At 38.7% G+C, this 284,167-nt stretch overlaps 5 protein-coding genes across 16 annotated transcripts; 4 read left to right on the top strand and 1 right to left on the bottom strand.

Annotated features, from left to right (window-relative positions):
- The first annotated feature begins 3,326 nt into the window (after positions 1-3,326).
- On the top strand, positions 3,327-20,910 carry DUSP11 (dual specificity phosphatase 11). 2 transcript variants are annotated; one of them, XM_053890834.1, is made up of 9 exons: positions 3,327-3,574; positions 5,247-5,322; positions 8,216-8,347; positions 11,986-12,109; positions 16,170-16,230; positions 18,722-18,768; positions 19,045-19,120; positions 19,352-19,534; positions 20,438-20,910. In XM_053890834.1, exons 1-9 carry the CDS (start codon positions 3,474-3,476, stop codon positions 20,631-20,633), a joined length of 996 nt encoding a protein of 331 aa, XP_053746809.1. In that variant the 5' UTR covers positions 3,327-3,473; the 3' UTR covers positions 20,634-20,910. The 2 variants fall into 2 exon arrangements, with proteins under 2 accessions (XP_053746809.1, XP_019297511.1); XM_019441966.2 differs by having other exon boundaries at positions 3,328-3,574; positions 19,349-19,534.
- A 10,396-nt stretch (positions 20,911-31,306) lies between these two features.
- Positions 31,307-44,722, top strand: TPRKB (TP53RK binding protein). Of its 7 annotated transcripts, XM_053890831.1 has the most exons (6): positions 31,455-31,604; positions 34,092-34,335; positions 34,491-34,650; positions 36,006-36,128; positions 37,455-37,631; positions 44,452-44,722. In XM_053890831.1, the coding sequence occupies exons 3-6, from the start codon at positions 34,510-34,512 to the stop codon at positions 44,569-44,571; spliced, it is 561 nt and encodes a 186-aa protein (XP_053746806.1). In that variant the 5' UTR covers positions 31,455-31,604; positions 34,092-34,335; positions 34,491-34,509; the 3' UTR covers positions 44,572-44,722. The 7 variants fall into 7 exon arrangements, with proteins under 7 accessions (XP_053746808.1, XP_019297463.1, XP_053746807.1 ...); XM_019441918.2 differs by lacking the exons at positions 31,455-31,604; positions 34,092-34,335 and adding an exon at positions 31,315-31,448; XM_053890832.1 differs by lacking the exons at positions 31,455-31,604; positions 34,092-34,335; positions 44,452-44,722 and adding exons at positions 31,315-31,448; positions 38,855-39,020.
- Positions 44,723-45,797: 1,075 nt separating this feature from the next.
- NAT8 (N-acetyltransferase 8 (putative)) lies at positions 45,798-48,510 on the top strand. Its single transcript, XM_053890830.1, has one exon. The coding sequence runs from the start codon at positions 47,418-47,420 to the stop codon at positions 48,273-48,275; it is 858 nt and encodes a 285-aa protein (XP_053746805.1). The 5' UTR covers positions 45,798-47,417; the 3' UTR covers positions 48,276-48,510.
- Positions 48,511-63,375: 14,865 nt separating this feature from the next.
- On the bottom strand, positions 63,376-280,254 carry ALMS1 (ALMS1 centrosome and basal body associated protein). 5 transcript variants are annotated; one of them, XM_053890827.1, is made up of 24 exons: positions 279,888-280,253; positions 261,818-261,943; positions 250,430-250,625; positions 244,540-244,657; positions 241,532-243,306; positions 241,152-241,270; positions 240,897-241,046; positions 235,899-236,058; positions 219,447-225,173; positions 217,849-217,982; positions 184,091-185,928; positions 156,790-157,034; positions 152,054-152,179; positions 139,898-140,068; positions 137,187-137,324; positions 133,650-133,820; positions 105,578-106,725; positions 71,219-71,339; positions 69,963-70,166; positions 69,433-69,662; positions 68,514-68,697; positions 67,541-67,604; positions 64,768-64,867; positions 63,723-64,158 (listed from the first exon to the last, which is right to left on the bottom strand). In XM_053890827.1, exons 1-24 carry the CDS (start codon positions 280,194-280,196, stop codon positions 63,964-63,966), a joined length of 13,749 nt encoding a protein of 4,582 aa, XP_053746802.1. In that variant the 5' UTR covers positions 280,197-280,253; the 3' UTR covers positions 63,723-63,963. The 5 variants fall into 5 exon arrangements, with proteins under 5 accessions (XP_053746800.1, XP_053746802.1, XP_053746803.1 ...); XM_053890828.1 differs by adding an exon at positions 271,780-271,835 and having other exon boundaries at positions 241,152-243,306; positions 279,888-279,966; XM_053890825.1 differs by lacking the exon at positions 63,723-64,158 and adding an exon at positions 63,376-63,714 and having other exon boundaries at positions 241,152-243,306.
- On the top strand, positions 118,085-120,768 carry LOC109262888 (trifunctional enzyme subunit beta, mitochondrial-like). The gene has a single exon (XM_053890829.1). The coding sequence runs from the start codon at positions 118,135-118,137 to the stop codon at positions 119,560-119,562; it is 1,428 nt and encodes a 475-aa protein (XP_053746804.1). The 5' UTR covers positions 118,085-118,134; the 3' UTR covers positions 119,563-120,768.
- Positions 280,255-284,167: the final 3,913 nt, after the last annotated feature.

Here is a 284,167-nt window from a genome sequence, read left to right as displayed (position 1 = left end):
CTGGGTTAGTACTTTTCTTACTAACCACTTTTGTCCCTGTAATGAAGTGAGTTAGTTCTGAACTGCTAATGCTTTTTATGTGAAGTAAGCTGGTTTGGGGGAGGAAATCTATGGATCAAGTCATTTTCCTCAGTGGTAAGCTTTTAGGAGTGCCCAGATCAGCCTACCTATGGACTTTTCTGGGCCAAAGAGTACCTGTGGCCAAAGAGTAGGAGGTACGTGATAGAAGATGCCAAGAGCCCACAAGAAGATAGCTCACAGGTGGTACCTCCAGAGACAATGTTTCATTTATAGGCCTACTTTTCCTATTATGAGATATGAGTTTGTTCAGTGATGGGGGATGATGCTTATCTGAGAAGAAATTGTGAGGGGTGTTGCAGCATAGAGATATGGCTTAAGCTTATAAATGTTTTCCAGCGTTTTTTTCTCTAAGACTCATACCTCAAATAGCCTACTTCTATGATATTAGTATATAATGTGAGGCTAACAATATATAGGAAATAATAGGCAAGCCAGACCAGTTTCTCTTTTCTCTATGTTCCTATGGAAATCAAGGGAATCTATAGCTACTGCAGGTTAGGGTGAGTGCTGTAAGGTTGGAGGAAGTGTAGTAACACAAATTGTGGTAGCAGTGAAATATTTACATATTAAAATATCTAGTTCCAACATTCAGTTCTACTTAAGCAGACCCTTAGTTAGGCCTTTCCTGGCTCCCAGCCTCTCTATCTTCTCTCCAGATTTTCAGCCATTTGACTTAACCTACAGAATCATCTTAATTTCTAAAATGGAGGAGGAATAACCTAAAAAGCTTTAGTCAAACACTCTGGAACTTAGCATCAAGCCCTATCCTGACCTAAAGTCTTATATTTGTGGTTAGAGTATGGTCTTATCCTATAGACCCTCTTCCTGCATTTTGCAGACATTGGGATAAATAGGACTTGTCTTGGTGTAACATATCCAGTCCATCTGCTACTGCTACTGCTCTCCTTTACTTCCCCTTTTGTTACTTTTTGACTGGGTTAAAGACTAGAATCCCTCAAACACCAAAGGTTTGGTACCTGGGGCCCTACCAGATACTAGTAGATTTTGTTAGTGTCAACTACTCAGCTGTTTGGTGTTCCAAATATCCCTTGCTCCTATATTTTCCATTCCAGTATACTACATATCTATTAAGGCATTCTTTTCTTTTCTTTTTTTTCTTTTTTTAGAGACAGAGAGTGAGTGGAGGAGAGGGGCAGAAGGAGAGGGAGAGAGAAAGAGAGACGGGGAGAGAGGGAGAGAGGGAGAGAGAGAGAGAGAGAGAGAGAGAGAGAGAGAGAGAGAGAGAGAGAATCTTAAGCAGCATCCATGCTCAGCACGGCCTGATGCAGGGCTACATCCCACGACCCTGGGATCATGACTCAAGCCAAAATCAAGAGTCAGATGCTCAACTGACTGAGCCACCCAGGCATCCCAAGGTACTCTTTTACCTCATGTTGGACCTACTCCCATCCAAAGGCCTACTCTTTTCTAGTTCCCATATTTTCTGGAAATCCTGTTATGCCTACATCTGGATTTTCTTGCGTGAACTATAACTGAGTTTGTGTCTTGTAGCAAATTAGAAGTGCAAGACCAGGGGTGCCTGGGTGGCTCAGTCGGTTGAGCAACTGACTCTTGGTTCTCTTTAGTTCATGATCTGACAGTTCGTGAGTGCAAGCCCCACATTGGGCTTCATGCTGACAGTGCATAGCCTGCTTGGGATTCTCTCTTTCCATATTTCTCTGCCCCTCTCCTGCTCACTCTCTCTGTCTCTCAAAATAAATAAATAAAATTTAAAAATTAAAAAAGAAGAAGTGCAAGACCAATATACCTTATGGTTTCTGATAGACTTGCGTCACATTTTATATATTCTCATGTCTGTAGATATATGTACCATTCATACTTTTTGGCCACTGAATGCCTATTGAATATTGTTTTTTTTAAAAAATAAATTCCAAAAGAATATTTTATGATTTAGCACCAAATTTGAATGTGTCTATTTGTAAGTTTGCAAATATGCTGTGCTAACTTACACCTTTTCTTTTTCCAAATAGCAATTTGCTAATATTGACCTGTTTTAAATTATGTGTAAGTTTTCCGAATTGTAAATGCTTGTGGATTGAAACTTGATTAGAATATGACTGTCCCAGAAACATTAAAGATAGTGATCTTTTTATCCATTCATTTGATCATTTATTCAATAACTCTGACCTTTCTGGCCCTCAGTTTACCCAGTACCAGACTACTAAGTGTATGTAAGACACTTTCACAAGTTAGAAACTAATGAATACAAATAAAAAATTAGCTATTATAATTATCTACAGTTTAACCTGGAATTAGTACTCTAGTCTGTCTCCATACCTACTGTAGGACATGCTGTCCTTTTCTGTTTAAATTATAGCAGAATTCAGACTTTTTCTAGTAGGTACAGTTCCCTATGCCTGACACTGTGTGGAAATCTTAGACTTGAGCTTCCACTCCTGTCTTTCAGTCTGTTTGTTTGTTGTATTTTCTAAAACCCTACAGACCTAAGGTCAACCTCTAATGTGATACCTGGTGCATGATAAGAACCCAATAAAAGTTTCACTGTGAGTGGGAGTGTAGGTTGATACAATATTTTTGGAGGGTAATGTGGAAGTATCCTTCCAAATTTTAATCCAACATATCATTCATTCCAGAAATTGTACTTCTAGGGATTTAGATATAGTTGTATACATATATAAGGGCATTCATACTGCAGCCTGTTACAGAGGACCAAAAAAAAAAAAAAAAAAAAAAAACAAACACCTGAAAACAATTATTGGACTGGTTATATACATTATGGCTCTTATAATCAATGAAATACTATGCAAAGCAGGCATTAAAAATAATAGAGTGGATGTATGCATAAACTGACTGGGAAAATCAGTACCCAAGATATACTGTAGGATATGTATACTATACTGCTTTTGTACAAAATGAAAGATATCCATATATTTACAAATAAACATATATATATATAATATATATATATATAATATATATTATATATATATATTATATATATATATATATATATATTATATATATATGTACAATAAGTATGAATGTAAGCAGTTGGAAAATACCTGGAAGAACCACACAAGGAACTGGGGCACTGGGACTTAACCCTCATTCCATGTCCTGTACTATTTGAATTCTGGTGTCTACATGCTCATCGAACCTGCGCTACCGACCCCCAGCTTAGGAGGGCACTGTCGCTCTCTGACTCCTGTTTACTACTCAAACTTCTCCGTCAGCCAGCGTGGTGACGTCATCACGACTGTCGGTGGCGCGTGCGCAGTTGCAAGGGGCCTGGGAACTGCGTGGGTTGCTGCCTAGGCGCTTCCGCTCCGGGATCTTGTTCTGGCACCGTAGGCGCTGGACTGGCGGCTTTGGCTCTCTTGCTGTTGGGTGGGAGGCATCTTGGGGCCTACATGAGCCAGTGGCATCATGCCCGCGGCGGCTGGGGCCAAGGACGCGCGTACTCTGGACGTCGCTCCACCAAGAAGAGGGGCGGAAACCACGTCCCGGAAAGGTAATCTGCCCTGGCCCCTGGGCGTGGCCCTCCACTTGGGCGCTCGGCGGCCTGGGCTCCATGTCTTGTGGTCTCTTACCTGTATCTGTCCCCGCGACGCGCTTGGCCCGTCCACCCAAGCTGGGAGGCATGGATCCTCACGCTGCTCCGCCCACAGCAACTGGGTTCTGATTTCTCCCCCCATTCCGTTAAAAGCGAGGCTCTGGCCATTGCTTCTCTGTTAAAATGCACAGGAATGGCTTTTCAAGATGGGACTGACTGCCAGTGTCGGGGACACCCCTTAATTACCAAATTGGAGTCTCCCTCAGTTCCTCGAGCTGTGTTGTTTTGACACAGCAAACGTGAGTAATGAGGACCAAGTTTGAGTGGAAAAAAAACCACCAGTACATCCAAACTTTCCTCCGAAAAAGTTGATTTATATTGTTTCCAGCAATCACAGAGGGCATAGGTTTGCTTCCTAACACGTTTCATTTGAAATAGCTTCTTCTGTGCAAATGATTAATTTTAAGACTTTGCTCATGTGTGCATTGAACTCTTTTATTCCTTGAAATCTTCCTTTCCTCCCATCTCCTACATCAAGTCCCCTTCATTTTATCTCCTGAATATCTTTACTCTGTCAGCATCCTAATACAGAACTTGCCTGATCTATTGCGGTTAGGTCCTAAGTGGTGTACGTATATCTAACTCTTGTCTCTTTCCAATCCATTCTTCACACAAGAAGTCTTGTTATTTATTTTTATTTTTTTAAATTTTAATGTTTTTTTTAATTTATTCTTGAAAGAGAGAGCATGAGCGAGGGAAGGGCAGAGAGAGAGAGGGACACAGAATCTGAAGCAGACTCCAGGCTCTGAGCTGTCAACACAGCGCCCGACGTGGGGCTCGAACTCATGAGCTGTGAGATCATGACCTGAGCCGAAGTTGGACGCTCAACCGACTGAGCCACCCAGGCACCCCACAGGAAGTCTTTTTAATAGACTAGTTGGACTATTGCCCATAAACATCAATCAAAAACATGGTTTTAAGAATAAAAAGAAACTCTTTACCATGGTCTTTAAGAGTCTGCAGAGACTAGACTCTTCCCTTGCTTTTCTAGCCCCATCTTGTGCCACTTCTGTCCTCGCTTTCTATGCTTCAGCTATACTGAATTCACCTTAGTTAACTAGCTCATCCTACAGAAGTCAGCTCAAATATGACTTCACTGTGACTCCTAACGTTATTAAGTGAAGTTCACAGTCCCTTTTCTATCAGGTTTTCTTTTAAAATGTGAACTTGAAGTTCCCTACTGACTGCATTTGATGGCACCAGTTGTGTAAGGACTGAAAATAAACTGTCAAGTCAAAGAATTGAATTTAAACTTTTAATCAACAGCTATACAGTAATGACACCAGAGTATTCAGGACTGGGCTAGGTTTTATCGGGGATACGAAAATACTGGACAAGTCTGGTTTTCGATGTTCCTTATTTGTTGAGACCTGTGCACTGTTTTGTTGCCTGTGTCTAGAAAAGTATAAGTTGTTACTAGGTGGGGTTGAGTCCATGGAACAGCAAAATTCAAAGCAGGGAGAAGAGGGGAACGTCTGTGTGGGCTATGGTGTCCATTTACAAGGAGCCATCATTCTATGCTGGGGTACAGGCTAACATAAAATTCGGCTAACAAAAAATGTATTAATAGGTGGAAAGACTATCTTCCAGTTGGACAACGGATGCCTGGGACTCGTTTCATTGCTTTCAAAGTTCCTTTGAAAAAGGTAAGCAAAAGTTAATTCAGTATTCTTTCACAAATCTGAATTCATGATATAGAATGCTGGTTCTCAACCCTGACATGCTCCATCTTCCCTTTTTTTTTTTTTTTTTTTAAGTTTTTATTCATTATTTTTTATTTTTATTTTTTTAGTAATCTACCCAGTGCAGGGGCCAAATGCATGACTCTGTGGTCAAGAGTCGCTTGCTCTTCTGAGTGAGCAGCCAGGCACCCCTCCATTTTCCCTTTTTAATAACAAGTACGTTGTGTATCCCCTTTAGTATCCTGAAATAGTTATAGTTAAATACTACTTCGCTACTTAATTTTAAAGAAAAAAAGTCAACCTATGCTCTAGTTATAATGTAAACACTAAATAAGATAAAGTAACTTACAGTAAAGTAATATGTAATTAATTTCAATATGTAAATGTTTGGGCATGACTATATTAGAAATAAAAAAGTAGTTGGTTACTTGCAGCATGAATACAAACACTGCAAATGCAGACCGATCTAGGTGGGTTTTACTGCCTGTCAGAAATTTCCATGATAGTGAACAGCTCTTAGTAGATTTTCAAATAAAACAAAGTGCAATTTTTACGTGACTGAAACGTGATTACTATCTTGGAAAATGCAATGTACTTTAAAACTCTGCAGAAAACCTCTTGTGTTTATTTGTGAAATGGAGTTAGGTTCTAAGGCTTAGACAACTATGCGCAGTTTTTCACCTATATGAGGTGTTGAATAGGACATTCAAAAGTCATTCAGGTGTGAGACACATTTGTAGGACTGTTCTGAATTTGGCAAGATTTCTAGCATCTGTGACCCCCATTTACTAAATGGTAGACTACTTCACTCCCATCATCATAACTAAAAAATAAAAAGCCCTTGATTAGCAAGGTCGCGATTTCAGCATGGAAACTCTGAAAACTGTGTCTTTGTTAGAACTGAGGAAGGAATAGGTGAGGAAAGCATTTGACCAATATAAAAAAGGTAAGAAGAGACTCATGAAACTGCCCGGCATAGCATGGATTGGTTTCTGGAAAAGCCACTTTGAATGTGTTGAGATTTTATTTAATTTGTGACTCATAGGTCAGGGTTCCTTTTTCATCTACTGTGTCAGTTCTTCTGCATCTCTGGACTTAAAAACTAGTCTTCTCATAAAGATAATCTTATGGCTCTTATTCACATCCATCAACACCAAGCATAATGTTTGGCATATAGTAAACGTTAACAAATATTTATTGAATGGACATTCCCAGCCCCCATTTGGAGCTGCTGCGAATTATCTCCTATATTCCTCCTTTTCTCTGTGCAGTTGTCCTGATTCCTCAACTCCTTACCCAATGGTCTCTAAAAGTGGATTCCCGAGCTTCCACAAGGGCCCCTGCTTAGCCCCTTGCCTGAAAGTACACCAGCAAGGTAGACAACAGGAAGACTCTTCTGTTTCCCTTCCTCCACACAGCCACAGATCTTTCCTGTATGATGTCATGACAAAAAGCCTCCTCCTAGCTCTGTATACTCAGGTTATCTGGCTCAGCATTGGGATTGTTTAGGCACTGTACAGGGGATTACAGAGCTGCATACCCCCCCCACCCCCCCCGAGTGCAGTTCCTTTTCATGCTGTAGAGTTAGGCAGCAAAACGTGACATTGAGTTCCTGTGTGTTTTATGGAAGTCACCCAAAGAAAAGCAGTCACTTGACAGTCACTTCTTATGCATACTGGAATATGAAATAGAGTATGTCAAGTGTCACATGAATGCCATGGCAAGAAATACCTAGGAATTCAAAGGAGGGGGAAATGGTAACAGACAGGAAGGCTTTCTAAAGTTAGTTGTTGTTCACATGACTGGACAGGATATTTGATTCATCAGCTCCAAGTCTGCAAGAAGCTTACTGGAGAGATTATATGCCTCATTGTAATTAATATACTCTTCAACACTTTTACAGTTTTACATGGAAGACTTAATATCATCAAACTGGCAAATCTTCCTAAGTTAACTTATTATAAATTTAACATCATCTCAAATAGATTGATTCTAAAACTCATAGAGAAAAATAAACCTAAATAGCCAGGAAAATTCTGAAAAAGAAGAATACTGGGAGAAGGGGATCATGGAGCCCTGTCAGATAGGAAGCTGTGTTAAAAGTGTTGAGCACAGGCAATTTTTAGGGCAGGGAAACTATTCTGTGTGATACTGTAAGTATAAACACGTGTCGTTATTCTTTGGTCAAAACCAGTAGACTGTACAACACAAAGTGATTTGTAATGTAAATTGTGGACTTTGAAAACGACATGTCCATGTTGGTTCATCGATTGTAACACATGGACCTTACAGGTATGGAATGTCGATGGTGGGAAAAGTTGTGTGGGGTAAAGGAGAGAGGGTGTAAGAAGAAACTCTACTTTCTGCTCAGTTTTGCTCTGAAGCTAAAACTGCTCTAAAAACTAGTCTATTAATTTAAAAAAAGTATGTGACTGACATTTGAATAACCAAACAGATCAATGAGCAGAGTAGGTGAATAAGCCAAATATGTAAAAGAATATTTAGCAATAGAAGCCACCCTTCATATAGAGAAGTATTCAGGAAGTATTTAGAAGTAGTTATAGATGCGCCAGGTGGAGCCGAAGATTTGCTGGACAGAATTGATGCAGTCTCTGCCTTCTGGCAGTTGCAGTCTGGTTAGGAGATCAACATGAGACAAGTAAACACAGAAATAAATACATAGAAATGAGCTTACTTTCTCCCGCCTCATCTCTGGAGGAAAAGATTGTAATCTAGCTTATAAATTCCAGCAGAGTGGAAACTTTTCTTTGAATCTCATTGTGTGTTAGCATCACAGGGCTTGAATAAATGGAAAAGGATTTTAAGCACATGTTTGCTTTTTCTTTCATTCTAACAGAGTTTTGAAAAGCACCTTGCTCCAGAAGAACGTTTTTCCCCCTTGGATCTTTTTAACAAACTCCAAAAACAGAATGAAGAACTTGGACTGATTATTGACTTAACATACACTCATCGCTATTATAAACCAGAGGTAAATGGAACCTTTAACTGAAAAGGACCGACTTTCCAATACGATAATAATTCTTAGTAATTCAGTAGTTATCATCTTACACTAAGGTGAATCCTGGCTTATTTTCACGGGTAATAGTTCAAAAAAAGGAAGTTAACGGTTTCCTTAAGTACATATTTCTAATTGGTGTCTCAAAATGAGATTAAAGACATGAATTGAACTGTAATGTTGGCTCTGTGTGTCTTAAGAAATTCTATAAGCTTCATGTTCCATATTTTGAAAATGAAATAAATTTTTAGTAAGAATAGCAGCCTAAAAGAAAAGAAGTAAATATCCACTAGCACTTATTTTAAGCAGTTGACTGAGCGTGTAAACATCATGGTAAAAGACCACTATTAGCTCTAAGTTTTATGCTTTCCTTTCCCTAATATCTCTGATAAAAAACAGAACCCCATATAATCTGTTGGCCCATGTGACATATCAGTGTGAGGGAATTATCCTTCTGACCAATTTCATGGCCTTGGACGACAGTAACACTAAACGTTTATTAATACTTGTAGGGGGCCTGGGTGGCTCAGTCGGTTAAGCATCTGACTCTTGGTTTTAGCTCAGTTCATGATCTCACGTTTTGTGAGTTCGAGTCCCGCATCGGGCTCTTTGCTGGCAGTGCGGAGCCTGCTTGGGATTCTCTGTCTCTGTCTCTCTGGCCCTCCTCCCCTGCTCATGCTCTTTCTCTCTCTCAAAATAAATTAAAAAATTTAGAAAATAGATTTGTAAAACAGTTTGCCATCTGAAAAGTACTTTTACATACCTTATCATAGTTAATCTTCACAACAGTCCTTTGCTGATGAAGTATAGTAGTTCTGGTATCTGCTGAGTGCTTGCTCTGCGCTAAGCTCAGAGGATAGATGATCACAACTGCTTATCTTACAGATGATGAATCTGAGGCTCAAAAAAGGAAGAATTGACACTTAAATTCAGTTATTCCTGTTTTTGTGTGTGTGTGTGGCCAGTTGTACGTAAATATCATTTTAACCATTCATAAGTGTCTAATTCTGTGGCATTAAATACATTCACAACATTGTGTCACCATCATCGCTGCCTATAACCAAAACTTTTTCATCATCCTAAACAAAAACTGCACTCATTAAACAATCATGTCATTTCCTCTTCCTGCGGAGGTAACCTGTATGCTACTCTCTGGAGTGGAACCATACAATATTTGTCCTTTTGTGTCTCACCTACTTCACTAAACATAATGTTTTCAAGTTTCACACATGTAACAAAATGTCATTCCTTGTCACGGCTGAGTAATATTCCATATTTTGTTTCTCTCTTTACATGTTGATGCACACTTGAGTTGTTTCCACCTTTTGGCTACTGTGAATAATACTGCTGTGAACATTGATGTACCAATAGTTGTTCAGATTCCTGCTTTCACCTCCTTTACATGTCTAGGTAGGAGTGCAGTTATTGGATCATATGGTAGTTCTATGTTTAGAAACCTTTGAGACCACCAAACTTTTCCAGTGTCGTTTTTTGCATGTTTGTTTCTTGGTTTTAATGTTTTATTATTTATCTTTGAGAGAGACAGAGAGAGAGAGAGACACAGAGACAGCATGAGCAGGGGAGGGGCAAAGAGAGAGGGAGACACAGAATCTGAAGCAGGCTCCAGGCTCTGAGCTGTCAGCACAGAGCCTGATGTGAGGCTTGAACTCAAGAACTGTGAGATCATGATCTGAGCTGAAGTCGGACGCTTAACCAACTGAGCCACCCAGGCACCCCTCCAGTGTCATTTTTTAAATAATTACCACAACTTTTAAACATACACAGAAGTAGGCATAATACTGTGGGCATTCATTGTACACCCATGAACTCATCCAGCTTTAATCTTTATTAATTGATGCTGTCGGGTTTCATCTGTACACCTTCTGGTTTCACCCCATTCCATATAATTTTGAAGTATATCCCATGTATTATATAGCATATAATTTCACCTGTACATTTTTTGTATATATATTTAAAATATACGACTTTTATTCCTTACTGTCATTATTTAACATCAAATATCCAGTCAGTGCTCAAATTTTCAGTTCTTCTAAATGTCATAAAAATGTTTTTTAAGAGTTTGAATTAAGGGGCGCCTGGGTGGCTCAGTCGGCTAAGTGTCTGACTTCGGCTCAGGTCATGATCTCATGGTTTGTGAGTTCAAGCCTTGCATCTGGCTCTGTGCTGACAGCTCAGAGCCTGGAGCCTGCTCTGGATTCTGTGTCTCCCTATCTCTCTCTCTGCCCTTCCCCTGCTTACACTCTGTCTCTCTCTCTCTCTCTCAAAAATAAATAAACATAAAAAAAGAAAAAAAAGTTTGAATTAAATCCAAATAAGATTCACCCTTTGCTTTTGATTATTAGGTCTCTGAAGTCTTATTTAATCTGTAAGTTCTCCTTCCATGTCTCTCTCACATACTTTTTTTCTCCCCCCTTGAGTTTTAATTTTTGAAGAAACCAGTTTGTTCTGTCTAGATTTGATGATTTCCTCCCCATGTGTTAACATATTCTTCAGTCTTTTATTTCCTGTAAATTGGTAGTTGGACCCAGAGGCTTGACCAGATTAGACTTATTTTTTATTTTTTTTTGCGAGACAGTTTCATAGGTTATGATGTGTTCTTCTGTGGAGACCGACCTGTAAGTGATTATCTTTTTCTGTGGTATTACAGTCACTGATGACTGATACCCACATGCATTAATTCATTTGGGGCTTCAAAAATAGTGAATTCTGTCCCTTGTTCATTTATTAGCTGGGCATATTTCTATTGAGAGAAGCTTCCCTCATCATCTGTATGGTTGCCTAGTTGTAGAGGCATGTGCTTCTTTCCTTTTATTTAACAGGTGTCAAAATAATGAGTTGATCCACTAATATCCTCTGATGGTGACCAGTGAGTTTTATTTATTTACTTTTTGTACCATTTTGGACTTCAATGAAGTTATTCTCCTTGAGGCACAAATTGAGGCCCGATCTTTGCCCAGTTGGAGCTTCTCTGAGTATGGCTCCTGAATATGACATCAGTTGTTTGTAGGCTTTTTCTGTGATCAGAACTAGGAAATATGTGTTTGTTTTTAATATAAAATAAATCATAGATTCATGCTGGTACTTCCCATTTAAAGTCAGAACCATAGGATTTTCACTTAACCTCTTCTTTTATTGGTATCTAATTTCTCCTGCCCCTGAGAATACCAGCTCTCAACAGTGCCTGAAATTTGCTCAGTCTCACAGTTCAAATCCAAGTTTTTCTGACTCTGTTCTACTATTCTACTTAAATCACAGCGGCTTTATGACTCTCAAAATACAAAATATTAAGTAGAACTATTCATATAATTTTTAGTTTTTATGCATTCATTTAAATGGACTTGGCTTTCAGTTTTGTATCCTATTGACTACCCATTCTGTAGGTTTCATTTCTTTTCCCCCCATTCTGTAGATTTACTAAAAATCAGATGATACTTCCTGGTTGAAGCAGCTTGGGAAAAAATGTCTTTTTTATCAGAATTACTGATAAACTATGTTTATTGTAACCTCTTGGTTTATATTCTGGCTTCTCTAATTTTTAATTCTTTACTTACAAATGAAATAATATGCATTTTCATGGTTTTGCCTTATAGGACTTACCAGAAACTATTCCTTACTTAAAAATTTATACAACTGGGCATCAGGTGCCTGATGATGACACTATTTTTAAATTCAAATGTGCTGTTAATGAGTTTTTGAAGGAAAATAAAGACAATGGTGAGTTTGTTGTTTTTTTTGTTTTTTTTTTTTCCCCTCTTACTTGAACATTGGTATGCATATTGAATGGGGTTGGAATTTTTAGTTTTAACGTTAGGCCTGTTGTGTTTGATAATGTTAAGGTAGAAACGTCAGATGGTGCTAATAGAGTGAGCTTTTCCTTGTATGGTCACAAATAAACAATTTAGTTTGAAAAGTAGTTTTAATGAAAAATGTGAACTAGCTTACTCATCTCTTTAAAACTTTTGAATGGGAAATACATAATAAACACATTCTTTTATTCATTGGTTCAGAGGTAAGAGTTGCGGGGGAAAGGTTAAGAACTGATGTATTGCGTCAAAGCGTATGGGAGTGTGGCTTGTGTGACCTTACACTGAAAACAAGGGGGAAAAAATCTCAACGTCTTAGGGTCTATAAAAGAGACACCAGGGGCGCCTGGGTGGCTCAGTCGGTTAAGCGTCCGACTTCGGCTCAGGTCATGATCTCACAGTTCGTGGGTTCGAGCCCCGCGTCGGGCTCTGTGCTGACAGCTCAGGGCCTGGAGCCTGTTTCAGATTCTGTGTCTCCCTCTCTCTCTGCCCCTCCCCCACTTGCACTCTGTCTCTCACTGTCTCAAAAATAAATAAACATTAAAAAAAAAAAAAAAAAAAAAAAAAGAGACACCAAAAGGAAAAGGTTTGGAATGAGACAGACCCCTACAGGCAAAGCAAAGTGCATCAGTGCAGTGGCATCCTCATCATGCATATTTAAGATGTTTCTGCTGTTTTTCCACTTTGGATACAACTGAGGAAGGACACTACCACCTCTTATTCAGACAGGAAGAACTTTAAAAGGCTGGTGTTTCGTATTTCTGCTTTAAGATCTACCTTACTCTGTTGAAAATAGATCTTATTAAGCTATTAGTGTCTTAATTTTAAGGATACACTTAACTATTTCCGGCACCTGGCCATCAGAAAGAATGTGGTATTTGCTATATTTTAAGACTGAGGAATCTTTTGTCTTTGAAAAGCCACCGACCTGCAGGAAAAAGTGTTCATTTTGTTCTCTTTCTAAATTTAGCTTGAGGAGTGTATGCTTTATTACATAAATATGACAGTAAATATTCCACATATGTACACATACACACACAAACAGGAAGTAGGGGAGAAAGAATAGAGATGCAGGTGAGAAGATAGGGGCTGGGAGATGACAGATAGAAAGAGACAAGAATTTTAAGATAATTTTTCACACTGTAACGTGGTTGCCTAATGCAGGCATTAGCACTTAAATATCTTAAGCCTTGTTCCCAGATCTTCCCTGTACTTTAACTTTAAAACTTCATGGGCTTGGCCTTGCTTCTGACAGCCACGTCATTTATGGAGGAGGTAAATAATCTGATTTATATTAACTTATGTCAGAAACATGACTGTGTAAGATGTTAGGGTGCAGCGGCCAGCCTACTCGCTGCTTCAGGGCTCCTCTGTGTGGAACTGTAGATAGTATTCCATCTGTTCTGCGAGGGTTAGAAGATCCGTATGAGTACACGTGAACACGTTTGTAAATCTTGTTTGTTCACGTGTTACACCATGTTGGTCTTCTGCCTGTATGGTGCTGACTTCACTCTGCTCTCTGCTCTAGCAGTCTTGGGACCTTGTTTATGATCCATTTTGTCTACCTCTGTTCTAAGCGTCCCCTCCCACAGATTCCAGGCTCCCTGAAGAAGAGGAGGACACTACACTGTCCACCCCCTAGAACTGGTAGAGACTCAGAAAATAAATGGAGTCAGTAAACACTGAGGTTTGTTGGTAGGGCATGGGATACAGAGGTGATAGCATTCTCTGTTCATTAGAAACTTCCCTAGGAAGATAAACATGTGGTAATTAAGACAATGGATTAATTATAACAAAAGAATTAAGTGCAACAGGAATATGGAGGAGAGGTTGAGGAAGGCCTGACCGAGGAGACAGGAGCATTTGAGTTGGGCTGTGGGGAAGAGGACTTTGCCAGAATGAGGAAAGGACAGCCCAGGTTTGGGGAACAAGTGCAAAAGGCACAGGGCGTGAACTTGTGCCGGGGAGCGGCAGCCTCTGGTGTGACTAGAGGGTCGTGTGAAAGGGTATAGAATTCATATGTTCATTTTCAACAGGTATTTACAGGACACCTTCGAAGTTGAAGGCACTGTTCTGGGAAGCAGGAACAGAAGAAAGCTCTTGCTCTTTTATGCTTTGCGTTCTAGTGGGGGAGAGGGATAAATAAGTAACTCTGAAATGTCAGATGGTGAGAAGTGCTTTGGAAAAAAACAGATAGGACACAGAAGTGAGGGAATGTGTTGGGTGATCAGGGGAGGCCTCTCTATTAAGATGTCATTTGAGTAGAGCCTTAAAAGGAGTGAGGAGCCATTGGATATTTGGGGGGTGGGGGAGACAGAGTATTCCAAAGCAGAGGGAATAGTAGGTGCAAAAGTCCCTGAGGCATGACTGTGCCCAGCATGTTTGAGGAATAGGAAGGAGGCCAGTGTAGCTGGAATGCGGAAGGTGTGAAGGCAGAGCAGTAGAAAATGGGATCTGGGAGGTTGGCAGGGGCAGGAAGAGGTGGGTCACGTAGGTCCTTGTAAGTCCTAGTTCAAATTCTTGTGGGCTTACGGTTCAGTTGGAGAGCCAGGTTGATGGTACTGTTTATGAAGAGTTCTAAATGCTGTGTTAAAAGTTTGGGCTTTATTCTGTGCTAAATGGAGGTTTTTCAGCAAGGGAGCAACCCTGCGAGTTTGTATTTTAAGTTAACATCTTCCATATGGAGAATCACTTGAAATAGATGAGATTTAGAGGTAGGGAGGTGGTCACCCAGGCAGGGGAGGCCATGTGCTTTCCTACCAGACACTTCCTAGTCACAGACATAAATTTTGCCGAGATCAACTACACGTGATTGTTTTTTATTTAACTTCTTACATAGTTTAAAAATTTTTTTTTTAACATTTATTTATTTTTGAGACAGAGAGAGACAGAGCATGAACGGGGGAGGGTCAGAGAGAGGGAGACAGAATCTGAAACAAGCTCCAGGCTCTGAGCTGTCAGCACAAAGCCCGACGCGGGGCTCGAACTCACAGACCGCGAGATCACGACCTGAGCCGAAGTCGGCCGCCCAACCGACTGAGCCACCCAGGCGCCCCCTTATATAATTTTTTAAATGATGGACTAAGAAATACTGTGGCACAGTTGGAAAAATCTTAGACTTGATCCTAGTCTTTGTTCTCTCTGCCTGCTGTGCAGCTTGGCCTTACATCTCCAGTTCTCACTTTTTCTTTCTTTTTTAATTTTTCTAATGTTTAGAGAGGGAGAGACAGACAGGGCACAAGCAGGGGAGGGGCAGAGAGAGAGAGGGAGACACAGAATTGGAATGAGGCTCCGGGCTCCGAGCTGTCAGCACAGATCCCCACGCAGGATCCCCATGAACCATGAGGTCATGACCTGAGCCAAAGTCAGTCACTTAACCGATTGAACCACCTAGGCACCCCCGTTCTTGCTTTTTTCATTGGAAAATACTGACAGTGCTGCTCAACCGGGGGCTTCACGGGCACATAGACTGTGGCATGTGTGGAGCAGCAAATGACAGAGGAATGGAAGCGCTTTGGGAACTCATGAGTCCCACCCAAACTATTCTTTTTAATATTCAGCATCGAAAGTAAAGCATTCCATTCATTTCACTCAGAAACAAATTTCATTTTTCTTGTGGCCTGTTTTCTTTTTCACTCCCGTTTTCTATATTTAATCAGTTACTGATAGGCATTCTAGATTAAGACAGCTGGGTTCGTCTTGGTGCCATTTTACCTGACCAGGCCATCTCCAGTTTACACGACTGCATGTAAGAGGGGTGAAGCAAAATTTCCCAGACCATGAATTTTGACTTTATGTTAGATGATTCTTTATTAGTGTGTTCCTAAAATTACTCACTCCTCATCAGTTATTCCTTTTCAGGGTAGTGGTAGTGCTATGGTAACTAATATATGGTACTCTAAAGAAAATTGTAGAACTTGTTTTTAGTGTATCTACATCACCTATTTAACTCTGTATTCCTTGTTTTGTAGACAAACTTATTGGTGTTCATTGTACTCATGGTTTAAACAGGACTGGCTATCTCATCTGCAGGTGAGTTGCCAACCCCAAGAGACAGACTGTGTTTAGGTTGCTTCGTGTACAATAGTAGGTGCAAGCCAGTTGCAAAAAATACAGTCAGCTTTGAAATGTATGAAATAGAAAGAAGTCTTGCTCCCCACCCAAAGATTACCACCAGTAATAAGTGAATATGTATTTTTTCAGACTTTAAAAATGCAGACAGATAATAAGCATATATGTGTAATTTAACGGTATAATATTTAGACATCCTGTTTTATAATATAACATGGTGAACATCTTCCTGTGAAAGTATTTGGGAACCTCATTCTTAAAATTTTTTTTAAAATGTTTATTTTTGAGAGAGAGAGCACAAGTGGGGGAGGGGGAGAGAGAGAAAGAGGGAGACACAGAATCCAAAGCAGCCTCCAGGCTCCGAGCTGTCAGCACAGAGCCCGATACCGGGCTGGAACCCATGAACCACGAGATCATGCCCTGAGCCAAAGTCGGAGGTTTAACTGACTGAGCCACCCAGGTGCCCCTCATTCTTTTTTAAAGGCTGTATTGCTTTGTTTACTGATGAACATAAAAGTCAGAAATTCTTGATATTTAAAACATTGAATTATTGAACATTCCTATACGAACAAATTTGAATATATATGCTATTTTTTGAGATAATTTTAGTCAGAATGGAATTTCTGAATCAGAAGTTGATGCTTTTATGCTTTTTGAGGACTGCTGCACTGGACTGACTTCTATTTGTTCATTCAGAAAGCACTTACTGAGCATCTGTTATGTGTAAGCACTGTGCTAGACGCTGGCAGAAAGACTTGAGAGACTTGACTTGGCCTTCGGGAACTCTAACAAGTCTAGAGAGAGAATAGACATGCAAGAATCACACAAATGCATGTGGAATTACAACTCTGACAAATGCCAAGAAGGAGAGGGACATGGTTCATGGAGGGCATATTAATAGGGAGGATTTGACTTTAGCATGGAGATTACAGAAAGTTTCTGTGGGGATGTTGGAGCTGATATCTGAAGGATGATGAGGTATTAACCTATTAGGGACTCTGGGGAGAGAATTCTGGGCATAAGGAACAGCAAGGACCGATAATAGGAAAGCGTATGCTGTGTTGGAGGAACAAGCCAGAGAGGCTGGGCCATGGGAAGTATGGTGTTAAAATGGAGCTGAAGTTCAAAAAAAAAAAGGTAGCGGGGAGCACCTGGCTGGCTAAGTCGGTAGAGCAAGTGACTCTTGATCTCGGGGTCATGAGTTTGAGCCGGAGGGGCACCTGGCTGGCTCATTCAGAGGCGCATGTGACTCTTGATCTTGGAGTCATGAACTTGAGGCTTACGTTGGGTGTAGAGAGATTACTTTCACTTTTTTTTTTTTTTTTTTTAATTTTAGAGTGTGCAAGCAGGGGGTGGGGGCAGAGAGACACGGAGAGAGAATCTTAAGCAGTCTCCACACTCTGGGGCGCTCAACGTGGGGCTTGATCTCGTGACCCTGAGCTGAAATTTGGATGCTTATCCGTCTGAGCCACGTCGGCACCCCGAGATTACTTTTTTTTTTTTTTTAAGTTTAAAATAGAGCTGTAGGGGCATCTGGCTGGTTCAGTCAGAAGGGCATACAACTCGATCTTGGGTTTGTGAGTTCAAGCCCCATATTGGATGTAGAGATTACTTAAAAAAAGGTTTAAAATGGAGTGTGGGGAGGAACTAGATCATGCAGGTCTGTGTTTAAGGTTTTAGACTTGATCTTCAGAGTAATCGAAAACCATTGAACTTTTTTTTGTTAAGGGTGTGGAGAATATAATCAAATTTGGATTTTCAAGTGATTATTTTGCCGAGTAGAGATTACACTGCAGGTGGAAACAAGAAGATAGGTTAGGCTTTTGTAGAAACCAGGGCATGATGGTAACTTGGACGAGGGTGTGGTGGTCATTTTGGTAGAAAGATGTGGACATATTCTAGAGATACTCAGGTAATATCATCTTTAGGATTTGTGGGTTGAAGATGAGGGTGAGGAAGAAATGGCTGACAGTGGTGGTGACTCCTAAGCTTCTGGCCCTTTACAGTTGGTTAGATAGCATTGTTTAGATACAATGTTAATATTTTTCCCAATATGTTTTTTCCTATTTGTTGGTTCCTAATAAATACTCTGTCACATTAAGTAAGTCTTCTGTTTCTAGTATATAAAACATTTTGATCAAAAAGGACTATTGTATTTTATCAGATGCCTTTTTAACAAGTACCAATTTGGTCCTGTATTTTCTTCTTTCACTTACTAACTAAATTGTTAATTACATTAATAGATTTTCTAAAGTTGGGTCATCCTTGCATCCTTGGAATGAAGTCTTTTTGTGGTCATAGTATATCATTCTTGAATAATTATTGGATTAGATGTGCTGATACTTTCTTAGGGTTTTTATATCTGTATTTGTAAATGAAATTGGACCTCTTTTGAATAAACTTGATTTCTTTCTTCTTACATATAAATGACTCAATTATGTTGTTTTGTTAGATATTTGATTGATGTAGAAGGCATGAGGCCAGATGATGCAATTGAATGTAAGTATGAGTGTTGTCACTATTTTTCCCTTTTTATAAAAGTTGAAGGTGGAAATGTAGATGTATTTCTCAAATTTTGGAAAAAAGAAATGTTTGTAATTCATTTGCTGTGACATAATACAGTCTTTTGCCAAAAGTTTATAAAGGGATGTATCTGGAAATAGTGAGGTATTAACAGCTTGAATAATTCGTCAGTGGATTTCAGCTTTGATCTACTTTCTCTGTAAAAGACTTGTTTTTTGTACAGTTATTTCTAACAGTTCATCCACTCCTCAGTATTCAATAGGTGCCGTGGACATTGCTTGGAAAGACAAAACTATATTGAAGACCTTCAGAAGGGCCCCATCAGAAGGTACGTTGCATTTTTTATGTGAGGTTTGTGGTTAGGGAGATATGTTTGTAGATTATTTCAGCTGTACATATCCACTCTCCCTGAGGCTTACTTACTTGCTTGGGGAATCTAAACAAGGAGAGAAGTGGGGGAGGATGGCATTGTTATTTTCATGGACCAAAATGTAGTTACTAAATTGGCTACTAAATTTGGAAACCAGTAATACCGTGTGGAAATGTTCTCTTTGAGGAGTTGGGATTCCAGTGTATCCAGATCAAGTGGTTTTGAAGCCGCAACACATATGATGGAACCAGTCCACACCACTATTAAGTCTGTTAACCAAGGACAGAGGTATAACCTACATCAGACCCAAGGCTATCCAGTACCTTCTTGGCATTTCCACAGCCAGACCCAAGATCTGCAGCAGTCAGTAAGGTATCTCTTCTGTCTACTTTTCTGGAATTGAAATAGAAATTTATATCATAATTTAGTGCAAACACATAGCAATGGTGAGGAATTGATGTTTTCTGGATGATCAGTGTCAACCAGGAGGTATCATTTGCTCCATATTTTGCATTTAGAGCTGAAAAATCAAGTACAAGATGGGGGAATATGTGACTTTTCAGAGGCAGTTGAAAAATGCCTTAGAAAATTTCATTGATTCTAAACTTCGTTTAAGCCAACAATTTGATGTGATTACCAAAAAGGATCTTGCATTCTTAGGCTGCATTAATAGTGGTAAAGTTTACAGAATAAGGAAGGGTGTTATTTAAGAGTAAATACAGATTATAGAGAAAGTAGTGAAACTCCAGTATGATATATTTACTGATCTTGCTTTTGAAACAATTAAACTTCAATCTTAATTTTCCACATTTGTTACATGTCCCATAATTAGAATTCTATACTTTATAACTAATTTACATATGTATTTAAAGTGAAAGCAGCTTCCTGTTTTTAAAAATAAATACCTTATTCTGTCTCATGTCAACTCTGCCAGACTTGGGGAGAAAGTATTTGATTAGAAAAGTGTGGGCATTTATCTGTGTAGGGAAAGTGGAATGGCTCCTGGAAACCTACCATGTGCCAAGGTGTTGTGGTAGGTAATTTAATTACGTTGTCTTAATTTACCTTGAAAACAACCCATGAAGATGGAAGGTATTGGCTCCATTTTATAAAGAACTAAGAAATCCAAAGATTAAGCAACTTATCTGCTAAGGTTATACAGGTAGAAAACAGTAGAGCCAGAATATCTATGTATTATTTTATAAAGCTTATTATATATTTTATTAAACTAATAATAATTAATTGCTTTTTTGTTTGTTTGTTTGTTTGTTTAAGAAAATTTTCACAGAATCAGAACGTTTCCCAGAGAGGCCATATCCCTCCTCCTGGGCCCCCTGGAGAGGACTATTCACAATTGAGGTACTCTTGGAATGTAATGCCAAATGCCAGTCAAGTAGCCCAGAATAAAAGGTGGTATCCTGGCACTTACTACGGACTATCCTATCCAGCCTATTGTGGATGGACCGAATGACACAAACCTATCCTGGAAATCTCTCTGTGGATAGAGCAAGACTGAAGACAGCTGGAGTGACTTTTTATAAGATCAGATCAAATGAGGTTTATAATCTGCTTCATTCCTCCCTCATGTGTTCAAACTTAAGGAAAAATTACATTGATACTTACCTCTTTGATGAGAAATTTGCAGTATTTACAACAGTAAAGGAAATAATCTGTCATTCAGTCTTAAGTTTTTTTAAAGAAGATGATATTTTAGAACTGATAAAGTAATAAAGAATTTCTCTCGTGAATTATTTTTCAAAAATTCTGTTTTCTTGGGGTGCCTGGGTGGTTCATTTAAATGTCTGACTCTTGATTTCAGCTCAGGTCATGATCTCACAGTTTGTGAGATCAAGCTGTGTGTTGGGCTCTGTGCTGACAGTGTGGAGCCTGCCTGGGATCCCCCCCCCCCCCCCCCCCCCCGCCTCTCACGCTCTCGCTCTCAAAATAAATAAGTAAAACTTAAAATTCTGTCTTCTTTATCCATGATTTCCTTCTGACCAATTTTGTGATAGGAGTGTATGTGCAGAAATTTTTAGTGTTCTTCTCATATTCTATTAATGACCCAATCATTAAGGGTATCTTTTTTTCCCCCTAACTGTTCAAGATTTCTGTTACCATCTACCTAAGAGTCCAACCATCTCCTTAGAACCTAATCACTACTTGAAATTAGTAATTGTATTTTTGTGATTAGACATTTCTTTCTTTGGAAGCCTGTTGTAGGATTTGACCAACTTCTTTCACTGAATTGTCAGATATGCCATCTAACACAGGAATGGGTAAACTTTTAGGAATTGACTATCAGTTGGGCAAGAAACTGATTGAGAAACCAGAATGCTGGGGAATTTGCCTGACAGGGTAATTGTTATCTACTGAGTAGAACTATTTGGAAAACTGGAAAACTTTTATAGACCATAAAAGTTCTTTAATGAACAGAAGAGGATACAACATTTAAAGCCTGAGATATAGGAAAATTTGTAGACGACAAGCATGGCTCCTTGTGTTATTGCTTCTCTGTTGAACATAAACCTACTGGGATCTTTTTCCACTGGCCTCACAGCAGAGTGGTGCCTTGATCTTGACTTCTAAGTTCTTTTCCGCTGGTATACCTCTGGAACATGCAGATGGATCACTTGGGAGGTGTTAAATATTCTGAGTTGCAAAGAAGCCAGAGACCTTAGTTTGCTCAAGAAAGTGCCTCACTAACATGACATCCAAGCCTCTGTAGATACTTGGTGAATACCTGGGCGACCTGGCTTCACTTTTTTAAAGCCTCTGACTTTGAAGATTTGTATCCTAGAATGTCTCGTGCTGCATGTGATAGGTATTTTCTTTATGCTCTTTTACATACCAACATGTGGAACCTGACTCTCAGGAAGTGCTCTTCTAGTTCAACCACTGCCCTGGCCCATGTCTAATTAGCTCAGTCGGGCTGCTAACCTTCATCTAAGTGATGGCTCATGACAGGTTCCTGTGCCTGACACATGTAGTTCTTCTTGCTAAAAGGTTATTCTTGCAGAATTGTTCCCCAGGATACATCATGAAGGCTCACTTGGACTGAAATTGGAGCAAGACAACTGGTGAGGCGTGAAAGAACAAGCAGGGGCAGGTATGGGAATCCAGCTTCGCTGATAGTTTTCCTTGGAAGCAGTTTCTAAGGAGGACATTGCCAGCACAAGTGCCATGATTATAAGCACTGCTACCTTCGAAACATGTGACCCTATCATGCCCTCTGTCCCCTTCCCTTTCAGTTGTCAACATGGTTTGTTAAAAAAATATATATATATATTAGTCTCCGTTTGCTATCTCATGTCTCATTCTGCACCACACTAGAGTTGTGGCTTCCACTCGCACCGCACCATCGTTAAGACCTCTGGCAAAAGGGACCAGCGACTCCCTTTTTTTTCAGAGGTCTTCAGGGGCCTTTTAAGCTTTTAGAGTTTTCATTTTTATTTTTAAAAAATGTATGAGTAGTTTAAAATTCAAATAGTTCTGGGGTACCTGGATGGCTCAGTCAGTTAAGCATCCAACTCTGGACTTTGGCTCAGGTCATGATCTCGCGATTCGTGAGTTGGAGATGGTTCGTGAGTTTGAGCCCTACATCAGGCTCTACGCTGACAGCACAGGGCCTGTTTGGGATTCTTTTTCTCCTTCCCTCTATGTTCCTCCCCCTCTTGTGCCCTCTCTCTCTCAAAATAAATAAATAAATTTAAAAATTAAAATAAAAAAATTCAAATAGTTCTACTGAGATTACCATGGAAAAGGATAGTTCCCTGTCTGCCCTACCCCTGGCTATCACTCCCCAAACACTGAGTAGTTTTGCATTATCTTCTAGTATTTGCCTCCATGTTTAAATACTATGCTTATTTAGCCACTTGTTGATTTTTCCATTTGTGATACTACCTGTTACCCTCCCGCTGTGGAAGATGAGGATTTAGTTCGTGCACATCACTTACCCACATGCACACTTCTAGTCCTTCATCTCTTCAGTATATTTCCCAATTTATGGTTCAGTCAATATTCCAGGTTCATGTTTACTAGGCAGCTGTTGTTCACCTCTGAGCCACAGCATGCCGGGATTCTGTTCCTCTCTTCTATAGCTTCTGTCCTCATTTTGCCTCGTTTGTTTGCTTCTTTTCCCTGCACCTCTTACTGGTTCATCCCCCAAATCCCAACACCACTGTAACGTTCTCATACGGATATGATAGATGCAGATCCTTTTTTGCTTGAAATCTTTCCTGGAGCCCTCTTGGTCTTTTCCAGGTTGGATGCTATATTCATGTGCTCGGGCTGCCTTAACAAAGTACCAGACTCGGCAGCTTCAACAACAGGAATTTATTTTCTCACGGCTCAAGGGGCTAGACATCTGAGCTCAAGGTGCCAGCAAGGTTGGTCTCTTCTGTGTTTACAGACAGCAGTCTTCTCCCTTTGTCCTGGCATGTTCCTCCATCTGTGACTGTCCAGATTCCCTCTTCTTATAAGTACACCAGTGGTATTGCATTAGTGCCCATGCTTATCACCTCATTTAAACGTATTACCTCTTTATTTATTTTTAAATATTTATTTATTTTGGGCAGAGCACAAGTAGGGGAGGAACAGAGGGAGACAGAGGATCATAAGTGGGTTCTGTGCTGACAGGCTGACAGCAGCGAGCCCAATGTGGGGCTCGAACCTACAAACTGTGAGATCGTGACCCGAGCTGAAGTCAGACACTGAACCAACTGAGCCACCTAGGTGCCCTGACATATTGCCTCTTTAAAGACCCTATCTCCAGGGGCACCTGGGTGGCTCAGTCAGTTAAGCATCTGACTCTTGATTTCAGTCAGGTCATGATTTCTTGGTTCATGAGTTCGAGCCCCATGTTGGGCTCTGCACTAACAGTGTGGAGTCTGCTTGGGATTCTCTCTCTCCCTCTCTTTCTGCCCTTCCCCTGCTATACTCTGTCTCTCTCAGAATAAATAAACATTAAAAATAATAATAAAGACCCTCCAAATCATATTCTGAGGTCCTGAAGGTTAGGGTGACTTCAACATTTGAATTTGTTGGGAATGGGGGGATGGCACAACTCAGCCCATGATGGGAAGTTTGATAGTTCTCTATATCTGGAGCATAGCTGTTGTCCCGGGATTTCTTTTCACTGTCATTCTGGTCATTTCTTATACCCCTCTTTTATTTCCTGGGTCCCATAGCTGAGACTTTCATGGTGCACTTCCCTGTTTGGGGGAATATATCCCTCTATAGCTTCCCAGGGAGAGTTAATGGGATGTAAATTTTTCAAGACTTTTGCATGTCTGAAATGGGTTTTATTTTATTCTTCAACCCCGTTGATAATTTGCTAGGCTATAGACTTGTATGTAGGCACTTTTAAATGCATTTACTCATTGTTTCCCACATTTTGTTGTTGCTCTTGAAACCCTGTGTTCTGATTCCTGAACTTTCATTTGTGACTTGTAATTTTTCTCTGTGAAAGCTTTAGGATCTTTACCTCAAATGTCCTGAAATTTCATGTTTAAAAATGTGGGTTATTTTAAAATTTGCAACACTATATACTTAGTGAGCCCTTTCAGCCTGGCAAGTTGTATATATCAGTCCTGGGAAATTTTCTTTCAGTTTTATCCTTTCTATTTCAGGAACTTCTATTAGTTGAACATTGGATTTTTTTTTTAATGTACCTCCAAATTAATTATTCTTTTCCTCTTATTTTCCATTTTTAACTTTTTGGATTTTTTTTTTTAATCAGGAGAATTTCTTCAGCTTTATCTTCTACCTTCCATATATTATGTTCTGAATGCCTTTTTTTCCAAGCACTTTTTTTTTAAATGAACGTATTCTCTCTCTTCAAAGTTATCAATTATTTTTAGGTTCCTTCTGTTTCCTGAATCACCTGTTTTCTTTTTGTTTGTCTGTTTGTTGATGCCTGTCTCTCATATTAGAGGTGTTATTGAAATATTTGGTGACCTTTGCCCATCTTTTTGTACTTAAGATTGAGGCCCTAGCACACCTGGGTGGCTCAGTTGGTTGAGCATCTGACCCTTGATTTCATCTCAGGTCTTGATCTCAGGGTCATGAGTTCAGGACCCCTGTTGGGGTCTGTGCTGAACATGCATCCTACTTAAAAAAAAAAAAAAAAAGATTGAAGCCCTCAAAACTGATGGCAGCTCTGGTTGTCTCATGGTGGAGTTGTAATAATGTCAATTTGCTTTTTGTTTACTTTCCCCTTGCCACACGCATTTAGATTTTATTTTTCTCCATTTGACAATAATTTTATTGCTCTCTCTCATCTACCATTTGGTATCTCTCCCATTCTCTTGTGAGTTTTTAATCAGTAAAAATTTCTTTACTTTCATTTTGGGTAGGAACTATAGATACAGATAGGAGTTCAGTCCAGCCAGTATAATGAGCCTCTGTTGCCAATAAAACTGGGTTTGGGGTTAATCCTCAGTCTGGTAAGCTTGATTTTTATGCATTATGTCCCAGGAGCATGGGCCATTGAGCGTCCTAAGTCATGATTTGGCCCTGTAATGTCAGCCACAAGCACTCTTGATGTGGAGGGAGACCCCATCTAGGAACCTGTCTGAACCACCTTTCTAACGTAGTTCTAACAACTGCCCCCAGAATTATGTCCTGAAAACAAGCTCATTGTGTTATTCCCCTTTTGGAAATTTTGGATGGTCCTGGCCTTTGGAGTCCACGTCCAACTCCCTGTCAAGGCCTTTTGTGATCTGACTCCGAGCTGATTTTAAAACCTCTGCTAGGGGCGCCTGGGTGACTCAATCGGTTAAGCGTCTGACTTTGGCTCAGGTCATGATCTCACAGTTTGTGAGTTCGAGCCGCACATCGGGCTCTGTGCTGACCACTCAGAGCCTGGAGCCTGCTTCAGATTCTGTCTCCCTTTCTCTCTGCCCCTCCCCCACTGGTGCTTTGTCTCTGTGTCTCTCAAAAATAAATACTAAAAAAAACACAACTCTGCTATATTCTACTCCATTCTTCAGTGTGCAATTTCCTGAGTACATTCTGTTGAACATTTATGGGTACCATGTCTTTGTCTTCCAGGTTGTTCCCTTGCCTGTAATGGCTTTGCAGCGTCTATAAGCAAATCATTCCCTTTCTTGAAGCCCATCTCAGTAAAGTCTTCTCTCCCAACTCTACCCACTATTGAATCATTCCTTTTCCTACAAGGTATCTTGTATCACTATTTAGCATTCATTTCATTTATATCTCTTGTTACATGACACACAGGTTCCAAGCAGTCTCAGATTCCCTCAATCCCCTCTTCCTTCATGAAGGTGCCATCTGGGGGCACTTGCATGGCTCAGTTGTTAAGTGTCTGACTCCTGATTTCAGCTGAGGTCGTGATCTCATGGTTCATGAGTTTAAGCTCCGTGTCAGCTCTGTGCTGTCGGTGCAGAGACTGCTTGGGATCCTCTCCCTCTGTCTGCCCCTCTCCTGCTTGTGTGCTTTCTCTCTCCCAAAATAAATAAATAAACTGAAAAAAAAAAAAAAAAAAAAAAAAGAAGGCGCCATCTCCCTCCTGGTCCACACTCTCCTTTTTTGCCTTGCCAGCAAACTTTATTGCATTCCCTAAGCTACAAGAGCCCAAGTTACACTGGGCCTGCACGGCCCTTACAGCCTCTACACCAGCCCTCTCTCTTATGTCATTTATCCACTTTAGAGTTGCAGGAGATGCTATACTGCAGGCCACAGGATCTGGCTTTCTGAGCTGCCACGAAGGGATCAGAAGAGTGGAGGAGTCAGCTCCCACTGTGGGGAGCCTTAATTAATGGAACACAGAGGACAGGAGGGAGCCTGGCAAGCAAATTTCCCCCTCCTTTGTCTCCTCTGTGGACTACCGTCAAGAAAAGTTTTCCTTTCAAGCCTTCCAGAGAAGTCTAGCCCACGGAGTGAACACATATGCCAACAACCTGTGTGTCTTCCGGCTCACCGTGAAGTCTGCCTATACGGCAGTCCATTACCTCACATTGCTTTGCCTCTTTCCTTGCTTCACTTCCCTTTTTTCCTAACCCTAACAGTCTGTTCGCGCATATCCCACATAAAACATCAGCACTTTAATCCTTGCCTCAGGTTTTGCTTTCCAGAGGACCTAGGTAAGATACTCAAGCATTTGTTAATAAATTTGGCAGTCACAGTTTCTGTAGTTTTTAATTTTTTTTTAACATTTATTCATTTTTGAGAGAGAGAAAGCATGCAAGTGGGGGAGGAGCAGAGGAGGAAGCTCTAGGCTCTGAGCTGTCAGCACAGAGCCTGATGCAGGACTCGAACCCACAAACTGTGAGGTCATGACCTGAGCCGAAGTTGGATGCTTAACCCACTGAGCCACCCAGGCTCCCCAGCAGTCACAGTTTTTAACCATTGTTCAACCATACATATGAGAATGGGAAGTACCAGAGCTCTTCCACTGATGTGACATTGAGATCCTATCTTTAGGAATATAGAAATGTCAATTATATTCAAGTTAACAATTTAGCAAGGATAGTCTACCGACTTATAGGTAGGCATTCATTTTGGAGGTAATTTTCACATGCCTTGGGAATAGTTTTTGAAGTCTTGGTGTCTTCAAAACCCATTTATTCACATAACACTTCCAAGATTAGAATCATTTTATCAGATGGAAACAGATATACCTATTTATACAAGATACAGATATGCATATTTATATACTGCAGAGGAGAACAAGGTTGATAATCTTGTGAAAGTTCTCATTTAACCAACACCAAATTAGATCTTTTGAACTAATTTCATGATAGTGATCTCTTCCCCTGCAACTGTAGTAAAGGGATCTTTATCTCTGAAATGACTTAACAGTAAAATTCATCCTTTTTTCATGTACAGTTCTATTAGTTTCTACAAATATACTGTTTTATAACTACTACCACAGTTGAGAACCTTGCCATCACGCCCAAAACTTCCCTCATATCATTTTGTAATTAACTTCTCCCACCAACCCTAGGCCCTGACAACTGCTGATTTGTTTTGTCTCTGTATTGTTTGCCTTTTTTTAGAACGTCATGTAAGTGAAATCAAACAGCATGTAGCCTTTTGGATGTGATTTCTTTCAAATAGCATGACGCCTTTGAGATCCGTCCATGTCATCGAGGGGGATCGATAGTTGATTCCCTTTTTGTTGCTGAGTTAGTTTTTTATTGTATGGATATACCACAGTTTGTTTATCCATCTACCAGTTGATAGACTTCCAGTTTTTTACTTTTGAACAAAGTTGCTATAAACATTTGTATAGAGGTTTTTGTGTGAACATCTGCATTTATTTCCCTTGGAGGGAGACTGCTGCTATGAGGTCAGCGCGTGTTTAATTTTAGAAGAAACTGCCAAATTTTTTCAAAATGGCTGTACTATTTTACATCCCCATCAGCAGGGTATAGGAGTTCCAGTTGCTCACATCCCTACGAGCACTTAGTATTTATTTATTTTTTTATTTTTTATTTTTTCCAATATATGAAATTTATTGTCAAATTGGTTTCCATACAACACCCAGTGCTCATCCCAAAAGGTGCCCTCCTCAACACCCATTCCCCCACCCTCCCGTCCCTCCCACCCCCCATCAACCCTCAGTTTGTTCTGTTTTTAACAGTCGAGCACTTAGTATTTAAAGTGTACAACTTGATACTTTTGATATGTATATAATCATGAAACCCTTTCCACAATTAATATAGAACATATCTATTACCCCAAAGTTTCCTTGTGCTGCTTTGTAATTTCCTTTTTCCTTTGATGGAAAGTCCCCCTATCCAAGCAGCCACTGATCTGCTTTCTATCACTGTAGTTTTATTTAAGTGGAATCATACAGTATGTACTATTTTTAAGTCTGACTTTTTTTATTCAGCATGATTATTTTGAGATCCATCCATGTTATTGTTATGGCACAATAGTTGGTTCCCTTTTATTGCCAAGTTGTAGTCCATTGTATGGATATATGATTTGTTTATCCATTCACTTGATGAACATTTGAGTTGTTTCCAGCTTTAGGTGGTTATAAATAAGCTGCTATAAACGGAGCGACTTTTCTTTAAATGTCTATTTTTAATCAACTTTATTGAGGCATAATGCATGATTTATTGTCCATAAAATGTATTTTCTAAGTGTATAGTTTGATGAATTTTGACAAAGTCATACTCCCCTTATAACTACCACTACATGAAGAAACAGAACATCGACAGGCTTCACAGCAAAGATTCCCTTGGCGTCCTTTCCAGTCCATCCAGGTCTCCCACTCCTCCATTCCCAACCACTATTTTGCTTTCCAGTCAGTCTAGAATAAGTTTGCAATTCCTACAGTGTTGTAGAAAAGGGATCATTCAGTAATATATTCTAGTTTCTTGCTTTTTTTTTCAGAGGTTTTTAGATTCATCCATGTTGCAAATATTGTTGCAAGTATCAGTAATTTATTCCTTTTTGTTACTATTTCATTGTATGAATTTACCAGTTTGTCCGCTGATCTGTTCTTGGGCATTGGGTTGTTTCCAGTTTTTTGCTATTAAGAGTAAAGTTGCAGGTCACCTGGGTGGCACAGTCTGTTAAGCATCCAACTTCGGCTCAGGTCATGATCTCATGGTTTGTGGGTTCGAGTCCCACATCTGGCTCTGTACTGTCAGCACAGAGCCTGGAGTCCACTTCAGATTCTGTGTCTCCCTCTCTTTGCCCCTCCCCCGCTTGCACTCTTTCTCTCTTAAAAACAAACATTAAAAAAAAAAAAGAGTAAAGTTGCTATGAACATTCACGTATTAAACTTTGTTAGGTACGTGTTTTCCTTTCTCCTGGAAAATGCAAAGGAATGAAATGCAAAGTAAATATACATTTAATTTTTTAAGAAACTACCACACTCTTTTCCAAAGTGGTTATACTATTTTATAAAATTCAGATCAGCAATATACGAGGATACCAATTATGTTTGACAACACTTATACTATCAGTCTTCTAAATTTTAGTTGTGTGGGTGTGTAGTAGTAGCTCATTATGTTTTAAATTTGTATTACTCTGATGACTAATGATGTTGAGCATCTTTTCATGTGTTTATTGGCCTGAATCACAGATCCTTTATAAAGTGTTCAAATTTGTCACCCATTCTTAATTAGGTTGTTTTCTCTTACTGAGTTGTAGGTGTTCTTTATGTACTCTGGATACCAGTCTTTTGTCAGAATATCTTTTAGAGGGCAGTTGGGTGGCTCAGTTGGTTAAGTCTAACTTCAGCTCAGGTCATGATCTCAGAGTTGGTTTGAGCTCCACCACGAGCTCTCTGCCTGGAGCCTCTCTACCTCAAAGCCTGGAGCCTGCTTTGGATTGTGTCTCCCTCTCTCTCTGCCCCATGCCACCCCCAGCTCATGCTCTCTCTCAAAAATAAATAAACATTAAAAAAAATTTTTTAATATCTTTTACACCTATATATATTCCCACTGTGTTCAAGCCCATGCTTCTCTTTACTATCCCTTAAGTGGGGGAAGGCCATAAGTGTCTCAGAGCCTTTGAACTCTCTTTATTGCCTGGAATGCTGTTCTCCCAGTTAAACAGACCTCCTCCAGTTACTGTTCAAAGGGCCCTTTCTGGTGAGCTCTTAACCATCCTATTTGAAATAGCAATACCCTCGGCCAGGCATTCCTCCCTTTCCTTTATTTTTTCTCCATAGCACATATCCACCCGACCGGTTTATTTGTTATTTACTTGCGTAAATTTACCTGTTTTCCTGTGTAAAGTATGGACCAAGATGAACCGGAACCATAAAAAACATGGAAAATAATTATTTGCAGCCTCTCTTAGAGGCTGATACACTTAGAGACGACAAATCTCTGAACCTGCTAGAAGCAGGAAGAGGTTGATTTCACCAACGTTCTGTCACCTCTTAAGTACCCAAAGCAAATCGCGGTCCACTCCAGAGCTTTCCTAAATGACCGCACCGTTGCAAGAAGGAAACAAGTTCCGTCCGTCCCCGAAAAGAACTGTAGCTGAGATGAATGTGGAGTTCATCCTGGCCAACACTGTTCTTTGCACAAGAAGAAACCGATGTCTCCCCCAACGCCAAAACGCGTTGGAGAAAGGCTGAGACGCGCCCTGAAACCTCAGCGTCCGGCCCGCGGATCCTTACCGTCCCCATAGCCGGAAGTGACAGATGGGGCCCTGGCTCCCATTTGCGTCCGCCGGCGTCTCTCAGGCTGGGGAAGGAGCTTCTGGGGAGGGACTTGCGCGGTTGCGGCCCAGCTTCCGGAAAGTGAGGGGTTTGTTTCCGAGGGGAAGGCCTTCCGGGAGGACCGAGAGTGCGCAGGTGAGTCCTCTCTGGCAGGGCGGGCGGAGGGCCAGCACCGGGGGCTCAGTACGGCAGTGACAAGCTCATGCTCTCTGAGTGCTACACAGCTGAATGAGGACTCATCAAACCGATGAAAAGGGCTGAGGAGCACGTGTAAGAGGGCCTGAGACCTTGGTAAATGGACTTTTTAAACGGAGTTGAAGGGAGGGAGGAAGAAGTCAGGGGCTGTACCTGTCGGAGGGGCAGAGTTGGGGAGCGAGCCTGGGCATTTGAAACTGGGGAGGCCACTGGGCTGTAGCGGAAAGACCGCGGTCTGGAGACAGGTGCGCTGGCAGCAGCACAAGGCGAGAGGGCTGCGACTGGAGGGTTTGAAACGCCCTGCCATTAAGTGGGAGCTTTATCACAAGAGCGGCGGAAGGACGAGATATGGTTTACGTTTTGAAAGGATCGGTCTTACTGCCAGGTGGAAGTTGGATGGTAGGAGGGCTGGAACTGCGAGGCCACCACCCCTAGGAGGCCACAGCTGTAGTTGAGACATGCGGCCTGGGCTGGGGGCAGTGGGTACTGGGGAGAAGTGGACGGGTCAAAATGGTACTTAAGAGGTAAAGTCGTCAAGACTAGAGAGTAACTATGGGAGCTAGGAGTAGGACTCTGGATTTGCTGTGATTGAGAGCAACGATGATTCTAAGTTTCTGGCCTAAGTGAGGGAATTATGTTTTGACTTTTGCTAGGCCGATGAGAGACCATAAGGCGGGCTGAGGGCAAAATATAAGCTAGCACACCCCCACCCCAGTGGGATCTGTGTGACATTCCATGGACACTCCTGTCTACCCAAGAACAAAGGAAAGGACAAAACAAATGGTTAAACTGATGAGTCTCTACCAGTTTACTAAAGAAACGTAATCCCATCAATAGCCTAAAGTCCTGGAACTCCCTGCTGTCTTAATGTTAATGATTTGCTAGAGGGGAAAAACAACAACAACAACTTAGTTTGACAATAGCTAGGCCTCCCGTAATCTGTGAGTCTTTAGCATAAGAAAGTGTCTGGAAACTTCCCTTCTGACTTTACCTCCCCTAAACTCATAGTATGTAACAAGCCACTCTTCACAACCCCTGTGCAGCTGTTTCTGCCCTGGGTTCCTGTTCCCATGCTTTAATAAAATCACTTTTGTACCAAAGACATCTTCATGAATTCTTTATTGACCATCAGCTGTGAACCCCACTATCACCCCAAAACCTCATCAAGGGGACCTTTTTTCCCTAGGAAAAAAACCAAACGGAAAGTTTTTTTCCTTGCTGATTATCTGTACTCTTATTTTGTGTGCTTACTGTAGAAAATTCAGTGCAATTTTTTTTTTTTTATAGAAGATGATAAACGTTACCAATAATCCTGCCACCCAAGATGGCCATATTTTGGTGTGTTTCATGTTTTTGTTTTCTGTGTGCATCTTTTTGTGTAATTGGGAATGTATTCATTATATTTTTCTGTATCTATCTTTTCCCCATTGGATGTTACTATGACAATAAAGATTGAACTGCTGTGTGCCAGGATATTATTCACACATATATTTTTTATCCTAACAAAAAGTCAGATGTAATTCCACCAAGTCTGAGATAACTTTTTGGTGTATCTTCCTTTCAATATTTTTTATGCTCCTTTTTGAAAAGCCCACAGTTTATGCCACATTTTATGTTTTGTCTTTCTTTTTTTATGTATTTTTTTACAATTTATTTTGAGATACAGTATGCATGCCAGTGGGGGAGAGGCAGAGAGAGAGGGAGAGAGAGAATCCCAAGCAGGCTCCATACTGCCAGGGAGGAGCCTGATGTGGGGCTTGAACTTAGGAACTGTAAGATCATGACCTGAACTGAAGTCAGATGTTTAACTGACTGAGCCACTCAGGTGCTCCTGTGTTTTGTTTTTCAATCAGATGTTTTTACTTAATGTTATTTATTGCTATTTCACACCAATTAACCGGTCTCCAAGATGACAGTTTTTAATGCTTGTTTAGTTGCAACAATCTGTTATTTGCTAGTTTGTTTTCAAATTTTTGCTATTAGGATGATGAGAGGAGCATCTTATTACGTAAATTTTCAGGTTTCTAATTATTCCTTGAAAAGAGTCCTAGAAATGGAAACTACCAAGGATAACATGAACTTACCAAATTGCCACCCCCAAATAACTTACTAACACTTTGAAATTGTTTTAAAGATACTTAGTTTTTCAGTTCAAGGATATGGTTGTCTTTCTAGTTAGTCAAGTTGTCCTTTATGTTTCTTTTATGTCTTTGTCCTTTCCTTATTAAACTTATGTCTAAGAAAAGGCCTGTATTGATTTTTTAATAATTGTACCCCCTCCTGGGGCACCTGGGTGGCTCAGTTGGTTAAGCATCCAACTTTGCCTCAGGTCATGATCTCATGGTTCGGGGATTTGAGCCCCACATCAGACTGTAAGCTGACGGCTCTGAGCCTGGAGCCCGCTTCAGATTGTGACTCCCTCTCTCTCTGCCCCTCCCCCACTTATGCTCATGCTCTCTCTCAAAAATAAATAAAACATTAAAAATAATTGTACCCCCTCTCTACTTAAATGTCATGTGTGAAATGAGTATCTTTGAGTCAAGTGTTGTACTTCAATAAAATTTTCTTAATATTTGTGTCTAGGTTCTGCTAAAATATACATAAAATGGGAAGATCAGAAAGCTAAAAAGGCTAAGTTGGAGTGAGGTTTCGTTCACACCATAAGTAATCCGTGGCCTAAAGAATTCCTGCCATTCTGCTTCTACTTGTCTGTTAGAGAAGCTGCTCCTCAGCCATGCATCAAAGCCTGCCTGCCTGCCTGCACAACCAGAGAAGCAGGCAGCAACCTTGGTCTTTCAGTAAAGGAAGCTAGGAACAACTCAGCAGGGTTGGTAGACATCTCATGGGGATGCCAAATGTGCTTTTGGGATGGATTCTTCTAGTGTAACAGTTCTGTCATCTTGTTATATTTGTTACTGAGGATGTTTATTAGTTGAATTATACCATTAGCTTTTAAACAGATGAAGTCTTTTGGTCTTTTAGAATCGTGCTTGTCTGTGAAATGCAGTTAACGCATCAGCTGGACCTATTTCCCGAATGCAGGGTGACCCTTCTGTTGTTTAAAGATGTAAAAAATGCTGGAGACTTGAGAAAAAAGGCCATGGAAGGTGCTATTGATGGTGCATTAATAAACCCTAAGGTGGTAAGTACAAGTAAGAACAAATGAGCTATAAAGGGGCATTTAAGAATATGTTAATTAAAAAAAATTTTTTACGCTTACTTATTTTTGAGAGACCGAGAGACAGAGCATGAGTGGGGGAGGGGGCGAGAAAGAGGGAGACACAGAATCCGAAGCAGGTTGCAGGCTACGAGCTGTCAGCACAGAGCCTACTGTGGGGCTCGAACCCACAAATCAAGAGATCATGACCTGAGCCGAAGTCGGATGCCAAACCAACTGAACCACCCAGGCACTCCAATAATATGTTAATTTTTCATGATGTTACAGGTTAGCCTAAAATTGTCATCTTTGGATAAATAGTTCTTGTCTAAACTGTGGAGTCAGATTGAGCCAACCTTGAATTTAATAGTGAATAGAAGCCAAAGTGCTAGGCCCTTCCCAGGAGATATGAAAGGTTGTATTCTGACTCTGATGTAATGGCAAATGCCTGGAGCTTCATTTACTCATTTAAACTAGAAAAATCTCTGCAGAGGAGGCATCCATAGTGGTTAAGAGCACACACTGTGGAACCATGTTACTAGGACTTAATCTCAGCTCTGCCACTTATTATGACTTTGAGCAAGTGGTAGGCAACCTTTGTACCATGTTTGCTCTGTTCCTGCCATTGTTCTAAGTGCTTTCCATATACTAACTCACTTAATCTTCACAACAACCCTATGAAGTAACTACTATGATTATCTGCATCTAACAGATAAAACTAAGGGATCTGCCCAAGGTCCCTCAGTAGGAAGTGACAGCTGGGATTCAAACCCAAACATTCTTTGCTTTGGCTTCCTCATCTACTGTGTGTGAATAATACTACTGATTTCATAGGGTAGTTTTAAGAATTAAAATAATACAGGTAAAGTGTTTAGACTATCGCCTTTCCCCATATTAGTGCTCAATGTTCTTTAAAAAATTTTTTTTTAAATATTTATTTATTTATTATTGAGAGGGACAGAGCATGAGCATGGGAGGGGTAGAGAGAGGGGGAGACACAGAATCTGAAGCAGGCTCCAGGCTCTGAGCTGTCAGCACAGAGCCCAACGCGGGGCTTGACCTCACAAACCACGAGATCATGACCTGAGCTGAAGTTGGACGCTTAACTGACTGAGCCACCCAGGCTCCCCCCAATGTTCTTTTTTAAATTTTTACTATTTAAGTTCCTTGCAGCTTTAACATTCTATGATTTACTGAACACCCAGCAATTTTGAAAACCTAGTCCATAGAAACTGTGATGAAGTCAAACAGCCTGACATTGGAGTTACCAAGAGAGAAGGCATGTGTCTTCCAAGTGCTCCAGATTCTCCGTGTGTAATTCTTTATGTTCTCTTTGGTAGATTGTTGATCCATTTCAGATACTTGTGGCCTCAAACAAAGCAGTTCATCTCTACAGACTGGGAAAAATGAAGACAAAAACTCTATCAACTGAAATTATTTTCAACCTTTCCCCAAATAACAATGTAATTAATATGGATTTTACTTTATTTATGTTGATTGTGTTGTGCTAATGTGTGTTCCCCAGTGTTGGGCTGTAATAGTGAAGAGTGTTCTGGAAAGATTGAGGTTTAGCACTGCCTCTTCCTAGACAAATAAGCTTTGGAGTCACTTCACATAGGAATAAACAAAAATTTAGCTACATTAGATGAGGATAGTTTTATCTGTCCTTCTTACCATATAGGGTCAGGAAGATCCCTCTAAATGATATATAAATTTAAATGGCAAAACATTAAGCATGGATATTTGTGTGTTACCATGCACATCTTTTACTCTCCCTATAACTCCTTAAGGATAGAATCCATGTCTTTTCCATATACCAGAAGCCTGCCTGGTACGTGGAACAGCCTTTAACACAGGCTCACTCATATACCCAGGGCTCAGGAAGAGTTTGTGGTTTGAAATACCGGTAGTAATCAAAGTTATTGAGCTAAAGATATTCTACCTGTGGCACATGAAAAAAATAAATTTTGCTGATGAAGTTTTAGTATTACTACTACTATTAAGAACACAACCAGGTACTAACATCATCCAAAGGACAATTAGGAAACCCGCAGCATGGTTTAAAATAATGTTTGAAATTTTATAAAGTTTATAGAATGCATGATAATAGAATTCCTCAGTACCTGGAGAAAAAATTACCAGATAATTATAATTTCTTTGACATCATTTGAAATAATTTGAGAAACTTCACTTCGGTAAACATCTGCTGGGCTTGTCCCTCTTACAGTTACGGTTCTAGGGCAGGAGAAACATGTTCCTGAGGAAGGCAGGTAAACAAGACAGAAATCCAAATGCGCTAAGATAAGTGACATAATGGGAATAATACTTCAAACCAATGGAAACAGCAAAGAAGCAACTCCTGTAAGGAGAAAGGATGACATTAGTGACATTAGTGTTGGACCTTGAGGGATGAGGACACTCCAGGCTGAGGACAAAGTTTGAGCATAGGAAAAAATGTATGAAATGGTGGACACCCATATGGTCCAGTCTGGGTAGAAGGTGGGTGTGCATGGCTAGAGGGTCACTTGGGGCCAGAGGGAGGGAGTGTTGATGTTAAGAAACGCCAAGAAGTAGGCTTGATTGCGCAGGAATAAGGTGCAGTTTTGAGCAGAGAGTACTCTAGAGGCAGATGTGGTGGGTGTCAAGAAGGGTTGTTGAAGAGAAACACTGTAGGTAGAATCATTAGGATATGAAAAATAAGAACCTGACCAAGGAAAAAGGAGGCCCATGGGGGGATGTTTCAGACACAGAAGCTACTGGTTATTGTTTGTTGTTGTTCTTTTCCTTAGATTTCAGAAGCTTTGAAAAAATTTGGTATCTCAGCAAATGACACTTCAATTCTAATTGTTTACATTGAAGAGGGAGAAAAACAAATAAATCAAGAAGACTTAATATCTCAGGTAGAAGGTCATCAAGTTTCTCTGAAAAATCTACCTGACATAACAAATATTACAGAAGTCAAAAAGGTTTGTAAATCTGTATTTTTACAAAGTGTGATAGATGAAGAATAATACTGATGTTGTTTGCTTGTTGATCACTGATCCTTCTGGTTTTTGTTTTTCTTTAAGAAAGGTTAATGTAATTAAAAATTACTTGAAAAATAGTTACAGATGCAAAGAATTAGAAGATGCTGGATTATAGGGGCGCCTGGGTGGCTCAGTCAGTTGAGTATCTGACGTCAGCGTCATGATCTCGCAGTTCGTTGAGTTCGAGCCCCGCATCAGGCTCTGTGCTGACAGCTCAGAGCCTGGAGTCTGCTTCCGATTCTGTGTCTCCCTCTCTCTCTGACCCAACCCCGTTCATGCTCTGTCTCTCTGTCTCAAAAATAAATAAACATTAAAAAAAAATAAAAAAAAGAAGATGCTGATTTATGTAAAATTTAGTTAGAAATTTAGTTGATAAAAGCATTCTTTAATTAAGAATAAATAACTTCAGGGATGCCTCGGTGGCTCAGTCAATTCAGCTTCTGACTTCAGCTCAGGTCATGTTCTCCTAGTTCCCAAGTTTGAGTCCTGTGTCAGGGTCTGTGCTGATAGTTCAGAGCCTGGAACCTGCTTCGGAATCTGTGTCTCCCTCTCTCTCCCTGCCCCTACTCTGCTCTGTCTCTCTCAAAAATAAACAAACATTAAAAAAAAAAAAAGAATAAATAACTTCAGAGGCACGTTAGTGGCTCAGTTGGTTGAGTGCCCTACTTTTGATTTCAGCTCAGGTCATGATCCCAGGGTCATGGGATCAAGCCCTGCATTGGGTTCTGTGCTGGGCATGGAGCCTGCTTGGGATTCTCTCTCCCACTCCCCTGCTTGTCGCTCGTGCTGTCTCCTCTCTGAAGAAAAAAAAAAAAAGTGCAGAATACATTTTATATTTATTTTACATTTCAAATATACTGTGTAAGCTTGATCTTTAATATCTTGACGTATGCTTTAAAAATTGGTACAGATTCAAAAAAAAAAAATAGATTCAGTTTCTATGTGTAGAGGGTTATTATCATAACTAATTTAAAGGGAACTTTTGACATAAATGATGAATTGCCATCTACTTTATATATTTTAATCACATTCGTGATTTGTGATTTCATGTCATTATCCCAGTAGTTGAATGATAAATAATTTCACTTATATATGTTTGTATAATGGAAACTAGTAGTGCATGAATATATTAGCATGTCATAATTCATCTTTTATTTTCACAGATATATAAACTGTCTTCACAAGAAGAAAGTATTGGAACATTGTTGGATGGTATCATTTGTAGAATGTCAACAAAAGATGTTTTGTAAAATGACAGAAATATTAAGATTTTTCATAAGAAAACATTGATTTTTCTTTCTTGATTATAAAATGTGTATGTTCAGGGAACCTGAGTGGCTCAGTTGGTTAAGTGTCTGACTTCGGCTAAAGTCATGATCTCGCAGTTTGTGGGTTTGGGCCCCACATCTAGCTGTATGCTGACAGCTCAGGACCTGGAGCCTGCTTCCAATTCTGTCTACCCCTCTGTCTCTGCCCCTCCGCCACTTGCACTCTGCCTCTCTCTCTCTCTTAAAAATAAATAAATATGCCGCTCTGGAAAGCAGTGTGGAGGTTCCTCATTAAATTAAAAATAGACCTACCCTATGACCCAGCAATAGCACTGCTAGGAATTTACCCAAGGGATACAGGAGTACTGATGCATAGGGGCACTTGTACCCCAATGTTTATAGCAGCGCTCTCAACAATAGCCAAATTATGGAAAGAGCCTAAATGTCCATCAACTGATGAATGGATAAAGAAATTGTGCTTTATATACACAATGGAATACTACGTGGCAATGAGAAAGAATGAAATATGGCCTTTTGTAGCAACATGGATGGAACTGGAGAGTGTGATGCTAAGTGAAATAAGCCATACAGAGAAAGACAGATACCATATGGTTTCACTCTTATGTGGATCCTGAGAAACTTAACAGAAACCCATGGGGGAGGGGAAGGAAAAAAAAAAAAAGAAGAGGTTAGAGTGGGAGAGAGCCAAAGCATAAGAGACTGTTAAAAACTGAGAACAAACTGAGGGTTGATGGGGGGTGGGAGGGAGGGGAGGGTGGGTGATGGGTATTGAGGAGGGCACCTTTTGGGATGAGCACTGGGTGTTGTATGGAAACCAATTTGACAATAAATTTCATATATTAAAAAAAATAAAAATAAAAATAAATAAACATTAAAAAATTAAAAGAAAAAAACAGGGGCACCTGGTTGGCTCAGTTGGTTAAGTGTCTGACTTTGGCTCAGGTCACGATCTTGCGGTTCGTGGGTTCAAGCCCCACGTCAGGTTCTGTGCTGACTGCTGACAGCTCCGAGCCTGGAGCCTGCTTCAGATTCTGTGTCTCCCTCTCTCTCTGCCCCTCCCCTGCTCATGCTCTGTCTCTCTCAAAAATAAATGTTAAAAAAATTTTTTTAATTTAAAAAAAAAAAAACGTGTTCAATTATGGAAAATTTTAAAACAGAATGGTATAACAAACCATTCCTAGTCCTCTCTCTTAATATCTTGAAAGATAACCACTGTTGCTATTATTTGTTGTTGTTGTCTAGTCTTCGGTTTCTATTCAGGTTTATTTTTATTTAATTGGAATAACTGGATTTTTACTAGGTTCTTGCCTTAGTGATTTTATATTCATCAGCTCATATTCCTGCCCTTACTTCTGGCTAATCTAGTATTTCCCTTCCAAGCCTCCCGGTTCCAAGTATTTTACATACAAGAATTTACTCATCATAATGTTATAAACACTTAATATTACCACCATTTTACACCCAGGAAACTAAAAGATTATAGAAACAATAACTTGCTCAAGGTCATAGAGCTAGTATAAAGCCATGTTTTATTTTATTTTTTTTTTTTCAACGTTTTTTTTTTTTTTTTTTTTTTAATTTTTGGGACAGAGAGAGACAGAGCATGAACGGGGGAGGGGCAGAGAGAGAGGGAGACACAGAATCGGAAACAGGCTCCAGGCTCCGAGCCATCAGCCCAGAGCCTGACGCGGGGCTCGAACTCACGGACCGCGAGATCGTGACCTGGCTGAAGTCGGACGCTTAACCGACTGCGCCACCCAGGCGCCCCTAAAGCCATGTTTTATAAATGCTTTGGGTTTTCTTTTTTCACTTTATATTTTGATCGTAGCAGTCAAGACAGGCTTGGTCAGGGGTGAGCAAACTTTTCTGTGAAGGGCCAGATAGTAAATATTTTCGGCTTTGCAGTCCATAACGTCTCCACTGTATCTACTCAACTCTTGCTATCATAGTGCAAAGGTATCCACAGACCATAAATGATGAGTACGGCTGTGTTTCAGTGAAACTTTATGGGCAAAAACAAGTGGTGGACAGGATTCGACCTGAGGGCCTTGCTTTGTGGATATCTGGGTTAGGCTAGGCTTTGATTACAGTCCCTAAAGCTCATTGGCTTCACACGACAAAAATTTGTGTCTTGTTCAGTCTACATAGCCAGATTGTGTGAATCTGTAAACAGTCAGGATAGTGACTCAGGAACCCAGTTTGCTTATCTCATGTTTCATTCTCCAAAGCCAGTTACATGGCCCTGCCAACCTCACAAGGAACGGAGAAGTGTGATCTTGCCCCATGCTGGAAAGCAGAGAGGTAGAAGTACTTAGTGATTTCTATCATGATCATAAATAATAAAGTACATATGTACATAGCTAACATTTCTCGTGTGCACTGTGCTTAGCATTGTATATGCACTACCTCATTTAGTCCTTACTACAATCCAAGAGATTTTTTACCAGCAAGAAAACAGATTTAGTCTCTGAACTCCATTTCTAACCTACAGAACAACTGACAATAATACAGTGAAAGTCCATGTACCTTTCAAGTGAATTCACTACTTGTTGTTAACATTTTGCTACATTTGCTTGCTAGTGCTCTCCTGAGCTCAGGTTTGTGTACACACACACACTTTTGCTGCAAGATTTGAAAGTGAGTTGCAGACATGTTTCTTCAGCCTATGGTGTTTATCTGTCATCTCAGTCTCTAATCTACAACAATCTTGTTAAGAATGATGTTGACATTTTTTGAAGAGTACCTACCCTAGATGTCTTTCAAAATTCCACACAGTTTGGATTTGTTCATGATTTAAGTCAACTTAAATATTTTAGATTATGTGTCCTTGCCATTGCATATCATCAGGAGGCAATGTCAGTTGGCCCTATTATTGGTGATACAAAGATTGGTCCCTCGGTTAAGGTGGTGCTCCCCCAGACATCTCCATTGCAAAGACCTCTCTTCCCCTGCCCGGGATTAAAACTCCAATCTATGTGACCCCAGATCCTAACACCTCAGTCCACTGTCCCTCCCTTGCCATCGTGCTCACATTCTTTTTATTGATGTGTAATACATCACATACATGCTTCCTCTATTTTTATGCACTTACGTTGCTTTCAATGTTTCACTTCACTTGCAAATAAACATTTGTACATGGTTCTCTTTAGCATAGCTTCTCTACAGTGGAATTATTGGGGATGAGGAGTTGAACTCATTAAAGGCTTCAGAGCAGAAAGGTGCCATTCTGCACCCCCCGTTGCAGCCACTTCCCTGCTCTTGGCTTTGCCGAAGGCAGCCACTCTGCAGTCACACCACAATAATGAGGAAAGCATAACCTAGTTTGGCCGGTCTTAGAATAAGCAGTCTGTAGTCATCGAATTTGCCTGTCATTGATGCTTTCACAGTCCTTTGTGCCGCTGATCTCCCATGTTCCCCTCCAGATCTCTCTTCACCTTTACCCCCTCTTCTCTGTGTTCCAGGTGGCTGACCTGTATGTCAGCAAGGGATCTCTTGGCTTCTGCTTGGGTGTGGCCACTGGGAGGCCAGGCCGAGATTGGAGAGGGGAAGAGAGTGAGGCCTGGGTATTTATTAACCTGACCCCTCCCTGTAAGGTCAGGTGCACTGGCTTTGTCCCTGAACCTTTCAACTCCTGGGTCAGGCTCCTGTCACCTCACCCTCCCACCTGGCTTCAGGCCTCTGGGCAATAACATACCTGGCTCCCACACCATCTCTCATCCCCCTCTACCCACCCACACCTTCAGAGTTAGTCCCTTTCATCATCTGCATAAAATTTGCTGGAGTTACCCTAATTTGAGTGTTGGGGCCTGAGACCTTCTCACTTTCTCAGAGAATTGAAAGGTTACAGAACATTTCTGTAGAGCTGGAATCACTGACCTAGGATTTCTGTGCATCTTACCAAGGATGCTCTTACCTACTTCTTTCCCCTTGAAATGATTTGCTACTATTTTCTTCCACTCGTCTCCTTTAAGTGATGAGTTCTCAGTAAAAGTTCAGGGCATTGGCCTGATGTTGGGTTACTGGGAGCCCCGACGAGAGGTTAGAGGAGATTCTGCCAACTCAATTAAAATGTAATTGAATTGATTTTCTCTTCTCCCTGAGACTTCCAAAATGTAATGCCACTCATTTACCATCATCCATCTCACTGGCCCATTTCTGGGCTGCGCTGGTATAGTAGGGAATGTGTGTCATAGATGTAAGTGTGGGGTTTTAGTGACATGTTCTCCAATCCACAACTCTTGGAATAACAGTGACTCTGTGAGGTCTTGGGTAGGACATCTCTCAGCTTTTCTGGCCTTGGTTTCCCATTTGCAAAATGGGAACATTAATAGCAACCTTTGTCCTTGGTTGTCATGAATATCAAATAGCAGAGCATAGGAAAATAGCTTCGTCACAGTGTCAGGCATCTGATTTCTCAGTGAATAACAACAATCTCTTCCCTTTATGTACCAGGCAGTATTGCTGAGGCAGGTAGTAAAATAAAATAGGGCTCACTACTGGTGGAAAAGTAAAACAGTGCAGCCACTTTGGACAACATGTTGGCAGTTCCTCAAAATGTTAAACATAAAATTACCATATGACTCAGAAATTCCACTATGGGTATACAACCAATAGAACTGAAAACAGGTGCTCAAACAAAAACGTGTACCCAAACGTTCCTAACAGCACTATTCACCACAGCCAAAAGGTGGAAACAACCCAAATGTCCATCACTGGATGAATGGATAAACAAATGTGGTCTATCCCTCCCATGGAATATTATTCAGCCATAGAAAAGCAATGATGTACTGATACATGCTACACCATGGGTGAACCTTGAAGACATAAAGTAAAAGAAGCTGAACACAGAAGTTCACATATCACATGATTTCATTTCAATGAAACATCCAGAAAGCAGGTTAGTTGTTGCCAGGGTCTGGAGAGAACAGGTGGAGAGAGTGACTGCACAGGGGCAAGGGAATTCCTTTTGGGATGTGAAAAGGCTTTGGAGTCAGAAGTGGTGGCCGTATGACACAGTGTGTGTACAAAATGCCACTGAATTATATACACTAAAAGTTAATTAAAACATGAACTAATAGAATAAGCACCTCTGCCTTACCTTTAGGAGTTCATGATCTTAGATAGGTCCCTCTAGGCTCTCAGATCCGGCTGAGGCAGAGCCAGGAAGATTCCCAAACCTCTGTTTCATCATCTGAAAGCAAGAGCCTGGAGCCTCAGCCCACTCCAGGCTTCATCTTTTACACAGAGAATGAGCCACAGGCCCTCCATCCAGAGACAGATGCTGCCAGCATCTGGTATGATCACTCAGACTTTTCTGTCTGCATGCTTGTGTCCGTACATTATTTTCAGGTTACATTTTCACCAAAATGAGTTAAAACCTACGGCTTTATAATCCTTTATTTCTTGCAGTTATATTTTGACTTTTTTTTTTTTCATGTCAATAAATCATGATCATTGTTCATGGCTGTGAGGATGAAAAGCCTGTATGTAAACCAAGGTCACTGGGTTTTGAGGATGCTACAGAGGACCAGAGAGAATACAGAGAAAGAGAATGTGGGGACAGACCACAGACCTTTGACCCTTCAGCTTGACTATGAGGTTTTTGACTGGTTAATAGCAGACTTGGTAGGAAAACTCAACTGTACTTTGGAGCTCTCTGTCCCCCGTTTTGATTCTTAGTTCAAATGTTACTTAACATTGAAATGTTTAAATATTAAATGTATGAAACAAATGTAGCAAATACGCATGGCTCACCACTCAGATTTCACGTTAAACTCTACCCTTCTGCCAAAGACCCAGAACCGTCAGCAGTCTCCATCCACTGGGCCTGGATCCCAGCCTGCCCGTCTTTGGTTTCTGATCAGAAGGCCTCAGGATGGTACCACCAGCCCCAGTTATGATCTTTCTCTCCAAGTCTGTCTCTCTCCAGCATGCTCTAGAGGCTCTTGCCAGAAATGTGACTATCATCTCTGACCCCTTCCTCATCCTCATTCCCATCTCGATCATTACAAACTCCTGCCGTTTCTGTCCCCAGATGCACCTACAGGTGGGCTGGTTCTCACCATCGCCTCACTCTGGTCCAAGTCACCACTTACTCTTGTAGGGCCTCTGCTAGCCCACGTGGCTTCCTGGTGAACACAGAACAAGGCACCCCTTTCATACAGATGCTGCCCGATGGATGTACAGTTCAGTGGGAGTCATGTCTTTGAGCAAGTAAGAAATAGGTACCTTCTCCTTTGGCCAGACTCAGCTCTGGGGGGGGGGGGGGGGGGGGGGCGCTGACGGCTTGGTGAGTGGAGCAGCGCTCTATTTTTGTTCCCACTAGCCCTCCTTGGTCAGAAGCTCTTGCTTGCATCCTGCATATCTCTACCCCGAGGCTCCTTTATCAGCTGCGGTGCCGCACTAGCCCGTGGGGGGCGGGGATTGCGCGCTTCCACGGTCTCTTCCCATTCACTCTCCACCTGTAGCCACAGCAACACGTGCACGCGCCTGCCTAGGTTACTCCCCAGCTAAAAGCAGACCAATGGCCTCCCGTCGCTTTCGGAGTAGAGTCCAAACTCCACAACTGGGGCACAGACCTCACACGCACCGGCCCTTGCCACCCTCACCGCTCCCTCCCTCTCTCCGTGGCCATGTTGGCCACCTTTCCCTGGAAACCTTGCCTTTGTTCTGCCTCAGTGTCTTCACGCCTCTGTTCCCTCAGCCCAAAACGCTCTCCTTCACTCAGCCCTGCTCAGGCCTACCTCTCCTTCTGGTCTCGATTTAAGGGTCCTTATTAATCCTCTCTTGCGGCCCGCCCCTCTCCGCCCAGCGCGCGTCACAAGTGTGAGAGGTGGCGCGCGCCGCGCAATCCCCGGAATCTGGCGAGGAGCTTCGAGGACGGGAAACCAGGGTCTGCCGGGCGCTGTGCCGTAGCCCAATCTCCCCCACGGCGCGTGGCCGGATCATCATTTGATGACACTACCGACAAATGCTTGAGTAGATAGATCTGTGGTCTCAGCTTCAGGAAGCGGTGAGAATATAGAGGGAGGGGCTTAGTTGGGCCGCAGGGTGAGGGCACGTGGGGAGAGGAGCAAACTCAGTTTGGGGAGGGAAGCAGCCCCCTCGACAGCATATCCGTTCCACGGAGAAGGGATTTTCTGTTTTTCCCTTTTTTAGTTCACCTCAGCGCAAACTATTTAACAGCTGTGATGGCACAGCCTCTAACGATCGAACACACACCAGCTGCACATGGTACTGGTGCCCATTGCCGTGTGTCACTGTTGCTCATAGCTGAAGAGGACGCTAGGCACCTAGTAGTTCCATCATACTTAATAGTACTGTGAATGAATAAATGAACAAACGAACGAAGATGGAGCCTAGTGAGATGAGTGCAGGGAACTGCCCATGGTCAGTCTTCCTCAGACCAGGTAACGCCTAGGCAGGGAGAGCGCCCCTTGTGTGCTCAGCCTGGACTCTAGCTCATGAAGACAGCACACGGTGAGGCCTGCAACCCCAGGCTTCTAGGAGCTGTGTGGAGGGGCTGAGAGTGGACACCAGAGCACATCAAGGTGCCTGCTGGGAGATACTCCAGGCCTTAACCACCACGGGAGGAAGAGTGAAGGCCATCTGCAAGGGCAAGGCCCCCTGAGCTGTTCCAGACCCCGCTCCCCCACTCCAGGCCGAGTCTCTGATGATCACAAGAGTGAGTGGAGAATGCGCTTCCTGCTCGGTCAGAGCCCAGCCTCTCAGGTGCAAGAACCAGCCAATGAGGTGGCCATCCAGGGAGGGCCTGGTCCCTGGTGGTGGAGCAGGCCCTGGGCAGTCTCTCCTGGATGCCAAGCAGAGGCTGAGAGCAGAGGCCACTCCGAGGCTGCTCTGGACATTCAAGGCCGTTGTGATAGCAGGTGAGAGGATGCGGGTAGAAAGGACAGTGTTTGGAGAGAGGCCTGGAGCCCCAGACTCTCCTCTGGATGTCCAGGCTGCCCCTTTTTTGGTGATTGACTCTTACACAACCCCAGCAGCCTAAAAATTTGCAATCAAGGGGGAAGGAGTCTTTGTTGAAACTTTTACTTGGGAACACAGGATTCCTACAATGTATGGTTCCTGGAGAGGGACCGAAGGTCTGGGGACACATGGTCTGGCTGCTGCATGGTGCCGCCCCAAAGTGCCAGCAAGCTAAGTGAGCCAGTAAAAGGGGAAAGAGGGTGGAGAGGAGGGTATTTTGTATATCAGAGCTTTGATGTTACTTTATTAAATCTTCAAAACAATCCCAGAAGCCAGGTTTTTACTTGATCCGGTTCTACAGATGAAAAAAACAGGTTCAGAGAAGTTAGGTGATATGTTAAGGTCACACAGCTAGAAAGGGACAGAGCCAGGATCGTATGCAAATCGTTCTGACCCTACACTTTCTCCCATTGGCTGTGGCCTACATCCTTTTGGGCAAAAGCAGAAAGAAATGCCCATGAGCAGGGGTCTCCCCCACTCCTGGGAGGTGGCAGAGATGGGACACTCATCTGACTTCCTCTCTTTTCCCCAGGGTGGCCCGGAAGGTGTGCAGGGACACTTAGCTCTCTCTCTTTCTCTCATGGACTTTGAGATTCAGGCTCAGCAGTCTTCCATGGCTCCTTATCACATCCGCAAATACCGGGAGAACGACCGCACACGGGTCCTGGATGTGTTCTCCCAGGGAATGAATGAGCACATCCCCACCACCTTCTGCCACATCCTGAAGCTGCCCCGAACCCTGGTGCTCTTGCTTGGGGTGCCCCTCACCCTTTTCCTGTTCTCTGGCTCCTGGGTCCTGGCCCTTGTAGCCAGCCTCATCCTCCTTGCTGCCCTGAGATTCCTCTCCAGATACCCCTGGACCAAGTTTATAGCCATGTCTTTGCGCACAGATATGTCTGACATCACCAAGACCTACTTGGGTAAACCTGGCTCCTGCTTCTGGGTGGTTGAAGCTGAGGGGCAGGTGGTGGGCATTATGGGCGTTCTGCCTGCCACCCTGCAGAAGGAGAAGTTGCAGCTGCTTCACCTGTGTGTGGCCCCAGAGCACCGAGGCCAGGGGATAGCGAAGGCCCTGGTCAGGACTGCCCTCCAGTTCGCACGGGACCAGGGGTACAGCCAAGTCATCCTCATCACCTCCCTGGTGCAGCACTCGGCCAGGGCCCTCTACCAGCACATGGGCTTCCAGAAAACGCACCAATTCTTCTCCTCCATGATCTGGAGGCTAGTCGCTATTCCTACAGTTGGCTTTGTCTACCACCTCCCCTCTGCTGGGGCCTCTGAGGCACAGGGTCTGGGAGGGGGCCTGTGATCTGGTTCCTTGTGGCTCAGCCCGGAGAGGGCCAGCTCTGCTGAGGTAGCAAGCAAACCCCAGAGTCTCAATGTGACAGCACAGTGAAAACTTACTGCTCGGTCATGTGGGAACCCAGTGGAGTTGGCGGTGGGTGGTCCCCTCATTCAGTCTTTTGGGGTTGCTGCTGTTTCATTTACCTAGTGCCATGAGATGTTGCATTAAAACAAACTAATGAAATAAACTAACGCCAACGCATATTTCTTTAGTTCATGCGTCTGTGGTCAGCAATTTAGGCTGGACTTGACTGGCAGCTCTTTTGGTCTCAGATAGCCTAATGCACATGTCATGGGGTGGGCTGGAGTGACAGGGCCACTGGGTCCTCTCATTTTCCAACAGGCGAGCTCAGCCATGGTTTTAAGGTAATTGCAGAGGGGCAAAAAGTAAGGCAAATGCTTCTTCAAGCTTCCTGGGTGTCACATCTATGACATCCCAGACCCGGGGAGAGAAATGGGCCCTGCCTCTTTAGTGAGAGGAGCTGCCGGCACACAGCAAAGGGCCGAGGAAGACGGAGAGGATAATTCTGTGAGAGGGACTGGGGCCGACGGTGCCATCAGCCTGCTTTGGCCCCCATCCACTGTCTACACTGAAAGGGAAGAAGACAGCCTGGGACAGAGAGTGGGATTTTAAAACGGGCCAGCCCACTGGCCAGGCCCCAGTCACATGTCCTGAACAGGCCTGAAGAGAAACTGAGAATGTGTGTGTCTGGCCAAGAGGAAATGGGATTGCTGAGTTTCCCAGACCTACTACACCTGGGACCCTGCCTCCTGTCCCCAAGTGCTCAGAGACTCAAGATTTTCACAGAAGCCCCAGGTATGACCCTTTTGTCCCCAAGCCTGTGATATAGTGGGGCTTAGGCCCCATGCTGGTGTATGCAGCCCTATGCACTTTGCCCAGCTAGCCTATCATTGGCACCGGTCTTCCCCAACCCAGAGGCTGAGTCCAGGGAGCCAGTGAGTCCCCTGATGACCCAGGAAGTCCAGGCACCCTTTCAGTCTGGGTCTTGTGACACAGCGGTATTTGGGGGCATCTCCCATTCTGGCAAGGTGCCTGCTCATAGCTTATCTCCTGTGAAGGGTCAGTCAGGCCACAAATCAGGCCTGAACCTGCCAACTGGCATTGTTACAGGCACATTTTACCTAACTGGGGACCTTCCATCAAATGAATGGGGTGACTGCAAATACTCATGTTTTATTGCCCAAGACCGTGGGCCTCAACTGTGTTGCCCTCCATTCAGTCTCTTTCCTCTCTGGCCTTGGGTCACGCTCAGTCCCTTCTGCCAGGCATTCTACCTCCTCCAGGCCTGCTGCCTTTGTACCTTCCCTGTGTATTTCTCAGAAGACTGGACCGTCAGAATCTCCTGTTACACTGTGCCCCCCACCCCGTTTTAAATCAAGCTTCTGTTTCCTCTCAGTTGTGTTCCAGCTTCTAGTTAATGGCAGGGCCTTGGGCCCAGCCTCTCTGAGGGGTAGGAAGAGGAGGGCACCAGCCCTCACCAGCTGTCCTAGGCTCAGCCATGTAGCCCTTCAGGAGGAGTTCCCAAGTGGGCACCAGCTGGTGCTGGAGATGGGGGAGGTCCACAGTGGTCCCAATGCCTTGAAAGTTTTCTTAAGTGACAATTAAATGGTTTTGCTCATCCCAGGTAGACATGGTCCATGCCCTCCAGGGGCTTACAGGCCAGGGGATGGATGCTGAGAGACCAAGGAAGGAGCAAGTGCAGTGATGTTGTCATAAGTGTGGGGATGGTGGAAATACTGGACAAAGAATATCAAAAGGACACCTACCCCAGAGACTGGGGGAGGGTCTCCCAGAGGGGGCAGGGCTTGTGCCCCTGAAAATTTGGAACCAGGAATGGAGCTTGCCCATCACTTGCTCCAATTCCCTGCACTCACTATCTCAATCACCCTGAGGTTCTTTCAGTTCTTTCAATAAACCAAAGCTGTCTTTCTGCTTAAGGCCTCCACACATGCTTCCTCTGCCTTCCACCTCTCCCACCTATCCTTTGTTTGAAAAGTGCTTCTCCACTTTTCAGCCGAGTGGCAGGGGTAATTGGGTTGGAAAGATAACTTCTGAGCAGGTAAGAAGCAGTTCATCCTACTTTTATTCTGGCAGTTATTGCTGTCTAGTCCCTGTTACTCAAAGGGTGGTCCCCAGATCGGCAGGACATTGCCTGGAAGCCTGTTAAAAGAAAGTGTGAATACAAAGCTTATTACGCACACTAGATTGGTATTAGCACATCAGTATTAATGCAACATGGTGGTCACCCTCCCATGAGCCTCTGGCTCCACCTCAGGCGGAGGAAGTCAGGAGACCCCTCTGCTCCCTATTGCCTGTTTCACAGAGGGTGCTCTAACAGCCAGGAACAGAATCCAGGCCCTCCCTGGATAATAACGCCTTTGCTCATCTTCCCCAGACAGGATCCACACTCACGGTCAGTGGAGTTTTAAGCAGTGCTTTTCTGCAGAGTTCAGGAAAGGGCCTCAAAGCCGTAGAAGTGAATGTGTCTGCATTTGTGAATTGCAGGGAGGGTATTTAGGTCAAGATAGTGGGCTAAGGATAATGGGAAGTTAAACTGGAGCTTCAGACCAAGCACCAGATATGACAGATAAGAAATAAGATCTGGGACCCAAATGTGGAAATTCCAAAGGGGTTACCAAGACAGTTTAGGGGGTTAGCAGGAGTTGGGGGGAAGGCGAAATGGAGAGTGATGGCTTAATGGCTGCCAATTTTCTTTTGGGGCAATGAAAATGTTTTGAGTCTCGATATAGGTGGTTGTTGGGCAACATTGTGAATGTACTAAATGCCACTGACTTGTACACTTTAAAATGATTAATTTTGTTATGTGAAATTCACTTGTAAAGAAGTTTGAGAGATTAAAAAAAAAGGAAGAGTTTAGATGGCTCTAAAACCCAAAGGGAAGATACAAAAGATTGGAGAGAGCAGAGATGCTGAGAGGTCATTATGGAAGTTATGGCTAGCCAGCAGTGAGTCTGCCCCAACCAAGCCAAGGGTGGGCAAGGAGCCACCTGCGACCCCAAGCCCACTGACGGAGAAGGCTTGACACCTATGTGCCCTTCTGCTGGAGAAAGAGCTGATGGTTGACACTTTCCTGAGGAATCTAAAAGTCACAGTCAGTGCCTATGGGCCTGGAACTCTGGTGGAGATATGATGTTGCTGACTCTGTCGGTGAGACAGAGGAGGAGGGAGGAGGAGGTCAAGGGGAGCGGGAGAAGGAGGAGGGGAAAGAGGAAGAGGAGGGAGAGTGGAGAAGAAGGGGCAGAAAGAGGAGGAGGAAGGGAAAGTGCTTTTCCTGAACTGGGCCAATGGGAATGCAGGCAGAGTTGAGGCCATGGCTTACAGGGAATTGCAAAGTACAGATTTGTGACTTGTGCAAGGACCCCTTTGGGCAAGTGTGGGTTTGTAGAAAGTAGGAAGGAGGGAGCATGTGGTCCAAGATAGTTTTACAGGTCAGTGACTTGGACCCAGCAGCAAAAAAAACCCCTAGAATGCTGACTCTAAACGTCCCTTCACCTTTTTTCAGCTAATAAGTTATTTGTTCAATCTGAAGGATGAGGTTTTATTCTGAACTCAGTAAAATTTTAAGGACATCAAGGTTTCCTTTTATGTAACAGTGGAGCTACTGACATGAGTTTGGTCAAAGTAGGTAAATTTGTTTTTTGGTTTTGCCTGCCATACACATGCCTCTGCCTGGCACATGCACATGTGCACATGTGAGTTGAGAACATGCGGGAAGGTCTGCCGGCCTGTGTTCCTTCCCCCTCTTCTTCCGCCTCTTCTTCTCGTATTTTTAATACTGTGATAGAATATACATTACATAAAATTTACCATTTTAACCATTTTTAAATGTGTAGTTCAGTAGCATTAACTATATTCAAAATGTCATGCAATTATCATCACTATTTGCAGACTTTTTTCAATACCCAGGAGAGAAACCCTGTACCCATTGAGCAGTAATTCCCCACCCCCCTCCCAATCCCTAGCAACCACTATTCCACTTTCTGTCCCTAGGAATTTGTCTATTCTAGGTGCCTCATTTAAGTGAAATTGTACACTATTTGTCCTCTTGTGTGTGGCTTATTTCACTTATCATGTTTTTAAGATTCATCCATGTTGTAGCATGTATGAGATTTTCACTACCTTTTGAAGGCTGAGTAATATGTGTGTGTGTGTGTGTGTGTACACACACACACATTTTATTCAACCATTCATCTGTTGATGGGCATTAGGGTTGTTTCCACCTTTTGACCAGAGTTAATTTGTTTTTAAAACCACGCAGGAAAAAACAACATTTAATCTACGGGGGGTGGGGGGGCGGCAGCATTGTGAGCATCAGGGAGGTTCACAAATAAATTTTACATGTATTACAAGCCATGTGGTTACCATCTGAACAAAATCGGTATGAAAATGCTCAGCTCTGTATACTGGGGATAACCTAATTTAGATTTTTGATGTGAGTCTTGTTATATGAAGTTTTATTTTATTTTAGTTTTTTAAATGTTTATTTTTGAGCAAGAGAACACAAGTAAGGCAGACAGAGAGAGGGAGACAGAGGATCTGAAGCGGGTTCTGGGCTGACAGCAGCTAGCCCAATGCGGGGCTCCAACTCATGAACCGTGAGATCATGACCTGAACGGAAGTCAGACGTCTGCTCAAATGACTGAGCCACCCAGACACCCCTACAAAGTTTATTTTAGAACAACTATGCAGGAAATACATACTTGTGATCAGGTGGCAGACTGGGGTTTTAAAGCCAGCAGCTGACTGGACAAAATGGCATCGACTTTGAGCATTAGAGGAAATTAAACAGGGGCACTACCACTGCAGGCCAAGTCACCTAGAGCTATGGTTAGAGAAGGCCCATAGGGGAGAGCAGAACCTGAAGCTTCCTCTCTCCAGCCAACACCTCCCCTATGGGGCCATCTTAACTCACTGGGGTGGAAAGCAGAGCAGAGACGCACCAGCTGCTTGAAGTAGATGCTCAGTGAGGTAGAAAAGTGCCCACGGGAAAAAGTGAGCACCCTCATGGCTTTGTGGGTCTAGGAAACAGGAGGGAAGAGCAAGCACCCTCATGGGGGGCTGGAGCTCTGATCCTACGAGAAGCCTGGGGGTTCAGGGGAGTGATGTTTGGCAGGACAGTGGGTCCCCAGCAGAACTCTCTCCATGGGGCATTTTGAGAGGTGGGAGGGGAAGAGGAAGGGGTCTGTTGTCTGTTGGGTGCAACAAGGGGGTGGGTCCCTTTCCCCAAACCACTGAAGGCACGAGTAGCTTCTCCCTGGAAGCATCAAGAGGCAGTCTGGATCCTTAATGATGCTGCATAACCTTGCTATCTTTGAACCTGAACTTCAGTTGGATATGAGGGACTCCGTGGGCGTGGGAAGCTGAACGGCAGCACATACCTGCCTGATGAGAGGCTGACCAGAGAAGGGTGAACAGGACCAGGTCACTGGGGGCTTGGTGCTGCCCACCACACACATTCCTATCTGGGAGGTCACATAGGCCGCCCCTTCTCTCTGACTGCTCCCCTATCAGCATGCCCTTCATTTTCTTTCTGTCATGTATTTTCAAACTGCTACCTTGTTTTCCTTTCAAATGATTTCAAGTGTATTTTGTCCTCACTGCTGACAGTTTGTGGTTTGTCTATTGAATTATTTTAGCTTAATTTTCCTTCTTTTAGGCTTTGTGACCATTCTTATTTTCCCTCTTCTAAAAAGTCTGTTCTATGTACACTATCTTAATTTATAAACTCCTGGCTTCATCACATATTTTGAAAATTATTTTATTTCTTTAAAAAAAATCATGCCTTTAAAAATTTCTCTTCTGTTGACATTTATTTATTATCTTTTGTTTGTTTGTTTCACACCCAGTGCAGAGCCCAATGTGGGGCCTGAACCCATGACCCTGAGATCAATACCTGAGCTGAGATCAAGAGTCAGATGCTTAACCTAGTGAGCCTCTTGGCCCACCAAGGACCAACACTCTGTTCCCCCTCCCCCAGTCCCTAGTAACCACTATGCTACTGTCTCTATGATTCACCTGTTCTACGTACTGCTTATAAATGGATCATACAATAGTTGATTTTTGTTTATTTCTTTTTTCCCTTAACTCTCAATTACTGCTTGTAAACTTCTATCTTTTTGGATTTTTATCTATTTTCGTTGCATCCTTAATTTAATCAAAATTTGTTTTTGTAACAATGACTTTTACTTTGTTGTGCCGAGAGGGTCACTTCATACAGAAGAAGGCTGGTCTTGTCCTCCCCTCCACTTCTCTTTCAAGTTGTCTCCTTGGTGCCCTTTAGTAGATCTTCTATTCTTTTCAAGGCTAGCTTTCCAAAGTCTCTCTGGATGACTTGAGACAGATTCAGAATTCTTCCAGTGCATTTAGCACCCTTGGGTTTCCCTGATGTGACTTCCTGATATAAGTGGAGGCTCTCTTGGTCTCATCTCCCCCTTTCCCTGGTTTCAGGTTAGGCTGCCCCAGACCTCCTATTTTATTTTAAAATAAAATCTTTAAAAAAATAAAATTAAGGAAACAATGGCTTTGAATGACACACTGGACCAGATGGACTTAACAGATATATTCAGAACATTTCATCCTAAAGCAGCAGAATATACATTCTTCTCCAGTTCACATGGAACATTCTCCAGAATAGACCACATACTGGGACACAAATCAGCCCTCAGCAAGTACAAAAAGATCATACCATGCATATTTTCAGACCACAATGCTATGAAACTCAAAATCAATCACAAGAAAAAATTTGGAAAGATAACAAATACCTGGAGACTAAAGAACATCCTACTAAATAATGAATGGGCCAACCAAGAAGTTAAAGAGGAAGTTAAAAAGTATATGGAAGCCAATGAAAATGATAACATCACAACCCAAAACCTCTGGGACGCAGCAAAGGCAGTCATAAGAGGAAAGTATATAGCAATCCAGGCTTTCCTAAAGAAGGAAGAAAGATCTCAGATACACAACCTAACCTTACACCTTAAAGAGCTGGAAAAAGAACAGCAAATAAAACCCCAAACCAGCAGAAAACAGGAAATAATAAAGATTAGAGCAGAAATTAATGCTATCGAAACCAAAAAAAACAGTAGAACAGATCAATGAAACCAGAAGCTGGTTCTTTGCAAGAATTAACAAAATTGATAAACCACTAGCCAGTTTGATCAAAATGAAAAAGGAAAGGATCCAAATAAATAAAATCAAGAATGAAAGAGGAGAGATCACAATCAACACAGCAGAAATAAAAATAATAAGAGAACATTATGAGCAATTATACGCAAAAAAAAAATGGGCAATATGGAAGAAATGGACAAATTCCTAGAAGCATATACAACTACCAAAACTGAAACAGGAAGTAACAGAAAATTTGAACAGACCATAACCAGTAAAGAAATCGAATTAGTAATCAAAAATCTCCCAAAAAACAAGAGCCCAGGGCCAGATGGCTTTCCAGGGGAATTCTACTAAACATTTAAAGAAGAGTTAACACCTATTCTCTTGAAGCTGTTCCAAAAAATAGAAATGGAAGGAACACTTCCAAACTCTTTCTATGAGGACAGCATCACCTTGATTCCAAAAACAGACAGAAACCCCACTAAAAAGGAGAACTATAGACCAATTTCCCTGATGAACATGGATGCAAAAGTCCTCAACAAGATATTAGCCAACTGGATCCAACACTACATTAAAAAAATCATTCACCACGACCAAGTGGGATTTATACCTGGGATGCAAGCCTGACTCAGTATCTGCAAAACAATTAATGTGATGCATCACATCAATAAAAGAAAGGATAAGAACCTTATGATCCTCTCAATAGATACAAAGAAAGCATTTGACAAAATACAGCATCCTTTCTTGATAAAAACCCTCAAGAAATTAGGGATAGGAGGATCATTCCTCGAGATCACAAAAGCCAGATATGAGCGACCCAACACTAATATCATCCTCAATGGGGAAAAACTGAGAGCTTTCCCCCTAAGGTCAGGAACTAGACACAGATGTCCACTCTCGCCACTGTCATTCAACATAGTATTGGAAGTCTTAGCCTCTGCAATCAGACAACACAAAGAAATAAAAGGCATCCAAATCGGCCAGGAGGAGGTCAAACTTTCACTCTTAGCAGATGACATGATACTCTAGGCGGAAAACCCAAAAGATTCCATCAAAAAACTGCTAGAACTGATTCATGAATTCAGCAAAGTTGCAGAATATAAAATCAATGCACAGAAATCAGTTGCATTCCTATTCACCAACAATGAAGCAACAGAAAGAGAAATCAAGGAATCGATCCCATTTACAATTGCACCCCAAACCATAAAATACCTAGGAATAAATCAAACCAAAGAGGTGAAAAATCTATACACTGAAAACTATAGAAAGCTTATGAAAAAAATTGAAGAAGACACAAAAAAATGGAAAAAGATTCCATGCTCCTGGATAGGAAGAACAAATACTGTTAAAATGTTGATACCACCCAGAGCAATCTACATATTCAATGCAATCCCTAACAAAATGACACCAGCATTCTTCACAGAGCTAGAACAAATAATCCTAAAATTTGTATGGAACCAGAAAAGACCCCGATAGCCAAAGCAATCTTGAAAAAGAAAACCAAAGCAGGAGGCATCACAATCCTGGACTTGAAGCTATACTACAAATCTGTAATCATCAAGACAGTATGGTACTAGCACAAGAACAGACACTCAGATCAATGGAACAGAATAGAGAACCCAGAAATGGACTCACAAACATATGGCCAACTAATCTTTGACAAAGCAGGAAAGAATATCCAATGGAATAACGACAGTGTCTTCAGCAAGTGGTGCTGGGAAAACTGGACAGCGACATGCAGAAAAATGAACCTGGACCACCTTCTTACACCATACACAAAAATAAACTCAAAGTGGAGGAAAGACCTAAATGTGAGACAGGAAGCCATCAAAATCCTTGAGAAGAAAGCAGGCAAAAACCTCTTTGACCTTGGCCACAGCAACTTCTTACTCAACACGTTTCCGGAGGCAAGGGGAACAAAAGCAACTACTGGACCTCATCAAAATAAAAAGCTTCTGCACAGTGAAGGAAACAATCAGCAAAACTAAAAGGCAGCTGACACAATGGGAGAAGATATTTGCAAATGACATATCCAATAAAGGGTTAGTATCCAAAATCTATAAAGAACTTATCAAACTCAAGACCCAAAAAACAAATAATCCAAGTGAAGAAATGGGCAAAAGACATGAATAGACACTTCTCCAAAGAAGACATCCATATGGCCAACTACACATGAAAAAATGCTCAACATCACTCATCATCAGGGAAATACAAATCAAAACTACAATGAGACACCACCTCACCCCTGTCAGAATGGCTAACATTAACAACTCAGGCAACAACAGATGTTGGCGAGGACACGGAGAGAGAGGATCTCTTTTGCACTGCTGGTGGGAATGCAAGCTGGTGCAGCCACTCTGGAAAACACTATGGAGGTTCCTCAAGAAATTAAAAATAGAACTACCCTATGACCCAGCAACTGCACTACTAGGTATTTATCCAAGGGATACAGGTGTGCTGTTTCGAAGGGACACATGCACCCCCATGTTCACAGCAGCACTATCAACAATAGCCAAAGTACGGAAAGAGCCCAAATGTCCATTGATGGATGAATGGATAAAGAGGAAGTGGTGTATACACACACACACACACACACACACACACACACACACACACAATGGCATATTATTTGGCAATCAAAAAGAATGAAATCTTGCCATTCACAACTATGTGGATGAAACTAGAGAGTATTATGTTAAGCGAAATTAGAGAAAGACCAATATCATATGACTTCACTCATATGAGGACTTTAAGATACAAAACAGATGAACATAAGGGAAGGGAAGCAAAAATAATATAAAAACAGGGAGGGGGACAAAACATAATATGGAGAACAAACAGAGGGTTACTGGAGGGGTTTTGGGAGGGGGGATGGGCTAAATGGGCAAGGGGAATTGAATCTACTCCTGAAATCATTGTTGCACTATATGTATGTACACACAATGGAATTATTAGCCATAAAAAAGAATGAAATCTTGTCACTTGCATGTATATATATGTATATGTATGTACATATACATACCACCTCTTCTTTATCCATTCATCTATTGATGGACCCTTGGGTTGCTTCCGTATCTTGGCTACTGTAAATAATGCTGTAATAAACATAGGGGTGCATAGACCTTTTCGAATTAGAGTAATTACTGGATCATATGGTAATTCTATTTTTAACTTTCTTGAGGAATCTCCATACTGTTTTCCACAGTGGCTGTACCAGTTTGCATTCCCACCAACAGTGGGGAAAAAGGTTCCTTTTTCTCCACATCTTTGACACTTGTTTCTTGTGTTTTTGATTTTAGCCATTCTGACAGGTGTGAGGTGATACCTCATTGTTGTTTTGATTTACCTAATGATGAGCAATGTTGAGCATCTTTTCATGTATCTGTTTACCATCTGAATGTCTTCTTTGGAGAAATGTCTGTTCATGTCTTCTGCCCATTTTTAATTGGAGTTTTTGGTGTTTTTTGTTTTGTTTTTTGGGGAGTATGTGCATGTGCGCATGTGTGAGGGCGGGTGGTGTGGGTAGAGGGAGAGGGAGAGAGAGACCTTAAGCAGGCTCCACTCCAGTGCAGAGCCTGACTTGGGGCTCCATTTCACAACTCTGAGATCATGGCCTAAGTTAAAATCAAGAATTGGACGTTTAACCAACTGAGTCACTCAGGTGCCCTGGATTATTTGTGAGGTTTTTTGATGTTGAGTTGCATAAGTTCTTTATATATTTGTATACTAACCCCTTATGGGATATGTCATTTGCAAATATCTTCTCCCACTCTGTAGGTTTTTTTGTTTTGTCAATTGTTTCCTTTGCTGTGCAGAAGCTTTTAATTTTGATGTAGTCCCAATAGTTTACTTTTGCTTTTGTTTCCTTTGCCTCAGGAGACATATCTAGAAAAATGTTATGGCTGATGTCAGAAAAATCACTGCCTGTGCTCTCTTCCAGGATTTTTGTGGTTTCAGGTCTCACTCACTTCCATGGTTTTAACAGACTTGCGTGGCTCCTTCTCCATTGCTCAGTTTTAGGCTTGTCTGTGGACTAGTTATAGGGAATTGAGGTCATGTTGACACCATGCATATGCAATTTTCCCCTTCCCAGCCCCCCAAAGTGGTTAGACCACCAGTCGGGGAACATCAATATTCTGTTTATTTTAAGCTAAGCTACATAGTAAAACTATGATTGCTTGACCTTTTATATAGATTTTTTTCTTTTCTTTTCCTTGGAATTAATATTTTTTTGTTGTTTCGTTTTCTATATAGCATCACCTATTCAGCCAGCCCCAAACTCTATCAGATGTTCAAACAGATCCCTATGACATCAAGGTGCCTCAGGTAACCTATCAGTTAGATCTTCCTGAAGCCTTTCCGAGAGGCTCTGGCCTCAAATCTGGACTGATGACCTGATGTGCCATTCAACAAACCTTTATTGAGTCAAACACATGCTACGCATTGCTTTAGGCCTGGCAAAATAAATTGATCAGGCAGTGCTGATTCCTGCCTTCCCAGAGCTTACTATTTAGTAGATGATTCAGGAAACAAACTCTGTGCCCATTGTTTTCTATTCCTGGTTATTTTCTGGGGTCTGGAGCTAAAGCCTGCCTGTCAAAACATAGCACCAGGCGTGTGTCTCCTGAGTATGTCTCTTGCTCACCAGTTTCCTCCCTCCCAAAGCTCTCAGCTTCTAAGTTAGGGATCAACAGTGGGAACTATATGAACACTTTCCCACCTTTTCTCAACTGGTCCCTGTCTCATTAAATGAAGCCAGAGTGGGCATTTAAAAAAAAAAAAAAAAAAAAGTTTGTTTATTTTGAGAGAGAGACAGAGTGTGAGCAGGGGAGAGGCAGAGAGAGAAAAGAGAGAGAATCCCAAGCAGGCTCCATGTTGTCAGCACAGAGACCAACGTGGTGCTAATTCTCATGAACCGTGAGATCATGACCTGAGCCGAAATCAAGAGTCAGACACTCGGGGCACCTGGGTGGCTCAGTTGGTTAAGCATCCAACTTCGGCTCAGGTCATCATCTCACGGTTCGTGGGTTCAAGCCCTGTGTCGGGCTCTGTGCTGACAGCTCAGAGCCTGGAGCCTGCTTCAGATTCTGTGTCTCCCTCTCTCTCTGCCCCTCCCCCATTCATGCTCTGTTTCTGTCTCAAAAATAAATAAACATAAAAAATTTTTTAAAAAAAGAGTCAGACACTTAACGACTGAGCCACCCAGGTGTTCCATAGAGTGGGCATTTTTTAGTCTAGCTCCATCTGCCCCATGGCTAGTTGAGGTTCTGGACTTAGATCCTATTGTTAAACTGTCTTGTGTGGGGAGCAGTGGATTAGGCTGGATGAACTGTGGTTCACAGAGATGAGAATGGGTCAGGGATCCTAGGAATATGTGAATCTAACCATGCCTCCCTGGAGATATGCTGGACCCCAAACCCCATGCATAGCAATAATAAGACTACCCGGAGTAAAGGCACCAACATCAAAGCCTCAGAGCCAACAAGTCCAGGGACAGAGAGTGAGAAATACACCACACACACAGGGAAGGAGACAGGGGGGAATTTACTCCAGTGTTTAAGGAGGAGTTGGCTTGGGTTATCTGGTATTTTCTTGCCAACTATGGCTCCCCGAAAAATGCAGAAGAGAGGTGATAGGGCTAGGGCCAAGGACCAAGAAAATGAAGCGCCCACACCTATGTACCTTGTGACTGTAATACCCTTAACATGTAGCCCAGTCATATTTGGAAAATGACCCTGCCTTGGGGGTGGTAGTAAGTTTTCTTAGACCAGGAACTTCATCGGGGCAGTTGCCAAGGGGCAAGACTTATGGAGATAAGAGTGCCCCCTAGAGGCCAATAATGTTAGCTTTAATTTTTGATAGTATTCAGAACCACTCTGCAACTCCAGAATACCACCAGTATTCATGAGTATTTAGCGAGAAATTTGGAAACTGTTATAAGTGAGGCTTCACAGCCAGTAAAAATAAAACTAACACTGTAGATTAAAATCACCCAAACACCCCAACAGGTAAAGATGAAGATCACATTAACAGTTCAGGGTGGCCTAACTCTTTAATGACTGGCCAGAACAATCATTTGGGACACAAAAATGCATTGTGATTTATAGGTAAAACATTCTGCCTTCTTCATACACTCTGTCACCCCACACTGCATGTGCTGATGGTCATGGGAGGCCTCTGCTTGGGGAGGGCAGCAACAGAAGGTGCCCTCAGAGAAGAGAAGTGGCTGAGGAGGCTTACCCTCTAGGAGGAAGGAGGGCAAGTGGGTTCTCAGGTTAGGTGTGAACCAGATCTAGGAAGAAGCAATTCAAGAATGAATCCCCATGACAGGTCAGAGCTGGGGCATAGGTTCAACCTGGGCCTTGCCTTCTTGTACCTATGCAAGAAGAAAAAACAAAACAAGAGGTTCAATGTCCTCCCAGGCATGGGAAAAAAAGCACTTTCAGAACAAGTTCCTGGTATGGGGAGTGGGGTATGGGTAGCTGGCAGAGGGTAGGAGCAGAGCATAGCCATAGTGTGGCAGCACCAAGTAGTGACTCTGGCCTCTACCAGTGACTGTGGCCTCTACCAGGTGCTCAGCCTGTACTGATGAAGGCAGAATGGCGGGGGTGGGGGGAAACCACCCTGAGCTCTGGGGGCAGAACAGATGCTGGGAGAGGCACCAGGATTACCTATGAGGCCAATGCTTGGGTTCTGCAGGCAGCACTCAGCCAAGGAAAACTGCAGCTGGGAGAACTCTCAGCACCCCTGCCCCATGCAGGGCTTTGATTCTGCACCCTGACCATGTAGGGCCTGGTGGCCTGGGAACTACTGTTCTAATGTGAAAGCAAGTCTGTGGAATCTAGTGGAGATGCTAACAGGCTCTCCCCAGGGCACTTGTAGTAGCATTTCCAAGCAGGTGTGTTCTGGGGCTGGGGCTGGTGGCAGGGGGTGAGGAGCTGGTGGCCAGCTGCCACCAGTGGCTTCCCAGGCCCTGAACCTAAATACTTTGGGAAGGTACCTAGATGACACAGCTTGAGGCCGTAAGAGAATCCCACTCATTATTTCTAAGCAGGCTCCATCCTGCCCGGTTTCCCTGCAGACCCAGGTTTCTAGGCAACGATCACTTTCTGTTTATATTCTGAATAATAACTTCCAACAAGACATAAAACAGTCATAATATTTGAGAGCTGAAAGGGGGCTTGGAGGTTATTAACCGTCTCATTTTACAGGTAAACTGGCCCAGAGAGCTTAATTACCTTGAGCCTTCTTCATCGCCTCCTTCTGGGTTAGGAAGGGAGCCTTGGAGGCACCAGTTGAGCTATGCTCGGTGGCAGGGTCTGCTCTTTACCTCGGCTTTGGCGGCAGCTGGCTCCTTACTGCCCTTCTGGGACTTCCCTGAACTTAGAATGAGGCCAATTAGTACCTTCTCCCCCTCAACTCTGGGCCTTAGCTGTAATTCCAGGCCATAGGATTAATTAAATGCTTTATGTACATTACCACACTTATTAACTCATGCTTTTCATAAGTGGTGATCCAGGTTATAAACGTTGGTTCCACGTGTGATGATAAATGATCTGAGGCTTCAATCCTGAAAAGAGGGTGGCTGGAGCTGGAGGGAAAATCCACCAAAGGCTAGAGGCCCCTGGGAAGCCGGAGTGAGGCTACGAGGTGGCTTTGGACCTGAGGTGCCTGGTCTGCTGGGAGTGTCTGGGCATGTCCAACAGGTACCCTAACCAGACACCCTCTCCACAAAGCCCACGGCAGAGTCTTGTCACATCCTGCTGTGTTTGTAAAGAAAGGCCACATTTCATTCCCGCAGTCTATCTCCCTTGACTGATGCTTTTAGATCGAGACCCCCATCTACCCCAGGAGAGACACTGCATAGCTCCCTGCACATCTCTAGATGGTAAAGAAATGACTCTTCGCTGCTTGCTTTACTATGACTCAATCAGAAGTTATTTATTTTCTAAAAGTACAAAAACACATACAAAAGGGGACTCATTCCTGGCTAGAATTCAGAAATGATACCATTGTGACAAACATCCCTGTGGCAAGCTCACAGCGGACAAAGTATTGCTCCCAAACCATTCATAATCCTACTCACCATTGTTACTACTTCTAAATTACACATGGAAAAAGAGTTAAGTTTTATTAAACCAGACTCATAAAAGTAAGGATTGTGCTTCTCCAGGTTGACAAAATATAATTCCAGGAAAATATTCTTATGTCAGTTCCAGGGAACTTTTCTCCCCAAGAGCTGATTGGTCACTTTCTGTGGAAGAAAAGAAAGAGAAGTTAGATACTCTTGCTATCAGAGGCAGACAGCCACCCCAGACATGTTGCTGAGAGACCAGTGAGGTTCTACCCAAATCTCATTTATTTTCCCCAGCTACAGAAACTATGGTAATTATGCAAAAAAAATTTTTCCTGAAGTGTTAAGGAAACATGATGTATATAATCAGTACCTATTATGTCTATATAGATACAGATCATTTATGATCTGGATAGACTCATCCATCCATCAGTTCAAACATACAAGTACAATGAGAGGCCTGGCCTGTGACGCTGACACACTGGCCGGGCCATGCGGTGCCTGGGGCCCCCCTCCTCGAGGGGCCCTGCCCAGCCCAGCTCCAGGTATGCTCCAGAAGCAGTTCTCCAATCCCACATCGGTCTGGCATAAACTCGTCTTTTGGATTCTGACTTTCAGAGTCCTCTGGCGGTGAAGTGAAGGGGTTGGGAAGGAAACGAGAACAGTGAAGGATACAGACCTTCGGGCACGGTAGCTCCCTAGCTTCTCAAGGAATATATTGGTAGCAAGTCCCCCCGCCTCTGAGGGTCTGGGATTTGCATTACCACTGATTCCACTGGGGCCATGGGCAGGAAATGGTGGTGGCTTCCAGGCTCCGACTCCCCAAGTTGTCAACTCTTATGCCACACTTGGACATTTTCCAGTTTATTTTACAAGCTTTAGAGGTATCTGATTTACCAATAAGGGGCACAAAACTACCACTGGGGACTCTAAAATGAAAATTCAACAATACTGATAGATTTGGACATTTCCACCATTAGTCCTAAGTATGGAATTTAGTTTCATTCCAAATGTATGCCTGGAAGGTGCCTCTTTTAGATTTGCCTTTTTAGATTTTTAGATTTGAAATCTAGTCACAGATGCCTTTACCTTCCAAACCTCAGCAGTGGTACAATACATTACAAGCTTAAGGCTACTCCCCAGATGTAGTTAATTCAAACAGGTCAGATGTGTTTCCCTCAATTTCTCTTTCCCCTGATAAATCTGATGGATGCTGCTCAAGGACTAGCTGACCTTCTTGAATAGCTGAGCTCGTAGCCGGTATGACTTATATTCCAATCTTCTCTTCTCTTCTTCTCTCTTTCTCTGCACTTCTGGAAGCTGCTCATAAATCCTTAGGAATGGTGCCAGTGGGAAGATAAAAAGCAGTGAGGTTACCCGACCATGGAGGGACATGATCTCTTCTCCCCCATCTCCCTAAGTTCTGCTGCTTTCAGGGCATTCGGCTTTGTAGGCCTGCTTCCTGTTAGACACCTGGACACGAAGAACCTTAGCTAGGGGTGTTCATGATCTGGGAGGGGAAAAGATGAATAAAAACATTAAGACATCCTGCTTATAGGGACTACGTGGAAGGGAATACTGGTGCAAACAGGCTACATGTGGAGCAGTGGGTAACACAGCTAGCGGTGACTGCTAGCCAGCTTTCTAGTTGGATGAGTGGCTGGCCCAAGCAAATGTGGGAGTGGAGAATGGGGAGGTCTGTTTTGGATGTGGTGGAGATGATCACTAACTGCAAACACAGTAGTGGAGGGCAGGAATGAGACCAAAGAGGAACAAACGTACATTTTTAAAAGTCACTGTTGATGAAAACCACAATGTGGTATCACCTCACACCTGTTAGAATAGTTATTATATTAAAAAAAAAAAACAAAAACCAACAACAAGAGATAACACATGTTGGTGAGGATGCAGAGAAAAGGGAACCCTTGTGCACTGCTGTGGGAATGTAAATTGGTACAGCCAGTATGGGAAACAGTATGGTGGTTCCTTAAACAATTAAAAATACGGGGCGCCTGGGTGGCGCAGTCGGTTAAGCGTCCGACTTCAGCCAGGTCACGATCTGGCGGTCTGTGAGTTCGAGCCCCGCGTCAGGCTCTGGGCTGATGGCTCGGAGCCTGGAGCCTGTTTCCGATTCTGTGTCTCCCTCTCTCTCTGCCCCTCCCCCGTTCATGCTCTGTCTCTCTCTGTCCCAAAAATAAATAAAAAACGTTGAAAAAAAAAAAATTAAAAAAAAAAAAAAACAATTAAAAATACAACGACCATAAGCAACCTAAGTGTCCATCAACAGATGAATGGATAAAGAAAATGTAATATATTATTATATTATTCAGTCATAAAAAAAAAGGAAATTTTTCCATCTGCAACATAGATGGACCTTGAGGACATTATGTTAAGTGAAATAAGTCAGAGAAAGACAAAACTGTATGATCTCATTTAACATGTGGAATCTAAAAACATCAAACTCATTGAAATAGAGACTAGGATGATGGTTGCCAGGGGCTGGGGGCCAGGGAATGAGGAGATGTTAGTTAAAGGGTAAAAACTTCCAGTTATAAGAGGAATAAGTTCTGGGGATCTAAGGTACAGCAGGGGGGCTCTAGTCAGCAACACTGTATTGGATACTTCAACGCTGCTCTGAGAGAAGACCTTTAATGTTCTCACCAGAACAATAAGAACACTGCCACCACCACCACCACCAAAATAGAAATAATATGAGGTGGAGGATGTGTTAACCAACCTTAGCGTAGTGAACATACTGCCGTATATACATGTGTCAAATCATCACATTATATACCTTAAACTTATACAATGCTATATGTCAATTAAATCCATGGCATTCTCATGATCAGTATAAGCACATCTCTGATTAACTAATTGCTAATGCATGCAGTGGCCCAAAATTCAACAAGTATAAAAAGGCAAAAAAGTTAGTCTTTGTCTTACCTTTGTACTCCAGTGACTCAGCTCTTTTTCCTAAAGGCAACTGCTATTACCAGTTTTTTTGAGTATCCTTCCAGAGATATTCTATGCATATAAAAGTATATGCATCTATACAGACACTAATACTTTTTAAACACTGCAAATGGGAGCAGTGTACACATGCTTCTGAAACTTGACTTAAAAAAATTTTTTTTAATGTTTATTTATTTTTGAGAGAAAAAGAGAGAGAGAGAGACAGACAGACAGACAAAGCATGAGCAGGGGAGGGGCAGAGAGAGAGGAAGACAGAATCTGAAGCAGGCTCCAGGCTCTGAGCTGTCAACACAGAGACTGATGCGGGGCTCAAACTCACCAACTGTGAGATCATGACCTGAGCTGAAGTCAGACGCTTAACCAACTGAGCCACCCAGGCGCCCCTGAAACTTGACTTTTCTTTAAGCTTAACTTAATATATCTTGGAGAGTTTTCCATCATTTCTCACTGTATTGCATAAATTCCTAGAGATGGGATTTCATGGATAAAGGGTAATGCCCCAAATAAATATTTTATTTCAAATATTCATATCTTAGATTTTAGATATCTTTATTTATATTTAGGTTTCTATCAAGGACAAGCCTGATTAAGCCATGCAAATTAGTGGGGGTTCTTTGTATCTTTTGTATCTGACTCATCCATACCAATCTGCCATTTTTCTTTCCTTTTTTAGTGCCATTGGTGAGAAACTACTTTCACAACTAATTTTCTTTCTTTTTTTTTTTTGTTTTTGAGGAGAGGAAGAGTGTACATGCACATGCAAGTGGCGAAGGGGCAGAGGGAGAGGCAGAGAGAAAGAGAATCTTAAGCAAGCTCCACACTCAGTGTAGAGACTGACTTGGGGCTCGATCTCACGACCACGAGATCATGACCTGAGCCAGAATCAAAAGCTGGACACTTAACTGCCTGAGCCTCCCAGGTGCCCCTCGTAATGTTTGAGCATAATGCCCTTATTCTGGGGGCAAGCCACAGCTCCTGATCATTTGGCCGGATTTGTACTTTTATATAATTACTCTTATTCTTTTGGCCTTACCGTTTAGACCTCTGAATCATTTCCTTCTTTCCAATAGGCCTGTTCTTTTGGGCATCCAGGAAGCCTAAGCAAGAGAAGAAGGGGTTTTCAGTGGGTAGTGTCTTAATAAGGAAGAGTGTGTTGCTCAAGAACTGGGAGAAGTTGCTGCTAGGACTCTGTGCCTCTACCTTGAGCTTGACAGCAATGGGTGGGGAGCAAGGGCCAAGGCCAAGGCCAGGGTTAGACTACAGGGACTGTGACAGCAGCCAGAGGCTCCTGAAGACACAACACTGTGGCACAGACTAGACACTGGCTGGTTTATAGGTAAGGCTGTGATGAAAGCATTAGATAGCACTTTGTAGTTTTCCCAGCTTTCATGTATTATATTCCTGAGGTCTTACACCTAGCAGAATTGTCAGAGCACACAGTTGGGAGCCAGCCCATTTGGGTTCAAATCCCAGTATCAGGTATATCATCTTGGGCAAGGGACTTAGGCTCTCTTTGTCTGTTTTCTCATCTGTAAAATAGGGATATTAATAGCATGTACCTCAGAGAGGTGTTATAAGCTTAAAGAAGAACAGTGCCTGGGCAAAACACATAAAGTTTACATGGCATCATCATCACCACCACCACCACTACCCCGCCACGAGGTAGGCAATCCTGGAATCAGCGCCATCGCTGAAGAAACCAACATTATACTTTTGGAACTAACTTGCTCCCAGAAACACAGCTGGCTTACAAAAACCCCATTCTCATGGCACTCTTTGGTTTCCAAGCTGCAGTGGCAGGGCAAGAGTACTTGGGTTTCTCTGGATCACGAGAGTGCTGACAGCTAAACCGGGCAGGTTCTGCTACCTAAGGAGAGTTGAGTCTCAGCAAACAAAAAGTCCATTTCTGTCCCTGTAACTGGGCTGGCCTTGAGCCGTGTTCCCTGGCGTCAAGTGGACTTTACCCTCTCCAGCCAGTAACAGGAAAGTGAACAGGCAGAGTGTACCTCTCTTCAGGAGCCGGCGTGTTGGGTCCTGGCAGCCTTGCCATTCTCTGACAGTGTTGAACAGTGCCTCCCGCTCACTCTGTAACATGTTCTGTAGTTTCCTCTCCTGCACTATTAACTTCAGACGCTTTATTCTCTCCCCAGAGCGGGAGATGAAGTCGGGTCTGTGAAGCTGAAGAGATTCCTGAGGAGGAGAAAAGGCCCCCAAACCTCACATTAATGATGCAGTTTGTTCTCTAAGGGCCTAGAAAACAGTACCTGCCCAACAGTGGTTTGAAGAGCCTGTTTCTAAAGTGCAGAAAATATCTAGAGTTGAAGAATAATCTAACAACTTTCTGCAGGGGAGAGCTCCAGCAGGTAAATCAGAGGGATCAAAGGATGCCTTTGGAATAAACCAAGAACTAAGACTGTGGCAGTTATAACTCTTCCAAATGTTGACAGGCTAGAGCCCGGCCCATTGTGCTATTTTAAATTTTCCCTTCAAACAAATATATTATTAAGTAACATTTCGTTCAGCTCCCAAGGTACATATAAAGAAGGGACTTCCTGCCTTTTAAATCCTGTGCTAAGCAGGAATGGGAGTTACGTAAATGGAGGAACAAACATCAGGCCTCCAGAGCGCTCCACATGCAGATGTCTATGAGCCCAGTGGGCAGCATCACAGCCCCCTCCCTTCTATTGCCTCGTCCCAGGTTCAGAGGGCAATACACAGTTTAGAATGGTTAACAGTAAGTCAGCCTTTGTTTAATGATGACAGTGGGAACAGATGAAATTCTAGAAGTGCCAGAAATGAGGGTTAGGAGACTTTTCTTCAGAAGGCCAAATCACACATTTAACTTCTTTGTATCTCCCCTCCAGCACCCGCCCCCCCCGAATCCCCACCTTAAACATGGCTAAAATGAACTCAGTGTCGCTGCACCTGTAGGGTTGCTTTCACAAATGGCCTTGGGGGATCTCTGCCTGGGCCTGCTAGTGACCCGTGGCTGTCCATGTGCTGCCCCTGCCAGTTCTGTTCCCGCAGTGGCTCTCTCCACGGTTTGGTGTTGGTTATTGGTGCAAACCAGCAGATACCAGGGCCATAAAGTTTGGGCAGGTTTTCCTTCTTAGGACCACACTTCACATTTTCCACAGGAACAAACCATGAAACTCCTATGGGAAATATTTTTAAGAAAGAAAAAAGATTTTTCGTTCTTCTCACCAAAGACATGTGCATAGCATAGGCTCTCAGGGGACTCAGCCGTCAGAGACCACCGCGATGCCCTGGAGTTTGCATAACTACAGGTATGACTGTAATTATAGTGCTAGATACTTTGAAAATTTGCCAAGGTGGTGCTGGGGGTGTGGGGAGATGGGGTCAACACAGAGTCATTAGAAATAAAGAATCTTAGCATCGCAAGAGACTTGAAATTCACTAGTTCTTTTGCTACAACACTGGAATTAAAAACTGACCTTCACTGCAACTCTGCTTGTTCTTCCTTAACTTTTTATCCCCAAGATAACTGGTGAGACGACTTTTCTCTTCTATTTTTTCTTCTGACCAAGAAGTCACATCGCTGTACTCTTCTACTCTAGCCTCGCTAGAGCTTGGAGTTGGGAAAGTCATCCCAACATCTCGAGTGTGTTTTTTGACACCATTCACGATCTCCAAGTTACCTGAGGGGAAAGATCCACAGATATCCTGGGAGCAGCCTTGAGACTTAGTTGGCATGTGTATTCAATTCAGTAAACAAATACTTTTTAAGTCTTCAAAAATGCAAGCTACTGCCTCCTCTGGGTGGTGTAGAGGGGTGTGAGGGACAGAGACAGACAGGAGGGGAGGGAGGGAAAGTGGAAGAAGAAAGGAAGGTTTTTATTTCTTAGTCAGTTTAGATATTAGAGGGAAAAAAATCACTCACATGGATTCAATGGGTAAAGGATTTTAGTTCTGATCCAAAGTGAGAAAGACACTAAATGCTTATAGTCCTCCTGGCAGTCACCCAGGTAAGAAAGAGGTTGACAGATACAAAGACAAGACTGGAGGAGGAAAAAAATCAAGGGAGTTTACTTCTCTTATATAAAATCAAAAGATATAGAAAAACATAAGTGAAAAGCCTCCTTCCCACTCCTGTTCTCCATTCATTCAATTTGCAACCCCCTGGTTCCAGAGAATTTTTTGCACACATTCAAGCAATTTTCTTCCTTTATTTTTAAAGCACTTTGTGTTTTCTTTTTAATTATCTCTGTTGGAGATCTTGCCATATTAGCAGAGAGAGAGTTTCCTCATCCTATGTCTTGTTATATGGATGTATGATAATTTATTTAAACATTTGGCTATTGATGGACATCTAAGTCAATTTAAATTTTCTGTTATAATAAACAATACTTCAATGATTAATTCTGTCCACTTGTCATTTTGCACACATGCACAATATATCTATAGGCTAAATTCCAAAAGTAAAAGTGCTAGATCAAAGTAATTTGAATAGAAACTGCCAAATTGCCTCATGGGGGTTGTACTACCAACTTACATGTATGAGTACCTATTCCTTTACACTTGTGCCCAGAAACTTACTACCAAACTTAGATTTTTGCCAGTCTGATAGGTGGCAAATGGCATTTGAGTATAGTTTTAATCTTCACTTATTTTATTGTGAGGTTGAGTATCTTAATATATGTTTAAGGTCTACTTGTATTTCAATGGAAATGTTTAAATTCAAGTAATTTACCTGCTTGTACACCCTTGTTTAACATATGTACATTTTGCTTGTTGCAAAGGGTGGGGCTTGAGCTCCAGAAACTACTGGTAGAAGATGAAATAGAATCAGAAGAAATCACATGGTTTGCCACCTGGAAAAACAAAAGAGACCCTGTTAGCATTACCTGCAGTCAATGGCATAGTCACCTAAAGGATAAAGAACACATACAAGCTACCAAGAGCCCTTTCTAATTCAGTTCTACTTGTTGGGATAAAGTTGCTCTCCAGAAAGCTTGTGACAATGTGAACATGTTACCATATAATTTATGATAGGGAGGTGAATGCTGCTATGGTTGGATAAGGGTCTGAGCTGTCTTAACAAGGTAAGCCATAAAGAGTGGGTATGTTCAGGAAATACGAATCAAAACCACAACGAGATACCACCTTACACCTGTCAGAATGGCTAACATTAACAACTCAGGCAACAACAGATGCTGGTGAAGATGCGGAGAAAGAGGATCTCTTTTGCCCTGCTGGTGGGAATGCAAACTGGAGCAGTCACTTTGGAAAACAGTATGGACGTTCCTCAAAAAATTAAAAATGCAACTACCCTACAACCCAGAAATTGCACCACTAGGTATTTATCCAAGGGATACAGGTGTGCTGTTTTGAAGGGGCACACGCACCCCAGTGTTTATAGCAGCGCTATCGACAATAGCCAAAGTATGGAACGAGCCCAAATGTCCATCAATGGATGAATGGATAAAGAAGAAGTGGTGTATACACACACACACACACACATATATATATATATATATACATACATACACACACACACATATAGACAATGGAGTATTAGTCAGCAATCAAAAAGAATGAAATCTTGCCATTTGCAACTATGTGGCTGGAACTAGAGGGTATTATGTTAAGTGAAATCAGCCAGTCAGGGAAAGACAAATATCATTTGACTTCACTCATATGAGGGCTTTAAGACACAGATATATGAACATAAGGGAAGGGAAGCAAAAATAATATAAAAACAGGGAAGCGGACAAAACATAAGAGACTTAAATGTGGAGAACAAACAGGGTTACTGGTGGGGTTGTGGGAGGAGGGATGGGCTAAATGGGCAAGGGGCATTAAGAAATCTACTCCTGAAATCATTGTTGCACTATATGGTAACTAATTTGGATGTGAATTGAAAAAATAAAATTAAAAATAAAAAAGAGTGGATATGTTCACAAGACTTGAAGAAACTCCAAAGAGGATGCTAGCCAAAGATTAGCCTGGTGGGTTTTCAGAATGAAATTCTAACTTGACACGTGCAAAACAATTTTGATGAGAGATAAAGAGGGCCAGGAATGACTAAAGAGGTGCTGTCCAGTAAGATCAGACTCAGATACTTATACATGGGTAAATATACAAAGAGCTGAAAGGCCCCATGAGAAGTCCTGAATAACTGGAGTATTGCAAAAATTATTAAAGAGCCCAAAAGGCTTTTAAGTTAGGTTCAGAGCAAATAGAGCAAAGAAGGGTAACTTCATGGATTAAAGTGGATGGTGGAATGCTACTGAATGACAAAAAGATTATCAAAATGTAGTATAAAACAGTATTTCTTAAGCTTGCTCGTCACAACAATCTCCTGGAGGATGGGTCCAAACTCAGAACAATGAATTGGAGTCTCGAGGGGAGGGGTCTGGGCATCTATATTTTGAATAAATGCCAGATGCTTGTCTACTTAAGCAATTTTGGTAAAGGTGAATTGACAGCCAACTCAGGAAAGGAAACAGGGTGTCTACTCCTCTGAACTAAATAAACTATATCCCAGGGCCTTCAGGAGACTTGAAACAGTTTCTTTCAGAAACTTGATACAGAGCACGTTAAGTTAAATGACCCGGGACAGGAAATGTTTTGATTTTCAAAAAGATAAGCATTGCAAACTGGTGGGTTTAAGAATGATGACATATAAAGTGCTAGAATGGATCACCAATCTAATCATTTACAAGCATTTAGAGGTCAAAGAAGAGATAAGCACATTTCAGGCAGTGCTCAAGAGCAGGAAGAACAAGCCTTGCCAGATTAGCCTGGTTTTTCTAGTAGATATGGTCACTGATGGGTAGACCAAAAGAATGTGTGGTCAAGGACAGCTAGAGTTGATTAAAATGACGAGACTTCTCCTGACATCTTTGAGGGCAAGATGGAGTTATGGGGGTTAAATGATAAAATAAGTTGGTAGAACCACAGGTGGTTGAAGCATTCTTACCCAAATATTATGAAAACAGAGAGAGGCCTTTATTAATGAGTGGTATGTCTTGCATTCAACAGCAAATATTTACTAAGCACCTATTGTGTCCAGTTACTTGATTTGCTCTGGCTATTCCTTCTTAACATTTTATATATCAGTGTCTTAGAGATATGGGAAGCAGGAGATTTCTTGTACAATGCATATCTGGGAGGGCCTAAATGACTGTCAAGATCCAAAATAATAAACAGGAATGATGGGCCAAATCCAACAAGGGATCATTGTAAAGCCCTATACATCAGGCAGGAGGAATGGCAGCAACTTTGATACAGTAGGAAAAGCTGTGCATCTGAAGTCCAAAGGCCTAAGCCAGTCTCAGATCTTCCCTTTATTAGCTGTCTCTACTTGCATAATCACTGCACTCTCTGTGCCAGTTTACCCAGCTCAAAAAGGGAGCACTTGCATTTCTGAAATTACAGAAGTGTTAGAAAGAACAAATGATTTAGAATATAAGTTGTAAAAAAAATATAAAAGTCATATAAAACTGAGACTATTGTGATGTTAAAAAAAACCAAAACGTATGAATATGTGGTGAGGAAGGTATGACTGACTGGCAATATACTACACCTTCTCTGCAGCTGTAGGAGGTACTGAAATGGACTGACTTTCAGGAAAGATTAAGTATAAAAAGCAAAGTATGCTGCCAGGTCTGTGGGGAAAAAAAAAAAAAAAAGGTCAAAAACATATGCAGGTATTTGCTTTCTTATTGATAAAATACCCGTGAAAGAAAAGAACCTACATTGGAAAGGAAGAAGTACAACTGTTTTTATTTGCAAATGACATGATTCTGTCCAAATAAAATACCAAGGAATCCATAAAGAAGTATTAGAACTAATAAGTTTAGCCAGATTATAGATGTAAGACAAGATAAAAAATCAATTGTATTTCTATATTCTAGCAATATGCAATCTGAAAATAAAAATTAAGGAAACAACCCCATTCACAACAACATCAAAAAGAACGAAATATTTAGGAATAAATTTAACAACAGAAGTGCAAGGCTTACATGCTGAAAACACTGGCGGAAGAAATTAAAGATCTAAATAAATAGACATTCCATATATGTAATTTAAAAATGGGCTAAAGACTTGAATAGATATTTCACCAAAGAAGACAGAGAAGTATACTTTTCATCAGTATATGAAAAGATGTTCAACATCATCAGTCATAAGGAAAATACAAATTAAAATCATAATAAGATACACTTCACACCCACTACTATGGCTATAATAAAAAAGATGGCTAATACTAAGTGTAGACAAGGAAGTGGAAAGATAAACTTTATATACTGCAGGTGGGAATGTAAAAACATACAGCCACTTTGGAAAACACTTTGGCATTTTCTTAAACATAAACTTCACACATGACCTGGTAATTCTAATTTTCTAATTCCAAAAGAAAACATATGTCCATACAATAACTTTTACACAAACATTCATAGCAGCATTATTCTTATCCAAAATAAGAAACAATCCAAGTGTCCAACTGGGAACTGGGTAAACAAAATGTGGTATATCCATACAATGGAATACTAATCAGCAATAAAAAGGAACTACTGATACATGCTACAACATGAATGAACCTTGAAAACATCGTGCTAAGCCAAAGAAGGCAGATGCAAAAGACTACATATTATATGATTCTATTTACATGAAATGTCCAGAAAAGGCAGAAGGCATATTAGAGGTTGTCTGGGGCTGGGAATGTGGATTGATAACAAGCAGGTACAAAGGACCTTTTTGGAGTGACAGAAATGTTCTAAAACTGGGTTATGGTGATGACTACACAATTCTGTAACTTCACTAAAAATAACCGTACACTTAAAATGGATGAATTCTATGGTATGTAAATTATACTTCAACCAAGCTGTTTTATTTTTATTTTATTTGAAAAAAAATTTTTTTAATGTTTCTTCATTTTTGAGAGAGCGAGAGAGCGAGCGAGCGAGCACGAGCAGGGATGGGCACAGAATCTGAAGCAGACTAGGCTCTGAGCTCTCAGCACAGAGCCCTATGTGGGACTTGAACTCACAATCCGTGAGATCATGACCTGAGCCGAAGTTGGATGCTTAACCTTCTGAGCCATGCAGGTTCAACTAAGCTGCTTAAAAAAAAAATCTCTGTGAAGATACGCAAGAACTAGTAACACTGAGTAGCTCTGGAAAGGAGAGCTAGGTGTCCAAGGAACAGGAGTGGGAAGGACACTATCAAATACTCTTTTATACATTTAAAATTTTGTATCATGTGATTGTATTATCAGTTTAAAAAGTGAAAATAAAACAAAAATAGTGAAAATAAAACCGAGAAGAGTGTGGCAATAGAAGTTTCATGGCTCTGGTGAGCTCAACAGAAGTAAAACATATGTTAGGACATAGAAATGTTCTAGCCACAGAAAGGAAGGTGATAAATCTGCTCTGTCAACATGCTCTCACCATCTGAAGCACAACACGCTTAGTTCAAAGAGACATGTTTAAAAACAAGATATCAGCAAACTTAGTAGACCCAGGAAAGCTGACAATTTATAGGAAGTGAGGTGGGGTAAGGAAGCATGACCTGTGAAAAATGGTTCAGAGTGAAGACCTGAGAGAAAACACTTTTGGGAAGGAAGCAGGAACCTGAGAGGAAGAAAATTAGACCTATTTTCTGTGCCTTCTGAAAACAGAGCCAGGGAGTGCAATGATCGCAGGTTTTGGGTCTCTAGAAGTTAAGACCTTCAATAATAGAGTCTCATACACATGGACAAGCTGCTCATGCGCAGTCAGGGAGCGGTGGAGCTGTCCGCAAGCAGAGGCTGGAGTGCCCTATGGTGCAAATGCAGCAGAAATGACGGTCCCTTCAAGCCCCAGTCTCTTCAACATCCATAGTATACAACCAGTCATGGTATGCACCAATGGGTGTAAAAAACACATCTACATCGGGTTCAATGGCGAGCCTTGGTGTGTGTGTGTTTCTAGTTCAAATCTCTTTCATGATAATTCCTATATCATTCCCTATAAAAAGTAAAATATTTAAAAATAGAAAATAGTCTAAAAAATATTCCCTCTCAACAAAACAGATTTAGTTAGACCTCTAGGATGGTGAAAATCAAAAGGACAGAAAAAGGCAAGTGTTTTCAAGGATGTGGAGAAATTGGAACCCTCATACACTGCTGGTGGGAACGCAAAATGGTGACAATACTTTAGGTAACACCCTGGCAGTTCCTCAAATGGTTAAATGTGGAGTTACCATATGCTCCAGCATATATCCGCTCCCAGGCACATGCCCAAAAGAAATGAGAACATACGTCCACACAAAAACTTGTACATGAATGTTCACAGCAGCCTTGTTAATAATACCCCCCAAAATAGAAGAAAGCCAAGTATTTTTTTACTAAGTGGATGAATAAAACATGTAATGGAATATTCATACAATGGAATATTATTTGGCAATAAAAAGTAATGAATACACTGCTACAATGTAGATGAACCTTAAAAACATTAAGCGAAAGAAACCAGTCACAAAATACATACACATACAATACATACAAGCCAGTCATACATACAATACATACACGTGTTGTATGATTCTATTATATGCAATGTCCAGAATAATCTAGAGAAAGTAGATTAGTAACCACAGCCAGGGGCTGGGGCAGGGGTAAGAGGTTGGGAGAAATGCAGGGTGACTTTGCTAATGAGTACAGGGTGTTTTTAGAGGGTGTTGAAAATGTTTTAATATTAGATTGGGGTGATGGTTGCACAACTCCATGAATAATACTAAAACCCACTAAACTGTACACTTTACATAAGTGAATTTTATGGTATGTGAAAAATCTCAAAAAAAGCTGTAAAATGTTTATTCACTATGCAAACTGAAATAATGTAGATTATGAAGCCTTACTTGGAGGAAAAAGCTTCTCATATTTTATGGTCCCACATCTTGTTACTAAAGCAGTGATACAAGAGCAATGAAAGGGGAGCAACAGTGTCATTATCATACAACAAAGCATGAACAAACCCAACAAAAATGTGGGCACTGGATGTTGTAGGCATGATGTAGCACTACACACGCTAGGGCGAGGGCCAGTGCAAACCGTCAGAATCATGCAATCATGCCATGTTGACTTCCACACTGAGTCACAACAATCATCTCATGCACAGGTCTCACTGTGTCTCACAATCTGTGATGACCTACCAAGGGACTGAACATCATTTTTGCTGAATTCATTTACAGATGCTGTTGGTAAACCACAACAGTTATTCTCCTTAGTCCACGGGAGAGTCTCAGGCATCTCCTCAGATGATTCTGTCATCCCTCAGTGCCTGCGTGTGAATCAGCCCACTCAGTCCTCTACAGTGAGGCTTACAATGAAAAGATTTAAGTGACTACAAATCAACTGACATTATCAACCACCATGGTTTATGCTTTCTGTCGCAGAGTCTCAGAAGGAGATACATGCTGTCTGGCTGCCTGCTTCTGTTTTACTTTCTATTATTATGATAGCAAACTCACCTGCTGATGTCTTATTCCACAACAGGAACTGCTACCATCTCAGAGATGTGTCAGGCTTTTTGTAATACTTTTTAGTTTAATTAAAATCTAGGTGGGATTCGTTCCCACATTTATTGATCAGAGACATCTTCAGATAGACCGTCTTCAAAAAAGCTTTTCAATTAAAAATTGACCATTTTTTTAGAGGGGGGAGAGGCAGAGGGAGAGCAAGAGAATCATGGCTTGACCCCATGACTGTGAGATCACCACCTAGGCTGAAATCGAGTCAGACGCTTAACCCAACTGAACCACCCAGGCACCCACCAAAATTACTTTTTTTAGGTGGAAATTGAGCTTGGCAAAACATATCCAATATTGGAGGAAGGCCATGTCTTCTTTCATGACCCTATATGGCTATTCTTCATATAGGCAATTTGTTCCTGTTGACATTCTGCCCGTCAGATGACTGCTAGGAGATGTTTTTCTTTCAGAGGAATGGGTTTATGCTAGTTAATTTATAACCACTGAAGTTTAGAACCAGAGGTACACACTGATAAGACAGAGTCAAAGTCATAACTACAGTCTATGGTACCAAAGGACAGTCTCTTCTTGTGAAGTGTTTTTTAGATATATGCAGATCAAACTGTCAACTGTTGTTTCAATAATAAAATTTACCAACCAGGATAGGGTGATACAATCACAAAGTGTCTGTGTAAAACACAACATTTTGATATAGATTTAATTTCTAGAGACAAGATTCAAGTGTACAAAAACAGGAATTCAGGTGGTAACTGTCTGTTAGTCACCTTTAGAGAATCAGAACAGGTCATTTATTTCTGCAAGTCTGGCAGATGGTAACTATGAAAAATCCTCCTTAGAAAATTAAAAAGGCACTGTGCCTGGCTAATAGATCCCCAGAAAGTTTTTTTTTTGGTACATGAGTGAGTAAAGATTGCAGAGCCAGAATGATTCTGCATTATGCCCAAATTCAAAAAATGGCCATGAGACTTGATGGTTAAAATATAATGGAAGTACCATCATTAGAACTGAGGTCAAGAAACTCTAACAGCATAGTAAAGTTCCCCAGATAATGGCAAGACTTGGGCTAGAAAGAAAGAAAACAAACAGATCTAAAGTCCTCAATTAATGTAGGGGAAAACCTAGAAGGTTAACAAATGATTATGAAAGTCTTGTGCAGGGCCGTAGAGCAAGAGGACAGGGGTCCCAAAGAATTTTCTATTAGGTTTGAAAACTTACAGTCTGGAAGTGGCCCCCTTTTTCTTCTCTGCATTCTCTCAAGTATCTTTCCTCTTGGATTTAATACTCATGAGGATTATAATCACCTTTACATAAATGATTCTAAAATCTTTATTTCACTCATGACATACTCATGAGGTCAGATATATCTATATTTTTTATTTTCACTTGGATGTTCTGATCTAACTTCAAGTTTAATAAATGAAATTCCTTCATATTTTGATCAGAATTAGTTTCCTTTTCAGAGCTCTCCATTTTGATAGAGTGTTCACATATTATTTCAGTTGTTCTGGGTAAAAATTTCAGAAGAAACATGGCTATTAATTACCAAGTCCAACTGATTAGAGTCCAGCTTAATAAAAGAATGTTAGATTTTTATAATAAATTGTGACTATCACTTACTTATTTAAAAATATCTGACAATTGGCTAAACATCTGGAAATAAAATTATACTCACAGAATAAATTCCATGTAGATTAAAGATTTAAATGCATTAAAAAATATTTAAAAAAACCAGAAGAATTATTTTTTTTAAATAATCTTGAGGTTGGGAAGATCTTTCATAGAATGGAACAAAGAAATAAGTTGAATACATAATACTATTACAATATTAATAAAATATAATCTTGAGAATAGGAAAAAAATCTTCGAAGAAAAATGGACAAGGGATATAAAAAAGTAACCCTCAAAATAAGAAATGTAAATGGCAATCCCTGAAACCTAATGTTAAAAAAATGCATTTTAAAGCAATGAGTTTTTCCACACATCAGATTAGCAAATATTAAAAAGACTGATACTACCCGTAGTTGGCAAGAGAGTGAAGAGACACATATGCTTATACTTTTTGGTGGGAACATATATTGTGACAAATTTCTAGAGGGCATGCAGAGGGCTTTAGATTACAGAGAGTCTTCACGGGGCTCTATCTCACGAACCATGAGATCATGACCTGAGCCAAATCTTAATTGACTGAGCCACCCAGGCTTCCTGATTTAAAACTTCTTGATCAATTTTCTTAATTTATAGTCTCCTAGAAAATCATCCATCTAAATTTAGATATATATCAGCCTAAAGTTACATACAGTAGTCTTTTTGAAGGAAACCACTTCAGTCTGTGGTTACACCCTTCCATCTTGCTTATGTTTTCCATGGCCAGGATAACCAGAGATTTGGTCTACTGGTTTTTTCCAAAGAATCAGATCTTGGTTATATTGATTAGTTTTGGGGATTGACATTAATTTATATATTTTCTCTTTTTTTGTTCTCATTTTTATATTTATTTTATTATTATTATTTTTAAATGTTTTATTTATTTTTAAGACAGAGAGAGACAGAGCATGAGCAGAGGAGGAGGCAGAGAGAGAGAGGGAGACACAGAATCCAAAGCAGGCTCCAGGCTCCAAGCTGTCAACACAGAGCCAGGAGTGGGGCCTGAACCCATGAATTGCGAGATCATGACCTGAGCTGAAGTCAGACACTTAACCAACTGAGCCACCCAGGCACCCCTATTTTATTATTTTTTAAAGTTTATTTATTTTGAGAGAGAGAGAGAGAGAGAGAGAGTGCAAGTGGGGAGGGACAGAGAGAGAGGGAGAGAGAGAGTCCTAAGCAGGCTCTGCGCTGCCAGCACAGAGCCAAACATGGAGCCCAAATCCACAAACTGCAAGATAATGACCTGAGCCAAAACCAAGAGTCAGATGCTTAACTGACTGAGCCATCCAGGCACCCCATATTTATTATAATTATTAAAACTTTTTCAAAATTTTCATTTACTTACATATTTTTATTTAGATTTTTTGTTTGTTTCAAGTTTTTATTTAAATTCCAATTAGTTAACATACAGCATAATATTAATTTCAGGAGAATTTAGGGATTCATCATTGACATATAACATCCAGTGCTCATCACAAGTGCCCTCCTTAAAATATAGTTCCCACTTAAATTACTTCTTGAATTCCTTGTTTGTTAGTCTTCTTCCATACTAGAAGACTTATTTCAATTATTTCCTAATTGAACTTGTTTAGAATGTTTTAAAATTATCTATTTAATGAAAAAAATATATAGTTGTTAAATTCCAACTTTATTACCTTGTGGTTAGAAAATATAAGCATAGTTATTAGTCTTCTACTTTGGGGCTTTATCAACATTTTGCCTAAGTAAAATTAATTTTTGGAAATATTCCATGGGCATTTGGAACAAGTGTGGAGGCTGTGTTTTGGGAATGAAGTTTTATATAGATATTCTAAATCACACTTGTTAATATTGCTAGTAAAATCTTTCATATCTTTTTTTATCTGTTACATGTCAATAGCTGAAAAAATCAATTAAAGTATCCCACTTTTGTACTTGTCACATTCTATCTTATAACTGCATCTGGCTGAATGAACAAATGTATTCTGGTTGAAAGTACGGCAGTAATTCTGGAAGTCTCTAAAAGACTCTCTCCTCCTTTGACATTTATAGAGGGGATAGGGTAGATTCTCAAGACAAGTAACATTTAATTAAAAATGGGGGGGAAAGATCCTTGGTATAGAAATTTATATATATACTTTTTATTAAATTTTTTTAACGTTTTGAGACAGAGAGAGACAGAGCTTGAGTGGGGGAGGGGCAGAGAAAGAGAGGGAGACACAGAATCCAAAGCAGGCTCCAGGTTCTGAGCTGTCAGCACAGAACCAGATGCAGGGCTCAAACTCGTAAACTGCGAGATCATGACCTGAGATGAAGTCGGCCGCTTAACCGACTGAGCCACCCAGGTGCCCCTAGAAATTTGTATTTCTAAATCTTCTGGCCAAACTAGAAATTACTGGCAGAGAAGTGGAAATATAGGGATTTCCATGCATTGCAGTTAGGATATGAACTGGAAGGCAGTTTGGTACTAATGTAGGAAACTTATATAGCTTATGATCCAAGAATTCCACTTCTGGGTATATATTCCAAAGACAGTCTCACACAGATCCAATGGCGGGGGGTATGGACAAGGGTGTGCACTCCCATTTTTCTGTGGTGCTGGGAGTCAGCAGCAACCTGGGTGCCCATCACAGGGAAAATGCATCAGTAAAGTGGTAGATGCACTCAATGGAGTATTATGCAATGATCGGAAACCTGATTAGATGTACATATAGCAATGTAGATAAATGTTAAAAACATAAAAAATATAATGCTTATTGAAAATAAGAAAAAAATGATATGGCTTTTATATAAAATGAAGACACATACGCACATAAAGAATACACATTTTGTAAGAGCTCTTGTAAGCCAAAATATATTTATATAACAAGTTGCCTATGGAAAAATAGGAATGAGGATGCAATGTGGGGATAAAATTTTAAAAGTGAAGCCATGACCCTAGGAGCATATTCAACTCAACCCTCAGAACCTAAGGTTAAAAATTTGTTTTACTTTATCTTGCCATATTATGGTATATAATACTTTTCTGATCCTATTCTTCTACTCTGCTTCTAGAAAGATTTATTATGACTAGATTGGAGGTACAGATAGGTATTTCAGGCAGACACTAGAACAAAATGAAAAGCTTGAAAATCCTCCTTTCCAGCTCGTAGCTAACATTCTGTGTTCGTTTGATTAGATTGGCTTACCCCACTTTTTTATTAATGTCAAACAAAAACAATTTTTATGGTGCCTTATTAGAAAATATGTTTCTTGTAAAGTTATATCAAAAGACACAGAACATTATAAAGGAAAACATTTATAATGCCACAATTTTAAATAGTTTGTTAATATTTTGTTCCAGTCACACACATACATGTATATATTAAATATATGGCTTTATATCTTGCTTTTGATCTCTTAATGTATAATGACACTTATTTTTGGGTTCCAAGAATCTGCTTTTGACTTTTGTTTCTTTCCATATATGAGTGTGATTGTAAAGACTGGTGTAAAATCAGCCTGTTATATAAAAGTCTATTAATCACTGGTAAACATTTACTAAATATTATAAAAGCTCTCATTTGATTCTCTCATGGAGGCCTCTTTGGTAGTTTGTGTTGTTCATCTGCCCAACTGCTGGAAACATGGGCAACTGGAGGTAATGAGAGGTCAAAAACAGAGAAATAATTCATATTCACTTGATAATTGACTTTTCTTTTTTTGTATGGGCAGTAGTAAACTACCCTTCTTCTTGGACTCAAGTGCACAACCAGATATTGAGAAAAATAGATGGGGAAAGAAGGGAGAAAGGAAAAAGAGAGGAGAGAGGGAGAGGAAGAGCATGTATGTGCACACAGACATAGCAGGAACATGACAGAGAGGGAGGAGGAGGGGAGTAACCACAGAAACAAGAGACACACAGCAGAGACAATAGGACAACAGACAGCATGGGGGTGGGGAGAACAAGTGTATGGAGCGTGGGTGCACAGAGGCAGAAAGAAAGAAGAGAGAAGCAGACAGAGCACAAAGATACAGTAGTGAGAGGGAAACATGAACTTCAGAGACTGAGACAGATTGCACACAGTGGAGAGAGGCACAAAGGAAGTGAGTCACAGAAAGGAGATGACGGGTCATCAAAGGAAGAGGGGAAGGATGGGCAGGCAGCTGCTGTTATCCCCTTATATTGACTCCTAAACCCTTATCTGTACAAAGAATTAAAAAATATCCTGGGTACACATGTTTAAGAGAAAAAATTACCCCTAAGGAAACCTGGGTTAAAGACATGGTAGGTAGCTCATAAAATAAGAAGTATAAATGGTCAATAAACACACACACACACACAAATAAAAACTTAGTGGATGTAAAGAAATGTAAACAAGAACAGGCCTGATTGGCAGACATTAATAAGAATGTTACTTGTAGGTATTGACCAAGCTATAATTATTCACTACTGGTGAACGAATAATTGATTCAATATTTAAGGAGGACAATTTAGTAGTGTGGATTAAACACTTTTAATGCCCAGAAACTCCAAATTTAGAAATGTATCTTGAGGAAATAGAAAAATTCATAAAGATATAAGAGGACTACTCATCAAAGTGCAGGTTATGATAAAGAAAAATTCAAAGCAATTTAAATACCTGCCATTAGGGAACTAATTAGACAAATACTATACTTCTACAATGGAACTCATAAAGTCATTAAAATGACTACATGTCTTTTTATTAAAATAATTAAAAAATAAAATGATGTCTATGATATATTAAGTGTACAGCTTCAAAACAACATATATACTGTGATTTCAGTTTTTTGACTCATTTCTATATATAAGCATGATTGTAAAAACTATAAAATATAAGAAATATTGGTTAATATGTAATCAAACATTAATAAAGCTCTTGTTTCATTCTCTCATGGAGGCCTCTTCTTTTGGTATTTAGCTACAGTAGAGCATGGGCCTAATGAAATATATCCAGGATCAGCAGTGGGTGTGTGAATCATAAAATATAAACCTGGAAGCTCATTTGTGAAAATGTTAAACATGACTCTTTCAGAATGATGAGACTTATGATTTCCAAGGTCTTTATATTATCTGAATTCTTCATATTTAGTTACCTTTTTACCTTTATATTCAAATGAAATAAAGAGATATCCTTTTGACAAGATATTTGGTAATAAGAGCAAGATATAAAGTGGTAGAAGCATCCACAGAAACTATCCTGACTGGCAAGTCCTCCACAGTCCATAATGAGGAAAAACATAAGCATGGTTCTAGTTGAGAGGAAGGAGTCTACAGAAAAGGAAGAAATTGAATATAGGAGACACAGAGAAACACTGAGAAAACAGATGAATGGATTTTAGAAAATATGATAGCACACTGACAGGCTTAATGAACCTCTTCTTCCATAAATGAAACACAAAAGCAAAAAATGAAAAGAATATTCAGACCTAGGGAAAGGACTCAACTCATACCACAAAATTGCAGAAGTAATGTCTATAGAAAAAACTGGGACTAAAATTAAGAAGCCATCACAAAGCTCTTCCTACACAAAGGATCATGCAAAAGGGTAAAAGGAAAGTCCATTAAATTCAAAATACTGCACTGATCTCTCAGGGAAGGAACTGAGGCAGTAAGTTGCTCAGAAGAAAGAGAAAAAAGAGAAATATCCCAATTGGAGACACGCTTCTAGTGGAAAAAAAAAAAAAAAAATAGCACCTTCTGCCATAGCCAGAATGATTTACCAAATACCTTCTTCTGGCCAAGAAGTCAGAAAAAGGTATGGGAAATAATCTCCTCAGTCTAAATATCTTAGTTGCATTACTAACATTTACTAGAAAAAAATAAGGCCCAGCCATTTCACTGACCACATGACAATGCCATGAAACCAGTCATCAGCTGACTCTAAAACAGTACAATAAAACCCCAAGGGCATGTCCTATAGAGCTAGATACTTTCCTTACTTCCATACTTGGTAAAGTGGCCACCAGTTTCCAACTTTTTTAACAATGGCAAAGAAAAATGTCACCTACTATAGCTTTCCAGAGTCCTAGAATTATCTACTATCCCCTTGCTTTCCCAAACTCTGAGAGGCAAAAGAAACAAAAGCCATACACAATTAGTCTTCAGGTTCGTGTCCTGGGAAGAGGATTTGAAGCAGTATCTTGCAAACCGGTAATAAAACAGTACAGAGATTTCAACCACATTCTTTGTGGGTACATTAATGGTTCCCACAGAACTGCTGACAAAGACAAGTAATAGGAAAACAAAAGACAAAGATATATGTAAATATTTTATAGCATGAAAGCAGAAGAAAGGGGAAAAAAAGAGAAAGAAGTAATTCTGCAAGGTTTACCCATTTCAGCCAATAAATAATTTGTGCTCTCACTCTAAACAAAATTAAAAAGAATATGGACCTAATGAAATAGACCCAAGATAAACTAAAATAATAGAAGGAGATTAAGAGGCAGCTGACAAAATTAACACAATTTGTCAATTAATGAGTATCTCCTTTGTGTTGGAGAACAAAAGACAGTCACTAAAGAAGAAAACTGAGGACAAAAATAATAGCATTAAACTACAATAGAAAACAGAAATTTTATAAAAAATTAAGAGAACTTAGCCAGTAGATTACAGATTGAAGAAGTCTTTTGAAATGAAAAACAGAAGACATGAATAGACATGAGCGATCACCTCACATCTGTCAGAATGGCTGAAGTCAACAACACAAGAAACAACAGGTATTGTCCAGGATGTGGAGAAAAATAAACCTCTTGCACTGCTGGTGAGAATGCAAACTGGCACAGCCACTGTGGAAAACAGTAAAGAAGTTCCTCAGAAAGTTAAAAACAGAAATACCCTAGTAATTGTGCTACTGGGTTTTTACCCCCCAAATTATAAAAACACGAATTCAAAGGGATACATGCACCCCAATGTTTACAGCAGCATTATCTACAATAGCCAAATTATGGAAACAGCCCAGTGTCCATCAAATGATGAAAGGATAAAGATGTGGTGTATATATAAACACACAATGGAATATTACTCGGGCGCCTGGGTACCTCAGTTGGTTAAGTGTTCGACTCTTGATTTCAGGTTATGATCTCACGGTTCGTGAGATCGAGCCCTGCACTGGGCTCTGTGTGAAGTCTGCTTGGGATTCTTTCTACCTCTCTCTCTGCCCCTCCCCCACTTGCACTCTCTCTCTCTCTCTCTCTCTCTCTCTCTCTCTCTCTGTTTCTCAAATAATAAACTTTTAAAGGGAATATTACTCAACCATAAAAAGAATGCAATCTTGCCATTTGCAATGATGTACATGGAGCTAGTAAGTATTATGCTAAATAAAATAAGTCAGTCAGAGAAAGACAAATGCCATACGGTATCACTCATACGTGGAAGTTAATTAACAAAACAAACGAGCAAAGGGAAAAAGAGAGGCAAACCAAGAAACGGACCCTTAACTATAGAGAACAAACTGATGGTTACCAGAGGGGAGGTGAGTGGGGGGATGGGTTAAATAGGTGATGGGGATTAAGGAGTGTACTGTGATGAGTACCAGGTGATGTACAGAAGTGCTGAGTCACAGGGTGCCTGGGTGGCTCAGTCAGGTAAGTGTCCCAACTCTGGGTTTTGGCTCAGGTCATGATCTCATGGTTCGTGAGTTTGAGGTCCGCACCAGGCTCGGCACTGCTGGTGTGGAGCCTGCTTGGGATTCTCTCTCTCCCTTTCTCTCTGTCCCTCCCCTGCTCACACCACCCCCCTCCAATAAATAAATAAACTTAAAAAAAAAGTGTTGAATCATTATACTGTACACCTGCAACTAATATTATATTGTATGTTAACTAACTAGAATTTAAATAAAAACTTAAAAAAAAATATATATATAAAGAAATATAACTCGGTACTAAAATGACAACCCAATTTAAAAATCTAATAGTCCTTTTAAAGATCTGAATAGACATATCTCTGAAGAAGATATACAAATGGCCAAAAGGTATATGAAAAGATGTTAATCAATAGTTATTAGGGAAATGCAAATTAAAACTACAATGGGATACCATTTCATATCCATCAGGATGATTATAATCAAAAGACAGACAATACCAAGTGTTGACAAGAATATAGAGAAATTGGAATATGATCCTGGTGGGAATGTAAAATGGTGCAGCCACTCAAAAGGTTAAACATGGTCCAGCAATTCTATTAGGTATATACCTAAGAAAACCGAAAACACAGTTCCACACAAACACTTGTATATTAATGCTTATAGCAGCATTTTTCATAATGGTCAAAAAGCAGAAACAACCTAAATGTCCATCAATTCATGAATAAACAAAATGTTTTATATGTTTGTGGAATATTATTCACCTGTAAGAAGCAAGGGGTATTGATTCATGCTACAAAATGATGAACCATGAAAATACTATGTTAAGTGAAAGCCAGACACAAAAGGCCACATATTACATGATTCATTTGTATGAAATGTCCTGAAAAGGCAAATCCACAGAGACAGAAAGTAGATTAATGGCTGGAGAGCGGAAAGAGGTAAGAGAGGCTGAAAAATGACTGTTAATGGACATAGGGTTTCTTTTTGGTGTGACAAATATGTTCTGGATTTAGTGGCGATGGTTGTACAACCTTCTCTGAATATACCAAACACCGATGAATTATATATTTGAAAGAGTAAACTGCATGGGATGTGAATTTGATTTAAAAAAACTTTCAACAAAGCAGGAAAGAGTATTCAATGGAAAAAATACAGTCTCTTTAGCAAATGGAGCTGGGAGAACTGGACAGCAACACGCAGAAGAATGAAACTGGGCCAACTTCTTAACACCGAACACAAAAATATATTCAAAATGCATGAAAGACCTAAATGTGAGACAGGAAACCATCAAAATCCTACAGAAGACAAGCAGTAACCTACCTCTTTGACTTCAGCTGCGGCAACTTCCTACTTGACATGTCTCCCAAGGAAAAGGAACAAAAGCAAATATGAACTATTGGGACCTCATCAAGATAAAAAGCTTCTGTACAGCAAAGGAAACAATCAACCAAACTAAAAGGCAACCGACAGAATGGGAGAAGATATTTGCAAATGACATATCAGATAAAGGGTTAGTATCCAAAATCTATAAAGAACTTACCAAACTCAACACCCGAAAAACATAATCCAGTGAAGAAATGGGCAGAAGACATGCACAGACACTTTTCCAAAGAAGATATCCAGATGGCAAACAGACACATGAAAAGATGCTCAACATCACTCATCATCAGGGAAATACAAATCAAAACTGCAATGAAATACCACCTCACACCTGTGAGAATGGCTAAAATTAACAATTCAGGGAACAACAGATGTTGGCCAGGATGTGGGAAAAGGGGAACCCTCATGCACTGTTGGTGGGAATGCAAACTGGTACAGCCACTCTGGAAAACAGTGTGGAGGTTCCTAAAAAAATTAAAAGTAGAACTACCTTACAACCCAGCAACTGTACTACTAGCTATTTATTCAAAGGAGTGCTGATTTGAAGGGGCACATACACCCCAATGTTTACAGCAGTGCTATCAACAATAGCCAAATTATGGAAAGAGCCCAAATGTCCATCAACTGATGAATGGATTAAGAATATGTAATATACACACAATGTATACATATACATACAATGGAATACTACTTGGTGACAAAAAAGAATGAAATCTTGCCATATGCAACAATGTGGATGGAACTGGAGGGTATTATGCTAAGCAAAGTAAGTCAGAGAAAGACAGGTATCAGATGATTTTACTCATAGGTGGAATATGAGAAATTCAACAGATGAACACAGGGGAAGGGAAGGAAAAATAAGATAAAAACAGACAGGGAGGCAAACTATAAGAGGCTCTTAAATACAGCGAATGAACTGAGGGTTGCTGGAGGTGGGTGAGGGAGTGGGTTAAATGAGTAATAGGCAGTAAGGAGGGAACTTTTTGGGATGAGCACAGGGTGTCCTATGTGAGAGATGAATCACTGGGTTTTACTCCTATATATTATAACTTGAATACAAATAAAAAAATAAAATAAAAACATCAGGAGACACTAACCAATACTGAGACATACCCTGGGAAAGTAAACTAAATTCAAAAAAAATGATAGGAATCCAGGACCCCACAGGAAAAATATATCAGGGTTGCCTCTGACACAGAAACATTAAATGCTTGTGCCCCGAAAAAGGGGAGTAAAATTGACAGATTTTGAGTTAAGGATTACTATCCAAAAGTTTTATATCCAACCAAGTTGTCTGTTCTTACATAAAGAGATAGTCTCAAATTTGTAAGAACTGAAGAGATGCTCAGTCCTGAACAACTGTTTAAAAATCTAGCCTAACAACAGAACAATTTAAACTAACAAACTCATAAACAGTTCTATGAAAAGATTCATGGTAAATGCTGATCCTGTGTTTAAAAACATAACTAATATAACATGGTGATTTTGCTTACAATATGGAAGTTGTATGTTATAATTCTTAAAAATAAAGCTGGTCAACAGAGTAGTTAATACTACGATAATGAACTGAGACAAAATTCACAAAATACAATATTGGCAAGTTGGGGGAAGTATGTGTGTGTGTGTGTGTGAGTGCAGGTGGGGAGAAACTGGACAAGTACAACCAATTGTTTAATTTTTCATATGATGGAGTCAACAGATACTATTTCATATCCGAGAGTGATGAGAGAGTGGTTTTAGCAGAGTATTTAATGAGATTACATGGCTGCTAAGTTGTCAGAAAAACAATTCAACTCAAAGAAAATCATACAGCAATGAACAAAAAGACTGGAAACAGCAGGAAATCCTTAAAAATGATAAAATACCCTGAAAAACCAAAATAATTTTGAAAAAGAAGAACAAAGCTGAAGGACTCACACTTCTTGATTTCAAAACATACTACAGTACTACAGTTAGTACTGGCAAAAAAGCAGACAACTAGATCAGTGGACTAGAATAGAGGGCCTAGAAATAAACCCTTGATCTATCCTCAAAGGATCTTTGACTCTTGATAACATGCCAAGACTACTCAAAGGGGAAATTTCTCTTCAACAAATGGTGCTGGCACAACTAGATATTTACTTGCAAAGAATGAAGTTGAGCCTTACTTTACACCATCCAAATTAACTCAAAATGGAGTGAAGGCCTAAACATAAGACCTAAAACCATAAATCTCTTACAAGAACACATAGGGGAAAAGTTTCATGCCACTGGACTTGGTAATGATTTCTTGGATATGTCAGCCAAAAAAAAAGACAAAAAAAAAAAAAAAAGACAACAGGGACTGCATCAATATTAGATACATCTGTGCATCAAAGGACACAATCAATAGAGTGAAAAGGCAACCCACTGACTGGTAGAAAAACTTATAAATTATATATTTGATAAGGGGTTAATGTCCAGAATACATAAAGAACTACAACTCAATGACAACATTTTTTTAACCTGTTTCAAGAATGGGCAAAGGACTTGAATAGACATTTCTCCAACAATGATATAATAATGGCCAATAAGCATATGAAAAGATGCCCAATATCACTAATCGTCACAGAAATGCAAATCAAAACCACAATGAAATACCACTACATACTTACTTGGATGGCTACTAAACAACAACAAAAACATAAGTGTTGGCAAGGATATGGAGAAACTGAAACTACTGCACATTGTTGGTGGGACTATAAAATGGTACAGCTGCTACAAAAAAGTATGGGGGTTCCTCAAAAAATTAAAAATAGAATTACCATATAATCCAGCCATTCCACTTGCAGACATATATCCAAAAGAATTGGAAGCAAGGTCTTGAAGGCCTATTTGCACAACCATGTTCACAGTAGCATTATTCACAATAATCAAGAAGTGGAAGCAATGTAAAGGTCCATTGAGGGATGAATGGATAAACCAAAAGTGGAATATTATTGGAATGGAATATTATTCAGCCTTAAAAAGAAAATCATGTCATACAGTACAACATAGATGACCCTTGAAGACATTATGCTGAGTAAAATAAGCCTGTTACTAAAAGATGAATAATGTATGATTCCACTTATATGAAACTATCTAAAATCAAGTAGAACAAGGGGCTCAGGGAAACAGGGAATTGTTGGGTTTAATGGGTACAGAGTTTCTGTATCATAAGATGAAAAGTTCTGGAAACTATTTCACAAGAATGCGAATATACTTAACAGTACAGAACCTTACATTTAAAAATGGTTAAGATGATAACATTTTGGTCATGTTTCTTTTTTTTTCACCACATAAAAAGTTCACTTGCCTCAGTCTGAAATGGAATTTTGTATAATAAACTTTTACTTAATAAATTTATCAGAACAAGAAAAAATAATAATAAAATTTAAACCAAACATATTTGTTATAACTTCAGAGTTAGGTAGAATAAATTCACCCCAAAAGAAAAACGCTCAAATTCAGTGGGGAGAAAAAAGTTAAATGCAACTAGATGCTACTTACACTTGAGCAAAGTGACCCAGTAAAGCTAAAAGTAGAAGGATGGGCAAAGAGAAACTGTGCAAATATAAAGTTCTAAAAATTGCATTGGATGAAGTAGAATCAAAGACAAACATATTAAAAATGGAAAATAAAACTTACTTTGAATGCTGTATGGTACAATTCACAGTGAATAAAAACGTATCATGAATGCTTATGTGCCAGACATAAGATAAACATCTACATATAAACCTTTAATTACCACAAAGATAAATCAACCTTCGAATATGTTCTTTTAACTTATTTTCCATTTCCCATTTATTTGCCATCAATATTTTAACCTTATGTGTCTATGCAACTCTTGTGCATGACAATACCATAGTTTTTTTTTTAAAAGTAAGCTCTACACCCAATGTGGGCCTTGAACTCAAGATCCCAAGATCAAGATCGTGTTGTACCAGGTGTCAGCTAGGCACCTCTATATACTCTTTGAAGTGCTTAACAGACCAAGGAAACCAACATTTGGAAAGAATATAATCAATAAAGGTGAATTACTAGATATAATTAAAATGTCATAATCTATATGGAGACTCCACCTCCTTTATAACACCCTTGGAGTACTTGTTCATACATTAAGCCACAAAGAAAATCTGTATATATCCTTAAAACAGAAATAGAACTGAGTACAATCTCTGATCATAATACATTAAAATTATAAGTTCATATGTAGTGATAATAAAGTCAATCTTACAAAAATACCAAAAAAAAAAATTATCCCCTAAACTTTTCTCTTGGTTGAAACAGCAAATCCAAAGGTATAATTACAGAACATCTAGAAAGTACTACAAAAAAAATACCACAAATCTACTGGATGTGTATACCTCATTTCCACTTGGGGATCTAAAGAGTTGAATAAAGCAGCCCTCCCATCCTTATAACACCACCACCAAAAGTATATCAAGTTTAAGTTCATGACTTTTCTTCAAGCCATTAGAAAGTTGAGGTCAGGTCAATGTTAGTCCAAAATCTAAAGAGCAAATGTTGTCATGAAACATGAGCACCAGATCATCTGGAGGAGATACCACTGGAAACCCTCAAGAAGGATGATTAAGTGGTAGAGGCCAAGTATAAACTGGTAAGAGTGTGAAGCCCTTGAGGGCTACAGAAATTGGAGAACTCCACACCTTCTTGCTGCTATTTCTCCACAAACTCCACCAGAAAAAAGATTGAAGAGTTTTATGTAAGTGTCTATTACAGTGCAGACCCAGGAAAAAGGAACAGTAGCTGTTGTGGGAAGGGTACAAAACTCTACCTTGGAGGGATGTCAGCAAATTGGTAGAAAAAGGACCTCCAGGGACCTGTCCCTTCCCTAGAAACACCAAAACAAACAAACACAAACAAACAAAAACCTGGCAAGAACTGTCAAAAAATCAACCTCATCAAGTGTGGAAGAGAGTCAAAGGTTTAAGGCAACTAAGTGAAAACTTAAGTAGGAGCAAAGCCACCTAAACAAGGTAGGAGAGCTTTGAGGTTTTTAATTTACCCTTCTCGGGCAGTTGCCTGCATTCACATTGTAGGTATTTGCTTCCACAGGAAGCACAGAGTAGTATCTTGTTCCCAAGGAATTGTTTCATTGAACCTCCCTAAGTATTCTCTGAAGAACTGACACAAGGGGCCTATCTTGTTTCACTAAACATGGAACTCTCTTACGGCATTTCAGAGGATGGAATTTCCTTGAAAACATTGAAAGCTAGATGCAAAAACAAAAACAAAGAAAACAGCTGGTTGAAACACTAGGCAAATGGAAAGCTAGGGAAAAAAGCAGTGAGAATTTTGGGGAAATGGGGCTTTGAAAATCTCCAATGTACCTCAGGGGAACTGGAAAGCTCATGCACAGGGCAGGACGCATGTTCAGAAAAGACCCAAGAAGACCATAATGTTTCATAACTGGCTGATCTGTAGGTTCAGTGCAAGCTAGAAATTTGCTAAGGTAGAGTTGTAAATAGCCTACCTAAGCACTGGCTTCCCTAATACACAAAAAAATCTACAAGGAATTGGGCAATTTTTTCCCCTTTCCTTTCCTTCTTTCTTTCTTTTTTGCTTTCTCTTTTTGGGTACCAGGCACTTAAGGCAATCAAACAACTAGCTGACTAATGAGCTAAAGAAAGAGAGACATCAGAGACCAGAAACACAGTCTGTACAAAAATAGTTTAGAAAAATCACTAAACATACCAACAATTTTAAACCACAATAAGCAGTAACAACAAAATCCTAGGGAGGGGGGAGAATAATCTGATTTCCAAAGTCAACATATTATGATATTCAAAATGTCTAACTTCCAAGAAGAAATTACAAGGCATCAAAACAAACAATAAAGTATGGGGCACTTAAAAGAAAAAGAAAATGGAGACTTTAAATCAACTGTCCTATATATGCTTGAAGGGCATATGGACAAATAAACAATGAGAATGATGTCTCACCAAATACAGACTATCAATAAATAAAGAAAAATAAAAAGGAAACAAATAGAAAATTATGAAGCTGAAAAGTAAAGTAACTAAAAAATTCACAGCAGATTTGATGAAATCTGTGAACCTGAAGACAGCATAAATGAAATTATCCAGTCTGAGGGACAAAAAGGAAACAGAACAAAGAAAATGGACAGAGTCTCAGAGACTTATAGGACACCATCAAGCTTACAACATATGCATGGTGGGAGTGTCAAAAGAAGAGAGAAAGAGTCAGAAAAACTATTTGAAGAAATAATGGTTGGAAACTTCTCAAACCTGATTAAAGACACGAATCTAAAATTGAAGAAGTTCAATGAACTCCTAGTAAAACAAGTTCCACACCAAGACACACAATAACCAAACTGTTAACTGACAAAGATAAAGACAGAATCTTGAAGCAGTAAGAATGAAGAGACTCAGAACGTACAAAGGATCATCAGTAAGATTAACTGCCAATTTCTCATAAGAAATGATGGAGGCCAACAGGCAGTAGGATGGTATTTAAAGTGATGTGAAAAACTGAAAAAAAGAAATCTGTATCTGGCAAAATTATCTTTCAAGAATGAAGGTGAAATTAAGACATTCCCAGATAAACAAAAGTTGAAAGAATTCATAACTGGATGTCTTTCCCTACAAGAAATGCTACAGGGACTCCTTCAGCATGAAAGAACACTAGGCAACAAGTGAAGCCATGTGAAGAAATAAATAAAACCATACGAGGCCATATGAAGAAATAACACTGGTAAATGTAAATATATAGGTAAATATAAAAGTCAGTAATATATTTCTGGTTTTAACTTCTCTTTCTCTTCCTGTAAAATTTAAAAGACATGCATAAAGATCATTAAAAATCTATGTTAATGGTCACAGAAAGTATAAAGATGTAATATGTGACTATAAACAAAAGATGAGAGGCAGAGAGGTACAGAAGCAGAGCTTTGTATATTACTGGGGCTAGATTGGCATCATTTCATATGTGTTGTTATATGTGTAAGAGTTAACTGTAATCCCCCCAAAATAACTAAAAAATATAAAAGAGAGGAAATGAGATGGGAATCAAAATGGTTCATTATAGATTCATTATAGGAAATCAATTAAATACAAAAGAAGGCAGTGATAGAGGAATTGAAAAAGAAAAACTGTTAGACATAAAGAAATGGCAAAATTGTCTGAGTTAAGCCCTTTCCTTTCAGTAATTCCTTTAAATGTAAATAGATTAAACACTCGAATTCAAAGGTAGAGATGGCAGAATGAATTTTAAAAAATCATAATCCACTTATATGTTGTCTAAAAAAGACTTCATTCATTCATTTTTAAATCTAAGGCTAATTTAATTTTTTAAAAATGTTTATTTATTTTTGAGGGGGGGTCAAGTACAGGCAGAGAGAGAGGGAGACACAGAATCCAAAGCAGGCTCCAGGCTCTGAGCTGTCAGCACAGAGCCCGACACGAGGCTCGAACTCACAAACTGCGAGATCATGACCTGAACCGAAGTTGGATGCTTAACCGACTGAGCCATACAAGGCACCCCAATCTAAGGCAAATTTAATAAGATCATACAAACACCTGCACTGAGGCTGTTTTCTTATACAGTTGACCCCTGAACACAGGAAAAAGGGGTGCTGACCCCTAAAGGTGGTAGAAAATCCATGTGTAACTTTGACTCCCCCCAAAATTAACTGCTGACCCAGAAGCCTTATAACATAAATAGTTGATTAACACATATTTTGTATGTTATACATATTACACACTACCTTCTTATAATAAAGTAAGCTAGAGAAAAGAAAATATTTTGTTAAAGAAGCTTTCCCTTTTCATAAATTTTTCTTAATGTTTATTTATTTTTGAGAGAGGGAGAGTATGAGCAGGGGAAGGGCAGAGAGAAAGGGGGACCAGAGGATCCAAAGCAGGCTGCTGACAGCAGACAGCTCAATGTGGGGCTCAAACTCACGAACTGCGAGATCATGACTTGAGCTGAAGCCAGACACTTAACTGACTGAGCCACCCAGGTGCCCAGAGAAGAAAATATTATTAAGAAAATCATAAGAGGGGCACCTCAGTGGCTCAGTTGGTTAAGCATCTGACTCTTGATTTAGCTCAGGTCAGGATCTCACAGTTGTGAGATTGAGCCCCACATCAGGCTCTGTTCTGGCCCTGAGCCTGCTTGAGATTCACTCCCCCACCCCCCATTCTGTCCCTTCCCAGTGCGTGTGCATACACATGCTTGCTCTCTCTAAAACAAACAAACAAATGTTAAAAAATAAAAATATTTCTTAAAAAATCATTAAGAGAAAATATAGTACTGTATTCATCAAATCTGCATATAAGTAGATATTTCACACCTATGTTGCTCACATTCTTATTGTTCAAGGCTCAACTGTAATTTAAAATAACATGAAGACACAGAGTGGGATTGATGCTTTGGCCCATTTCAATTAGATTCAGTGTCATATATTCAAGAACAGGATTTGTTGTTGCTGCCACTCTAGTTCCTTTCATCAGAAGGGGTCAGATATGCACATTGTTCTGGTAATACACCCTACAATTCCAGACCATTGCTTCCAGAACTCATGTAGACAGGGCTTTTATCTGAGAAAGAAATCCATGCTCAGGAAAGGCTGACCCCAATCCTATCCTTATTACAAAGTCTATCCTGGCAAATGTCCACTTATTATTTTCAGTGTGTGGCAGCTGGTATTGGAAATGTTATTGGTGCCATACTGTTTTTACCAGATGTTATTAATGGAATGAAATCATTCTGCTCTGGTCTCCTCCACAGCACTCACCAGAGAAGGACAGGGTCTTCAACCAACCCCACAGAAAGATATAGAGCCCAAACTGCCATCCCCTCACTGTCCCCCATTCCGCACTCCATTTTGAAAGACACTGACTTTAGATCCAAAAACACAGTAAAAGGATGAAAAAAGAAAGAAAGAAAGAAAGAAAGAAAGAAAGAAAGAAAGAAAGAAAGAAAGAGAAAGAAAGAGAGAGAGAGAAAGAAAGAGAGAAAGAAAGAGAGAAAGAAAGGAAGAAAAAGGATGGGAAAGATATTCCACACAAACCGTAGCAATGAAAAGAAAGCTGGGTAGCTCTACTAATATCAAACAAAAGAGAAATTGAATTAAAAATTATTATAAGACATAAAGAAGGGGATTATTTATTGATAAGACGGTCAACTCATGAAGAAGTATAACAATTAGGAACATATGCATACCCGATAACAGAGCTTCAAAATATATGAAGCAAAAATGGACAGAACTGAATGGAGAAACAGTTCCACATTAATAGTTGCAGACTTCAATATGATAGAAATACTAGATAAAAGACCAGTAAGAAAACAGAGAACTTGAATAACACTATAAACCAAATAGACTTAATAGACATAAACAGAACACTCTAAACAACAGCATAATTCTCAAGTGCACATGAAAATTCTTCACAAGAGATTATATAACACGGTAAAAAAACAAGTCATTATAAATTTAAAAGGACTCAAATACTTTGAATTATATATCCAAATATATTCTTTGACCACAATGGAATGAAACTAGAAATAATAAAAGAAATTTGGAAAATAAACAAAAATGTGGCAATTAAACAAACTATTAATAGTTAAAAAAGAAATTACAAGGAAAATTAGAAAATACTTTAAGATGAATGAAAATGAAAACACATACAAAAACTTTGGAATGCAGCAAAGGCAGAGTTTAGAAAAAAATTTATATCTGCAAAAGCAGGGCTCAGAGGAAATTTATAGTGGTAAATACCTATATTAAAAAAGTATAAGAGGGCACCTGGGTGGCTCACTCGGTTAAATGTCCGACCTCAGCCCAGGTCATGATCTCACGGTTTGTGAGTTAGAGCCCCACGTCGGGCTCTGTGCTGACAGCTCAGAGCCTGGAGCCTGCTTCCAATTCTGTGTCTCCCTCTCTCTCTGCCCCTCCCCTGTGCCCTCTCTCTCTCTCTCTCTCAAAAATAAATAAACATTAAAAAAAAAAGAATAATAGGGGCACCTGGGTAGCTCAGTTGGTTAAGTGTCCAATTTCAGCTCAGGTCATGATCTCGCAGTTCATGAGATCCAGCCCCAAGTTGGGCTCTGTGCTGACAGCTTGGAGTCTGGAGCCTGCTTCAGATTCTGTGTCTCCTTCTCTCTCTCTGCCCCTCCCACCTCGTGCTCTGTCTCTCTCTGTCTCTGTCTCTCAAAAATGAATAAGCATAAAAAATTTTTTCATTTTTTTCCTTCCCAGTTTTTAAAAAATTTTTAAATTAAAAAAAATTTTTGTTTATTTTTCAGAGAGAGAGAGTGCAAGTGAGTGGGGAAGGGGCAGAGAGCAAGGGAGACACAGAATCGGAAGCAGGCTCCAGGCTCTGAGCTGTCAGCACAGAGCCCGATGCGGGGCTCTAACTCATGAACTGTGAGATCAGAACCTAAGCCAGAGCCAGACACTTAACTGACTGAGTCACCCATGTGCCCCTCCTTCCCAGTTTTTATTTAAATTCCAGTTAGTTAACAGACAGTGTAAGATTAGTTTCAGGTGTAGGATTTAGTGATTCATCACTTACACAGAATAATAACTTAAAATCAGTAACTTTAAACTGTAAGGAATTAGGGGTAAAAAAAGAGCAAACTAAAACCAAAGCAAGCAGAAGTAAATAATAAAGATTAGAGTGAAGATAAACAGAGTAGTGACTAGAAAAACAAAGAGATGAATTAGTTCTTATAAACACACAAACTACAAAAAAATGACTCAAGAAGAAATAGAAAATCTGAGTAGAGTTACAGTAAAAAGACTGAATCAGTAATAAACTTTCCCCCCAAAGAAAAACCCATGACTAGTGGCTTCACTGATGAATTCTACCAAACATTTAAAGAAAGTATCAATCATTAACACCAATTCTTCTCAAACTCATCCAAAAAAATCAAAGAGGAAGGACAATGTCCTAACTCATTCTATGAAGCCAGTATTATCCTGATACCACAGGCAGACAAAGAAAGGTATTAAAAAAAAAAAAAAAACCACCATAGATCAATATCCTTTACAGAGATGCAAAAGACCTTTTCAAAATTCTAGCAAAGTTAATCCAGCAGCATATGAAAAGAATTATATATCAAGACTAAGGAATATTTAAGGATTTATCCCAGGAATGCAAGGTTGGTTCAATACATGATTATCAATCTATACCATATTAACAGAATAAAAGAAAAAAAAAAAAGACCCAGATGATCATCCCAATAAATGCTAATGCATCTGGCAAAAAACACAACACTTTCATGGTAAAGATACTCATCAAGAAAGAAAGGGAACTTCCTTAACACGATAAAAGTCATGTATGAAAACTCAAACTCACATCATTCTCAATGGTGAAAGACTAAATGTTTTCCTTCCAAGAACATGAACAAGACACTTTTGTCACTTCTGTTTGACACTGTTGATCTGGAAGTTCTAGCCAGAAAGTAAATAAAGGGCACCCAAATTGGAAAGGAGGAAGTAAGACTATTTCTATTCACAGATGACATGATCTTATATGTAGAAAATCCTAAGGAATCCACAAGAAAACTGTTAAGAGTTAACAAATAAATTCAGTAAAGTTATAGAGTACAAAACCAATATACAAAAATTAGTTGTGTATCTCTACACTAGCAATAAACAATGCAAACATGAAATTAAGAAAACAATTACATAGCATCAAAAAGAAAAACTTACACAAATTAATATGGAATTTCAAGGGACCTTGAATAGCCAGAACAGTCTTGAAAAAAAAGAATAAATTGGAGGTTCTATACTTGATTTCAAAATTTATTACAAAGATACAACAAACCAAAACTAGTATGGGACTGGCATAAAGGACATAAAGACCAGTAGAATAGAATAGATAGAATAGAATAGAATAGAATAGAATAGAATAGAATAGAATAGAATAGAGAGCCTGAAATAAACCCTCATATATATATTGTCAACTGATTTTTGTCAAGGGTGCCAAGACCATTCAATGGAGAAAAGACAGTCTTTTTTCAACAAATGGTGCTGGGACTAGATATCCACATGGAAAAGAATGAACTTGGAGCCTTACTTTGCACCGTATACAAAAACTTAGATCAAAAGTCTTAAACATGAGACCTAAAACCATAAAACTCTTAGAAGAAAATAGGAGAAAACCTTAAAGACATTGCATTTGGCAATGATTTCCTGGATATGACACCAAAAGCAAAAACAGATAAACTGGATTACACCTAAATTAAAAATCTGTGCCTCTGAGGACAAAATCAACAGAATGAAAAGGCAACCCATGGAATCAGAAAGAATATTGAAAATTAAGTAGAAGAGGTTAATATCCAGAACATATAAAGAAATCCTACAAATGAACAACAAAAAACTTGATTAAGAAACAGGCAAAGGACTTGAATAGATATTTCTCCAGAGATCACATACAAATAACTAATAAGCAAATAAAGGTGTTCAATATCACTAATCATTAGGGAACTACAAATCAAAGCACAATGACATACCACTTCACACTCATTAGGATGACTATTTTTATTAAAAAAACAAGACAAAACAGGGGTTGGCAAGGATGTGGAGAAACTGGAACCCCTGTGCACTGGTGGTGGGAAAAATGGTATAGAAAACAGCATGGCAGCTCCTCAAATAATTAAAAATAGAATTACCACATGATTCTGCCTTCCACTTCTGGTTTTATTACCTCCCCCGCCAATTGAAAGCAGGTTCTTGAAGAGATATTTGTACACCTATATCCACAGCAAAATTATTCACAATAGTCAAAAGAGAGAGTAACCCAAGCGTCTATTAACAGATGAATGGATAAGTAAAATGTGCTATATACATACAATGGAATATCATTCACCCTTAAAAAATAAGAAAATCATGTTACATGCTACAACATGGATGAACCTTAAGGATATTTTGCTAAATGAAATCAGCCTATTACTAAAAGACAAATGATACATGATTCTACTTAATATGAGGTACCTAGAGTAGTCAAATTTATAGAGATAGAAAGTAGACTGGTAGTTGCCAGAGGCTGAGCATCAAGTGGAATGAGGAGTTGGTTGAGTGGTATAGAATTTCAGGTCTGCAGGATGACAAGAGTTCCTAAGATGGATGATAGTGATGTCTACACAATGATATGAATGCACCAAGCTGCACATTTAACAATGGGTAAGATGAAAAATTTTGTTATATGGATTTTACCACACTTAAGAATAATAAAAAAAGAGAGAACAAGAAAATCAAATAAATACAGCAGTGTTGATGCATAGGGGCACTTTTACCCCAATGTTTATAGCAGCACTTTCAATAATAACCAAATTATGGAAAGAGCCTAAATGTCCATCAACTGATGAATGGATAAAGAAGTTGTGGTTCATATATACAATGGAATACTACTTGGCAATGAGAAAGAATGTAATATGGCCTTGTGTAGCAACATGGAACTGGAGAGTGTTATGCTAAGTGAAATAAGTCATACAGAGAAAGACAGATACCATCTGTTTTCACTCTCATGTGGATCCTGAGAAACTTAACAGAAGACCATGGGGGAGGAGAAGGAGGAAAAAAAAAGTTAGAGAGGGAGGGAGGCAAACCATAAGAGACTATAAAAACTGAGAATAAACTGTGGGTTGAAGGGGGGTGGGAAGGAGGGGAAAGTGGGTGATGGGCATTGAGGAGGGCACCTGTTGGGATGAGCACTGGGTGTTGAATGGAAACCAATTTGACAATAAACTTCATATTTAAAAAAAAAAAGAAAATCAAGAATAAATTTAACTAAGAAGGTCTAAGACTTGTAAAATGAAAGCTACAAAACATTCCTGGAAGAAATTAAAAACCTAAATAAATTGAAAGACATTCCGTGTTCACAGCCTGAAGACTTAATATTAAGATTGCAATAAACTCCAAACCAATCTGTAGATTTAATGCAATTAATATCAAAATCCCAATGACCTTTTTGGCAGAAATGGAAAAGCTGATCCTAAAATTCATATTCAAATACAAGGGGCCTGAATAGCGAAGTAGTCTTGAAAAAGAACAAAATTGGAAAACTCATGCTTCTCAATTTTAAAACTCACTACAAAGCTACAGTAATCAAAAATACTGCAGTAATGGAGTATGACTAGGCATGTAGATCTAAGGAATGCAATTGAAGGCCCAGAAATAAACCTTCACATCTACTGTCAGTTGATTTTTGACAAGTGTCAAGACCATTCAATGGGGAAAGAATAGTCTCTTCAAAGACTGGTACTAGGACAACTGGGTATCCACGTGGAAAAGAATGATGTTTCACCCTTACTTTATATTACATACAAATATTGACCCAATATATATCAAATAGGTAAATGAAAGAATTAATAGTATAAAATTCTTAAAAGAATATAGGGACAAGACTGGATTTGGCAGTGGTTTCTTAGATAGGATACCAACAACACAAGCAACAAAAGAAAAAAATAGACTTCATCAAAAGTAAACTATTGTGCATCAAAGGATGGTAATAAGCGAGTGAAAAGACAACCCGGGGGGGGGGGGGAGCAAATATTTACAAATTACACACCCAATAAGAATCTACAATCCAGAATAAATAAAGAACTCTTGCAATTCAAAATAACAAACAACTTAATTACAAGTGGGCAAAAACCTGAATAGACATTTCTCCAAAGAAGATCTATATATGTACACACACACACACACACACACACACACACACACACACACACACACACGGCTAACAAGCACAGGAAAAGATGCTTACTGTCATTAGGAAAGGGGAAAGCAAATCAAAACCACAATCAAAATGACAATGAGTATGAGATACCCTTCACACCTACTAGCATGGCAAGAAAAACCCAAACAGACAGACAAACCATAAAACAAGGTAAATAAAAAGTGCTGGTCAATGTGGAGAGAATGGGGCGCTCAGACATTGCTGGTGGGAATATAAATGGTATATCCATTGTGGAAAACAGTTTGGTGGTTACTCAATAAGCTAAAAACAGAATTATCATATGACCTAGAACTTCCACTCCTAAGTATATAACCAAAAGAACTGTACACAAGTGTTCAAATAAAAACTTGTGTACAGATGTTCATATCTGCTCCTTTTACAGTAGCCAAAAGATGGAAACCAAAATGTCCACAAACAGATGAATAAATAAAATATAGTATATACATACAATGGAATATTATTCACCCATATAAAGCAATAAAGTACTGATACATGCTAGGGCATGGATGAACCTCAAAAATATGTTAAAGTGACAGATGTCTGACTTGGTCACATCCGTATGATTCCATTTATGTGAAATACACAGAACAGGCAACAGAGGCAGGAAGTAGCTTCATGGTTGTCAGGGGCTGGTGGGAGGGGGAATAGAGAGCGACTGCTTAATGGTTAGGAAGTTTCTACTGGAGTGATGAAAAAGCACACAAACTGGATAGTGGTGATATGTAAAACACTGTGAATATACGCAGTGCCATTAGACTGTACACTTTAAGATGGTTAAAACTATAAACTTTATGTGTGTAAAGTGTATGGATTTTACCACACACACACACACACACACACACACACACACACCCACCCTCTACTGAGATCTTTTTTCCCTATCTCCTCCATGGAACAAAAAGTCTTAATCTGTTATCATTCCCAATTCTTCTCCTACTTTAAAAAGTCATATTGTTCTATTTATACATGTAATCACTATCATTTAATACCTACCAAAAACTCAATTATGAGAAATAATATTTATGAATTGTCTCAATGTCTTGTGTCTCCTTGCCTCTAGACTAGTGGTCTCTAAGTTTTTTTGATCATGCAGTCCTACTGATAAAATATTTTTGAGCACAAATTACCAAAGTAGATATTTATTTATGTTATAAATTATGGCTCTATTCATATATTATAAAACATATACACAAATATAAATTTTAAAAGGCTGAGAAAAATAAATATCTATCCTTTTTTTTTTTTTTTTTGTCTGTACTCCAGTGCCCCATTCTGTAAGCATCCCTCTTTGGAGAACACTCCTCTAGCCACCCTAAATTTTATTCTTGGGTTAAAGTATTAGTCTGCATTTGCTGCCCCCTTGAAGTCTGCCTTTACTGAAACTCCCTAACGTAAGGTCATATTAACCTTATGGGTGTTGTTACTGAATTCCTTGTAAGGATGCTGTTGAGGACTCTTACATACACTCTGGTGCCTTCTTTATGAGAATAGATGAGAGAAATTTCTCTTAGGTCTCAGTATCAGAAATATTTATAATGCTTTTGAAAACCTAGTTTTTATATTATAGACTTATGTAATTGATCACAAAGTTGTAGCAACACCACGTGCTAGAAAACATAGAGCAAAATTTGTGGCTCACTTCTAGCAACCATATCCACAAGGTGTATTTATTTATCTCCCTTCTGACTTCAACTTGTCTTCCCAACACTCACAATTCTTCATTTATTTATCTTTAAAAATCATGTTGTAGCTCATCCCTTCCTGGCTTTAATTTAATTTTCTATCATTCTAATTCTTCATTTACTCAAGAATATCATTATTGTATTACTTACATAAGTATGTGTCTGGATATTTGTGTCTGTGTATATCTGTGTATGTGTTTAAGAACATCTCAAAACTTCTTGAAAGACAGGGAGGAATGAATAAGCAAAAAAACCCCAAACAAACAGAAACGGCCAGGCACTAATGTTCAGAATGGAGGTCATCCTAAACTGGAAGCTCCCCTGTGCCAGGGGTACACTTTGCAGATTCTGAAGCATTTAGCAGCAAAGCCCTTCGTCGTAACTGAGTGTTGAAGAAAAGAATGACAACTCACAATAGCACTGTACTACACTTTCTCACTCTTTTCCGAAAGTTGGTAAGAAATGTTATAGTGAGGAAAGGGCAATTGGCTTTTTTTCACCTGTGTGCAAAGCTTAACTAAAAAGTCCATGAAAAAGGCAGTCACATTGCCAGACGGAATTTGTAGCCATGTACCTGGATGTGTTTCCTTCTGGTGTGCTCAGAAGTCATTTGGGGATGACCTGTATTCAAAGCTTTCTTATTCTTCTTGCTCCGCCTCTCAAGGTATCTCCTCTGGTGGTCGGTAATGCTGCTGTATAATTTAATTCGCCTGGGTGACAGACAAACTCTTTCATGGCCAAAAGCTTGGATCAGTCGGGCAGTGTCAATGGTGGAAATAGAGCTGCTTCTCTCCTGCAAAGTCACCTCTTTATCTGTTTGGGTCAAGATATCAGATTCCACAGGAGAATTGGTTGTGGAAAGGATGTTGGTGGCAGTGTCTGTGAGCAGCTCACTTTCGTCAGATGGTCTAGAATCTGAGGAAGTGGTGTTTATATAATGAAAACCTGGCTGTTTTCTCAGGATATACTTATCAAATTTAATCTGTTCAATTTTAATCTGCTTAGACTTCCCAGCTTGATGAGTAGAAAGCGCCTTGCTTTTTTTAAGCTCTCCTGTGTTTTTATGGCATTTCTCCAGGCTCTTATACCGCTTCTTTTTCTGAAGCTTGATTTTCTGCTGTTGCTTAATATCCCGTTCCCCTCTGCTATCATCCTGTGTGCTTTCAGAGGTCCAGAGAGAATATGTGATGGGATTCTGAAGAAGTTTAGCCAAACGATCAAGTCGCTCCACCAAGGATAGTTCTTTTCTGTCACTAAACTCGGGAGGTTTCTTTTGTTTCTGTCGCTCCTGATACTTGTTCCAGAGTTCATTCAAACTCACAGTGTGCTGAGTTGTTAGCTCTGGGGTGACCTTACGATCCCTTTTTGGATCACTAATTTGTTTGTCACTTTTTGGATAATCTCTAGCCTGACTTTTAGCGGAATGCATCACTTCTTTGTTTTCCAAGTTTACATTGATACTGAGGCTCTCTATTCTGGTATAATCTGCCTTGGTCTTTTCCACATTTTCATCAGGGGAAGGAAGACAAGTATGTTCTCTTTGTTTGTCTGGATGACGCTGAAAGAAATCTTTCCAAGAATGCCTCATGAAAACACTCCTCCCCAAGGATTCATGGCAAACATCTTGATCAGTTGGTAGGTGGACTGGATGATGAAAGTAAAACTTGGCTGACCTGAAGACAGAATGGGTAGTATTTTCAAATTCTGAATGACATCTGGACTCTGAAAGGGAGAAAGAAAAAGATTTTGAAGGATTTTCAAAATATTTGTATTCCCTTTAGAAATAGTATTCACACTTAGGGACGCCTGGGTGGCTCAGCTGGTTAAGCGTCCAATTTTGACTCAGGTCATGATCTTGCGGTTCATGAGTTTGAGCCCCGCATCGGGCTACGGTGCTGACAGTGTGGAGTCTGCTTGGGATTCTCTCTCTCACCCTCTCTTTGCCCCTCCCCTACTCTCTATCTTTCTCAAAATAAATAAACTTAAAAAACAAAAAAAGAAAAATACCCATCATTAAAAAAATTTTTTTAAAAAAAAGTTTCTACACAGCAAAGGAAACAACTGACAAAGAGAAAGGGCTATGTATGAAATAAGAGAAAAGAAGTGTATACTATATGTCTGGTAAGAGGTTAATCTCCAAAATATATAAAGAATTCATACAACTCAATAGTAAAATAATAACCCAATTGAAAACCTAGGCAAATAACTTGAACAGCCATTTCCTCAAGATATATAAATGGACAATAGGTAGATGAAAAAAGGCTCAACATCACTCACTAATCTTATCAAGGAAATGCAAATCAAAACCACAATGAATTATCATCTACATCTGTCAAGATGGCTATTATCAAAAAACCCAAAAAACAAATGTTGGTGAGAATGCAAAATGTTGTAGCTGCTGTGGAAAACAGTACGAAGGTTCCTAAAAAAATTCAAATTAGAACTGCCATACGGTTCAGCAATCCCAGTTATGGGTATTTATCCAAAAGAATTGAAATGAAGATCTCAAAGGAATATTAGCACTCCTAAGTTCACTGCAGCACTATTCACAACAGTCAAAATGTAGAAGCAAACTAAATATCCACCAACATATCGAAGAATAAAGAAAATATGGCATATCCATAAAAAGAGGGAAATTCTGCTATATGTGACATAATGGATGAACCTTGAGGACATTATGTTAAGTGAAATAAGATGGATTTCACTTTTATGAGAGATCTAAAATAGTCCAATTCACAGAATCAAAGAATGGAATAGTGGCTGCCAAGGGATTGGGGGGAAGGGTAGGAAATGGGGAGTTACTAATCAATGGGCATAGAGTTTCAGTCAAAGCAAGATGAGTAAGTTCTAGAGACCTGCTGTATAACATTGCACCTATAGTCAACAATATACCGTACACTTAAAATTTTGTTATGAGGGTAGATCTCATGTTCAGTGTTCTTTCCATGATAAAATTATGGGAAGGAAGGAAGGAAGGAAGGAAAGAAGGAAGGAAGGAAGGAAGGAAAAGGAAAGGAAAGGAAAAGGAAAGGAAAGGAAAGGAAAGGAAAGGAAAGGAAAGGAAAGGAAAGGAGGTAGGAATTTGAGGACAAATTATGTGAAGCCTAGAACACTAGGCTAAGGACTTTAAAATTTATTCTTAATGGAAATTAAGCACCAGTATACCATTTGAGCAGAGGAATAACAAGATTATGGCTATACTTCAGGAAGGATACCATAGCAACAGGATAAAAGCAGCAAAATGTCAAAGGGCTAATGACAGTACATTAAAAAATAAAGCAAAAGCAAAAGCAAAAGCAAAAGCAAAAGAATGAGGAAATAGATAACATTACTGGAAAATGTATTTGTTTTCCAATATCAGTATTTTCAAACAACGCAGTCCCACTGACTTGGGGCTGAAGTAAAATACATGGTAAAGAGTAGAAAATGAGCAAGCTGAATCCGTTGAGTATAAAGAGCTCTATGAACAATGAGACTACACAACCCTATCTCATGTTACTTCATTGAGTAAAGGTCAAATCGGTTGAGATGGATGTCTATTCTGATAATACATTAGTTTTACACACAGCATTTGTAAAATTCTCCCCAAATATATCAAAGTATATTAAACTATGATTTACTATTTTTTAAAAATTAAAGTTAAATATGCTCATTGTAAAATATTCAAATAATGTAGAGAATTTAAGGTGAAAAAGTCTCCCTGCCATCCCTCAACCCCTAAGCCACTTTCTAATAAAAACTATTAACCAGGTTTTATATACCCATTTAGATAAAATGCTGCCAAGTGCTGCCAAAATATTTGTTCAATGAAAAAAATATCGTATGCATATGTAAACATTTTATATTTACTGATTTGATATATAATTTAACTACATGTTTAGGTTGTTTCCAAATGTTTACTCTCCTGAAGAATGCTCCAGTGGAGGGGCGCCTGGGTGGCGCAGTCGGTTAAGCGTCCGACTTCAGCCAGGTCACGATCTCGCGGACCGTGAGTTCGAGCCCCGCGTCAGGCTCTGGGCTGATGGCTCGGAGCCTGGAGCCTGTTTCCGATTCTGTGTCTCCCTCTCTCTCTGCCCCTCCCCCGTTCATGCTCTGTCTCTCTCTGTCCCAAAAATAAATAAAAAACGTTGAAAAAAAAAAAAATTAAAAAAAAAAAAAAAAAAAGAATGCTCCAGTGGATATCTGTGCATGTGTGTGTGTGTGCGTGTGAGATTTTATGTTTGATACAACTTTATAACTCCTGCAAGTGGAAATGCTGGATAAAAGAAACATTTATTTCAATTTTAGTCCATGTTGAGAGTTTAGATAAAGGGGTCCAAAATATTGCTGCTTCAGCATCCATTTTGTGTAGGCAAGCGGACTGCAGGGGCCTTGAACTAACACTAGCCCCTCCTTCGAATGCATGCCCTAGAGAACAGCACGCAGAATCTTAAGTATTTAAGTTCCTTATATGACCTTCCCAAAAGTCCTTGTGATACACAGTCTCCCCCACCTCCTAGGGCCTTACCCTTTGTGCACCGCTTACAGAAGACCCTTGCCAAGCTTACCAAAATACTGCCCTTTCTGGTTTTGAATTCACCAGTTCACCCTTATCTTGGGAACCAATCCACCTATAGACCCTAATAAAGGCATGTACCCCAGGTTTTGCCATTCTCTTGCCCCGTGTGTCCCCTCAAAGCATGCTGTGTACCTCCTCCAGGACCTGTGAGTAATAAAGTTCTCTATATCAATTTCCCTTGTACTCTTTTGTTGAGCCATTGGACATCCCAGAGCTCTACTTAACAAATGTTAATAAAGTCACAATGGTTAGACATTGTCAAATTGCTCTATTCTTTAAAAATGTTGCAATAAATTTGCACTTCTAACAATAGTATTATGAAGATGTATGTACATTTCCCCATATCCCAACAATACTTTTTTTTTTAAAGTTTATTTATTTATTTTGAGAGAGAGACAGAGAGAGCACATGTAAGTAGGGGAGGGACAGAGAGAGGGAGAGAGAGAATCCCAAGCAGGCTTGGGATCCTAAGTTCCAACAATATTTTTATAATCAGCATCAAATCTTTTCATCTGTGCTATTCTAAAGGGCTTAAAAAATTTGTGTTTTAGGGGTGCCTGGGTGGCTCAACTGGCTAAGAGTCTGACTCTTGATTTCGGTTCAGGTCATGATCTCATGTTTAGTGGGATTGAGCCCCACATAGGGCTCTGCGCTGACAGGGTGGAGCCTATTTGGGATTCTGTCTCTTCCTCTCTCTCTGTCCCTCCCCCCAATTTCTCTCTCTCAAAATGAATATTAAAAAAAATCTGTGGTTTACTATATTTCTTTAATTATGAAAAAGGCTAAGTATTGTTTCATATCTTTCATGGCCATGTGTATTTCTTTCACCATAAAATTCCTGCTCATGTTCTTTGTTTTTCTATTAGACTGTCTTTGATTTATAAAAAAGCTCTTTGCATATTAAGAAAATTAGCCCCCTTTTCTCAAGTTTATCTGTTTAAAATTGTTTTCCTACTTTGCATTTATAAATTGACTTTGCATATAGTATTTTTCTACCATGCAGAAATTTAAAATATGTAGACAAATTTATCAAATATTTGCTTTTAGGACTTTTAGATTTTGTCACCTTACTTTATAAGAAATAATAATCCACACCTTCATCCAGAACTTTTATGATCTCATGCTCTCTTTTATTACTTACATCTCTGAAATATACGAATCTTGGCAACAGGGGTAAGGAGAAATCTACCCCCACACGTCCCCAAACGCTAGCTAAGCATCTTGGTATAATGTGTTGAATAATCCATCTATTCCAAACTGATGTGAAATGGCACTTTTAAAACAGTAGATTCTCACTGTATTTATTTCCATTGAGGTACCCACTCTCAGTCTCTTGACCCAATAGCATCCTTTTTTTTTTTTAATTTTTTTTTTTAATGTTTATTCATTTCTGAAGGACACAGAGAGAGAGCACAGGCAGGGGTGGGGCAGAGAGAGAAGGGGACACAGAATCTGAAGCAGGATCCAGGCTCCGAGCTGTCAGCACAGAGCCCAACGTGGGGCTTGAACTCACGAACCGCAAGATCATGACCTGAGCAGAAGTCAGATGCTTAACTGACTTAGCCACCCACGCGCCCCCCACAATAGCATCCTTTTAATGGTTACTGCTGTATAGTTTATTTTAATACCTTGTATAGCTAAATCCTACACCATCTCCATCATCTTTTTCAGACTCTTTCTGGTAAAGAGAAAATTTTATTATTATTTTGTAAAATTTATATTTACAAATATATTTTGTAATGTATTTATATCATTTATATTTATATATTATTAATATTATAAATAATATATTATTATTTATATTATTTTGTAGAAAAGAAAATTCCAATCCTACCAAAAGGCAGCAAAATAGAATAAACTTCCATACATTTCTGGTAGGATTCACCAATTGTTAACATTTTGCTACACTGGCTTCTCTCTCTATCACAACCTGCAAGCATATGCATATTACTCACATTTTATCTGAACCATCAGAGAATAAGTTATAAATATCATGTCCTTTCATCCTGGGATACTATAGTGTATATACCCTAAAAGGAAAGGCATTCTCTTACGTACCATGGTATAATTACCAAATACATTTAACATTGATATGATACTAATGTGAAGATTATGTTCAAATTTCAGCAATTTTCCCAAAATTGTCCTTTATAGTAATTTTTCCCCTGGGGCTACAGTCCAATCTAGAATCATGACTGCATTTAGCTGCCATGCCTCATTAGTCTCCTTTGATCTAGAATAGTTCCTCAGCTTTTGTCCTTTATGACACCTACGTTAAAAAAAAAAAAATTAATGTTTATTTCTGAGAGAGAGGGGGAGAGTGAGTGCAAGTAGGGGAGGCGCAGAGAGAGAGGGAGACACAGAATCTGAAGCAGGCCCCAGGCTCCCAGTTGTCAGCACAGAGCCCGACGTGGGGCTTGAACTCACAAACTGCAAGATCATGACCTGAGCCAAAGTCAGACACTTAACCGACCAAGCCACCCAAGACCCCTGGCCTTGACAGTTTCGAGAAGTACCAATCAAATATTTTGCAGAATGTTGTTCATTTGTTTTTCTCATGAATAGACTGTGTTACAGGTTTGGGGGAGGAAGACTTTAAAGTGCCATTCTCATTACATATTAAGGGTACATACCGTCAGCATGACTTATCACTGCTGGTGTGGACTTTGACCACCTGGTTGAGGTAGTGTTTTCGTCAGGGTTCTTCACTGTAAACTTACTCTCTTTTTTCTTCCCATATTAAACTCTTTGGAAGGAAGTTATTATGTGCAATCCATTCTTAAAGACTAGGGAATTATGTTCTACCTCCTTAAGGGTAAAGTGTCTACATACTCCATACATACTCAGACATTTGGGATTCTGCACAAAACTGTCTATTTGCTCCCATTTATTTATTCAATCATTTATTTATATCATTATGGATCCATGAATGTTTATTCTTTGGTTATAATTCAATACTACTATATTGCTCAAATTGCTGGAACTTTGGCCACTAGGAGCTCTTTTACTTGGTTCTTGTGTCCCTTTGACATACTCTCCATCACTTTAAGGTTTTCTCCTTACTTTCTAGCACTACAAGATGCTCCAGGCTCATCTTCTGTATTTCCTGTTCCAATCGTAGAATCGGCCATTTTTCCAGAAACCCTGAAAAATTGTCTTTGTGGGTCTCATTTTTGCTTGTTACTTCTATTTGTTATACTTTTTCACTCATGGTGTCTATGAGTTTGGCATTTGGGGGCATATTCTGAGGTCTGGGTTGAAATTCCTTTAAAGAGATGTGCATTTGCTTCAGCCTGGCATGAGTTGGCATGAGTTGGCACTACTTGGGCCGTTAAAAAAATTTTTTTTAAGTGTTTATTTATTTTTGAGAGAAAGAGACAGAGTGTGAGCTGGGGAGGGGCAGAGAGAGAGGGAGACACAGAATCTGAAACAGGCTCCAGGCTCTGAGCTGTTAGCACAGAGCCTAACACAGGGCTCAAACCCATGAACTGTGGATCATGACCTGAGCTGAAGTTGGACACTTAACCGACTGAGCCACCCAGGTGCCCCTTTTACTAGGGCCATTTTAAATAAAATTCTGGGCTGCAGAATTTTCAGATACACATGTAGTTTACTGCACTGATAAAATGTACCAGTGCAAACTTCACAACTATAAACCTATGTGAGAGCTGCTCTGTAGTTACAAATTCTGAGGATGAATTTGTTACTGCCTTCTTTCCCCAGACCTGCTACTGAGGTTAAGACAGGCAAGTTTCCTTGCTTTACTCTTCTGGATGGATGTGTTTATTTCTTATTATTCTTTTACTAGATTGCAGCCTACTGGAAACCCAGCTTTAAGCAGGACTTTTTCACTATGGGTGTGCCCTAAGTTCTATATTTTGTTCACAACTTCACGTAGACCTTAAAAATAAATCCCAGATCTATAGACTTCAGTGAAACCCTTAGGGTGACAATCTGTGTTAGTGCTTAATTATGCCTAGGGTGGGTTCCTGCCTTCACTTTATTTTTTGGGACCTGAAGATGCTTAAATGTTATGTCAACTCTGTTAAGTTTTAGAAGATAGTTTTGATATTTTTATCTAGCATTTTAGTTATTTTCTTCAAGGGAGTTTTTCAGGATAGCTAATCCACCACCTTTCCAGGTATAGATATATAGAAAACAAAAAGCAAAATGGAAGATATAAATCCAACTATATCAATAACAAATATGGATTAAGCAATTCAATAAAAAGGTAGAAACTGTTATTTTTTTTAAACATGATCCAATTATAAGCTGTCTACAAGACACATATTTTATTAAAAAAATTTTTTTTTAATGTTTATTCAGTTTTGAGAGACACAGTGTGAGTGGGGGAGAGGCAGAGAGAGAGGGAGACACAGAACCCGAAGCAGGCTCCAGGCTCCAAGCTGTTAGCACAGAGCCTGACACGGGGCTTGAACCCACAAACCGAGAGATCATGACCTAAGCTGAAGTCGGACGCTTAACTGACTGAGCAACCAAGGCACCCCAAGACACATATTTTACATATAAAGATATAAATAGATTGAAAACATAAGGATGGAAAAACATGTATCATGTAAACAGCAATGATGAGAAAACTGAAGTGGCTATATGAATATCATAAAAAACAGATTCTAAAATAAAAAAATGTTCCTACAGATAAAGAGGGATATTTCATAATGAAATAAGGTCATGTGTGAGGAAAACATAAGAATTATAAACACGTATCAAAAAAAAAAGAATTATAAACACGTATCTACTATGATAACAGAGCAGCAAAATACAGGAAGCAAAAACTAACAAAAAGGAGAAAGAGACAATGAAAGAAAAAAAGTTGGAGACCTCAATACGGCATTTTAAAAAATGGATAAAACAACTAGACAGAAGAGTAACAAGGAAACAGAAGACTTGAACAACACTATAAACCAACTAGACCTAATACTTATCTATAGAACATTCTACCTAACAAGAGCAAAACGTACATTCCTCTAAAGTGCATATGGAATGTTTGCCAGGACAGACCACATGCTAAGCCACATAACAAACCTCAGTAAACTTAAAAGGATAGAAATAATACAAAGTATGTTCTCCAACCACAGTAGAATGAAATCTGAAATCAACAGGAGAATGAGACTTGGGAAGCTCAAATATGCTGAAATTAAACAAAACATTCCTAAATAACCTATGCGGAAAAAAACCCGAGAAATCAGAAAATACTTTTAATATTTCTCTGATGATGAGTATGAGTATCTTTTCATGTGTCTGTTAGTCATCTGGATGTCTTCTTTGGAAAAGTGTCTATTCATGTCTTCTGCCTACTTCTTCACTGGATTATTTGTTTTTTTGGGTATTGAGTTTGGTAAGTTCTTTATAGATTCTGGATAATAATCCTTTATACGATATGTCATTTGCAACTATCTTCTCCCATTCCAGTGGTTGCCTTTTAGTTTTGTTGATTGTTTCCTTCACTGTGCAGAAGCTTCAATCACACTGAGAAACTACCTCACACCTGTCAGAATGGCTAAAACAAACAACTCAGGAAACAATAAATGTTGGCCAGGATGTGGAGGAAGGGGGACATTTTTGCACTGTTGGTGGGAATGCAAACTGGTGCAGCCACTCTGAATAACAGTAGAAAGGTTCCTAAAAAATTAAAAATAGAGCTACCCTATGACCCAGCAATTGCACTATTAGGTATTTATCCAAAGGATACAAAAATGCTGATTTAAAGGGGCACATGCACTCCAATGTTTACAGCAGTGCTATCAACAATAGCCAAATTATGGAAAGAGCTCAGTGTCCATCAGCTGATGAATGGATAAAGAAGATATGACATATTATACAATGGAACATTACTTGGTGATCAAAAAGACTGAAATCTTGCCATTTACAACAATGTGGATGGAACTAGAATGTATCACGCTAAGAAAAATAAGTCAGAGAAAAACAACATATGATTTCATTCATACGTGAAATTTGAGAAACTCAACAGATGAACATAGGGGAAGGGAAGGAAAGATAAGATAAAAACAGGGAGCCAACCATAAGAGACCCCTAAATACAGAGAACTGAAGGTTGCTGGAGGGGAGGTTCATGGGGGGATGAGCTAAACGGGTGATAGCTGTTAAGGAGGGCGCGTGATGGGATAAGCACTGGGTGTTATGTGGAAGCAAAGAATCACTGGGTTCTACTTGTGAAACCAATACTACACTGTATGTTAACTAACTGATATCTAAAAATACATACATACATACATACAAAAAATAAAATGGGATCCAAAAAAAGGAAAATATTTTTATAAATGACAAAAACTTATGGTATACAGCCAAATCTTAAGAGGAAAATTTATACTTATAAGTACCTGTATCAAGAAAGTAGAAAGATCTCAAGTAAAAAACCCTAAACTTTCACCATAAGCATTGGAAAAAGAGCAAATTAAAACTAACGCAAACAGAAAGAGGAAATTATAAAGATCAGAGTGGAAACTAATCAAAAAGAAAATAAAAAAGGAAAAAATAATTGAAACCAAAGGTTGGTTCTCACAAAAGATCAATAACAACAAAAAAGATCAACAAAATAGATAAACTTTAGCTAGTTTAAGCAAGAAAAAAACTGAGAAGACTCACATCAAAAATTAAAGAAAAAAACTTTACTACCAATCTATTACTAATAAATTTATTTTATTTGAAGAAATAAAAAGGATTATAAAGGAATACTATGAACTATGTATACCAACAAATTAAATAACTTAAATGAAATGGACAAATTCCTAGAAAGTCATAAACCACTAAAAATGACTCAAAAAGTAATAGACAATTTGAACAGATCAAAAGCAAGTGAGGAGTTTGAGTTCATAATAATAAAAAAATTACCTACAAAGTAAAGTCCAGACACAGACGGCTTCATCTTTGAATTCTACCAAACATTTAAAGTTTTAACACTAATTTTTCACAAGTTCTTCCAAAAAATAAAGAGAAGGGGACACTTGCCAATTCATTGTATGAGGCTAGTGTCACTGTGATAATAAAACCCAACAAAGACATCACAAGAAAACTACAGACCAGTATCTCTTATGAATATAGACACAAAAGCCTCCACAAAATACCAGCAAACTAAAATCTAGCAATATGTAAAAAATATTATACACCTTCACCAAGTGAGATTTATTCCACAAATACAAGGTTGGTTCAACATCCAAAAATCAAAAGAATAAAAAGCAAAACTCACTTCTTCATCGCAAAAGACACAGAAAAAGCATGTGACAACACCCAACCCTTTTATTGATAAAAATGCTCAACAAACTAGGAATAGAGGGGAACTTCCTCAATCTGATAAAGAGCATCTATGGAAAACCCACAGCTAAAATCATACTCAATATTTAAAGACAGGATGTCTGCTCCCTAGACAGGAACATAAGGATGTCTACTATGCCACTTCTATTTAACATAGTGCTGGAGGTACTAGTCAGAGTAATTAGGAGGGGTGTGGGGAGGACATGCAGATTGCAAAGGAAGTAGTAAAACTACATTTGCAGATGACAAGATCTTGTATCTAGGAAGTCCTACGGAATACATAAAAAATTTTACATTAGAACTACTAGGGGCACCTGACTTCAGCTTAGGTCATGATCTCATGGTTTATGAGTCTGAGCTTCTCATTGGGCTTGCTGTTGTCAGTGCAGAGCCCACTTCGGATCTTCTGTTCTCTCTCTGCTCCTCTCCCACTAGTGAATGCTATCTCTCTCTCAAAAATAAATAAGCAATAAAAAAGTTTTATATTAGAACTACTAAATGAGTTCAGCATGGCTGCGGGATAAAAAGTAAATACAAAAAATCGATTCTATTGTTGCACATTTACAATTAATAAACAAAAACAAATTAAGAAAACAATTCTATTGCAATAGCATCAAACGAAATTAAAATATTCAGGAATAAACTTAATGAAAAAGAGCAAACTTGTATTCTTAAAACTATAAAATGTTGTGGACAGAAATTAAATAAAATCTAAATAAATGGGAAATATCCCATTTTTATGGATTGGAAGGCTTAACACTGTTTAAAAGGCAATAGTTCCCAGCAATCCAGGCCTTCGTACGGAAGGTAGAAAGGTCTCAGATATACAACCTAACCCTACATCTTAAAGAGCTAGAAAAAAGAACAGCAAATAAAACCCAAAACCAGTAGAAGACGGGAAATAATAAAGATTAGAGCAGAAATTAATGCTATCGAAACCAAAAAAACAGTAGAACAGATCAATGAAACCAGAAGCTGGTTCTTTGAAAGAATTAACAAAATTGATAAACCACTAGCCAGTTTGATCAAAACGAAAAAGGAAAGGACCCAAATAAATAAAATCAAGAATGAAAGAGGAGAGATCACAACCAACACAGCAGAAATAAAAACAATAATAAGAGAACATTATGAGCAATTATACGCAAAAAAAAAAAAAAAAAAGGGCAATCTGGAAGAAATGTACAAATTCCTAGAAGCATATAAACTACCAAAACTGAAACAGGAACAAAACCTTGCTTGCCCGCAGCGGGAGCCGGAGAGGACTGAGGCTAAGATTTCACAATGACTTCCATCTTGACTTACACGCTTAAAAATCTTCCCAGTACATCAAAATGGGCCCTGAGATTTTCTTTAAGACCTCTAAGCTGTTCCTCCCAGCTACGAGCTGCCCCAGCCGCCCAGACCAAGTCAAAGAAAACCTTAGCCAAACCCAATATAAGGAATATTGTGGTGGTGGAGGGTGTTCGCATTCCATTTTTGCAGTCGGGCACTTCATATAAGGAACTGATGCCACATGATTTGGCTAGAGCAGCACTTTTGGGTTTGCTGCATCGGACCAATGTCCCGAAGGATGTTGTTGATTATATCATCTTTGGCACAGTTATACAGGAAGTGAAGACTAGCAATGTGGCTAGAGAGGCTGCCCTGGGAGCTGGCTTCTCTGACAAGACTCCTGCTCACACTGTCACCATGGCTTGCATCTCTGCCAACCAAGCCATGACCACAGGTGTTGGCTTGGTTGCCTCTGGGCAGTGCGATGTGGTTGTGGCAGGTGGTGTAGAGTTAATGTCTGATGTCCCTATTCGTCATTCAAGGAAAATGAGGAAGATGTTGCTTGATCTCAATAAGGCCAAGACTCTGGGTCAGCGACTGTCTTTAGTCTCTAAATTCAGATTGAATTTCCTGTCACCTGAGCTCCCTGCGGTGGCCGAGTTCTCCACCAGTGAGACCATGGGCCACTCTGCAGACCGACTGGCCGCTGCCTTTGCTGTTTCTCGACTGGACCAGGATGAGTACGCGCTGCGCTCTCACAGCCTGGCCAAGAAGGCCCAGGATGAAGGACTCCTGTCTGATGTTGTGCCCTTCAAAGTACCAGGAAAAGATACAGTTACCAAAGATAATGGCATTCGTCCTTCGTCTCTGGAGCAGATGGCCAAACTAAAACCTGCATTCATCAAGCCCTATGGCACAGTGACGGCTGCAAATTCTTCTTTCCTGACTGATGGTGCATCTGCAATGCTGATAATGGCAGAGGAGAAAGCTCTGGCCATGGGTTATAAGCCAAAGGCATATTTGAGGGATTTTGTGTATGTGTCTCAGGATCCAAAAGATCAACTTTTACTTGGACCAACTTACGCTACTCCAAAAGTTCTGGAAAGGGCAGGATTAACAATGACTGATATCGATGCTTTTGAATTTCATGAAGCATTCTCAGGTCAGATTTTGGCTAATTTTAAAGCCATGGATTCTGATTGGTTTGCACAAAATTACATGGGTAGAAAAACCAAGGTTGGGTCACCTCCTTTGGAGAAGTTTAACAACTGGGGTGGATTGCTGTCCCTGGGACACCCAATTGGAGCTACTGGCTGCCGGTTGGTCATGGCAGCTGCCAACAGATTACGGAAGGAGGGAGGCCAGTATGGCTTGGTGGCTGCCTGTGCCGCTGGAGGGCAGGGCCATGCGATGATAGTGGAAGCTTATCCAAAATAATAAAGGAGAGGTGACCTGGAGTTTCTGCGCAACACTCGCACTAGGCAATGCCATTCCAATGCATTACTAACTGACATCCTTAGTTCCTGTCTCCTCTTAGGAAAAGACAATTTGTGGCCTTCTGTTCAATACTTTGCAATTAAGCCTTGCTAGTATTCTGAGCTTTCCAGTAATCACGGCTTACTACTCTTTCAGGGATTTCTTAATCAGCAGAATCTCTCAGTGTTATGTTTAAACAGTTGTTTGGGGGCTCTATTTTCATTAAATACTTAAATGAGTGGTTGCAGTTCAGGAGAGATTTGGAATCATCTTTGTAACATTTGCAAAGTATACTCCTTCCTATTTGTGACCTAAAGATGCGTGTTTTCTATAAAATACAAACCAATGTACCTAAAGAAACTTAATTATGGGAAGGTAATTCAGAGTTTAAATGTCACTGAAAACTTACAGTAAATGTTTAGATATATAAGTACCCTGTTACACTTAATAAAGTGAGGGAGTATTGAAGAATTGTTTGCCTTAGTTTTTACCAGAGGTAAAGGGTGGTTCCCTTGGCTTGGGGGCAGATTTTGCCTTTAATTACTCATTTGTAACTTTTAGCCATTTTAGTCAGTCATGTGGCTGCTAGGGGTATAAAGAGGGTCCTGCTTTAGAATAACACCTTTTTGGGGCTCCTGGGTGGCTCATTCGGTTGAGCATCCGACTTCCGCTCAGGTCACGATCCCACGGTTCGTTGGGTTCGAGCCCCACGTTGGGCTCTGTGCTGACAGCTCAGACCCTGGAGGCTGCTTCTGATTCTGTGTCTCCCTCTCTCTCTGCCCCTCCCCTGCTCATGCTCTGTCTCTCAAAAATAAATAAATGTTAAAAAAAAAAAAACCAAACATTTAAAATAACACTTTTTTCCCCATTGCTCCTTGGGGGTAAATTTATTTCACTGTTTGGAGATGTCTCTACCAGGATTTAAGTCAAGTGTAAAGAAATTTTATAAATAAAAACATTGAAAACCTTTTTAAAAAAGGGGTGCCTGGGGGGCTCAGTTAGTTAAGTGTCCGACTTTGGCTCAAGTGATGGTCTCACAGTTCATGGGTTTGAGCCCCACGCTGGGCTCTGCTGACAGCTCCAGGCTGGAACCTGCTGCGGATTCTGCCTCCTCCTCTGTCTCTGCCGCCCCTCCCCCCCGCCTGCCCGCCGTTTGCGCTCTGTCTCTCTCAAAAATAAACCTTAAAAAAAAAAAAAAACCTGAAACAGGAAGTAACAGATAATTTGAACAGACCCCTAATCAGTAAAGAAGTCAAATTAGTAATCAAAAATCTCCCAAAAAACAAGAGCCCAGGGCCAGACGGCTTTCCAGGGGAATTCTACCAAACATTTAAAGAAGAGTTAACACCTATTCTCTTGAAGCTGTTCCAAAAAACAGAAATGGAAGGAACACTTCCAAACTCTATGAAGCCAGCATTACCTTGATTCCAAAACCAGACAGAGACCCCACTAAAAAGGAGAACTATAGACCAATTTCCCTGATGAACATGGATGCAAAAATCCTCAACAAGATATTAGCCAACTGGATCCAACACTACATTAAAAAAATCATTCACCACGACCAAGTGGGATTTATACCTGGGATGCAAGCCTGGCTCAATACCTGCAAAACAATTAACGTGATGCATCACATCAATAAAAGAAAGGATAAGAACCTTATGATGCTCTCAATAGATACAAAGAAAGCATTTGACAAAATACAGCATCCTTTCTTGATAAAAACCCTCAAGAAATTAGGGATAGGAGGATCATACCTCGAGATCACAAAAGCCAGATATGAACGACCCAACACTAATATCATCCTCAATGGGGAAAAACTGAGAGCTTTCCCCCTAAGGTCAGGAACTAGACACAGATGTCCACTCTCGCCACTGTCATTCAACACAGTATTGGAAGTCTTTGCCTCTGCAATCAGACAACACAACGAAATAAAAGGCAACCAAATCAGCCAGGAGGAGGTCAAACTTTCACTCTCAGCAGATGACATGATACTCTATGTGGAAAACCCAAAAGATTCCATCAAAAAACTGCTAGAACTGATTCATGAATTCAGCAAAGTTGCAGGATATAAAATCAATGCACAGAAATAGTTGCATTCCTATTCACCAACAATGAAGCAACAGAAAGAGAAATCAAGGAATCAATCCCATTTACAATTGCACCCAAAACCGTAAAATACCTAGGAATAAATCAAACCAAAGATACACTGAAAACTATAGAAAGCTTATGAAAAAAGTTGAAGAAGACACAAAAAAAATGGAAAAAGATTCCATGCTTCTGGATAGGAAGAACAAATATTGTTAAAACGTCAATACTACCGAAAGCAATCTACATATTCAATGCAATCCCTAACAAAATAACACCAGCATTCTTCACAGAGCTAGAACAAACAATTCTAAAATTTGTATGGAACCAGAAAAGACCGCAAATAGCCAAAGCAATCTTGGAAAAGAAAACCAAAGCTGGAGGTATCACAATCGTGGACTTTAAGCTGTATTATAAAGCTGTAATCATCAAGACAGTACGGTACTGGCACAAGAACAGATACTCAGATCAATGGAACGGAATAGAGAACCCAGAAATGGACCCACAAACGTATGGCCAACTAATCTTTGACAAAGCAGGAAAGAATATCCAGTGGAATAACGACAGTCTCTTCAGCAGGTAGTGCTGGGAAAACTGGACAGCAACATGCAAAAGAATGAACCTGGACCACTTTCTTACACCATACACAAAAATAAACTCAGAATGGATGAAAGACCTAAATGTGAGACAGGAAGCCACCAAAATCCTCGAGGAGAAAGCAGGCAAAAACCTCTTTGACCTTGGCCACAGCAACTTCTTACTCAACACGTCTCCGGAGGCAAGGGAAACAAAAGCAAAAATGAAATATTGGGACCTCATCAAAACAAAATCTTCTGCACAGCGAAGGAAACAATCAGCACAACTAAAAGACAACTGACAGAATGGGAGAAGATAGTTGTAAATGACATATCCAATAAAGGTTAGAATCCAAAATCTATAAAGAACTTTTCAAACTCAACACCCCCCAAAAAACAAATAATCCAGTGAAGAAATGGGCAAAAGACATGAATAGACACATCTCCAAAGAAGACATCCATATGGCCAACCAACACATGAAAAAATGCTCAACATCACTCATTATCAGGGAAATACAAATCAAAACCACAATGAGACACCACCTCACCCCTGTCAGAATGGCTAACATTAACAACTCAGGCAACAAAAGGTGTTGGTGAGGATGCAGAGAAAGAGGATCTCTTTTGCACTGCTGGTGGGAATGCAAACTACTGCAGCCACTCTGGAAAACAGCATGGAGGTTCCTCACAAAATTAAAAATAGAACTACCCTACAACCCAGCAATTGCACTACTAGGTATTTATGCAAGGGATACAGGTGTGCTGTTTCGAAGGGGCACATGCACCCCAATGTTTATAGCAGCAATATCAACAATAGGCGAAGTATGGAAAGAGACCAAATGTTCCACCAATGAATGAATGGATAAAGATGATATGGTATATATATACAAAGGAGTATTACTTGGCAATCAAAAAGAATGAAATGTTGCCATTTGCAACTACGTGAGTGGCACTAGAGAGTATTATGCTAAGCGAAATTAGTCAGAGAAAGACAAATATCATATGACTTCACTCATATGAGAACTTTAAGATACAAAACAACTGAACATAAGGGAGGGGAAGCAAAAATAACATAAAAACAGGGAGGGGAACAAAACATAAAAGACTCTTAAATATGGAGAAAAACAGAGGGTTACTGGAGGGGTTGTGGGAGGGGGAATAGGCTAAATGGGTGAGGGACATTAAGGAATCTACTTCTGAAGTCGTTGTTGCACTACATGCTAAGTAACTTGGATGCAGATTAAAAAAAAATAATAATAATTAAAAAAAATTAGTTATTTTTAGTTCCCAAAATGACCACAGATTCAATACAATCCATACCAGAATCCTAGCTGATTTCTTTATAGAAATAGCCAAGCTGATTCCAAAATTCATATGGAACTAAAACAGCCAACACAATTCTGAAAAGACAAAGTTGGAGGACTCAAACTTCCCAATTTCAAAACTTAACTACAAAGCTATAGTTATCACCACAGTGTGGCACTGACACAGGGAGAGACATAAAGATCAATGGAAAAGAATTGAGAGCCCAGAAAAAAATCCAGGCATCTATGGTCAACTGATTTTGGATAAGGGTGCCAAGCCCACTTAATGAAGAAAGAAGAAGTCATTTTAACAAATGGTGGTGGGACAACTGTAGAGCCACATGGAAAAGAATGAAGTTGGACCCTTATCTCACACCATATACAAAAATTAACTCAAAATGGATCAAAGACATAAAAGTAAAACTAAAACTATAAAACCTTTAGAAGAAAACATAAGGATAAATCTTCATGACCTTGGATTTGGCAAAGGATGGTTAGGTATGACACCAAGAATGTGAGCAACAAAAGACAAAAGAGATAGACTTCATCAAAATTAAAAACTTTTCCACTTTAAGGGATATCATCAAGTGAAAAGACAACCCACAAAATGGGAGAACATGTTTGCAAGTCAAAATTTTGATAGAAAAAAATGTGTCTAAAACACATAAACAAATCTTAGAACTCAATAAAAAGAGAAATAACCCAAATAAAAACCACACCAAGTTCTGAATAAATATTTCTCCAAATAAGATGTACAACTGGTCAATGAGCACACAAAAAGATGTTCAACATCCTTAGTCAAGAGGGAAATGCAAATCAAAAGCAAAATGAGAAACCAGTTTATACCGACTAGAATGGGTACAATCAAAAAGTGAGATAAGAAGTGTTGTTGAGAAACTGGAATCCTCATACACTGCTAGTGGGAATGTAAAGTAATGCAGCAATGTTGGCATATACTCTGAGAGTTCCTTAAATGATTAAATATAAAGTTATCACATGACCCAGTAATTCTACTCCTAGGTATATACTCAAGAGAAATGAAAACATATATCCATACAGAAACTTGTACATAAATATTTGTATAGAAGCATTATTCATAACAGCCAAAGAGTAGAAACAACCCAAATGTCCATCAATGGGTAAGTGGATAAACAAAATGTGGAAGACTGAGGGAAGATGGCGGCGTAGGAGGATGCTGGGCTCACCGCGTCTTGTTGATCACTTAGATTCCACCTACACCTGCCTAAATAACCCAGAAAACCGCCAAAAGACTAGCAGAACGGATTCTCCGGAGCCAAGCGCAGACGAGAGGCCCACAGAAGAGGGTAGGAAGGGCTGAGAGACGGTGCGCGTAACATGGACTGGTGGGCGGGAGGGAGCCGGGGTGGAGGGGCAGCTCCTTGCCCAAGCAGAGACCCCTAGTCTGGCTTGCAAAAGCGGAGGGGCCGGACGGAGTGTGTTCTGACAGCAAGCGCGACTTAACATCTGGAAGGTTATAAGTTAATAGCTCTGCTTAGAGAGCGGGAAGGCTGGAGGACAACAAGAGGGAGAGTTGTTGAGCCCCGGACGACAGAGCTCAGCTTGGCGGGGAAGAAAAGGCTCTCGCCAGCGCCATCTCCCTCACCCATGCCCCAGCCAAAATCCCAAAGGGAACCAGTTCCTGCCAGGGAACTTGCTTGCACCGCGCAAACACCCAACGCTGTGCTTCTGCGGATCCATCCCTCCGGCGGGGGGTCTGACTCCCTCCCGGTGCTGGAGGGCCCCTCCTGAAGCGGATCACCGAAGGGTAAGCGAGCTGAGCCTACCCCTCCCGCCCCTGTGCATCTTGCCGATCCACTCCAGCTAATACGCCAGATCCCCAGCACCACAAGCCTGGCAGTGTGCAAGTAGCCCAGACGGGCCACGCCACCCCACAGTGAATCCCGCCCCTAGAAGAGGGAAGAGAAGGCATATACCCGTCTGACTGTGGCCCCAGCGGTGGGCTGGGGGCAGACATCAAGTCTGACTGCAGCCCTGCCCACCAATGCGAGTTATTCAAGACAGCACAGGGGAAGTGCCCTGCAGTTCTGCACCACTCCAGGGACTATCCAAAATGACGAAACGGAAGAATTCCCCTCAAAAGAATCTCCAGGAAATAACAGCTAATGAACTGATCAAAAAGGATTTAAACAATATAACAGAAAGTGAATTTAGAATAATAGTCATAAAATTAATCACAGGGCTTGAAAACAGTATAGAGGACAGCAGAGAATCTATTGCTACAGAGATCAAGGGACTAAGGAACAGTCAGGAGGAGCTAAAAAATGCTATAAACAAGCTGCAAAATAAAATGGAAACAACCACGGCTCGGACTGAAGAGGCAGAGAAGAGAATAGGTGAACTAGAAGATAAAATTATGGAAAAAGAGGAAGCTGAGAAAAAGAGACATAAAAAAATCCAGGAGTATGAGGGGAATATTAGAGAACTAAGTGATGCACTAAAGAGAAATAATCTATGCATAATTGGTATTCCAGAGGAGGAAGAGAGAGGGAAAGGTGCTGAAGGTGTACCTGAAGAAATAATAGCTGAGAACTTCCCTGATCTGGGGAAGGAAAAAGGCATTGAAATCCAAGAGGCACAGAGAACTCCCTTCAGACGTAACTTGAATCGATCTGCACAACATATCATAGTGAAACTGGCAAAACACAAGGAGAAAGAGAAAATTCTGACAGCAGTTAGAGATAAACGTGCTCTAACATATAAAGGGAGACCTATAAGACTCGTGACCGATCTCTCTTCTGAAACTTGGCAGGCCAAAAAGGAATGGCAGGAAATCTTCAATGTGATGAACAAAAAAAATATGCAGCCGAGAATCCTTTATCCAGCAAGTCTGTCATTTAGAATAGAAGGAGAGATAAAGGTCTTCCCAAACAAACAAAAACTGAAGGAATTCATCACCACTAAACCAGCCCTACAAGAGATCCTAAGGGGATCCTGTGAGACAAAGTACCAGAGACATCGCTCCAAGCATGAAACCTACAGACATCACAACAACTCTAAACCCGTATCTTTCTATAATAACACTGAACATTAATGGACTAAATGCACCAACCAAAAGACATAGGGTATCAGAATGGATAAAAAAACAAGACCCATCTATTTGCTGTCTACAAGAGACTCATTTTAGACCTGAGGACACCTTCAGATTGAAAGTGAGGGGATGGAGACCTATTTATCATGCTACTGGAAGTCAAAAGAAAGCTGGAGTAGCCATACTTATATCAGACAAACTAGACTTCAAATTAAAGGTTGTAACAAGAAATGAAGAAGGGCATTATATAATAATTACAGGGTCTATCCATCAGGAAGAGCTAACAATTATAAATGTCTATGCACGAATACGGGAGCCCCCAAATATATAAAACAATTACTCACAAACATAAGCAACCTTATTGATAAGAATGTGGTAACTGCAGGGGACTTTAACACTCCACTTACAGAAATGGATAGATCATCTAGACACATGGTCAGTAAAGAAACAAGGGCCCTGAATGATACATTGGATTAGATGGACTTGACAGATATATTTACAACTCTGCATCACAAAGCAACAGAATATACTTTCTTTTCAAGTGCACATGGAACCTTCTCCAAGATAGATCACATACTGGGTCACAAAACAGCCCTTCATAAGTATACAAGAATTGAGATCATACCATGCATACTTTCAGACCACAATGCTATGAAGCTTGAAATCAACCACAGGAAAAAGTCTGGAAAACCTCCAAAAGCATGGAGGTTAAAGAACACCCTACTAAAGAATGAGTGGGTCAACCAGGCAATTAGAGAAGAAATTAAAAAATATATGGAAACAAATGAAAATGAAAATACTACCATCCAAAGGCTTTGGGATGCAGAGAAGGCAGTCCTGAGAGGAAAATACATTGCAATCCAGGCCTATCTCAAGAAACAAGAAAAATCCCCAATACAAAATCTAACAGCACACCTAAAGGAAATAGAAGCAGAACAGCAAAGACAGCCTAAACCCAGAAGAAGAAGAGAAATAATAAAGATCAGAGCAGAAATAAACAATACAGAATCTAAAAAAATTGTAGAGCAGATCAACGAAACCAAGAGTTGGTTTTTGAAAAAATAAACAAAATTGATAAACCTCTAGCCAGGCTTCTCAAAAAGAAAAGGGAGATGACCCAAATAGATAAAATCATGAATGAAAATGGAATTATTACAACCAGTCCCTCAGAGATACAAGCAATTATCAGGGAATACTATGAAAAATTATATGCCAACAAACTGGACAACCTGGAAGAAATGGAGAAATTCCTAAACACCCACACACTTCCAAAACTCAAACAGCAAGAAATAGAAAGCTTGAACAGACCCATAACCAGTGAAGAAATTGAATCAGTTATCAAAACTCTCCCAACAAACAAGAGTCCAGGACCAGACGGCTTCCCAGGGGAGTTCTACCAGACGTTTAAAGCAGAGATAATACCTATCCTTCTCAAGCTATTCCAAAAAATAGAAAGGGAAGGAAAACTTCCAGACTCATTCTATGAAGCCAGTGTTACTTTGATTCCTAAACCAGACAGAGACCCAGTAAAAAAAGAGAACTACAGGCCAGTATCCCTGATGAGTATGGATGCAAAATTCTCAATAAGATACTAGCAAATCGAATTCAACAGCATATAAAAAGAATTATTCACCATGATCAAATGGGATTCATTCCTGGGATGCAGGGCTGGTTCAACATTCGCAAATCAATCAACGTGATACATCACATTAATAAAAGAAAAGATAAGAACCATACGATCCTGTCAATCGATGCAGAAAACGCATTTGACAAAATTCAGCAACTTTTCTTAATAAAAACCCTCGAGAAAGTCGGGATAGAAGGAACATACTTAAACATCATAAAAGCCATTTATGAAAAGCCCACAGCTAACATCATCCTCAATGGGGAAAAACTGAGAGCTTTTTCCCTGAGATCAGGAACACGACAGGGATGTCCACTCTCACCATTGTTGTTTAACATAGTGTTGGAAGTGCTAGCATTAGCAATCCAGACAACAAAAGGAAATCAAAGGTATCAAAATTGGCAAAGATGAAGTTAAGCTTTCACTTTTTGCAGATGACGTGATCTTATACATGCAAAACCCGATAGACTCCATCAAAAGTCTGCTAGAACTGATACATGAATTTAGCAAAGTTGCAGCATACAAAATTAATGTACAGAAATCAGTTGTACTCTTATACACTAACCATGAAGCAACAGAAAGACAAATAAAGAAACTGATCCCATTCACAATTGCACCAAGAAGCATAAAATACCTACGCATAAATTTAACCAAAGATGTAAAAGATCTGTATGCTGAAAACTATAGAAAGCTTATGAAGGAAATTGAAGAAGATATAAAGAAATGGAAAAACATTCCATGATCATGGACTGGAAGAATAAATATTGTCAAAATGTCAATACTACCCAAAGCTATCTACACATTCAATTGAATCCCAATCAAAATTGCACCAGCATTCTTCTCGAAGCTAGAACAAGCAATCCTAAAATTCATATGGAACCACAAAAGGCCCTGAATAGCCAAAGTAATTTTGAAGAAGACCAAAGCAGGATGCATCACAACCCCTGACTTTAGCCTCTCCTACAAAGCTGTACTCATCAAGACAGCATGGTATTGGCACAAAAACAGACACATAGACCAATGGAATAGAATGGAAACCCCAGAACTAGACCCACAAAAGTATGGCAAACTAATCTTTGACAAAGCAGGAAAGAATATCCAATGGAAAAGAGACAGTCTCTTTAACAAATGGTGCTGGGAGAACTGGACAGCAACATGCAGAAGATTGAAACTAGACCACTTTCTCACACCATTCACAAAAATAAATTCAAAATGGATAAAGGACCTGAATGTGAGACAGGAAACCATTAAAACCCTAGAGGAGAAAGCAGGAAAAGACCTCTCTGACCTCAGCCGTAGCACTCTCTTACTTGACACATCCCCAAAGGCAAGGGAATTAAAAGTAAAAATGAACTACTGGGACCTTATGAAGATAAAAAGCTTCTGCACAGCAAAGGAAACAACCAACAAAACTAAAAGGCAACCAATGGAATGGGAAAATATATTTGCAAATGACATATCGGACAAAGGGCTAGTATCCAAAATCTATAAAGAGTTCACCAAACTCCACACCCGAAAAACAAATAACCCAGTGAGGAAATGGGCAGAAAACATGAATAGACACTTCTCTAAAGAAGACATCCAGATGGCCAACAGGCACATGAAAAGATGCTCAACGTCGCTCCTCATCAGTGAAATACAAATCAAAACCACACTCAGATATCACCTCACTACAGTCAGAGTGGCCAAAATAAACAAATCAGGAGACTATAGATGCTGGAGAGGATGCGGAGAAATGGGAACCCTCTTGCACTGTTGGTGGGAACGCAAATTAGTGCAGCCGCTCTGGAAAACAGTGTGGAGGTTCCTCAAAAAATTAAAAATAGACCTCCCCTATGACCCAGCAGTAGCACTGCTAGGAATTTACCCAAGAGATACAGGAATACTGATGCATAGGGGCACTTGTACCCCAATGTTTATAGCAGCTCTCTCAACAACAGCCAAATTATGAAAAGAGCCTAAATGTCCATCAACTGATGAATGGATAAAGAAATTGTGGTTTATATACACAATGGAGTACTACGTGGCAATGAGAAAGAATGAAATATGGCCCTTTGTAGCAACGTGGATGGAACTGGAGAGTGTTATGCTAAGTGAAATAAGCCATACAGAGAAAGACAGATACCATACGGTTTCACTCTTATGTGGATCCTGAGAAACTTAACAGAAACCCATGGGGGAGGGGAAGGAAAAAGAAAAAAAGGTTAGAGTGGGAGAGAGCCAAAGCATAAGAGACTCTTAAAAACTGAGAACAGACTGAGGGTTGATGGCGGGTGGGAGGGAGGAGAGGGTGGGTGATGGGTATTGAGGAGGGCACCTTTTGGAATGAGCACTGGGTGTTGTATGGAAACCAATTTGACAATAAATTTCATATATTGAAAACAAAAAGTGGCATATACATACAATGGAATATTATTCAGCCACTAAAATGGATAAATTTTTGATACATTTTATTACTTATATGAACCTAAAAACACCAGCTAAGCTTTACATGATTCCATAATAATTAATTATTGTATTAAGGTCCAGAATAGAAAAATCTACGGAGACAAAGTAGATCAGTGGTAGGTGATGAGGAGGTAGAGGGGATGATAGCTAAGAGTATAGGATTTGTTCCTGAGGTGATGAAAACACTCTAAAATCAACTGTGTTGATGGCTGCACATTCCTAAGAATAGGGTAAAAACCACTGAACTGCATACTTTAAATGGGTGACCCGTACCGTATGTGCATTATATGTCAATAAAGCTTTTTATAAATGTTCTATGGGCAATTGAAAAGTTTTAAAGTTTTTTTAAGGCATAGAAACATTTCTACATATCTATGATCAACCTCATTATTTGCATTATTCCAGGATGTATTTTCAACTATACTTTTTATAAATAATTTCATTTCTATGATCTCTCATGAGCCAAGGATGTATATTCAACTTCTCTACTGCTATTCTGTATTGTCCATTTCTCCTTAAAGGTTCTCTAGAGTTTTCTGCTAGTGTATGGTCTGTTCTGCATTCCTCCCATCGCCAAGCAAAATTCCTTTTCCCCAGTTAAGCATCTTTTTCTCATGTTACATATATTTTTATGCTAATTCATGGTTAAAGAGTTATGTGTAATAGCCTCTTTGTGGATTGCAAATCAGTATAAAAATACTCCTCCTTAAGAGAGGGAGGGAGGCAAACCATAAGAGACTCTTAAATACAGAGAACAAACTGAGGGTTGATTGGGGGTGCAGGGGAGAGGGAAAATGGGTGATGGGTATTGAGGAGGGCACTTGGTGGAATGAGCACTGGGTGTTGTATGTAAGCGATGAATCATGGGAATCCACCCCCAAAACCAAGAACATACCGTATACACTCTATGTTAGCCAACTTGACAATAAATTATATCAAAAAAAATATTCCTCCTTAATTCCTGCAACAGTCTGGGTGTTGTCTATATTAATATCATGTCTCCGTATTTTTTTTAATATATATCTAGTTTTCCTTTATTTTCAACCATTCTGTGTCATTTTATTTTCAATGTGTATGCTATATAGCATGGAACTCAGCTTGTTTTTTAACCTAATTTGAGAAGTTTTTTTTTTAATAGATCAATTTATCCCATAAATGTTTATATTGTCTTATATATGTCTTCCATTATTGATTTTATGGTATTTTCTTTTGTTACAAACTTACTTTTTTCTTTTTTCCTCCCTTTATTTTCCTGTTACTCTTAGCATTTTTCTAAATAGTTTGGATGTTTTGTAGTTTGATTAACTCTTTTAGAAGTAACTTTTATAATTTTAAATACTGTAACTTATAAAGCTTATGAAAGAAAGTGAAGACACAAAGAAATGGAAAAACATTTGATGCTCATGGATTGGAAGAATACATATTGTTAAAATGTCGATACCACCCAAAGCAATCTACACATTCAATCCCTATCAAAATAACACCAGCATTCTTCAGAGCTTGAACAAACAATTCTAAAATTTGTATAGAACCAAAATAGACCCCAAATAGCCAAAGTAATGTTGAAAAAGAAAACCAAAGCTGGAAGCATCACAATTCTGGACTTTAGCCTATATTACGAAGCTGTAATCATCAAAAAATGACACAGAGATCAATGGAACAAAATAGAGAACCCAGAAATGGACCTACAAATGTATGGCCAACTAATTTTTGACAAAGCAGGAAAGAATATCCAATGGAAAAAATACAGTCTCTTTAGCAAATGGTTTGGGAAAACTAGACAGCAACGTGCAGAAGAATGAACCTGGACCACTTTCTTACACCATAGACAAAAATAACTCAAAATGGATAAAAGACCTAAGTGTAAGATAGGAAACCATCAAAACCCTACAGGAGAAAACAGAGAGCCTCACTGACCTAGGACGCAGCAACTTCTTACTTGACATGTCTCCCGAGGCAAGGCAAACAAAAGCAAACATGAACTACTGGGACCTCATCAAGATAAAAAGGTTCTGCACAGTGAAGGAAATAATCAGCAAAACTAAAAGGCAACCAACGAAATAGGAAATGATATTTGCAAATAAGATTTCGGATAAAAGTTAGCATCCAAAATCTATAAAGAACTTATGTTCTATATATTCTTTTATGTTAGAAATAGGGGGCCATGGGTAAAAAAAATAAGATAAAAAAGAGAGGAAGGCAAACCCTAAGAGACTCTTTAATACAGAGAACAAACTGAGGGTTGCTGGAGGGGATATGGGTGGCAGGCTGGGCTAAATGGGTGACGGACATTGAGGAGGGCACTTGTTGGGATGAGCACTAGGAGTTATATTTAAGTGAGGAGTCACTGGGTTCTACTCCTAAAACCAACACTGTATGTTAACTAACTTGAATTAAAAAAAAACAAAACAAACAAACAAACAAAAAAAAACAAAGAAAAAGAAATAGGGGAGCATGGGTAAACATAAATCTGATCCTGGCTCTTTTTTACTGTAATTTTTTAAAAGTTTGTATTGAGGCTCTTTCCGTCTTTATCACAGTCTTCTGGAATGCCTTCAGATTTTAGGTTTTCCCTATTTCAGTAATGAGACATGATCCTTGATTTCTAGTACTATCAGCCTTAAAGTATTTGTTTGTGATCCTGTTTCTAAGTTCACAACTTCTTTTCCCAATGGTAACAATTATCTTACAAATCAATATATACATCTAACACACATAGCACTGATGTGATTTTCATGAGAAAGCAAAAAAAAAAAAAAAAAAGAAAAGAAAAAAAGAAAAAGAAAAAAAAGAAAAGAAAAGGAAAAATGGATCTCTATTTAAATCATGAGGCAATATTATCAGAATAAAATGGAAACACACAGACACAGGCTCTGTCTCTCTCTCATTCTCTGTCACTCCTCCTCGTCCTCCCCGCAACTCCCCTGCCACAATCTCATTACCTGCAATATCTATCTGCAAGGATTCTTGATCTTCTGTCCAGGCTTCCTTAGGAACTGTCCTCTTACTATGGATCTCCTCATTCTGTTTAATGGCTTCAGTGTCTGCTGGACTTTCAATCTTTATGTTTTGTAGTCGAGCTGAGGGCTCTGCAGCAGCAGCACCACTAGAACCTAAGAGAGGTAAATTAACACAGTATCCAGACCTGGAAGTTGACAAAAAATATTTTTAAATGCCTCTCAAGCATCTAATATGTGAAAGGCACTGTTACTGATATTTTAGAAAAAAATAAAAAGACCATTTAGAAATGTGTTTAGAAACTCTTAATCCAAATTGGAGTTTAAAAATATACAAAAACAACTGTCATACAAAATAAGAGAATTATAGCATAAGAGAAAGACAGATAAAGAAATATATGTACTTAAAGGAAGAGAAACTACCTCTAGCTAGGAGGATCACGAAAGAACTCTAAAATAAAATACTGATTTGAGAATGTGTTAGAATACACATTGAGATAGAAAAAGAAAGGCATTTTAGGCAAAGGTAACTACATATAAAAACAATAAAGTCAGGAAAGCAACTGAACATCTAAGAAACAGAGCAAGTATATGGTTTATTTGAGCATAGAATTTATAAAGAAAAGAGGTGTCTGAAAAGTTGTTTGGTAGTTGATTATACTGTTCTGAAAGAGTGTGGTAAAAGGGTTTAGATTTTACTCTTAAGGACAATGAAAACTTTTTGATTATGAGATTAACGTGATCTATTTCTGGAACATTCATTTAGCAACAGCAAAAAGGGGGGTAAAATTTTGAAGTATTGCCCAGAACACAACATAACTTGTGAAAAAAAGCAATACACAAAAAAAGAAGTGGCTAATTATGCTCCAAAATGTTTCTATTTACAGTCGTGGCAGAGACTACCAGCTGTCCTCTGAAATCCATTTTCCTTTCCTCCAAAATAAATCTCTGACAACAGAGTGGCAAGACTCGGTGGATCTTGTGTCCTTCATATTCCTCCCAGTGAGTGCCTTCATGAGCACAAAATCCATCTGCAGCCATATACTGGTTTAGAATCCGAGGCAGAAGCAATTGCAGGCAACCAGTGTCCCTAGTCCTGTCCCTAGGTTACTAAAGAGCAGCCCTAGCCATCAGCCCTTGGAAACAATTCTGAAAAGGAACTGGCATCAAAACAGAAAAACAAAGAATCAGAAAAACAATGGGCTTTGGAAGATTTTGATTTGGCCGCCTGCTGGGTAAAAGAAACTTTCCCTAAATGTTTATTTGGGGAAAGAAAAAGCAAGTTTATCCTGGCTCTTGAAGTATTATTTAAAGCTCAACTGAAGAAGTAAGAGGTAAGCATCAGTTGAGAAGTACAAATCCAATCCCACCTTAGATATCCAAGTATTTTCAGACTATATGGTTACTCCCATGATGCCACCAGAATTTACCTAATTCTAGAATATGTACCCCTTGGACTTGTCTATGGAGAACCTCACGAACTGTCAGTCTGATGAGCAGAGGACTGCAACTCTTAGACCACAGTATTCGCAAATGCCCTGTCTTACCATAGTTTAAAGAGAGTTTTCATGGAGACATTAAGCCAGAGAACCTGCTCCTTAAACGAACTGAGAATTTAAGATTACGGTATATTACGGTATATGGCCTCATCCTCCAGAACCACCCACTGTGGCACCATGGACTACTTGCCCCCTGAGATGATTAAAGGCTGAATGCATGCTGAGAAGGTGAATCTCTGGAGCCTTGGGGTTCTTTGCTATAAATTTCTAGTTGGGAAGCCGCCTGCTGAGACAAACACATACCAAGAGATCTATAAAAAAACAACAACCCATGAGCTGAATTCACATTCCCTGACTTTGTACCACGGGGAGTCAGGGACTTCTTTTCTAGGCAGCTAAAGCATAACTCTAGCCAAAGCCTGATTCTCAAAAAAGTACCTGAACACTCCTGGATCACAGCAAATTCATCAAAACCATCTAGTAGCCAAAAAAAGCAAAGATTCAACTTTGAATCTTTCCATCTTAAGAACCTTACAGCGAAGAGTGCCTGAGTGGCTCAGCTGGTAGAACATGTGACTCTTGATTTCAGGTTTGTAAATTCAAGCCCCACACTGGGTGTAGAGATTACTTTAAAAAAAAAAAAAAGGAACCTCTCAGGGAGAGAAATCCCTATGATGCCAGGGCTGCTGTAGAATCTGTCAAGAACCAGCTACTGACATTCATCTTATTGCTGACTGCCTGCCTCCAATCTAGAGCATTACAGATTTTTTTTTTTTTTGCTGAGCAGGTAGTACTTTGGTCTCCTATTCAGAAAGTTTTACTTCAGTAAAGATGACACTCTGAAATGAAAGAAGCCACAAGACCTGTGCTAACTTCACTGGTTTCATAATATGGGGGCAAGGTTGAATTGCAGCTACCCCACAGCCTGTTTTGAGTAAGGCGTCCTTGTGGAAGATGAAGTCAGGGTCTGGCTATGGGAAAGTGACCGCTTTGTTCTTACGTGATCACTTAAAGAGCTGTGAATAACCTTCCAAGTACCTGAGAGGCTGTGTGTATCTTACTGGGTGGCCAAGTCTGGAAAAGCTTCAGAATGAACATGTGATTCTTTTTTTTAAATGTTAAAATGAAGATTTTTGTTTTTGTTTTTGTTTTTTAAAATAGAAACTTGGTTTAATTGGGCATACGGTTACCAGAATAAAGATTATATTTCCCAGCCACCCTGGCAACACAGCTTGATGTGAGCGTGTGACTAAGTCTGGCCAATAGAATGGAAGGGGAATGGTACGTGTAACTTTTCAGAAATATTTAAAAGAAGGAATATATGTTTTTCTTTTCGTTTCTTCCTTTCTGTTTTCTGTTGGCTGGAATATGGACCTGATGGCTACCATATGAGAATGGAGGCTAAAAGTGTTGAAACAACAGGAGAGACAGAGCTTTGTTCCTTGATACAGTGGAGTACCAGGTCATCCATGGATGTCTATATCTGGATGTTTACAAGAAAGAGAAAAAATTCCCTGTGTTCTTTTAAGCCAATGCTATTTTGTTTTTGTTTTCATCTCTCAGAGCCAAAATGAATCCTAACTTAAACACACTATTATAGGCATTTTTAATTAGCATAATCCCATTGAACTAAATTAACAGGATAGGTAGGTAGAAGTAAACAAGCTGAATTCCTAAAGAATAAAAGGTTTACGTACAACAATGGTATTAGAGAGTGAGCATCTCCTAGAACTAATTTTTTTTTTATCAGTGAAGTTTTTAAAAGTCCATTAAGTGAATTTCTGGCAATGAGATTAACTTGTGTACTATCTTTCCAAAGTTCTCCAGAAATATCTTAAAGAGCTTTAAAAAATGTTAATTTCACCAGTTAATCTATACCAGAAACTTGCAGCTAATATCCTATTTCACATATGAGCAACACAGAGGAAAGTTGAAGACAGCAAGGGAATAGAGAATACTTGGCTGTTTATACTCATTTTAGAAGGCTAGAAGAAAATAATATGCAGATAATCCAGTTAGTTACCTGCAGTGGCTGTCTCCAAGAATTCTTTCTCTTCAGGTTGGGCAGCCTTAGCCACTGCCTTTTTACTGTAGATCTCCTTTTTCTGGTTTTTGTCTGAAAGGCTCTCATCCCCACTGACAGAAACTTGAACTTCGGCATCTGGAATAATGACATCATGTGAAAAGACAACAGGACAAAGGAAAAGACAATAAACACAATAGACAAGTAACCCCCCATTCAAAAAAATAAGCCTCAAACAAAAACCCAAACCTCTTCATACATCAAGAAAAAAAGCATCTCCTAGGCCCCACCATATAAAAGCTATGACAATTATGGTGGGTTTACAATATGAATTGGAAAGTTTTCCATATTTTTCTGTATACGACGATGGTTTAAGTAAAATACCATTTTAAATTAAATCTGTTCTTTGCTGATTTGACACAACAGTTAAAAAAAAAGATCAGGTATTTTTTCAAAGTAGAAAAGTAAATTTGAACTCCACTTTTGAGTTCTTTGGTCTATTCCAAGTTTTTGTCACTTTGTTGAGGCAATTTTGATATTTCATATAATCCTAGAAAAGCATCTAGAAAAGCACCATTTAGATTTTATGTATAATACTCATATGATTTTTTAAGATCTCCTGAAATTATATCCTTTTAAAATTGTCTAATACTTTCTACTTTCTTTCTTGGTCATACTTGCTAGAGATTTATCTATCTTATTGGTCTTTTTTAATCAGCTCTTTTCTTTTTTATTATATGAGAAAACCCAAGTATAAAACAGTGTTACTAAATATATTAAAATCACCAATGCAACAACTAGGATAACAGTCATCATACAGTTAATAACGTTTATATATTTTTTAAACTATCTTATTTTTAAATGTTTATTTTTTAGAGAAAGAGAGAGGGAGGGAGGAGAGAGCAGAGAGAGAGAGAGAATCCCACCTGGGTGTTCTGCACTGTCAGTGTAGAGCCCCACATGGGGCTTGAACCCACAAACCATGAGATCATGACCTGAGCCAAAACCAAGAGTCAGATACTTAACCAACTAAGCTACCCAGGCGCCCCATTTTATTTTAGAGAGAGACAGTACGCATGAGTGGGCTCTGAAAGGGGCAGAGGGGGAGAGAGAGAGAGGGCGAGAGAGAGGGAGAGAGAATCTTAGGCCAGATCCATGTTCACTGCAGAGTCAAATGTGGGGCTCGATCCCATGACCCTGGGATCATGACCTGAGCCAAAATCAAGAGTTGGATGCTCAACCAAATGAACCAACCAGGTACTCCAAGGTTATATGTTTTTACAGTGGGCTGAAAAGAGATACATCTCTTATTGCTAAGTATGGATATTTTTCAACAACAACAAAAAAATCAGAAAAGCAGTGGACATTACTAAAGACATAACATAATGTGTCTCCCAAAGAGCTTAAGAAATATTACAGATATGATTTCCTGTTGTAAAGCCTTAGTGATACCATTCTCTGCCTTTTCAGCAGCAACCTTTACGCTGAATTTAGAGTTTATCCATCTCTGATGTTTCTGATGTTTTTACTATATTGCATGTATTATCCACAATACACGGGGCACCCTTGGTGGCTCAGTTGGTTAAGTGTCTGACTTCAGCTAAGGTCATGATCTAGTGGTTCAAGAGTTCGAGCCCCACATCGGGCTCTCTGCTGTCAGCGTGGAGCCTGCTTTGGATCGTCTGTCACCCTCTCTCTTCCTCTCTCCTGCTTGCTCGTGAGCACACAACGTGCATGTGCCCTCTCTCTCTCAAAAATAAACATTAAAACAAATAGGCAAACAAAAAAACAAAACATGCCCAAACTGGAACATAGAACTACCCTATGCTTAAAATCTGCCCTGGGATCAGTAGCACCTATTTGGCTAATAGCTATGCAAAGGAATAAAAAACTGTAAATGAACAAAGCAACACAGTTACACATGCAGAATTTTTAGTGGCCCCTGGAGTCTCCATTTAATAAATACTACCATGTATCAACTAAAGAAGTATAGTATCAAGGATGCAGAGGAAAAAAAAAATCAAGCAGGTCCCTAAATATTAAAAGCTTTTATAAAATAGTAAGGCCTTTATCTGGGGATAAAATTGAAAATTCAAATAGCCACAGTGACCAGACAGATAAGGTAGATGAATGAAGCAGACTGGCTCTGAGAAGTGTGGAGAATTAAAGCAAACAGCAGAATGTACATCTTCTCCGCAAGTAACAGCCATGACTCAGGGGCAGGTGATCATTGCCATGAAGGAATGCAAGCTGAGGGCAACCAGATATTCTGATTTTTCCAGGGAAGACCTAAATCTTATCTTTAAATGTCAGCAGCAAAATGAAAAGAATTTAAAATACCATGTGAGCCATATACTTCCAACCTATGAAAATATTAGTTTGTACCATCTGACAGATAAATTCATGAGGCAAATTTAATCAAGATTTTCTGGATTTCAGTTTGTAAAATATACCTGATTGGATATTTTTTTATTCCAAAAGTTGCAATCTATTTTATTTCCCACAGTGAAAATACAGCTTATAGTTTTAAGAAGCCTGTGAAGCATTTTGAAAGATTTCATAAATATTTTACCTTCTTATACACACCCAATAAAACAGCTAACAGAAAAGTTTGCATAACACCAGAAATAAGATGAAGACTGGAAAATATTCTCATTTTGGATGACCAGGAAAAAAAAAGGCCACAAAATATAAAAAGTGAATACAGTTACCTGCATTATCTTTCTGAGGGGGGTTTTTCCCCACTGGGAAGGATGGCTTAGCCACGGCCCTCTTACTGTAGATCCCCTCTTTATGTTTAGTGTCAGCAGGGATGGACAGGTCATCATCCCTGGTGCCTAGCACCTCAGCTGGGAAGTCTGGAGCGATGGCATCATTGGATCCTACAGCAAAGTGGGAAAGTAGTACAATTAACAAATATATAGACATGAAGTTGAACAGAGACAAAAAACTTACCTCTTAAACTGCTTCTATTAAAAAGACACAATAGGAGTGTTGCAGTGTGATCAGAAGGGGATGTCAGACATGTACAATAAATTGCAACAATATAAGGTGGAGAAGCAAATGACAGAAGATATATAGAGTATCAGTTCAGAAGAGAGACAATTTCCAGTCAGGAAGATTTTCAAAGAGAGGAGAATATTATAGACTGTAACCTGAAAAATAAGTAGGCTTTTTGAAATATGCAGAGGAAGGAAGAAAGACATTTTAGGCAGAGGTGAAACATGAGCAAAGACAAGAAGGCAGGAAAGCAAAGAGTATATAAGAACCACAGTCACTTTAGGGTCAGGCCAGATCATACAATTATAAAATATACATACAATATATTAAAGAAAATGGTGGGAAATATTAAAACATAATTGTTTGGGACAAAATTCAGCAGGGTATGGAATCCCAAGCTAAAGAGTACAAACTGTACTCTTTGTATATGAAATGCAACATCATTGTACATTTCTAATAAAGGGAAAATGTAATCAGCTATGTTTTAGGAAGATTAATCTGATGGTAATACAACATAGAAAACATTCAAAGGAAAATCTTGTGTGATAAATACAAGATTTGAAGGTAATTTTTATTTTTTTAAAATACATTTCAATATTCCCATGTCCACTGGTAAGAGAAGTTCATTGATGCCACAAAAAAGAGGTGACGAATATCTCTGGACATACGAGAGTTTTTAGCAACTAGAACAGGATCTTCTATAAAAATGTTTTTTCTTTCTAATCTGGGATTCTGCACTTCATGCATTTTCTGAGTACCTAAAATATATATGCCAGTAAGAGATGAGAAAGCAGTCTCATTAGTACGGTGCAAATATAAGTAAGTCATGAGGATTTTTTAAGGATAGATTGCAAGGACCCTACTAAGTCTTCTGGGTCATATGTACAGATTAAATTACGCTTTTCTCAACTTCTGTGGCATCACTTTCTCTTATTTGCTCCCCATGTCTCTTGCAAATCCTCAGTATCCCTACTACTACCAAATCTCTCAATGCTGGAGTTCCTCAAGGGGTCAGAACTCTTCTCTTCCTGAGTGAACTCATCAGCTACCAATGGATGGAATACTACCTATCTACATGCTGATGACCAACAAATATATTATCTCTGCTGGGACCTTTCTTCTGAGATTCAGATTCTAGCATTCAGGACATAGCTAGCCCTTACAGCATCTTTTGAAGAAATTAGAAAAAGGTGTCCCTTCCTTAATTAAAAAATTAAGATATTATATTTTATGGCATAATGTAACAATTGCACATGGGATCATTCTCCTCACAAATACTTCCAGATACCAGACAACATACATCACCAGCAGCAAGCACATGCATACTCTTCAGCAGCACCCTTGGTTCTCCAAGAAAGGTGACTGTGTCAGGTTCACCACAGTCAGGTAGTCCCGGAAAGCAGTGGGTAGATGAGCAAGACAATCAACTCAGTGGAGCTGAGAGCAGTTGAAAGACAGTGTAGCCTGATGCATGTGTATATGCCAACAAGCGTATGTGCACTTGTATTTTCTGGCATCCACGCACAGCTGCAGGGTGTGTAAGTATAGATTTTTGTCTGGGGCAGGAAGAGAGTTAACACTGCTCCAGAACTCAAACCTTCAGGCCCACCTGTGTATTTTCATAAAAAATACTGTATGTCTGTCTATATGATGTGAACAGTGCCACCTTCTACACGGCACCCTTACAAACAACCTTAAATGTGTAAACCAACTCAACAGTCACTACTCAGCAGTCTAACTACTGCTGTCCTTGCTTCCACTTCTAGAGTTGGCTCCCTGTCTTCTGACCCATGAAGTGATAAATTTTATCTAGCAGCCAAATAAATCTTACAAATGTAAATGAAACCACAGTTGTCTACCAGAATAAAATTCAAATGTTTTAATATGGTTTACAAGACCCTGCATGATCTTGGACTTACCTATCTAACCATATCTAGTCACTATTCTGCTCAAACCACACTAAATTCTCATCTGTCAAATGCATCCAACTCTCTCCTCTTTCAGGAGTTTTTCCCAGACTGCTCCCTCTGGGCAGAACACTGTCATTCCCCACTCTCTGCCCACTTAACCTGCCTTTACCCTCTAAATCTTGTCTCTCAAGTTTTTTCCTTGGAAAGGCTTTCAGGAGCTCCTAAAACTCTGTTCCAATTATTCTCTTCCAATTCTACTTTATTTTCTTAACACTTATTATTTGTAATTATGTACTTATTTGTGGTCTATTTATTTACTAACTATAACAACATTCCACACACTCCACAATCTTACGGAGCATGTTCATTCTGCACACTACTGTAAATGTAGCACCTAGTATAGTATCTCGCAGGAACACGGTAAGAGCTTTAATAATTTTTGGTTGAATAAAAAAAATGAATGTGAAATGAAAGCTTTTTGTCACCTTAAGAAAAAAAAACAAAAAACCAACTTTGGTTATACATGCTTTGGAATGAACACATACTGGGACTGCAATGTACATAGTTTCTTATCTATTTTTTTCACTCAATTCGAGATAAATTTTAAATGGAATTTAGAGTTTAAAGTTAGCATATAAGATGAAAAACCATACAGGGTGGAAATCACTCTGGAGGGTTCCTTAAGGCACTATGTTGAAACTGACATTCTGTCTGTTCAGTGAATCCACCAGAGTGCACTTTTCCCTCCTGGCTTGCAACAAATCACTGTGCCTGCTTCTGAGCACCTGATGAAGTAAGTATCTGGCCACATTGTTCCCATCTTCCATTTCAAATTCCATCATGATAATACGTTAAGTGTAGACCATGCACAAGTTCCTGGTGTTAAGTCCTACAGACTGAAAAAACTTAAGAAGTTAAAAGTTAAGCCCCTCTGGTTTTATCTTTTTTTAAAAAAATTTTTAATGTTTATTTTTGAGAGAGAGAGAGAGCACGTGAGGAGGGAAGGGGCAGAGAGAGGTGGGGGGGGGGGGGGGTGGGGACACACAATCTGAAGTAGGCTCCAGGCTTTAAGCTGTCAGCACAGAGCCTGACACGGGGCTCAAACTCACGAACTGTGAAATCATGACCTGAGCCGAGGTAGGATGCTTAACTAACTGAGCCACCCAGGCGTCGCTAGCCCCTCTGGTTTTCAAAGCCAAATATTATGGGGATTTATCTTCCCAGAGCAGGTCCCCTGTGCCAGGGGTGCCTGGTGTGGAATCTGTTCTTTTCCCTTCTCTGTGCTTGTGGTGTCCCTTCCTCTCATGGTCAGTCTTGTAGATCAGTTTGGTCCCTGATTCTCTCTGCTCTTCCTGCCATTTTTCTTGTGACCTCTTCACTACAATTAGCTGTGGAGCATCTGCTCTGCCAGTCTTTGGGTCGTTTTCTGGGTTATTTACACTGATGTAAATGTTATCGAGGTGTATCTGTGAGATGAGGTGAGTAGGATCCTCCTACTCTGCCATCTTCCCTGGCAACTCCCTACCCCTCCCTTTTAAAAAATTGAGATATAGGGGTGTCTGGGTGGCTCAGTCGATTAAGCACCCAACTCTCGATTCTGGATCAGGTCATGATCTCATGGTTAGTGAGATCAAGCCTTGTGCATGGTTTGTGAGATCAAGCTACAATACAGAGCCTGACAGTGCAGAACCTGCTTGGGATTCCTGCTCTGCCTCTCTGCCCCTCCAGCTCATGTGCTCTCTTTTTCTCAAAATAAACAAACATTTAAAGAATAAATTAAAAATAGGGGTGCCTGGGTGGTTCAGTTGGTTGAGTGTCCAACTTTGGCTCAGGTCATGAAGCCTGACAGCTCAGAGCCTGGATCCTGCTTCAGATTCTGTATCTCCCTCTCTCTCTGCCCATCTCCACTGGCTTGCTTGCTCGCTCTCTCAAAATAAACATTAAAAATAAATAATAAAAAAAATTGATGATACAATTCAAATAACATAAAATCCACAAAGTTAACAAGTGTACAAACGAGTAATTTTTAGTGTATTTACAACCACCACTGCTATCTAATTCCAGAACATTTTTGTCACCCCCAAAAGAAATAGACACATTAGCAATTACCCTCCATTTCCCCCTCTCACACAGCTGCTGGCAACCACTAATCTACATTCTGTCTATATGGATTTCCTTGTTCTGGACATTTCATATAAATGGAATTATACAATATGTGACTTTTCAACTGGCTTGAATTGTGTATTTCTCCCTTTAATAGCATCAGGTGTTTTTCTTTCTTTTCTTTTCTCTTTCTTTCTTTCTTTCTTTCTCTCTTAATTCTTCCAGTTTTCTTTATGTATTTGGGACTCTGTTGTTAGGTGCATATACATTTATAATTTCTTTATCTTCTTGATTTATTAATGCTTTTATCATTACAAAATGAACTTTGTCTTTACTAATAAATTTTAAAGTCTATAATGTCTAATAATAGACACTCTAGCCCTCTTTGGTTACTGTTTACATGACATATCCTTTTATATCTCTTAACTTTCAGCCAGTTTGTCTTTGAAACTAAATAAAATTTTCTGTAGACAGCATACAGAGTTGGATGTCTTTTTATCTACCTTGCCAATCTCTGCCTTTTTAATGGGAGTATAACCTTCATTTACATTTAATGCAGTTGCAGATAATGGAGGATTTAGGTCTGCTATTTTTCTACTTTTTTCTCTAGTATTATGTCTTTTTTGTTCCTCAGTTTCTCTACTAATACATTTTTTTTGGTGTTAAATAGATATTTACTAGTGTAGCATTTTAATTCCTATGGTGACACTTTTACTATATATATTTTTAGCTATTTTTCTTAGTGGTTGTTCTTGGAATTGCCACCCATGTTTTAATATAAATTAACAATCTATTTGGGTTAAAACTGAATTTCAACAGTATATAAAAACTTTTCTACTGTATAGCTCTCTCTCCTCCTTTCTTTATGCTGTTATTTCCACAAGTTATATCTCTATACGTTTTTATAAAATAAGAATTATTATTATTGCTCTATGCATGTCTTTGAAATCATATGAAAGAAAATGGAATTAGAAACAAAAATATGTTTATACTTTTATAGTTAACCTATGTAGTTATCTTTACCAGCACTCTTTATTTTTTCATATGGATTCAGGTTACTGTCTCATGTCTACTCATTTCATCCTGATGAATCCCTTAGTGTTTCCCATAGGTCAGCATGCTAGCAATCAACTCAGTTTATCTGGAAATGTCTTAATTTCTCCATTTTTGAAGGGCAGTTCTGCCAAATACAGAATTCTTGGTTGATACATTTTTTTTTTCTTTCAGTTCTTTGAATATGTGATTGCAATGCCTTTTGGCCTCCAAAGTTTCTGATGAGAAATCAGCTATTAATCTTATTGAGGATCTTTTGTACACAATAAGTAACTTCTCTTTTGCTGGTTTTAACATTCTCTTTATATTTTTAACAGTTTGATTATGGTGTGTCTAAATGTGGATATTTTTAAATTTATCCTGCTTGGATTTCCTTCAGTTCATCAGATGTACACATTCATAGTAACCATAAAATTTGGGAAGTTTTTCTCCAAATATTCTTTCAATCCCATTTTTTTTTTCTCTCCTTCTGTAACTCCTATTATGTATAAAATAGTACTCCTGGTGGTGTTCCAGAGGATTCTAAGATTCCGTTCCTCTTTCTTCATTCTTTATTCTTTCTGTTTCTCACACTGGACGTTCACTGATTCTTTCTTCTGCCTGCTGAGCTCCTCTAGTGAATTTTTAATTGTATCTTCTGTGCTTTTTAGCTCCAGAGTTTCTATTTGGCTCTCTTTTTTTGTAATTTCTAACTTTTCATTGAAATTCTCTATTTGATTAAGACACTGTTCTCATACTTTCCTTTAGTTCTTTGATATAGTTTCATTTAGCTCTTCAAACATACTTTAAGTAGTTAAGTCTTTAGTTAAGTCTAATGTCTGGAATTTCCCAGACAGTTTCTAAACTGTTATTTTTCTTGTGTATAAACCGTATTTTTTTTGGTTTTAATTTCCATAGCTTGTATTTTTTTGTTGAAAATGAAACATCTTAAATAATAAAATTGGTAATCCTGGAAATCAGATTCTATCCACTTCCCAAAGTTTGCTGTTGTTGCTTTATGTTTTTTTTTTTTAAAGTAACTTTTCTGAACAAATTATGTAAAATCTATTGAAGTTTCTACTCAAATAGCTTGGTGGTCAGTTAATGCCTAGACTGAGACATCCTCAAACACCTAGAACCAGTAAATATGGGAGATTTACAAAGGGACTTTGTGTGCATGTCAGGGTATACCTTCAACTTTGAGCTATGCAGTTGTCAACTCTGCCTTAGCCTTCCTTTTCTTCTTGCACAGAGACTCAAGGGGAGCTGTAGGTAAAGGGTAGGGTCTTTTCAGGTCTTTCCTGAGAATACACACAGCTATATGCACATGGACACTCCTCTAGAGTCCCAGGAATATGTCAAAGCTTTTAAACATCTATGGGCATAAATCCCTGGTTTTACGTTTAAGCTTTTGGTTACTCTATTGTTTGCATCAGGAATTATAACATTAAAACACTTGCCTATAAACATTCTTGCATCCCAAGCATGTGCACATGCATGCGCACGCACACACATACACACACACACACAGGCTTTTTACAACAAATGAATATCTCTGAATGAGATTAAATAAGGACAAGTCTTTTGAATGACAGATCAAATATTGACAATTCTTTGGGAATGAAGTTTTGAAACAGGTCTAGCTCTGTTCTGTCCCCTCTAGTCCTGGGAAAGCAGGCTGATACTTTTCAAGGTTATTACAGAACTCAGTCTGGGGATGAGATTAGGGCAAGTTTTGAAAAAGTTTTCTGAAAAGTTTTGCCAATTTTTTGTTGCTTTTATCAAGAGACAAATTCTTAGGTCTTTAACCTTTTCCCTGCTATAATGCCCCACTTCCTTTAAAATGTTCCAACCAGTTCTCTCCCCATAGCTTTTTGCTCCTATTGACCATGATTATTAATATATAAATATTTGAATGTCTATAATGAGCACGGGTATAAGGAATAAAATTGCTTACCAAAAAAAAGTCAGGTCTCAGAACTTACTATCTATTATAAATAGAATCCTGTTCTACTTAGGAATCTTAAGAATGTTACTGGGCATAATAAGTAAATGTCTAACAACTATCTCTTCTTTGGGGAGTTGTTACCTTTATCTTATTTATATTTTATGGATTTAATTAATTCAAATGTTTATTCATTCTCAGTTAAGGAAAAATCTATTTGGCCCATATATTTGCCAGTAATGGTATATGACTTGCCCTTGGCCCAAAATGCTAAGTGGATCTTTCTTGTATCTACTGATGCATGATATATTAATTGACAACAGCTATTAGAATAATTCCTAGGCTTTCATCCTAGAGTAGCTCTACCGTTTAAGAAAGGATTTTCCTACTATCGACTTTCTCACTCTGAGAACAGATAGAGAACATGAAAATTATAATCTCAAGTATAATATAGTTATTAGATCTCCTGTTGTCTTATTGATGTATTCAGTACTTTACTCACAGGGACAATATTTCTCAGGACACAATGTACCATCACTGAATTATTTTCTCCTCCCACCATTGTCCAATATTTCTTAAAATTAATGTCTCCAACTATATGAAAGAGGGGCATAAACAAATAGCAGGACACTATGGGCCTCAAAAAAAGACATCAGATCAGATTTTTATTGGTAGACATTCCATCTTCTGACCTGGGGCCTGAAAGTAAAAGACTGATCAAAGTTTTCCTGTCCAATTGTTTTCTTGCTGGTAGCCATTATGTGTGTGTGTATGTGTTTTCCATTAAGTGTGCTATTTTTTTAAAGTTTGTATTTAAATTCCAGTTAATATCCAGTGTAATAGGAGTTTCAGGATACAATATAGTAATTCAACACTTACATACGTTACCCAGTGCTCATCACAACAAGTGCACTCCCCATCACCTATTGAACCCATCCCCCCACCCCTTTCCCCTCTGGTAACCATCAGTTTGTTCTCTAGTTAAGAGTCTGTTTCTTGATTTGCCTCTCTCTCTTCTTCTTCCCTTTGCTCATTTGTTTTGTTTCTTAATTTCCACATAAATGAAATCATATGGTATTTGTCTTTCTCTGATTTATTTTGCTTAGCATAATACTCTCTAGCTCCATCCATGTCATTTCAAATGACAAGATTTCATTCTCTTTTATGGCTGAGTAATGTTCCATTGTATATATGTGTATATACACATCCTCTTCTTTATCCATTCATCAAATGATGGACACTTGGACTGTTTCCACAATTTGGCTATGGTAGATAGTACTGGTGTAGATACACCAGGACGCATATGCATGTGTAACTTTGAGTTAGTATTTTTGTATACTTTGGGTAAACACCCAGTAGTGCAATTACTAGATCATAGAGTAGTTCTATTTTTCACTTTTTGAGGCACCTCCATATGGTTTTCCAGAGTGACTACACCAGTTTGCATTCTCACCAAATGTGCATGAGGGTTCACCTTTCTCCACATCCTTGACAACACCTGTTGTTTCTTGTGTTGTTGATTTTAGCTATTCTAACAGGTGTGATGTGATCTCTCATTGTAGTTCTGATTTGCATTTCCCTGATAATCAATGACATTGAGGATCTTTTCATGTATCTGTTTGCTATCTGGATGTCTTCTTTGGAAAAATGTCTAACTCATATATTCTGCCCATTTTTACTTTTTAGTTTTTGAGAGAGAGAGAACATGAGTGGGGGGCGATATAGTGCCCATTTTTTAACTGGATTAGTCATTATTAAGGTAATGGGTTTTATAAGTTCTTTATATACTTTGGATACTAACCCTTTATCAGATGTCATTTGCAAATATCTTCTCCTATTCCATAGGTTGCCTTTTAGCTTTATTGATTGTTTCCTTCCCTGTCCAGAAGTTTTTTACTTTGACAAAGTCCCAATAGTTTATTTTTGAATTTGTTTCCCTTGTCTCAGAGACATATCTAGAAAGAAAGTGCTATAATTGAAGTCAAAAGAAGTTATTGCCTGTGTTCTTGTCTAGGATTATGGTTTCACGCCTCACATTTAGGTCTTTAATCTATTTTGACTTTATCTTTGTGTATGGTGTAAGAAAGTGGTCCAGTTTCATTCTTTTGTATGCTGTCCAGTTTTCCCAACACCATTGTTGAACAGACTGTCTTTTTTCCATTGGATATTCTTTCCTGCTTTGTCGAAGATTAACTGACCATATAATTGTGGGTTCATTTCTGGGTTTTCTATTCTGCTCCACTGATCTATAGGTTTATTTTTGTGCTAGGACCATACTGTTTTGATTACTATTGCTTTGTAATATAATTTGAAGTCTGGAATTGTGATGTCTCCAGTTTTTTCTTTTTCAAGGTTGTTTTGGCTATTCGGGGGTCTTTTGTGGTTCCATATAAATTTTAGGATTGTTTGTTCAAGCTCTGTGAAAAATGCTGTGGGTATTTTCAGAAGCATTGCATTAAATGTGTAGACTGCTTAGGGTAGTATAGACATTTTAACAATATTTGTTCTTTCAATCCATGAGCATGGAATGTCTTTCCATTTCTTTGTGTCATCTTTAATTTCGTTCATCAGTATTCTATATTTTTCAGAGTACAAGTCTTTCATCTCTTTGGTTAGGTTTATTCCTAGGTATTTTATTGTTTTTGGTGCAATTGTAAATGAGACTGCTTCCTTAATTTCTTTCTGCTGCTTCATAATTGGTGTATAGAAATTCAACAATTTCTGAATGTTGATTTTGTATCCTGCAACTTTACTGAATTCATTTATCAGTTCTAGCAGTTTTTTGGTGGGGCCTTTTGGGTTTTCTATATATAGTATCACATCATCTGCAAACAGTGAACGTTTTACTTCTTCCTTGGTGATTTGGATGCCTTTTATTTCTTTTAGTTGTCTGATTGCTATGACTAGGACTTCCAATAGTATGTTGAATATAAGTGGTGAGAGTGGACAGCCCTGTCTTATTCCTAACCCTAGAGGAAAAGCCCTCTGTTTTTCCCCACTTAGGATGATGCTAACTGTGCATTTTTCAAATATGATTTTATTATGTTGAGGTATGCTTAATCTAAACTTACTTTATTGAGGGATTTGTTTTTAAATCATGAATGGATGTTGTACTTTATCAAATGCTTTCTGTGTATCCATTGAAAAAGATCAGATGTACTGTGTTGATTCATTTGAAAATACTGAACCATCCTTGCAACCCAGGAATAAATCCCCACTAAGTGTGTTTTTATTTTTATTATTTTACTTTTTATTTATTATTATTATTTTTTTTTTATTTTATAAGAGAGTGCATGAGCAGGGGAGACGGGCAGAGGGGGTAGAGAGAATCTAAAGCAGGCTCCATGCTCAGCACAAAGCGAGATGCAGGACTCGATCCCACTACCCTGGGATCATGATCCAAGCTAAACTCAAGAGTCAGATGCTCAATTGACTGAACCACCTAGGTGCCCCAAGTGTCAGAGCCTTGCATATAGTGAAAATTTCTTCCAGTTTCTGGTTATAGGCTTAATAATTAATCTTAACATTTGGTAATAAGAGCATTTTTGTTGGTCTTTTTTTTTTTTTAGTAGCACCATAGTGGGGAATTAGAAGCAGTTATACCAGGTGCTTTTCGTTACCATTAGATACTTGTTCCGTCCTCTTAAAGTTAACCAAAAAATATGCCTAAGACTAGGGAAAATTTGTCATGTACAATTCTTATACATATAAAGATGTCTATTGGCAAATTGTGGAAAAAAAAATTATATCTGAACTGAACCAAGTCATCTCAAAATGTTATCCCATCAATCCAGACCCCACACCACACCAATTCAGTATCCTTATCTTAAAATCCCCACAGGAAATATTTACTGAGTTCCTGCATGGGGTGCTACTCATCTTCTAAATCTGCAATTTGCCGGTGGTGATCTCACAGGGGTGCTGTGGGATATTTTAAAACTCTACAGAAACAACACTAATACCTGGTATCTAGTGTACACTACACAAACTACTAGCTCAAAGTACTTTCGATTTTCAATACTAGGGGCGCCCGGGAGGCTCAGGTGGTTAAGCATCTGACTCTTGATTTTGGCTCTGGTCATAATCTCACAGTTCGTGGGTTTGAGCCCCATGTGAGACTCTACGCTGGTAGTGCGGAACCTGCTTGGGATTCTTTCTTTCTTTCCCTCTCTCTCTGCCCCCTCCCCCGCCCCCCACTCATGCTCTCTCTTTCACAAAACAAATAAACATTAAATTTCCATATTAGACAATGCCATATTCCTTTCAATGATGTTGTATCTTTGCAAAGCTAGATTTTTGGGTTTCTATAGTAAAAGCAGCAAATAACTGTGGTTGTGTTCAATTTCATATCAAGGTTTGAAAAGTTGTACAAGTGTTCTAATAGCTGCACATATCTCATTAGTAAATAACTGTGGTTATTTATGAACAAAGTAAAATATTTTCTTTCAAAACCCAAAACCAAAAGGAAATACCTAATATTTTTATTAAGTTGCTAAATCAAAACAGCAAATATTTATGTCCTAATAAACTTATAGCTGTTTCTAAAAATACTTCTTGTTTTTACATGCATTCCATATAATAATGAGAAAAAAAAATCACCAAAACACTAAGGGCACTGTGAACAGAGAAAACCTGGAAACCTTTGTCTGAAAAGGAGTCCACCAAACCAAACAAACAATTATCCATACAATTTTCTTCATTAAATACATCTTGCCAAATAACTTACTTTTCTGAACCATAGACTGGCTCATGAAAAGCTCCATATTTCATTAAAGGCTTAAATATCACTGAATTTTCACATGTCATTCTAGAATTAACCAGCTAAACCACAAATAAAATTTCAAAAAATAAAAATTTGCTTAATTTATGCAGATTACCTGAGTGAGAGCTCTCAATGGTGGTATCTGATCTGGAATCCAGATAAGAAGGAATCTGTTTTAATTGTGGAACATAGTACATCCTGGTACTACCAGGAGGCTTATATGGCAACAGTGAAGGCTGGGCTAAGGAGATAAAGATGAGAACAATTAATAAGAAGATTTGTTAAACTTCACTGAACAAATATTGAGTGCCTTTAATGTGCCATGCAGCGTACAAGATTTGTGGCATGTATCAGGGCACCGGGCTGGCTCAGTTGGAAGAGCATGCAACTCTTGATCTCAGGGTTGTGAGTTTGAGCTCCATACTGGGTGTAGAGATGACCTAAAAAAATAAACTTCAGGTCTGCCTGGGTGGCTCGGTTGAGTGTATGGTTCTTGATTTTGGCTCAGATCATGATCCCAAGGTCATAGGATTGAGTCTCGTGTTGGGCTCCACACAGAGCATGCAGCCTGCTCAAGATTCTCCCCACCCCTGCCACTTGTGCTCGTTCTATTTAAAAATAAACAAACAAATAAATAAACTTAAAAAAAAAAAAAGGATCCTTGGCATATATGAACTAAAACAAAAAATCTCTGCCTTCAAGAAGAGCTAGCATTCTAGAGGAAGGAGATATACAGTAATAACACATTAAATAAGTAAATTATTTATTATTTTAATAAATTATAAGTTACATGAAAAAGAAATTAGAAAATGCTGAGGATTATTAGTAGGACTACTAGGGAAACCAGGGCAAGATGCAGTTTAAATAGAGTGGTAGGGGGGCGCCTGGGTGGCTCAGTGGGTTAAGTGTCCGACTTCGGCTCAGGTCATGATCTCGCAGTCCGTGAGTTCGAGCCCCGCGTCAGCTCTGTGCTGACAGCTCAGAGCCTGGAGCCTGCTTCAGATTCTGTGTCTCCCTCTCTCTCTGACCCTCCCCCATTCATGCTCTGTCTCTCTCGGTCTCAAAAATAAATAAACATAAAAAAATTTTTTAAAAATAGAGTGGTAGGGGTAGGTTTCATTGAGATCAGTTTTTTAGCAATCTAGTCCATGTACAGATGGCTCTAACTAAAACCCACTTTATCTTATATTGAACCCCAAATTGTTAACCCCTTACTACTGGTCTTATGGTCTTATTCTGTCCCCCAGAGTCATAGAAAATATGTCTAATTCACTTCTATGTGAAAGATCTTCAAAATAAATTTCTTCTTTTCAAAATAAAGTTTCAATTATAGAAGTATAAATTCCCAATTTTAAGAAAATACATAAAAATTGGTATAGTTTTGTTGTTGTTAGTTAATTTTAGCTATTTGGTGGGTGTGTAATGGCATATCATTATGGTAAACATTTGCATTTCCCCAGTAATTATGTTTAGAATCTTTTCACGTGATTATTGCCATAAAATTTAAACTGGTAGGAATAATAGTGAATTTATTAGCACAGTCACTGCGCACAACATCGGTATTAAAAAACACAATTGTGTTTCTATACACCAGCAAAACCACATAGGAAAAATACTACATACAGTGTCATGAAAGAAAAATATAATATCAAATATCTAATGAATAAATGTAAATAAAGATTTCTTCACTGAAAACTATGAATAGATGAATGTATATACCATGCTCATGAATTAAATACCCAATAATGTAGACATGCTAATTACCTCCAATTCAATATATTTAACACATTTTTTAAGAAAGGAAACACATAAAAGTAAAAAAGACAAAGTCCTACCACTCAAAGATAACTATTAACATTTTAATCTATTTCCTATGTGTCCTTTCTCACTGTCTTATGTGTTTACACAGTTGTTTGCCTATAGTATGTAAAAATGTGGAATTCAGTGTTTCTACTCTGCATTTATAATAAAACATTCATTTTATTTCCTGTCTTTACATTTTATATGGCTATACTACAGGTTAAATGTATGTATCCCTTCTCCTAATATTGAAAATTTAAGATGAGTTAAATTTTCAATTATAAAGAATTCTGTGAATAAAGATTTTCCTGGTTATAGCATACCCATTTCTCCCCTGCTGCCCCATCTCAGATAACTTCTCTGATTATAGAGTGAAAAATTATACCGTTTATAAAGTTTTGTTTTTAAAAACACTAACTACAAAAATGTTATCTAAAATGTCTGTACCAATGTAATAATTTAATTATTGTAGAGGAGGTTTTTTTTTTTTTTTCTTTATACATGTTTTTGTTTCTGTGAAGTCAAGAGAAGGGAAAAATTTAAACAACAGGAAAAATACGCTGTAGCCTTCACTTCTATCTGGTTATTGCTGTTTTCATTATTGTTAGAACACTGATTAATTTTCTTCCTCTACCAGTGTATATAACATTGGGTAGTGGTGGTTAAAGTTGTATTTCGGTGAAATACAGCTGCAAAAGACAACTGGGCAGAATTACAATGGACCCAGAGCAAACATGGCTCTCCTAGGGAGATGGAGAATTCTGAGACCAATAAGTGTCTTTTCAAAATTCTTGACAATTTTATGTTTGGATGCAATAGTTTTAAGGTTACTTTGTGCTGCCTGCCTATAAGAGAAGAAGTGACTACAAAGCAAATAATGGTTGCTGTTGGGAAAGAATAAAAAGACTGGAGAAGAGTAAAAAAGAAACTTCAACTATAAAATAAATTTCTTCAAAAATTTTGAAAACAAACCAAATATAAACATATAGTATATTATTCTGAATTTTGAAATTCAGAATAGTGACCACATAGTCATGTGTTTAACATACGTTTCTTTGAAATTTGAAATGTTTTCATACAAAAAAAAACCCACAAAATTTTACTTTTAAATCCACAGTATTAAACATAATATTTTATTAGTAATCCAATAATATTAATCCTTTAAAGGAATCCTTCCAGGTCCTGTATACAAAGGTTAAACCATAAATTATGGTCTCTATATAAATGTATGCATTTGATGTGAGCAGAAGTTTAAACCACACTCTCACAGTTGGATTTCCCCTCTTGTGCTTCTCCCACCACCATGAGAACAACATAACCCAAAGTACGTATTTCTCATTAGCCTTGGTTTCAGAACAAGGCATATGGAACAGACCCAAACCATTTCTGTAGCCTAAAGCCAAACTCCAATTGACTCACAAAGTCCATGAGTGAAAAAAGCAAATGTTTATTGTTATAAAGCACTGAGATTTTCAAGGTTGTTTAATAGTATCACTGTAGTACTAGGTAACTGATATAGACAGAAAGGTGTTCTTTGTGATATTTATTAAACTGTAGATTTGGGGGGCATTTTTTTCACAATGAAAATGTTTAAGAAGTATAACCATCTTAACATATAAATGTACTTGTTGAAATTAAATTCACTGAAAGTTAAATGCTGAACCAAGAAATTCTCTTTCATTATTTAGGTGTATCCCATCTTTATCTACAGATAGATAACCTTTTTGCATAAGGAGAAAAACTTACAGTAACATTTTGAGTAGACCTGTGCTAACTATTAAATACTTTAAAATTAGTAACTTAAAGTTCCCACCCTCATTTGAGGGAAGAACGGAAACTTAATTGTTAATTTTCCTGTTATTGGTCTGAAAAAGAAAATAACACTCTAATTCGAATGTTATAAAGTATAAGCACTATTGAAATATCACTGTGACAACAGCAATATAAACACTCTAAATGTAGACCTTATGGTAGAGACTGCTAGCTATTCATCAAAATCCACTCTTCATCCTGAAAAACACAGCTAAACTATTCCTAGCTACGAGAAAATGATCTGAGCCACTTTTAGGCCTAGTACGTGTGCTTCTCTCTCTTTTTAAAGTTTATTTATTTATTTTGAGAGAGAAAGAGAGCAGAGGAGGGGCAGAGAAAGAGGGAGTGAGAGACTCCAAGCAGGCTCCACGCTGTCAGCCCAGAGCCTGACATAGGGCTTGAACCGGAACACCGTGAGAGCGTGACCTGAGCCAATCCATTGGGTTGGATGCTTAACCAACTGAGCCACCCAGGTGCCTCCACAAGTGCTTCTCTATGCTTTTTCTGTCCCTTCTAGCTGATTGTGGTGGTGAATCCAAGGTAACTGTGGGATCCATGTTTTGAAGACAGCAAGCCAACCTAGGTCTTTGGTCATTATTTTATAAGAAACAGATTGGTATTGTATTTGTACTATTATATATTTTTGCTACTATTTAACATTGTATTATATGTAACATTTAATATAATACAAAATGCCAATAATTCACCTGCCAGCCTAAAACTAGACCTCCACAGTTTTTAAATTTTTATGAACTACTTGCATTATTATAAGTATCATGAGATAAAAATATGTCAATCGCAAGCAGCATGAGTTCCACATAAGTTTTTTTTTTTTTAAGTTTATTTATTTATTTTGAGGTGGGGGTAGTGGCAGAGAGAGAGGGAGAGAGAGAATCCTAAGAAGGCTCTTCATTGCCAGCACAGAGCCCAATGTGGGGCTCGAACTCACAAACCATGAGATCATGCCCTGAACCGAAACCAGGAGTCAGACACTTAATCAACTGAGCCACCCAGTCACACCAACTTCCACATAAGTTGTAACTCCACTAGAAATTAAGGCAAAAACATAATCACACTCTCTTCATAGCTGTGTAAATAAAAGACGGATAGAATCGCTTGGATCCTAATGCATAAAACAAAAATTTCGTTTTCTCACTAGAAAGACCTCCTCACAAATTTCTGAGATCACTGCATATAAAAGTTGGTATTATGACCTAAAATGTAATCACATTCTCTTACCATCTGTGCCATGAGGATGAGTAATCTGTTGAACTGAAGATGATGACACAAACTTGACAGGAACTTTGTTCAGGTTCTGGGTACTGGGCTCTGGACTTTCAAATCCATGATCTTCAGCATTAATAAAAATTTCAGATGAAAACATGGTTTTTCCTGGACTTTCTGTTGTTATCTGAGTGACTGCATCAGATGATAATTTTTCAGAAAAGGCAGAAAATGGGGGGGTCTTAATCTCCTCTGACGGTCTGAACAAAAAAGAGAAAGGACACAGCAGGTCATATCTGTGGCTTATCAAATACTGTAATCTCTTTCCAAAGGTAGCTTCAAGGAATATTTTGTGGAGATACATCAACTTCAAATGGTTATTTCTACAGTACCCTTTGCCATCTGAGATACTTATAATCCAAGTGTGCATGAGTTTACTTTTATTCATTTTAAAATCTACTTTAAACTTCAATTTAGAATGCTATCATATAATTTAGCTGAGTAATAGTACTTTTCAGTTGAAGTAAAAATATATTCATTTCAAAAAATTACTAGAAGTCCACTATAAATTAAATGCATAGTGTACAAAAATAAACAAGAAATAATGACTTGCATGAAGAAGTTTATGTTAGTGGGGGAACCAGAGATTTTCAAAATTGTAATTATGTATTATGATTTGAGAATTAATATTAAAACAGAATAAAGAAATTACTGAATAAACACAAAATGAAAGAAGATAAATCTTGTTTACAGAATTCCAAATAATATATGTAGATACTTCCCCATCCAAGGAGGTGAAGATTAATCTCTCCCTTCTCCTTTGAGTATGGGCTGGATTAAGCAACTGGACTCCAAAGAACAGAGTAATAAAAAGGGATAAATAGTAACTTTATAGTGTAGAAACCTAGCGAACACCATGGTGATGAAGGGTCATATCACCAATGTTGTCATGTAGATGTCACATTCTCTATGCTATGATGTGAAGCAATGGGTATTTCCTTCTTACGGTATTCTTTGCCAAAACTCCTAATTCAAGTCTAATCATGTGAAAAACATCAGCCAAACCCAGACTGAGGGACATTCTACAAAATATCTAACCAATATTTGTCAAAACTGTCAAAATCATGAAAAAAAGGAAGGAATGAGGCACTGTCATTGAAAAGAGAAGACTAAAGAGACATGACAACTATCTAAAGGGAATTGTAAATACTGAACTGGGTCCTGGAACAAAAAAAAGGCCATCAATGGAAAAAATATGAAATATAAATAAAGTTGGGCGTGTAGTTAATGGTAATGTACAAATGTTGCCTTCTTAATTTTGACTAATGTTCACAACCGTAATGTAGAATGTTAATAGGAAAAGCTGGCAGATGAGTACAGGGAACTCTATTATGTCTGTCTTTTCTGTAGACCTAAAAGTACTCAAGGGGCACCTGGTGGCTCAGTCTATTACGCATCCAGCTCTTGATTTCAGCGCAGGCCATGATGTCATAGTTCCTGAGATGTAGCCCTGCATGAGGCTTTGACTGATAGTGCAGAGCCTGCTTGGGATTTTCTCTTCCTCTCCCTCTGCCCCTCCCCGACTCATGCTTTCTCTGTCTTTAAATAAACTTAAAAAAAAATAAACTTACTCAAAAATATTTTTTAAAAACAGAGTAATACTGTATTAATACTGTATTAGATACAGTAATAATGTGTTACAAAACAGAAGAACCCTTGAATTTCTACCCTCTGTCTACTATTCAATTGAATAGGAAAACTGAAGAGGAAAATTATGAGAAAAGAAAATAATAGGTCAATCTTCCTTATGAATATGCAAGCAAGAATACTAAGTAAAATATTAGAAAACCAAACGCTGTATGTATGCGAATTCATACCAAGATGGTTTACTCCAGGAATGTAAGGTGAGTTAACACTCAAAAATCAATCAATATGATTCACCACGTCAAAAAAATAGACAAAATGTATAGCTAAATAAAGCATTTGATAAAGCTCAAGAATTATGTATGATAAAAACTCGTAGCAAAGGGAAATCACAAAAAACTTTAGAGCAACCATCCTATTCATACTGAAATATAGAAAATGCTCACTGTTAGATTAGGAACAAAATAAGGATGTCAATTCTCACCATTTCTGTTCAACTTTAGTAAAGGTCTTAAATGGCATTACCAGTAAGGAGAAAGAAGAAAGAAGAAATAATAATATATATTTTATATAATTAGGTACACAGAAAACCTAAAACAATCTAAACATAACTAATTAAAATATAAATTTTTAGAAAAGTTGCCAGATAGGAGATAGAAATTTTTAAAAATCCACTTTTGGTATCAGAAAAATTATAAAATCAAAGGCTAAAAAATATGCCATCTGTAATATCACAAATATCAAATACCTAATAGTATAATTAAAAATGTAAGAACTCTAAGTAGGAAGCTATTCATTAGAGAAATTAAAGGTAACCTAAATAGGACTTCCATTTCCAGGTAGAATACAGTACATAGCCACAGGCCATCATTCCCGTTACAACAAGGAAATAAAATTGAATAAATTATAAAAATCACAGGTAAAAGATATCAGAGAGCTATGGAAGCAATCAGGAAATAATATCATCTAATATGCTAGAGAAGGGATTTTGGAGATTATGGGCAGAGACTGAGTGTAGGCAGACATACTCCCCGTGGAAAGAGAAATCACCAGAGCTTTTGAGGAACTCATGGGCTACCATGGAGTGAAATCTAGCAAAATGCCAAGCCAATTTCCCCCCAGGACATTTTCTTAGTATCAGGATGGTATGGGAGAATGTGAAATTGAGTCAGAGAAGCAGAGTGCATTCTGCTTCATAGTCAAGGCATTAATAACAAACCAAGTCCCATTAGACAGAGGGGCCTTTAACAAACATCAGGTCTCCTCCTCAAGACATTTGCCAAATTTTGAACCTGAAGAAGGCAGGAAGCTAAATAACTACTGCCTGAGTGAGAGAACTTTCAAATCTGAGGACACATTCCAGACTCGAGAGAAAAAAACCAGAAGTGCCATTCCCAAGAAAGGGGCTGAGCCAAAAAAAGTAAAATCACTTCCAATGTTTGGGTTCTTATGAGACAAATTTCCATTAAGAAAGTGTAACTACAGAGGTGCCTGGGTGGCTCAGTCAGTTGGGCGTCCGACTTCGACTCAGGCCATGATCTCGCAGTTCACGAGTTCAAGCCCTCTGTCAGGCTGATAGCTGATGCTGATAGCTCAGAGCCTGGAGCCTGCTTCGAATTCTGTGTCTCCCTCTCTCTTTGCCCCTCCCCCCAGTCATGCTCTGTCTGTCTCTCTCTCAAAAATAAATAAACATTAAAAAAATATATGAAAAAGAAAGTGTAACTACAACATAGCTGGGCTGCCCTTACATTTGCCACATTCAAACCTGCAAGGGCTGAGAGTCTAAACAGAAGAACTCAAACATCTGAGACACTATCTCACTGTATTTACTTACTGCAGAATCAAAGATCTGTCAGGATTAAAGCAAAAATCCAGGAAGGCCACAAATCAGGAAAAATCAAAAGCATAATGAGTCAACTACAGCTTCATCCCACTGCTTACTCAGTAAAATACCTGACATGACTGAAGTGATCAGTCATTTTTTAGGATTTATTTTTTATTTTTTAATTTTTTTTAAATATGAAATTTATTCTCAAATTGGTTTCCATACAACACCCAGGGCTCAGTCCCAAAGGTGCCCTCCTCAATACCCATCACCCACCCTCTCCTCCCTCCCACCACCCATCAAACCCTCAGTTTGTTCTCAGTTTTTAACAGTCTCTTATGTTTTGGCTCCCTCCCTCCCTAACCTTTTTTTTTTTCCTTCCCTTTCCCCATGGTCTTCTGTTAAGTTTCTCAGGATCCACATAAGAGTGAAAACATATGGTATCTGTCTTTCTCTGTATGACTTATTTCACATAGCATAACACTCTCCAGTTCCAACCACGTTGCTACAAAAGGCCATATTTCATTCTTTCTCATTGCCAAGTAGTATTCCATTATGTATATAAACTACAATTTCTTTATCCATTCATCAGTTGATGGACATTGAGGCTCTTTCCATAATTTGGCTATTGTTGAAACTGCTGCTATAAACATTGGGGTACAAGTGCCCCTATGCATCAGTACTCCTGTATCCCTTGGGTAAATTCCTAGCAGTGCTATTGCTGGGCCATAGGATAGATCTATTTTTAATTTTTTGAGGAACCTCCACACTGTTTTCCAGAGCGGCTGCACCACTTTGCATTCCCACCAACAGTGCAAGAGGGTTTCCATTTCTCCACATCTTCGCCAGCATCTATAGTCTCCTGATTTGTTCATTTTAGCCTCTCTGACTGGCGTGAGGTGGTATCTGAGTGTGGTTTTGATTTGTATTTCCCTGATGAGGAGTGACGTTGAGCATCTTTTCATGTGCCTGTTGGCCATCTGGATGTCTTCTTTAGAGAAGTGTCTATTCATGTTTTCTGCCCATTTCCTCACTGGGTTATTTGTTTTTCGGGTGTGGAGTTTGGTGAGCTCTTTATAGATTTTGGATACTAGTCCTTTGTCCGATATGTCATTTACAAATATCTTTTCCCATTCCGTTGGTTGCCTTTTAGTTTTGTTGATTGTTTCCTTTGCAGTGCAGAAGCTTTTTATCTTCATGAGGTCCCAATAGTTCACTTTTGCTTTTAATTCCCTTGCCTTTGGGGATGTGTCAAGTAAGAAATTGCTGTGGCTGAGGTCAGAGAGGTTTTCTCCTGCTTTCTCCTCTAGGGTTTTAATGGTTTCCTGTCTCACATTCAGGTTCTTCATCCATTTTGAATTTATTTTTGTGTATGGTATAAGAAAGTGGTCTAGTTTCATCCTTCTGCATGTTTCTGTGCAGTTCTCTCAGCACCATTTGTTAAAGAGACTGTCTTTTTTCCATTGGATATTCTTTCCTGTTTTGTCAAAGATTAGTTTGCCATACTTTTGTGGGTCTAGTTCTGGGGTTTCCATTCTATTCCATTGGTCTATGTGTCTGTGTTTGTGCCAATACCATGCTGTCTTGATGATTACAGCTTTGTAGTAGAGGCTAAAGTCAGGGATTGTGATGCATCCTGCTTTGGTCTTCTTCAAAATTACTTTGGCTATTCAGGGCCTTTTGTGGTTCCATATGAATTTTAGGATTGCTTGTTCTAGCTTCGAGAAGAATGCTGGTGCAATTTTGATTGGGATTGCATTGAGTGTAGATAGCTTTGGGTAGTATTGACATTTTAACAGTATTTATTCTTCCAATCTATGAGCACGGAATGTTTTTCCATTCCTTTGTATCTTCTTCAATTTCCTTCATAAGCTTTCTATAGTTTTCAGCATACAGATCTTTTACATCTTTGGTTAGGTTTATTCCTAGGTATTTTATGCTTCTTGGTGCAACTGTAAATATGATCAGTTTTTTTATTTGTCTTTCTGTTGCTTCATTGTTAGTGTATAAGAGTACAACTGATTTCTGTACATTAATTTTGTATCCTGCGACTTTGCTAAATTCATGTATCAGTTCTAGCAGACTTCTGGTGGAGTCTATCAGGTTTTCCATGTAAAATATCATGTCATCTGCAAAAAGTGAAAGCTTAACTTCATCTTTGCCAATTTTGATGCCTTTGATTTCCTTTTGTTGTCTGGATTGCTGATGCTAGCACTTCCAACACTATGTTAAACAACAGTGGTGAGAGTGGACATCCCTGTCGTGTTCCTGATCTCAGGGGGAAAGCTCTCAGATTTTCCCCATTGAGGATGATATTAGCTGTGGGCTTTTCATAAATGGCTTTTATGATATTTAATTATGTTCCTTCTATCCCAACTTTCTTCAGGGTTTTTATTAAGAAAGGATGCTGATTTTGTCAAATGCTTTTTCTGCATTGATTGACAGGATCATATGGTTCTTATCTTTTATTAATGTGATGTATCACATTGATTGATTTGTGAATGTTGAACTAGCCCTGCAGCCCAGGAATGAATCCCACTTGATCATGGTGAATAATTCTTTTAATATGCTGTTGAATTCGATTTGTTAGTATCTTGAGAATTTTTGCATTCATATCCATCAGGGATATTGGCCTGTAGTTCTCTTTTTTTGCTGGGTCTCTGTCTGGTTTAGGAATCAAAGTAAGGCTGGCTTCATAGAATGAGTCTGGAAGTTTTCCTTCCCTTTATTTTTTGGAACAGCTTGAGAAGGATAGGTATTATCTCTGCTTTAAACGTCTGGTAGAACTCCCCTGGGAAGCCGTCTGGTCCTGGACTCTTGTTTGTTGGGAGAGTTTTGATAACTGATTCAATTTCTTCGCTGGTTATGGGTCTGTTCAAGCTTTCTATTTCTTGCTGTTTGAGTTTTGGAAGTGTGTGGGTGCTTAGGAATTTCTCCATTTCTTCCAGGTTGTCCAGTTTGTTGGCATATAATTTTTCATAGTATTCCCTGATAATTGCTTGTATTTCTGAGGGACTGGTTGTAATAATTCCATTTTCATTCATGATTTTATCTATTTGGGTCATCTCCCTTTTCTTTTTGAGAAGCCTGGCTAGAGGTTTATCAATTTTGTTTATTTTTTTCAAAAAACCAACTCTTGATTTCATTGATCTGCTCTACAGTTTTTTTAGATTCTATATTGTTTATTTCTGCTCTGATCTTTATTATTTCTCTTCTTCTTCTGGGTTTAGGCTGTCTTTGCTGTTCTGCTTCTATTTCCTTTAGGTGTGCTGTTAGATTTTGTATTGGGGATTTTTCTTGTTTCTTGAGATAGGCCTGGATTACAATGTATTTTCCTCTCAGGACTGCCTTCTCTGCGTCCCAAAGCCTTTGGACTGTTGTATTTTCATTTTCATTTGTTTCCATATATTTTTTAATTTCTTCTCTAACTGCCTGGTTGATCCATTCATTTTTTAGTAGGGTGTTCTTTAACCTCCATGCTTTTGGAGGTTTTCCAGACTTTTTCCTGTGGTTGATTTCAAGCTTCATAGCATTGTGGTCTGAAAGTGTGCATGGTATGATCTCAATTCTTGTATACTTATGAAGGGCTGTTTTGTAACCCAGTATGTGATCTATCTTGGAGAAGGTTCCATGTGCACTCCAGAAGAAACTATATTCTGTTGCTTTGGAATGCAGAGTTCTAAATATATCTGTCAAGTCCATCTGATCCATTTCACTCACAGAATCCCCCTTAGGATCTCTTGTAGGGCTGGTTTAGTGGTGATGAATTCCTTCAGTTTTTGTTTGTTTGGGAAGACCTTTATCTTCCCTTCTATTCTGAATGACAGACTTGCTGGATAAAGGATTCTTGGCTGCATATTTTTTCTGTTCATCACATTGAACATTCCCTGCCATTCCTGTCTGGCCTGCCAAGTTTCATTAGATAGGTCTGTCACTAGTCTTATCGATCTCCCTTTATACGTTAGAGCATGTTTATCCCTAGCTGCTTTCAGAATTTTCTCTTTATCCTTGATTTTGTCAATTTCACTATGATATGTCGTGCAGAAGATCGATTCAAGTTCCGTCTGAAGGGAGTTCTCTGTGCCTTTTGGATTTCAATGCCTTTTTCCTTACCCAGATTAGGGAAGTTCTCAGCTATGATTTGTTCAAGTATACCTTCAGCCCCTTTCTCTCTCTCTTCCTCTTCTGGAATTCCTATTATACAGATATTGTTAGGTTTGATTGCATCACTTAGTTCTCTAATTCTCCCCTCATACTCCAGGAGTTTTTTATCTCTCTTTTTCTCAGCTTCCTCTTTTTCCATAATTTTATCTTCTAATTCACCTATTCTCTCCTCTGCCTCTTCAATCCGAGCTGTGGTCACCTCCATTTTATTTTGCACCTCATTTATAGCATTTTTTAGCTATAGTCCCTTGATTTCTGTAGCAACAGATTCTCTGCTGTCCTCTATACTTTTTTCAAACCAGTGATTAATTTTATGACTATTATTCTAAATTCATGTTCTGTTATATTGCTTAAATCATTTTTGATCAATTCGTTAGCTGTCTCTACTTTCCGAAGTTTCTTTTGAGGAGAATTCTTCCATTTCGTCATTTTGGATAGTCCCTGGGGTGGCCCAGAACTGCAGGGCACTTTCCCTGTGCTGTCTGGAGTAACTTGTGTTGGTGGGTGGGGCCACAGTCAGACTGGTGTGTACCTTTATCGTCCCCGCTCCCAGGGGCAGGACTCACTGTGCAGTGGTGTGGCCCCTGTCTGGGCTACTTGCACACTGCCAGGCTTGTGGTGCTGGTTTGATGGGATCTGGCATATTAGCCGGGGTGGATCTGCAAGGTGCACAGGGGTGGGAGGGGCAGGCTCTAGCTCACTTTGCAGTCGGCGGTCCCCTGCAGGAGGGGCCCTGCAGCACCGGGAGGGAGGTCGCCCCATCGGAGGGATGGATCCACAGAAGCACAGCGTTGGGTGTTTGCGTGGTGCCAGCAAGTTCGATGAACTGGTTCCCTTTGGGATTTCAGCTGGGAGATGGGAGAGGGACATGGCGCTGGCCAGAGCCTTTGTTCCCCACCGAGCTGAGCTCTGTCTTCCAGGGCTCAACAACTCTCCCTCCCGTTGTCCCCTCACCCTTCCGCTCTCCGAGCAGAGCTGTTGACTTATAACGTTCCAGATGTTAAATCCCACTGGCTGTCAGAACTCATGCAGTCTGCCCCCCCACCCCCCCGCTTTTGCAAGCCAGACTCAGGGATTTCGCCTTGCCAGGCCAGCTGCCCCTCCACTGCCCCGGCTCCCTCCCACCAGTCTGTGTAGCGCACCGCCTCTCTGCCCTTCCTACCCTCTTCCGTGGGCCTCTTGTCTACACTTGGCTCCGGAAAGTCCATACTGCTCATCTTCTGATGGTTTTCTGGGTTATTGAGGCAGGTGTAGGTGGAATCTAAGTGATCAGCAGGACGAGGTGAGCCCAGCGTCCTCCTACGCTGCCATCTTCTCTGGCAATTTCTCTCTTTCTTCTCATTTTGTATGATTAACAGAGGAAAGGGCAAATCCTTTTGGTGGAAAGTAACACCACCTTCAGTCTTTATAATGTTTTAATTCACAACATCCAGTACATAATAAAAAGTTACAGAATCTGCCAAGAAGGAAAAAGTGACTAAAAATTGAGAGAAAAAACAAGAAAAGCTGATTTACAAAGGATTCAGATACTGGAATTAGTGCAGAAAGGACTTTAAAATGACTGTGAGTACATTGAGAGATCAAAGTATGGAAGATTAAATAGATAAAAATATAGGGAATCTTAACAGAAAATTAGAATCTAATTTTCAGAATCAAATGTAGACAAAAACAAAACAAAACAAAAACGCCCAGAACAGATTCCCAGCAGACCTCAGGAAAAACTAAAATAATTTTTTTTTTACGCTCAAATAAAACCCAACATAGTACAGACGTACAGGAAAGAAGGAAGGCACTTAAAGTCTCTGTGTGTGTCTGTGTATAATTTATACAAGTACATACACACACACACATATGCAGCTTTTCACATATACCTCTATGTTCTATATTTCATATGCATGAAATGGAATAAGCAAGCAACAAAAATGTCCTGTGGTAATTTTAAAAAATGTAGAAAAGAAATGTAAGCTAGAACGAATACATGAATTCAGCAAAGCCATAAAATCTACAGAAATTGGTTGCATTTCTCTACAACAATAATAAAGCAGCAGGAAAGGAAATCAAGGAATCGATCCCATTTATAATTATACTAAAAACTGTAGGATACCTATGAATAAACCAAAGAGGTAAAAGATCTGTATTCTGAAAACTACTTACTTAAGAAAGAAATTCAAGAGGACACAAAAAAATGGAAAAACATTTCATGCTCATAGACTGGAAGAACAGATATTTTTAAAGTCTATACTACCCAAAACAATCTACACATTTAATGCACTCCCTATCAAAATACCGACAGTATTTTTCACAGAGCTAGAACAAACAATCCTAAAATTTATATGGAACCAGAAAAGACCTCAAATAGCTAAAACAATCCTGAAAAAGCAAAGCAAAGCTGGAGACATCATATTTCCAGACTTCAAGCTGTATTACCAAGCTGTAGTCATTAAGACAGTAGGATGCACAAAACGAGACACAGATCAAGGGAATAGAACAGAAAACCGAGAAATGCTTCCTGCACGGAAGCAGGAAAGAATATCCAAGGGGAAAAAAAGACAAGTCTCTTCAACAAATGGTTGGGGAAAGTGGATAGCAACATGCAGAAGAATGAAACTGGACCACTTTCTTACACCATACACAAAAATAAATTCAAAATGGATGAAAGACCTAAACGTGAGCCAGGAAACCATCAAAATCCTAGAGGATAACACAGGCAGCAACTTCTGATCTTGGCCATAGCAACTTATTACTAGACAAGCCACCAAAGGCAAGACAAACAAAAGCAAACATGAACTACTGGGACTTCATCAAGATTAAAAAGCTTCTGCACAGCAAAGGAAATAATCAACAAAACTAAAAGGTAACTGATACAATGGCAGAAGATATTTGCAAATGACCTATCTGATAAAGGGTTGGTATCCAAAATCTATAAAGAACAAATAATCCAGTGAAGAAATGGGCAGAAGACATGAATAGACACTTTTTCAAAGAAGACATCCAGATGGCTAACAGACACATAAGATGCTCAACATCACTCATCATAAGGGAAATACAAATCAAAACCATGGAGATACTACCTCACACCTGTCAGAATGGCTAAAATTAAAAACACAAGAAACAACAGGTGTTGGCAAGGATGCAGAGAAAGGGGAACCCTCTTGGACTGCTGGTGGGAATGCAAACTGATGCAGCCACTCTGGGCAACAGTATGGAGGTGCCTTAAAAAGTTAAAAGTAGACCTACCCTCCAATCTTGTAAGCACTACTAGGTATTTGCCCACAGGACACAAAGATACAGATTCAGATTCAAAGGGGTACATGTACCTCAATGTTCACAGCAGCATTATCAACAATAGTCAAACAATGGAAAAAGCCCCATTGTCCACTGAATGATGATGGATAAAGAAGATGTGGTGTGTGTGTGTGTGTGTGTGTATATATATATATATATATATATATATACATACATACAATGGAATACTACTCAGCCATCAAAAAGAATGAAATCTTGCCATACGCAACATTGTGGATGGAGCTAGAGTTTATTATGCTAAGTGAATTAAGTCAGGCAGAGAAAGGCAACTACCAATATAATTTCACTCATATGTGGAATTTAAGAAGATAAAACAGATGACTATATAAGAAGAGGGGGAAAAAAGAGACCAGGGGGAACAAACAAACAAAAGAGACGAGGGGGAACAAAAAGAGACTCTTAATGAACGAGAACTGAGGGTTGATGGAGGGAGGTGTGTGGGGGATGGGAGGGATGGGTGATGTGCACTAAGGAGGGTACTTGCTGTGATGAGCACTGGGTATTATAAGTAAGTGATGAATCACTAAAACCAATACTGCACTGTATGTTAACTAACTAGAATTTAAACATCATTTTTTTAATTCTCCCCTTCCTTTTATCTTTTCCTTCCTGAACAATTACACTTTCCAGAACAATTACATTTTAAAGCTATTAGATGAACAAAATAAGGTAGGCACCTACATGGGGTAAGGCAACAGTACCCCAGAGTAAGGTATCAGAACATTAGTTCTGAGGAGAGTGCCCGGATTAAAGAGTAGTGTAACACAGGGTATCGTAAGCCAATCAGGGCAAGAAGAGAATCTCTGTGCAGGTGTGGCCTGGTATACAGTATCAGAGCCTGATCAGGATGAGGACAGTTTCCATGGAGACACAGATCCAGCTTGGCATGTGGGATGATCCCAAGCAGAATGCGGAAGGTGTCTCTAGGGTAGGGCAGCCTGACATAGAGTGGAAGATCTGGAGCAGAGTATAGAAAATATCTTCATGGAGAGGCAGTCTGGATTGGGAAATCGGATCCCCTACAGAAGAAGGGTGTCATCCAGGGATGGAAGGTGGCCCAGTTTGGTAGTCAGAGATCAAGCAGAGTAAGGAAAGGTAGTCTGGCCTGGGTTATTAGAGCCAGGGTAAGGAGGGTGTCTACATCTTGAGCCAGATCCTGAACAGAATAAAACACCCAAGCAGAGAGGCCCACGGTGAGAAATCAAAAGCCCAAGTAGGATAAGGATGACACCCATGTGAAGAGGTAGTCCAGCATGGGGAGTCAGAGGCTAAAGCGGGTGAGAAAGGTTATCTATATGAATGGGGTGAGCATTGTGATGGGGGTGGGGGGGTGGGGAGAGAGTCAGAGACCAAATTGTGGGGAGGTTATCCATGTTGAGGGGTAGTCTAGCATGGAGTGTCAAAGCCCAAGCAGGGGGAGAAGCACAACCACACAAAAAGGTAGCCTGAATGGAGGGTCAGAATCCAAGTAGTGAGTCAGAATCCTGGTTGGGAAGAAGACGGCAGAAGAGATGGGACATTGATTATAGAATGGGAGACTGACCAAATAAAGACATAAAACACATAGGAAGTGAGGTTTCTCACTATTGGATAAGGGAGTTACAAATACAGAAAGAGAAAAAAAGTAAAATGAAATTCATTTAGAACTCCATATACTGGTGTGAGCTTATGGTTTTTAATAGATAAAGAAAAAATAAATGCAAATTAGTGTGTGTGTGTGTGTGTGTGTGTGTGTGCATGCACATATCCACTGCGAGGGCTGGGAGCAGTCCAATAGCCATATGTACACCTAGTGCTCAAATCTTGGCTTCTAAATATCACCTTCCACTAGAAGAAACCAGGATCCTTGGAGAAATGGCCAATTTCAGAGGATGGCAAAGTACAAGATGAGCCTGAAATATCTTCTTGTGCCAGAAACAAAGATATGTCCAAAAGATAACAGAGACATGTAAAATGCATACAGAAGCCTGCCTGAAGGGGCTGCCACAGGCCATCAGATCAGTGACATTTTCAGAATGAAAACAAATTACAATAGTAACGTTAAACGTAATAAGAAAATATGATTTTTTACCATGCAAAATATTTGCAAATCTCATATCCAACAAAAAACATGTATCCAGAACAGATATAAAATCTAAATTAATCAGTTAAAAAACACAACAGTGCAATTAGAAACTGGCAAAACAACTTGAACACACTTCATCAAAGAAAATATACAGATGGAAAACAAGCACATGAAAAAATGTTCATCATCATTATTAGCCTTTTAGGGACATGCAAATCAGAATGACAGGGAATACCCCTATATACTTATTAGGATGGCTAAAATAAAAAATATTGGGAGTACCAAAAGCTGATAAGGATACAGAGAAACTGGATCCCTCATACTTTGCTAGTAGAAATGTAAAATGGTACAACCACTTTGAAAAATAATTAGGCTGTTTCTTACAAAATATACATATACTCATTATACAACCCAACAATCACACTCCTGGGCATTTATCCTACAGCAGAGATTCTCAACCTTGGAGCTAACAGACATTTTGAACCAAGTAATTCCTTGTGGGGACTGTCCAGTGTATTCTAGGATCTTATCATCAGCAGTCCTGATGCCAATAGAAAATTCTTTCCTAGTTGTGACAATCAAAAATGTCTTCAGATATTGCCAAATGTCTCCGTGGGACAAAATCACCCCTGGTTGACAGTCACTGTCCTAGAGAAATAAAACTTACGTTCATGTAAAAATAAGTACATGGATTTTCACAGCAGCTATATCAGCAGTAGTAAAAACCTAGCAACAATCAAATGTCCTTCTACAGAATAAGCTGTGATATATTCATACATTTGAATACTACTTAGCAATAAAAAGAAATATTGATACATACAATAACCCAGATGGATCTCTAGGTCAGTGGGCTAAGTAAAGAGAGCTCATCTCAAAAGGTTATATGCTATATGACTCCATTTATAGAACCTTCTCCAAATGACAAAAGCATACAGTAGAAAAACAGATCACTGGTTTGCAGGGGTTAAAGAAGGCAAGGGGCAGGGCACAATAGTGTGACTGTAAAGGGACAAGTAAGAGGGAATTCCTTTGTGATGACAGAACTCTGTATCTTGATTAGGGTAGTGGTTATATGAATCCATGTGATTAAATTTCACAGAATTATACATATATACATTTAAAAACAAGTGCATGCAAAAACTGATAAAATCAGATGAAGGTCTATAGTCTAGCTATTTGTACTGTATTAATGTCAATTTCCTGGTTTTGATAATGTACTAAAGTTATGTAAGATATTACATTGAGTGATGGGTACCTGGGACTCTCTAAACTATTTTTGTAATCTCTTGTGAGTCTATATATTTTTAAAGTAAAAAGTAAAAAAGACCCACTGAATGAAATAAGAAAGCATGCTTCTATATGGATATAATAAACAAACTCAAAGTTTACAAAGGAATGAGATAGTTACATAATTTCATAGTACTTTCCACAAGAGACTTAATTACAAAGGGGAAAAGAGTAACTTTCCAGTGAAGGAAACTAGCAGCCAAAACCTTATTAAGTAATTAATGTATAGTTGTCAGTGCGACAAATGAAAATTATGCAACATCTGATAAAATATCATGAGAACTGAATGTCACAACTGTCATATTCTTGCCAAAAATACATAACCCAAACCTAATCATGAGGAAATATCAAAGAAATCCAAATCGAAAAACATTCTACAAAATAAATGATCTGTAATCTCCCAAAGGTCAAGAAAGTGAAGGAAAGACTAAAGCAATGTTCTAGAAAAGAATTAGAGCCATGACAACTAAATGAAACATGTGATTTTGAACTGCCTCCTCTTGTTATAAAAATCCTTATGGGAACAACCAGAAAGCCTGAATAGTATCTGTAATACAGCACTGATGTTGGGGTGCCTGGGTGGCTCAGTCAGTTAAGTGTCTGACTTCAGCTCAGGTCATGATCTCGCAGTTTATGAGTTTGAGCCCCGCACAGGGCTCAGTACTGACAGCTCAGATCCTGGAGCCTACTTTGGATTCTGTCTCCCTCTCTCTCTGCCCTTCCCCTGCTCACGCTCTGTTTCTCTCTGTCTCAAAAATAAATAAACATTAAAAAATAATAATAATAATAAAATACAGCACTGATGTTAATTTCCTGATTTTTATGGCTTTATTGGGGTTATGTAGGAAAATGTTCTTTCATATAGGAAATGATATAGTGATGGGCAGCATGTCAAAAACTTACTCCCAAATGGTTAAGGATGAAAAAAAGGAGATATTAACGTAATATTGTCAGATGCTAAAGCAGATAACAATTCAGTAAAAATAAAGATTTCAACATGACAGTTGATCAAAATATACCATAATAAAATAAAAATAAAAATAAAATATTTATTTTAAAAATAAAATATTTATTTTAAAAATAAAAATATACCATAACATGAAGCAATTATAATAAGTTTAAATATACTGAAATCATTCAGAATACAATCTCAGTGACCACAATGGAACTAACTAGAAACAAGCAATAATTAGAAAGTTCCCATATAACTGGAAATTAAGAAACACATCTCAGGGTGCCTGGGTGGCTCAGTCGGTTAAGCGTCCAACTCTTGCTTTCGGCTCAGGTTGTGATCTTATGGTTCATGGGATCAAGGCTCACGTCAGGCTCTGTGCTGACAGCATGGAGCCTGCTTGGGATTCTCTCTCTCCCCCTTCCTGCCCCTCCCCTGCTTGCTAGCACACACGTGCTCGCTCTTGCTATCTCTCTCTATATATATGTATATATGTCTCTCAAAATAAATGAACATTTATTAAAAAAAACACATGTCTATATAACCCATAGAACAACAACAACAAACTATAACAGAAATGAGAAAATATTTAGAGGGAGGCGAGTGGGGGATGGATTAGATGGGTGATGGTATTAAGGAGGGCACTTGTTATAAGCACTGGGTTTTGTACATAAGCGATGAATCACTGAATTCTATTCCTGAGAGCTTGTTTGGAGGTTCTAGCAGGGGAGTGCAGCTACTCGTATACCCTTGACCGAAGAATGGTCCTCCTCTATCAGGGAAGGTCGTCCTCTTCCACCAAGCGGCAGCTTCGGGAGGGACACACATGGAGTGGTGAGGGAGGAAGGGGCCACCCGCCTAGCCAGCCAGATCAGCCGAATCAACCCCGGCAATCAATGCGGTGACAGATGTCGCAGCCAGATCACCCTCACATCCTGAATTCTATTCCTGAAACTAATATTGCACTGTATGTTAACTAACTAGAATGTAAATAAAACTTTAGAAAGAAAAAAATGAGAAAATACTTAGAACAAAGATGAGGATGAGAAACTACATAAAAATCTGTCTGTATAAGGAAAAGGCTAAACATTAATGAATATGAAAAAAACCTGTATATTCTCAGAAGGTAGAAAAAGACCATTAGGTTAAAATCCAAAACAGAAGGAAAAAAATAAACATAGTAGCAAAACCCTTAAAAAGAAAACATACACTAGAGGATCAACAAAACCCAAATCGTTTAACCCCCAGAGAGAGCAATTAAGTAAAAAAAGAGGAAACGAAAATTACCAATATCAGAAATAAAAAAGTTAATATCACTACAGATTGAGAAACTGAAAGGGTAAGATACTATGAAAATAACTCATGTCAACAAATTTTGACAAGTTAAAATAGAAAAAATTACTTTAAAAAATTTTAAAACTAAAGCAAATTTACATAGTCATATCTATTAAATAAATTGAATCTATAATAAAAACTCCAGGCCATGATGGATTCACTGGTGAATTCTGCCCAATACCTAAGAAAGAAAGAATACCAATCTTAGACAAACTCTTTCAAAGTATCCCAATATATTTATGAGGTCAGCCCAATGCTCATACCAAAAGATATTACAAGAAAAGAAAATTATAGGCAAATATCTCCATAGATATTTTACATAGATGTAAAAATAAAATGTTAGGTAGCAATTAAGGATAATATATAAATTAAGGGTGAATATGGTAATCTCTATAACATGTACTGTAATGAAGTCTGACTCCATTTTTGATGTTTCACTACTGACTTCTTTTTAAGTATCACTTATGGCCCTACATCTGAACAGGCTGGTAAGAAAGCCTGAATGTGAGTACCTCCTTCTTTGGCACCAACAGAAAATGTAAACCTCCCATACACAGAACCCTTTTCCCAGTTCTACTTCCTAGCCACTATAAGCCCATCCACTCATTCTGCCCAAGATGGCCTGGACCTGTTTGTGCCCACCCAGCTCTCCCCAGGAGTCCCTATGTGAATAATAAACTTCCTCTCAAATCCTCTTGGTGTGAAAAATGTAAAAACCCTACATATCTAAACCAAATTTGGAGCGGGATCCAACCCATTTATCAAAAAAATAAATATGTATATAAAAAAGCCAATAAGGAAAATAAGACAGAGTAATAAAAGATGCATGATTAATACAAAGGATGGCAGGAAAGAAGGGACAAAAACCAGATGACACAAATAGAAAACAAAATGCAATATGGTAGATTTAATTCAAACAACACCAATCTGACACATACTCTTTCAGAAAATGATGAAAGAGTGAATATTTCCCAATTTTTCTTTTTTGGAAGCCACCATAGCTCTGTAATCAAAAAGATTATAGACCCCTAGGGGTGGCTGGGTGGCTCAGTTGATTAAGCCTCTTGACTCTTGATTTCTGCTCCAGCCATGATGTCATGGTTCGTGAGGTCAAACCCCACATCTGGTTCCATGCTGTCAGTGTGGAGCCTGCTTGGGATTCTCTCTCTCCCTCTCTTTCCCTCCCCACTCATGTCCTCTCTCTCTCTCTCTCTCTCTCAAATAAACTAAAAAAAAAATTAAAGACCAATGTTAGCAAATTGAATTCAGTAATAAATACAAAAAAGTTTATATTTATCCCAATAATATAAGATAAAATTTAACATTCAAAATCTAATCAATGTAATTCACGTCGATGAAAACAGGAGAATACACATATGATCACCTCAATAAAGCATTAAAAGCACTTGACAAAATTCAATTCCCACTCATAATAAAAACTCATAGCAAACTAACAACAAAAGAGGATATCCTTAATCTGATAAAGATCATCTATTAAAACTTTACAGGTAATATCACACTTGATGAAAAACTAAATCCACAAGATGTCTGCTCTTACTACTTCTACTTGATATTATACTGAATGTCCTAGCCAGTGTATTAGGTAAGAAAAAGAAACAAAGCCACGAAGACTGGAAAGAAAGGAGTAAAACTGCTCTGTATGCTCCCTGACAATGTGATTTTCTAAGAAGAATAAACATCATACCTGGGGTTACTCATTAAATTTAAACAAGACAGTCCCTAAATCTTAGGGGAGTTACTGAACATAAAACAGAGGACAACAGATATGCCTCAATTTAAACAATGGAACTATTGGGAGAGAGCCAAAGCATAAAAGACTCTTAAAAACTGAGAACAAACTGAGGGTTGATGGGGGGTGGGAGGGAGGGGAGGGTGGGTGATGGGTACTGAGGAGGGCACCTTTTGGGATGAGCACTGGGTGTTGTATGGAAACCAATTTGGCAATAAATTTTATATATTGAAAAAAAAAAAAGAAAAAATAACAATGGAACTATTAGTTTATCTAAATACTCTATGGTCATAGTACCTATTGCCCTAAATTATCCCATAGGAAGCTCTGGCCCATAAGTAAGAAATTAAAATTAAAATTAAAATTAAAATTAAAATTAAAATTAAAATTAAAATTAATTTGTTGACATTTGTAAGCTGGCTTAACAACAGTATTTCTATTATACAAGCAAAAAATAATTAGAAAATAAAAATTTTCAAATACCATATATAATAGCATCAAAAAAACATAAAATATTTAGGAATAAATTTAACAAAAGATGTGCAAGGCCTACACACTGAAAATTACATGTTACTGAGAGATATTAATAAGCAGAAAAAAATGTTCATGCATGGGAAGACTCGTTATTATTAAGATATCAATCATTCACAAAATGATCTACAGATTCAATGCAATACCAAACAAAATCCCAAGAAGCATTTTTAGAGAAATCAGGAAGCTTATTCTAAAATTTATATTGAAATGCAAAGGACTTAAGATAACAATAATGTTGAAAAATTTTTCTAAAAAGTTGCAGGACAACTTGATTTTAAGACTTACTATAAATCAAGACATCATGGTATTGGTATAAAAACAGATAAATTAAAGGAATAGAGTAAGAACACAAAAATAAACCCACACATAGGAGACCAACTGATTTCTGACAAAGATGCCAACTAAATTCACTAAGGAAATAATCAAGATTTCAGAAATGGTGCTGTAATATCTAAGAAAATGATCCTCAAATTGCATATATTACAGACTTAAAACATAAAGTTAAAACTATATTTCTAGATGAAAATATAGGAGAAAATTTTCAACACATTGGGTTAGGCAATATTTTCTTAGAGAAGACATGAAAAGTACTAACCTTAAATGAAAAACTAACAATTTTTGTAAAAATTAACACTTTCTCTTCTTCAAAAGTACCAGTACGAAAACAAAACTCAGTATGGGAACCAATTTAACAATAAACTTCATATATTGAAAAAAAAAAAAAAAAAAGAAAACAAAAATCAAACCACAGTCTGTGAAAAAAGTACGTGCAATACACAGATAATTTGTATCTGAAATATACGAAAAAAACTTTCATAATAATGAGACAATCAAATAAACGAATGGGACCACGGACACTTCATAAAGACATCCAAATATCAAGGAAACACAGAAAAGATGGTTAGCATCATAGGTCATCAGTGAAACACAAATTAAAGCCACAATAACATACTCTTTCACATCCACATTTAGAATGGCTCGTAATAAAAACAACTGGAAATATCAAGTGTTGGTAAAGATGTGGAGTAATTCGAACTTGCATATACTTTGATGGAAATGAAGAAATGGTACATTTGGTTCCGGCGCTGGGTAACCATAACAGACCCAGTCTCTCTCAACTGTATACATAAAACCTAGAGAGTCTACACAGAGCACCTATCAGAAGACTGAAAAATAACAGAAGTAGGCAAATTGGTGAAGATGATCAACATTCGAAGCACTATCAAAATGGTGTAAGTTTGGGGCCCCTGGGTGGTTCAGTCAGCTAAGTGTCTGACTTCAGCTCAGGTCATGACCTAACAGTTCTTGAGTTTGAGCTCCACATCGGCCTGTCTGCTGTCAGCACAGAGCCGGCTTCAGATCCTCTATTTCCCTCTTTCTTTCTCTGCCCCTCCCTCATTCACTCTTGCTTGCTTTCTCAAAAATAAATAAACATTAAAAAAAATTTTAATGGTGATAAGTTTACCATTCTTTCCTTTGTCATCCACTGGGGTCTGAACTTAAAATAGCTTGAAACCTGGAGGTGGGCCCTAGCACAGACAAAAACCTCCAGAAGCCCTCTAGTCAGGACCGAGGAGCAGGAATTGAAATAGTGTGAAAATCTTTTTTCTGTGTCTTCTAGTAAGCTCAAGCACTCAAGTAATCTCATGGTGGCAGTAGTACAGCAGTAACAGGGGCCAGGAAGAGCTTAAAATTCTGAGAGAGGAAAAATTTTCTCTTCCAATATAGGAAGTTTGGTTTCAAGAGTGTGGGACAAACCTCTGTTGATCTTTCCCCTCTGTACTGAGCCACCTGAAACGGACACAAAGTAGTCACAGGAAGTATACAGAAGAGAGGGGGTAAATTAAGTTCCTGCTTTCTGTCCTGGGACTCAAGAAAGGAGAGCTCAAGGGGTAACTGTAGAAAGAAAATCAACTCCTTAACATACGTTTATAATCTCCTGGGCCTATCCCTGAGCCATGCGTGTGTGGATCTGAACCTAAAGAGCATACCTAAACCTTGAGAACAGAAGTATGGGATAGCCTACTACCCAAGTCTCGAACTGGCCACTGGGTACACACACATGCAGGTCAAATGTGGATAGCAGTGCAAAAGCTCTGAAAATTGAACTCACACGGAACTATAACCCACAGAAGGCTGGTTATAATTTGTAACCTGAATGCAAATGGGTTGATTGCCTACTAAAACAAAAATATCGAAAATTTCTATAGGATTTAAATGAGACTAGTTATCTCACAATATCATGAAATACAATCCAAAATTACTCAGCATATGAAGATCCAGAAAAATCTAAACTCATGTGGGAAAAGAAAATCAACAGACACCAATGCTGGGATGAAAGAAGTGTTAGAATTATCTGACAAAAACTTTAAGGAAGCTATTATAAAATCCTGCAACATGTAAGAGTGGATACCCTCAAAAGTAACGATAAGACAAGGTCTCAGGAAATAAAAAGAAATAGCAGAAAAAAATTTTAATGTTTATTTTTAAGAGAGAATGAGTTGAGAAGGGGCAAAGAGAGGGAGATAGAGAATCCCAAGCAGGCTCTGCCCAACGTGGGGCTCGACCTCACAAACTTTGAGATCATGACCTGAGCCGAAATCAAGAACTGGATGCTTAACTGACTGAGCCACCCAGGCACCCCGAAATGGCAGATATTTTAAAACTAAAAAATGATACAAGTGAAATAAAATACTCACTGGATGAGCTCAATGGCAGAATGGAAATGTCAGAGGAAAGACTTAGTGAACTCCAAGACAGAACAATAGAAATTATTCAATCTGAACAAGAGAGGGGGAAAAAAAAGATTGGAAAAAAAAAATCAACAGAGCTTCAAGGACTTGTAAGATAATACCAAAAACATTTGTGTCATCAGAGATGTAGAAAGAGAAGAGAAAGAATGTGGTACAGAAAAAATACTTGAATAAATAAGGGCTAAAACTGCCTAAATATGATGAAAGATAAAAACCATTAGCACAGCAAACTCCAAACAGGATGGTCCAAAGAAATCCATGCCTACAAACATCATGACCAACTGACTCAAAGCAAAACAAAAAAAGGAAAGCAACCAGGGAAAAATAAAATAACACATTGCTTCAAATGTACAGGGGAATAATGATTCCAAAACTGTAGAGTTCTCATCAGAAACCATGGAATTTAGAAAGAAGCAAAATATTTTTAAAGTACTGAAAGAAAAGGACTGTCACCCCAATTGCATAAGCCATAAAAAAAAAAAAAATCAGTAAACTGGACTTCATTGAAATTAAAAACCTTTGTTCTGTGACAGACTCAATACATTAAGTAGATGAAAAGATAAGTCACATACTACAAGAAGGTATTTGCCAGCAACATATCCAGCAAAGGTTGTATATCCAAAACATACTCAGAACTCGCAAAATTCAACAGTAAGAAAATAAAACCCTATTATAAAATCATTTTCACCAATAAGGATGGTAAAAAAAAAAATCACATGAAGTGAAGAAAAGCCATTAGGGAAATACAAATGAAAACTATATTGAAATATCACTGTACAACTATAAAAATGGCTAAGTATATGGACAATACAAAATGCTGACAAAGACACAGAGTAACTGGAACATGTATTATTGCTAGTGAAAATGCAAAGATAAACAGTTCTTGCAAGGTTAACCACACACATACACCACATGACTCACCAATCCCACTCCTGAATATTTACCCTACAGAAACAAACACTGACACACAAATGTTTATAGCAGCTCTAACTGTAATCACACCCCAAAGCTGAAACAACACAAATATCCTTCAAAGAATGAATGCATGGATTAACAAACTGTGGTAATCTGTACAAAAGAATTGTCATATAAATAATAAAATATTACTGTTTTTAATAAAGCAATAAAAAGTAAAACATCTGCTTCATAAAAACAGATGGATGAATCTTAAATGTGCTTCTCAAAGTAAAAGAAACTAAACCCAGAGGCTGTAACATATCTTATTATTTCATTTATAGGACACTCTAGAAAGGCTAAGAAAAGGACAAAGCAGGAATTACCAGGGGTCACAGGAGGAATTGTCTCTAAGGAGATGACATGCAGAAATTTTTGGATAGAAATGCTTTGTATGAAACTGTGATGGTAGATTAATCACAAATGATAGAATTGTACACCACAAAAAGTTTTGCACTATGTAAATTATTAAAAATTAACCAAAATCAACCAAGGGCAAAGACGGAATGCAGGATGTGACAAATGAAACTAACTGTATTATAAATGAATTATGTACTGACACATAGTATATAGAAAAGAAAAAAAAAAAAAAAAGAACACGACCTAAGAAATGTCAGCAGTGTTTTGACTGGATACCATAATGTTAAATTCAAAAGAAAGGTATATATAAACACTGTACTCAAGTAGGAGAATTTGTTTTTCACCTGGGAATTCTGAAACTATCTAATTTATATATATACTAGGGTAAATATATTGTAGATAACGAGAGCCAGGTTTATTACTACTGAAGAAAGAAGTTAAAAACAAGGGTAAAAGTTTATAATCAACCCTGTGGTTCAAGATTAGTTGAAGGTATCAACACTGACTTGTGGTTTAAAAAATATTTACATATACAAGTATACACAAACACATACACATTAACAGAGATGAGAACAAGCAGAGAAGTAGGTATATGCATGAGTTAATATACATACATATAATCCTGAGCTTTATTAACTGCTAGAAGCACTGACATCCTAGTAACAATGAGCTAACCTGGTGCTATACCTTTGTTTCTAAGTACTATTCTCCATTGTTGAAAGAAGGGTACTGAAGTCCCTTACTAATATATTGTTATCTATTTCTCCCTTCAGGTATGTTTAGTATTTGCTTAATACACTTAGATGCTCCAATGTTGGTTGTGTACATATTTACCACTGTTTATCATCTTGTTACATCATCTGACCCCTTTATTGGTATATAATGGCCTTACCTGTCTCCTGTTACTGGTTTTGGCTTAAAGCCTATTTTGTCTAATAGGAGTATTATAGCTCCTATATTGAATCCATACTGATATACATGAATAACTAAAGGAATAAATAAATGAGGGAGGAACAACAGCTCTTGCTTGCAGAAAAATTCCAATTAATACATGTAGAAGGAATGAAAGAAGTATAAAAACTCCATCCGAATACCAGAGTGATAATTGCTACAAGCAAGATCCAGTGATGAAGCCTAAAATTAGTGATCAAAGTTTTAAGCAGAAACAAGATATTTGCATAGTCTACCAGTTTCTACCCAAATATCTAGTATTTAAAAAGGAAAAACAGTAACTGTACAGTGAAGAACCTTGGTAGACATCACTTTAGCCAAGTGATCAAGGTTAACATCACCAGTAATGCATATCAACTTAATGTGCTCCCCAATGAAATGCACTGAAAATGCATAACCTCAACCTAGTCTTGAGACATCAGAGAAAACTAAATCAAAACTTTCTCCACTAAGTGAAATTAGTCAGTCAGAGAAAGACAAAAATCATATGACTTCACTCACATGAGGACTTTAAGAGACAAAAAAGATGAACATAAGGGAAGGGAAACAAAAATAATATAAAAACAGGGAGGGGGCAAAACAGAAGAGACTCATAAATATGGAGAACAAACAGGGTTGCTGGAGGGGTTGTGGGAGGGGAGATGGGCTAAATGGGTAAGGGGCATTAAGGAATCTACTGAAATCATTGCTTCACTATATACTAATTTGGATGTAAATTTTAAAAAACAAAAAATAAAGTTAAATAAAAAAAACAAAAAAAACTTTCTCCAAAATAACCAATTCTCTTTAAAGTGTCAAGATCATAAAAAAAACAAGGACTGACACAGATTATTGAAAATAAAGAAGACAGGACCACTAAAATGTAAGGTGGCATCTTGGGTTGGATCTGAAACAAAAAATGTTCATGTGCATAAAAATGAGATGAAATCCAAATCAGTCTACATTTTAGTTATAATATTATATGAAGGATAATTTCTTAGTTTTGGTATATGTTTTATGGTTATGATGTTATGGTAAGATGTTAACACAGGGGAACATTTGGTAAAGGACATACTGGTAACCTCCAAGATATTTCCCAATGATCTCTGCCTCTTGGTAATTCATACCCTTGTGTATCTCTAGCCGTTGAGGGTGAGCTGGAAATATTGATTCACTTCTATTGAACAGAATATAGCACAAATGGTGAGATCCCCTTACAAGGTTAGGTTACAAAGACTATGACTTTTGCCCTGGGCATCCTCTCTTGTTCTCTCACATGCTCACTCAGAGGGAAGTTTAGCTGTCATATTTGAGCTGCCTTATGGAAGGAAGGGAGTGATGTCTCTGGCCAACAGTCATGTGAACAAGCCTGGAAGCACATCGTCTCAGTCAAGTCTTGAAATGGGACCAGAGATGCAGACAATACCTTGTTTGCAACCCCATAAGAGACCCTGAGCCGAAAGCACCCAGCTAAGCCTCACCTAAATTTCTGACCCACAGAAAATCATACTAACATTGGGATAATATTTATTATTTTAAGCTGCTACATTTCAGGGTAATAGGTTATACATCAAAAAATAATTAATACAAGAACTCTACCACTTTTGTAACTCTTTAAATTTAAAATCTCAAAATAAAAAGCTTTAAAAATACTTAATACATATATGCTTACACATTTTATATACACACATGTATACAGATGAGTATGTATGTGTATATATGTAGTTTGAATTATTATGAACTTTGGAATCAGACAAACCTAGATTAGAATGCCATTTCTAACACTTAATAATAGACATGTGATCCTGGGCAAAACGTCTAATTTCTCTAAGTATTAGGTTGTTTTTTTTTAATTTTTTTAATGTTTATTTATTATTAAGAGACACAGCGTGAACAGGGGAGGGGCAGAGAGAGAGGGAGACACAGAATCGGAAGCAGGCTCCAGGCTCTGAGCTGTCAGCACAGAGCCCAACGCGGCGCTTGAACTCACAAACCGCAAGATCATGACCCGAGCCAATGTCAGACACTTAACCGACTGAGCCACCCAGGAACCCCCCCCCCCAAGTATTAGGTTTTAAAATATATAAATTGAGGTAATAATATCTACCTCTGATGATTATATTAAGGTTAAAATGATACCTACATCTACTATACCAGATGGCATTTAGTACATTTTGAACAAATGGCATTATTATTTAGTGCATATTTATAATCATCTACTATTTTCTTCTCATTCCAGGAATTCAACTCTAATTCAGTATTATAATACTGAAAGCAGAGACTGACCCTGTTTTTTAGGCCCAATCCAATTCTAAATCACCAACTTTTAGAGCTACAAGGGACCTTTTAGCTTTCCAATTCTTTCCTTCCACCATCATCCCCATAGGAGTGCCAAAGATATTAAATGACTTGTCCAAGAGAATACCTTGAAAGAAGAGCTTGAAAGCAGGACTCAAGATCAGAGAGACACTACCATGCAGTGAACAAGCACTTGCTTTAATTAAAAAGACCACACTAGAATGCCCACTCTCTTGCTTATAAACAGCATTATCTCACATAAATAAAAGTACAAAGTAGCAATATCAGTGTCTCAGTTTCCCAGAGGGTAAATAAGGATACCACCACTCACCTCATAGGGTTATTACAATCATTAAATGAGATAACATATAAGTCCCTCATGGCCATTACTACCACATGTGGATGCTGAATAAATATTATTTCCCTTCCTTCTTTCCAAGCCCAGGGTTCTTCACTATGATGTGCTGCCTTCTCAACTATGTGGTAGAACATGAAACACAAAGGGTAATTCTATTCAAAATGTAAAAGTGAATGAATGATAGTCTTAAATTAGGCTAAATAATATAAATCTAAGGCATTTAGCCCTGAACTCAGTTTCCTTTCCTATAATAGACTATAAGGTGGAACATCACAATAGAGAGCACATTATATTGATACGCATTACCAGTGATGTTAGCCTTGATAACTGGCTAAAATGATGTCTGCCAGGATTCTCTACTGGAAAGTTACTTTCTAATTGTAAATACTAAATATTTGAGGAGAACCATGAAATGAAAACTAAAAGAAGGGAGAGAGAGAGCACACACAAGCAAGTGAGTAAGCTCATGCACATATCCCAAAGTCTGGTCTTCAGCACACTTCCAATACAATAATTAGTAAATTGTACCATGGATGATCAAAGACTTTTCTCAGAGTAATTCAATGTTTTGAAACACTTGATTCAAGTCTCGTCAAAAGCCCTCTGAAATTATAAATACATTACTTTCAAGTGTTTTCTCTTACTTAGGCATTTATGCCTTGGAATACCTAGATTAATCAGATACAACCTCCCCTAAGAGAAATCATACTGCCTTTCCCCCAAGAACTTGCGTTTGCTTAAGTATTTAAAACCCTTTATCACAAATCCCATCAGCTTGCTTGTCATCACAATGAGACTCACCGATCTGCAGATACTGGAATCCCTTCTGGGCTGGAATATCCTTCCAAATCTGAAATGTTCACTTGTGTTTGCCTTGAGGTTACTATCTGGCTATTCTGAAAAGGTATGGTTTTCAAGTCCTGAGAAATAGTATTACTATCTGGAAGAGGAGACTGTACAACTTGGAAGTCCGGTGAAGATTTAAGTCCTAGAAAACCTGAAGATTCTTGATTCTGTGCTACAGGTTTACTGGCCAATAATTTGGAGGTTGGTTCCAATGATCTTGAAGATATAGTCTGTAGGTCAGAGTTAAACTCACTATTCATCCTTGTTTTAGAAGCAGGATCCAATGAATGCAATCTTTTATCTAAGGTTCCACTATCCACCTTGGAAGGAGTCTTGGGATAAAGAGTTATACGAACACAAGAAAGTGCTTTTCTATTTGAGGGTGGAGTAGATGCAGATGTTACTAATGTACACTGATTTGGGACTGGTTGGGAGACCACAGAATCGAACTTGGCTTCAACATTTATCATATTAGAAATGTATGACTTAAATTTATGTTGATTATTCTTTTCTACTACATAATCCTGACCTTGAGGAAAAGGGGAATGGTATTTTCCCATGTGATCTACATCTGGGGCTTTGCTTTGTTCAAAGAGCTGACGTTGTTCAAGAAAAATGGAAGAAGGAAGGTCTGAAGCTATATAATCCTGACCTTGAGGAAAGGGAGATTGGTTTTCTCTCATCTGATGATCTAAATGTGGGGCTTTGCTTTGTTCAAAGAGTTCTCGTTTTTCAAGAAAAATGCGACAAGGAAGGTTCGGAGCTACATAATCCTGATGTTGAGGAGGGGGAGAATGGTATTTTCTCACATGGTGATCTGTGTGTGGGGCTTTGCTTTGTTCAAAGAGCTCTTGTCGTTCAAGTAAAACGTGCGAAGAAAGATCTGGAGTTATAGCTACAGTCTTCTCTTTTACTCCTAGTGTGGAACTTGGTCTGCTCACGCTAATGAGGGTATGGTTATCAGAAAAATGAACTTCTTTGACACTGCTATACTTTGCACTGGTACTGGGCTCAGAATCACTGCCTTTAAAATCTGATCTTTCTAAGAGTTTTTCTTCTTGCTGAGAATGTTCAATAGATAATTTTTGACTTTGCCTACTACTTTCTGCTAAAATAGTCACAGCGGTATCTGGCGAATGACTAACAATTTTAAATGATGAAGGGGAAGAGGTTTTCTGTTCTAGATCTCTGGGAGGATTTTGCTCTTCAGTGAAATGAGAATTAAATACCCCCACAGATGCTCCAGTACACTGGCTACCTTCAGTAACACCAACCTTAAGAACAGAGGAATCTGAAAAGCATTTAGAGTGTCGGTGAGATGCAAAAGTGATGGAAGTAGTAAACTTTTTCATGGGTTCTGGGGGAAGCATATGTGATGAAGAATGACAATCCATTTCTTCGGGTGGCACAGGTTCTACTAATTCTGATAGCCAAGGGTCTATCTTTTCATGGAATGGCATTCGAAGACCCTGGCTAATTCTGAAGTCATCAGCTGTAAAGTTCTGAAAGGGGGAAGGACTTCGTAACTGCAAGGAATTCCAAACTTTGAAATGAGGGTTACTCTGGTCTAATGATTTGGAAAGGTTGATGTGTCTGGTTTTCCATGATGATGGACTCCGTTGTCCTCTGATAACGTCTGAGGGGTCAGCAGGTCTGAAAACATAAGGGTGGCTATCCAATTGTGGTTGTTTGGCAGTTAGAGTCCTGAAACATCCTTTTTCATGGCTCTCAATAATGATGTGACCACATACAGCTTCTGGGTTGCATCTTATTCCCTGTGGACTCGGCAAACCCTGGAAGATAAAAACAAATTCTTACTTGAAATAGTCCAAATAGTTAGTGTTATATAAAAATAAGTTATATATCCAGGCTAAGACGGACCACAAAGGTCCTGTTGATCTTTACAATAAAACAAGAATACAACAAAAAAAGACAGTTAACTATAGAATAAAATAGCTCATGATAATTAGGACGACACAGTTAATTTCTTCTAAAAAATGTTTCACTAAAGTAACAAATATAAAACCCTCAATTGTCCCCCAGTATTCTCACCATTTTTCTTTTAGTAACAGAAGTCCCTTACCCTAACCATGTGCTGGTCACATGGCCACAAAACTAGAGACCTTTCCACTTTCCTTTGTAGCTAGGTGAGACCATATGACTAGGTTTAGGCCAATAGGATATGAGCAAAAGTAGTTAAGTATAACTTCTGCTTCCTGTCTTTAGAAAACCAAATTCTTGGGGCTCCTGGGTAGCTCAGTCAGTTAAGCATCTGACCTCGGCTCAGGGCATGAGCTTGTGGTCCGTGAATTTGAGCCTAGCATTGGGCTCTGTGCTGACAGCTTTGGAGACTGCTTTGGATTCTGTGTCTCCCTCTCTTTCTGCCCCTCCCCTGCTTGCTCTCTCTCTCTCTCTCTCTTAAAAATAAAATTAAAAAATAAAATAAAAAAGAAAAGCAAATTCTTGACCTCCACATTCCCTTACTACCACCATCACTACCATCACCATTTACTCTTGCCACCTAAAAATGATAGTATCTAAAACAATCAGAAGCCATGTGTAAAAATGGCTCAGCTGCCAAGCCAGTCTGGGTCTTTGGATAACTTCAAAGAGCAGAGCTCCCTTTCCTGCCCTAGACTATCATATAAAGGAAAAATACAATTCTATCTTATTTGACCATTGTATATTTGGGTCTCTTCACTACAGATGCTTTTTACCAAAAAGAATAAGGAAAGGAATATTCCTAAGAAACGGAAAAGAACTAGTACTTCTTCCTAGGCTACACGATCAGAATCTAAAGCTACCATAAATATAAAATTTGAGATTTCTGTGCTTTACCTATAACATCATTACTTAGAATCCTATTTGATGATAACAGCCACATTTGATATCAAATTAAAATACCTTAAATTATGCTGCCATTTTTTTTTATGTTTATTTTGAGAGAAAGGGAAAGAGACCAGGGAGGGGCAGAGAGAAAAATCACAAGCAAGCTCCATGCTGTCAGCAGAGAGCCCGACGTGGGACTCAATCTCATGAACCATGAGATCATGACATGAGCTGAAATGGAAGAGTAGGACACAACTGACTGAGCGCCCAGGCACCTCTGCTGCCACTTCTGATGTAATGGAGTAGTTGTACTTTTCCCTATTCCATTTGATAAGCATAACTAAAAGTCCTAGACATTATATATAAAACAAACTTAAGAATAACCTGAAAGATACAGGGGTGCCTGGGTGGCTTAGTTGATTAAGCGTCTGACTTTGGCCCATGATCTCGTGGTTCATGGGTTTGAGCCCGGCATCAGGCTCTGTGCTGACAGCTCAGAGCTTGGAGCCTACTTCGGATTCTGAGTCTCCCTCTCTCTCTGCCTCTCTCCTGCTTGTGCTCTGTTCCACACACTCTCTCTCTCAAAAATAAACAAACATTAAAAAAAAAAAAAGAATAATCTGAAAGATGTAGAGAAGACAGGGATCTTGGGACCTAAGGAATGACATGGTAATGCAATCCCTGGATTTACTTTTTACATCATATATTCCAGATTTGGGAGCTGAAGAAGCCAGCAACATAGGAGCAAAGGGCATAGAAAAAGGCTCTAATAAAAACCCACTCTCATTAGCTAAAAAAAAAACAGTAAAGGGGGGCACCTGGGTGGCTCAGTCGGTTAAGCATCTGACTTCGGCTCAGGTCATGATCTCCCGGTTTGAGTTCAGGCCCTGCGTCGGACTCTGTGCTGACAGCTTAGAACCTGGAGACTGCTTCGGATTCTGTGTCTCCCTCTCTCTCTACTCCTGCTCTGCTCACACTCTGTCTCTGTCTCTCAAAAAGTGAATAAACATTGGGGGGGGGGGGGGGGAAACAGTAAAGGTGAAGTCTAGCAAGACAGAAAACTTTTAGGCCATAACTGCTCTATTCCAGCCAATCACCACAGAAAAAAGACTGCCTCTGTGACACCAGCAAAAGCCAAGTGAGGAGCCTAAACCTCTACTCTTGCTAAGCAATTACAAGTCACCCCAACATCCAAGCCAAGGTACAGAGATGACCAAGTAGGAGCCCAGGAATTATTTTTACCCTAATATCTGGTAATGAGTTACCACTTCCTGTGGTATCAGTCCCTGTGGAGACCACACAGGGAGACTGTACTTTCCCATTCCAGCAATGACATGCCCCTCTCTCTCCCATCTTTAGGCTGGAAGAAAATTTTGCAAATCTCATAACCAATGAAAGACTTGTATCTAAAATGTATAAAGACATCTCAACTCTCAACAGCTTACCAAAAACAAAAACAAAACAGACAACTCAATTAGAAAAATAGGCAAAAACCAAACTTTTCAATGAATAGAAAAGAGATGGGAAAACAGGGGCACAATAACAGGTCCAACACCATTAACATTAAGAAAATGCAAATTAAAATTATGATTCTTTTACATCTACTGAGATGATCAAATGGTTTTTATCCTTTTGCATGTTAATGTGATGAATCACATTGATTGATTTGCAAATATGGAGCCAGCCTCATATCCCAGGAATAAATCCCACTTGATCATGGTGACTTTTTAATGTATTATTAGATTCAGGTTGCTAATATTTTGTTGAAGATTTTTGCATCTATGTTAATCAGAGATACTGGCCTACAGTATTCTTTTTTCATAATGTCTTTAAATGATTTGGTATCAAAGTAATGCTGGCATCGTAGAATGAATCTGGAAGTTGCCTTCCACTTCTATTTTTTTGGAACAATTTGAGAATAGATTATTAACTCTTCTTTAAATGTTTAAATGTTTGGTAGAATTCTACCTGTGAAGCCATCTGGTCCTGGGCTTTTGTTTGTTGAGAGTTTATTACTGATTCAATTTCATTACTACTAATTGGTCTGTTCAAATTTTCTTCTTTTTCCTGATTCAGTTTTGAAAGGGGATATGTTTCTAAGGAATTTATCCATTTCTTCCACGTTGTCCCATTTGTTGGCATATAGTTTTTAATAATATTCTTGTAATCCTTTGTATTTCTGCGGTGTTGGTTGTTATTTTCCCTCCTTCATTTCTAATTTTATTTATTTGAGTCCTCTCTCTCTTCTTTTCTTGATAAGTCTCACTAAAGGTTTATCAATTTTGTTAATTTTTTTTTTTTAATTTTTTTTTTCAACGTTTGTTATTTATTTTTGGGACAGAGAGAGACAGAGCATGAACGGGGGAGGGGCAGAGAGAGAGGGAGACACAGAATCGGAAACAGGCTCCAGGCTCCGAGCCATCAGCCCAGAGCCTGACGCAGGGCTCGAACTCACAGACCGCGAGATCGTGACCTGGCTGAAGTCAGACGCTTAACCGACTGCGCCACCCAGGCACCCCCCAATTTTGTTAATTTTTTGACAGCTCCTGGTTTCACTGATCACTTCTGTTTTTTTACCCCTTTTTTTTTTGTTTTTTATTTTTTTTAATGTTCGTTTATCTTTGAGAGAGAGCAGGAGAGACAGAGCACCAGTGGGGGAGGGGCAGAAAGAAGAGCAGATGCAGAATAAGAAGCAGGCTCCAGGCTCTGTGCTCCAGGCTCTGTACTCCGTGCTCTGAGCTGTCAGCACACAACCTGATGCGAGGCTTGAACTCATGAACCGTGAGATCATGACCTGAGCCAAAGTCGGATGCTTAACCGACTGAGCCACCCAGGCACCCCACATTTACTCCTACTCTAATTGTTACTTCCTTCCTTCCTCTGGCTCTGGACTTTGTTCTTTTTCTAGATCTTTAGGTGTAAGGTTAGGTTATTTGAGATTTTTCTTGCTTCTGGAAGTATGCCTATATTGCTATAATCTTCCCTCTGAGAACTGTTTTTGCTATATCCCAAAGGTTTTGGTCCACTGTGTTTTCACTTTCATTTGTCTCCATGTATTTTTTTTATTTCTTCTTTGACTTCTTGGTTGACCCGTTCATTGTTTAGTACCACCATATTAACAAGAGAAAGAATAAAACCAGTATGAGCATCTCAATAAATTCACACACAAAAAATTGATAAAGTACAACATCCATTCGTGATAAAAACTCTTAAAAAGGCAGGTTGAGAGAACATACCTCAAAAAAAAAAAAAAAAAAAAAAAGCCACAGCTACACCATCATACTCAATGGTAAAAAACAGAGCTTCTCCCCTAAGTTCAGGAACAAGATAAGGATATCCACTCTCACCAGTGCAACCTAGTACATAAGTCCTAGCCACAGTAAATCATACAAGAAAAGGAAATAAAAGGCTTCTAACTGATAAGGAAAAAGTAAAACCTCCACTATTTGCAGATGACATAATATCCTAAAGACTCCACAAAACAACTACTAGAACTGAAAAATGAATTGTGTAAAGTCACAGGACACAGAATTAATATACAGAAATCTGTTCCATTTCTACATGCTAATAATGAAGTAGCAGAAAGAGATATTAAGAAAACAATCCTATTTATAATTGTACAAAAATTAATAAAATTCCTAGGATTAACCTTAACCAAGGAGGTGTAATTAAGACCTGAATTCTTTTTATTTTTTTATTGTCAGGACTTCAAGAGTAGATTCCCGTGATTTATCACTTACATAGAACACCCAGTGCTCATCCCAATAAGTACCCTCCTCAATGGCCATCACCCATTTTCTCCACCCCCATCAACCCTCAGTTTGTTCTCTGTATTTAAGAGTCTTTTATGGTTTGCCTCCCTCTCTGCTTGTATCTTATTTTTCCTTCCCTTCCTCTATGATCATCTGTTAAGTTTCTCAAATTCTACAGGAGTGAAATCGTGTATCTTTCTGACTGACTTATTTTGTTTAACATGATACCCCCCACTTCCATCCATGTTGTTGCAAATGGTAAGATTTCATTCTTTTTCATCACTGAGTAGTATTCCATTGTGCGTGTGTGTGTGTATGTGTGCGTACACGCCAGATCATCTTAATCCATTCATTAGTTGATGGACATTTGGGCTCTTTCCATAATTTGAATATTGCTGATAGCGCTGCTGTAAACATTGGTGTGCATGCCCTTTTGAATCAGCACTCCTGCATACTCTGCTGGGTCATAGGATAATTCTATTCGTAATTTTTTGAAGAACCTCCAAACTGTCTTCCAGAGTGGCAGCACCAGTTTCCATTCCCACTAACAGTGCAAAAGTGCTTCCCTTTCCCTACATCCTTGCCAACATCTGTGGTTTCCTGAGTTGTTAATTTTAGCCACTCTGACTGGTGTGAGGTGGTATCTCAGTGTGGTTTTGATTTCTATTTCCCTGATGATGAGTGATGTTGAGCATCTTTTCATGTGTCTGTTTGCTATCTGATATCTTTGGAAACGTGTCTGTTCATGTGTTCTGCCCTTTTCATTACTGGATAGTTTTTCAGGTGTCATGTTTGTAAGTTCTTTATAGATTTCTGATACTAAACCTTTATCCAATGTCATTTGCAAGTATCTTCTCCCATTCCACAGGTTGCCTTTTAGTTTTGCTGACTGTTTCCTTCCCTGTGCAGAAGCTTTTTATTTTGACAGAGTCCCAATAGTTCATTTTTGTTTTTCTTTCCCTTGCCTTCGGAGACATGTCAAGTAAGAAGTTGCTGCGACCAAAGAGGTTGCTGCCTGTTTTCTTCTGTAGGATCTTGATGGTTTCCTGTCTCACATTTAAGTCTTTCGTCCATTTTGAGTTTATTTTTATATATCCTGTAATAAAATGGTCCAGTTTCATTCTTCTGCATGTTACTGTCCAGTTCTCCCAACATCATTTGCTAAAGAGACTGTCTTTTTTTCCACCGGATACTCTTTCCTGCTTTGTTGAAGATTAGTTGGCCATACACTTATAGGTCCATTTCTGGGTTTTCTATTCTATTGCATTGGTCTATGTGTCTGTTTTTGTGCCCAAAGCATACTGTCTTGATTACAACTTTGTAATATAGGCTAAAGTCTGGGGCTGTGATGCCTCCAGTTTTGCTTTGCTTTTTCAACATTACTTTGGCTATGCAGGGTCTTTTCTGGTTCCATACAAAGTTTAGAATTGTTTGTTCTAGCTCTGTGAAGAATGCTGGTACTATTTTGATTGGGATTGCACTGAACACGTAGATTGCTTTGGATAGTATAGACAATTCAACAATATTTGTTCTTCTAATCCACAAGCATGGAATGTTTTTCCATTTCTTTGTGGCTTCTTCAATTTCTTTCATAACCTTTGTATACTTTTCAGTATACAGATCTCTTACCTCTTTAGTTAGGTTTATTCCTAGGTATCTTATGGTTCTTGGTGCAATTGCAAATGGGATCGATTCTTTGATACCTCTTTCTGTTGCTTCATTATTGGCGTACAGAAATGCAACCAATTTCTGTACATTGATTTTATAACCTGTGACTTTGCTGAATTTATGTATCAGCTTTAGCAGTTTTTTGGTGGAGTCTTTCAGGTTTTCATGTAGAATATCATGTAACCGGCAAAGAGTGAAAGTTTCACTTCTTCTTCGCCAATTTGGATGCCTTTTGTTTGTTGTCTAATTGGCTAGGACTTCCAACACTGCGTTGAACAACAGTGGTTGAAAGTGGACATCCTGTTGTGTTGTTGATCTCACAGGGAAAACTATCAGTTTTTTCCCACTGAGGATATTGGCTGTGGGCCTTTCATATATGTTCCTTATATGCAACTTTCTTGAGGGTTTTTATTAAGAAAGGATGCTGTATTTTGTCAAATGCCTTTTCTGCATCTATTGACAAGATCATATGGTTCTTATCCTTTCTTCTATTAATGTGATGTATCAAATTGATTGATTTGTGAATACTGAACCCAGCCTTGCAGCCCAGGAATGAATCCCACTTGATGGTGAGTAATTTTAATATACTGTTGAATTTGATTTGCTAGTATCTTTTGAGAATTTTTACATCCACGTTCACCAGGGATATTGGCCTGTAATTCACCTTTTTAGTGGGGTCTTTGGTTTGGGAATCAAGGTAATGCTGGCTTCATAGAATGAGTCCAGAAGCTTCCCTTCCATTTCTAATTTTTGGAATAGCTTGAGAAGAATAGGTATTAACTCTGCTTTAAATGTCTGTTGGAATTCCCCTGGGAAGCCATCTGGTCCAAGACTCTTATTTGTTGGGAGATTTTTGATAACCAATTCAATTTCTTCACTGAGTATGGGTCTAGTCAAATTTTCTATTTCTTCCCACTTTGGTAATGTGTGACTGTCTAGGAACTTGTCCATTTCCTCCAAATTGCCCAGTTTGTTGGCATATAATTTTTCATAGTGTCTCTAATAATTATTTGTATTTCTCTGGTGTTGCTGTGATCTCTCCTCTTTCGTTTATGATTTTATCTATTTGGGTCCTCTCTCTTTTCTTTTTGAGAAGTCTGGCTAGGGGTTTATCAATTTTGTCTATTCTTTCAAAAAACCAGCTCTTAGACTCATTGATCTGTTCTACTACCGTTTTGGATTCTGTATTGTTTATTTCTGCTCTAATCCTTATTATTTCTCTTCTTCTGCCGGCTTCGGGCTTTGTTGCTGCCTTTCTAGTTCCTTTAGGTGTGAAGTTAGGTTGTGTATTTGGGACCTTTCTTGCTTCTTGAGGTAGGCCTGAACTGCAATGTATTTTCCTATTAGGACTGCCTTTGCTGCACCCCAAAAGGATTTGGACTGTCGTGTTTTCATTTTCATTTATTTCCATATATTTTTAAATTTCTTCTTTAATTTCCTGGTTACCCAGTTCATTCTTCAGTAAGATGTTCTTTAATCTCCATGTATTTCGGGGCTTTCCAAATTTTTTCTTGTGGTTGATTTCAAGTTTCATAGCATTGTGATCTGAAAATATGCATGGTATGATCTCAATCCTTTTATATTTGTTGAGGGCTGTTTTGTGACTCAGCATGTGATCTGTTTTGGAGAATGTTCCATGTGCAATAGAGAAGAATGTGTATTCTGCTGCTTTTGGAGGAAAAGTTCTGAATATATCTGATAAATCCATCAGACCCAATGGGTCATTCAGAGCCACTGTTTCCTTATTGATTTTTTGCCTAGATGATCTGTCCATTGCTGTAAGTGGAATATTAAAGTCCCTGCAGTCACAGTATTATCTATATATTTATGTTTGTGATTAACTGATTTATATATTTGGATGCTCCCACACTGGGGACATAAGCATTTATAATTGTTAGCTCTTCTTGATAGACCCCTTAATTATGATGTAATGCCCTTCATCATCTCTTGTTACAGTCTTTGGTTCAAAATCTAGTTTGTCTGATATAAGTATGGCTACTCTGGTTTTGACATCTATTAGCATGATAGATGGTTCTCCACCCCCTCACTTTCAATTCCCAGGTGTCCTCAAGTCTAAAATGAGTCTCTTGTAGGCAGCATAGAGATGGATCTTGTTTTTTGTTTTTTTTTTTAATCCATTCTGATACCCTACATCTTTTGGTTGGGGTATTTAGTCCATTTACATTCAGAGTAATTATTGAAAGATATGAATTTAGTGTCATTGTGTTATCTGTAGGTTTTGTACTTGTGGTGATGAGTCTGGTCCTTTGCAGTCTTTGCTGCTTTCCACTCAAAGAGTCCCTCTCAGGATCTCCTGCAGGGCTGGGTTAGTGGTCATGAACTCTTTTAGGTTTTGTCTGTCTGGGAAAGCCTTTATCTCTCCTTCTTTTCTGAATGACAGCCTTGCTGGATAAGAGTCTTCACTGCATATTTTTCCTATTCATCACATTGAATATTTCCTACCACTCTCTTCTGGCCTGCCAAGTTTCAGTGGACAGGTCTGCTACTACCCTTACGTGACTACCCTTGTAGGTTAAGGACCATATTTGTCCTGAAGCTGCTTTCAGAATTCTCTCTTTATCTTGTATTTTGCCAGTTTCACTATGATATGTCATGGTGTTGACCTGTTTCTGTTGATTTTGAAGGGAATTCTCTGTGCCTCTTAGACTTGGATGCCTATTTCCTTTGCCAGATCAGGGAAGTTAAGTTCTCAGCTATTATTTGTTCAAATAAAATCTTCTGCCCCTTTCTCTCTTCTTTTTCTGGAACTCCTATGATACAAATATTATTTCGTTTCATTGAATCACTTAGGTCTCTAATTCTCCTTGTGATCTAGTAATTTCCTTTCCCTCTTTTTTTCAGATTCATCATTTTCTATAATTTTATCTTCTATTTCACCAATTCTCTCCTCTGCTTCTTCCATCCTTGCTGTCGCTGTATCTAGTTTATTGTGCATCTCATTTATAACATTTAATTCCTCATGACTATGTCTTAGGTCTTTGATCTCTGTAGCAACAGATTCTCTTCTATGCTTTTGTCAAGCCCAGCTATTAGTCTTATGACTGTTATTCTAAATTCTCATTCAGATATAGTGTTTATATCTTTTTGGAGCAATTCTGTCATTTCTTCCCAAAATTTCTTTTGAGGAGAATTTTTCCATTTCATCATTTTGGCTAGGCTTCTGTCTTTTACGTGCTTTAATACTTTGTTACGTGTCCTGCACCTGTGAGTACTACTATATTAAAAAGGCCCTGACATTTCAGGATGTGTTTTTGCAGCATGTTGAATGCCCTCTATTGCTGCATATCTGGCTGCTCTATCCCACTGGTCAGTCCTCTACAAAGCCCCTCCTTGCTCATAGTAGTGGATCGTTTGGACCTTCAATCAGGTGTGTTTTGATTTGTTTGTTGAAGCAACCTTGAAAAAAAGAAAAGGGCAAAGAACCTGATCCCATACAAAGAGAAAAATGAAAGGGGGAAAAAAAAAAAAAAAAAGACAAGCAGAGAATCAAAGAAACTATAAGGCTTAATCCAGAGAGAGAGAGGAAAATAAAGGAGATACAGAAAAGGTGTAAAAAGAATAGAGTAAAAAATGCTTGATGAAAGAAAGAAAGAAAGAAAGAAAGAAAGAAAGAAAGAAAGAAAGAAAGAAAGAAAGAAAAATATATAAAATCAAATCAGAAACTATGAGCCTGTTTCCAAAGGAAAAAAAAAGAAGATGGTAGAAAGAAAAAGAAGAAGAGGGGAAAAAAAAGAGAATGACTAACATACAAAACCACAGGAGAGTTGTCTGTTGGTGCCTGGGACCGGTGGCTGTGCTGGTCAGGAGGAGAGGCCATCTGGTTTATTCAGTGTCAGTCTGTGTCAGGTAGATAAGCAGTTAGCAGACACAGAGAGGCACAGTTTGGTATAAGTGGGTCCCACCTCCACTGTTCTCCCGTGCCTCCTAGGCACTCAGCTGGGATTCAAAAGCCGATGTTTTAAGGGACCCTGAACCACATGCATTCTGTTCTGGTGTAGGGGCACTCCGCCTTGCTGATAAAGGGCTTTTGGCTGGTGCCCGTTGTGGGGGCAATAAACCCTCTTCACACAGTACTCAAGGAAGGGGACTGTTCTCTCCCAGTGTGCCCCTGAGATCACTACCACACCCTAGGGCTGCCTCCCTCCCCACTAGGCAGAGGCTTCAGTCCAGAGAAATTCGTGCACTTTTGAAAGCTCCAATCTTCAGTTCCTAAGGCTGTTTGCAAAGTAGAAACTGGCACTCTCCATATTTCTCTTTCCCCAGTCCATGGTCCAGAGAGGTTTTTCTCTTGTACGAACACAATACCACAATCCTCAGCCTGTCTTTCTCTTCCTTTTGTCTCTCCACAGAAGGTGTTCCCTCCTCTCCATGCCTATGCTGTTTTATCACCCCCAATTCTACATGCATGTCTGTCCCACCAAGCTGTCTCCGTCCACCTGTGGAGATTTTTGTCACTCCCAAGATTGAGTTCCTGGGTGTTCCAAGTGTTCTGACCTCAATACAGTTGTGTTTGAGGGAGAAGGAACATCCCAGTCCCCCTACTTCTCTGCTTACCCAAGACCCAAATTCTGAAAGCTATAAAAACACTGAAAGAAAGTGAAGATGACACAAATGGAAAGGTATTCCATATTCATAGATCAGACGTACCAATACTGTTAAAATGTCCATATTACCCAAAGCAATTTACAGATTTAATGCAATCCCTATCAAAATACCAATAACATTTTTATAGAACTAGAACAATCCTAAAATTTGCATGTAACCACAAAAGACCCCAAATAGCCAAATCAATCTTGAAAAAGAACAAAGCTGGAGGTATCACAATCCCAGATCTCAAGATATAGTACAAAGCTATGCTAATCAAAACAGTGTGGTACTGGCACAAAAAAGACACACACAGATAAATAGAACAGAATAGAGAGTCCAGAAATAAATCTGTGCTTTCAAGGTCAATTAATCTGTAACAAAGAAGGCCAGAGTATCCAATGGAGAAAAGACAATTTCTTCAACAACTGATGTTGGAAAAACTGGACAGCCACAGGTAAAAAAATCAAACTGAAACACTCTTATACCATTCACAAAGATAAACTCAAAATGGATTAAAGACCTAATTGTTAGACCTAAACCATAAAATTCCTAGAAGAAAACATAGGCAGTAATTTCTTTGACACTGGCCATAGAAACATTTTTCTAGATATGTCTCCTCTGGCAAGGGAAATAAAAGCAAAATTAAACTATTGAGATGACACCAAAATATAGATTTTACACAGCTAAGGAAACCATCAACAAAACAAATAAAATCACCTACTGAATAGGAGAAGATAGTTGCAAATGACATAGCTGATAAGGGGTTAATATCCAAAAAATATAAAGAACACATACAATTCAACACAAAAAACAAATAATACAATTAAAAAATAGGCAGAGGACTTAAATAGCCATTTTTTCCAAAGAAGACATACAAATGGCCAGCAAACACATGAAAAGATACTCACCATCATTAATCATCAGGAAAATGCAAATTTAAACCATACGGAGATATTACTAGATACCTGTCAGAATGGCTAAAATCAAAAACACAAGAAACAACAAATGTTGGCAAGGATGTGGAGAAAAGGGAACTACTGGTGGGAACGCAAATTGGTGCAGCCACTGTAGAAAAGAGTATAGAGGTTCCTTAAAAAATTAAGAATTACCATATGATCCATAACTCCACTACTGAATCTTTACCCAAAGAATATAGAAACACTAATTTGAAAAGATATAGGCACCCCTATGTTTAGTGCAGTATTTACAACAGCCCAGATATGCAAGCAACCTAAAAATCCATTGATAGACGAGTGGATAAGGAAGAAGTGGTGTGTGTACACACACCCACAGTCGAGTATTAGGCAGCCACAAAAATGGACAAGATCATGCCATTCTTTACAACATGGACAGACCAAGAGGGTATTATGCTAACTGAAATAAGTCAGGCTGAAAAAGATAAATACCATATGGTTTCACTCACATGTGGAATCTAAAAATAAACAAATTAATGAATAAACAAAAAGCAGTCAGACATATAAACACAGAGAACAAACTCATAGTTGCCGGAATGAAGAGGGGTAGGAGATACTAGCTTCCAGTTATGGAATGAATTAAGTTACAAGAATAAAAGGTACAGCATATGGAATATAGTCAATGACACTTTAATAACATATGGTGACAGATGGTAGCTATACTTGTGATGAGCACAGCATAACATTTAAACTTGTTAAATCACTATGTTGTACACCTTTAACTACTATAGCATTGTGTCAACTATACTCAAATAAGGTATCACATACTATTCACACATACTGTTGGGAGTACAACCACCCTGGGACATGGTCTGGCAGTTTCTCAAAAAACTGAACATATATTATATAACTACCATATGACCCAGCAATAGCTCTTCTGGGCATATATTCCACAGAAACAAAGACTTATTTTCACTAAAAACCTGCACATGAACGTTTACAGTAGCTTTATTTGTAAGAGCCAACAAGTGGAAAACAACCAAGATATCATTCAATAGGTAAATATTTAAACAAACTGTGGTACATCCATATCATGGAATACTACACATTAATAAAAAGGAACAGATTATTGATAAACACAACAACCTGGATATTCTCCAGAGAATTATGCTGAGTGAAAAAAGCCAATACTAAATGGTTGCATACTGTGTGATTTCATTTATACAACACTGTTGAAGTGACAAAACTATAGAAATGGCAACCAGATTAATGATTGCTAGGGGTTAAGGAAGGGGTGAGGGCAAGAGAGAAGTGGATGTAGCTATTACAGGGCAATGTAAGGGACCCATGTGGTGATGTAAATGTTAAGTATCTTGACTAAGTATCTGGTTGTGATGTATTATTACAGATACGCAAGATGTTACCATTGGTGGAAACTGGGTAAAGGGTAAAAGCATTATTTTTGTATTATTTCTTACTATTACATGTGAATCAACAATTATTTCAAAATAAAATGTTCAATTTTTTTAAATGCCCATAAATTAATTAAACACCACTGGACAAAACTAACACTTTAAAAATGCTATTTCTATTCCATGGCTTCTTATAACCCTGACACCACCTGACATATCATTAGGAAATAAATTTTTCTAAGCTTCTGAGAAACACAAATTTGGTCCAGCCTCTTAAAACTGAGCATGATTAGATTTATACTTACCAAAAGATATTCATTCCTTCCTCCCAACAATCCATACATTACAATTTTACAGAACACTCCATTAGTAGCCAAACCAATCTTGAAAATGATGAGCAAAGTAGGAGGACTCATTTTCTGATTTCAAACTTACTATACAGGTAGAGTAAGCAAAACAGGGTAGTACTGGCACAGGATAGAGATCAAGGGAAAAGAACTGATAGTCCATAAAAAGACACTAATATTTATGGTGACCTGATCTTCAACAAAGGGGCCAAGAAAATTCATGGGAAAATAATAGTCTTTTCACTTCCATACATAAAAATGGTCTCCAAAAAATGGTCTTTACAGCTACAGGCAGCACAAGTAAAAGTATATAGATTGTATATATAAAAATATAAATATATAATTACATAAAATATATAAATTATATAAAACATAAAATGTATATTAAATTTAAAACTTTTGTGCATCAAAGTATACAATCAACAGAATAAGATAGCAACCTACAAAATGGAATAAAATATTTTCAAATCATGTATCTGATAAGGGGTTAACATCTAGAATATATAAAGAACTCTTCCAACTCAAAAAGAAAAAAAGCCATTTCAAAAATGGGCAAACATCTTGAACAGACAATGTTCCAAAGAAGATATACAACTGGCCAACAAGTACATGAAAATACGCTGAACATAATTAATCATCAGAGAAATGCAAATCAAAAGCAATGAGATATCACTTTACACCTGTAGGAAACAAAACAAAAATTAAAAAAAAAAAACTAACAAGGGTTGGAGAAGATGTGGAAAAACAAGGATCTTTATGCACTGGTGGTGGGAATGTAAAATGGTGTAGCTGCTGTGGATAAACAACAGGACAGTTCCACAAAAACTTAAAAATAGAATGACCATATGACCCAGCAATTCTACTTCTGGGTCTATACCCAAAAAAATTAAAATGCAGGGTCTCAAGGAGATATTTGTACACTCATATTCACAGCAGCACTATTCATAAAAACCAAAAGGTGGAAGCAACTCAAGTGTCCATTGATGGATGATAAATGGATAAACAAAATGTGGTATAGCCATATAACGGAATATTATTCAGCCTTCAAAAAGAAACTCACACATGCTACAACATGGATGAACCTTGCTTGAGGATATAATGCTAAGTGATGTAAGCCAGTCACAAACAAATACTGTATGATCACACTTCTATGAGACACCTAAAGGAGTCAAATTCATGGAGACAGAAATTAGAACGGTGGTTGCCAGCGGGTGAGGAAAAAAGGGAATGAGGAGCTATGGTTTAATGGATATAGTTTCAGTTTTACAAGAAGAGTTCTGGAGATTAGTTGTACCACAGTGTGACTATTGCTAACACAATTGCACACTTAAAAATAGTTAAGATGGCAAATTTTGTATTATATATATTACCAGAAGTTTCAAAGATAAATTTTATATTGCCTCAAAAGATATCAGAGATCTAAATATAAGAACTAAAACTAAATATCTTTGAAGAAAACAACAAATTTTTGTAGTTCTGAGTTATGCCATGATTTCTTAATAAGACACCAAAAGCACAAGCAATAAAGGAGAAGTATAAATTGGACTTCAAAATAAAAAACTGAAAGAGAGAAAAACCTCTACTAGTCTTTTCTGATTTTCTCCATGGTAGGGCACGTTTTCAATACTTAGCCATGTTATTTACAATGCTGCTTCACACTCCAATTCTCTCTTGCACCAACACAAAGCCTGAAAGGTTAGCTAAAAATTAAAGTTTAGGGTCTTCTTAGGCCCTTTCTGAGAATGAGTCCAGCCCTGGGCATACACATGGCCTTTTCAATTCCCCAAAATAAGTGGGAGCCTTTAAAAGTCCTTTCCCCCCCGACAAGTATTCCCCTTTGTCAAGTACTTCCTTCCCAAGCTTTTCAGTGTGCCTTATTATTTACCCAGATATCCCTAGGCCCAGGATGCTACAGCCAATACTCAGACATCAGATGTTTTTGACAAACATTGACAGAGAAGCTGCCTCTGCCCTGTGAAAGCTCTTAATTAGGTCCTTCAGGGAGACAGACAGGTTAAGACACTTCACAATAATTTTTTAAGAAAAAGGTTTGGGGGCGCCTGGGTGGCTCAGTCAGTTAAGCGTCCGACTTCGGCTCAGGTCATGATCTCACGGTTCGTGGTTCAAGCCCCACGTCGGGCTCTGTGCTGACGGCTCGGAGCCTGGAGCCTGCTTCGATTCTGTGCCTCCCTCTCTCTCTGCCCCTCCCCTGCTCATGCTCTCTGTCTCAAAAATAAATAAAAACATTAAAAAAAAATTTTTTTTAAAAAGAAAAAGGTTTGTATGGGGCACCTGGGTGGTTCAGTCATTTGAGCATCCGACTCTTGATTGTGGTTCAGGTCATGATCCCAGGGTCGTGGGACCAAGCCCTGTGTCAGGGATTCTCTCCCTGCTTGGGATTCTCTCCCTCTCTCTCTCTGCCCCTTCCCTCTCCCCCTCTCCCCCACTCACTTGCTCTCTCTCTCTCTCAAAAATAAAAATTATAAAAAAAGAAAGAAAGAGAAAGGTTTGTATTGTGTCCTTTGTAAATACTAACCCACACTAAAAGCTACCCTAAACTGAGGGATGGCAGGTGGGCAATTTAAGATATCACAGCACTCTCGTACTGAAGTGCAACAGCTCTTTACTTCAGTAATTGTTCCTGGTTTACTTCTAAAATTTTGACTAGAGTCAAGAGTTCTGCAAAAGTTGACTCTGACAAATGTTCCTAGCCTATTAGACTTTTCTGTGCAGGAATGGAGCCCTAAAGTTCCCTAGTTCACCATTTTTGGTAACATCATTCACAAATGTTTTATGTGCATAAAAAAGTATTTGACCTTTGATTATGCCAACTGCTATTTTCAAATACATATTCTTCATCATATTGAGGCATTGTTCTTCTACTCTAATTTACAGAAATATTTTTAATTGGGAACAGATTTTCACTTTTTACTTTTATTCCCAAATACCTATTTGGAGCCTATGAAATAATTGTGATTTTCCTACTAATGTAAACATATATGTTTATAAATTACCTAATACTGCTTTGCTAGATTAAGTCCTACTTGCTCATGATATGCTATTTTAAAAAACATGATACTGAACCAGATATTAATACTTACTTTAAACATTTTTACATCTATATTTTTCACACAAAGTTCTTTTTTATATATACATTTTTTATTGTGGTATATGAGATGTACCCTCTTGACAAAAGTACATCCCTTTTTTAAGTGTGCAACAGAGCATTGTTAACTATAGGCACTATGTTGTAAACTAGATCTGTAGAACTTGTTCATCTCACATAATTGAAACTATGCTAATATCAGACAAAACAGAATTTAAGTCAAAAATTGTCATAAGAGACAAAGGTCATTATATAATGACAAAAGGGTCAATTCACACAGAAAAAATAAACATTATGTACATATACCCAGCAACAGGGCACCTAAATATATAAAGCAAAGATTTTAAGAATTGAGGTTAAGAATTACATAGTAGTAAAAATAGTAGCAAGCTTCAGTACCCCACTTTTAATAATGGACAGAACATCCAGACAGAAAACTCAATAAAGAAACAAAGGACTTGAACAATATCATAGACTAAATGATCCTAATAGACATGGATAGATAACTAAACCCAATAGCAGCAAAATATACCGACTTCTCAAGTGCACATGGAACATTCCTCAGGAGAGATGACACATGTGGTCAAATTAACAAGGTTTAACTAATTCAAGAAGACTAATATCATACCAAGTATCTTTTCTGACCACAATGGAATGAAACCAGAACTCAATGAGAGAAGGAAAACCAGAAAATTTACAAATATGTAGAAATTAAACAATGTACTCCTGCACACTCGATGGGTCAAAGAAGAAATCAAAAGAGAAATTAGAAAATATCTTGAGACAAGTAACAAAAACACAACACACTAAAACGAATGGGATTACTAAAAGGAAAGTTTATAGTTATAAAAGACTATATTTAAAAAAATAAAGAATTTATTCTTTATCAGATAAAGAACCTAAATTTGTGCCTCAAGAAACTAGGAAAAAAACAACAAATCCCAAAGTTAGCAGAAGGATGAAACTAATAAAAATTAGAGCAGAAATAAATCAAATAGCACAAAAACAAAAGAAAAAAAAATCAATGAAACTAACAGTTGGCTATTTGAAAAGATAAAAAAAAATTAACAAACCTTTAGCTACACTACAGAAAAAAAGAGAAAACTCAAGTAAATAAGATTGGAAATGAAAGAAGAGACATTACAACTGCTGTCCTAGACTCTCTCATAATTTTCTTTTTTGAGGAGTCTGAAATTTTTGTGTCAACATTCCCAAGTATCAGTATTCTCAAGTAAACTGCAAAATTTTTATCCTCTTTTATGCATTAGAGAATGGGAACTGCCCATTATTCGACAGTTTCAAAGACTCACCCATTTAAACATATGAATCTGGTATGGTTTTCCCCAACTTTTTGTTATAAATATACCAAAAGGTTGATAGAAGGTTATCTCAGGGTCTTCTGGTTTTTGGTTCCAAGTGTAAGAATCTTAAAAGTCACCACTGTGTCCCAACAACAGACTGAAAAACAAACAACTCTTCTTGGATCCATAAGGAAAGTACTGACATAAGAAAAACCACTGCCCCCAGGAAAACAGGCAAATACAGGGAGTCCAGGCTTACAGAAGTAGAGACCACTGAGCAGAAACCACTGTGGGAACCAGTGGTGGGGTAGGAAAACCTGAACAGCTGATGAATTGCTGGAGGCTCAGTGTGGACAAGTCTGAGAGTTAAAAAGTCCAGGGGAAACCAGGCACAGAGATACCGTAACACTTTTGTGAGTGTTACCGCCAGGAGACTGACCAGGTTCTCACAACAAATATTGGAGAAAAATCCCTGCCTGCTTTCGAGAAGAGAAAAGGAACCATTCTGAAATATGCCAGACCATTCTGTTCTTCACAAGGCCTGCACTCAGAAGAATGAACCAGAGCTTAATGTGCTGGTAACATCAGAGCCTAACTGACATGGGTGAAAAGAAAATCCCCAGGTCTAGTTAGCTCAAGTATTCCACATGGGAGAAGAGGAATACACCCTCCACACCACTCTGGCCATTCTGTACTACCTAAGAGGAATTTAAAAAAAAAAAAAAAAAAAAAAAAAGCTGAGAAATGTTTAAATCACAGTTCAGAAGTAGAGGCTCACTAAAAGACTGAATCTCATCATAGAACTACAGAATGCTTACCCTTTCCACATGCCTTACCACGCATTTCTAAAGGTCTACTTACAACAGTTCCTTTTACCTGATACATTATGTCTACCTATGAAGAAAAAAATACAAGGCATATATGATGAGAAAACAGCTATTTTGACTTGCTGCCTAGGCATTTTACAGTAGGACAACCTTGCTCATGCCCAGAGTCTGGACAGTCAAACAAGGACTTGAGCTTTAGGATTCTCCACCAAAAGTCACCACTGTGTTTCCCTCAGACATCTTTTATAATAACCACTTATAGTTGAGCTCATGAAAAGTTAGTGATCTCTGCTCCAACTACCTTATAAATAATAGGTGTCTACTACCCTCCTGTCTATCTCCTGCTCACTCATGATTCAGGATGGAGGAATGCCCTTCCCCCCAGCTCACCGAGTGCCTTCCCCATCCTCACCCCCACTTCTGGGATCTCTAAGTAATAAATCTTGTAATCTTCCTTCTTTTGTGTGAGTGTAAAACTGCCATATGCAATCAAAATGACCCTGGGATTTTCATTTCCCCAAAGTGGGAGTTCAGGATGCCTGCCGCCCTATATTGGTGGCTTGTCCCTCCTCATCTGGCAGGTCATAATCTGCATATTCTTAATTTAATACACCAGCTACAACTGGCAACCAGGATGGAATTGTGGGTACAATCTATACTCCCATATAGAGCCTTTTAGCTGAGACTTGGTCACTAACTTCCTCTCCCAAACTACTCAGTCTCTCTGGGAAGGAACAACTGCTTGCTGGTGGTCTGTGGCACTGCTTTATGCTACTGCTGGGTATTGCTGTGAATCCTCCGCCTAAACGGTCAGTGCTATAAAAGGTCAGACTCTCCTGCACAGACCAACTAGCAGGCACTAGTCTGAGGCGGTAAGTTTCCCATTAGTCTCTAAAGAAGACTCCACTGGGTGTCAGGTCTGGGGGTGATTTGTTATAATCACATGCAAAGTCCCAGCACTGAGCCAAGGTGAGCTAACCAGGAAGGTAGGATTCTGCCTCTTTTCCCCAAACAGGAACTGAAAGTACAGGCTATCAGGACCTGGGAGCCAAGGAGAACTCCTCTACATTCGTGCCCATAGGGAAGGCCAGTTGCTGGTCTACTATGTCAGTAGTTAGAGTGTTGAGCTTAGAGAGTTAGCCCTAACCCAAAACAGAGGCATCTAAATATGTTTTATTTAGTATCGATCACTGAGAAATCCCAGCCACAGGCACCCAATATACCTTTACACGGCTGCCTATGAGCTATCTTAACAGCCCAACCATTACATACAATCTTTGCCAGCAAGGCCTGGATGCCCTTACAGTGTCCCCTTGAACTGTCTGGCACTATATTGATGACATTCTAATCTGGGATTCCTTGGAGGACGTGGTGCACAAGGTCCTAAAACAGCTGGTAACCCACCTCCAACATGGAGGTCGGGCTGCTGCACCACATAAAATTCAAGGGCTAGCCACAACTGTTAAATTTCTTGGTATTAATTGGCCTCTTAAAGGCCAAGAATTCCACTTGTGGTTAAACATCAAGTGTTAACGATTCAGCCTCCTACCCTGCTATGGCAAGCCCAACATGACTTAGCTTTCTTCACATTTTGGAAGCTCACATATCACACTCATCCACCACATTTAGCACCATTTATGCAGCCACACACAAATCCTCTACATTTTATCAGGGAGAAACCCTACAACAAGCTTCACAATTGACACAAAGGTCAATTCGTCAAGACCTACCCCTGGTTCCCCCGGCTCTTCCTTCCAGGTTGAGGCAACAGTCAGCATGTACTATGCATCCTGGAGTCTATGGACTAAACACGACTTTTCCTGGTTGCTTTTGGCTTCCAAACCAGATGGCCGCCCTCCATAGCTGCCTGCTATACCCCTTAGAACATCAATTCTGACTGCTTATTGGGCTTTGTTACAGAGGCAACTCAACAGGAAGACCCTGTTCTCCTGTGTACCCCACATTTCTATTACATCATGCATAAGGGATGCCCATAATGGCCCACATGGTCACAGATGCCTCTTTGCTAAAATAGAAACAGTAGCTTCTACAATGGGCAAAATCTGACGTGGCAAATCTTTCCACATTACAGGAGGATGTGGCTTCCTGGATCCTCAGCCTACAGCCCATGGACCTTGAGGAACTGGTAACAGTGCTCCCACTGACTAAGCTTCTGGTGATGTGAGGTAGCCTCTGGGAAGAGCTGATGGAATGAGAATGGGAGTCTGTGTTCTTCATGGGTGAAAGCGCCACCACCGTATGCCGTGGAGCCTGTTGGAAGAATGGCAGTGTATCACCCTGCCAGTGGTACCATGCTTATCAAATATGGCAAGTGAAGGTTGGCTAGCTTACAGAGCTTGTGGTGGTACAAATGGCCATACAGTTGCCCAGACAAGTCTCTTGTTCATATTTTCACTGAATAATGGGCAGTTGCTAGTAGACTAGCCATTTGGTTGGACCAATGGCAACAGGTGATTTTCACATTCAAGGCTGTCCCATTTGGGATGCCCCAGATTTGGAGGGTCAATGCCCTGGCATCAGTCACAATGAAGGTTACCCATGTTTCAGCACATATAAATACTATCACACCAGAGTCATCTAACTCCAAGGCACATGCCCTTGATCAAACCCAGGTCAACCACTGGTTTGAGGCTCTCAACCACTGACTTTTTACCAACAATTCTGTCAGTTCCACCCACTACCACAAAACAAGTTTCCCCACTGTCAACCATTCCAGTCTTTCTTAGTCACCACTTCCATACTCCTTATTCTCTCTCTGAATGGTACCGTATCTCTTTGGGTCATGAGGGAACTGCTGCCACCGTGGCCTGGGCCCTCCGCCCCTGCAAAACACCATGCAAAACACACTATTTTTAATTGTGAATTATGCTCCCAAACCAAACACTGAAAACTGCCCTGCCATGCTTAAGTTCTGCAAGGAGATAGCCTCTTTAAGCTGTTAGCAGGGTGATTTCACAGGGCCACGCTCTCTGTCAGCAGGCACTACACATTTCGCTATTACATGTGTAGATACTTTTCCCAGCCTGCTGCTTGCTACAGGCACCAGGAACAGCTCTATGGAGCATATAATCTCTTTCTTTTCTAAGTTATCCTGCCCCCATTCAGCCCTCCAGACAACACTGACTCAGATCAAGGATCTCATTTTACTGCCCATACAACATAGCACTGGGCTTTCCAACAGGGAATCTAATGAAACTTTTATCTCCCATAGCAGCTACAGACCTCTGTCATTATTCAACACCACAAAGGTCTTTTAAAATCCTTGCTCCTTAAGTTACAAGGCAGCAGATGGACTCCTAAATGGACTTCCTTGCTATTATAGGCACTTTAAAACATTTTAAACTCTAGAACATATGAACACCACTCTCCTTATACCAGCTAGGCTTACCAGGCCATGCTGCCTATGGTTATCATCACAGGGTAACCTGATACTTTTATCTTACAGAACAATATTGTTTTCATTTTCTCCAACATTACAGATTTAAAATGTCAATCATCTCACCATCCAGTATTCACTGGTGACCTGAGAACAGATGGCTACCTCCCCTGGTCATAAACAGTTCTGGCCCAGAAGAACACAGACTATGCGTTGTATGTTGCCACTAGACCATACTTACCCACTTGATATTCAAATTCCAACTGAAATTCCAAAAACAGTGGCTTCAGTAGATGGTTCATTTCTCCTAACCATACCTCCCCACAGGAAATGGAAGTAATTGCACCTGGGCCCACTGAAGGAATGGCATGGCACTCAAAGTGGGGGAAGAGGCACTCCAGTTGGTTGACAGTAGCAATATTAGACGACATCCAGGTGATATGATCCTAACACCTGGCCCTACCCGCTCTGGAGGAGGCTAGCGATGAGCTGCTGATCCACAAGGGCCCCATAATATTCTCAGGAAGCAGTCAGAAGGACAAAACTATAAAATGCAGATTTTGCCTGCTACTATTGGCCTTACTCTGTGCCTTTTGTACCACGTGGGTCATGAGGCTTCTCCTTGATTCCAGACAGGCAACACTAGAAAGCTGCTGGAAGTGAATGGCACTCATCCACAACTGCACCCCAGGATGGAAGACACCAGGTGTTGGAGTCGGCCCAAGAGTGGCTGCACCTGAAATGCCACCAAGCGTGGAAAAGAGCTAGGAGGTTGAAGCCTGCTATCTTAAACAGCACCAAAGGCACAAATGCTTAAAGGTCACCAGTCCTAACACTGTCCTAATTTCAACCCTAACTGGCTGATAAGCTTATGCAGTTCGGACTTATCTCTAGTAATACAGGGCTAAACATTAAACTGTCAGAAGCACACAACTAAATTTTCTTTAAACCAAGGCTACACATGTGCCTCCCACCTTTATTATTTATGGATGGAGAGCTCTTATGCCTCAGAGGAGAGCACTGCCTAATCATTTGTGAGGTACACTTCCCCAAGAACCCCCCCCAAAGCCTACTAAGAATTGTGATACCAGTAACTGCTCATGATGATGCAAGCAAACCTTAATCAGGGCATCTCAAATCTATGTGACCCTGTTAGACTCCCGTGTGCCCCGATTCCCCTCCTGGGTGGATACCTGGAACAATCAACCTCCTCTGGGATGGCTCGCTCCACTGAAACAACACTAGAGACAACAACACCTTAGTACATGATGACACGGGACACAACTTCATCCCAAATGCTACCTCCACAATCTTCCACAACAGCAGAGATGACAACTGGGAAGATAAGTCCTCCTTGAGTGGTATTTTGTAGACTTAAATTTTATGTGTTTACCTCAAGGCTCCCCTGCTTACTACAATGCTTGCTGCTTGGGTGTGAGGCAGTACTATAACTGCCAGACTGCCCTCAGTTGAATCTTGAAAGGTCAAGGTATCTATCAAGTCTCATAAACTTACAGAGAGGCTCCTTTAAACACTTCACTTAGTTCCTTGCCCTTACCACACCCATTAGATTGGTTCCCATTATGCTTCCTACTGGAGGTTAGGAAATTTAATTTCTGTTGGAAGAACCCCTCTCTGACTGCAAATGCTACCACCAGAGCACCCCCCCACACACACTGTCACAGGACCAGAGCCATACGGTCACTTCCCTACACCACCCCAAGGAGACCCTTTCCCACTATCACCACTCAGGTTTCCACAACCCTCCCTTCGAGCTCTCCAACAGTCTTACTGTTTTTATTCCATGGGCAGAAACCAGGGCTCGTTTTTTGAGCCAGTGTAATTGCTTGGCATGTTACTGAACTCAACAAAGACTTTTTCCCCAGTAGCCTAGCCGACTAATTTACTGACCCCTGCCCTCATGTGCCCAACAAAAGACATCCCACACACGTATGCAGTTTGCCTGGCCACTCTCTACCACACTCAACTGCTCCCATGCACGACACTTCGCAGTACAGTATGTAGCACCTGGCAGGAGCCTCCACAGGTGCCCTTTGTAATTCCCCATATCTGCACAGGCACCAACACCACAAGAATGAATACAACACATACCTTGCCACAAAGAGCACAATCCCCACGGTCTTGGGCCTTGCAGCCCAGTCATGCAGGGGGAGATCCAACTTCCACAATAAAAGAGTGAGTGTCCACTGTAAGTCCAGTGCCCTGGTGCTGTCACACATACATGGTTCTCCAATACGTGCATTTCTTCCCTCAACCTCCAACACATTTGCCTCTTTGCTGGTCCCCAGGGAGTCCTATGTGTTCATACCAATGTACCTCAGTCACCTTGGGACAACTCTTACAAACTAATAAATAGGACCCCCAAACCATCTCTCGTTGTCCTCTCATGTCAAAAACATTCAGTATTCATCCTCATTATGCTGAAAATAGGTCTGCTACTATCCCTCGCGGAAACACCACCACTAGGCACACAACAACAAATCATTAAGGCAAACACCAATCTGTCAGCCACCCTGGCTAAATGCATTGGGCTGCTACACCAAAGCCTAGACTTCATGCAACAACAACATGCTTCTTTAGTGCAGAGTTTTGGATGTGCATTTAGCTTTAAATTTCTTATTGGTCAAGGAAGGTGTATACACTGTACAGTGCACCACCTGCTGCACATGTATTAATAATTCCAGATAAATTTAGACAAATTTACAAAAGGTGCCCAACAGGTACAAGTATTCCATAATCTTACCCAAGTTTTTAATCAAATACTTACCCTAAACTTATCCATGGGCTTTGATTTATTTTCTTGACCGGACCCCGACAAATGGGAGAACGGTTACAGACAGGATTTCAAATTACCATTTGTCTACTGATACCGTTAACCGGCATTTTTGCTTTGCTCAAATGTTTCATGAGCCAGATGACCAAAACTCTGCCAGTGGCTTTTAACATCTCCACCATCTGGACAGTGCCCATGGTTTTCCCTAAAGACTAATGCTTAGGCATCACAGGGTCAATTGTGATGAGAAAAAAAGCTATTTTGAGTTGCTGCCTAGGCATTTTACAGTATGACAACCCGGCTCACACCCAGAGTCTGGACAGTTAGATAAGGACCTGAGCTTGAGATTCCCCGCCAGAAGTCCCCACTTTGTTTCCCTCAAGCATCTTTCTGAAACAATTACATAAGAGTTGAACCCATGAAAAGTTAGTGACCTCTGCCCCAACCACCTCATAGGTAGTAGGTGCTTGCTACCCTGTTCTCTATCTCCTGCTTGCTCATGACCTGAGACAGAGGACTGCCTTTTCCTCAGAGCTCACTGAGCGGCCCTGGCCCTGACCCACACCCACCCACCACTACCCCTGCTTCTGGGATCAGTAAGTAATAAATATTGTGACCTTACTTCCTTTGTGTGAGTGTACCAAAACTGCATCTTCAATCAAAATGACCCTGGGATTTTTCACTTCCCCAAAGTGGAAATTTGGATGCCGAGGAAGCTATCTGCCAGCCCTGTGAGCATGGCTAATGTCTCTTTATTCATAGGTCATAATCTACATATTCTTAATGAAATACACCAGCTACAGGCCCCACAACACAGCACACTACAAAGCAAAAAAACTAGTTGAAAAGAAAAAGCAAGCATCAAAACCAGACATGTCGGGATGCTGGCATTATCAGACCAGAAATTTAAAACAATGATGATAATATGCTAAGAGCTCTGATGGATACACAAGAACACAAGGACAATGTAAGAAGCAAGGAGATGGAAATCCTAAGAAAGAATGAAAAAGAAATGTTAGAGGTTGAACACTTTAACAGAAATGAAGAATGCCTTTGATGGGCTTATTACTAGACCAGACATGGCTAAAGAAAGAATCCTGAGCACAAGGATATCTCAACAAAAACTGCCAAAATTAAAAAGCAAAGAAAACAAAGACTCAAAAAAGTAAACAATATAGGTGCCTGGGTGGCTCAGTCAGTTAAGCATTCGACTTTGGTTCAGGTCATGATCATGTGGCTCTTGAGTTTGAGCCCCAAATCAGGCTTTGTGCTGACAGCTTTGACCCTGGAACCTGCATCAGATTCTATGTCTCCTTCTCTCTCTGCCCCTCCCCCACTCATTCATATTCTCGCTCTCTCTCTCTCTCGCTCTCTCTCTCAAAAATAAAATAAAACATTAAAAAAATTTACTAAAAAACAAACAACACAATAGGACATCAAAGGACTCTGGGACAACTATCACAGGTATAACATATGAGCAATGGAAATAACAGAAGGAAAAAAAGAAAGGGACAGAAGAAATATTTGAAATAACAATGACTAAAAATTTCCTCCCAATTAATGTCAGGCAACAAAGTACAGATCTAGGAAGTTCACAGAACACAAAGCAGGAAAAATGCCGCCCCAAATTACCTAGGTAAAACATTTTCAAAGTACAGAAAATCAAAGATAAAAAAAACTGAAAGAAGACAGAAGGTAAAACCACCTTATCCACAGAGGAACAAAGAATTATATCTGACTTCTCCTCGGAAATTATGCAAACAAGAAAAGAATAAAACATTTAAAGTGTTAAAGAAAAAAAAGTACAGAGTTGGAATTCTATACCCTATGAAGTCATCCCTGAAACTGAAGGAGGCACCTGTTGGGATGAGCACTGGGTGTTGCACGGAAACCAATTTGACAATAAATTTCATATTAAAAAAAAAAAAAAGAAAATATTAACATAGGAAAGACCAAAAAAAAAAAAAAAAAGAAGGAAAGAAAGAAAGCAAAGGGTTATTTAGGAAATAAATGACTATTTAAAAATTGAGGAAAAACAAAAAGAAAAAGAAACTGAAGGAGGAATAAAGGCTTTCCCAGACACACAAAAATTAGACCTGCCACGCAACAGATGTTAACAGAAGTACTTTAGAAAAAAGAAAAATACAAATCAGAAACTTGGATCTACATAAAGGGAAGAACATCAAAGAAGGAGTAAGACACAGTTAAGAACACACATATGCACTTTTCTCTTATTCTTAACTGATCTCACAGATAATAGTTTGTTCAAAATGTTGCTTGTGTATGTGTGTGTATATATATGTATGAATGAATGACAGCATGATACAAGAGATGAGAGGGAGAAATCAGGAATACATTTAACCCTTGAATTGCATGGGTCCACTTACACACTGATTTTACTTGATAAATACAGTACAATACTGTAAATGTATTTTCCTTATGATGGTAACAATGATCTTTTCTCTAGATTACATTTCTTGTAAAAACACAGTACATAAAACACATACCATACAAAATATGTTAACCATGTTATCTATAAGGTTTCTGGTAAACAGTAGGCTATTAGTAGTTTTGGGGGAGTCAAAGTTATATGCAGAATTTCAACTGTGTGGGGAGTTGGTTCCCCTAATGCTGCACTATTCAAGGATCAACTGTATTTTGTTATTAGAAGGTACTCACACTACCTGAAGTGGTATAGTGTTATGTGAAAATAAATTTGGATTAGTTGTAAATATTTTACAAATTCTAAGGCAACCACAAAAAAAATAAAGTGTAACTAATGTGCTAAGAAATGAGAGAAAATATAATGATATAAAAACACTCAAAACCACAAAAGGCAGAAAGACTGGGAGACAAAAATTGGAATGAAGAACAAGGGCAACAAATAAAAAAATAGTAGTGAATATGGTAGATATTAATCCAACTATACCAATAATCACTTTGAAAATCAATTATTTCAAGTGAAAATATACTAATTAAAAGACATAGATTGTCAGAGTGAATCAAAAACCAAGATCCAACTACATGTTGTCTATAGGAAAGCCACTTTAAATATAAAGACAAATTAGATCAAAAGTAAATGGATGGAGAAAAATATACCATTCTAAAATAAAGCAAAAGAAAGTAGGAATACTGTATTCATTTCAAACAGAACAGACGTCAAAGCAAAGAAAGTTATCGCAGATAAAGAAGGGCATTACCTAATGACAAAGGGGAAACTTCTCTAAGACATAACAATCTTTCATGTATATGTGCCAAACAACAAAGTGTTAGACTACACAAGGCAAAAACTGACATAACTGCAAGGAGAAATAGAAATATATAATCCATTATTATAGTTGGAGACGTCAACATCCTCTATGAGAAATGAACAGATGTTGGGATGCCTGGGTGGCTCAGTTGGTTGAGCATCTGATTCTTGATCTCAGTTCAGGTGATGATCTCATGATTCATGAGACTGAACCCCATACTGGGCTCTGCCCTGACAACACAGAGCCTGCTTGGGATTCTCTCTCTCCTCTCTCTCTGCCCCTCTCTGCTTACATGTGTGTGCATGTTCTCTTTCTCTCTCAAAATAAACTTAAAAAAAAAAAAAAAGAATACATCTATCAGCAAATCAGTGAGGACACAGTTAAGCTCAACAACACCATAAATCAACTGGGTATAATAGATATTTGTAGATTACTTCAGCCAAAAATAACACAGTACACAATTTCTCAAGCTCACATGGAACATTCACAAAGACAGGCCACATTCTGGGCCATAAAACATATCTTAACAAATTTAAAAGAATAAAAATCATATAAAGTCTGCTCTTAGACCACAATGGAATTAAATTAGAAATCAAAGCAAGAAAGGTAACAGGAAAATCCCTAAATACATGGAAATTAAACAGCCTACTTCTAAATAAAGCATGAATCAAGAAAAATTTAAAAACATATTAACCTAAAACTTAAAAACATACTAACTCAAAATGAAAACACAACTTAGGAAAACCTGTGGGATGCAGGGAAAGCACAGAATAGAAGGAAATTTTTAGCATTAAATGTATATACTAAAAAAGAAGACAGATCTAAAATCAATAACCCACATTTCTAAATTAGGAAACTAGAAAAAGAATAGCAAATTAAGTCCAAATTAAACAGAAAAAGAATAAGAAAGCAGAAATCAATGAAATTGATGGACAGAAAAATCAGAAAAATGAACAAAACAAAAAGCTGTTTCTTTGAAAGACCAATAAAATCAACAAGCTTCTAGCCAGAAAGAAAAACAGAAGACATAAATTACTAAAATCATAAAGGAAAGAGGTGATATCACTGCAAATCCCACTGACATTAATAGGATAATAAAGGAATACTATGAACAACCACATACCCATAGATTTGATAACCTAGATGGAATGGACCAATTTCTTGAGAGACACAATCTGCCAAAACTCACACAAAAAGACATTCTGAATGGGCATCTATTAAAGACATTGAATCAATAATAATCTTCCAAAAGAGAAAAGGGCTAGGCCCAGCTGGGTTCAGTGGTGAACTCTACCAAACATTTAAGGAAAAATTATACCAATTCCTTATAATTTCTTTCAGAGGACAGGAGCAAAAGAAACACTTCCCAATTCATTCTATAAGGCCAACATTACCCTAATACCACAACCAGACAAAGACACTACAGGGGAAAAAAAACAAAACAAAACACAGACTCATCTCTCATGAATATCAATGCAAAAATCCTCAATAAAATATTAACAAATAGAATACAACAAAGTATGAAAAGAATTATACACCATGACCAAGTGGAATTTATCCCAGGTATGCAAGAGTGGTTTATCATTCAAAAATCAATTAATATGATTACATCAACAGGCTAAAAAAGAAAAATGACTACTATATCAATAGATGTACAAAAAGAATTTGACAAAATCCAACACCCATTCATGATAAAAACTATTAGTAAACTAGAACAGAAGGAAACTTCCTCAACTTGATAAAGCATATTGGCAGAAAACCTACAGCTAACCTCGTATTTCATGGTAAGAAACTAGAAGCTTTCCCACAAAGACCAAAAACAAGTTAAGAATATTCCGTCTCTCCACTCTTTTTCAACATCAAAATGGAATTTCTAGCTAATGCAATAAAACAAGTAAAGGAAATAAAAGGTATACAGACTGGGAAGGAAGAAATAAAACTGTAAATGACCTCATCATCTGTGTAGAAAATCTGAAAGAATCAACAAAAAAAACACCTGGAACTAATAAGCAATTATAGCAAGTTATAAGATACAAGTGATTATAGGAAGTTGTAGGATACACCTACGAGAATGGGCAAAATCCAGAACACTAACAATACCAAATGTTAACGAGGATGTGGAGCAACAGGAACTCTGATTCACTGTTGATTGTTGGCAGGAATACAAAATGGTACAGCCACTTTGTGGGACAGTTTGGTGGTTTCTTTTTTTCTCTTTCCCATTTAAGTGTGTGTGTGTGTGTGTGTGTGTGTGTGTGTGTGTGAACTGAAGTATAGTTGACATACAAAGTTATATACAGTTTAGGGGCTCCTGGGTGGCTCAGGTCATAATCTTGCGGTTCGTGAGTTCAAGGCCTGCATCGGGCTCTGTGCTGACAGCTCAGAGCCTGGAGCCTGCTTGGGATTCTGTGTCTCCCTCCCTCTCTGCCCCTTCCCTTCTCGCGCTGCGTCTCTCTCTCTCTCTCAAAAATAAATAAACATTAAAAAAATTTTTTTTTCAAAGTTATATACAGCTTGGTGGTTTCTTACAAAACTGAACATATTCTTACCATAGAGAGAAACCTTTATAAGTACAAAGTTTCAGTCCTGCAGGATGAAAAGAGTTTCTGGAGATGGATGGTGGTGATGAGCTCAAACATATACATAAGTCTAAAATCCAATGTAATTTATCCTTTTAAAAAACTTTTCCAAAAAAGAAATAAGCCAAATAAAAGTAGACCAAATGCCCTATCCACAAGAGAACGGACACACTATGATATATTCATACACTAGAATACTTACAGCACTAAAAATGAATAAACTAAAACTACCTACATCTACAAAGAAGAATCTCAAAAACCCAAGTCTATATGAAAAATGCAATTCTCAAAACATGCACCGTGTTGACTCCATCTATTGAAGAATTCAAAACCATACTGAATAGCAAGAGAAAAATCAATACATGTCAGGATAGGAAGTAACAGACGTTACTGGGGAGGGGACACACAGGACTTCTATGGTATTTGGTAACATTCCATTTATCAAGCTAGTTAGCCCATAGACAGGAATTATTCATATTTTTCTTTTATTCTTTATATACATTTCATATATATTCTTTACTATGTATGAAATAATTCATAATTGGATGAAAATACATACTATTAAAATGAAAATCATTTTTACATAAGCTAGTATAGCTTTATGTTCTTAAGTAGATAATACACATCTGAAAATGGCCGGACTTTATCTGCACTTCAAGCTATTACCCTCAAGAGAAAATACGAATGATAAAGCAAATCTATTCTTATTTTCCTAAGGACATAAGTTTTTTCAATAGATGAATTTGCAATTAATCAAAATCTACTGAGTCTAATCCTTAAATAGGAACTTTGAAGAAATAAGACGCCTAACACTTTAGCCAAAGACTATTAATGACTCAGCTGGTGTCATCAATGCCCAAGTAAGAGATACAAACTCCACCACCCTTTTATCACATTTTCTTTCTTCATTGCTAGATTTCTTTTATACCTTGGACAAGTCAGCTGTTCTCCCATGACTGAACAACTCTGCTTTGATCTCTTCTACTTTTTTCCTGTCAGCTTCATTTAATTCTGAAATGGAGTAGCCACACTCATGAGCCAGATTAAATTTCAGATTCCAAGCTGAAAAGAAAACATAAACACACTGGAGATAATGCAATGCAAAAATCATAATTTGTCAGTGATTATAAGAACACAGAAAACCATCAATATATCCAACTAAATGCCTGCCACAATACTTGGCAAAAAGTAGGTGTTCTCCATTATATGACAAACTATTGTAAGTTTTTAAGAACAATCATCTCACTGAAAAGTGTGACTTTTAAAAACCACATTCTACAGGTATTTCTCCAAAGATGCCACCTTTCTATGATTTTCAATTATTTTTATCTTAATCTTCCTTCCAATAAGGACAATCCCTTTGCCTCCCCTATACGTTCCTGTTACAGTTACTGCATAAGTGATATGCATAAGTGATAAAAGGAATGGCACAAGTAGTTAATCTCAAGGCAAAATTCCCAAGGAGGCCTGAAGTGTTTATAAGTTGCTTGCTAAAATATATTCCCCAGGGGCACCTGGGTGGCTCAGCCAGTTAAGCATCCAACTTTGGCTGAGGTAATGATCTCACAGTTCGTAGGTTTGAGCCCGCGTCAGGCTCTGTGCTGACAGCTCAGAGCCTAGAGCTGGCTAAGGATTCTGTGTCTCCCTCTTTCTCTGCCCTTCCTCCTCTCATGCTCTGTGTCTCTGTCTCAAAAATAAATAAAAACATTAAAAAAAATTTTAATGAATATTTAAAAAAAATTTTTTAATTCCCCATTTTGTCTTAAAGATTTCTTTTTTTTTTTTTAAACATTTATTTATTTTTGAGACAGAGAGAGACAGAGCATGAACGGGGGAGGGGCAGAGAGAGAGGGAGACACAGAATCGGAAGTAGGCTCCAGGCTCCGAGCCATCAGCCCAGAGCCTGACGCGGGGCTGGAACTCACGGACCGTGAGATCGTGACCTGAGCCGAAGTGGGACGCTCAACCGACTGAGCCACCCAGGCACCCCAAAGATTTCTTTTTTAATAGCATTCTATTATTAGAGATTAATGGGATTAGAACATCCTCTTTTAAACCTCTAACCTAAGTTTTAGTGTGAAGTACTTCAGTTTTTTCTAATATCTAAAATATGCTCTAAGAACTGTATTAGAAAAATGAAGAAGTATATTTAGTTTTATGATACAGTGTGACTTAGAACAGAGCAAACTTTTCTTTGTTTTTTCTGCCTTCAAAAGAGAATCCTATAATAGGAGGATTAAGGAAACATAAGTACTTTAGGAATCTGGAAACCCAAGCTATCTCCTTACTCTCCTTCAGGCTTCAGAACCTACCTAAGACCCTAAAATCAGACTAGTACTATTAATACTGTGACCGAGTTACATTATTGGTTAAATGGACTTATTCTGAATAGTGGTGGAAAATGTAATCATTTAACAGTTCTATAAGAAAATAAATTCAGATTCCAAACACTTAACTTTAAACAAATTCTTAAACTATAATGTTTGTAAGTCTGACCTGACTTGATGACAAACAATCAGTTCCTACCTCGTGCTCGTACTCGACATTCCTCTTCCTCTGCATTTCTGAGTATTTGTTTAGCATGATTCAATGAGGATTCACACTTGAGAAGGTTTTTGACATGTGCAGCCAGTGAATCTACATTGCTACCACCACAATCATCACTCTCTGACACACTTTCTTCTTCTCTGCTATCTGTCAAACTTGTCTTGGGTGAAGCACATGGAAAGAAATTTAGAAGAACATCAGAAACTGACTCCAAGGAATTACTGTCCCATGAGCAGGAACTGGCATCACTACTTGAATCACTTTTAATGATAGTCATCATAGGGATAACAATTTTATTGCCAATGGTTCCACTATACCCTTCAGGTTCAGATCTCATTACGGATTGGGCTGCTCTATACTGTCGAAGGGTTTCATCTAACGTCACTCCGGCTTTGCTTTCTGCTTCTTGTAGAGGACTTCTAAGTGTGGTTGAACTAATAAACTCCCAGTTCTCAATGCCTCTCTGGCATTTCAGATTTGTCTGTGTGCTAATATCTTTCTGTATGCACTTGTTGCTTGGGCTTTCCTCTGTAAATGGCTGTCTCCGAGGCAAATCACTATTAGATTCAGCAGCTGTGAGGGGCTCTTTGAAGCAAACCATCTTCTTAGATTGTATAATTGAAATATCACTAACATCTCGGAAAGGGACAAGAGGAGCAGGAAAATTGCATCGTTTCAGTGCTATATTTTCTGCCTCCATTAAAAGGGTCCGAATCTCTTTAAGAGTTTTGGAACTATTGCTTGTATCTTGAATTTCCACAGAGCCAACATCTTCAAAACCTGAAGATTCTGGCTTACTTATTATAACTCTACCATCAGCCTGAGAACTTAAAGGCATACTGCTTGAGATAATACTGGAGTTAGGAGAATCCAAATTATCTATTAGCATTTGAACATGGTCTGAAACAAGTTTCTGCTTCTCACTATGTGAATAAGTACCAGGAGTAACTGTTGATAAACCAGTAATCTGATCAGCTTGCCCAAGACCACGTGAGAACATCACAGAATCTTCAGGTAGATGTCTATCTGGAAAATCTCGTTGGTAGAATATATTTGGTTTCTCTCTGTGTGAAAAGGAACGAGGAGGAGCTGTTGGTAACAGACTTTTCTGGTCAGCTGGTACAGGAATTGTTGAAACGTTCAGTGCATCTTCAGCTAAATGTTTGTCTGGCAATTCCTGTGGGTAGAAAATATTAGATTTCTCTCTGTGGGAAGAGGAACTAGAAAGAGGTATTGGTATCCCAGAATTCACAACAATTGGCTCAGGGACAGGTGAAATCTTCAGAATATCCTCAATCTCAAAATTCTGAGAACAGGAATTATGAAAAACTGTCGGTAACGGAGTCTTCTGGTCATCTGGTCCACTCACAGTTGAAATTTTGGGTTTTTCTCTTTTTGAGTAGGAACTAGGGGGAGCTGTTAGAAACTCAGTCTTCTGGACATCTGGTAAAATCACAGGTGAAATCTTGAGTTTCTCTTTATGTGAGTAAGAGCTAGAAGGTCCTGTTGGTATTTCAGTCTTCTGGTCAGCAGGTCCAGGAAGAGCAAAAACTTTTAAAACTTTTTCAGTAACATCTGGAAGCTCCTGCTGGTAAAGAATACTGTCCTTCTCTCTGTATGAGTAGGAACTAGAGGGGATTATATGTATCTCAGTCTTCTGGTTAGCTGGTCCAGAAACAGGTGAAACTTTCCAAGTTTCTTCAGTAATATCTGATGACTCCTTCTGGTAAGAAAAGATGGGGCTCTCTCTATGTGAATAGGAAGTGGAGGGCCCAATTTGTATCCCAGTCTTCTGGTCAGCTGGCCCAGGAGTGCCTAAAACTCTTAAAGCACCTTCATTAGGATCTGACAACTCCTGATGGTAAGAAATGATAGGCTTCTCTCTATGTGAGTAAAAAGTAGAAGTTACTGCTGGTATTCCAGTCTTCTGGCCACCTAGTCCAGGAACCTTTAAAACTTTTAAAGCATCTTGAGTAAGATCTGGCAATTCTTGCTGATAAGAAATGACGGGCTTCTCTTTCTCTCTCTGTGAGTACGAAGTGGAGGTAACTGTTGGTTTTCTGGTCTTCTGGTCACCTGGCCCAGAAACAGCTGACACTTTTGGAACTTCTACAGCGAGCTGACTGTCTGACAAAGGCTGTTGGTACAAAATACTTGGCTTCTCTATATGAGAGTAAGAGATAGAAGGTACTGTTGATACCCCAGTCTCTTGGTCTGCTAGTCCAGGAGAAGCTGAAATATTAACAGCGTCTTCAGTGAGATGTCTATCTGATAAGGCCTGCTGGTAGAAAATAATAGGCTTCCCTCCAAGTGAGTAGGAACTAGAAGGTTCTGATGGCAACCCAGTCTTCTGGTCAGCTGGTCCAGGAACAGCTGAAACTTTCACAGCCTCCTGAGGCACCTGGCTGTCTGTCAAGTCCTGTGGGTAGAAGATAATGGGCTTCTCCCTATGTGAGTAGGAGCCAGAAGGTTCTGATGGCAACCCAGTCTTCTGGTCAGCTGGTCCAGGAACAGCTGAAACTTTCAGAGCCTCTTGAGGTATCTGGCTATCTGTCAAACCCTGTGAGGAGAAAATAATGGGCTTCTCTCTATGTGAGTAGGAGCTAGAAAGTTCTGATGGCAAGCCAGTCTTCTGGGCAGCTGGTCCAGGAACAGCTGAAACTTCCAAAGTCTCCTGAGGTACCTGGCTATCTGTCAATCCCTGTGGGTAGAAGATAATGGGCTTCTCTCCATGTGAGTAGGAACTAGAAGGTTCTGATGATAACCCAGCCTTCTGGTCAGCTGGTCCAGGAAGAACTGAAACTTTCAGAGCTTCTTCAAGTAGAAGGCTGCCTGCCAAGGCCTGTAGGGAAAAACTAACAGGCTCTTCTGTATGTGAGGAGGAAATAGAGGATACTGTTGGTATTCCAGTCTTCCAGTCAGCTGATCCAGATATGGCTGAAACTTTCAGAGCCTCTTCAGTGAGATGAATATCTGGTATGGCCTGTGGATAAAAAATAATGGGCTTCTCTCTCTGCGAGTAGGAAGTTGAGGGGACTACTGGTATTCCAGTCTTCTTGTCAACTGGTTCAGAAACAGCTGTAACTTTTAGAGATTCTTGAGACAGATGACTGTCTGGCAAGTCCTGTGGGTAGAAAATAAAGGGCTTTTCTATATGTGAGTAAGAAGCAGAGGTTACTGTTGATATCTCAGTCTTCTGGTCAGCAGGTCCAGGAACAGGTGACACTTTCTGAGCCTGTTCAGTTAGATGACTGTCTGGCAACTCCTGTTGGTAGAAAATACTGGTCTTCTCTCTCTCTGTGTAGAAATTAGAGGCTTCTGATGGTAACCCACTCTTTATTTCAGCTGGTACAGTAGCAACTGAAACTTTCAGAGCCTCTTCAGATAGATGACAGCCTGGTAAGACCTGTTGGTAGAAAATACCGGACTTCTCCCTAGGTGAGTAAGAATTAGAGGGTACTGTTGGTACCCCAGTCTTTGCGTCACCTGGTCTAGGAGCAGATGAAGCTTTCAGAGTCTCTTCAGTTAGATGACTATCTGGTAATACCTGCTGGGAGAAAATATTGGGTTGCTCTCCAAGTGAGGAGGGCCTAGAGGACCCTATTGATATCCCAGTGTTCTGGTCATCTGGTCCAGGAATAGCTAGAACTTTCTGGGCCTGTTCAGTTAGAGGATTATCTGGCAACTCTTGTTGATAGAAAAGACTAGGCTTCTCTCTAAGTGAATATGAAGTAGAGGTTAGGGTTAGTATCCCAGTCTTCTGCTCAGCAGGTCCAGGAACAGGTGACACTTTCTGAGCCTGTTCAGTTAGAGAACTATCTGGCAACTCTTGTTGATAGAAAAGACTGGGCTTCTCTCTATGTGAATAGGAAGCAGAGGTTAGGGTTGGTATCCCAGTCTTCTGCTCAGCAGGTCCAGGAACAGGTGACACTTTCTGAGCCTGTTCAGTTAGATGACTGTCTGGCAACTCCTGTTGGTAGAAAATACTGGTCTTCTCTCTCTCTGTGTAGAAATTAGAGGCTTCTGATGGTAACCCACTCTTTATTTCAGCTGGTACAGTAGCAACTGAAACTTTCAGAGCCTCTTCAGATAGATGACAGCCTGGTAAGACCTGTTGGTAGAAAATACCGGACTTCTCCCTAGGTGAGTAAGAACTAGAGGATACTGTTGGTACCCCAGTCTTTGCGTCACCTGGTCTAGGAGCAGATGAAGCTTTCAGGGTCTCTTCAGTTAGATGACTATCTGGTAATACCTGCTGGGAGAAAATATTGGGTTGCTCTCCAAGTGAGGAGGGCCTAGAGGACCCTATTGATATCCCAGTGTTCTGGTCATCTGGTCCAGGAATAGCTAGAACTTTCTGGGCCTGTTCAGTTAGAGGATTATCTGGCAACTCTTGTTGATAGAAAAGACTGGGCTTCTCTCTAAGTGAATACGAAGTAGAGGTTAGGGTTGGTATCCCAGTCTTCTGCTCAGCAGGTCCAGGAACAGGTGACACTTTCTGAGCCTGTTCAGTTAGAGAACTATCTGGCAACTCCTGTTGGCAGAAAAGATCGGGCTTCTCTCTATGTGAATAGGAAGCAGAGGTTAGGGTTGGTATCCCAGTCTTCTGCTCAGCAGGTCCAGGAACAGGTGACACTTTCTGAGCCTGTTCCGTTAGAGAACTATCTGGCAACTCCTGTTGGCAGAAAAGATTGGGCTTCTCTCTATGTGAATAAGGAGTAGAGGTTACCGTTGGTATCCGAGTCTTCTGTTCATTAGATCCAGGAGCAGCTGAAAATTTCAGAGCCTGTTCAGGTAGATGACTTTCTGGCAATGTCTGTTGATAGAAAATTTGGGGCCTTTCTCCATATGAGTAGTAAGTAGAGGATGCTGCAGGTATCCTAGTCTTCTGATCAACTGGTCCAGGAATAGCTGAAACTTTCTGAGCCTGTTCAATTAAATGACTATCTGGCAAGGCCTGCTGGTAAAAGACACTGGGCTTCTCTCCAAGTGAGGAGGAAATTGAAGGTAATATAGGTATCCCAGTGTTTTCACCAGCTGGTCCAGACACAACTGAAACTTTCAAGGCCTGTTCAGTTAGATGACTATCTGACGACTGTTGCTGGGAAAAATTAACATGCTTTTCTCTTTGTAAATAGGAAGTAGAAGGTACTGTTATTTTCTCAGTCCTCTGGTCAGCAGATACAGGAACAGCTGAAACTTTCAGAGCCTCTTCAGTTACATAACTGTCTGGCAAGGCCTGCGCGTAGAAATTACTGTACTTCTCTCCAAGTGGGTAGGAACTTGGAAAGACTGTCGGTATGCCAGTCTTCTGGTCAGCAGGTCCCGGAACAGCCAAAACTTTTGGAGCCTTTTCAGTTAGATGACAATCTGGCAAGTACTGTAAGCAGAAAATACCAGGCTTCCCTCTTTGTGAGTAGGAACTAGAGGGCACTGTTGATATTCCAGTCTTCTGGTCAGCTAGTTCATGAACAGTTGAAACTTTTAGAGTCTTTTCAGTTGTATGACTATCCAATGCTTGTTGGCTGACTATATCAGTATGTGGACCAATAGTAGTCTCTTGAGGAAACCTTAAAGCCAACTGAGGAAAGTCTTCAGGGAACAAGGATAAATGAGATCCAATATCTGAATCTCTAGGAGTAGTAGTGATGCCTGGTTTCAAGGTGGACTGAGTAATTTCAGCTGTGCCTCCTTTAGAAGTATCTCCTAAAAAAGATTTGTTAATACTATTATGTTTTTTTTTAATTAAGAAACACTTCTTTTATGCATAAAAGAAATAAAGTAAGCTTTCCTTCCTATGACCTTTGCACTTCTAGTAAGGAATCCAAATCCTAAAGAAACACTCATCGAAGAGACATATATTTATAAAGATATTAATTACAAAGCCATTTACAACAGCAGACTAATGTGGAAATGATTTAAATATTCAACAATAGAGTACCATTTAAAAACAGCAGCATATCGGGCTGCCTGGGTAGTTGAGTTGGTTAAGTGTCCGACTTTGGCTCAGGTAATGATCTCATCATTCGGGAGTTCAAGCCCCATGTCGGGCTCTGTGCTGACAACTCAGAGCCTGGAGCCTGCTTCAGATTCTGTGTCTCCCACCCCGCCTCTCTCTCTACACCCCTCCCCCACTCACACTCTGTCTCTCTCTCTCTCTCTCAAAAATAAATAAACATTAAGAAAAATAGCAGCATATCCATTTTATACGATATTATGTGGATCTTAAAATTTGGATTTTTCAAGAATTTTTAATGTGATAGGAAAATGCTATCCAGTCTAGGCCTTAATCTCACCCTAAGTTATAAGCTAGTAAGTTAGCCTGTTATTTAGTCATATATGCCAGCAAAAGACATGATACTCCTCAGTCAGAGACAAAATACTTTATTCCATGGCATAGCAAAGGATCATCAACCTATTTTCATGGGTTCCCCTTTCCCTCAAGTCCTAGGAGGGCCCAGATGGATGCTATACATGCAGTGGGTTTAAATGATTCTTCCAATAAATGTACCCTGAAAAAGATAAATATTTTTTAACTATATGAAACTATAAAGTATCTAAAAATTACACTAAGGATTTTGAACTTAATTCTAGATAGCATGTGGAACTGTTGATAGATTGGATCAGAACTGTACTGCAGAAATACAGATGCAAGATGGTTGGAAAGGGAATGCAAAAGTGTAAGTGGCACTATCTAACAGAACTCTCTGCAACAACAGTAATTTCTACATTTGTACAGTAATTCTAGTTCTAAACTGCAGTAGAAAGTAAATGACTGCAATAGAAATAACAAGATTTGACAACAAATGCATTTATTTATTTGTTCATTCAAAAATATTAATGTTTACTTTGTGCCTATCACTGTTCTAGATATAGGAAATAGGGCAATAAACAAATAGACAAAGCTTACACTCTAATTCTGCTTCACAAAACTTACATTCTAACAGTAGGAAACAAACAATAAATGGTAAAACATATGGTATGTTGGATGATGGCAAGATGGTTGATATATACAACAAGTATTATCTACACAGATCTTCTTCACCTTACAATGGGATTACATCCCAATAAGCCCATCAGAAATTGAAAACAAGTCAAAAATACATACAATAATCTAATCTACCAAACATCACAGCTTAGCCTAGCCTAAGTTAAACATGCTCAGAACATTTACATTGGCATAAAATTGGGCAAAATTACCTAACACAAAACCTATTTTACAATAGGTGTGTAATTTACTGAATACTGTACTAAAAGTGAAAAACTGAATGGTTTTATGGGTCCAAAATGGTTGTAAGCATTATCAGTTTTTTACCCTTATATCACATAGCTGACTGGGAGCTGTGGCTCACTGCTACTGCCCAACATTACAAAAGAATATCATATCACATATGGTTAGCCTAAGAAAAGATCAAAATTCATTATTTGGAGTATGTTTTCTACTGAATGCATATCATAAAGATGAAAAATCCTAAGTCAAAGCATCCTAAGTGGGGGACCATCTGTACTTTACATATAAAGAAATTAAGTTTCAAAGATGAAGATATAAGACTGCTTCTCAATATGGAGATCTTGTAAACTTGCAGAATCTGATCAATAGGTATAGGGTGGGATCTGAAATTTTACATTTGTAACAAGCTCCCCAGTGATGTCCAGTATTTTCAGTCCTCAGACATTTTGAGTGGTAGGTAAATAACTTCTTCAGAGTTCTACAGTGAGTAAGTAACAAAAACAGACACTTTAACCTTTTAATTCTAACTCCAAATTCTGAATTCTTTTCACTAAGCTGACTGCTATTCTAAACCCAATGGTAAGCTTCAAAAAAGAAGCTAAATAGAAAATTAAATGGATTGAGAAGTAAATTATAAGGTACGGAAGTACAGTATCAAGTATTAACTCTTCAAGAAAACTAAAAGAGAAGGGAAGATGTAATATGTATAGTAACTTGAAAAGGAATATGAATTACGGAAAGTTTTGTGAAAAAAGACTCAGAAATTAACAAAGCACACAGATTAATGAAGTGAACAACCAATGGCTCACAGAAGAAATCAAAATGGAAACCAAAAACATTGAAACAAATGAAAATGGAAATACAATACACCAAAACTTATGGGATGCAGTTACAGCATTCTAAGACGGAAGTTAAGGGGCACCTGGGTGGCTCAGTTGGTTGAGCATCCAACTTCAGCTCAGGTCATGATCTCATGGCTTGTGAGTTTGAGCCCCACCTGGGGCTCTGTGCTGACAGCTTAGAGCCTGCTTCAGATTCTCAGTCCCTCTCTTGCTCTGCTTCTCCCCCGCTCATGCTCTCTATCTCTCAAGAATAAATAAAACACTTAAAAAAAAAATTTAGGTTAATAGTAAATAGTTATAGTGATAAATGCCTACAGCAAGAAACAAGAAAACCTCATCAAATAAACAACTTAACTTTACATCTTAAGGAACCAGAAAAAGAACAAAGCCCAAAAATCAATGAAACTAAGATCTGGTTATTTTAAAAGATTAACAAATTGACAAACAAACTGACACCACCATCACTCCACAAACCAGAGAGGACACAAATAAATAAAATAAAAAATGAAAAATGAAACATTACAACTTATATCACAGAAATGCAAAAAATCATAAATGACTTTCTACACTTTTACACCAACAAATCTGACAACCAAGAAGAAACATATAACCTACCAAGACTGAATCATGACAAAGGAGGAAATCTGAACAGACTAATTACTAGTAAGAGATTGAATCAGTAATCAAAAGTGTCCAAACTGGGGGTATAGCTCAGGTGTAGAGCATTTGACTGCAAAAGTGTCACACCAAAAAAAGGGCCAGAACCAGATGGCTTCACTGGTGAATTCTACTGAACATTCAAACAATCAATACCAATCTTTCTCTAACTCTTCCAAAAAATAAAAGGGAACCTTTCCAAACATCTGCTAGAAAGCCAGCATTACTCTGATGCCAAAACCAGATAAGGAAATTACAAAAAAGTAAAATTACAAGCCAATATCCCTAATGAACATAGATGCAAAAATCCTCAACAAAATATTAGCTGACGAAATTCAATAATACATTAAAAGAATCATAGGCAAGATCAAGTAGAATTTATTCCAGGAATGCAAGGATGGCTCAACATCTGCAAATCAATCAACATGCTACACCAATATTAACAAAATGAAGGATAAAAATCATGTAACCAGCTTAATAGATATAAAAAGCAACTGACAAAATTCAACACCCATTCATGATAAAAATTCTCAATAAGGAAGGTGTAGACAGAATATACCTCAACATTATAAAGGCCACATACAATAAGCCCACAGCTAACAGCATACTCAACAGTGAAAAGCTGAAAGCTTTTCCTCTAAGATCAAGACAAGATAAGGGTTCCCACTCTCACCACTTTTATTCAACATAGTATTGGAAACCCTAGCCAGAGCAATTAGGCAACAAAACGGAAGAGAAAAACAGGCATCCAAATAGGAAAGGAAGAAGTAAAACTGTCTCTATTTGTAGATGGCATGCTATTACAAATGGAAACTCCTAAAGACTTCATCAATAAACTGTTAAAACTAATATATTCAGTAAAGTTGTAGGTTACAAAATTAACATACAAAATTGGTTATGTTTTTATACATTAACAAAGAACTATTAGAGAAATTAAGAACGCAATTCCATTTATAATTACATTTAAAAAAATTTACTTAGAAATAAATTTAACCAGGGAGGTGAAAGATCTATGCATTACAAACTACAAGACATTGATGAAAGAAGCGAAAAGATCTACACATCTGAGAAGCTCAATCAACTCAATGTACAATAAACACAGAGATCCACACCAATACATAATCAAAATGCTGAAAGACTGAATATCTTGAAAGTAGCAAGAGAAAACAAATCACATACAGGGGAATGTTAATAAAATTAAGAGTTGACTTCTCATCAGAAACAACAAAGGCCGGAACACTGAAGGCATATTCAGAGTACTAAAAACAAAAAGACTGTCAACCAAGGATTCTAAACCCAGGAAACTACCTTTCAAAAGGATGAAATAAAACACTGCACAAAACTTATAAAGAACTTATCAAACTCAACACCCAAAAAAGCAAATAATCCAGTGAAGAACTGGGCAAAAGGCATGAACACACACTTTTCCAAAGAAAACATCCAGATGGCTAATAGACACATGAAAAAATGCTCAACATCACCCATCATCAGGCAAATACAAATCAAAACACAATGAGAAACCACCTCACACCTCAAAATGGCTAAAAGTAACAACTCAGGCAACAACAGATGTTCACGAGGATGCGGAGAAAGAGGAACTCTTTTGCACTGCTGGTGGTAATGCAAACTGGTGCAACCACTCTGGAAAACAGTATGGAGGTTTCTCAAAAAATTAAAATAGAACCACCATACAAACCAGAAATTACACTACTAGATTTATCCAAAGGATACAAAAATGCTGATTCAAAGGGGCACATGCACCCCAGTGTTTATAGCAGCACTATTGGCAATAGCCAAAGTACAGGAAGAGCCCAAATGTCCATTAACTGATGAATGGATAAAAAAGATGTGGTATATACACACAATGGAATATTACGCAGCGATCACAAAGAATGAAATCCAACCATCTGCAACAACATGGATGGAACTGGAGTGTATTATGCGAAGCTAAATAAGTCAGTCAGAGAAAGACAAATATATTCCACTCATACGTGGAATTTAAGAAACAAAACAGATGAACATAGGGGAAGGGAAGGAAAAATAAAATAAGATAAAAACAGAAAGGGAGACAAACCAGAAGAGACTCTTAAATACAGAAAACAAAGGGTTGCTGGTGGGGTGTTGGGTGGGGAGATGGGCTAAATGGGTGATGGGCATTAAGGAGGGTACTTGCTGGGATGAGCATTGGGTTGTTGTATTTAAATGATGAACCACTAAATTCTATTCCTAAAACAAATACTACACTATAAGTTAACTAACTTGGATTTAAATTTATTAAAAAATTTCAGTTACACAAAAACTGAGAGAATCTGTCGATAGAAACCATCATACGAGAAATACTAAAGGAATTCTTCAGGCTGAAACCAATTGACACCAGACAGTAAATTAAATTTACAAAACAAAAACAATGCTAGTACAGATAATTATATAGGTCATTTCAAAAAGAAAACATATTTGCGTATTTCTTTTCCCTTCTCTTAGCCGATTTTAAAAGCAATTTTACACAAAGCAGTATGCATATAACTCTAGCATTGGGGCTGTAATATATTGAAATGTAACATATCTGACAACATCAAAAGGAGGCAGGTGGGAGCAAAGCTGGAGAGGAGTAAGGAAAGGACACTTTCCTTTGTTTGGATGATAACAAATCCACAGGAACAAATAAAGAGAATAAAAAATGGTAAATTAGAAAATTAATTAATAAGCTCTATAAATACTTGCTCCCCTTCTCTAAGCTTGTTAAAAATACATAAAATTATGTAAACAGGTATAACAATATAACAATGTATTCTTGTGTTTGTAACACATATAGGTGTAATATGTATAGCAATTATAGCAGAGGGAAAAGAGGGAATAGAGCTATACGAGAGTAATGTCTCTGTATCACACTACAATTAAGTTAGTAGAAATCAGGTATATATTCTAAGATAAATTTTATAAGCCCTAGAGCAACCACTACAACATAAATTTAAAAATTAGCTAGAAAATCATTAAAGAAATTCACATGTCACACTAGAAAATATTCACTAAATGTAATAAAAAGCAGTAAAGGTGGAAAAGAACAACAAAAAGACATGAAACATGGAAAACAAAAAGTAAACCCAACAAATGCACATCCAATCTTAATCCATGACACTGAATGTAAATTGATTAAACAATCACATCAAAAGGCAAAGATTGTCAGATCTAGATTTAAACACACACACACACACACACACACACACACACACACACACACACGATCCAACTACAAGCTGTTTACAAGAGATAGACTTTAGACCCAAAAATCCAAATGTACTGAAGAGATGAAAAACATCTACTGTACAAGCAGCAAGTGTAAGAACTGAAATGCCTATACTGACCTAAGACAAAATAGACCTTAAAACAAAAAATGTTACAAAAATTAAAGAAAGACCATTTATAACAACAAAAGGTCAATTCATAAGGAATGTATAACAATTATAAACATAAATGCACTTAATATCATAGTCTCAAATATATAAAGCAAATATGACAGAAAAAATGATAAAACAGACAAACAATAATAGAGACTTCAATATCCTACTTTTGAAAATGGAGAAAACAACTAGGCAGAAGATCAACAAGGATACAGAAGACTTGCACACTATAAACTCCTGGAACTAAGAGACATGTATAGAACATACCACCTAACAATAGAAGAATGCACATCCTTCTCAAGAGTAACCATACATTCTAAGACACTTCTCTAAAGAAGACATCCGGATGGCCAACAAGCACATGAAAAGATGTTCAACGTCGCTCCTTATCAGGGAAATACAAATCAAAACCACACTCAGATACCACTTCACGCCAGTCAGAGTGGCCAAAATGAAGAAATCAGGAGACTATAGATGCTGGAGAGGATGTGGAGAAACAGGAACCCTCTTGCACTGTTGGTGGGAATGCAAATTGGTGCAGCCGCTCTGGAAAGCAGTGTGGAGGTTCCTCAGAAAATTAAAAATAGACCTACCCGATGACCCAGCAATAGCACTGCTAGGAATTTATCCAAGGGATACAGGAGTACTGATGCATAGGGGCACTTGTACCCCAATGTTTATAGCAGCACTCTCAACAATAGCCAAATTATGGAAAGAGCCTAAATGTCCATCAACTGATGAATGGATAAAGAAATTGTGGTTTATATACACAATGGAATACTACGTGGCAATGAGAAAAAATGAAATATGGCCTTTCGTAGCAACGTGGATGGAACTGGAGAGTGTGATGCTAAGTGAAATAAGCCATACAGAGAAAGACAGATACCATATGGTTTCACTCTTATGTGGATCATGAGAAACGTAACAGAAACCCATGGGGGAGGGGAAGGAAAAAAAAAAAAAAAAAAAAAGAGGTTAGAGTGGGAGAGAGCCAAAGCATAAGAGACTGTTAAAAACTGAGAACAAACTGAGGGTTGATGGGGGGTGGGAGGGAGGGCAGGGTGGGTGATGGGTATTGAGAAGGGCACCTTTGGGATGAGCACTGGGTGTTGTATGGAAACCAATTTGACAGTAAATTTCATATATTAAAAAATTAAAAAATAAAAAATAAAAAAAAAAGAGTAACCATACATTCTACAGAATAACCTATACACTAAAACATAAAAACAAGCCTCAATAAAATTTAAATGAACTGAAATCATGTAAAACATGTGTTCTCCAACATAAATAGAATCAAATGAGACATTAATAACAAAAGGAAATTTACAAATACATGGAAATGAAATGAGATATTCCCAAATAACCAAGGGGTCAATAAAAACAAATTGCAATAGAAATTAAACATATTTTAGATGAATTAAAACAAAAACACAACAAACCAAAACTATGAGTAGATTGCTAAAGTTGTGCTTAGAAATTTATCAGTGTGAACACCTATATCAAAAAGAAAGATCTCAATCCATGCTCCTGGATAGGAAGAATATTGTTAAAATGTCGATACCACCCAAAGCAATCTATATATTCAATGCAATCCCTATCAAAGTAACACCAGCATTCTTCACAGCGCTAGAACAAATAATCCTAAAATTTGTATGGAACCAGAAAAGACCCCGAATAGCCAAAGCAATCTTGAGAAAGAAAACCAAAGCAGGTGGCATCACAATCCTGGACTTCAAGCCATCCTACAAAGCTGTAATCATCAAGACAGTATGGTATTGGCACAAGAACAGACACTCAGATCAATGGAACAGAATAGAGAACCCAGAAATGGACCCACAAACATATGGCCAACTAATCTTTGACAAAGCAGGAAAGAATATCCAATGGAATAAAGACAGTCTCTTCAGCAAGTGGTGCTGGGAAAACTGCAGAAAAATGAACCTGGACCACTTTCTTTTTTTTTTTCTCTCTTTTTTTTTTTTTAACGTTTATTTATTTTTGAGACAGAGAGAGACAGAGCATGAACGGGGGAGGGTCAGAGAGAGGGAGACACAGAATCCGAAACAGGCTCCAGGCTCTGAGCTGTCAGCACAGAGCCCGACGCGGGGCTCGAACTCATGGACCGCAAGATCATGACATGAGCTGAAGTCGGCCGCTTAACCAACTGAGCCACCCAAGCACCGCAGAACCTGGACCACTTTCTTACATCATACACAAAAATAAACTCAAAATGGATGAAAGACCTCAATGTCAGACAGGAAGCCATCAAAACCCTCGAGGAGAAAGCAGGCAAAAACCTCTTTGATCTTGGCTGCATCCAACTTCTTACTCAATATATCTCCAGAGGCAAGGGGAACAAAAGCAAAAATGAACTACTGGGACCTCATCAAAATAAAAAGCTTCTGCACAGCGAAGGAAACAATCAGCAAAACTAAAAGGCAACCGACAGAATGGGAAAAGATACTTGCAAATGACATATCCAATAAAGGGTTAGTATCCAAAGAACTTATCAAACTCAACACCCAAAAAACAAATAATCCACTGAAGAAATGAGCAAAAGACATGAATAGACACTTCTCCAAAGAAGACATCCAGATGTCTTCAACTGACACATGAAAAAATGCTCAACATCACTCATCATCAGGGAAATACAAATCAAAACCACAATGAGATACCACCTCACACCTGCCAGAATGGCTAACATTAACAACTCAGGCAACAACAGATGTTGGCGAGGATGTGGAGAAAGAGGATCTCTTTTGCACTGCTGGTGGGAATGCAAGCCGGTGCAACCACTCTGGAAAATAGTATGGAGGTTCCTCAAAAAACTAAAAATAGAACTACCCTACGACCCAGCAATTGCACTACTAGGCATTTATCCACGAAATACAGGTGTGCTGTTTTGAAGGGACACATGGACCCCCATGTTTATAGCAGCACTATCAACAATAGCCAAAGTATGGAAAGAGCCCAAATGTCCATCGATGGATGAATGGATAAAGAAAATGTGGTGTGTATACACACACACACAAACACACACACACACACACACACACACATACACAATGGAGTATTACTCGGCAATCAAAAAGAATGAAATCTTGCCATTTGCAGCTACGTGGATGGAACTAGAGGGTATTATGCTGAGCAAAATTAGAGAAAGACAAATACCATATGACTTCACTCATATGAGGATTTTAAGAGACAAAACAGATGAACATAAGGGAAGGGAAGCAAAAATAACATAATAACAGGCAGGGGGTGACAAAACATAAGAGACTCTTAAACATGGAGAACAAACAGAGGATTACTGGATGGGTTGTGGGAGAGGGGTGGGCTAAATGGGTAAAGGGCATTAAGGAATCTACTCCTGAAATCATTGTTGGACTATATGCTAACTTGGATGTAAATTAAAAAGTAAATAAATAGATAAATAAAAATAAATAAATAAATAAATAAATAAATGTACCACCTCAATCTGACCAAAATTACCTATTATTCTAGCTCTTTCCATAAATATATCCACCTCATCTATTCAACTTCATAAATAAATCACTGTACCTTCTACTTTCTCCAATAACTCTTGTGGTTTTTCTTCTCTCTCTCTCCAAGCAGGCTGAAACCAAGGTGATCAACTCTTACTGATTCCCTTCCACTGCTTTCCATCTATCACATCCACCCAATCAATAAATCCCTCAACCAGAGATCAATCCTATAACTCACCTTCTGTAGTCCTTTAGCAGACAAAGATCAGAGATTCTATTAAGGCTGACAACTTTACAAAATCATCTCCCACCTCAGCTGACTTCTCAGAACTATCTGCCAATTCTTCTGCTTGCCCTTGGTCAGCTCCAACCCCTATTCACTTTAACGTAAATTCTGAACCTGCACCAAGCCACTCACCTCAAACCTCCAACCCTTCTTTACCACTTCCTGCTTCCCTCAGCAGATAATCTTGCTTTCTACCTCAAAAGTGATTTCTCAGTTTCCTCTCTACAAACTTATTTGGATCCACTCTTCTCTTGTGCTCAATTAGTTTCTTTTTTCCCTTCAAGTCACAAAAAGGAATACAGAAGTAAACTGACTCTAATATCAGACTCCTCCATGTAATTCAGTTCTAAACACTGTCATAAAGAATGCAATGAAAAATCAAATGGTTCATCCAATAAAAGATCTGGGGATTTAAATACACTTATTTCAAAGTTAACATTATTGCAGGAGCTCAAAATTAAAAAATTAGCCATAGCATGATATTTTTAACAAGCTAGCCATAAGAACACCAAATATCTCCTCTTCTACATACCTGCTAAATGTTTGAGAGTCTTTTGCACAGTGTCGGGAGATACCCTCAACATTCTGAGATCTGAATAGTGATACTCCAACTCTCTGGTTAGCTCATGAGGAACAAATGGAGGCAATACAGATGAAAAAGACTGATTAATGTCCGTATTGGAATGATCTACCTATAAAAAGAGGTAAAATTTTAAGAAAATAACATTAATTTTAGACTTCATCTGATAAAAAAACAAACCTAATTTTCATGAAAATGAATACTAAACAGTTATGCCAGTTCCTTAAGTTCATATTCTCCACCCTCCCAAATTCATATACAAGTCATATCCTGTTTGGTCAATTCTATGAAGGCTCTACAAATTATTCTGAGGGTCTGGAAGTCTGTCTGCATAGAATATTATTACAGATAGGAAGCCTCGAAGTTTGTTCCATATCATAATAGGATCACTGAAGAATTTGAACTTTGGTATATTCCTCTTGACAAGCTCAAAGATTTTTTTTTTTAAAGGAAACATATATTGTGAAAGGAAAGAGAAAAGGAAGGAAAACAGGAATATTTTCCAGAAACCCACAAATGTTTAGAAAAAATTAAAGCATCAAAGAACTATGTCTACAATCAAATACCAAAAAACATATGTCCTCAAATTTCTTTAAACAAAAGTAATAATGAAGCAAGAATAAAGTAGAAGCAGCAGCAGTGAACAAAACTGACAATGAAGTAAAGGTTAAATGCTGAAAAAGTTCTCCAAGTTTCATCAGATCCCAGCAAGTCCTTACTAGAAATTAGAAACCATCATTGGTGATGTCAGTATATAAACATACACAATTTTCCATCAAATTCACTCTCATATAAAAATAATATACCACTTTTAGTTTTATTTTCCTAAAAATATTATTCCCTCTTTTGGACGCCCTCTCAGGAGAGTCTAAAGATGTACATAAGCATAAATTTTGTTCTATCCTCTTTTATCAAGGTTTTTTCAATATATAATGATGAACACAGTCTTAGGAAGTTGGCAGGGTGTAAAAATATTCTACTTCTTCTGCCCTGGTCTACATTTCTCTAGACCAGTGGTTCTCAGCTGTGGGAGATTTTGCCCCCACCCACCTCTCCCCAACCAAGGAACATCTGGCAAGGCCTGGAGACATTTTTCACTGTCATAACTTTGGGCGTTGGGGGGGGAGGGGGGGTGCTACTGGCATCTAGTGAGAAGCCAGGGATATTGCTCAGCATACTAAAATATACAGAAAAGCCCCCCACAACAAAGAATATAGTTAAAAAAAAAAGAAAAAAGACAATAGTAAGAGAAACTCTGCTCTAAACGTAGCACAAAGTTCTTAGTTTTCAATTATCCCACTCTTAAAGGAGACTTTTTGAAGTACACCTTATTAACATACATATCACATATATGATAGAGACTGTGTGTGTGCATGTGTGTGTGTGTGTGTGTGTGTGTGTGTCCCCAGGCACATATATGTACTGAACAGCAGTTTTTCTATTCCAAATATAGAGCTTCCAAATATAGGAAGAAAAAATTTCTATTCCACTCTTGACTACACTAAAATTTCATTAATATTGCTCAGTCATAAAAAAAAAAATGAAATCTGGCCATTTGCAACAACATGGATAGCTCTAAAAGGTATAATGCTAAGTGAAATAAGTCAGAGAAAGACCAATATCATATGGTTTCACTCACGTGGAATTTACGAAACAAAACAAATGAACAAAGAAAAAAAGAGACAAACCAAGAAACAAACTCTTAACTAAAGGGAACAAACTGATGTATACCAGAGGGGAGGGGGTTGGGGGGATGGGTAAAATAGGTGAAGGGGATTAACAGTACACTTATCACAATGACCACTGAGTAATGTATAGAATTGCTAATGTACAGAATATTATATACCTGAAACTAATATAACACTGTATGTTAACTATACTGGAATTAAACTTAAGTAAATAAATTTTTAAAAAATTCATTATATCAAAGCTTCAAATCATACAGATATTAGACTAGGTAATACAAAATAAAATGTAGAATGAGAAAGATGAGAAATATTTATTTAAGACATTAGGAGATCTCCATTACTAATTGAAAATGGGAGGAATCAGAAAGAAAAAAATCTATATTGGTTTATCTCCCAGTTTTTAATCAATAATGAAGAAAGAATCAAAGATGATGAAGAAACCAAGAAATGCTAACTCCTCTAGAAGAACGAAGAAAATCTACAAGTCAATCTGATTTCAGAAAAAAGTTTGAGTTCTTTGATATAGGCAAGTTATGTTTGAAGTGATGAGAATGTTCACAAGAAAATTTCATGCAAGATCGCATATGGATCTACCTCAGGAAAAATATTAGGGTCTAAAAATAGAGGTGATAACCATCACACAGAGGACAGCATTTAAACCTTGAGAGGAAATCAGGTCCTTGGTGGAAGAGGGGAAACCAACAAAACAAAAATAAATCTAAAGAGTAAACCTTAAATAATATTTAGTTACATGGCCAAAAAAACGAATACTAAAACAGTATTTTTTCACAGAAGCTAAAAGAATGTAATATGCTGCTACTAGGAACGAGAAAGACAGAATAAAATAATGATGGATAGGAGGAAGCCACTGGTGAGAGTCTAATAGTCTAGTTTCAGTACAGTGAAGGGAACAAACAGCCAAGCAGTGCTACTATATATGTTACCCCATCCAACGTAACAATGCATGAGGTTATTACTATTTCTATTTCTTTCTGTAGATAAGTAGAATGATCCTCAAAGTCATCTGCCCAAGGCACAAAGCTAACAGATAACTGAACAAAGTTTTGACTCCAAATCTCCACTCCTTTCATGGCCCCAAGGTACATCATACATAAGTAGATGCCCAAATAATCCTTTAGAGAAATGATGGTTAAGTATCAAAGTAAGGCAAACAAGTATGAATGACTCTTCTGAGACACAGATGAGAATAAGAAAGAAACCAAGGAGCAGGCAAACCCTCTGAAAGCAAGCTGAGCCATGCAGGAAGATTACTACCATATCGAGCTCCTTGTTTCCCTAATATTGGCATCATGCAACTCCCAGATCATAGAATGGAGCTAAGAGTGAAAGACAATACAGGGAACATCCTCCCTAAACTGAAAAACTATACTTAAGGCTACAGCTGGAGGGCAAATAAAATTTGGAATAATGGTCAGAGTTAATCTTAGCACATCACTATTAACTGAACACATATCTACATTTCTTTAAATATATATTATGTGGATAAAAAGTTGGGGCACCTGGGTGGCTGGGTCAGTTAAGCATCCAACTCTTGATTTCGGCTCAGGTCAAGATCTCCTGGTTCATGGGATTCAGCCCCACGTCAGGCTCTATGCTGACAGCACAGAGCCTGCTTGGGATTCTCTCTCACCCTCTCTCTCTCTGCCCCTCCCCCACTCGTGTGCTCTCTCTCTCTATAAATAGATAGATAAAAGTTGATTTAAGTTACATAAGTAGTCTATCAAAAAAATTAGAAACTCTAAGTTTAAAATTGATCATACTTATTTCTTATTCTTACTGAAACTGACTTAGACCAATCACCTAGCAAAACCTTTACTCTTGCCAAAACAATGAAAAATCTTGGCTTTGGTTTCACTAAAGAATAAACAGGAAGGCAGTTTATGGTATAGTAGTTAAATACATAGATACAGTTAGTTTCAAATACTAGCTCCTCTACTTGCTAAATAATCATGAGCTTCAAATACTAGCTCCTCTACTTGCTAAATAATCATGAGCAAGCTCCTCTAAGTATCAATTGTAAAATAGGGATGATATTAACAATCCTACCTGAAAGGACTGACCAAAGGACTAAGTAAATTGAGGTATAGGTAAATCTCTTAGCATAGTATTTGAGCACACAGTGTTAGCTATCATTTTCAATCCCACTACTGTTAGACTGAAAATTAAACAATGCCTACTTTAGAATGTTAAAGAAAATAAAATTAGCCTCATGGTTCTCTATATTTCAATTTTAAATAAATTCAATAATTATAAATAAAAGGAAAAGTTTATCTCAATAACTTTCTCATTTTCTCTAATCAAATGCCTGAACCTAAATGTCTAAAAATGATTGCACCCCAAACTAGCAACTTTCTAATGACATACTAATTTTATACGTGGAAAAATAGGAAAAGGAGAGTAACATTAAGTATACAACATCTCCTGTATAACTATATTTAATGACTAACAAGATATAAGGATAGATTATAAGGAAGCTGACAGTATCAGATAAAAGAGGATGGGCAATGGGACCAATGGAACATTAAAGTCAAGGGATCCAAGGATCCAGGAAATGAAGCCCTGTATAAAAGAAAGATTGACACAGAACTTTCTTAACACCTCAAAGTTATTTTCTAATAAACACACGTAACAATAATAATGATAGAGAGAGAGAGGGAAGGAATGTGTGTATGCACAGGTATGTCACTCATCTGGAAAGGAACGCATTAGTTCCCTTTGGGGACACTAGCTAGTGTGGACATTAAGCACCTCAGTATCCTTCCTGAGGAAACACTGGTTCTTAAAATTTTCAAAACACCTCCTAAGTCAAATCTTTCAGGAGGTTCTAAACAGAAATGTTTAAATCTTCCAGGGTCTATCCCAAGGCTTATACATTGAAGGCAAGAATGAAAAAAATGTACAATCGACTATCTCTATGAGTGAGTCTAATCTTAACACTGTCCCAAAGGTTCTTGCTGGTATGAACCACCATGTCTCAAGATGAAAGGCCTGGGAGCTCCAAAGGATGGCCTTTCCTAAGACACCACAGAACTCACTAATATGGTCGACAAAACACAAGTAGTTCTTTTATGCCAACCTGTAACAAATTAACGGAGCATATTCTTGTATGTCAGATGAAGACCAGATTGTAAGCCACATGTTGGTATCAGAAGATATAAATGGGCCCTTTACTTTTATCCCCATTTTTCAACTAAAATATTCCTTCCCTACCCCACAAGAAAAGTCAAACAGAAAAACTTACAAGCTCCTGAAAATCACTCTCTTGCTTAGATGACAGTTGTAAGGCAGATTGCCAGTGCAGAAATCTGTCACAAACCTCTAGATCATCAAGCACATTTTTTAAACCTGCTAGCTCAATGTACTCTCCAGTCAGGTCACTTTGGTCACATACCTGGGCAACAGAGGAAGTAAAATAAAAACAAGTAACAATACCGTTTCCTGAAATGATACTAGAAAAGACTACATTTCCCCCAACCATCATTTTATTGTGTCTTACCTCTCTTTGTAGATCAGCAACTCTTGTACTGCGTACAACAGCATTTTCATCTAGGCTACAGGATTCAGTATCATCATCCAGAGTACAGACGTCAGATTCAGCCTTCACCTGCAGCCCCTCTATAAAACAGGAGTCATTTTGCATAATTGTATGTATAATGAAACTGGACTTGGCTCCCATAGGCCGAGGAATTTTATCTTGGCCTACATCAGCTTTCAGCAACGTCTCTTGGCCAACTGCAACTGATGATGCGTTACTGGTCACTGGTAAAGTACCTTGTGACTTTGCATCACATGTCACCAAGTTTGCTGAAAAGCTGCTTCCTACAGTCCATCCTGCAGATGGACTTTCAATGATGTTACTAGAGTTTATATTCTTACCCAAAATATAGTTTGAGGAATCTGCAACTTCTTCCAAGGTTTGCTGCTTTAAATCTTGTAAAACCAACGAATCTGAAGTCCATACTTTCAACGGATAAAAAATGTTTGAAGATCCTACCTTCCCTGTAAGGTCAAGAACAGGAACAGACTCTATCTTCCCAGTGGGAAGAAATGGTTCATTGCCTATATCACACTGAAATAAAGCTGACTGTGCTGTGCCAAGACCAACAGCCTGGCTGTGAGATTTTTCACACAAAGAAGCAGATGACTTCCACTCTGGAATAAGAGAAAGTGGCTTAATAAACATTTCCTGAGGAGCACTGGGGAGTGACTTTAAATTAGGATGCCAATAGAGGGAACTATCACCATTATCTTTTTTAAGCAACAATGGTTTTGAAGCTGCTAATTCAAACACCCTAGGAGTGGACTCATAACATGGATGACTAAGCTTATCAGAGAAAGAGCTTTCATCATTATAATTTAATAGGGAAAGATATGGATTTTTTGATTCACTTTCTTGGCTATTATTTATTAAAGACTTATTGATGTCAGTTTGGATTTCATTTACTGTACTCTCTTTCTTGGAAGGCTCAATAGAGGCAATAACTGCCTCAAAGGCTACATTTTCAGAAGCACCAACACTTTTTCCACTAAAAGCAGAAGTTGCCTTTCGGTCTCTTTCCCCTTGAAAATAAAGTTGTTCCGATGTCTCATCCAAGTTGGATTTAAGAGTCTGAAGAGGACCACCAGACACCTCCATCTTAGAGGTATCTGGTCCCCTACAGTGTATATGTGTTTCTGAAACTTGTATAGAATTATCAGGAACTACAACACTCTCAATAGACTGTATTTCTGAAGATCTGGGATGCACCTCTGAAAATACTAAGGTACTTCTACTCTCCTTTAGTTCAAAACCTTGAGATAATTCTTTCCCCTGACCTTCTTCATGTCTTTCACACCCCTCCAAAGAATCCATCATGTCTTTCACCTCATTCTCGGCTGGAGCCTTTAAATAAACACTGTCCAAAAAATGACTACTAGCTGTCAAGGGAATGCCCTCTCCTCTTCTTTCCAACAGACAACACAAGACAGAATGTGACATTTTGTTATTAAAACGAGGAGCAACTTCATGTGGAAAAGAAACACGGTCCTTACTGATCACATATGTTTCTGGATGGTGTGAAGTTTCCTGTTTGTTCCATGGCATACATGAAAAGTGGGCACTAAAATTGTCGCTTCCCTCAGGAATTTTATTTTTATCAATTGTGTCAGATGAATCTGAGTAAGAATCATGATCCTTACTGGTTAAATATTTTTCTGACTGTTGTAAAGCTTTCTGTTTCCGATACTGCACATGTGAATAAGAATCATCAAAACTGTCACTTTCTTTAGAAGTCATGTATTCATCGCTTGTATCAGATGAAGCTGAAACTGAAACTTGACCTTCATCAGCTAAACTGGTTTCTGGTTCCTGAACTTCTTGTGTCTTCCATGCCACATATGAACACAGAGCATCACAACTATCGAAGTCTTCGGAGGTTTGCAGTTCATCATCTGTATCAGACGAAACAGTGTCTTCTTTAGTCCCTTGTTCAGGAGGTAAAAAGGAGCGCTGAGACCCAACAGCTGCACTACCTAGAAGTGAGTGCTGAGATACACTAATGCAACTGTTAACTAAGTCTGAAGCTACTTCTGAGGCTGCCTGGAATACAGCTTCACTAACTTCCGACGGTCGAGAAAACCATTCAGAATCTTCAGACTTACCAGGAATTCCCCTGAAAATATACAGTTAAAAATAAATAAATAACACATTAAAAACATTTTTTTAAATACCAACATGAAAAATACAAAACTGGTATGACACTGAAATCAAGATTATTTGAAAAGTGTGTTGAAAAACAAAGTTCTAATTTTAAATTCCCTTAAAGTGGCTAATGACTGAACAAGGCAAATTTCTTATAAACAGAAGATGAACTCCCATCCTTATGACCCTGATATTTTCTCAGCCTTCTAAAACAATTATTACCAAAAACTAGGAATATTTTCATGCTGCCAAAAAAAGATTAAATAAAAAATTCAAACTTTACTATTTAAAACGTTTAATTTATCGGGGCACCTAGGTGGTTCAGTCAGTTGAGCGACCAACTTCAGCGCAGGTCCTGATCTCATGGTTCCTGAGTTCGAGCCCTGCGGCGGGCTCTGTGCTGACAGCTCAGAGCCTGGAGGTTGCTTCAGTTTCTGTGTCCCCTCTCTCTCTCTGCCCCTCTCCCGCTCGCACTCTGTCTCTCTCTCTCTCTCTCTCAAAAATAAAGTTTAAAAATAACTTTTTAAATGTTTATTATCACCTACCTTAATTTAATACTCATTTAACTTTCACTGATCCTTTTACTAGTCATGTACTGTGTTCTTAAAAACCCCTTAAGATGTGATCTACTCCTAAAACACAACAGTAACCTAATTACTGGTTACTATTATATACAGAACACTTTTCATAGAAGTAATTTTAAGATACTACACAGCTGAAGGGCAAAGGTTTTTACTCTGTAAACATCTATAGTTTTTTTTTTAACTTTTTTGTTTGACTATAGTTGACACACAGTATTACATTAGTTTCAGATGTACAACACTTATCATGGTGAGCATTGCATAATGAATAGAACTGTCAAATCACTATGTTGTGCACCTGAAGCTAATGTAACATTATATGTCAACTATACCTCAATAAAAATTTAAAAATAAACTATGCCTGAAATACTAGAATACATTAAAAATTATTTTTAAATAAGCTGCAGTTGCCTGGCTCATTTTTACACATATGTTACTATACCAAATTAACATGCATCATGTCTTAACCTAGGGCCTTGTTACCTTCAGAGTGTGTGCTCAGAATATCTAACCCCACTCCAAAGTCTCACCTTAGCCTGAAGTCATTTATATTAGCAACAACTTAAAATAAGAAAAGAAAGAGTAAAAAGGTTACATGCAAATAAAAAAATAAACCATCCTACCTCAGAGGTGCAAAATCTAGTTCACTTTGTTGAAATAAGGAATCAGACCCAAGCTCTTGATCTTGTGTCAAACATGTCAGCAAAGGCAAATCAGGAGAAGCAAAGTTGTCTTGTATGACTGCAAAGTTTGAAGTATAAAAATGTTGTGAATGCTGAAAGTTAATTTCTTAGCTTACCCATGTAATAAAGAACCTAAATATGCCACCATCTGGAAGTTTCTATAAGCATCAGAATGGTAACATAGCAGCAGCAGCAACTACCATTTATTCATAGCCTGAAAAGGTCCCAGCACTTAAAGTACATTTAAAAAAAACCTTGAAGGATAGGTATTATTATACCCATCACGCAGATGAGGAAACATGATTACAAAATTTAAGAAATATTAATTTGTCCACAAATAACTTAAGTGTCAGAGTGAGAACTGAACCTAAACACTCTAATTTCTTTTTTTTATATCTATAAAGAATATTTTAATTCTTGTCCTTAGGAACTGTAAGACTACACTTGATTTGGAAATGAGACTGTACCAAACAATGGCCAAAGAAGAATCGTCCATTCTATGCCTTTTCTTTGGTCTGGTCGCTCAGAAATATAATATTATCAGCTATGATTGTTGTCGCTTGTCGCCTCACATTCTTTTTATCTGTGTATTCACCATAGTCAACTTTCCCTTCCACATAGATGCAGGACCCCTTTTTCACATACCGATACGCCACATCTCTGAGGCCTGGTCAGAATACTGATATTCTGTGCCATGTCATCTTTTGACTGACATCACCCATTTGGTATACTTCACTCTCCCCTGACCGCCACATCTCATTCATTGCTAGAGAAAATATCGTGACCGAGTTTTTCCCTTCCACCTGTCTCATGACGGGGTCCTGACCCACTTGCCCAAGGAGTTGCACACGCTTCAGAGATCTTTCAAGAACCAAGCTGCGGGGCACCTGGGTGGCGCAGTCGGTTAAGCGTCCGACTTCAGCCAGGTCACGATCTCGCGGTCCGTGAGTTCGAGCCCCGCATCAGGCTCTGGGCTGATGGCTCGGAGCCTGGAGCCTGTTTCCGATTCTGTGTCTCCCTCTCTCTCTGCCCCTCCCCCGTTCATGCTCTGTCTCTCTCTGTCCCAAAAAAATAAATAAAAAACGTTGGAAAAAAAAAAAAAAAAAAAAAAAAAAAAGAACCAAGCTGCTAGCTACTTCAAACTCACATCTTACAAACTGATGAAATACCTGTAATACAGTCTCCAAAACATGACTTCTATTTGTTTTTCCTACAACCTACTCTTTGGTCTTCCCACTTAGCAAAGAACTTGTGGCTCCCTCCTCCCTCACTGGATGCTCTAGCCCAAACTAGCCCTAAACACTCTAATTTCTTAGCAAGTACCCTTATCCATTACAAGTGTTTCTTTCCATCTTATAACAAAGTGTAGTCCACAGGTTCCTGGGCATCCCAAAAATATTCTTAGGAGGTGCCTAGAGTCAAAATTATATTCAATATAATATTTAGATGTCATTCGCCTTATTCACTCTCATTCTCTCACAAGGGTACTGTAGAATTTTCCAGAAGCTACATTATCTATGATTTAGCAATATATTGAATGCAGAAGCAGGTATCAGAATCTACCTGACTTCCATGAGGTCAAATATTACAGGGGTTTTAAGTAAAACAATGTTACTCTTCTAAATATTTTTGTTTTAGAAAAGTTATTTTTCTTTTTTTTTTTAATTTTTTTTTTTTAATGTTTATTTGTTTTTGAAACAGAGAGAGACACAGCATGAACGGGGGAGGGTCAGAGAGAGAGGGAGACACAGAATCGGAAGCAGGCTCCAGACTCTGAGCTGTCAGCACAGAGCCCGACGCGGGGGGCTCGAACTCACAGACCGTGAGATCATGACCTGAGCCGAAGTCAGACGCTTAACCGACTGAGCCAACCAAGCACCCCAGAAAAGTTATTTTTCTAAAAAAATATGTAATTTAACACATATGCGGCAATGGAGCTGTTATTTTATAATGAGTTAATAAATATTTCAGAAATTTCTCAGTTTTAATTTCTAATATGGGAAAATACCAATAACCTACATAAACAAAAGCTCTTTGAAGTCCTCAATAATTTTAAAGTATGTAAAGGAGTCTTATGACCAAAAAGTTTGAGAACTGTTGATTCAAAAGAAAAATAATTCTTGGGGTGCCTGGGTGGCTCAGTCAGTTAAGCGTCCGGCTCTTGGTTTCCGCTCAGGTCATGACCTCCCAGTTCATGAGTTCAAGCCCGCATCAAGGCTCTGTGCTGACAGAGCGGAGCCTGCTTTGGATTCTTTCTCTCTCTCCCTCTCTCTCTCTGCACCTCCCCTGCTTGCTATCTCTCTCTCCCTCTCTCTCTCCAACTTAAGAACAATTTTTTTTAAAAAAAGGAAAAATAATTCTTGTGGATTTCTGAAGGTCAACTTAAACAATTGTTATTAAATGTGCTTAAATATGTACAAAATAGGTATAAACTCCTTATTTTTTATAGCATTTATATAACTATAAAACAAGAATAAAGTTTTAGTAGAAATAAAACTATAGGGGTGCCTGGGTGGCTCAGTCAGTTGAGCGTCCGACATCAGCTCAGGTCACGATCTCACAGTCCATGAGTTCGAGCCCCGCGTCGGGCTCTGGGCTGATGGCTCGGAGCCTGGAGCCTGCTTCCAATTCTGTGTCTCCCTCTCTCTCTGCCCCTCCCCCGTTCATGCTCTGTCTCTCTCTGTCTCAAAAATAAACGTTAAAAAAATAAATAAAATTAAATTAAAAAAAAAGAAATAAAACTATAAAACCAACATTTATCTAATGCACTGTATCTAATATTAATTTAACTGGATACATGATATTTTGTTAAAACTCAACTGTTCTTTCACCATGAATATAATACTGTTGCTACAGTATACTTTCTTGACTTCAGAATACCTATAATACCACATTGTACACCTTCCCTATCATAACTGTCATACTCTTGTTTTCATCTTTGGCCTGCCTGCTTCCCACCTACGTTGTCAACTCCACATCCACTTTATTCACAGCTATATCCTCAGTGCCTAGCAAAGTATTTGCTATACTTAGTAGGCACTCAAAATAGAATTATTTATTTACTGAATGAATTTATTAAAAATAAGAAGCAGAGGCACCTGGGTGGCTTTGCCAGTTAAGCACCCGACTCTTGATTTCAGCTCAGGTCATGATCTCACAGTTCATGAGTTCATCAGGCTCTGCGCTAACAGCATGGAGCCTGCTCAGGATTCTTTCCCGGTCTCTCTCTCTCAAAATAAATAAAGTTTTTTTAACTGAGAAGCAGAATGATAACAATAACCTTTACTACCAAGAACTACTGGTATAATTCCTCTTTGACCCTGGTTTAGAGGCTCGTTCTTAAACCTTTGTAACAGAAGTCCTTTACCCCTCTAAGAATCCTGAAGGTTTTTAACAAAGACCCCACATTTCCTCACATTTAGACAACTACTGATGGCTTGGATCACTCTTTTTTTTTTTTCTTTTACATTTTATTTATTTTTGAGAGAGAGACAGAGACCAAGCACAAGTGGGAGAGGGGCAGAGAGAGAGGGAGACACAGAATCCAAAGCAGGCTCCAGGCTCTGAGCTGTCAGCCCAGAGCCCGACGTGATGCTCAAACCCACAAACCGTGAGATCATGACCTGAGCTGAAGTCAGTTGCTTAACCGACTGCACCACCCAGGCATCCCGGATCACTCTTTTTTAAGACATCTAACTGTTCTGGCACCAGTCATCATGACATTTGCCACTGGTGAGACCAATACACCCCTCAATGACTGTATTCATGACCGTTGTAACAAAACAGCAATGATGAAATTTCCTCTAGCTATCAGATCCACGGATCTGCTACAATTAAAGATGTTCTACTTTCTACAATAAATCACAAGCTAGAGTTACAAAACTCTACCTACAAAACATTTTAGAAGCCACATCATAAAGTCTCCTACCCAATGCTGAAATTCTATTGGAGAATTCTGCTTGACATTTTACAGTGACATAAAGCTCACTTTATTGTTATATAGTCTTTCCATTATTAAATGGCACTATTAAAAAGTTCTTTCTTATATCAAATTGAAAACAGCTTCCCTATAAGTTATGTATTCTCATTTTAACCTCTTGACTAGGAATTAGCAAATGTTTTTAATAAAAGGCCAACTAATAAATATTTTAGACTTTCTTGGTCACATGTGGTCTCTATCACACATACTTCTTTTTGTTTGTTTTTACAAACTTTTAAAAACACAAAAACTATTAAATGGGTAAGGGGCATTAAGGAATCTACTCCTGAAATCATGGTTTCACTATATGCTAACTAATTTGGACATAAATTTTTAAAAATAAAAAATTAAATTAAATAAATAAATAAATAAATAAATAAAATAAAAATACAAAAACTATTCTTAGCTCACGGAAGGTACAAAATCAGACCCGTGCTCTAGACCATTCTAATACTCATCCCATGGTACTCTTATTTTTCTGTTTACTAAACTGTCTTCCCATAAGTAGAAGTAGCTTTCATCTATATACCCCTAGCATCAAACACACCATAGGCACTTAGATATTTGTTCAACGAATGAATGAATGAACGGTAAGTTCCTTCCTCTTTAGCTTGACAGTGCTTCAAACACCTGATCATAGCAAAGTCTTCTTTCATCCACAGTCATACTCATCTCTTCTCACAAAGGAATTCTAATGCTGTCAACATCTTTCTTAAAATGTGAAACTAAAACTGACTTTGATGATCCACATCATAAAATACACTGGCGCCAATATTTTGATCTGGATAGCCTTGGCTTATGTTTGAAAAGAACTTGCTGAATTAACTCCTATTTGTGCTCCTCTACAAAACTCTGACAAGACAACATCATGGTTAAATCTCATTCCCCTGTCAAAGGCTAATTTTAAAATATGTGATTGATGCATTTTTCTCAAATTTTGAAAAAAAACCTGAATAAAGCAGGAAGAAGAAAATAATGTTTGTCTGAATATCATTTAGACATGAAAAAATTTAAATTACCATACTCGTTAAACATTCTTCTGACCCAAAGTAGTAATAGTACAATTCTACCTCCTACCTTTATGATTTGAAAAGCATTTAAAGTTTACCTTTTGTAAAGGGCACCTAGGTGGCTCAATCAGTTAAGCATCCAACTCTTGGTTTTGGCTCACATCATGATCCCAGGGTTGTGGGACCAAGCTTCACGTCAGGTTTCACACTGACAGCACAGAGCCTGCGTGGGATTCTCTCTCTCCCTCTTTATCTGCTCCTTCCCCACATACTCTCTCAAAATAAACAGACTTAAAAAAAAAATTACCTCTGTAAAGAGCTAATAAGTCAGTTCCATATTAAATGGAAGAAACCAATAAGATCTACCTCAAACAAGTCATTTAACCTTTTTATCTTAATTTGGGGGTCTGAAAACTGAGAATAACATATGCCTTAAGTACTCCTAGGTATCTAATGAGGTAAACATAAACATTTGCTTTTTTAAGGATCATGGAGTCTCCATTGTTGAGAGAAGTTGTCAAAGGATAATACACAGTTTACCCCAAGGAAAAATCCACAAATTCTGGGCTGAGGAGGTATATCCACTAGAGAGGAAATGATCACCTTTCTGCCTTCTGTGAGGAATAGAACATAACAAAATGAGGGGAGAGTGCACATTTAACATAACTAGTCCAGCTGGCCGGTGTAGAAAACCAGAAATAAGCTAATACCCTTGAGGATGGCTCTATAAAGCTCCTCAACTCAAGAAAGGTTTAGATACAGGACCTGTAGGCGCCCCCCCACCGAAAGTATTTTTACAAATTTGAGGTATTACTACCAGTTAAAAATAAAGAGGCATTACCTAGCAGCGGTGAACATAAGAGATCTCTCTTGGGTTCCTTTACTTGATTTTCCGCTTGGGTCAATATACCTTCCTCCAGAGAGGGGAAGCCTGTCACTTTGGTCCTTTCCTCTCTGATATTAAAACTGGTGTGGGTTGTATCCAAAGTGTGGGAAGAATCCATCTCTTGAGGAAGACAATGCCAAGATTCTGTTCTCTAAAACAATAATTTTGAAGGAAAATATGCTAAGTAATTAACTGAGTTACCATATACGTTAATATTTAGATTTGGGGCACCTGGGTGGCTCAGTTGGTTAAGTGTCCGACTTCAGCTCAGGTCATGATCTCGCAGTTCGTGAGTTCGAGCCCCACGTCGGGCTCTGTGATGACAGCTCAGAGCCTAGAACCTGCTTTGGATTCTGTGTCTCCCTCCTTCTCTGCCCCTCCCCTGCTTGCACTGTCTCTCTTTCTCTCTCTCAAAAATAAACATGCATTAAAAAAAATAAAAGAGGGGCCCCTGGGTAGCTCAGTCAGGTGAGCATCCAACCTCGGCTCAGGTCATGATCTTGCAGTTTGTGAGTTCAAGCCCTACATCGGGCTTGCTGCTGTCATTGCAGAGCTGCTTCGGATCCTCCGTGTCCCTCAATCTGCCCCTCCCCCGCTCATGCGCGCGCGCTCTCTCTCTCTCTCTCTCTCAAAACTAAATATTAAAAAACAGATATAATATTTAGCTTTAAATATCCACTCATGTAGCATATAGCTCCTATATGATGACATTCTCATCACAATGTTTGGAAAAATTAAAACTGTTCTTTCTGTATGTTTTTCACAGTATTAACTACATTAGACCTTTTTCCCATTACTACCCATCTTTTAACATGTTATATCACTGGCATTTCTGCTATTCTTTAACAGTGCTCATCATTAAAACAATAAATACATTTGGTTCTACGTGATGAAATCTTACCATTTGATCACAAAACTGAAAAAAAGCTACAAGATGCTCTATATGTGACCACTTTACTGAATTCTTAATTAGCTATGCTGGTTTCTGGAGGACTCTTGGCTCTTCTCATTATATAACATCATCACATCATCCATGAATAATGATACATGTGTCTCTTTCAAATGCTTACTCTTACAATAGAGGCATGATTGAGAGCAACGCTTCTCAAAATATATATGGGAGGGAACAGTTTTCCCTACTTCTTTTATATTCTTGTACTTATCTCTTGACAGACCAGTAACAACCAATTCATGGATTGGCACCAATCCACAGACCATACTATACTAAGTAGCAATGCTGAATTAAAGACTAATAGCGAACAATTTTAGCGGCATTTTCCTTTTAAATTTGGTATTGGTTAATAAAGATATTCTTCCTATCAGGCTATGAAAGTACACTTTTATTTTCATATTTAATTAATCTGATTAGGAATGAGCTCAACTTTGATCAAAGTATATTATAGTATCTTTTTTTTCCAATTAAGTCTGATAACATATTGCAACAAATTTTTTTCTATTGCAACATTGGTTACTTGGCAGTGGTAGATCAGACTTTTAATCATATTTGCTAGTCTGGTCTTTAACATTTTCACTCATATATAGTCTTAATCAGGATTTTAGAATGCCTTGCTTTGTTTTCTAACCTTGTTCTATAATTTCGTTCTATATTTATTTTATACAAGGAAATTAAACTTTCTTTAAAAATAGAAAATATTTCACCAGTGAACCTATTAGGTCCAGAAACCTTTTTGATAGCTGGTATTATTTTAACTTTCTCAGTTACCTCTTTAGTAGTACTAGTCCAACTCTAAAAGCTTTAATACATTTGTATTAAGCTTATTTCATTAGGGCTTTTTCTCTTGACTGGATTTTTCAGAAATGTAGCCATTGTTTTTATCTTGAATTTAGCAATTTTATTATATTTTCTAAATTTATTTGTTTTCCTTTTTACTATGTTTCCTCTTCCTATAGTTGTTCACCCTTTATCTAAAATCTTTGGTCAAATAATAAACTCATTTGATACTTATTTATTTATTTATTTGTTTGAAAATGAGAAAATGACATTATATCATGGCAATCTACATACTTGGATACATAATCTATTGATTTTCATGATTTTGTAAATAGTCTGTTACTGGACTCTTCTTTCTTGACCAATTCAAATGTTTTTTAAAGAGAATATAAATGTTTTCACTCCCAAATGACCTAGAATCTACAAAAAGAAGACGTACTATAATTTAGAATGATTTTCTCAAACAACACTTTCATCTTTGAAGTTATTTCCATTATTTAAAATTCATTAATAAAAAGCTCTTTTAGTATGTTAAAAAAAAAAAAAAAAGATACACAACTATCCACTACCTATTATCAATTATATAAATATATGCAGCAAAAAAACATTAAGGCCTAAGATTCCAAAATATTAACACTACTCATCTGTGGTTTATGGAATTATGTAACAGACCTTTAGCATTCCAAACTATCTCAATCCCTTCCATGCTGAATAAATTCGACCAACCTAGAGCACCAAATCACTGCTGGAAACATGTTTTTAATACTTAAAAATAAAAGGCGTTTAACTTTAAATTTTTTCTTTTGAGAATACTCCATTCTATAGAACATAGTGGGCCAAAGAAAGGTTTTAAAGCAGGGGAATTCTAGTCATTGTGTGACTCTCACTACAGCAAAATCTCTAGTCCCTAACTTATCTCTCAGCCTCCTTGAGCCTGGTTTGAGCCTGGTCCCATAGTTTATTCCTCACTCCTATACGCGAGGTATCTGTTTGTTCTCCCGCCCACACTCTGGCCTCCTCAGATCTCTTACTCTACTCTAGCTCCACTTCGGTAATTCTTTAACCTCATTAAAACAACTATCCTACCGGGGCGCCTGGGTGGCTCAGTCGGTTAAGCCTCCGACTTCGGCTCAGGTCATGATCTCACAGTTCGTGAGTTCGAGCCCCGCGTAGGGCTCTGTGCTGACAGCTCAGAGCCTGGAGCCTGTTTCAGATTCTGTGTCTCCCTCTCTCTCTCTCTCTGACCCTCCCCGGTTCATGCTCTGTCTCTCTCTGTCTCAAAAGTAAATAAACATTAAAAAAAGTTAAAAAAAAAAAAAAAAACCAACTATCCTACCACATTTACACTTTTTATAATTCCTTTCTTAGCTGTATTTTCCTCTTTACCACTCTGAGAGTTCACAGTCATCTTCATATCATCCTCATAACCACTGCCTTGCAAACATCTTTAACTTTCCTGCCCTTTTCTCCCACCATCCTATTTGCCTGGCAAAAGCTCAATTCTAGTTGAACCTTCTCCTTATTTGAATCCAAGCAGCAGCACACTGCTGAGTAAAGCACAAACCCAGATGGTTTGTCCTTTAAATTGATGACATTAAACCTCAAGGGCACTCAGCGTTGCCTGGAAATCCTACTGTATTTTCCCAGTGAACTGACTTGCTAAAGACAGATTCTAAAGGTAACGTCAGCTGAGTCTCTCCTCAGAACTGAACTCTCCTTCTTCCTCATTTTCAAATGATGACCTCATCGACTTCAATTAAGTGAACGGCTTGAGATGGAACTTCCTTATCTTCCTATCACCAGATCTACAACCCCATTTTCATTTTGTGACTTAAAAGAAGTCTGTCACCAACCTTCCCATCTTATTCCATTCTTTTTTTCTTTTTTAAAGTTTATTTATTCTGAGAGAGAGAAAGTGCAAGTGCCAGAGGGGCAGAGAGAGAGGAGGAGAGAGAGAATCCCAAGCAGGCTCTATGCTGTCAGCGCAGAACCCAATGCAGGGCTCAGGCTCACAAACTGTGAGATCCTGATAATGACCCAAAATCAAGAGTTGGACACAGAACCGACTGAGCCTCCCAGGCACCCCTTCATTCTTTTCGACGATTGCCTTCCTATAATTATTCTCCTGCTTTTCTTCATCCATTTTCCCTCTATACTAAATCATACCTCTCCCCAAATGTACTTATAATTTCCCATCATAAAATAAAATTTTAAAACATCCCTCTTCTACATTCCTTTCCTTTCTGCATATTTCGGGTTTTTTTTTTGTTTGTTTTTAAATTCCAGTTAGTTAATATACAATGTAATAGTAGTTTCAGGTGTACAATTTAGTGATTCAACACTTACCTACAACATCCAGTGGTCATCACAAGCTTCTGTATACTCTGTTGTTATGTTTCTACCATACAATGATTGTTTGTGTTATACCTTTTTGATCAATATAAAAAGACCCTCAAATCCCTAATGTTTTTGACAGATATGAGTAGGGATAACAAATAAGCAGAATATAAACAAATTTTGAGGGGGAAATGAAAATTAGAGATACAAATTTGGGATTTTTAAGCATACAGGTATATTTAAACCCCCAGATCTAGATGAGAATCAAAACATCCCAACACTTCAAGCAAAAGTCAAAAACTCAAATGCATACAGGGCGAGGGAGGTAACAGAAATGAGTAAATCCACCTGGAATTAGGGAGTGATGGAATCTGCGGCCAAATATGCACTCCATATGCACTTTAAAGTGTTCTATTTTGAAATTTTAAAAACACTGTGTCAAAAAAAATTTTTTCTAGGGCGCCTGGGTGACTCAGTTAAGCATCCAGCTTCGGCTCAGATCATGATCTCACAGTTCGTGGGTTCAAGCCCTACACTGGGCTCTGTGCTGACACTCAGAGCTTAGAGCCTGCTTCAGATCCTATGTCTCCCTCTCTCTCTGCGTCCCCCCCAACCTCCACCGCTGGCTTCTCTCTCTAGCTCAAAAAAAAAAAAAAAAAAAAATTAAAAAAATATTTTTTCAGGGCACCTGGGTGACTCAGTTGAGCATCCAACTCTTGATTACAGCTCAGGTCATGATCTCACAGTTCAAGTTCCATATTGGGCTCTGTGCTGACAGCTCAGGGCCTGGAGCCTACTTTGAATTCCATGTTTCCCCTTCTTTCTGCCCCTCCCCCGCTTGTGCTCTGTCTCTCTGTCTGAAGATAAAGCAACAAAGGAAATAGAATAGCAGAAGAGTAGAAAGAAAACTGGTAGAAGCTAAGAAAGGAAATAATTTTAATTAAGTTATGCAATGGTTAACAGTGTCAAATGCTATTTATTGTACCTAAGATGAGGACAGAAAAGTGCTCACTGTATTCAGTTATACAAATGTTGGCAAAACTTGCTTTCACGGAGTTGAGGTCAGAACACAAAGGAGATTAAGTAAAATAATAAGCAGATAACCAGTGACATAAGGCATATATACTTAAAAGGAAAAAAATATAGTTGAAATTACTTTTAAAAATCCACAAAAGACCTACTACTAAAACCAGTAAATGTGATTAACAAGGTCACAGGATAAAAGGTCAATATAAAAAGTCATTTATATTTCTATACACCTGCAATGAGGAAATTGAAATTTTTAAAAACATCAGTAAAATTACCCTTCAATACAAACAATGTTTTAAAAAAAAAGTAAGTGTAACACAAACATGTGTTAAGCTGGGTATGCCGAAAACAACAAAACACTAATGAAAAAAATTAAACACCTAACTAAAACTAAAAGAACTGCTGTGTTTGTGGATTAGAGAACTCAAATATTATTAAGATGTCAATTCTCTACAAATTAACGTACAGACTCAAAGCAATCTTAATCAAAATTCGAGGTTTTTTTTAATAACCAACCTGATTCTAAAATTTATATAGAAATTTAAAAAACCTAGCATAAACAAAACCATTTTTCAAAAGAGGAACAAAGGGGGAGAACTCACACCACCTGATTTCAAGACAGTACAATAATTAAGAATGTGGGATTAACATAACAGACATATAGATCAATGGAATAGAGAGTCCAGAAATAGACCAACATATACAGTCAATCTGTTTTTATTTTTTTTTTTTTGGTTTATTTTTATTTTTAAGAGAGACAGAGACAGAGCTTGAGCAGGGGAGGGGCAGAGAGAGAGGGAGACACAGAATCTGAAGCAGGCTCCAGGTTCTGAGCTGTCAGCACAGAGCCCGACACAGGGCTCGAACTCAGGGACCGTGAGATCATGACCTGAGCCAAAGTCGGACACCCAACCGACTGAGCCACCCAGGCGCCCCAAATCCATTTTTGATTAAGATGCCAAGTAAGCACTAGAGAAAAAGACCATATTTACAGCAAACAGTGGTGGAATGACAATTAGATTTTCATATGTAAAAAAATGAAGCTGGATCCTTCACATCACATACAAAAACCAACTCAAAATGGATCATACATATAAATATAAAGGCTAGAACTATAAAACTTCAGGAACCATGGTTCTCAACTCAGTAAAATTTTGACACCACCCTCTCCCCTCTACCATGGGACACTTGGCAATTTTTGGAGACATTTTTCATGGTTATAACATGGAGAAATATTATTGATGTCTAATGGGGAAAGGTCAAGGATGCTGCTAAACACCTTACAACATTCAGGACAGCCCCACACAATAAGGAACCATCTGGCCCAAAATGTCAAAAGGGCCAAGGCTGAGAAATCTTGTGCTGGAAAACAGACAGGAAAAAATCTTTGTGACATAGGATTAGGCCAGTATTTCTCAGAACACAAGAAGTATAAACCATAAAGAAAAACAAAATCAATACACCAACTTCATCAAAATTGAAGCTTCTGCGCTTAAAAAATACATAGAATTTGGAGAAAAAACCATAAAGTGGGAGAAAATACTTGCAAAACATGTTTGATAAAGGTCTTGCATCTAGAATTTATAAAGAATTCCCAAATTCAAAAAGTGGAACAAATCAGCCATTAAAAAAAGGGAAGTGGGGCGCCTGGGTGGCGCAGTCGGTTAAGCGTCCGACTTCAGCCAGGTCACGATCTCGCGGTCCGTGAGTTCGAGCCCCGCGTCAGGCTCTGGGCTGTCCGTGAGTTCGAGCCCCGCGTCAGGCTCTGGGCTGATGGCTCGGAGCCTGGAGCCTGTTTCCGATTCTGTGTCTCCCTCTCTCTCTGCCCCTCCCCCATTCATGCTCTGTCTTTCTCTGTCCCAAAAATAAATTAAAAACGTTGAAAAAAAAAAATTTAAAAAAAATAAAAAAAGGGAAGTGATCTTAAAAGACCCTATGTTAAAGAAGAAACATGGGTGGCAAATAACACACAGAAAGATGCACAATATCATTAGTCATTAGGAAAATGCATATTAAAACCACAATGAGATAGCATAGTACATCTAGAATGGCAAAAAAATTTTTGAAACAAAAAAACTGGTGCAGCCACTCTGGAAAACAGTATGGAAGTTCCTCAAAAAATTAAAAATAGAACTGCTCTATAACCCAGAAACTGCACTACTAGGTATTTATCCAAAGGATATAAAAACGCTAATTCAAAGGGCATATGCACCCCAATTTTGTTGATATGGCAGTGCTATCACAATAGCCAAGTTATGGAAAAAGCCCAAACGTCCATCACCTGATGCATGGATAAAGAAGATATGGAGTGTCTGGTATACACACACACACACACACACACACACACACACAATGGAATACTACTTGGTGATGAAAAAGAATGAAATCTTGCCATTTGCAACAACGTGAATGGAACTACAGTGTATTATGTTGAGTGAAATACGTCAGAGAAAGACTAATATCGTATAACTTCGGTCATATGTAGAATTTAACAAAACAGATGAACATGGGGGAAGGGAAGGAAAAATAAAATAAGATAAAAACAGAGAGGAAGGCTGGGGCGCCTGGGTGGCTCAGTTGGTTAAGCATCAGACTTCGGCTCAGGTCATGATCACTCAGTTTGTGGGTTTGAGCCCCGCGTTGGGCTCTGTGCTGACAGCTCAGAGCCTGGAGCCTGCTTCAGATTCTGTGTCTCCTCTCTCTCTGCCCCTCCCCTGCTCATGCTCAGTCTCTCTCTCTCTCTCTCTCTCTCTCTCTCTCAAAAATAAATAAACATTAGGAGCGCCTGGGTGGCTCAGTCGGTTAAGCGTCCAACTTCGGCTCAGGTCATGATCTCGCGGTCCGTGAGTTCGAGCCCCGCGTCAGGCTCTGTGCTGACTGCTCAGAGCCTGGAGCCTGTTTCAGATTCTGTGTCTCCCTCTCTCTTTGACCCTCCCCCATTCATGCTCTGTCTCTCTCTGTCTCAAAAATAAATAAACGTTAAAAAAAATTTTTTTTTTAAATAAATAAACATTAAAAAAAAAAAAACAGAGAGGAAGGCAAGCCATAAGAGACTATTAAATACAGACAACAAACTGAGGGTTGCTGGAGTGAAGGTGGCAGGGTGTGGGGGGTGGTGATGTGCTACATGGGTGATGATGGATATCAAGGAGGGCACTTGTTAGGATGAGCACTGGGTGTCGTACATAAGTGATGAATCACTAATTTCTACTCCTGAAACCAATACTACACCATATGTTAACTAACTTGAATTTAAATTAAAATATATACACACATACATATATACGTACACACATACTAATACCAAGAGCTGGCAAGGACACAAATCAACTAGAACTCTCACACACTGTGGGGGAAAGCAAAATGACACAACCACTTTGGAAAATAGTTTAGCACTTTCTTATAACATTAACCATACAATTACTTTACCAGCCAGCAATCCCAATCCTAAGTTATCTACCCAAGAGAAATAAAACCATTTGTCTACCCAAAAACCTATACCTGTATGGAATACTCCTCAGCAATATAAAATTAAAAAGAACTACTGATTCATACAACAATATGGATAAATCTTAAAAGCATGTGCTAAGTGAAAGAAGCCAGATTCAAAAGTCTATACACTGTAATTCTGAAAAGGCAAAACTATAGGGACAGAAATCAGATCAGTGGTTGCCAAGGACTAAGGATGGGGGAGATAACTGATTACAATGTGGCACAAGGGAACTTTTTTGAGGTGATGGCTATCTTGTACATCTCAAATGTGATAGTGGTTATATGACTGTATATATTTGTGAAACCTCATCAAACTGTATACCTAAGAGTGAAGTTCACTATATTAAATTATACATCAATGAGGTTAACAGAGCAGGAAATGGAGAGAAAACTCTTAAAAATTTCATTTAACAGAGAGCAGAATATTAAATCAAACAGCAGTTGGAGGAGAAGAGAGGATGAGACATTTGTACTCAAGTTGCTGGAGGTGACATGGTCTAGACTGTGACATGAGATGAATAACCTAATGGGGGTAAGAGAGGTTTAGGAGGAGGAATGTAGGAAAAGATCTCTGCAGGTTAGATCAAAGATCCAAGAGTTTTAGGCACTACATGAGTAATGGAAGCTGAAGTGAAAGAAACTGAGAACAGTGTAGCAAGAGCTATAGTTTTTAATGAATAATGAAAACTAACTTAGACAAGAGCAATAAAGATGAATGAGCAGAATAAAAAGGAGAAAAGAGCAGAGGAAATTAGAAAGTGGCATAATGCTCCAGCTATGCTAAGGAATCCAGGCATAAAGGCAGAAATGAAGAGCTACAGGACCTATCCGTTGTGTATGTATGTTTTTCATGGCATAGATTTCATAAGACAGGAACAAAAAGTAGGATATTTTTAAACCATGCTCTACCATAAACATGTCCTCAGAGAATATTAAACTATTTGGGGGTATATCCCTATATTCATTTCCTAGGGCTGCCATAACAAAGTTACACAAACTGGACGGCTCAAAACAACATTATTCTCTCACAGTTCTAGAGGCTGGCAGTCTGAAACCAAGGGTTGGCAGGGTCATGCTCCATCCAAAGCCTCTAGGGGAGGATCTTTCCTTACCTCTTCTACCCTCTGGTAACCCCAGGCATTCCTTGGCTTGTGCAAGTGTATCTCCAACTTCTGCCTCTGTCTTCACAGGGCCAACTTCTACCTGGGCGTCTCTCTCTTCGCATACTGTTCTTGTCTCTTGTAACAGTCATATTGGATTAAGGGTCCACCCTACTCCAGTATGATCTCATCTAAGTTATATCTGCAATCACCCCATTTCCAAATAAGGACACATTCTAATGTACTGGGGATTAGGACTTCAACACATTTGGGGGCACACAATTTAATCCACTGCAATCCCCCTTCCATTTAATGGCCCGGAGTGCTATGCATTTTCTGTTAAGGTTTCTTTTAACCCCTTGCCATTGATGATAGCAAATCTCCTTCTTCCATATTGTGCATCAAATAAATAATCACTGCAATTTAGGGGAAATTGAAGGTACCAGAAGAAATCTGATACCCAACTTATTAGATAATCAACCTTAAATATTTAACCATTTTGAGTAAGGGTGCATTTTTCCTCCAACAAACATGTATGAACTTTTTCCCTATCTGCTCACAATTTTTCTATTTCTTCTAAATTTATAACTATGCTCTAAATCAGTGGTTCTCAAAGTGTGGTCCAAGGATACCTGGAGGTCATAGATGCTCTTTCAGGAAATCTATGTGGGCCTCCCTTTTCTATGTATCTATGTAAGGCCAGATTTTCTTCATATACTTCAACGTATCCCAACAGACTAAATGCAGAAGCAGATAACAGAATCCAATTGTGATAGTTAATTTTATGTGTCAACTTGGCTGAGCCACCAGGTGCCCAGATATTTGGTTAAACATTATTCTGTATGTCTGTGTGTCTAGATGAGATTAACATCTGATCCACAGACTAAGTAAAGCAGATTGCCCTTCCCAATGTGGCCAAGCCTCATCCAATCCATTTAAAGCCCCAAACAGAACAAAAGGCTAAACAAGAGAGAATTCACTCTCTCAGCCTGATGGGTCTTTGAGCTAGTACATTGGTATTCTCCTACCTTTAAACTCAGATTCAGAGAACTTACACCATCAGCTGGCCTGGTCCTCAGCCCTTCAAGACTCAAACTGGAACTTACACCATTAATTCTCCTGGTTCTCAGGCTTCTGGATTCAGACTACAACTATACTATCAGCATTCCTGGGTCTCCAGGTTATGAATCTTGAGAATTCTCAGCCATCATAAAAGCCAATTCGTTATTTTACATATACATACATACAATATATACAATAAATAGATATGAAAAAATATAAAACAATGCCACTCTCCCAACTAATTCTTTGCCTTGGAAAATAGTTATTTTTCATTTTAAAATACATTATTTATATTAATATATAATGGGTTTGTTATTTTAAAAATATTTTTAAATGTTTTAATTTCTAGTAAGCTAAATATCAATATAGATAGTCCATATTAATAAAAGATACTTAAAATACTTTTGAAGAATATAAAGGAGTCCTGAGACGAAAAAAGAAAGTGAAATGCTATTCTATATAACTAAGATTATCAAAGATCTATTAGAAAAATGGAATATTATTCACCCCTTACCATTCTTCAAAGCTGAATCAGAATTTCTCATGCAGCTTGTGAAAAGAAAAATAATTTCCCAGTTACATAAGACATACCTGATCATCTCCAGAATCCCACTGAGCTGTTTTTTTCACAGAGACTACATTAGCATCAGAAATCTGTATACCACTATTGTCTTGATATAGTGACTGTTGCCATACATGACAGGTCAATGGAACAACCTGAAAATCAAAAGCAGATTTAAATAGTGATGAACAATGGTGATAAACAATCACTATTGTTAAACAATAATAAAATCTAAACTTTAGCTATATTTCTAAGTTTATAAAGTACTTTCCTATATATAACATTTCAACTTCACAACCACTGTCCAAATTACTACTTTCACTTAAAAATAAAAAAACAGGGCACCTGGGAAGCTCAGTTGGTTAAGCGTCTGACTTCGGCTAAGGTCATGATCTCGCGGTTGATGGGTTCAGGCCCCGCATCTGGCTCTGTGCTGACAGCTCAGAGCCTGGAGCCTGCTTTGGATTCTGTGCCTCCCTCTCTCTTTCTGCCCCCACCCACTCTCTGTCTCTGTCTCTCAAAAATAAATAAATGAAAAAAAATTTTAAGTAAAAAAAAATTACATAAACAGTCTTAAGGTTATCCAGTTAGAACTCAACATACTTTCCAATAAACCACAGCAGTTCCTTAACCTCCTATAGTCCTAGAAGTAAAAGAAGCAAGCAGAAACAAGCAAGTTATTGGTTTTAAAATCTTACTATTTAAGACACCTAAGAAATTAACCCTACAAATGGGGACTAAAATCAACTCATAGTATGGACTGTGGGAACAAACTTCAGGCTCATTTTGTGAGACAGGGGTTAGAGCAGGGCTCTCTCACCTGTGAAAGACAATAAAAGCTGTGACTGTAGCCCAAGGCTGAAGCAATGCAAACGGAACAGATCCAAGGCAATCAAACAAAAATGACTTAGGTCAAAGTCACCAACTGGCTCAGGGACTGGTTCCTGAGATTTCTCCAGTATCCCTGGACAATAAAAACCCAAAGCTTCACTATAAGACTTCTTCTTCTGGGGCGCCTGGGTGGCTCAGTCAGTTAAGTGTCTGACTTCGGCTCAGGTCATGATCTCGCAGTTCCTGAGTTAGAACCCCGTGTCAGCGCAGAGCTGGCTTTGGATCCCCCACCTCTCTCTGCCCCTCCTCCACTATCGCATACTCTCTCTCTCAAAAAGAAATGAACATTAAAAAAAAAAAAAGACCTCTCTTTTAAAAAAGCAGCCACAAGGGGCAAGGTAGAGACAACCACAAGAACACCAGATAGAGAAGGGTGTACCCAAAGACAAAACAAAAAACACTCCTGCTAAAAATGCGATTATAAACTATATTTTCAAAAACTTTAAAATGAGTAACTCAGATCCTCAAAAAAATAAAGATACAATGTCCATAAAAGGGGAAGAAGTTATAAAAGTAAAACAGGCAGTTATGAGTCAAGAAAAGATGAATTCTAACAAAATATTAACCACAAATGTGAAAGAGCCTCTGAAGGAAACCTCAAGTTATCATATTTTTTTCCAGAATTAAAACACTGTTACTATATTAACAAAAACATTTTTACAGAGGACTTACAAGAATGTGCTTTTGGTCACAAAAAGGCCAGCATATTTAAAATCTATTCAAGAACTACAGAGATTTCTAAGATATCAACTATTCCAAGAGGTTTTTCTCTAAAGGTAAAGAACCATGGTACATACCCATCTTGCTTCAATGGCAATGTTTAAGGGACAAAGAATAAAAAGCAAAGAAAATTGTTTTGCAAATGCAATCTGGCAATCTGAAATCCCTAAGTATGTAACAATATAGCCAATGTTTTGGCACAGTCTTCTTTGAGCCTTCCAGGAAAGAAGAATGCCAAAATGAATGTTCAAAATGGCTATTCACTGTAGCTCAATAATGCTGGTTGTGGACCATGGTGTATCTATCACCTTTGAAAAGAGCTGATTCACAACAGCTGATAAAGAGAGTTCAATTCGTTAGGATATTTGTAGAAAACTAATGATACAATATTAAGAAACCAGCACTTTGAGAACTAATCCAATGTGTGAGAAGAAAAACACTCCCCCCCTCACTTTTATCAGTTTAAAGAAAACCTAAAAGTCAAAATTAAATGCTAAAAGAAAAATTCTTATTAAAAATCCCTTCCCCAGATTTTCCTATTCTTATCACCTACTTGTTTAGACTTCAAGAAAACTCATTCTTAATATATTCCCATATGTTTGATTAACCTTCCCCCCATTACCTCTGAATATAACCTAAATGCTTGAAGGATTTAAAAGATGAATGCTTCAAAACTAAGCAAGTGTCATCAGCAACTCATCATCTGAGATTAAATGATTTCGGTATAAATTAAAATTTGAAAGAGTCCCTCCCTAAGTTTTTAATATTAAAAGTTAGTAGTCTTTATGCTGTCTATGAAATAACAATTTAGATCTAAGGACACATATAGGTTGAAAAATGAAAGGATGGAAAAAGATATTCCATGCAAATGTAACCAAAAAAGCACAGGAGTGGCTATACCAAGTTCAGACAAAATAGATTTTAAATCAAAAATTGTTACAAGACAAGGGGCACCTGGGTGGTTTAGTTGGTTAAGCATCTGACTCTTGATTTTGGCTTGGGTTATGATTTCATGGTTCGTAGGTTCAAGCCCCGTGTCTGGCTCTGCAGACAGCATGGAGCCTACCTGGGATTTTTCTCTCCCTCTTTCTCTGCCTCTCCCCTGCTCATGTTCTCTCCCTCTCTTTCAAAATAAATAAATATTTTTTTAAAAACCTATTACAAGACAAAGGACACTATATAATCATAAAAGGGTCAAATCAAATCATCAAGAAGATATAAGAATTACAAGTATTTATGCACTCAAATACTAAATCAATTGGGCAAATTTTTAAAAAGCTAAATCAATTGGGCAAATTTTTAAAGACTTGAAGGGAGAAATACACAGCAACACAGTAATATTAAGAGATTTCAATACCTCACTTTCAATAATGGACAGATAAAACAACCATACTGAAGAACAATAAGGAAACAGAGGAACTGAGTAACACTGTAGACCAATGGGACCTAACACACATATACCGAACACTCCACCTAAAAACAGCAGAATACACATTTTTCTCAAGTACACATGGAACATTCTTTAGGGCAGAACATGTTAGGCCACAAAACAAGTCTTAACAAATTCAAGGAGACTGAAATATACAGTATTTTTCCCAATCACAATAGAATGAAACTAGAAATCAATAGCACAGAAAAAAACCTGTAAATTTCCACAAATATGTATAATTTAAACACATATTCAAAAAATTAATGGGCCAAACAAGAAGTTACAAGGGAAAATAAAAAATACTTTGACACAACTGAATATGAAGACACAAAATACCAAAACTTATGTGATACAGTGAAAGCAATGCTAAAAGGGTAGTATGTGTATATTAAAAAAAAAAAAAATCATGATATCAAATCAGTAGCCTAACTTACACCTCAAGGAACAATGAACTAAACCTAAAGCAAGCATAAGGAAAGAAATAATAAACAATGGAGCACAGATAAACAAAATACTGAACAGAAAAAAAAAAAAATCAATGAAACTAATAGCTGAGTTTTTTTAAAGACCAACAAAATTGGCAAACCCTTAACTAGATTGACTAAGAAAAAAGAAAAAAGACTCAAGATAATAAAATCAGAAAATTAAAGAGGAAAAATTACAAGCAATGGCACAGAAATAAGGCTTATAAGAGAACAATATGAACAATTCTATACCAACAAATTGGACGGCAAAGAAGAAATGCGTGAATTCCTGGAAACACACATTCTACCAACACTGAATCATGAAAGATTAGAAAATCTGAACAAACCTGTAACTAGCAAGAAGACTGAATTGGTAATCAAAAACCTCCCACAGGGAAAAGCCAAGGACCAGATGGTTTCACTACAGAATTCTACCAAACAATTAAAAAAGAATGAACAGGGGCACCTGGGTGGCTCAGTCGGTTGAGCGTCTGACTTCGGCTCAGGTCATGATCTCAAGGTTCGTGGGTTCGAGCCCCGCATCGGGCTCTGTGCTGACAGCTTGGAGCCTGGAGCCTGCTTAGAATTCTGGGTCTCCCTTTCCCTCTGCCCCTCCCCTGCTCACGCTCTGTCTCTCTCTGTCTTAAAAATGAATAAATGAATAAAACATTAAAAAAAAATTTTTTTAATAAAATAAAAAAAAAAAAGAATGAACATCAATCTTCCTAGAACATTCCCAAAAAATTGAAGAGGAAGGAACACTTCCTAACTCATTCTATGAGGCTAGTATTACCTTGATACGAAGCAGCCAGCCAAAGACACTACAAGAAAACTAACACCAATATCCTTGATAAACACAGAAGCAAAAATCCACAACAACATACTAGCACAGAATTCATAGCACATTAAATGGATTGTATACCATATTCCAGTGGGATTTAACCCAAGAACACAAGGGTGGTTCAACATATAAAAACCAATCAACATAACAGCTCACATTAACAGAATTAAGGATAAAACAAAATGATTATTTCAACTGCTGCAGAAAAAGCATTTGACAATATTCACCACCCTTTCATAATAAAAACACTCAACAAACTAGAAAAAGAAGAAAACCACCTTAACATAGTAAGAACCAGATATGAAAAACCCACAGCAAACATCATATTCAATAGTGAAAGACTGAAAGTATTTCCTGTAAGATCAGGAATAAAAGACTTTCACCACTTCTGTTCAAAATAGTTCTGGAAGTTCAAACCAGAGCATTAAGCAAGAAAAGGAAATAAAAGGCAACCAAACTGGAAAGGACAAAGTAAAATATCTCATTTGTAGATGATATAGTCTTATATAGAGAAAACTTTAAAGATTACACACACGCAGTTAGAATAAGCTAATTCATCAAAGTATCAGGATACAAAGTCAACACACAAAAATCCATTGCACTTCTATACACAGTAAACAATCTGAAAAGAAATTACAAAAACAATTCCACTTACAATGCATTAAAAAGAATAAAATACTTAGGGGGCGCCTGCCTGGGTGGTTGAGTCAGTTGAGCGTCGGACTTCAGCTCAGGTCATGATTTCAGAGCTTGTGAGTTCCAGCCCCACGTCGGGCCCTGTGTTGACAGCTCAGAGCCCAGAGCCTGCTTCGGATTCTGTGTCTCCCTCTCTCTCTCTGCCCCTCCCCTGCTCACACAGTCTCTCTCAAAAATAGTAAACATTAAAAAAAAAGGTTCAAAGGTGATTTAAAAAAATAAAATAAAAAGAATAAAATATTTAGGAATTAACCAAAAAGGTGAAAATCTTATACACTGCAAACTACTTTACCCAAAATGACATACAAAAATTAACTAAAATGGATCAAAGACTTAAACGTAAGACCTAAAACAAGAAAACTCTTACAAGAAAACATGGAACAAAAGCTTCATGACACTGAATTTGGCAATGATTTCCTGGTATAGGTAACAAAAGGAAAAAGAGACTAACTGGACTTCATGACAATAAAAAAAAAATTGCGCATCAAAAGACACTATCAACAGAGTAAAAAGACAAACCACAGAATGGGAGAAAAAAAAATTTGCAAGTCATATATCTGATAAAAGAGTCATAGTTAGAATATATAATGAAAACTATTACAACTCAATAATAAAAAGACAAGCCAATTAAAAAATAGGCAAAGGATATGAATAGACACTTTACCAAAGAAAACGTACAAATGGCCAATAATCACATGAAAAAATGCTCAACATCACTAAACATCAGGGAAATGGAAATCAAAACTACAACAAGATACCACCTCATACCCTTTAAGGTGGCTACTATCAAAAAAAAAAAAAAAAAAAAAAAAAAAAAGAAACAGAAAATAAGTGCTGGTAAGAATGTAGAAACACTGAAACCCTCATGCACTGTTGATGGAGCTGCAAAAGGTGAAGCCACTATGGAAAACAGTGCGATAGTTCCTCAAAACATAAAAATAAAATTACCATATGATCCAGTAATTCCACTTCTGGGTATATACCCCAAAGAACTGGCAGCAGTCCCAAGTGTCCATTGATGAATAAATGGATTAGCAAAATATGGTAAGTGCATACAATGGAATATTATTAAGGGAATTAAATATTAAAAGGGAAGGATACTCCTACAGAGGAATTCTACATATTCTATAGTATGAGTGAACCTTACATCACGCTAAGGTGAAGTAAGCCAGTCACAAAATGACACATACTGTTAAGATTCCGCTTAAATGAGGTAACTAAAGTAGTCAAATTCATAGAAACATAAACATGGTGGTTACCAGAGGCTGGGGTGAGAGGAATGGGAAGTTGTGTTTAATGGGCACAAAGCTTCAGTTTTGCAAGATGAAAAGAGTTCTGAAAATTGGTTGTACAACAATGTTAATATATTTAACATTATCAAACTGCATACTTAAAAATGGTTAAAATGTAAATTTTATATTTATTTTGTCACAATTAATTAAAAATAATTCAAGCCCCAGATAAACAAAAGAGAAGATTTCTTGATAACAAACCTGTTTTACAGAAAATACTAAGGGATGTTCTTCAGGATGAAAGCAAGTGACACCAGTGAGTAATTCAAACTTATAGAAAACAACAAAAAGGGCTAATCAAAGCAATATTGCAGGTAATTGCAAAAGACAGTATAACGGCATACTTCTCCTTTCTTCCTTTCACTGATTTAAAAAGCAACTATGCCAAACAATATATATTTAATTGTATTGTTGGGCCTATAACATAGAAATGTATTTGATAATGACAGCACAAAGGAGATCAACAGGAACAGAGTGCAATGGAATAGGAAAATGACCCCATGGGGCGCCTGGGTGGCTCAGTCCGTTGAGCTTCCGACTTCAACTCAGGTCATGATCTCACAGTTCATGGGTTCGGCCCCACATCAGGCTCTGTGCTGACAGCTCAGAGACCGGAGCCTGCTTGGATTCTGCGTCTCCCTCTATCTCTGCCCCTCCTGGCACGTTCTCTCTCGTTCTCTCTCTCTCTCAAAAATAAACATTAAAAAAAAATTTTTTTAATGAAAAAAGAAAATGACACCAGATAGTAACTCAAAAAAAGGGAAGAAATGAAGAGTACAAAAAAGGGATAAGTAGATTAATATAACAATCGCTACAAATATATCTTTGTTATTCTACCTTCTGCCAGATTCTTCAAAAAACCTAAGATTTTATAAAGTTTTAACTATAACAACATATTGCTGAGTATAACACATGTAGACATATGCCTAATAGTAACAGCATTAAAGAAGGGGTAGGGAATGGACCTGTATGGGCATAAAGTTTCTATGCAGCAATATAAAGACTAAAGGAAAAAAACAGACACAAGATATACAGAAAATAAAAAGCTAAATAGCAGAAATAAATCCAAGCATATTATTAACACTACAAGTGGATGAACCAAACAATCAAATCAAAGGCATATGTTGTGTTAGATTGCATGAAAAAGAAGATTCAACTGTATGCTATCTATAGGAGACACACTTTAGGCTCAAAAAGACAAACAGGTTATAAGTTAAAGAACAGATAAAAAAGATTTACTATGCAAACAATCATAAAAGAGATAGAGTGGCTATAGTAATATCAAGACAAAACATATTAAAACATAATGAAATACCTAAGAACAAATTTAACCAAGGAGGTGAAAGACTTGCATTCTGAAAACTATAAAACACTGATGAAAGAATTGAGGACAACACAAATGGAAAGATATTCCATGCTCATGGAATGGAAGAACCAATATTGTTAAAATTTCCATACTACCCAAAGCAATCTGCAGATTCAATACAATCCCTATCAAAATGCCAGGAACACTTAATCCTTGTATGGAACCACAAAAGACCCCAAATAGCCAAAGCAATCTTGAAAAGTAAAGGAGCCCTTGGTGGCTCAGTCAGTTAAGTGTCTGACTCTTGATTTCAGCTCAGGTCATGATCTCATAGTTATGAGATTGAGCCCCACATTGGGGTCCAGGCTGAACATGAAGCCTGCTTAAGATTCTCTCTCTCAACTTAACAGAAGACCATAGGGGAAGGGAAGGGCAAAAAAAAAAAAAAAAGTTACAAACAGAGAGGGAGGGAGGCAAACCATAAGAGACTCTTAAATGCAGAGAACTGAGGGTTGATGGGGGGTGGGGACGAGGGGAAAGTGGGTGATGAGCATTGAGGAGGGCACTTGTTGAGATGAGCACCAGGTGTTGTATGTAAACCAATTTGACAATAAATATTAAAAAAAAAAATTCTCTCTCTCTCTCTCTCTCCCTTTTGCCCCTCCCTCATGAGTGTGTGCACTCTCTCAAATAAAAAAAAAACAAAAACAAAAACAAAAACAAAACTGGAGGTATCACAATCCCAGATCTCAAGATATACTACAAAGCTACAATAATCAAAACAATACAGGGGCGCCTGAGTGACTCAGTCGGTTAGGTGTCCAATTTCAGCTCAGGTCATGATTTCACAGTTCGTGAATTACAGCCCCGCATCAGGCTGGGTGCTGACAGCTCAGAGCCTGGAGCCTGCTTCAGATTCCGTGTCTCCCCTGCCCCACTCACGCTCTGTCTCTGTCTCCTTCAAAAATAAATAAACATTAAAAAAAAATATTTTTAAACAGTATAGTACTGGCACACACACATAAATATATATAAATGGAACAAAATAGAGCCCAGAAATAATATAATATTAATAACAAAACATAAATTGATTATATGACCATTAATCTTTGACAAAGGAGGCAAGAATACATAATAGAAGATAGTACCTTCCTTCAACAAATGGTGTTGGAAAAAGTGAACAGCTACATGCAAAAGAATGAAACTGGACCACTTTCTTATACCACATACCAAAATAAACTTAAAATGAAAAAAAAAAAAAAAAAAGATGGATTAAGGACCTAAATGTGAGATCCGAAACCATAAAAATCCTAGAAGGGCTCACAGGCAGTAATTTCTCTGACACTGGCCACACAACATTCTTCTAGATATGTCTCCTGAGTCAAGAGAAACAAAAGCAAAACTAAACTCTTTGGGATTACATCAAAATAAAATGCTTCTGCACAGCAAAGTAAATAATCAACAAAACTAAAGACAACCTACTGAATGGGAGAAAGTATTTGCAAATGACACATCCAATACAGGGTTAGTACCCAAAAAATATAAAAAACTTACACAACACCAAAAAAGCAAATAATCCAATTAAAAAATGGGCAAAAGACATGAACAGACATTTCTCCAAAGAAGATATCAGATGGTGAAGAGACACAAGAAAAGATGCTCAACATGAAGGAAATGCACATCAAAATCACAATGAGGTATCACCTCACATCTCTAAGAATGACTAAAATCAAAAACGCAAGAAACAAATGTTGGTGAAAATGTGGAGAAAAAGGAGCCCTCAGGCACTGCTGGTGGAAATGCAAACTGATGCAGCCTCCATGGAAAACAGTATGAAGGTTCTTAAAAAAATTAAAAATAGAACTACTATATGATCCAGTAATTTCACTACTGAGCATTTACCCTCAAAATATGAAAACATTAATTTGAGAAGATAAATGCGCCCCTATGTTTACTGCAGCATTATTTATAATAGACAAATTATGGAAGCAGCCCAAGTGTTCATTGATAGACAAATGGATAAAGAAGATGTGGGGTGTGTGTGTGTGTGTATATATCTATATATACACACACACAACAGAATATTACTCAGCCATAAAAGAAGATGAAATCTTGCCGTTTGCAATAACATGGATGGATCTGGAGGGTATAATGCTAAGTGAAAGAAGTCAATCAGGGAAAGACAAATACCATACGAGTTCATTCATATGGGGAATTTAAGAAACAAAACAAAGAAAAAAGAGACAAACCAAAAAAGACTCTTGTCTATAGAGAACAAACTGATGGTTACCAGATGGGAGGTAGGTGGGGGGGATGGGTGAAATAGGTAAAGGAGATTAAGAATATACTTACTAATCATGATGAGCACTGAGTAATGTATAGAATTGTTCAATCACTTTATTGTACACCTGAAATGAATGTAATACTGTATATTAACTATACTGGAATTAAAATTTAAAAATATTTTTTAAAAACAATATGAAAACAAAAAAAAAAATTACTCAATACAAACAGGAATGTTTCACAATAATAAAACAGTCAGGGGTGCCTGGGTGGCTCAGTTGGTTAGGCAACTGACTTCAGCTCAGGTCATGATCTCACGGTTTGTGAGTATGAGCCCCATAATGGGCTCTGTGCTGACAGCCCAGAGCCTGGAGCCTACTTCAGATTCTGTGTCTTCCCCTCTCTCTACCCCTCCCCTGCTCACGCTCTGTGTCTCTCTGTCTCTCAATAATAAATAAATGTTAAAATTAAAAATAAAAAAAAAAATAAGTCAATCCACCAAGAATGCATAATAATTAAAAATCTATATGCACCTAACACCAGAGCCCCCAGTAAAAAATGAAAGAAAAACTGAAAGAAATGAAGGAAGAAATAGACAATTCAACAATAATTAGACTTCAATACCCCATTTTCAAAAAAGTAGATGGATAGAGATTCTGTGAATCATTCTTGAACATTAAAAAGAGAGCAGAACAAATGGAATTAGAAATTTAAAAAACAATACCATTTACAGTAGCACACTCCAAAATTAAAATACTTAGGTATAAATCTAACCAAATATGTACAGAATCTATATGAAAGAAACTATAAGCCTCTGGTAAAAGAAATCAAAGAGGAGCTAATTAAATGGACAGATATTCCATGTTCATGGTTTATCAGACTCAATACTGTCAACATGTCAGCTCCTCGTAATATGATGTATAGATTCAACACGATTCCAATCACAATCAAAATTCCAGGCAAATTATGTTGTGGGTATTGACAGATTTTTCTTAAAGTTTATAAGAAAAGGCAAAAGACCAGAACAGCCAACACAAAATTAAAGAAGACAAAGTGGGAGGACTGATACTATCTGACTTCACGACTCACTATAAAGCTACAGCAATCAAAAAAGTGCAGTATTGGCAAAAGAACATACAAACAGATCACTGTAACAGAACAAAGCCCAGAAATAGACCCACATAAATACAGTCAACTCATCTTGGACAGAGGAACAAAGGTAACATAAGGGAGCAAAGATGCTCTTTTCAACAAATGGTAGTGGAACTACTAGACATCTACATCCAAAAAAATGAATCTAATGAAAAAAATGAATCTAAACACTAATTTTACATGTTTCACAAAATTTAACTCAAAACAGATCACAGATATAAATACAAAATGCGAAACTATAAAAACTATAAAACACCTAGAAGATAATATAAGAGAAAACCTAGATGACCTTGAGTATGATGATGAGTTTTTAGGTATAGCACCAAAGGCACAATCCTTGAAAGAAATAATTAATAAACTGGGCTAATTAAAATTAAAAACTTCTGTTCTGTGAAAGACAATGTCAAAAGAATGAAAAGACAAGCGACAGACCAGGAGAAAATATTTGTAAAAGACGATACGGACTATTAACCAAAATACACAACTCTTATTAAAATTCAAAGATACAGGGCGCCTGGGTGGCTCAGTCAGTTGGGCGTCCGACTTCGGCTCAGGTCACGATCTCGCGGTCCGTGAGTTCGAGCCCCGCGTCGGGCTCTGGGCTGATGGCTCAGAGCCTGGAGCCTGCTTCCGATTCTGTGTCTCCCTCTCTCTCTGCCCCTCCCCTGTTCATGCTCTGTCTCTCTCTGTCTCAAAAATAAATAAAACGTTAAAAAAAAAATTTTTTTTAAATAAAAAAAATAAAAAAAAAAATTCAAAGATACAAAAACAAACAACCCAATTAGAAAATGGGTAATAGGGGCGCCTGAGTGGCTCAGCTGGTTAAGCATCTGACTTCGGCTCAGGTCATGATCTTGTGTTCATGAGTTCAAGCCCCACATTGGGATCTCTGCTGTCAGTGCAGATCCTGCTTTGGATCCTGTCTCCCTCTCTCTCTGCCCCTCCCCCATGTGTGCTATCTCTCTCTCTCTCTCTCTCTCTCTCTCTCTCTCTCTCTCTCTCAAAACTAAATAAATACATTAAAAAAAAAAAGAAAATGGGTAATAGATCTGAACAGATGCTTCATCAAAAAAGATGTATATCTGGAAAACAAGAACACGACAAGGTGCTCAACATCATATATTATTAGGGAAATGCAAATTAAAACAGTGAGATCACCACTACACACCTACTAGAAGGGTCAAAACCCAAAACACTGACAATACCAAATGCTGCTCAGAATACAGAGCAACAGGAACTCTTATTCATTACTCAATGATGATGGGAACGCAAAATGGTACAATCACTCTGGAAGACACTCTGGCAGTTTCTTACAAAACTAAACATACTCTTAGCATACAATCTAGCATTCCCTTAAGCCAAAGCCTAATCCAGAGCAAGGCTCAACCCTGCTCAATTGTATGAAGGCTGAGAGAAGTGAGGATACTGCAGAAAACTATGAGACTAGCAGACAGCAGAGGTTGGTTCATGAGATTTAAGGAAAAAAGCGGTCTCCATAACAAAAGTGTAACATGAAGCAGCAAGCGCTGATATAGAAGGTTCAGCAAGTTATCCAGAAGACCCAGCTAAGAAAATTAATGAAGGCAGCTATACTAAACAGATTTTCAAAGTAGACAAAACAGCCTTATGTTGGAAGAAGATGCCATCTAGGGTTTCCATAGCTAGAAAGAAGTCAACACCTGGCTTCAAAGCTTCAAAGGACAGGCTACTCTCTTGTTAGGGGCTAATGCAGCTGGTGACTTTAAATTGAAGCCAATGATCATTTATCATTCTGAAAATCCTGGGGCCCTTAAGAATTATATACTCTGCCTGTACTCTATAAATGGAAACACAAAGCCTAGAAGACAGTTATGTCTGTTTATAACATGGTTTAATAAACATTTTAAGCCCACTGTTGAGACCTTGATCAAAGACCTTAATGTAAGAGCAAAAATTATAAAACTCTTAGAGGAAACATACAGGTAAATCTTTATGAATTCACATTCGGCAACAGGTTCTAAGATAGGACACCAAAAGCATGAGCAACAAAAGAAAAAAAGACAAATAAGACTTCATCAAAAATAAAAACTTTTTGGGGCATGTGGGTGGCTCAGGTGGTTAAACATCTGACTCTTGGTCTCAGCTCAGGTCTTCATCTCAGGGTTGTAAGTTCAACCCCTGCATTGGGCTCCATGCTGGGCATGGAGCCTACTTTAAAAACTAACATAACATAACATAACATAACATAACATAACATAACACAACAATAAAATAAAATAATAAAATAAAACAAAATAAAATAAAATAAAATAAAATAAAATCTATTGTGCTTCAAAGAACACTATCAAGAATGTGAAAAAACCCACAGACTGGGAAAAAATATTGCAAAGCAGACACCTTATAAAAGAATATTAAATTCACATTGTGGAAAATATGAAGAATAAATACATAATTCTTACATCTCAAAAGTACATAGACAAATGACCAAAATAAAAATAAGCAAAGGATCTGAATGGGCATGTCACCAAAGAAGATATACAAATGGCTAATAAGCACAAGAAAAGATGCTCAATATCATAAGCCATCAGGGAAATCCAAGTCAAAACCACAATGAGATACCACATCATATCCACCACGATGGTTATAATCAAAGTCAAATAATAACAAATGTTGACAAAGATGTAAAGAGATTGGAATTTTCGTACACTGCTTGTAGGAATGTAAAAGAGTGCAGCAGCCATTTGGGGAAACAATCGGACAGTTCCTCAAAGGACAAATATGGAGTTACCACATGTCCAGCAATTCCACTCCTAAATATATACCCAATAGAAATAAAAACATGTCCACATAAAAACTTGTACATAAATGTTTATAGCAACATTCTTCATAACAGCCAAAAGGTAGGAAAAAAAACAAATGTTTATCAACCAATGAATGAAAAACAAATATAGTATACCCACACAATGAAATTTTAATCTGGCTCAGTCAGTTAAGCATTGGACTCCTGGTTTTAGCTCAGGTCATGATCTCACCGTTTCATGAGTTTGAGCCCCACACTGGGCTCTGTGCTGGCAGTGCGGAGCCTGCTTGAGATACACACTCTCTCACTCTCTCTCTTTCTCTCTCTCGCTCTCTGCCCATCCCCTACTCACGCTCTCTCAAAAATAAACAAACTTAAAAAAAAAAGTAAAACCATTATCATTTATAAAATATCCCAATAAAATCCAGCAGTTCCTTAAGAGAAAACACACTATGACACAGTTTTTATGCTAAGAAAACAAGGATTAATATTAAGAATAAAATATGTATTGGGGTACCTGAGTGGCTCAGTCTGGTTAAGCCTCCGACATTGGCTCAGGTCATGATCTCCCAGTTTGTGAGTTCAAGCTCTGGGTTTGTGAGTTCAAGTTCTGTGTCGGGCTCAGTGCTGACAGCCCAGAGCCTGGAGCCTACTTCGGATTCTGTCTGTCTGTCTGTCTGTCTGTCTGTGTGTCTCTCTCTCTCTCTCTCCCCACCTCCCCCACTCGTGCACGCACATGCGCTCTCTCTCTCTCTCTCTCAAAAATAAATATTATAAAAAATTTGAAAGAATAAAATATGTGTCAATAGGTCAAAAAAGATAAATTATACACTGTAGACAAATTTGGAGACAGGGGTCAGGAAAGTGAAAAAGGGGTTCAGGCCTGATGTTGAACATCAGGTGACGCCTAGAGGCTGAGTGAAGATGTGCAAGAAGCAGAGGGAGGAAACACAAAGATTTCCAAACACTGTTCATGACCCAGTTAAAAGATGGAGACCAAGAATTTCTGGTGATACCAATCCATATAACCGAATTATCTTCCCTAGCACAGCTCAGAAATTTAAGTTTAGGAATTACAAGGAGAGGTGTTTGAAATGATCCATGTTCAACGGCCTGCAGAACCAGTGTTAAGACCAACACAGTAAAAGCTCTGAACCACTCACTTCCTAAACTCTTTAAAAAGACTTGGTTGTAAGGCTGGGCACATTTCACTCCAAACTTACAAAGTCTCATGCCTTAGCTCAGTCTCACAACTACAAACTTAATTGCTACCTTATACATTACCATTAGTACATCCTTATGATCTAATAAGAGATAAATAAGTGAATCAAACTCTCACAATTTTGTCATTTAACTTGACACTAGACAGAACTAAATGTTTCCTATCATTTGGTCTCATCCTTTTAATACACTGCATTAAATACTACACAACTTATCTTCAAAAAACTTTATAGTTCATAAATTTCTAGCAAGAAACACTAAAGTCTCTTCCCCCTTTAAACATCTTCCAACTTATGCCAGTAAAATTTAATGTCAGCAAACTAAGGGAAAAAAATCATAATACTCTTTATATCTCTTAAAACCACCTTATTTTAATTTTTTTAATGTTTATTCATTTTTCAGAGACAGAGAGTCAGAACATGAGCGGGGGAGGGGCAGAGAGAGAGGGGAAACAGAATCCAAAGTAGGCTCCAGGCTCTGAGCTGTCAGCACAAAGTCCGATGCAGGGCTCAAACTCACAAACCATGAGATCATGACCTGAGCCAAAGTCAGACGCTTAACCAACTGAGCCACCCAGGCGCCCCTTAAAACTACATTTAATACTGAACACATTCTATACCTTCATATATTCTCCAAGGTAAGCAGTAAAATACCTGATTTCTCTTAAAACAAAAACAAAAAAAAAACCCCACTTCTTTGGAGGGGGTGGGGTAGAAACACTAGGCTCTAAGAAGTAGGGTTGTCTATTATATATAGATCACTATTAGATGGGATAATAATTTTTCATATTGTCTATAATAAGAGTTAAAGTGGTTTAATACACTCCTCCTCTAGGCTTGGAGATAATAAATTTAAATACTAATAGTTTGATTCAAACAAGAAATCACAGAACAAAATAAAAGTTAGGAGACCTCATCCACAAATGTAGCTTTAATTATGGTCTATATGCAGATAACTTACAGCTTGAGATCTCCAACCCAGACTTCTCCTTTGATCTCCAAAAACAATCTTAACACTCATCTCAGCCAATCCCATCAACCCCTCCCTCCCATCACTCCCACCTTTAACCTGGCCATATCTCAGTATTTGACACAATCATTCATCCAATAATATAACACCAAACACCTTCTTGCCTCCATGGTACACACCTAATCCATTATTAGTGTAATAATAATGTAAAATTAATGGATGAGTACAATGATTTTACCTCTTAAATATTTCTCCAATCAGTCTGTTTTTTTTTTTTTTCTATATCCACCAACACCTCCTTGTTGCAAAATATGATCATCTTTTGCCTGGCAATACTGCAATGGCTTACTAATTAGCATCCCTGACATATTGCCACTTCCCCTTCCCCATCCTGCTGTCAAAGCTGTTCTCCACTCTGCTACAAAGTGATGTTTCTGAAACACATTTTACTATATACCCCATTTTCAATGACTTTCCAAAGCTCCAGAGATAAATCTTTTATCTATATTGGCCTTTAGTTTCCTGGAAATGCCATGCTTTCTCCCACATTACCTTTCCATGTGCCTTTCCCTCAACTGAGAGGCTTTCTCTTTGCTAGTTAACTTTAATTTGTCTTCAGATCTTAGCTCTATCAGAACTTCCTCAGGGAAGCTTTCCCCAGCTTCACTAACAAGATCAGATTCCATTTCCGTATGCTTTCAAAGCATGTTAGTACCTATCAGTTTTACTTTTATTCATGTGGCCAAATGAATTTTGTCTGCCTCCCTCTTATGTGAACACTAGTGAGGCAGAGATAAAAAAAAAAAAAAAAATGTTTGGGTTCACCAAGGTTCCAACCAGCACAACAGGTGAATGCCCTAATGAGTGCTCAATGAATAAGTGCCCACTGGAATATTTACCAGGCAAAACAATAATTCTTTAATGATCAACAGTCTATAGGCATCAATGTCCAAAAGAACTTTCTGTGATTAAGGAACTATTCTGTATCTGCACTTTCCAATAGTGGCCGCTAGTCAAGTGTGGCTATTGAGCACTTAGTATAACAGAGGCATTGAATTTTTAGTTTAATTAACTAAATAAGATGTAAAGAGCCGCATGTGGCTAGTAATGACTGTACTGAACAGCACAAGTCTATGTAAGTCTTTTCTCTTTTCAACTGTTGTACTTTGCTGCATTTTGTCACTCTGCACAGTTTACATACATCTTGTCTATGGAGCAGTCCTAGACAATAAACCCCTGGGCTTCTTTTGGTCCCCACAACATACCCTGCACACAACAGAAACTTAATAAATGTCTGATGATTTGATATCTGAATTGTAGAGCAAACTTTCTTTTTCTCCCTGAGAAGCTAATGAATTAAATGTAGTTATTTTCAAACCGGTCTTCAGAAGCCAACCATAAAATCAGCTCTTTCTCCATTGTGTAATACCTTGTGCTTTCTAGCTTTCCAGACTGTTTGGAACTGCGGCATAAACCTCCTGCTACCGACTGGGGACCCCTTTATCGCTACAAACGAGGGTCCGGTGAAGTACAATAGGCGAGGAGCCTCTGGAGACTAATCATGTAGTGTCCATAATCCACACTACTCCCTCAAGAAGAGTCCTGCCCTTCAGGCATACTAATCTAATTGTCTCCCCAACAAAACAGTCCCTGGGCAACCTTACTCTCCACTTCCAACACCGCCGTTTTCCCCTCCCGCAGGGCACAAGGAGCCCCACCTCCCTCCCAAAGCGTTGCTTCACCACACCCACTGGGAATACCGGCTCTCAGAACATCTGGTGTAATTCAAAAAGCCCGGGACCCAACGAGAGGAGTAAACAAGAGGTCTTTGCCAGCAAGAATGGGAAACTTGGCGTAGCCAACCAGAACCTGAACAAGAGTGTGGGCCCAGGACGCGAGATGGCCCCTACAAGGCTCTAAAAGCGCGCGTATTATTTGTCGGGCACCGTGACCCGCAGCGAGCAGGAGGCAGCAGGGTAGAAAGCAGGCGGAGCGCTCAGGGACTACCAGTCACCCTGCCCGACGGCAGCCCACATCTCTCCCCCGCCTGGCTCACCTTCTCCGGGCCGGTCCGCTCGTCCTCCAAGAAGCGGTGGCTCGGGCGCGACGACGAAAGCAAACTCCCGCTGGGGTGCGCCTGCAGCCAGGCCTTGGCCTCCTCGTCGTCTTCGTCGTCCGTGCTCTCCCGTGGCTGGCTCTCGTAATTAAAGTCCGAGTCCAGCTCCCGCCCCTCCCCTTCCTCCACCTCCTCCACCTCCTTCACCACCTCGACCACCTCGTCCTCTTCCTGGTTCGCAGACTCCTCCGCCTGTTCCTCCTCCTCCTCCTCGAGCTCGCCCGGCCACGGCAGGTCCTCAGGCTCCATGTTGGCGTCTCGCTCTAGGAGGCAGAGGAGGAGGGGGAGAGGGGAAAGGGGAGGAAGGGTAGGGGAAGAGAGCTGACTGGCGGTTGCGGCCGCGCGCAGGCGCAAAGACCGCCGCGGCCTCGCACCCGGCGCCGCGACGCGCGGACGGGGCGGGGCAGGGAGTGAGAGCGCGGGTTGCTAAGGACGCCCCGCGGGGAGGCCCGAGGTGTGGCTGGAGCTGGCGAGGGAGTGGCGTAGCCCTCGTCACACGCTGGGACATTGCTCACAGTACTGAAAGCTCACAATAAACTCGGACTGGGGTCTTCTCGAGGGAGGGGAGAATTTCGTCCTCGGTTGGACCAAGTCAAAACTGAATTTTGCCCTTGCACCGGGAGGAGATCAGACTCTAGGATAAACCTACGATAATCAAACTTGCAAGTTACAAATTTTTAAAGGTTGAGTGCCTGCCATGCGACAGGCTGTATGATGGGCACTTGAACCTAGCGGCGAAAAAGTGGGGCGGTAGAGGGGTTAAGCTGGTACCAGAAAAATGGAAGTTTGAATCCTGACATCGCCACTTACATTGGTGAAACTGAGCCTCTATAAAATGATAAGAGGCCTTCACATAGGATGGTTGTGAAAATTAAAGCAGATAACCAACGTAAAGGACTTAGTGGTAGGTATTATTCATTGATTATTGTGCGGTAACTCATTAAATGCCCGCAGTTCTGTGAGATTAGTATTAATACCATTTCATATTTGAAGAATCTAAGGCTCCGAAAAATAACGTGCCCAAAGCCTCTTACCTAGTAATTGGCTGGCTGTGCAATCCCAAGTCTTCTGTAAATCCAGTAAATTGCCCTGGCCCAGACCTATAAGCTAATAAAGAATAAAAAGTAAGTATTTGTGCTGATAGTACATATATTTTTAGTATAGTCAATGACTTTGAAATGCTTTGGAAACAAAGATTTCCTGATTAATTCAGGAACCCCTATAAAGGAAATAGCAAATTAAAGAATCTTGAGATGCTTTGCTATTACCTAAGGAGACAGCCATAATTAGAATCCAGCAAAAGTTCTTCATGGTACCTGTCCACAATAGCAGAGATAAATTGGTAGTGATATCAAACCAACATTGGCAAGGTATTTTTTAGGAGTACTGTCAAGGATGTATGTCCTATCTGTCTATGGCCCAATTCTAGCAAAACTATAAAGATAGAACATGGACTGGAGCCCAAAGCCTCAGGGCTCCTGTGAACATCTCTAAATGGACTATGAGTATATTCAAACACCACTCTTCTTATGACAAGTTGAGGCTTTTCCTTGCTGGAGAGCTATGGATATAATGATAGAAAAAGAAAGTTGTTTGATTTTGTATTCCTGATTGGAGAAACCCAGTAACAGGGACACACATTTCATTGATACTGTTATTAAATAATTCTGTAAACCTTTACCATTTACTTAGAAACTCCACTATGCTTATCATCCACAAATTTCAGGAAAAATGAAGGGAACTAATGGAATTCTAAAACTAAGTATCAAAGTTCTTGGAAACTCTCCAGCCTCAAGGCCCAAAGTACTTCCATTTGCCTTGATAGCAAGGACATCATTCTACTGTAGGATCCACAAGTTATCTCCTTCTGAGTTCATAACAGGCTGCCTCATGTACTTGGGAATTATTTCCAGTATAGATTCTACCTTAAAACAAGCTGATATGACTAATTGCTTCAGGGGACCCACGCTATAACTCCTGCTTTACCAACAATAGGTGGAAGCTGCATTTCCAAAGCACCTACCTAAGCAGTTTCTGCAGGATATGAAATCCAGAGATTTCTGAAAAAAGCATCAGAAAAAAAAAAAAATTTTCCCTTGATCCTCAATGGAAAAATCTCATCAGCCACCGTTAAGGACAACCCAACTGTAAAACTACAAGGCTTTGATCCTTGGATTCATGTTACTCAACAAAAAATACATGCATCATTTTTTCTGGGATATTGGATGTCTAATCCATTCATTGCAAGACCTCAAACCAAAGATTCTCAGGAATTCTCCAGAACTGCTGACTACAGAAATGGATAGCATATGCCCATTACAACAGAACAAGATTGATTTTCTGATTCTTCAGTATCCTTCACCCTACCACTAATCTTGCCTATTATTGTTCTTTGACAACCCTTTTAACTAACAAAATGATGTCTCTATATGATCCCCTTGATCTTCATACTGTTACTTTTGACTCCTTGTGCTCTTCTGCCACTTACGAAAAAGCAATTTTAAAAAAGAAAGAAAAGAATAGAAAAACAATATGCTCTGATGTGTTTTTCTCAAGCCATAGCCACTGCTCTTAATTTAATGGCTGAAATGTTTCAGTCTTTTCAGCAGCTTCCACATTCCAAGTCAGTAGTCTGAAAGATAAGCTGATGTCCCCTAAGTCTGAACCTTCCAGAGAACAAATTGGAGTCCTCCTTCAACCTCATCAGCCTTTAAACAAATGGCTGTACCTTTGAGTTCCACCAATATATCCCTATATCTTTTCACCCATTTTCCTTAGGAACCCAAACACAAGATGATGTGGAGGACGGCACTGGTAGAGAAAAGGAGATCGATAAGGAAGTAATAACAGTACTTCAGATAATGAATGCAGGTGCAGATAGTGGGAGGAAGGGAGGAGAGTACAGATGCAAAAGCTACATGGAGGTGACATCAATAGGACCTGGTGACTGGGTATGGGGAGGAGAGGTAGAAGGAAGGAATAAGATCAATCCCACATTTTGGTTTGGGCAGCCCAGCTGATGATGGAAATACAGAAGTAGGAACATGCAGGTCTTTAGGGAAAGGTCATGAGTTCGGTTTGGAGCATATTGAGTTTTAGTAGCCTAAGACATATCAAGTTAAGGATGTTCAGTTAGGACTTGTAGATACAAGACTGGGACTCGGGGAAGAGGGAGGGGTGGGTTGCTGACAACAAGCACGTAGGTGTTGGAGAAAGTCACAACTCAGCGTAAAACAGAAGTGGGCCACGAATGGAACCCTGAATAACATGCACATTCCAAAAGAGGAAGAGGAGAACACAGACTGAGAAGAAACTACCAGAGATAGGAAGAGAACACAAAAATAGCACTAATATAAAATATGGGAAATCAAATACAGTTGGCAAACAACACAGGTTTGAACTGCACAGGCACTTCTACATGGATTTTGGGGGGCAGGGGGGGTAAATACAGTACAGTACTACAGAAGTAGTTTCTCTTCCTTATGATTTTTTTTGTTAACACTTTCTATTCTCCAGCTTACTTCATTGTAAGAACACAATACATAATACACATAATGTACAAAATATGTGTTGGGGCGCCTGGGTGGCTCAGTTGATTGAGTCTCACTTTGGCTCAGGTCATGATTTTGCAGTTCGTGAGTTCAAGCCCTCTGTGTCGGGAGCGGGGAGGGGAGAAGGGGGGTCAGGGCTGAGAGCATGGAGCCTGTTTGGATCCTTTTTCTCCCTCTCTCTCTACCCCTTCCCCCCTCTTTCTCCTCAAAAAATAAACATTTAAAAATATGTGTGTGTGCATGTTAATTGACTAGGTGATCAGTAAGTCTTCTTCTGATCAATAGTTGGCTATTAGCAGTTAAGTTTTTGAGAAGTCAAGTTACATATGGATTTTCAACTGCATTGGGGGTAGACTCCCCTAACCCCCACATTTTTCAAGGGCCAACTATATTTTCAATATGGGAGAGGTCAAAAGCATCAAATGCAACAGAAAGACAAAATAAGAACTGAAAAGTGTCTAATGAATTTGGCCTTATGAAATTATTGGTAACTTGCACAAGAAATTATTTTGATGGAATGGTGGGAGCAGACTACAGATGAAAAAGTTGGGAAACAATTGAAGGTGAGGAAGGTGAGATGTTGAATGTAGAAAGGAGGATTTTGGCCATGAAAAGGGGAAAGAAGAATAAGGGGGTAACTAGAACAGGAAAGGAACCATGGGAGTTTGT

Source organism: Panthera pardus, unplaced genomic scaffold (genome assembly GCF_024362965.1).
Source record: "Panthera pardus isolate Hobbes unplaced genomic scaffold, ASM2436296v1 HiC_scaffold_25, whole genome shotgun sequence".
Taxonomy (NCBI): Eukaryota; Metazoa; Chordata; class Mammalia; order Carnivora; family Felidae; genus Panthera; species Panthera pardus.
The sequence above is the reverse complement of the archived record's forward strand: the minus strand, read 5'-3'. Positions and strand labels throughout refer to the sequence as shown.

Excerpts from the sequence above, each read along its gene's own strand:
- DUSP11 (XM_019441966.2), top strand. The coding sequence starts at position 3,474 with ATGAGCCAGTGGCATCATGCCCGCGGCGGCTGGGGCCAAGGACGCGCG. Across the intron at positions 12,110-16,169 it reads GAAGGAAAATAAAGACAATG|ACAAACTTATTGGTGTTCAT; the intron begins GTGAGTTTGTTG and ends CTTGTTTTGTAG. Across the intron at positions 16,231-18,721 it reads ACTGGCTATCTCATCTGCAG|ATATTTGATTGATGTAGAAG; the intron begins GTGAGTTGCCAA and ends TTGTTTTGTTAG.
- TPRKB (XM_019441918.2), top strand. The coding sequence starts at position 34,510 with ATGCAGTTAACGCATCAGCTGGACCTATTTCCCGAATGCAGGGTGACC. Across the intron at positions 34,651-36,005 it reads CATTAATAAACCCTAAGGTG|ATTGTTGATCCATTTCAGAT; the intron begins GTAAGTACAAGT and ends TCTCTTTGGTAG. Across the intron at positions 37,632-44,451 it reads ATATTACAGAAGTCAAAAAG|GATGAAAAGCCTGTATGTAA; the intron begins GTTTGTAAATCT and ends CATGGCTGTGAG.
- NAT8 (XM_053890830.1), top strand. The coding sequence starts at position 47,418 with ATGCCCATGAGCAGGGGTCTCCCCCACTCCTGGGAGGTGGCAGAGATG.
- LOC109262888 (XM_053890829.1), top strand. The coding sequence starts at position 118,135 with ATGACTTCCATCTTGACTTACACGCTTAAAAATCTTCCCAGTACATCA.
- ALMS1 (XM_053890824.1), bottom strand. The coding sequence starts at position 280,196 with ATGGAGCCTGAGGACCTGCCGTGGCCGGGCGAGCTCGAGGAGGAGGAG. Across the intron at positions 225,174-235,898 it reads GACTCTCAAACATTTAGCAG|GAGATACTTCTAAAGGAGGC; the intron begins GTATGTAGAAGA and ends AATCTTTTTTAG. Across the intron at positions 140,069-152,053 it reads CATTGAGAGCTCTCACTCAG|GATCCAATGATGCCATCGCT; the intron begins GTAATCTGCATA and ends ACTTTGCTGTAG.